The 243,793-nt window shown below is 46.7% G+C and overlaps 1 protein-coding gene and 1 pseudogene across 3 annotated transcripts; one reads left to right on the top strand and one right to left on the bottom strand.

The window, feature by feature from the left end:
• Nucleotides 1-662: 662 nt before the first annotated feature.
• On the top strand, nt 663-124,458 carry ADCK1 (aarF domain containing kinase 1). Of its 3 annotated transcripts, XM_066341626.1 has the most exons (12): nt 663-796; nt 9,144-9,289; nt 12,335-12,418; nt 54,206-54,409; nt 83,911-84,069; nt 94,259-94,357; nt 94,585-94,743; nt 101,470-101,586; nt 113,757-113,906; nt 115,075-115,272; nt 120,016-120,209; nt 122,622-124,458. In XM_066341626.1, the coding sequence occupies exons 2-12, from the start codon at nt 9,155-9,157 to the stop codon at nt 122,791-122,793; spliced, it is 1,671 nt and encodes a 556-aa protein (XP_066197723.1). In that variant the 5' UTR covers nt 663-796; nt 9,144-9,154; the 3' UTR covers nt 122,794-124,458. The 3 variants fall into 3 exon arrangements, with proteins under 3 accessions (XP_066197723.1, XP_066197724.1, XP_066197725.1); XM_066341627.1 differs by lacking the exon at nt 94,259-94,357 and having other exon boundaries at nt 122,622-124,455; XM_066341628.1 differs by lacking the exons at nt 94,259-94,357; nt 94,585-94,743.
• A 74,012-nt stretch (nt 124,459-198,470) lies between these two features.
• On the bottom strand, nt 198,471-198,797 carry LOC136376821 (cyclin-dependent kinase 1 pseudogene; annotated as a pseudogene).
• Nucleotides 198,798-243,793: the final 44,996 nt, after the last annotated feature.

Here is a 243,793-nt window from a genome sequence, read left to right as displayed (position 1 = left end):
CATGTTACTCTTTCCCCAGAGTAATTTGGCTATACTTTGCCCTTTGTTTTTGCATATAAATTTTAGATTAGCTTGTGAAGGTCCAGAAGAAGTCCTGTCGGAACTTTAAGAGTCTCAGGCTCTACGGACTAAGCTAGTCGGGCAATCCTGTCGGAACTTTAATTGGGATTGTATTGAATGGATAGGTGAGTCCCACTCCCATCTCTGTTCTCCCAGGAAGTAGCTCAAGAGATGTTTGCAGAACGATTGAATGTCTGATAAATGTCTCCAAAGTACAGTACATCTTATGAAGAAACATTCGATAGCTGTCAGTGATGAATAAATGGGAACCAAAGATAATTACGATTAATTAGCACATTCTTACTATTTAGCAAATAAATAATTTACTATTTAGTGAATTTCTTTCTCACCTACTTGTTCTAAACCTTATTTAAAATACACAACCCACAATTCCATACTCCCTGAACGCTTTCCTATTTGAAAAGCCCCTTGAAAAACAAGTTTTCAGGAAGATTCCGTGTCGGCGGCTCAGGCAAAGAAACAAGGCTTTCACATCTGATAAGTAAAGTGCCTGTGACCCCTTTTCCGCCCTGGATTCAGCGGTCCAGCCCGACCTTGGTTGTTATTTGTCCGAGGTCCCTGCAGTTTAGGAAACCAAGGAAAACTACAAGTCCCGGCAGGCCGCGCGGCGCCCGGTTTAACCAAACGCAAACGGGGTGGAGAGGAGCGACGTTTCCCGAGAACTGTTACCGGGCCGTGCCAGGAGGCCGGATTCCACGGCGCGACTTTCCTCAGGGTGAGTAGGGCGGCCACTAGGAGGCGGGCGCAGAGCCGGGGTCGCCGGGGTCTCACGGTGCGTACAGCGCGGGGGAGCCTGTGTGGACGCGCCGGGCGCCCGGCCCTGCTCCGGTTACTGCAGCCACCTCGGGAGCCGGGAAGAAACCCCAGCCGGTGACCGTGTCACCCCGGGCTCGGGCACGTGGCTCAGGAGACGGGCAGTGCCCCGCCCCCCTCTCCGGCGACTCTCCGGCTTGGCTTACGAGTGGGCTGAAGCGTGGACTGGCTACTTCGGTGGCACACTCTTGCATGTAGGTAGAGACGGAGCTGGAGGAGGGCAGCAGGTGGCTCACCGCCAGGTGGTCGGTGTGCTCCAAGACGCAGGCAGCTGGGGCTCGAGTGTGGCCTGAACACGATCAAAGGGCAACGGAGAAACCTTGACCCTCCCGCCGGGACGTGCGCCTTGCCCCAGAGCGCTCCTGATTTCCAGCACCTTGCAGGGCCCAGCGCTTTCGTGTCACACGATAAATGAGTGCCCGTGACAGTCCCTGTATGGAGAGCAGCCTTTAGAAGACACCTGCCTAGTACAGCTCTCTCTCTCTAGTTTGTGGCATTTTCTTTCAACTGACTAGGAAGTCATTCAATTCAACAAGTCCTAATCGATTACCTCCATGATGCGTGGCACTTCGGGGGTGCTCAAGAACTATTAATATTTGCCCAGTTGAAAGTGAATTAAGAGTGTATCTGTGCCTTTACACGTTTTCTTTAAGCATGTAGAAATTTATTGAAAATGTTTGGTGAAGGTACCCTCTTGCAGTGGTTCTCAAACTGTAGCGTGCCTCAGAATTACTTGAAGGGCTGTTAGAGCACAGTGCTGGGCCACCCCCAAGTTTCTGATTTGGTAGGTCTGAGTGGGGAGCAAGAGTTCGCATCCCCTAGAGATGGGGATGTCGCTGGTGTGGGGACTTATTTTTAAGTTCTGTTGTATAGGGAAAAATCCTACGAACTTAAAGCTCCAACCCTTTACACTTGGTTATGGGCCTTTCTGTCCTTGTTTGCCAGTATAATTTTGTAGTTATCGTAAACATGTGCATATTACTTTGTACACTGTTAATTCCTTGCACAATACCTTATAGACAGATTTTCGTATAGTCTGTACTTCCTGGACTAATTACATATTCTATCTTGTGTTACTGGCTTGGCTATTTCTCAATAGCCTTCCCAAATGCAAGGTTTGACCTTTGCTGGGAGACTTTGCATTTCATTTCTTTCTGCTGTACACACTTTCCTGTCAGACAAGGGACCTGTAAGATAAGAATATTGCTTGATTCAGGCATCCATCCCCCCCTCCCCCAACTCACTGAATACATAAGGTCTACCAGAAAGTTCTGTCCATTTTTGGAATAAAACAAAATACAAATTTTTCTTACTGTCAATAAACTTTACTAAGTAATATATTTCCACACCAATCCTATCTTCCGAATATGGTCTGAAATGGTTTGCTGAGCTGAATTAAGCCTTTCTGCGATCTCCGATGTTGTCAGAAAAGGATCTTGCTCCAACATGGTCTTAACACCATCGTCATCGATCAAAGATGGTTGTCCAGAACGTGGCTTATCAGAAAGGTCGAAATCACCTGTTTCAAATTTTTCGAACCATCTTCTGCATGTCCTATCAGAAACTGTACCTTCACCAAACATTTTCAATAAATTTCTACATGCTTCTCTAGCATTTCTTCCTTGTTGAAATTCGTAAAAATTACAGTGGCATAAATGAACTTTATCAGTAGCCATGGGTACACTATCGCTTCACACATAAGACTAACGTGAATCAACTTTGTTTTAGTTAATTTGCTATGTCAGTATGTATACATTAAGTGATAAAAATAGAGAGGCACACATGCGCCAAATAAACATGTGCTTACGTGTCGAAACTTGTGATAGAAATGGACAGAACTTTCCGGTAGACCTTATACCTCCTGGGTTTAGGTTTTCATGTCAGAAGGGTTCTTGTCACCTACCTCAGGGCCCAGGAAGCCACTTGTTCGCCTTTACCCTGTGCTCTCTTGGTTGGAAAGACACACTTATATTCAAGTTCAGGCTCCATTACTTCCCTGTTGTTTCTTACTGTTTCTAAAACCCACCTTCCTTATCTGTAGAATGAGGCTCTAATAGTGGGCACCTCAGAATGTATTGTGCAAGTTGCATGAGATGTTTAAGCACTTGGCACTCCACCTCTCCCGTTGTAAGCTCACTCACTTAACCTGCTGCTGGCTCTTGGCACTTGGTTTTCCCTGAGTCCCTTTCCCCCAGGAGAATGGAGAATTTCTATTTTTTTTTTTTTTGGATGGGACTTATTTTCCGTGTCTACTCTGGGACCTTGGTATCAGGTAGGGATTCCTTTATTTAATCAAGATTGATTCATCCACCTTTTGGGCATCAAACACTAGGAAGGGGAGTACGGTTACATTGGGACTGCACCCCTCTCTGCAGGGCAGGGCAGGGCAGATTGTAAACCTGCTCAGGCCAACTCGATGGTCCCTGGGCATTGACTCAGTGTCTTTCTGGACTCGAACCATGACGATATCATCTACATTATTTTCTTTTTATCCAAACCTGATTCCTCAAAAGGCATTTCTGGGTCTTTTCCAGTCTTGGGAGCAGACCAGAAAAATAATGTTCATGTGTCTAATAGCCTGTCTAGGAAATGGGAGGAGGCTGTGGTCATTTTACAGGATTAATGGAATTAGAGCCCTAAGTTCCTTTCCTCTGTGGTCATTCTCACCTGTGCACCAAGGAGGGTGAGGTGATTCCAGGCTTATTGTTACGGAATGTGGCACAGGGCGGGGGCTAAGGTGAGTGATAACCAAAGAGGTCCAGCCACTTAGTGGCCCATGGACAGTAAATGCTTGGTGCCCCATTTAGTTCTGTCCAGGAAATGGATATTTCATTTGACTACCAACTTCGCATCTGTAGAACTTCTCTGACTTTCCTTTCGCCTCATTTCATCGCCCATGAGGTGTTCCCTGTGGTCCAGCAACATGGATCCCATTCTTATGATAGATTTGACAATAACGCAGCTCTCCTAAATGTTTTATAGACTGGAATCAGTTGTTTCTAGTGAAATGCTTTGGTTGCTCTTGCGACATGTTGATTTCCAGGGCTCCAAGCAGTATCTTCCACATGCCTGGCATTGTTCGGGTGTGGCAGAGGGTCAGAAATCACAGTGCCTGATGCAGTTACCTTGTGAACAGTGGTAAGGATGTTGGTGAAAGGAAGTCTGGGAGTGCCTGTCACGCAGGTCACGTGCCAGAGAAAGCCGGCTCAAGCTCTGACTCCACCATTGACTAGCTGAGCCGCCTGGGGTGCGTCACGCACCCTCTGTGCTCCTTGGTTTTCTCACTTATACCTGGGGCTGATAATGATACGTCTCACCTCACTGGGTTGTGTAGAATAGCTAATGAGATAGTAAGTGCAAAGGGCGTTGTAGAGGTTAGTTATTGCTCATGTTATCTAATGATTTGGTTTAGGATCTTGGTGCTCCCACCTCCTCCCAAAGGATGTGCTGTTATGAGAGGTAACTCAGGTGAAAGTCAAAAAAGGCAAGTAAACAGAAGAGGGCAGGTGATTCATTAGCAAAGGGTTTAATAATGAAAGGTGTTTTTCATTGACAGACATATTTCACGGCTGACAGGGTCTTTTAAAATACCCCGAGGGAAGCAGTCATTTGCATGTTAAAGACTCACTGACACCTTCTGGAAAACTCCAGCTCCAGTCTGTTTAGACACAGTTTGGCTCCTATATCATCTATTTTATGTTTTTCAATTTCCACCTCTTTTATTACTGAGGAGATTTGCATGAAAACCGGGTCTTGGGAGTTGTGTCTGCTTTGCCACTTCCAAACCCAGAGGTTGTCTCAAGGCTAGGGGTGGCCTTATCACCTGCAGGGACAGGCATGGCGGGTGGTGCTAGGAGATGGGGTTTAGGGGACGCGAGGGCTGGGAGCTGGTGCTGGGGGTGACTAGAGGAGGCTGGCTGTCCAGTTGTCAGCCCTGGGTGTGTGATTCTCACCCGGGCTCTATGTTGTTACTGGCTCTGCACAGGTTCATGGGGTATATAGTTCGTTCATTGATTCATTCTTTCAGTAAATACTTTTGGAGCACCTACTATGAGCTAAGCCAAGGTTTGGCAAACTATAGCTTGAACACCAAACCTGGTCACATCTGTTACTTTATCTATCATCTAGGCTGCTTTTTGCCTTGAGCTCTACATGCAGAATTGAAGAGTTGAGACATTATACCCTGCAAAGCCAGAAATATTTACTTTATGGCTCTTTTTTTTTTTTTTTTTTTTTTTTTCTTTTTCATTTTTCTGAAGCTGGAAACAGGGAGTGACAGTCAGACAGACTCCCGCATGCGCCCGACCGGGATCCACCCGGCACGCCCACCAGGGGCGGTGCTCTGCCCCCCAGGGGGCGATGCTCTGCCCATCCTGGGCGTCGCCATATTGCGACCAGAGCCACTCTAGCGCCTGAGGCAGAGGCCACAGAGCCATGCCCAGCGCCCGGGCCATCTTTGCTCCAATGGAGCCTTGGCTGCGGGAGGGGAAGAGAGAGACAGAGAGGAAAGCGCGGCGGAGGGGTGGAGAAGCAAATGGGCGCTTCTCCTATGTGCCCTGGCCGGGAATCGAACCCGGGTCCTCCGCACGCTAGGCCGACGCTCTACCGCTGAGCCAACCGGCCAGGGCTACTTTATGGCTCTTTACAGGAATAGTCTGTTGAATCCTGTTCTGGCAGGGAGAACAGCAAGTGCAAAGGCTCTGAGGCCAGAACGTGCCTGACATGTGTGAGGAATAGCAAGGAGGTCATTGGTGTGAAGTAAGATGGGACCAAGGGGGAAGGGGCTGAGACCCTGCAGGGAATTGGGTGTCAGGTCATGTAGGAACTTGTAAGTCATGCCACTGCTCGGCTCTTCATCTGAGTGAGGTGAGGGCCACTGGAGAGTGGAGAGCGGAGGGATGCTCAGTAGACTTAAGTTCCCATGCTTAGAATAGACTGGGGAAGAAGTCACTCACTTATTCATTCAATCATTTATTTTTATCAACAGACTTATTTATTAGCAAATTGTACCCTTTGTATTGAGTAGAAGAGGCAGATATAGGACCAGGTCATTAGAGATAAAAAGCAGTGCCTGATAAGACTAGAGAGGAAGGAACAATGAATTCTGATTCATTGGCTCCCAAAAAAGAGATACTGGCGGATTGAGTATGGAGGGATGTTTTGGGAGAGGTGAAACTGGAAAGGTAGATTGGGCTGATGTGGTGGGGGCCTTGAATGTCTAGAGGATTTGGTCTTCTTGGTGAATGGAGGGGAAGTAGGAGTGATGTGCCTGTCCTTGTGGGTTAGGAGGGTGACAGCTTGAGCTGGCAGAGTGAGGGTTAGGTGGGGTGTGGGAAAGTGTTTGGAATGGGGAGTGATGGAGCGGTTCCGGCACATGTGATGGCCTTCCTCGCCTCCTTTATTAATTGTACAAGTTTGTGCCAAATTCTGGACCCTGAGGTGCTAGGAGTTCTTGTACCTAAGTTCTTCAGCTTTTCAGAGAAGAAATGTAGTTAAAAGAAATAATGGTGAGGAAGTCTCATTTACTGAGCAGGTGGGGCATTATGTTAAAGCAGCATCTCATTTAATTCTCACCGTGACCCCATGAGGTAGGCACTATCAAGAGCTCCCTTTTGTAGATGATCGCATGGCGGCTCCAAGGGATTGTGACCTGCTCCAGGTCACACAGCTGTGAGCAGTAGCCACGACTCTTTCCAGCTCATAGTATACACATTCTTATCATGGGCTTCTCTGCAGGCCCCACCAGGAAGGTCCCAGGATGATTACCCCTCATGGGCCTTCTCAAACTGATGATCTTGGGGAAGGAAGATGGGAAAGGAGCTCAGGACACTCAGCCTAATTTAAGGCCTGCTCCCAGGTCTGACTGGGAATCTGTGTCTTGGAAGAAACAATGGAGAGGGTGAACAGAGCATGCCACCACATTTGATAGAAAATACTAGGCCAAGGGTGTAGAGAGCAAGGTGAAAAGGTGGGATCAGGTGGGGGCCTGCCAGGATGTGAGACGTGGGGCAGGAAGAAGTCCTCTGGGAGCTGACAGGCAGGGGAGTAATGAGGCCCTTCACGGGAGCCTGGCATGGGGCGAGGAAATAATGACAGTGGTGGTAACAGTGGCTGCTGCTGTGTTCTTACTGTGTAGGCGGCACCTTGCCAAACATTTTGCATCATTTCCTCATTCCTCACCACCTGGTCAGATAAACACGGCTGTTATTGCCCCTCTTTTATAGACAAAGTCATGGGATTCAGAGAGAGCAGTTTGCCCCTGCTTACCCAGTTTGTAAGTGACCACGTTCAGACTCAAACCCAGACCCGCTGGACTCTGAAGTGCACGTTCTCAACCACCCAGTCCCCCTGTCTGAAATGAACCCTTGGATTATTATGACAAAATGATATAAAGATACGGAGGGTTTTTTATATTTTTATATTTTTTATTTATTTATTTTAAGAGAGAGAGAGATGGAGGGACAGCTCGGAAGGGAGAGAGATGAGAAGAATCAGTTCATAGTTGTGGCACCTTAGTTGTTCATTGATTGCTTTCTCATATATGCCTTGACTGGGGGGCTCAAGCCAAACCGGTGACCCCTTGCTCAAGCCAGTGATGTTGGGCTCAAGCCACTGACCACGGGGTCATGTCTATGATCCCATGCTCAAGCTGGCAGACCCATGCTCAAGCCAGTGAGCCCATGAACAAGCCGACGACCTCAGGGTTTTGAACCTGGGTCCTCAGCATCCCAGTCTAACGTTCTATCCACTGTGTCACTGCCTGGTCAGGCAAGAGATACGGAGGTTTTCATAAATAGAGACTATAAAGAAAATAAAGAGCACACTATTATAAGAAGTGCTGAGTCCAGAAAGTGTGAAGAAAGGCGAGAAAATGAAACAGAACAGGTAGGAAAAATAGAAAGCATAGAATAAGATGGTAATACTCAACCCAAATCCATGCTATTATGTTAAATGAAACAGAAAAAAAGTCAACTATATGCAGAAACAGTATAAAACGTAAGTTGAAAGTAAAAGAATGGAAAAAGATATACTTATGAATACTTAAAAAAAATCTATGGCTACATTAGGAGGCATGAGTCAAAATATCATAGAAACTGAAGACAAGGCTGTTTGTGGCAACAGCTTCCATACCCAGGGGACACAGAGGCACAGAGCAGGGAGGGGCTGGCCACAGGCTGAGTCCAGAGCAGGAGCACACCGGGTGGCGCCCTGAATTTTCCTGCACATCTGTACAAGGTTTTCATCTCCAGGTGGCTTGCTGATGCACTTCTCTTTTGGAAGCTGCAGCTGTGGGTGCCTGGCATGGGGTGAGGAAGGGCTGTAGTCCCAGGAATCGAAGGGGAAGCAGCCCATTGAGTGCAGTGGCCCCGAAGAGTGACCGTGTTAGCCGTGTGGTGGACTGAACAGGTACCAGTAGGGTGGGAAAAGGTACCAGGGAGTCAGGAGCTCCGTCAGTCCCACTGTCTGTCAGTGTGGGTTTGTTTCAGCAGGTCAAGTCTGCAGTTGAACACTGAAACCCTAACCATAAGCACCCTGCAGCATTGTGGGTAGCAGTCATGTTGTTTGCCCTCAGAGTTCACAGTCCAGACAAGGGGTAATCTGTTCTAACTGAAAATCAGCCAAACGCGAGGGCTTACCTGGCTGCTTCTGACCAGCTGCCATTCTGGCTGTGGCCTGACTGCTTCTGACCTGGGTGTAGAGGGCTAATGACGCCTGTGTGTGCGTGGTGGTGTAATAATAGTTACAAGTAATGACTGTTGACATGCTCCGCTGCTTTTCCTATCTGAAATAGCATCCCTCGTCCCATAGTCACCATCTTTCCCTCTTTGATTTTCTTTTCAGTACTTAGTACCGGTATGAGTACTGGTATTCTGACATTCTAATATATATTATGTTTGTTTGCTCATGGTTGGTCATCCCATTGAGAATGTAAGTGCCCTGTGGGCAAGAACTTTGTTTTGTCCACTTTGTCCCCAGTTCCTAGAACAGTGCGTGGCACTGCTGAAGGAAGAATGACGTTGAGGGTTGCCTTATGCTGGGTACTACGCTAGGCATTTTATATACTTGACCTCATTTTATCCCAACAACTTTTGTGTTGGATATGATTCCCTTTTACAAATGAGGAAACTGAGGTGCAATGAGATCAAGAAAATGCCCCAAGGTCATACAGTCTGTTAAGTGGCAGAGCCTGGATTTGAATCCTGTATTGTCTGTGCCATTTAGCTGCTTCTCTTTCTCTCCATCTGCAGGGTCCGGGGCCATGGCCAGAAGGGCTCTCAGGCTCGCTTCATGGACCAGCATGGCTCTTGCTGCCTCCGGCTTCTACCTCTATGGGAACAAGTACTTGGACCCTAATGACTTTGGCGCTGTCAGGGTGGGCAGAGCAGTTGCTACGGTAGGTTTTTCATTTGGGAGTGGAGAGGAACTACAGTTTGTTTTTTTTTAAATAATTTTATTTTTTAATGGGGCGACATCAATAAATCAGAATACATATATTCAAAGATAACATATCCAGGTTATCTGGTCATTCAGTTATGTTGCATACCCATCACCCAAAGTCAGATTGTCCTCTGTCACCTTCTATCTAGTTTTCTTTGTGCCCCTCCCCCTCCCCCTTCCCTTCTCCCTCTCCTCCCCCCCCCCCTAACCACCAAACTCTTATCAATGCCTCTTAGTCTCACTTTTATGTCCCACCTACGTATGGAATAATGCAGTTCCTGTTTTTTTCTGATTTACTTATTTCACTTCATATAATGTTATCAAGATCCCACCATTTTGCTGTAAATGATCCGATGTCATCATTTCTTATGGCTGAGTAGTATTCCATAGTATATATGTGCCACATCTTCTTTATCCAGTCATCTATTGACGGGCTTTTTGGTTGTTTTCATGTCCTGGCCACTGTGAACAATGCTGCAATGAACATGGGGCTGCATGTGTCTTTATGTATCAATGTTTCTGAGTTTTTGGGGTATATACCCAGTAGAGGGATTGCTGGGTCATAAGGTAGTTCTATTTTCAGTTTTTTGAGGAACCACCATACTTTCTTCCATAATGGTTGTACTACTTTACATTCCCACCAACAGTGTATGAGGGTTCCTTTTTCTCCACAGCCTCTCCAACATTTGTTATTACCTGTCTTGTTGATAATAGCTAATCTAACAGGTGTGAGGTGGTATCTCATTGTAGTTTTGATTTGCATTTCTCTAATAACTAAAGAAGATGAGCATCTTTTCATATATCTGTTGGCCACTTGTGTTTCTTCCTGGGAGAAGTGTCTGTTCATGTCCTCTTCCCATTTTTTTATTGGATTGTTTGTTTGTTTGTTGTTGAGTTTTATGAGTTCTTTGTATATTTTGGATATTAGGCCCTTATCTGAGCTGTTGTTTGAAAATATCATTTCCCACTTAGTTGGCTGTCTGTTTATTTTGTTATCAGTTTCTCTTGCTGAGCAAAAACTTCTTAGTCTGATGTAGTCCCATTCATTAATTTTTGCCTTCACTTCTCTTGCCTTTGGGGAACTACAGTTTTACATGCAGGTGTTCAGACATGTAACAGATGGACATGCTGGTCACATATATGGGCAAAGGTCCCTTTACATATTAAACATGCAAGGATGTATACCTTCACATACCTCTGCCATCCTGAAGTTAAGAGAATGGGATGGCACAGGAGTTCTGTTTTAAAGCCTTTACATTTAAGTTCCATATCTTATTTTAGGGACAGACTCAAGGGCAGCGCTCCTCGGCAAATGTTTGGAAAGAAGGCTTTGCAGCTTTGATTAAATTCTACCGGGAAAGTTGGTGTCTCTCTCTCTCTCTCTCCAGTCAGCTAGTGTGAATCGTTTCTGATGCAGGGCTCATACTCAGAGCATCTAGGCCTTAGAGAACTTTGGGGATCCCTTCAATCTTTGAAGTGAGAGTATCTGAGTTGACTATGTGACCATTGATGGTTTTGTCCAGTGGCTTAGGAACATGATCCTTCTGCGATCGTGTGCTCTTTGTGGACTCATTTGCTTGTGGGTAGATTGCCACATGCCTCATGCTTTTTCTTTCCTCCTCTGTGTGCTGCAGGATGAGCTCATCGTTTCTCCCCCCTGGTGTAGATATATTCAGTCTGTTTGGGTTGTTGGCCAACGATTTCCTTAATACTTGGTGTTATCAAGTCTTCTCCCTCGTCTGGCTCAGAAAGGAGGTTATGGATATAGTGCCTGCCCTCTAGGGAAAGCCGAGTCAGAGAATCAAGACACAATAGATAAGCAGGCCATGGACTATGAAATGATTTCCATTTCCACTGAGTACATTTTTTGGGTCTAGCATTGTCTTATATGCTTTGAGGAGCAGCAACAAACAGTCCCACCTAGATGCAGCTTTGAAAAGAGCTTCTGGCTGAGAAGTGCTCACCTGAATGAGTCAAAATATAATCGAAAGCCATATACTGGCTCAAGATGAGTAACTTAGATGACCGCTGCTGTGGGATCCTGGACACAGGAGTGAGCCCTTGGCTGGGAGCCAGGATGAGTGTCGGAGGGGAAGCAGGGTGAGATGGAACCTTAGGGGTTTGAATAGCTGGAAAGAAGGGGGGAAGGTTTTTCCCAGTACTTTATAAATTAGTCACAAGGCTGTGCCTTTTTTGAAGGATAGGGTTCTGGTGTTGACCATACTTCTGCACTGCTTAATGACAAGGTCTTGCTCATGGTTGGTGTCCAACAAGTACATGTCAAATGGAATGAAGCTTTGGGGTGCACACAAAGGAACAAACTCCTCTCAGTTTCAGCTCTGTAAGCCCCTTAACTTCTAGGGGCCTCAGTTGCTCCGTTCTAAAGGGGAAGGTTTGGGCTCAGTAGTCCCCACAGTTCCTCCGTGCCAGAGATACTGGGAAGCCTGCAATCTTCTGATTCACCAGGGTTAAGGGGACTTCTCCTGGAGTTTTAGCCAAGGGACCAAGAATCAAAACTTGTGCTATTAGAGCAAAATATAATATTATAAAATGATATTTATTTGTGATACAGAGAGGTGGAATGAGTTTATCAAGTCGTCATTCAACTAGTGTTTCCTGAGCATTTACCTACATGCTTGGCACAGCATGAGGATGAATGGGAAGGACAAGTTCCTGCACCTGCAGAGCTGAACTTCCAGCAACAGTGAGACAGTCCATACAGAAGGAAACAAACCGTGGTTTGTTATGATAGACAGTTTAGAGTTCCTGGTGGGTGGGGCACCTTTTAGTTGGATCTCTGCAGAAGGGGCATTTGTACAGAGCTCTGACTGACAGGAAGAAGCCAGCCAGGCTAAGATCTGGGGGCAGAGCATCTTAGGGGTGGGACTGTCTATTCCCCTGAGTGTCCCCACCTGTGTCAGGGGCCTGCAGCTTCAGTTCTTTGGCAGAGGAGCAGTATTTGATGTCTGGGCACTAAGCTTTTCTCTTCCTTGGTTCACAGACAGCTGTCATCAGTTATGACTATCTCACCTCCTTGAGGAGTGTCCCCTATGGCTCAGAGGAGTACTTACAGCTTCGATCCGAGGTAAGGGACCCATGGGACGCATCTGAGCCAGGCCAGGACTGAGTAAGTCCTGACATGGCTGCAAAGCCAGCAAACTTCCTGTGTGCAGCTGGAGGTGGGCAGGGGACAGTATGGGGACCGAGGATGGGCACTGGTATGGAAGGAGGGAAGGACCATCTCCTCATTGGAGGTGCTTTAGTGCCCACAGGCTGGGCTGCCAGGGCGGCATCAAGGTGGATCCTGCAGTACCAAGGCTAGGAATCTACAAGGCCCCGTCAAGGGGGCTGAGTGCGTTTCTGGGGAGCGCAGGTGTCTCGGATGACTCAGGAGGGAGGAGGGCGCTGTCCCTGAGATAGCTCAGCCGGCTTCCGAACTGCTTTGTCAGGCGAAACCCAATGGAGAAAGGTTAATTGCTCTTCTGTCCTCTGACGGCTACCCGGGGGCCTCTCGTGGGCCTGTGTGTGGAGCTGTTGAGCCCGCACTGTCCTCACTTGGGATGGGGTAGTTGGTTTTGATGCTGGGACTATGACCAGATATCCCAGAGAGTTGAGGCATCAAGTGAGAGGTCATATTTGTTGAATGTAGGTTGAGTTTGGAGTCAAATGTAGATACTTTTGGTTTCTCTTGAGAGAGGTTTGTGAGAGATCTCTGTGTCTTTGCTCAGCCTGGAGTGCCCTTTGCCCCTCAGAAAGTTTCAAGTCATCCTTCCAGGCTCAGCTCAAGCACCTCCCCTTCTCAATCATCCTTGGTGGATGAAAGAATTAATTTTTAAAATTTTATTTAAACTTTTTATTATGGAAATTTCAGCCATCCACAGGAGTGGAGGGAATAGTATAATGAACCCCTGGGGAACTGTCATCCAGCTTCAGAAATTATCAATGTTTTGCTAATCTTGTTTCACGTACCACCCCCTTTATTTATTCATTCCTTTGTTTATTATTATTATATGCTGAAATATTTAAAAGCAAATCTCAAGCTTCATATTATTTCATATATAAGTACTTGAGTATGTGTTTCTAACAGATAAGGACTTTTAAAAAAACTTAACTACAATACCATGATCATACCAAACAAAATTAACAATAATTCCTTAATAACTTCTAATAGCTTGTCCACATTTAAATCTTCCTTGTCCCAAAAATATATTTTTGAAGTTGGTTTGTTCAAATATATATAGATCCAAACAAGGCACGTATATTTGGTTGATGTTTTCTAAATCTTTTCAAATCTGTATTTCCCTTCCCTTCCCTCCCTCCCTCCCTCCCTCCCTCCCTCCCTCCCTTCCTTTTATCCTTTTTTCCCTGCCTTCCTGCCTTCCTTCCTGCCTCCTTCCTTCCTTATTGCATATTGAAGAAACCAGATCATTTATGCGGTAGTATTTTCTACAATCAGGGTTTGGCTGATTGCATCTTCAAAATGTCATTTAAATGGGAAATAGATTTACCTGGTACACAATTCAAAATATCTAATATTTCAACATATAAAATGATTCTCCTAGTCCTATTCCTCAGGTCCCCAGTTTTCCTGCCTGGAGGTGATCATTATTTCCTGTATATTATTTCAGAGATAGATTTCCATTTGAATTTAATCACTCTATCTTCTTTATTCCTACCATAAATGATAGTTGATGACATGTCTTTCTCTCTCTTTAGATTGTAGATTCTGTTTGATCGGGGTTGGGTCTTTCATTTTTATATCTTCTACTTCTAGTGATGGCGCCTAGGACTGAGTTGACTTAGTATCTCTTTCAATGCTAGGCGGCACCCTGTTAGCTCCTTGCCTTGGGAAAAGCCCCAGAAAGAGAATAAGGCTTGGAATCAGAAGACCTGAGTTTATGCCTCAGCTTTGGGTAGGTCATTTCATTTTTTGGTAGGTCTGCCATTTTTCTTATCTGTAGGCTAAAGATGGTTATACCACCTGCTGAGGATTATTTTGTGAAATGCAAATGTAAAGCAGGTATCAGAAAAATAAGTCATATATCTACTAGAAGGTATCCTTTATAGGCACAATGACTTGGCTCGTGTTGTGTATCTCCATGTCTGCAGCACTTACAACAATACCTAGGACCTAGTACGTCCTGAATAAATGGTTGTTGAATGAATGAATAAATGAATGAATGAGTGGTTAGTTTGTATTGGAAGATCTCAAAGTTGGTGACACTTAATGCCCCCCTCCTTTTCTCTGCCCTTCTTTGTCTGTCTAACTAGTACTATGGCCTTGGAACCCACCAGCATGACCCTCTGCAGAGAGGTCCAGGCCAGGGCCCAGGGGCAGAGCAGGCTGGGAGATACTCGCCCTTCATGTGTAAGTCATCTGGAAGGCAGTGGTGCCGCAGCTTCAGGGGATAAGGAAAGTGCAGCCTGGCATTGGACAAGAGGGCAGCACGTGGTAGTTGGCACTGGAAAACGGGTGGAAGCTGGTCCCGGAGGGGTGCCTTGTGGGGAAGAGCTAGCTGGCACTGAAGAGAACAAGTAAATACTGCAGGAGTTTGTTCTTCCATCGGAATACTTATCTGCTCTCATCCGCGTGACTGATAAAGGAATGAATGAAGGGTAAAACATAATTATCTCACCTGTCAAGCCAGTGTCCCCAGGTCCTGGAGTATGCCAGAGCCAGGAAATGAGCTTGGCAGACAGCAACTTTGAGAAGCACTTTCAAGGTTGGTCCTCAGCTGGCTTGGATCTCAGTGACTCAGCTCTGCGCCAGGAGGGGATGGGAGCCCATGTGAAGGAGTGTTGTCTAGGAGGCAGTGGCACTTTGCTGGGGAGCTAAGGATATGGGGCAGGGCCTAGGTGCTTTGGAGAAGAGATCCCTGATGCTCAGGATGCTTATAAACAGAGACAAATGTCTGAACTGAACTGTCCACAGTGCAGGAAGAAGTCATGATGGATACAGACATGCAGACAATGAGCTAGAGGATTTAGGACTGAGTATATTCTGACTGAAGGGTTGAGGTAGAGTGGACGTAAGTTAATTCTACAGCTCAGGAACCATTTTCATTGAGAAACAGCAGCCAAACTTTACTTTGGGCAACCACTCATCTCTCAGGTACTCACCATGAGGTCTGAGTGGGGCTCACTGCACCATCAGCTCCAAGGGTGGGCATGTGACTTAGGTCCATTCCTCTGGTCCTGCAGGCTGATTCAGGGAGGGCACCTGTGCCAGGTTGGTCAGTGAGCATCAGCTCCAGGACTTTTGGGGCTGTCCCCCATAGTACATTTCTGCTAGATTAGCTGAGAGTATGGATATTGGCTTAGGGTTGCTGGCAGCCATCTTGCCACCATGAGGGGAAAGGCTATTTGTGAATGGAGCCAGTATTGTGGAGAGATGTCATTTGAGTCTGTAGATCTAGCTGAGCCTAAAGCCAGACCACCACTGGACTTTTCTTTTATTGTGCCAGGAAATTCCCTTTTTGCTTGAATTCAATTTTCTGTTACTTGCAACCAAAGGAGTCCTGATACAGTAGGGAATGTTGGAGAAGCAAGATGGATCTTGAAGCACAATCAGGGTTTTGATAGGTCACAGAGGATCTATTCCAAAGAAAGAAATGAAATTCAGAAATTCCAAGGCCTAAACGGTGTGGAAAGGTTTGGATGGTGCTGGGTAGAATTTGAGCCATTTTGGCTGCCGGCCCACCACGAAGCACCTCTATCTGTAAAGTGGTGGCCGTGACCTTTGCTCTGGATGATTTTATAAGAACAGAGATGAGAAGCTCTACTTAATTGAACACTGTGGATTATGTAGTACATCCAGAGAGGTGACTCAGAAGCACAGGGTTTGCCTTGTTGGCTCCTTATCATTTTAGTGGACAAGTTAATGATTTCTATTTTCCTTATTTTACCTTTATTAATTGGAATCCTTCTATAAGAAAGAGGTGACCCTTCTCCTTCAATTCTTCACTGAATTATTTTTATCACTATGAACACATGGATTTTTACTTTGTTCTATAAGTTATAATCCAAAACAATTATTATTTATTGTATTGCTCGGAGTGTTCAAACTCCGGCCATTGGGAGCTCCTTTAGGTTACCCCTGTGTCTTTTTGATATGCTTCATCATTATTTGAACATTATCTTAATTTTGGTACCAAAAGATGCCTCAGGCTCTTCTTATATTTTCCTTGCCCCAGCTTTGTAATCAATCACTTCTTCTTTCATTGGAGAATGCTATTTAGACACCAAGATGTGGATGCATATTGCTTTTGGGGTGTTGCTATTTCTAGGCTCTCCCAAGAGACAGAGCCAGGAAATATATATATTTATGCTTATTCATGTATGCATACATCAATCTATCAGCCTGTCCTTCTCTTCATTTATTTATCCATCTGTCCATCCATTTGTTCATCCGTCCATCCATCTATCCATCCATCCATCCACCCACCCACCCACCCACCCACCCACCCACCCACTCACCCATCCATTTATCCACTGAAAACTATGAGTTCATATTGATATCTTCAGTTTCAATTTAACATCACAGAGAGTTCACTTGGCCGTCTCCCTTTCCTTATATGTAACTTATTTCTCTGACAGTGAGAAACCTGCCTCTTATTATCTACAATATATTAACTTATTTGTAAAACCCTACTATATCCCAATGTAGTTAAGACCCCCAAGGCATACAGAAGCAGGGACGGTGGCCTAAGATGGGTGAGATTGAATTAACCAAGGGGTATTTGAGCTGATTTTGGAAAGGTGGGTAAGATTGAAACCTACAGTGTTGGGGACAAGGTGCTTCCAGTTGATGGTAAAATTCTGGAGATTGTCTGTAAGACACAGAGAATAGCTCAGTGTCTGGAGGCTAGGGTAAGGGTGAGGGAAGGGGTACACTGGCAAATACAATTAAAGCAAGGTCATAGAGCAGCAGTTCTTAAATTTCCGATGGCTTTAGGCGACCCCTGTGTTTTGGTCGTTCGACCCCCGCCGGGGTCGCGACCCACAGGTTGAGAACCACTGTCATAGAGGGACCAAATGCCAAGTTTTATACCATGGGGAACCATGGAAAGTTCTAGAGCAAAGTTTTATTAAGCCCTAAATGAATGAGAATGCTTAAAGTTATCAGTTACTGAATAGTTTTTTGAGCTTCACTCTGTGTCAGACAGTGAGCAGAAGCATGAGCATGTGTGTGTGGGTGCGCGCAAGAGAGACTGCATGTGCCTTTTCCTTTCTTAATTAGGGACCTTGATTGCTGCTGTGACTGGGAAGCTTCTTAGCAGTATTCAGTTTCTTCTTATTGACCAGGTCACTGGGCGCCTGTGGTATCAGACGCTTTAGGTCAGCAGTGTGTGTGTGTGTGTGTGTGTGTGTGTGTGTGTGTGTGTGAGATATTGGTTACTGTAATATTTACTGTTTGAGCTTGAGGAGGTAATGATTAATGCTATTTTCGTCCTTGCCCGAGAAGCAGAACCAAGCAGTTGCAGAATTCTGCCAGGTAGAGATCAAACTGTCAGCCTTATTATTGATAAATGCTGGCTGGAGCATGTGGCTTGGGTCTGTGATCAAGTGGGCTTGTTGAACTTCACCCTTGAATTTGATAGACTTACCTACCAGACACAGACATGGTAGGGCAAGCCTTTCAGATGGGGGCCTGCCTTCTAGGTCAGGGAGGAGCTGAATCCCAGTGCTCTGCAGGCCTGCAGATCCCAAAGCAGAGGAAGGGGTGAGCAGGTCACGGTATGTTCTTCTCCCAACTCACCAACTGCAGTTTCTCCTACCGCAAGGAAGGCGGGAGAGGGCAGGGGGAGGGGAGAAGCAATACACATCGGAAGGGGCTCCCTCCATGTGCTTGCACGAAACTTAGGGAGAGGAAGTTCGCCTGCAATGTTTACCCTAAGAATGGGAGATAGTTCTAAATTGGCTGCAGCAACCTTTTGTGCATACTAAATTCAGCTAACCTTTACTTCTGGCCTTGTTTAAGGATACAAGTGCTTCAGGCTTAAGTTAGGGGATAGCAATTTCAGCATTACTGAAATCTGCATTTAGTGGGAGGGTCATATGTTGTCAACTTTAGAACCATGGCATTAGGTAGGGTGTTTTTTGGGGAAAGGGACTCAATTTTTGACCAGTGGATATTGGCAAGAGGAGTAGTGTAAGGAGCGAAGGTGGGGTGATGACTCCATTTACAATTATTCCATTGAACTTGAAAAGACGTCTTTGGCATCAGCTGGTTCAAGCCTTTAATGCTCAGATGCAGAACTGAGGTCCAGAGGCATGATGTGATTTCTTTAGGACCCATCGGTTTGTGGCAGATCATGAACTTAGTCTCAGACATCCAGGTCTTGCCCCAATTCTTTGCGTTTTATACTTGGTTGTTTCTGTTTATCCACTTCCAACCAGGGGGAAAGCAACCAGTTGGATAGGAAGTGGACCCAGAGAATCTTGGGCAGCTGCTCTTGCCAGTGAGCTGCAGCTGCTGGAGTTGCTTCTCCTTCTGGTGTCCCTACCGCCTGGTGTGAGCTCTGAGGCTGTGGTGCTGCCTGGGGTGGGTTTGGGAAACACAGGAGAGGAGGAAGAAGAGCACTAGAGCTTCCTCCCTGGGATTCCTTTACTCATCCACTGAATCAACCAAACAGTTAATTCAGCAAATATTTGGGATTTGCACTCCCCTGTGGTGGGGCGTGTAGACACTCTCAAGGAATTGGTAGGTGCTAGCTCCTCGGTGCTTTGAGAAAGTGTTTCAACTCTTAAGCTATTGAACAACCGCCAGTTTGGGGGATGGCCATACTACCAGCTTAATGAAGGCATGGTAATTCAGTTGGCAGTTTAAAGATCTTGTCGCTCTGCAAGGGGAACTGTCACCGTGTCTAGCTCTTCAGGAATAGTCTCTGAAACACAGGGACTGTCCTGGCCAAGCCAGGACCTGTCTGCACCATTCTTCCATCCATTTTAACCCACCTTAACTGGGCCTGCTGCGTGCCAGGTCCTGTGTGGGGCTCAGGCTCAGGGGATATGAAGGAAAATAAGACGTGCCCCCTCTGCCTTCTAGTTGCTTACTGGGGGGAGCGATGTGAAATCACCAGTTGCAGAAGGATCTGTTTGTCTTCATGCTAGCTCTAGCCCCTGACGGCAACTAATTCCTAGCCATGAGGAGTGGGGCAGGAGTCCTGCGTGAAGGGGGCCCCTAACCCAGCCTGGGGGGTGGGAGTGCATGCCCAGGAAGGCCTCCTCTGAACTGCGGTGTCTGATTGTGCCACAGCCCTTTCGCATGTGCGAGCTTGTCAACCTGGGGGTGGGGGAAGCTTTTCAGAGCTCCCATGCACTCTGTCCCTCCTTTGCTGGCCACCATGGCCCGAGAGTGTTCTGCAGAGAGGAGGAGGGGGATGGACTCCTTGCTTTCTCGGTGACTGGCTTTTTCCGAGTTTGTGATAATTTCTGCAGGAGCATGAGCTGCATTTAATTTGCTCTGGTTGGGTCATCTAAGGACCAGCCCTCTGGAATAGGGAGAGAGTCTGCGGGTGAATCTGGCATCTGCTTTTTAGTTTTCTGTGTACCCAAGCCTTAGCACTGCACTGCAAACCTGCGCAACTTTCCGCAGTGGCCCTGCCCCAAAGCCTTCTAATTCGGGGAGCGTTCCATAGGACTGGGTTCTTGGGCCTTGGTGTGGTCTGGGCAGAGATTGGGGGGTTCTCTCCCATCAGTGGGGACCCTGGAGGAAAATTTGGCATGACTTCATCTTCCCTAGGGGCGGGGGCTCACTGTGCAGTCTCTATAGTTCCCAGGCAGACCACACCAAACTCTTGACTGCTCTAGATTTGCCAGTGAGCCGTGGACCATGGCCAGTAACACTGTCCCATCTTGCCGTGTCTGCATACTTCTTGTCTCTTTAAAAACATGCGACATATATAAGACCTAAGAAAAGTTATAAAAGTAATTTAGTGACTACCCTTGCACTCATGACCTACTTCAGAAATAACACCTTGCCCTTACAGTTGTAGCCCCTGGCTACTTCTCCCCGGATTTCAGCCTCCCTCCTGCTTAAGCAGATGCGAGCACAGTCTTGTCTTCCTTCTTGATCATTCCCGTGCACTTCCTTATAACCAGCCATTCGTGGGTTTGCATGATTTTTCATTCTGTTGACTCTTTTCATTACTTGGTTTTGTTCTAAGGAAATATATCTGTGAAATTACAGATTTGATAGGCTAGCTCTCTCTTTTTGGAGGGGGGGATCTAATGCATATGCAAATAAGCATTCTGGGTACCACTCACAGTTGCCCCTTGTACCATACTTTTGCACACCATTGCTGGTGCCGGTCACCCTTTGGGAAGCACTGGCTGCACCGTCTGCAGGAGATGCTGGGCCAGACTCCGGCTTGCACCCACCATTTCCTCGGTCTTTCTCCTGCTGACTGGCCACTCTCATTTCAGCTCTTCTCTTCTCTGAGCCCGCCCTGTTTATCTCCTGGGGTTGCTGCAGGCTGCAGCTGCCTTATGGGGTGGTTTGCTGCTGCTGCTCAGAGGCGGTGATCTCTTTCCAAAGGCCACAGCTGAAATGAAACAGAACAAGCCCCTGGCTTTCCAGCGATGGGAGGCCGTTGCTGTGTGCAAGGCGTCGCTCCATCCTGATCAGTGCGAGCATCACATTAGCCAGTTCCTCTTTTGCATGCAGTTCCCTTGGCTACACGGCCTGCCTGGACCCACAGGGTTGGCTTCCTCCTGCCGCAGAGCTGCTTTCCAGCTGCCCTGCCTCCTGGTTGTTGTGTGGTTGGTGGAGGCGGGCAGAATGCCCTGCTCTCTGCAGATAGTACTGTGTTGAGGTGCCACATTAACCTGCAGCCAAGGGGGCAAGGGCTGGAGAACCCCAGCTGCTGCCCGTTCTTACCCATCTCACACCCACCTCAGCCCGACCACGCTGGGCTTCTCAGAGCTGATTACTTTTCCCACTGAAAAGCCCCCAAGTGCTTTCTACCTCTGCTGAGGGTAGGGCAGGGCAATGGGATGAAGCTACGTGATGATGGCTTCGGGGGAGGCACAGCTGGGACTTCCTGACTGCTGTGGTAGCATATGGTATGGGGCTGGTTTACCAAGGAGAGTTGTGAAATCTGTATCTGCAAGGGCAGGCTCCAGAAGCAGAAGAGATTCTGTCTGTCTGTCCTGGGGGGACAGCTCACTGGTGGTCCCCAGCCTTCAGGCCATTAGAGACACGGGGGGGGGGGGGGAACTACGTAAAGTGCAGATTCCTAGACTGTGCACTCTAAAGATTTGTTGTCCATGGTCCTGGGGTGAGGCCTGGAAAGCCATTATTTTTAGTGAGTTCCCAGGTAGTTCTCCTGATGCAAATAACAAGTGTGCTGTGCTAAGAGCTCTCTCTCTATTATCTTCACAACAACGCTATGAGGTAGATACTATTGTTATCATCCCTATTTACAGATGAAGAAACCGAGGCAGATTAAGTGACTTGCCCCACAGCGCACAGCTAGTAATCAGGGTATTAGTTTTCTGTGATTGCCATAACAAAGTACCACAAGCTGGGTGGCCAATGACAACAGAAATGTATTCTCTTACAGTTCTGGAGACCAGAAGTCCAAACCCAGGGGGCCATTTCCTCGGGGCCAGCAGGGCCCTGCTCCTTCTGGAGGTTCTAGGGGGAGATCCTTTGCTGCCGTGTCTGGCTTCTGGTGGCTCCAGGCACTCCTGGTGGCTGTGTCACTCCAACCTCTGCCCCCGTCTTCTCTTCTCTTTCTTATAAGGACGCTTGTCATTGGATTTAGGTCCTACCTGGGCAGTCAGGATAATCTCTTCTCAAGATTGTAAGCAAGGTCACAAACACAGGTTCTGGGGGTTAGGACACAGACATATCTTTTGGGGTGCCATCATTCAACCCACTGCCAGGTCTTGATGTATCCCGGATAGTGTGGGTCGCGAGCTTGTGCCTTGAACCACTTGACTCCCTGACTCTGTCATCTAGACAGGCTGAGCTCCTGGGATTCCTCTAGGCCAGCGGTCGAGGCGTGGATTTCCTTGCTGTTTCGGGAGTTTGACCCATTCGTCAAGCCATGAGAAACCAGTGTTTCCTGCCACCTCTCTCCTGTCCCTTCAGCCCTCCGTTGTTTCTCCTGAAACCCTTTGGACTCCCAAATTCTCATAGCTCCCGGTGCTCGGGAGGTTAGGCCGCAGGGGCTGTGAGGACAAGCTCTCGCTGGCTCGGCTGAGCTGCATTTCTCTGGCCTCAGTGGCCATGTCTCCAGAATGGGAACCACTGGAATAGCAGGGACCGAGGGAAGGCCATAGTATCACTCATGACGTTGATGCAGGGCTCTCTGTAAGGGTGACTGAGGCGCTTGTTAACAACTAATAATTGAATAGCCTGTTCTTGATTTCCTGCTGCTTACTGTCTTGGCCCCAAGCAGCTATTTTCTAACGAATTAAAATCTACTCAGCTCTCTTCCTGTCCCTGAATAAAATGACCCTCAAAGCTCTTGCCTGTTATAGCAAGCCTTTTTAATAGACTTTTTTCCTTGTAGAACCGTGAGACATATGTCCAATTAGCAGAATAACTTCACTTAAATATACAAGTAAATGTTGACTGATAATGGCAGGACATATGTAAGGCTAATTTAAGGCAGTGTGGTTCAGGGGCTGGGGTACTGCGCCCTCCTTCTTCCCCAGTCTGTCTCAAGGCTTCTCCTTTCCTCCGTTCCTGCTGATGGAACAGGTCTCCACGCCCCCCACTCTGCACGATGAAGAGGGATGTCTCTATGCTATGCCCTGTCACAGCACAGAGCGCCTACACCACTCATTTATGTAATCAATTGTGCATCTAATATGCATTCCGCACCTACTATGTGCCCGACGCTATGTGAGGTGCCGGATATGCAATGATCTGTTCTTGAGAGGACAAGAGATAATTATCAGTTGATGGAACTCGGAACATCCACTCTCGGGGGACAAGGACTCGGTCTGATTGCTTGCTGCTTTATCCACAACCCTTAGAACAGCACTCGGCCCACACCGGGTTCACCAAATACTTTCCAGAGAATCAGGGAGGTAAGTAAACAAGATAATGTCAGCTCTTGCTGAGTGCCCTAAAAGAGATAAAATGTGGTCATGGGATAAAAAGGGACTGAAGCTGGGCTGGGAAAGGGCTCTCTGGTGGGGGTTTTTCAGCTAAAACTGAAAACTGATGAGAGAACCAGCACGTGAAGCGTGGGGAAGACTTAGGGGAGAGGCAGGGTGGGCTGCGGGATTTTCGGGGCCCACAGCAGAAGGCATGTGTGGGGCTCTGGATGGGGGTGGGGAAATCAGTCTCCCCTGCCTGTGGCCCTGTACCCCAACCTGCAGTCTCCTGAGAGTTTGTGACCTCTGTGCTGGGAGGTGCTCAGGACCTGGACTGGGGGTGGTGGAAGGTCCCTGCCGGGTCGCCTGTTGAACTTGCTGTGGATGCGAGTCTAGGATGGGGACGGACTGAATGGCACGTGTGTGACCCCGAGCCTCCCTATGTCTGCACCCGGGCACCCAGCGGAGATGGAGGGCAGTGCAGCCTGCAGGACTCCCTCACCAGCCAGCCCAGTTGCCACCCGGTGGAGAGCAGCTGTGGTTGTGGGGTGCAGGTGGGGAGGCCCGGGGCCAGGGCACTGGGGTGAGTAGGCAGCCCACCGAGGGGTTGGGACTTTGTGTGAGCTGAATCCCTCAGCGGGTGCTCATTGTCCCATCAGGCTTCACTTGCAAAACACAAATTCAAAGATAAAATGAAGAATTTCAAGACAGTTACTGTATTAGTTTCTTACTGCTGCTGTAACAAACTATCACAGACATAGTGGCTTAAAGCAATACACATTTATTCTCTGACAGTTCTGGGGGTCAGGTGTCTGAAATGGTTCTCGTTGTACTAAAACATTCATGTCAGCAGGGCTGTGTTTTTCCTGGAGGCTCTAAGGCAGGGGTCCCCAAACTACGGCCCGCAGGCCGCATGCGGCCCCCTGAGGCCATTTATCCGGCCCCCACCGCACTTCCGGAAGGGGTACCTCTTTCATTGGTGGTCAGTGAGAGGAGCATAGTTCCCATTGATATACTGATCAGTTGGTTGATTTAAATTTACTTGTTCTTTATTTTAAATATTGTATTTGTTCCTGTTTTGTTTTTTTTACTTTAAAATAAGGTATGTGCTGTGTGCATAGGGATTTGTTCATAGTTTTTTTTATAGTCCGGCCCTCCAATGGTCTGAGGGACAGTGAACTGGCCCCCTGTGTAAAAAGTTTGGGGACCCCTGCTCTAAGGGAAACTTATTTTCCTGTCTTTTCCAGCCTCCGGAGGCCACCTGCATTCCTTGGCTCAGGGCGCACTTTCTCCATCCTTAAAGCCAGCACTGTCTGGCCAGGTCCTCACTCGGCCCTCTCTCCGTTTCTCTTCTTGTGCCTCCCTCTTCCATTTAACAGAACCATTGTGATCACACAAGGTCCACCTGGATAATCAGAGATAACCTCTCTCTATCTCAAGGTCAGTGGATTAGCAGCCTTAATTTCACCTGTAACTTGAATTCCCTTTTGTCATTTAAGGAACATATTCACAGGCTCCTTGTCCTGGACATCTTTGTTGAAGAGAGAAGGTGGCATTATCCTGTCTTCCATATTACGTCACAAGTGTGGGGCTCTTCTGAGTGTCTGAGTGTGGGCCTCAGTGTGGCTGCACTGGTCACATGCCCATGGAGCCGGCCCTGGGAAGAGGAAAGTGCAAGCCTAACAGCCCTGAGATGGGAAGGAGCTTGGCTTGTTCCAGGACCTGACAGGAGGCCAAAGTGATGGAGTAGAGTGAGTGACAGGTCAGGTGGTACAACATGAGACAGAAGAGGCGGGCTCTGGTCGAGAGCATAGGGACAGCAAAGGGTTAGGAATAGCCGGCTGAGATCTGCCTTTGAATCTTTTAAGAAATATCTCTATGTGAAAAATTTCAGATGTAATTAAAAACGAGAGGGAATAATATGATGAACCATATACCTGGCACCTAGATCTAAACTTTGGTGCTGTAATTCATTCATTTGTTCGTTCATTCATTGCTGCAGAATTTTAAATGATAGAAATCAGGGCTTTTCACCAGTTATTTCAGTGTGCATCTCTAACAACAGATGTGTTTCTGAGTATTTGTGTCATTATCACCATGGACAAGGAAGTGGGACTGACCACATGTAACATAATGAAGTTAACAAAGAGTTCTTTAACTTCATTTAATTCCTACGTGTGGTCGGTTGTCCCCCAAAGATCCTACCTGTTGATCTTCACCTTGCACCTGAGCTTTGTACCTATTCCCTCTTAGAGGGAGGCCTCCGTCTCTGAATCTTTCTGAGTGTTGTTCTGTGTTCCTTCCCACCAGCCCCCAAGATCTCCAGCCTGTGAGGAAATGAGAGGGACTCCTGTTCTACACCCAGGCCCACAGCCTGAACAGAGCTGATGGGGAGGGGCGGGAGGCAGACTGGCTGGATATGCTATTCTGCTTGTGGACTAACACTGGTGCTTCTTGTCTGTAATTGCCATTCTAGAAATGCCCTCACTCTTCCAGCCGCAGAGTAACTGTCGAGAACAAATTAATTATGCATCTTCTCAGTGTGTGTGATTAAGGGGCACACACAGGGAAGGGTTCTCTTTAGTTTTTCTGGCAACTGAGTTCCCAGAGGGATGCTTTCCAGACCACAGAGTGCGTGCTCTAGGCTGCTCTGGGCAACGTGGTTTGTCAGTGTGGGGGCAGGCTTGGCCCCTGGCAGGCAGAGCCACAAGTTGCCAGGTGTATTGTTCCTCTCTTACATTTGCAGCATGCGTGCTGTTTGCTGAGGGCTTGTACACTTACATCAGCTCATGTGTTGGGATTTCAGGGATGCTGGACTAAGTTTCTTTCCTTAACACCTCCCGAAATCATTGCTGATGCTTGTAATTCCACCGTTAGAGATGAATTCCTTTGGCCTAAAACTCTGTTCCCTATTAAAACACAAGTATTCTTGGCAGCTGTGTAGCATGTTTTATTCATTAAGCTTTCTCAGCCATTAGCAGCTGCCCTCCCCAGGTGCCCCCTTCTGCAACTTGTTTTTTTTTGGATGGCCTTCTCTGAAACAGAACCTATATTTGGATCCTATCTGATTCCATAGATTCCGCTTTCAGTTGCTGAGGCTGGAAAAACAGACAGGTTAAAAAAGCTCCTGCCAAGGTGACAATGACAGGAAATAATTTCCTGTGTTACCACCTCTAGGGAGTGTTTGCATTTTAAACTGGAATTTTCTGGAAACACAGTGCTTAATGCGGAGGAACCTGCACCCCTTCATTCTGTCATGTCAGTGGCCTGACTCTTAGATCTCTCCCTTATTGGGTCCCCTTACTGAGGCCGAGGTGAGAGGGCAGATCCAGCCTGTGTACCTGAACTTGGGCATTGGTTTGGAGTGGTGTTCACTGTGAGCAGCAAAGGAAGTGGAGCCGGCCACATGTAACATACTGTCCATTCTGCAGAAGGAAGATTGAGGGGTTAGGACAACTCTTGTTGGGGTGGGGCTAGAACGAAAAGGTTGTCTTTAAAACCCCAGTAAACACAGTTGTAGATTGGTAGAGTCAGAAGAAATGACCTAACTCTGGGAAAGCGCATATATTTCATTTTCCAGCTCCAACTGATCAGTAGTGGTTGTCTTTGTGCAGAGTGGAGAATGAATGAAGTCTTCACCTGGGCTCAGTGATTGCCTGTTGTGGTAGATTAGTGATGTCTGATGTGTGCCAGAGGTGTGGTAATAGGGGGGAGACCTGTATGTCACCCACTTGCTATTGCTGACTCTGCTCATCTCCCATGTACAAATGAACCAGCTGAAGTCCAGAAAGCTGGGATCACTTGTTCAGTATTACATAAGTAGGGAAGTAAGTTAGGGACAGAATTGGCCCACAATCCTGATTTTTTTTAGTCCTGCTTCAAAACCTTTACTTTTGAAGTATTCAGATAGTCTAAGAAACATTCCTCTGTGGTCAAAGAGCATTGTGGTCTTGGAGCAAGTTTCTGGGTTCAGGTCCCAGCATTGCCACTCGTTAGATGTGTAGCCTTGCCAAACTATTTACCCTTTCTGAGCCACAGCTTCTTCATCTGTAAAACCGGGGATAATAACTGCGTCTACCTTATTGGGTGGTTTATGGAATTAAATGAGATAATACACATATAAAGGGTTCAGATTAGGGCTTAACACATAATGAGTACTGAATAAATGCTAGTAACTTAATTCAGTGTTACATTTTTATTGCATTGCCATTCGAGATTCTTGCTGGATACGGACACACAACCCTCCCATGGTCACCTCTCTCAGTGTCCTTCAGAGTCACCACTCAATACCCACCTGCTTCTCTTTGTTCCTGTCGAATGCTCTGGGGACTTCTGGGTTTGAAGTGCTCCTGGAATATGTGGTTTGGTGATGAAAAGTCTCACGGTATAATAACCACGTGTGGAATGGCGCTGGACCTATAAATGCCTGCAGTTCTGGGGCAGCTTTTGTTGTTACACTCCACTGGCCGCAGAACTTTGTTTTGACTTGGGACCTGCAACGCAGCCTGGAGGCCTGGTGTGGCCCCCAAAGGCCAGCTGCCAAACGGGGCCTTGGGGGCCATTTTGCCTGGTCTCCCCTCTGCTGGGAACATCAGTGTAGCATCTTCCCGGATACTGTTGCCGATCCCCTAAGCCAGTGTGTTCCTCCCACCCCCGACCCGGTTTAGAGCCTGGGGGTCCATGCCCCGCTGCTGCTAGCCCCACCCCCTTACGCCCGCCTCTCCTGTGGGCGTATAAAGCGGGACCCAGTCTTGTGCTGTGGGCCTCTCCATGTCTGTCCCAGCTCTGTAGGCTCTTGCTGGTGGTTCCCTTTGGATGATCTGAGGGGGACCCAGGGAGGCCTTGAGAATTAGGAGGAGTCTCTGCTAGTTCCAGAAGTCTAGCCTGGGGTGAAGGGACTTTGAACTGACTCCTGCAGGATGAGTGGTCACCCCTTCCATATTTGACTTGCTGTCACTTTGGGTCACAGTTTGGTTGTACTGTGGCCAGTCTGGGGTTGCTTCCCTGCTTTTTGTTGTCTGGGCCTGGAGCAGAGCATCTGATTATAGCCCCAGAGCTGCTGGATGGGCAGGAGCCCAGTTATTTCCACAAGAGGCTGTTAAAGGGAGCGTTGAGAGCCCCACTGGGCGGGGGTGGGGGGGGAGGGGGAGGACGGGACGACGGCTCCTGGCTCTGCTGTTAGTTCTGGACAGTGAGAGGCAGTCGCATCATCTGTGAGAGAGAGCTGGGCCAGCTGGGCCTAGGAAGAGGGGACGGGAGGGAGGCCTGGGTCCAGGCTGTAGAGGATTTTGACAGGGGAGAGGTGAGAGGAGTGGTAAGACTTTGGAGCCGCTCATACAAAGGCTGGGGGTAGAGGACGGCACAGGAGGTGACCTATCATTGCAGGGGGGTGAGTGGGGAGGAAAGAGATGAGGTGGAGGGTGCCAGGGTTGCATAATGTGGGGCCTGGTAGGCTCTGGGAAGAGTGGAATTTCATACTGAAGGCAGTGAGGACTTTTGGTGGGTTGTCATTGAAGGCTGTGTCCCTTTTCCCACTGTGGCCAGTGTCCTATCCCTTGCTGACCCACCTTCTTGGGCTGTGCAGTCTGTGGCCTTGACCATTGTTTGCAGTGAGAGGCCTTATGCCTCCTGGGCCTCTCTTGCTTCCTCTCCCAGTGGCTCCCTGATCTTAGTTTGTTTGAGCAACTGGTGCTTTCGGGCCCTGTTTGTTCATGAATTTGTTCCTAATCTCAGTGTTGTTAGCAGGCTTACTGGAGCAGCCCAGACATGGCAGTTGTGTGGTCCAGACATGGGATATAGCCGAGGCTCAGCTGGGGCTCAATTGTCAGCATGTGGGGAGGGCAACACGGTGGGCCCATAGCAGGCATTGGCTCCTTGAATTTTGTGAGGAATGCTTAGCAAGGTGTTTGGGGTGGCAGTAGAGTTTAGTAGAAAGAAACTTTTCTTTTTTTTTTTTCAAATAGAGAAAGAAGGAGGAGACAAATAGGGAGAAAGATGAGAAGCATCAACTCATAGTTGTGGCACCTTAGTTGTTCATTGATTGCTTTCTCATATGTGCCTTGACCAGGGTGGGGGGACTCCAGCTGAGCCAGTGACCCCTTGCTCAAGCCAGTGACCTTGGGCTTCAAGCCAGCAACTTTGGGCTTCAAGTAGTGACCACTGGGCTCAAGCCAGCAACCATGAGATCATGTCATGATCCCATGCTCAAGTTGGCGACCCCATGCTCAAGCTGGATGAGCCTGTGCTCAAACCAGTGACCTCAGGGTTTCGAACCTGGAACCTCAGTGTCCGAGGTCAGTGCTCTATCCACAGCACCATCATTGGTCAGGCTGAAGGGACAGATTTTGAAATCAGAAGATAATAACGCAAACCTTGTATAAGTACCATGTGCTAACTAACTGATTGCACCATGGGAGTTCTGACTCAAACCCAATAACTACTACTTACTGGTTGAGGAGCCCGGGCAAGGCCCCTAACTTTTTTGAGTCTCAGTTCCTGCATCTGTGCAGTGGATTGAAGCTTTCTTACCTGGATCAGGTGAGAGAATGTGTGTGCTAGGTTTCATGCACTATAAATGACTGTGCATTTACTACTGAGGACCGTTATTGTAAAGTGTGCAATAACCGAGATTTGTTTCCCAGCAGCTAATATCGTATGCTGGTACAGTGAACCAACGACTCAAATAGAAACTAATGATTATGGAGAAGCGTATGTGAGAATTACAAATTGGCAGCCTATTTATACTTGCATTGTGCTGACAAGTCATTTGGCAAATTAAGTGTGATCCTCATTTTAATATGAAATTATTAACTGACTTTGAATGTTAGTAAAACATAAAATGATAGGAATATACCTACTTGGGCATTCATGACCTTTATCATCTGTGAATGAACACATATAAATTGAATGAAGACAGGAATTTTTTGTTTAAAAGACTCAAGGTGAATATTTATATCAAGTGTAACTAAAATACTGTTAAGTAATTTAAGAAATAAACAATTTATATATTCTGGAATTAGCGATGTAGTCACTAAGATAATAACTATTATAAAAAATTCAGAATGAAGAAAAAATTACCTATCATTTTACCAATTCCAGCAGTGTGATTTTTGGTATGCTCTCCTCTAATACTCTCCTGTTGTATCCAGTGTTCTGTTAATATAATGAACTGTTTTTCTCATTTAACACGTTATCCTTAGCATTTTCCCATGTTGTTACATAGCGTTCACTTAAAATGGCCACTTGATATGCCATTGAGTAACTTTAATAATTTACTTACCTATTCCCCTTTTTTTCATGTCTTGGATTATTTTCTTAGAAGAAGTTTCTAAATGATAGATTTTATTTATATACACGAATCCATGTTAACGTAATATAAAATTAATAAAAAAAAAAGAAAGACAAGCCATATACTGGGAGAAAATATTTTCAAATCATATATCAGATAAAGTACTTGTATCTATATATGAAGTATTTTTAAAATTTCTATATCTTAATAATAAGAAAACAACCAACCCATTAAAAAATGGACAAAATATTTGGACAGACATTTCACCAAAGAAGATATAAATATGGAAAATAAGTACATGAAAATATGTTCAACATCATTACCCTTAGGAAAACACAAATGTAAACCAAAATGAAGTAACATTATACATTCATTTGAATGACTAAAATGAAAAAGACACTATATTTAGCATTAGGAGAATGTGGAGGAACTCTGGTGCCCTGTTGATAGGAATTTAAAATGGTACGACCACTTTAGAAAACAGCTTAATTTCTTAAAAAGTTAAACATGTGCCTATCATACAACTTGACCATTACATTCCTAGGTATTTACCCGTGAGAAATGAAAGTGTATGTTCATGTACATGAATGTTTATAACAGCTTTATTTGTAGTCTAAAAATAGAAACAACCCAACTGTACATCAGCAGATAAATGAATAAAAAGATTGTGATACAGTCATACAATGGAATACTACTCAGTAAGAAAGAAGAATAAATGATGCATGCCACAATCTCAGAAAAACTATGTTGAGTGAAAGGGGCTAGATGGAAAAAGAGTGTGAGCTATATGATTGCATTTGTATAAAACTACAGAAGTCTAGTCTGTACCGCTAGAAGCAGACCAGTGCTTGTCTGGAGACTGAGGTATATGGAAGGATAGGGCAGGAATTACAAAGGGACATCAGGAGCTTTTTGGGGCTGATGGATATGCTTACTGGCTCGATTATGATGATGGTTCAATAGGAATATATATATTATATATATATAAATGTCAGAAAGTATCAGATTATACATTTTAAATATGTGTAGTTTCTTGAATATCAAAATACCTCAATGAAACTGTTAAAATAAGCAATGATAGTAATGAGTTATGATCCTTGGAAAAAAAGTAGAAGCCCATGAGTCCAAACTGATATACTTAAACAAATAGATAAATGGAAAATTTGGTAAAGAGCTTGTTTATAAAATTTGGCAATACTTCCTCACAAAATAATTACAAAGAGAAAACAAGTAATAAGTGGGTAACTATCTTAATGAAGTGATCAAAATTAACATTGTCTGTAGGGAGATATATCAAAATTGTGAACAACCTGATAGGATATAATGGGAAGAACAGAGCCTTTTACTAAATTGTTAAATTCAATTAGCTAAATTAAAAAAATAAAGAATCTTGCATCTATTATGTTCATGATGAATATTGATATATAACTTTTTTTTTTTTTTTTTTTTTTTATTATATATATAATTTTATTTTTTTAATGGGGTGACATCAATAAATCAGGATACATATATTCAAAGATAACAATTCCAGGTTATCTTGTCGTTCAATTATGTTGCATACCCACCACCCAAAGTCAGATTGTCCTCTGTCACCTTCTATCCTGTTTTCTTTGTGCCCCTCCCCACCCCCTATCCCTCTCCCATTCCCCCCTCCCCCCCCCGTAACCACCACACTCTTATAAATGTCTCTTAGTTTCACTATTATGTCCCACCTACGTATGGAATAATACAGTTCCTGTTTTTTTCTGATTTACTTATTTTGCTTCGTATCATGTTATCAAGATCCCACCATTTTGCTGTAAATGTTCCGATGTCATCATTTCTTATGGCTGAGTAGTGTTCCATAGTGTATATGTGCCACATCTTCTTTATCCAGTCATCTATTGATGGGCTTTTTGGTTGTTTCCATGTCCTGGCCACTGTGAACAATGCTGCAATAAACATGGGGCTGCATGTGTCTTTACGTATCAATGTTTCTGAGTTTTGGGGAAATATACCCAGTAGAGGGATTGCTGGGTCATAAGGTAGTTCTATTTTGTTTTTTGAGGAACCACCATACTTTCTTCCATAATGGTTGTACTACTTTACATTCCCACCAACAGTGTATGAGGGTTCCTTTTTCTCCACAGCCTCTCCAACATTTGCTGTTACCTGACTTGCTAATAACAGCTAATCGAACAGGTGTGAGGTGGTATCTCATTGCCGTTTTGATTTGCATTTCTCTAATAGCTAAAGAAGATGAGCATCTTTTCATATATCTGTTGGCCATTTGTATTTCTTCCTGGGAGAAGTGTCTATTCATATCCTCTTCCCATTTTTTTATTGGATTGTTTGTTTGTTTGTTGTTGAGTTTTATGAGTTCTTTGTATATTTTGGATATTAGGCCCTTATCTGAGCTGTCGTTTGAAAAAATCATTTCCCATTTAGTTGGCTTTCTGTTTATTTTGTTATCAGTTTCTCTTGCTGAGCAAAAACTTCTTAGTCTGATGTAGTCCCATTCATTAATTTTTGCCTTCACTTCTCTTGCCATTGGAGTCAAATTCATAAAATGCTCTTTAAAACCCAGGTCCCTGAGTTGAGTACCTATGTCTTCTTCTATGTACTTAATTGTTTCAGGTCTTATGTTTAGATCTTTGATCCATTTTGAGTTAATTTTTGTACAGGGGGAGAGACTGTAGTCCAGTTTCATTCTTTTGCATGTGGCTTTCCAGTTTTCCCAGCACCATTTATTGAAGAGGCTTTCTTTTCTCCATTGTGTGTTGTTGGCCCCTTTATCAAAAATTATTTGACTATATATATGTGGTTTTATTTCTGGACTTTCTATTCTGTTCCATTGGTCTGAGTGTCTATTTTTCTGCCAATACCATGCTGTTTTGATTGTCGTGGCCCTATAATAGAGTTTGAAGTCAGGTATTGAAATGCCCCCAGCTTCATTCTTTTTCTTTAGGATTTCTTTGGCTATTCGGGGTTTTTTATAGTTCCATATAAATCTGATGATTTTTTGCTCTATTTCTTTAAAAAATGTCATTGGAAGTTTGATGGGAATTGCATTAAATTTGTATATTGCTTTGGGTAATATAGCCATCTTGATTATATTTATTCTTCCTAGCCAAGAACAAGGTATATTCTTCCATCTATTATGTTCATGATGAATATTGATATATAACTTTTTAAAAAAGATTTTTATTGATTTTTTTGAGAGAGAAAGAGAGAAAGAGAGAGAAAGAGAAAGAGAGGAAGAGAAGAGAGGGGAGGGGCAGGAAGCATCAACTCATCGTAGTTGCTACTCATATGTGTCTTGACCCAGTAAGCCCTGGGTTTCTAGCCGGCAACCTCAGCATTCCAGGTTGACACTTTATCCACTGCACCACCACAGGTCAAGCGGTCTATAACTTTTCCCCTTGCATTTTCTGTCTGGTTTTGATATGGGGGTAATGCTTGTCTTATAGAGTAAGTTGGGAAGTATTCTATCTTCAGTTTCCTAGAGGAGAAATCCATAATATTTCTTCCTTAAATGTTTAGTAGAATTCAAAAGTGACACCATCTTTGATTGGAGTTGGTTTTGTCTGGTATAAACTGCCCATCTACTTTATTTTAATTAGTGTTGGCATGATATCTCTTTGTTCATCCTTTTACATTTAATCTATTTGTGTTTATATTTAAATAGCATTTCTTGTAGGTAGCATATACTTGAGTCTTTCTTTTTTATCCAATTTGACAATCTCTGGCTTTTAACTTGTGGTGTTAAGACTATATTTAATGAGATGATTGTTATAGTTAGATTTATGTTTTCCATCTTTTTTTAAAATTTATTTTATTTTTATTTTTTTAACAGGGACAGAGAGAGAGAGTCAGAGAGAGGGATAGATAGGGACAGACAGGAACGGAGAGAGATGAGAAGCATCAATCATTAGTTTTTTGTTGCGACACCTTAGTTGTTCATTGATTACTTTCTCATATGTGCCTTGACCGTGTGCCTTCAGCAGACCAAGTAACTTCTTGCTCAAGTCAGCGACCTTGGGTCCATGCTGGTGAGCTTTTTGCTCAAGCCAGATGAGCCCGCGCTCAAGCTGGCAACCTTGGGGTCTCGAACCTGGGTCCTTCTGCATCCCAGTCTGACGCTCTATCCACTGCACCACCGCCTGGTCAGGCTATGTCTTCCATCTTGTTTTTTTTGTTTTCTACTTGTCCTATTTGCTTTTATTTCTTGTTTCCTCTCATGCCTTCTTTTGAATTAAAAAAATTTTAAATTAATTTTAATGGGGTGACATTAATCAATCAGGGTACAGAGGTTCAGAGAAAACATCTCCAGGTTATTTTGACATTTGATTATGTTGCATACTCATCACCCAAGTCATATAGTCTTCCGTCACCTTCGATCTGGTTTTCTTTGTGTCCCTCCTCTTCCCTCACCCCTACTAACCACCACACTCTTGTCCATGTCCCTGAGTCTCATTTTTATGTCCCACCTATGTATGGAATCATATAGTTCTTAGTTTTTTCTGATTTACTTATTTCACTCAATATTATGTTATCAAGGTCCATCCATGTTGTTGTAAATGATCCGATGTCATCATTTCTTTTGGCTGAGTAGTATTCCATAGTATATATGTACCACATCTTCTTTATCCAATCATCTATTAAAGGGCTTTTTGGTTGTTTCCATGTCTTTTTTTTTTTTTTTTTTTTTTTTTTTGTATTTTTCTGAAGCTGGAAACGGGGAGACAGTCAGACAGACTCCCTCATGCGAGGCTCTGCCCACCAGGGGGCGATGCTCTGCCCCTCCGGGGCGTCCCTCTGCCCCTCCGGGGCGTCACTCTGCCGTGACCAGAGCCACTCTAGCGCCTGGGGCAGAGGCCAAGGAGCCATCCCCAGCGCCCGGGCTATCTTTGCTCCAATGGAGCCTTGGCTGCGGGAGGGGAAGAGAGAGACAGAGAAGGGGGGGGGTGGAGAAGCAAATGGGCGCTTCTCCTATGTGCCTTGGCCGGGAATCGAACCCGGGTCCCCCGCATGCCAGGCTGACGCTCTACCTCTGAGCCAACCGGCCAGGGCTGTTTCCATGTCTTGACTACTGTGAACAATGCTGCAGTGAACATGGGGCTGCATGTGTCTTTACGTACCATTGTTTTTGAGTTATGGGGGTATATTCCCAGTAGAGGGATTGCTGGGTCATATGGTAGTTCTATTTTTAATTTTTTGAGGAACTACCATACTTTCTTCCATAATGGTTGTACTACTTTACATTCCCACCAACAGTGGATGAGGACTCCTTTTTCTCCTTAGCCTCTCCAACATTTGTTATTACCTGTCTTGTTGATAATAGCTAATCTAACAGGTGTGAGGTGGTATCTCATTGTAGTTTTGATTTGCATTTCTCTAATAGCTAGTGAAGATGAGCATCTTTTCATATATCTGTTAGCCATTTGTATTTCTTCCTAGGAGAAGTCATGTCCTCTTCCCATTTTTTTATTGGATTGTTTGTTTGTTGTTGAGTTTTATGAGTTCTTTGTATATTTTGGATATTAGGCCCTTATCTGTGCTGTTGTTTGAAAATATCATCTCCCATTTAGTTGGTTGTCTGTTTGTTTTCTTGTCGGGTTCTTTTGCTATGTAAAAGCTTCTTAGTCTGATGTAGTCCCATTCATTTATCTTTGCCTTTACTTCCCTTGCCTGTGGAGTCAAATTCATCAAGTGCTCTTTGTAACCAACGTCCATGAATTTAGCACCTATGTTTTCTTCTATGTAATTTATTGTTTCAGGTCTTATATTTAGGTCTTTGATCCATTTTGAATTAATTTTAGTACAAGGGAACAAACTGTAGTTGAGTTTCATTCTTCTGCATGTGGTTTTCCAGTTTTCCCAGCACCATTTGTTGAAGAGGCTTTCTTTTCTCCATTGTGTGTTGTTGGCCCCTTTATCAAAAATTATTTGACCATATACATGTGGTTTTATTTCTGGGCTTTCTATTCTGTATTCTGTTCCATTGGTCTGAGTGTCTATTTTTTTACCAATACCATGCTGTTTTGATTATCGTGGCTCTATAATATAATTTGAAGTCAGGTATTGTAATGCCCCCAGCTTCGTTCTTTTTCCTTCGGATTGCTCTGGCCATTCGGGGTTTTTTATAGTTCCATATAAAACTGATGATTTTCTGTTTCATTTCTTTAAAAAATGACTGGAATTTTGATGGGAATTTTATTAAATTTGTATATCACTTTGGGTAATATAGTCATTTTGACTATGTTTATTCTTCCTATCTAAGAACAAGTAATATTTTTCCATTTCATTATATCTTTTTTGATTTCCCTTAACAATGCTTTGTAGTTTTCATTACATAGGTCCTTTACATTCTTTGTTATGTTTATTCCTAGGTATTATATATTTTTTATTGCAACCATGAAGGGGATTGTTTTTTTGAGCTCGTTTTCTGATGTTTCATTGTTGGCATATAGGAAAGCAATGGACTTTTGTATATACATTAATTTTGTATCCTGCGGCCTTATTGTATTGGTTTATTGTTTCTAGTAGTCTTTTTGTGGAGTCTTTGGGGTTTTTGATGTACAGGATCATATCATCTGTAAAAAGTGAAAGCTTTACTTCTTCTTACCCAGTATGAATGCCTTTTATTTCTTTCTCTTGTCCGATTGCTCTGGCTTGAACTTCCAGCACTACATTGAATAAGAGTGGAGAGTGGACAATCTTGTCTTCTTCCTGATTTTAGGGGAAAAGTCCTCAGTTTTATGCCATTTAATATGATGTTAGCTGATGGTTTATCATAGATGGCCTTTATTATGTTGAGATATTTTCCTTCTATACCCATTTTGTTAAGTGTTTTAAACATAAAATGATGTATTTTATCGAATGCCTTTTCTGCATCTATTGATAAGACCATATGGTTTTTGTTCTTCGTTTTGTTGAAATGGTATATTACGTTAACCATTTTACATATGTTGAACCATCCTTGTGATTCTGGGATGAATCCCATTTGATCATGATGAATTATTTTTTTAATGTGTTGTATTCGATTTGCTAGTATTTTGTTTAGTATTTTAGCATCTGTATTCATTAGAGATATTGGCCTGTAGTTTTCTTTTTTTGTGCCATCCTTGCCTGGTTTTGGTATGAGGGTTATGTTGGCCTCATAAAATGTGTTTGGCAGTATTGCTTCTTCTTCAATTTTTTGGAAGACTTTGAGTAGAATAGGAACCAAGTCTTCTTTGAATGTTTGATAGAATTCACTAGTAGAGCCGTCTGGCCTTGGACTTTTATTTTTGGGGAGATTTTTAATAGTTTTTTCTATTTCCTCCCTGCTTATGGGTCTGTTTAGGCTTTCTGCTTCTTGATGACTCAGTTTAGGAAGATTGTATTGTCCTAGGAATTTATCCATTTTTTCTAGATTGTTGAATTTGGTGGCATATAGTTTTTTGTAGTATTCTACAATAATTCTTTGTATATCTATGATATCTGTGGTGATTTTTCCTCTTTCATCTTGGATTTTGTTTATATGAGTCCTTTCTCTTTTTTCCTTGGTGAGTCTTGCCAAGGGTTTGTCAATTTTGTTGATCTTTTCAAAGAACCAGCTCCTTGTTTTATTTTATTATTTTTTTCTATAGTTTTTCTGTTCTCTATTTCATTTATTTCTGCTCTGATTTTTATTATTTCCTTTCTTCTGCTGGTTTTGGGTTGTCTTTGTTCTTCTTTTTCTATTTCCTTAAGATGTGAAGTTAAGTGGTTCACTTGGGCTCTCTCTTGTTTGTTCATATAGGCCTGTAGTGATATGAACTTCCCTCTTATTACTGCTTTTGCTGCATCCCAGAGATTCTGATATGTTGTATTTTTATTTTTGTTTGCCTGTATGTATCTTGATCTCTGTGCTTATTTCTTCTTTGACCCACTCACTTTTTAAAAGTATGTTGTTTAAGTTTCCACATTTTTGTGGGTTTGTTTACCTCTTTTTTGCAGTTGAATTCTAGTTTCAAGGCTTTCTGATCAGAAAATATGCTTGGTATAATTTCAGTCTTTCTGAATTTGTTGATGTTATTTTTGTGGCCCAACATATGGTCAATTCTTGGAATGTTCCATGTACACTAGAGAAAAATGTATACTCTGTCACTTTGAGATGAAATGTCCTATAGATGTCTATCATATCCAATTGTTCTAGTGTTTCATTTAAGGCCAATATTTCTTTATTGATTTTCTGTTTGATTGAATGATCTAGAGCTGTCAGCGGTGTATTGAGATCTCCCAGTATGATTGTATTTTTGTAGGTTCTTGTTTTTAGGTTAGTTAGTAGCTGTTTTATTTATTTTGGTGCTCCTTGGTTTGGTGCATATACATTAAGTGTTATGTCTTCTTGATTCAATGTCCCCTTTATCATTATGAAATGACTGTTTTTGTCTCTGATTACCTTGGCTGTCTTGTAGTCAGCATTGTTAGATATGAGTATTGCTACATCTGCTTTTTTTGGATGTTATTTGCTTGGTGTATTGTTTTCCAACCTTTCACTTTGAACTTGTTTTTATCCTTGTAGCTTAAATGTGTTTCTTGTAGGCAGCATCCAGTTGGATTTTCTTTTTTAATCCATTCTGCTACTCTGTGTCTTTTTATTGGTGAGTTCAATCCATTTATGTTTAGTGTAATTATTGATATTTGAGAGTTTCCTATTGCCATTTTATATATTGCTTTCTGATAGTTTTGTATCTTGTTTGGCTCTTCTCTTTTATTTTTCTATCATTTGTTTTTGTTTGGTTGTAATCCATACTTCTTTTCTCTGTTACTTCCTTTTTCAAGCCATGTACTTCTGTGTTGTTTTTTTCAGGGGTGGTTACCATTAAGTAATGGAAAGCATACATATCATATTCATTGTAGTACATTATCTCATGAGTGCTTCTGCACTCCATCCTCCTTTGCTACTGTTAATCTTTGTCCTCTCCCCTTTTTTGTTTCTTTGTCACAGATTAATCTTGTTTTTATTGCGATCCTGATGGAGCTTTTACTTGTAGTTTTGTTTTGTTTTGTTCTTTGTGTCTGGTTGGAAAACCCCCTTTAGTATTTCCTGAAGTGGGGGTTTTCTGGTGATAAATTCCCTTATCTTTTCTATATCTGTGAATGTTTTTATTTCTCCTTCGTATTTGAAGGATAGCTTTGATGGGTATAGTATTCTTGGCTGGAAGTTTCTCTCTTTCAGAACTTTAAATATTGGGGTCCACTCTCTTCTAGCTTGTAAAGTTACTGCTGAGAAATCTGTTGATAATCTAATGGGACTTCCTTTATATGTTGTATTCTTATTTTACCTGGCTGCCTTGAGAATTTTTTCTTTGTCACTGGTTTGTGCCAATTTCATTATGATGTGTCTTGGAGTAGGTTTGTTAGGGTTAAGATAACTTGGTGTTCTGTTTACTTCTTGAATTCAAGGCTTTAGTTCTTTCCACAGGCTTGGGAAGTTCTCGTCTATTATTTGTTTGAATATGTTCTCCATTCCATTTTCTCTCTCTTCTCCTTCTGATATACCTATTATTCTTATGTTGCTCTTTCTGATGGAGTCAGACAATTCCTGTAGGGCTATCTCATTTATTTTTAAATTCGTGAGTCTCCTCTTTTCTCTGTAGTACCTCTAGTTGCCTGTCTGCTATGTCACTAATTCTCTCCTCTATCTGGCCTGTTCTATTGGCTAAGGTTGTTACCTTATTTTTCACTTCATGAATTGAGTTTTTCATTTCTGTTTGATTCATTTTCATAGTTTCAATTTCCTTGGTGAAATATTCTTTCTGTTCATTGAATTGTTTTTTGAGGATTGCCTTTCTGTGCTTTCTTGTATATCCCTGAGTATTTTTAGGACTTCAATTTTAAATTCTCTGTCATTTACCTCTAAGGTTTCTAAGTTATTGAAATTTTTTTCTATAGATTTTTCCTTATCTATCTGAGCTACATCACTGTTTTGTATCCATGATATTTGATTTTTTTTTCTTTAATGGCATTTGAGAGTGGTATTGTTAATAACACTAATAAGAGTTGATAAAAAAAATTTTTTTGAGAAAACGCAGTGAAAAACTGAAAATTTTATTGTCCTACATGGAACAAAAATATGTAGAACTGAGGGCCTGGGTTGGGGGGGGGGGGGAGTGACAAAGTGGCAAAAAATGAGGCAAGAATCCACAAAATGCCACAGAGAAAAAATTTGGATCAAGAATAAAATAATTTGTTTGTAAATGATGGTTAAATGAGAGAAATAGTGTAAAAGAAAAAGAGAAAAAAGAAAAAAATACAGTGAAAAATGAAAATTCTGTTGTATTAAGTGGCACAAAAACTATAGAACAGAGAGCCAGAGTTGGGGGAAATGCTAAAGAGATAAACGAAGTAAAAAGCATACAAAATGCCACAAAGAAAAAAATTGAATCCAGAATAAAATAATTTGTGGGTGAGATTTGAATGAGAGAAAAAGTAAAGAGAAAAGAAGAAACAAAAAGATAGAGAGAAAAAAACTGAGTTAAGGTTTTTTGGAATGTAACACTCATAGGAAAAAAAATGGAAAATATAACACTTATGGGTAATAACGTTCAAAATGAAAAGAAAAGAATAAAGTGGAAAGAGGATAAAATGACCAAGGCGGAAGGAAAAAAAAGAAAATAAAAGATAAAAAATACAAGAAAAAAATAGGAAAAGTTATAAAGACTGTGGATTTTTTCTGGTTTTGAGAAGTTATCTTCCTCCTTTTTCTTTCTTCTCTCTCTTTATGGCCAGTAGTGCTGTACCCCAGGTTCTGCCCCTGTGGCACTCTTAGGCAGAGATTTGCTGTTGTGTCGCTATGGTGATGACATAAACTAGGCCTCAGTCCCGTTGGTAGGTGGGGCTTGTTAACGTTTTCAGGCTCTGACAATGGGAGAGTCCATTTTCCCAGAGCCTCTCCCCAAATCTCTTCTTCCTGAACCAGCAGCCTGGGACCCAGCTGTGAAGTTGCCTCAGCCACTGCCTGGAGAGCAAGAGGCTCTAAGAGCTGCCAGATACCCCTTCTATCCCCACTCAACTCAATGCAAGGTTCTGGATAAGGCTTTGCCAGCCAGAGCTGCCAGTGTAATCAGGCAGGGCTGGAAGCCGATTGCCTTTCAGGTGTCTTTCTATGAGCCTCCGGCATGTCTAGTATGCCTCAGCACTCCGCAGGTCTGCTCTCCAGAGGCTGTCTGCAGGCTGCCTGTGCACCCTTCCCCCCACCACTTCTGCATTTCTCTTCTCCAGGAGTGTGCTCTGTTAGCCTGTATGGCTGGCGGAGGTGCTGTGCCCAGACAGGTCCAGGTGTAGGGAAGCCGGCTTTCATGCACTTCCCACGCGCTGTTGTTTGGGAAGCTGGGATTATTCAGAAACTCTGGTCACAGCCCACACAGAGGGTCACTACTGACAGTCTCCGACCCAGTCCCTCCATCCAGGAATGTGGGCACCTAGGCCTGAAGTGCCAGGTGGATCCACTTGTACACTACCCGCACTTGCCAACCGGGATACCGGGAGTAAAAAAGTAAACTGCTCGCTCACCTCTACTGGGGTCTGCCACTGGCATTAGCTCCGCATGGGCCGAGCCGTGGGCCCACTTTCTCCTCAGCTTGAACGTCTCTGCCCTAGCCTGGCTTTTTCCGCGCCCCTAGCCCTCACTTTCTCTCAGTTCCAAGTGAAAGGAGCCCTTGCTCAGGTCAGTGAGGAAAGTGGAATATTCTGTTCTCCGTCTTATTCCCTTCAGAGTGGATTATATATTCAGCCACCTTTTTGCCCAATCATACCTTTGTTTGATGTATGTGTATTTCAGATGCTCCTGAGATTGTTTTTCTGTCTCTAGTTGTTGAATTTGTTGAAGTTTCAGGGAGAGGTATTGGGAGCACTCCTCATGGCGCCATTTCTCTGACGTCATTCTGAATTAAAATTTTTTTTTTTTTTCCAATACTTTTTTTTTTTTTTTAAATTTTTTTTTTTATTTATTTATTCATTTTTTTTTTTAGAGAGGAGAGGGAGAGATGGAGAGAGAGAGAGGAGAGACAGAGAGAGAGAAGGGGGGAGGAGCTGGAAGCATCAACTCCCATATGTGCCTTGACCAGGCAAGCCCAGGGTTTCGAACCGGCGACCTCAGCATTTCCAGGTCGACGCTTTATCCACTGCGCCACCACAGGTCAGGCTCTGAATTAAAATTTTTTGATGGCTCCATTTTATTTCCTTTGTTGGCTTATGAGCTATAATTATTTTCATTATTTTAGTGATAATATTAGTTTATAGCATACAGCTTTAACTTGTCACTGTCTACATTCAAGTGACATTATACCACTTTACAGAATGTAAGAATCTTATAATAGTATACTTTCTTCCCAGTCTTTATGACATAATCTATTGTCCTTTTATGTATGTTATAAACTCCATATTACATTGTTTTATTTTTGTTTAAGCTCTTATCTTTTAAAGAGATAGAGCATATTAAAAATTCTTGTGTAGTTACCTATGAAGTTACTATTTCTGGTCTCTTTGTTTCTTTCTGTAGGCCAATGTTTCACTCTGGTACCATTTCCCTTCTATAAGGGTGTTCTTTAACATTTCTTGTGGCACAGGGAGATGAATTCTGTCAACTTTTAGATGTCTGAAGGGTTTTTTTTTTAACCTCTGCTTTGAAAGGGGTTTTGCTATGTATATCATTCTGGGTTTTCTTTCAGTGCTTTCAGAGATGTTGCTCCACTAACTTCTGCTTGTGTTGTTGCCAGTGAGAAAGCTGTCATCTTTATTCCTCTGTCCATGATGTGTCCTTTTTCTCTAGATAGTTTTAAGATTTTCTCTTTATCACTGATTTTGAAAATTTTTTATTATGCAGTTTTCTTTATGTTTATCATGCTTGGGGCCTGCTGAGAGTCTTGGATCTGTTGGTTTATTTATTTTAAATAACAAACTTGGATTTTTTTCAGTCATTATTTTTTCAGATAGTTCTTCTCCACCCCCTCCTATCTCCTCTCTTTTGGGGATTTCAACTACATGTTTACTTGGCTGCTTAAATTTTTACCACTGATCACGGATGCTCTCTTCATTTTTAAAAAATTCCTTTTTATTTCATGTTACATTTTTAATAGTTTTTATTGCTAGGTCTTCATGTTCACTAATATTTTCTCCTACAATCCCTAGTCTGCTATTGATCTCTTCCAGCTTATTTTTCAAATCACACATTACAGGTGCCATCTCTAGAAGTTTCGTTTGGATCTTGTCTCTCTGATTTTTATATTGTCCATATCTCTGCTTAACTTTTTGAACACATGAAGTGTTGGGTGCTAGATGTTTTTGTATTTTTTTTTCTCTACAGAGACAGAGAGAGAGTCAGAGAGAGGGATAGATACGGACAGACAGACAGGAACAGAGAGAGATGAGAAGCATCAATCATTAGTTTGGTTTTTTTTTTGCATTTTTCTGAAGCTGGAAACAGGGAGAGACAGTCAGACAGACTCCCACATGCGCCCGACCGGGATCCACCCGGCACACCCACCTTGGGGCAACACTCTGCCCACCAGGGGATGATGCTCTGCCCATCCTGGGCATTGCCATGTTGCAACCAAAGCCACTCTAGCGCCTGAGGCAGAGGCCACAGAGCCATCCCCAGCGCCTGGGCCATCTTTGCTCCAATGGAGCCTTGGCTGCGGGAGGGGAAGAGAGAGACAGAGAGGAAGGCGCGGCGGAGGGGTGGAGAAGCAAATGGGCGCTTCTCCTGTGTGCCCTGGCCGGGAATCGAACCCGGGTCCTCCGCACGCTAGGCCGACACTCTACCGCTGAGCCAACCGGCCAGGGCAATCATTAGTTTTTTGTTGCGACACCTTAGTTGTTCATTGATTGCTTTCTCATATGTGCCTTGGCCGTGGGCCTTCAGCAGAGCTAGTAACCCCTTGCTCGAGCCAGCGACCTTGGGTCCAAGCTGGTGAGCTTTACTCAAACCAGATGAGCCCGTGCTCAAGCTGGCGACCTCAGGGTCTCGAACCTGGGTCCTCCACATCCCAGTCTGATGCTGTGTCCACTGCACCACCGCCTGGTCAGGTGCTTTTGTATTTTTATAAATGTTCTTGAGCATTGTTTTGGGACACAGTTAAATTATATAGGAACTGTTTTTTTTTTCAAGTATTAATGGGAATGGTGCAGTTATTTAGTTTGAGATATTCCCCATTGCTGAGACAAGCCCCTTGTGGGTATTATAACAAATGCCTTATGAATAATGAGAATTTCCAATCTGACTGGTGGAAATAGGCCCTATGTAAGCACTGAGTACTGCTAACCCTGGTCTTTTTGGGTGTTCTTTTTCTGGATTCAGTTTTCCCACGTGTATGTTCTGACTAGTTCTGAGCTGAATATGTAAGATGGACCCTCTGCAGATCTTCATCTTCAGCCTCCTTTCTTTGTATAGCTTTTTCCTCTCCAGGACTCTCTCCTGTGACTCTACCTGCTTTGGTCTTCCTGGGCCGTCGCTCTGTCTCTTCTACTCAGGAGTCCTCTAGGCATTGCCTGGGTTTTCCTTTCCTGCACTGTGGTCTGCACACTTTTAATGCAGTAAACTGGGGCAATCACAGGGTTCACCTTGTTTGTTTTCCGTCTCTCAGGAATTGCTGTTCTTCATTGTCTGATGTCCAATGCCTTAAAAACCATTGTTTTTGTAAATCATGTTGGTGGGTTTTTTGTTGTTTGTTTTTGCTTTGTTTGTTTGTTTCAGATGGGAACATAATTTTGGTCCCTGTTTTGGAAGAGATGTCAAGGGTGACATCAAGATTCTTGGCTTTGCCCTGGCCGGTTGGCTCAGCAGTAGAGCGTCGGCCTAGCGTGCGGAGGACCCGGGTTCGATTCCCGGCCAGGGCACACAGGAGAAGCGCCCATTTGCTTCTCCACCCCTCCCCCTCTCCTTCCTCTCTGTCTCTCTCTTCCCCTCCCGCAGCCAAGGCTCCATTAGAGCAAAGATGGCCCGGGCGCTGGGGATGGCTCTGTGGCCTCTGCCCCAGGCGCTAGAGTGGCTCTGGTCGCAACATGGCGACGCCCAGGATGGGCAGAGCATCGCCCCCTGGTGGGCAGAGCGTCGCCCCTGGTGGGCGTGCCGGGTGGATCCCGGTCGGGCGCATGCGGGAGTCTGTCTGACTGTCTCTCCCTGTTTCCAGCTTCAGAAAAATGAAAAAAAAAAAAAAAAAAAAAAGATTCTTGGCTTTAGCATAAGTTTAGAATTCAATTTCCAAAGATGAGGAAGACGGGGAGGGGTGGGTTTGGTGGTGATGGGAGTGGTGGAAAAGTCATGCTGAGTTTGAGGAGCTCATTGGAAATTGGAGTGATGTCAGGGAGGCAGTTGGACAGGGGACAGGTCCAGGGGCAGGTCTGGGCAGAGAATACACATTTGTGTGTCATTAGTGGGTAGATGGTATTTACAACCATTATACTGGACAAGATCCCCAAGGGAGCATATGTATAATGTTGTATTTGTCATGTTTTTTTCCCTATATTTTTTGATCCTTTGTTGACACTAGAGTAACTGGGTTAACCAATTCACAGAGATAGCAAGTGCCTAACCTGGAAGCATGCCTTTCATATGTGCACCAACCAATTCAGAGCCCATGCCCACCAAGCACCTCCTTTATTGAGCATTTATACCCTGGGACACTATCCACCTGTCCTAACTGCCCCAGGGCCAGGTACCAAAAAACTAGGGACATGCCCTGTGCTCCTAAGCCTACTACAGTTATTCAAACTAGTCAAGCCTAAGCTTGCTTACTCTGCCTCACCCATTCTTTCTCATGGAATCTACAACAAAAACTCTTGTCCACATTTTCCTCTCTCTGCCTGTGCTTCTGGCCGACCCTGGTGCTTCCCTGTGTGGCTCTGCATGGCATGCCAAGCCTCCTGCTTCTAGGGAACTCTGAGTAAAATTTCTTCCTTTGTGACGGTCATTTCTGAGTCTGTCTTACCAAAGCCGATTAAAACAAATCCTGGGTACCCTTCCAACAAGTACAGAAATGCCAGCCCGGTTAAGTGGAGTACATGCATTACCTATCTCATTTTTTTTTTTTTACAGAGACAGAGAGGGAGTCAGAGAGAGGGATAGATAGGGACAGACAGACAGGAACAGAGAGAGATGAGAAGTATCAATTATTAGTTTTTCGTTGTGACACCTTAGTTGTTCATTGATTGCTTTCTCATATGTGCCTTGACCATGGATCTTCAGCAGACCGAGTATCCCTGTGCTCAAGCCAGTGACCTTGGGTCCAAGCTGGTGAGCTTTGCTCAAACCAGATGAGCCCGTGCTCAAGCTGGCGACCTTGGGGGTCTCGAACCTGGGTCCTCCGCATCCCAGTTCGACGCTCTATCCACTGCGCCACCGCCTGGTCAGGCACCTACCTCATTTAACCTTCACGGCAACCCTATGAGGTAGGTACTAATGTTATCTTCCTTTTATGGAGGAGAAGACTGAAGTGGATGGTGATCATATAACTTGAATGAGGGCAGCAGCTTCTGATTGGTGAAGCTGGGTGTAGACTGAGGCAGGCTGACACTGGCCCTGTGTTCTTAAGCACATGTCGTCAGAGGAGAGACAGAAGACATGCTCAAATGTGTGGTCAGTCTCCTTTAAAACATTTAGAAACTGCAACCTGTTTTGTTTCCTTTAAGGCATGATGAGTTTTATTTTCTTGCCTAAATCAACGTTTTTCAACTGTGGTCCATGGACAGGCGGTTGAAAACCACTGGGCTAAATGACAACTACTTAAAGCAAAGAGACCTTCGAGACAAGTCCTGGACTGATTTCTTGGGATGAGAGAGGAGTTGCAGTCCCATTTTCATGATAGAAATGCTCATGTGGGTCCTAGAGTCCTGTGAAATTAGGGGGGACCCTGGATTCTTCTCTCTGCCCCGAAGTCTGCGTGGCAGAGTCCTGTACGTTTACAGCTAAGAAAAGAGTCAGCTGGACTTTTCAATTTCCAGAAGATGTTGAAGAAGGGATGATTTAAAAAACTTTCTCCCCCGGATTGACATAGTATATATTAGTTTAAAGGAATTTGAAAAGTACTGAAAAATCTATAAAGAAGAAAAAGCACTCGTGTAATCTCACAGCCCAGAGATACCACTGTTAATATTTCATGTATTTCCTTTGGGTCATGAGTTTTTATTAGAAGAAATAAAAGTCCTTTTCTGTTTTGGAATCTGCCACCTTCTCTTTCACTGTTTCCTTCCCGTGTTGTGCAGGGTATGTACGTGTGTGTGTGTGTGTGTGTGTGTGTGTGTGTGTGTCTGTCTGTCTCTTTCCTCTCTGTTCACACTCACCCCTGAACCCCACTGGGATACCGCCCAGTTCTGATGGGGAGCCCCGTTGGTTCAGTCTGACTTGAGTAACTTATGGCCAAGTTTGGGGGCTGAGACCCCTGCTCTTGGGGATTCAGACATGAGTAAAGAATTGCCCTCCTGAGGCCTTTGCTCCATCCCTCCCAATCAATAACTAATCAGCAGTGAGTTGATCCTATTAGCTATTTACTGTCCCTCTTCCAAACCCCAAACCGAGCTGGCTAATGAGAATGCTTTTAATTAATGTAAGGCAGATTAAAACTCATTATAGCAAGGTTATTGGTAATGAGATAATCATAAGGCAACTTACTGAGCTGGGAGTGAAAACGAAGTTGGAGGAGAGGCAGGGGGACCGTGCCAGCCGCTCCTGCCATCTTTTGGCAGGGACAGAAGGCGGAGTAGGGGGGCTCTGCAGCGGGGACAAGCTGCAGTGACATACCCAACCGGCCCCTGAAGCCAGGAGGTGGGAAAGGGCAGGACTCAAGTCCAGTGAGCAAGTGGGTAGTCAGTATTAGGGCGGCAGCCGAAGTAGAGAGGTCTTTGGGGGAGCAAATCTGAAATTGGTGTATTTGGAATAAGGCTCTGTAGCTATTTGCATTTCTTATGCACGGATGCTTTGCAATTGAGATGACACAGCTTGAAATGAGCTATTATTTCTGTCTGTTAGATTGTGGTCCAGATTTGTTGAACTGAACAAAGCATAAAGAATAGATGGGCCTGAAGTTTTTTTTTTTTAATTTCATTTTTAAAGAAGATTGATTTTTTCCCCGTCTTTTGCTATTCATTCATCGAACACTGACTATATCCTGGGCCCTGTGCTAAGCTCTTTTTTTCAATTTTTATGCATTGCTTCATTTGACCAACACAGTTATCATTTTTCTCTTCCTGTTACTGATGAGAAAACTGAGGCTCTAATGTTTAGTGACTTATCCATGGTTATATGACAAGTGAGTAGCAAAGTAGGATTTGAACCCAGCTCTTTTTAGGCCAGAAATAGTACCTAAAACGGGGTATTAAATAAATAGTTATTCAAGTGTTGGTGAAAATGTGGAGAAAAGGCAACCTTGTGCGCTACTGGTGGGAATGTAAATTGGTGCAACCACTATGGAAAACAGTATAGAGAGAGGTTCCTCAAAGAATTAAAAATAGGTCCTGGCTGGGTAGTTAGCTCATTTGGTTGCAGGCATCTCCAAACTACAGCCTGCAGGCCACATGCGGCCCCCTGAGGCCATTTATGCGGCCCCTGCCGCACTTTCGGAAGGGGCACCTCTTTCATTGGTGGTCAGTGAGAGGAGCACTGTATGTGGCGGCCCTCCATTGGTCTGAGGGACAGTGAATTGGCCCCCTGTGTAAAAAGTTTGGGGACCCCTGGTAAAGCATCATTCTGATATGCCAAGGTTGCTGATTCAGTCTCCAGTCAGGGCATATATAAGAGTCAATCAATGAATGTGTAAGTGGAAAACCAAATTGATGTTTTCTCTCTCTTTTCCCCATCTTCCTCTTTTTCTCTTTCTAAAAATCTATCAATCAATAAAAATATTAAATATAGAACTACCATATGATCCAGCAGTTTAACTTCTGGGCATTTATCCAAAGAAAATTAAAACTCTATTCAAAAAGATGTCTACTCCCCCATGTTCACTGCAGCATTATTTATAAAAGCCAAGATATGGAAACAACCGAAGTGTCCATTGATGAATAAATGGTTCAAGAAATTGTGGTACATGTATGTAATGCAATATTACTCAGTCATGAAAAGGATGAAGTCCTGGCAATTGCAACAACATGGATGACTCTTGAAAGCATTATGCTAAGTGAAATAAGTCAGATGGAGGGAGACAAATACTGTATGATCTCTCTTATGTGTAGACTCTAAAAACCAAACCAAACCAAACCAAACCGAGCTTATAGTTACAGCGAATAGATTGGTGGTTGCAAGAGGAAGGAGGGGAGGATAGATTGGGAGAAAAGAAATTCCTTTTTTTTAGTTTAAATGAATGAAAATTTTTAAAAAGATTATTTATTATACTATAGTTGTTACTAATTTAGAAATCTGAGCTGTCCAGTATGGTAGCCTCTAAGCCACATGTGGCAATTTTAAGCTAAATTATTTAAAATGAAATAAAATGAAAAAATCACTTTCTCAATCTCACCAGCCACATTTCAAGTGCGCAGTAGCCGTTTATAGCCATGTAGTGGCCACGTATTGGCCAGTGCAGATAGAACATCTGCATCATTGCAGAAACTGTGGAACTGTTATAAACCGACTTCCGTTTACCTGGATGTCTCTCCTGGTGCTGTGCCTGTGTCGGTGCTCAGAGATGTGCAGGGTGAGGGACCGGGCTCAAGGCAGTGCAGAGCTCGGCAGATGTGGGAAGCTGCCTTTCACTGAGCACACTGGCTTGGTCCCAGGAAAGGCTCCCGGGTAGCAGAGAATTCCTGTATATGTTCCCTGCTCCCAGCAGGCTTATAACTCCTTAAAACACCAAACGAAGCGATGGCGAAAGGCAGGTTTCACTAAGCCAGTAGTTTCTCGAAATTCTGCGTGGCACCTTTCTTCTGACCTCAAAGGACGGTGAAGCTGGAGGAGCTGGAGCTGGAAGGGACTTGGAGATCAGAGTGCCTGCTCTGTTATTCAGGACTGTGTCTGTTTTGGTCTTAACAGAACATTTAGATTTTTGGCGAGTGGCCGAGCCTGTCATCTTCACGTGACTCTGTGTGTGTATGTGTATGTTTATTTAAAAGCTGGTTGAAGGTGACTTTGGGGCCTCTTTAGTTGAACTATGGGTGCCGTTTGCAGTAGATGCTGACTCATTGTCATGGGTGATGGGTTTGTGTGTGTATGTCCTATTGTCATTCATCATCAATCTCCATTACGGCACACGCAGGGATCGCCTTGGGGTGCACAGAGGGTCCAGGGGATGCACGTGATTTGCCCTAATGGCTGAGGTGCCACGTACCTGGCGAATCAGGAGTAGGCTGCCTTTCCTGGGCTTGTGTGGCCAGAGAGGGCCCACCCAGAGCATTGCCCAGACAGTCCTGATGGTGACCACCCCTTTGGTCACCCTGTCTGCGACTGTCTATGCCATGGGGGAGAGGCAGCAGGGCCTTGGCTCGGTTCCTGGTGGGAGGGCTTAGCAGGGAGAGGCTGATGCCTTCTGAGGGCTGCCAGCTGCAGACAGATGCAGATGTGCATCCAGTCTAAGGGACATGGTGGGGCAGGTCTTCAACACACGCATTTGCACACACACGTGCACACGATGCACACGGACGCACACATGCATGTTACGTTGTTCTCTCATTCTGAAATGCCCTCCTTTTTTTACCCTAATCTATTCAAGTTCAATTTCAGGGGCTAACCCTGTGATTCAGCCAGAGTCCAGTCACGCCAATAATTTGAATAGGGAAAATTTAATATAAAGGATTATTAACTAGTAAAAGGCAGTTTACTCCTAAAAAGAGTAAAAGAAGATTCAGAGGGTGGAGAAGCAGCAAATGCACAAAGGAGCCGAGGGACAGTGAACCAGGACAGAACCGAGGACTCAGCCGAAGGCTGCCCTCCCGTGAGGCTGAGATCCAGGCCCGTCCCGGGCGAGGAAATGTGATGGGAGGCGTGGCCCATGGGCGCAGCCTGCCTGGTGGTGGAGGAATCGGCAGGAGGTGGGCTGGAGCTGATGTGTAACATGGCTTGCCTGGTAGTCAGAACACTCGCTGGAGGGCGTGGGTCTGAGTTGGTTGACAGTAGAGGGTGTGGGTCTGAGTTGGTTGACAGCAGAGGGTGTGGGTCTGAGTTGGTTGACAGCAGAGGCCCATCAGGTGGTGGAGAAACTTGGTGAGTGTGGGCTGGTCTGTGAGGGCTGCTGACGGGGTACTCTCAATCCACTGACCTGCCGGCTGCTCTGCTGAAAACGGCACACTGGGACCAGTAAGGGAGACCACGTGTTCTTCAGTAGCTTCCCAGTGTCCCTCCAGAGCCCCTGTTGACAAAGCCTCATAGCCAGCCATGTGACAGGAGAAATGGCACAGGGTCCGCTCCACTATCACAACACAGGGCAAAGAAGGGTGGATTTGGAGCTGAGAGGCCATATATTCGTGAGTGGCACATACCCGCTTCCCCTCCTGGGAGCCAGGCCTTTGCTCTAACTCCAGCCCTCTGTGTCTCCCATCCATGAGCTCCCGTGGGACATGGTGGATCCCACCACCAAGTGTCATTTTTGTATATGAGCGGCTCTGCCGGGTCCCCCCAGGTGGTCGAGGGCACAGGACTCAGCCTGCTGTAAGCCCCCACTGAATACACGGTGTTTGATGCCGTTACTGGGAGGGGAGTGAAAAGGGGTGTGTTTCCTCACCTGTATTCCAATCCTCGGCTTCCATTTGGTATTGTCCCCAGAACAGCTTTGAGTAGGGGCTGAGCGTGCCTCTGTGGGGCGGGGCCCGGGCAGCCTGGGCGGAGCCTCTGGCTGGACCTGGGCTCTGGTGCGCTGTATCTTGGGACTAACGGACTGGGGATGCCTTCTGGCCACCTCATATTCTGCTGCTGATGTGATCTCTCCTTGGCTGGGTTGGAATTAGGGGACAATTATTTGAGCTGCATAAAGTCATTTGTTCATAACAGCCTAGATCGTCGTGTTGTGACGATAATCCTGGTTCCCTGTCTGACCATTAACCTTTCTTACTTCCTTAGGACTGGGGCTTGAACGTGTCCTTGGCCAGCCATAGCACTACCCTACTGACCTTCTGCCATCTGACACTGGGCAGCTCAGTCCCCAGTTCCAGATTCTTAAGAAGGAGAATCTGTTCCATCCCTCATAACCCTTTGATTCATCTAGGGTGTGTGTGTGCTCTCTTCACTCTTAGAATTAATTCTCTTCTCCCTATAACCTCTTGTCTGGGAAAAATAACTCCCCGTGGTGCAGCCTGGATCAGGTATCCACACCAAAGCGGGCGGACTCTGCCCAGAGGGAGGGAGTCATGTGGGCAGAATGTTCCCTGAGAGTGCTTTGGGGTGGGGCAGGGGTGTCCAGCAGAGCCAGCCCTGGGAGAACCCTCTGGGCCCAAGGAGTCGGGCATCTGCTCTGCTGTGGGGGGAGGAGCAGAGAGGCTCCCCAGCTGCAAGGATGGGGATGTTCAGGCCTGTGGTATTCTCTTCTTAATTTCTAAAGTACCAGCTTTCTGTGTGGTCCGCTTGGCACATGCTTCTTCCATGTTTGTTACCAGCTGTTCATGTGGCGTCTTGCCTCCAGTATGTACTTAATGATACCAGCATCTTTCATAGCACTTAAGAGAGGGTGAGTCCATCATAGGTGTTCATGCACCCTCTCTTGGTCGGCTTCATGGGCGGGGAGGGGCGGGATCCCTTGTTGTCTGTGTGTGCTCACGGCCCCGCCCGACCTCGGGAGCTGCAGCTCCAGGAAGGCAGGGCCCTTGGAGTTCTCAGACCCTCAACTGAGTTGGGGGGAGACTGGGGATGCACAGCCCGGGGCAGATGGGGGCCACCTCCCGGCTCGGGAAGGACAGGTAGGCATCAGGCCGCAGGTTAGACTGCCCTGTTCTGGACAACCTGCTCAGCGGCCTGCTCCAGGTGCCAGTGAACTTCCTGCTCCCGTTAATCGGAGACCACTGCAAAAGTTTGCTGAGTTAAAGGAGCCGTAGGTTTGGGGTATTGTTTAGACGCCCCTGTTTTGATATTTATTAACTATTTATAAGTAAACCATCTGAGTTTCTTATCTTTGAAGATGCCAATACCTGCCTCCCTGAGCTGCTGTCAGAAAGAAAAGACATAATGTATGCGACCATGTTTTATGAATTGTCGGCCTCCAGACAGATAGTAGTGTTAGGATGTCTGAGGGTTGAGGGGCAAATGCATTAACCGTACCCCTGAATGAATCATTAGTAGATTAGACTTGGTTAAAAGCCTCATACAGACACTCCTTTCTGACGGAGTGGGACCCAGACCAGGTAAGTTTGGTGGGAAGGAGGGGGGTCAGAAGCATCCAGCCATGTGAGAACGCCAGCCTTGGTGTGAGGTCGGCACTGACTGCTCTGGGTCCTGAGACTGAAGGAGAGCAGGGGGAGAAAAGGTGAATGAGGTGTGTGTGTGTGTGTGTACACGTGTGTGTGTATGGCGGTGAATCAAGGTCGTCAGGCGGTGGGCACAGGGGAACAATGCCCACTGGACAGGGTGCACTAACCCCTCTCTGCTCCTGGCCCGTCTCTCTGCAGGTGCACCTCCGTTCTGCCAGGCGTCTCTGCGAGCTCTGCTGCGCCAACCGGGGCACCTTCATCAAGGTGGGCCAGCACCTGGCGGCCCTGGAGTACCTGCTGCCCCCGGAGTACACCAGCACGCTGAAGGTGCTGCACAGCCAGGCCCCGCGGAGCAGCATGCAAGAGGTCCGCCAGGTCATCCGCGAGGACCTGGGCCAAGAGGTACCCGCCTCTGCCCGGGGGGCTGGGCTCCGGGGCGGGATCTCGCTGCCAGGCGCTGGGGACCAAAGAGGTACCCGCCTCTGCCCGGGGGGCCGGGCCCCGGGGCGGGATCTCGCTGCCAGGCGCTGGGGACCCACCACCAGTGCAGAGCCACACTGTGCGCCGCTTAGACCAGAGGGTTAGAAGGAACCTCAGTGAAAAAATAGTAGTTGTGAAAGAGTTGACCTGCAGCCTAATATGATTGATCTGGTTCAACCTAATATTTATCAACTATGGAGGGTTTCCCAGGTGCCGACAACTGTGCTGTGTTCCATGCGTCATCTCACGTAATCCTCATGCAAACAGGCGGTAGATACTGTATTAACCCCATTTTCAGACGAGGGATGGAGACGTGGGTGCTAAGGTTCAGTGTCCCGGGGCACGTTAGTTAGTGATTCCAGTACGCTGCCCTGTGATCCAGTCGGGAAGCTGACCAGTTCACTCAGAGCATTGGCTTTCCCGGGACATCCCTGGCAGGCAGTCCCCAGCCTCTGCTTGATTACCTCCAGTGATAGGAAGCTTATTCCCTCGTCTGCTGCCTGAGGGGGTCTCTTCTTCTGTTAGTCGTCTCTAACTATAAAAGTGCTTTCTCCTCAGGGCTAAGATCTGCCTGCTCAAACCTCACTTTTCTGATTGTTGTTCTGACACTTAGAACAACAGAGAAAGGGGCAAAGGGCCCTTCTGTCCACAGCCCTGGTCACACTCCTCTGGACTCATGCTAGTGACCTGTGAGATGTGTAGAGTCTGACCTGGGCCCCGTGGCATGGACCCTCGCTGGCCTGTTCTGGCCGTCTAGCTTCTGGGGATCGGGAGGGGCTTCAGCAGCTGTCTGCAGATCGTTGAGCTGTGAGTCAGGCTCCGTCCTGCAAATTGTGGGCTATAATTTGAGGGTAATCAGAGATCACTACTAAAAAAACTTCCTCTCCCCCTCACCTTTTACTCTATTTGAAATTCTCCTCTTTGATAGAGAATCCTTTGGGTCTTCTAGAATTTTTTTCAGAGCAAAATAATCTTAAAGTCAAGCCTTGCTCAGCTAATACCTTTCCTGAGATGAGTTTACAACCTTTGATACCTCCCATGTGCCCTAGAGCAAACTCCTTAGCAGGTGTTCCAGGTCCGCCCCATCCACTTGCAAATTGCTTGTCTTGACTCTATCTGGGAGGTGCACAGTGGCTTTAGCTGTTGGGCTCTGGAGCCAGGGGCATGGACCATGCACGGATGATTTATCTGGCCTTTCCCTTTCCTTACCTGTAAAATGAGGCTTAGTGTCCACCCTGTAGGGATGTTGTGAGGATTAGGAGAGATACTGATTGTGAAGTGCTTAGTGCAGTCCCGGACCTGAGCAAATGCTCAACTATTGCTAGCTACTACCTAGGTCCACTGTACCGTTATCCCTCAGTCCTCTGCCATGATCTTCTGTCTGCCTGGAATCTTTACCCCATGCTCTCCCTGTCAAGTGATTCCTTGTCCTTCTGGACCATTCATCCATCTCTCCATCCATCTACCAAGTGCCAGGCACAGTGCTGTGAATCCTGGCCAAAGCCCAGCCCCTGTCAAATCGTCTGTGGCCCTCTGCACAACGTTGCTTCCTCCACTTGCGCATCTGGTGGCTTGGTTAGTTATGTCTGGGTGGTTTCCCTGCAAGTACTGAAGTGTTTGGGATGAACCTCGATGCCCTTTTACCCTGTATCCATAGCACCAGAACAGTGCCTGGTGTGTAGTAGGTGTCAGTGTTTGTTTAATGAACCAGTGCACGAACGAATGACAGCTTCCTTAGGCTGTGCAGGGCAAGGTGGAGAGTAGGGGCAGAGGTTTCATAAGGACAGCTGTCCCACTTCTGTGATCTGCATGGAGCTGGCCCTGGCTCTTTGTCCCTTAATGTAGAGTTGATGTCAGGTTTCCAGTATCCAACCAAGGATGTCCCACTGGCCTGAGGGGGACTTGGGCCACATAGGAAGGGAAGCATAGAAACCTCTGTGGACTCCCTTCCCATGGAGGAACATCTCTTCCAGAATGGGGGACACTGAGTGAAGGTGAAACCAGTTTAGGACTGGAGTCAGGAGCAAGCTGCGGGCTAGGAGGAGCAGGGTTAGGATGGAGGGCCCCAAGCAGAGGGGACAGGGTTTGCCCTGTGTGGAGGCCTGTGCGTGGCTCTGCTTCTTGCCAAAACTGTTGGCCTCCTGCTTCCCATAGCATGAGATTCACCCCAAATTAAAACTAAACAAATCACTGTAATAACAGTGTGAGGTGCATCATTGCTGGCATGTGGCGGCTCGGTGGGGTGGGGGCGGCTGCAAAGGAGGAAAGCCAGCAGACTAACCCTGGAGGCCGACTGGTGTGTGGAGAGCGGGAGGAGGGGCTGGAGCAGGTCAGTGGCTTTAAGTCAGGCTGGAGTGAGGTGGGAAGAGCTGGAGGAGGGGCCGGGGCAGGGCAGTGGCTCTAGGTCAGGCTGGAGTGAGATGGGCAGAGCTGGAGGAGGGGCCAGGGCAGGGCAGTGGCTCTAGGTCAGGCTGGAGTGAGATGGGCAGAGCTGGAGGAGGGGCCGGGGCAGGGCAGTGGCTCTAGGTCAGGCTGGAGTGAGATGGGAAGAGCTGGAGGAGGGGCCGGGGCAGGGCAGTGGCTCTAGGTCAGGCTGGAGTGAGATGGGCAGAGCTGGAGGAGGGGCCGGGGCAGGGCAGTGGCTCTAGGTCAGGCTGGAGTGAGATGGGCAGAGCTGGAGGAGGGGCTGGGGCAGGGCAGTGGCTCTAGGTCAGGCTGGAGTGAGATGGGCAGAGCTGGAGGAGGGGCTGGGGCAGGGCAGTGGCTCTAGGTCAGGCTGGAGTGAGATGGGCAGAGCTGGAGGAGGGGCTGGGGCAGGGCAGTGGCTCTAGGTCAGGCTGGAGTGAGATGGGAAGAGCTGGAGGAGGGGCCGGGGCAGGGCAGTGGCTCTAGGTCAGGCTGGAGTGAGATGGGCAGAGCTGGAGGAGGGGCCGGGGCAGGGCAGTGGCTCTAGGTCAGGCTGGAGTGAGATGGGAAGAGCTGGAGGAGGGGCCGGGGCAGGGCAGTGGCTCTAGGTCAGGCTGGAGTGAGATGGGCAGAGCTGGAGGAGGGGCCGGGGCAGGGCAGTGGCTCTAGGTCAGGCTGGAGTGAGATGGGCAGAGCTGGAGGAGGGGCCGGGGCAGGGCAGTGGCTCTAGGTCAGGCTGGAGTGAGATGGGCAGAGCTGGAGGAGGGGCTGGGGCAGGGCAGTGGCTCTAGGTCAGGCTGGAGTGAGATGGGCAGAGCTGGAGGAGGGGCTGGGGCAGGGCAGTGGCTCTAGGTCAGGCTGGAGTGAGATGGGCAGAGCTGGAGGAGGGGCTGGGGCAGGGCAGTGGCTCTAGGTCAGGCTGGAGTGAGATGGGCAGAGCTGGAGGAGGGGCTGGGGCAGGGCAGTGGCTCTAGGTCAGGCTGGAGTGAGATGGGAAGAGCTGGAGGAGGGGCCGGGGCAGGGCAGTGGCTCTAGGTCAGGCTGGAGTGAGATGGGCAGAGCTGGAGGAGGGGCCGGGGCAGGGCAGTGGCTCTAGGTCAGGCTGGAGTGAGATGGGAAGAGCTGGAGGAGGGGCCGGGGCAGGGCAGTGGCTCTAGGTCAGGCTGGAGTGAGATGGGAAGTCTGGGTGTCGGCAGTCATGGAGGGCTCACCCCGCTGGCCAGAGGATGTTTGGGGTTGGGAGATTTCACCTGTGTCTTCAGGGCCTCTTCTCCGGCCTTCCTGGGCAAGTAGTCCTGAGCGTGGTGGCCTGTGGCTCCTGCCCCACAGGTTGTCTTGAGCCTTCTGAAAAAGGGAGGCCAGTGTCAGGGTCACGGTTCTGTGGGGGCGTCCCTCACAGCTGGGAGGCCCAGAAACCTCTGCTTTCTTACCCCGGCCCCCACAGGCACACGATCAAAGTCTCCCCTCCCCATTCCTCCTCCTCCTCCCTCCTGGGAAGATGGCATTTGTTCCCGGGTGACACACTTTCTCAGTGTGCGGGTGGAGGGAGGGGAAAGGGGCTGTGCGGGAGCAGGGTGGGTGGGGGTGGGGGTGGGGGTGGCGGGCGGGGAGTCAGTCACTCTGCACTCCCTCCTCCGCCCGTCCCTCCCTTGACACTTCCCAGGGAGCAGCTCTCCCCTCCCAGGAAGATGTGTGAGCGCCCTGCTGATCCTGGGCTCCCTCAGTGGAAAGCTCCGAGGCATCCCTGGTTTCAGGAGCATGGTGAAAGGAAGCTGATCTGTCACTCATCACCATCCTCTTCTAGGTCCACGTCCTGGATGAGCTCTGAGGTTACCTGGAGCTCAAAGGATGCGTACCCGCCCTCAATCTCAGACTGAAGAGGGGAGGGGTGGTTAGAGTGGAGCTCACGACTGGTGTCCATCCTGTGCTGGCTGATTACATCTATGCCTCGTGGGGACCCCTCCCCTTAGCAGAGGCGTGAGAGGGTCGCTAGTGCTCTCTGGCCAATCCCTGTCCCAGGCAGGTGGGACTGGCTGAGATTACATCTATGCCTCGTGGGGACCCCTCCCCTTAGCAGAGGTGTGAGGGGGTCGCTAGAGCTCTCTGGCCAATCCCTGTCCCAGGCAGGTGCGACTGGCCCTGGGAGTATCCCCAGCATGGGAATGGGGGATGAGAGTGAGGTTGCAGCTTTTTTGGACCCCATGATTTCTATTTGGTTCTGGATCAGTCCAGACCCCTGGACTGCAGCCCTGTCATCAGGGTAGAGGTGAGGGCAGTGAAGGGATGTCACCCTGCCGCAGAGATCGCTGAGGCAGGAAGTGTGGCTCCGGGGGCCAGGAGCCACATGGCTAAGGGGGGGGGCCAGGAGCACACGGCTAAGGGGGGGGGGGCTGGGAGCCACAGCACTAGACCTCGGATCTTCTGACTCCCCGGCCGGTGCTTTGTCTTCTATGTGGCAAAACTCCTGTTTGGCAGATTTTCTTTTGGAAATCAGTTTTCTGTGTGTTTGTGTGTCTGTGTCTCAGAAGTTTCTCAGCTGGTGTTACCAGAAAGAATCTTAAGCTTTTTTCCTTTTATTTTGAATGTTAAGTTTAAGTTCTGAAGGACAGCTTCTGCAAAGCAATCAGGAACCCGAACCCTAGGAGATGGGTCATTTCTGCAGCTTCAAATGTGACTTGGGTCTGGAGTAGGTTGGGGGTGGTCTCCAGCTTGGTCCCCGGACTGTCCTTGGGGTTGTGGGTTCTGGTGCAGTGCTGACCTTGGCCAGCAGATGGCGCCTGAGCCTGAGAATCAGGGAGGGGTGTTTTAAGACAAGGCGGACCCTTCCCTGCTGAGGGGGGCCCTCACAGGTGGATGAGACTCAGGTTCTTTCTACCCCGGGGCGTCCATGCTGTGGAAGGAGTCCAGGCTGACACCTCTGCACAGCGAGTGGGACAGACACAGGCGTAAGCCATGAGGCTGTTGACCACCCTGGTCCCTAGGAGCGTTTGTCTCTGTGCTGGAGGGTCCATAGGGGTCTTCACAGTGACCCATCCTTACACCTTCCTCACCTGGGTTAGGAGTCTAATAGCCTGAAGTTCTGTGGTTTGACACCTTTCTCTTCATTCTTCCACTTCTTGTCTCTTTGTTATCCAAGCAGCTGGGATTTAGTGAAAAGGGCAGTGCAGGAAGCTGTGGGTGCAGCCAAGACCTCCTTCTGGTCCCTGTAGTCTGGGGTCATTGGGAGGTACAGTCATCACTTACCTGGTCATGTAAGAACCCATGGACTTCACAGGAGGGAGGGAGGGGGCTGTGGGAAGGGAGTAGGATGGGAGGAGGGGAGGGAAAGAGGTGCTTTGGGTGGGTGGGAGCTTTCTGAAGCACGTGGCACCCGGCCCAGGCTCTCAAAGGTGGGTGAGACTGGGGGAGATGGAGGTTGGAGGGGAGGATTGCTGACTAATGAGATGGGCGGAGCAAAGGCGCAGGCCCTGGAGAGCACGAGGCACAGAGAGTGAGTGCATGGCGGCTCATCTTGCTGACTAGACCTGCGGGTTCAGGTTGCTGAATAGTGGAGCTGAGGTCGCAAAGTTGGGGCTGAAGCCACATTATGCAGGGTCTTTGAATGTTCTCATAATGTGAGCCCGAGGGAGAGGAGAACTTGGGGGGATCTGAGCAGAGTAGGATGGAGTCGGGACAGAGCCTGCAGGTGGGAAGGTGGAGGGGGAGGTTTGTGGTTTGGGGGAAGCTTGGGGAGAGGAGTTACAGTGGGGTTTAGGAAGAGATAATAGGCTTGTCAGCTGCACTGGCACAGTTATCTTTGGTCATGGACGCGTATGCAGATTTCTCTTTTCTTCCTCCCTCCCCAACACATACAGAAAGTCCAATCTCCTACAATATATTTTAGTAAGTGATTTAGTTTTCTTCGTTGCTCTGGAATATAGTTGTATCAGATACGGTTCTTTCCAGTTCTGAAACTCTATGAAAAACCTGAGGAAATGAGGTCAGCCACCAGAGTGGAACATAGAAATATCTTTGTTAGGGGCACCACTTGCACTGGTGTTGGGATATTAGGATTTGAGTTGTGTACTCTGAAACATCTTTAATTAGTCTTTTAGTTAAACCCTGAGGGGTGAGGATCTGGACCTTGTTTTAGAACTCCCCATAGCACCCGAGGACGGTGCTGGGTGTGGCAGGTGCTCAGTGTGCCCGATGCACATGTGACTGGAGTGGCTGTGAAGATGCAGAGAGAACCATCCCACAGCAGATCTGAGCACACGCCCCATTTTTCTGTATGAACCGTATAAGGCTGACATTTTTGTCTTGTTTCACTCAAGGTACAAACAAAAGTTCAGAAAAGAGAAAAGAAGCTCTACTTTCAAGAACACCGATTGTTTATCACGCGTGGGGAGGTGGCAGAGAAAAGCCACGCTCGGCATTGGGACCAGCAGGGGCAAAGGGGGAAGGTGGGAGGTGTGGCAGGAGACCACCTCCCTGAGCAAGGGATCCCTGGTGGTGGGAGCCCTGGGCAGGGCAGTTCAGGTCCTGGGGCAGAGGCTTTCGTGGAGGCCTCGGGGCTGGGGGACAGGGTGGTGGGTATTGATAGCGAATGGCGAACTCTAGGGTGATCCTTAGCGTTTCTGCAGGCCTGCACTAAGGACCTCTGCTGGAAAACTCTGTGGGAACTCGGAAAAGGTGCCCCCTATGGGCATCCGTCCCACTGGCTGTGGCAGCTCCACCAGGGTTAGATTTCATTCTCCTGTTAGTCAGAGAAACAGAACCGACAGGATGTGTGTGTGTGTGAGTGTGTGTGTATGATAAGTAAAGAGAGATTGATTGATTGATTTTAAGGAATTGGCTTATGTATTTATGAAGGCTGTCAAGTCAGAGATCTTCAGAGTGGGCCATCAGACTGGAGACTCAGCAAGAGCTGATGTTTCATTCAAGTCTGAAGGCTGTCTGCTGGCAGAATTCCCTCTTGTCCTATTTAGGCCTTCAACTGACTGGATGAGGCCCACTCACATTGAGAGGGCAATCTACTTTAGTCAGAGTCCACGGATTTAAACGTAAATCTCATTCAAAAACACTCTTATAGAAACATCAGAATAATGTTTACCCAAACATCTGGGCGCCATGACCCAGCCACATCGATACACAGAATTACCCTCCTGGTCCCCCACACGGCCCTCTGTCAGGAGTACACATTGTACCCTTGGTGCTGCTTCCACATGGCCTTCCAGCTTCACTGAGGGAGCAGCAGCCAAACCGCCTGTGGGTGTGTGAGCTTTGTGACCTTGGGAATGTCTCTTATCTTCCATCTCAGTTTTCTGATCTATAAAGTCGGGATAGAAACAGCACCCGCCACATAGGCCCGCTGCAGGGATTAACTGGACTAATGAATGTGGAGCTCACAGAGCCTGCCCAGCACAGAGCATGCCCGGCACAGAGCCTGCCCGGCACAGAGCATGCCCGGCACAGAGCATGCCCGGCACAGAGCATGCCCGGCACAGAGCATGCCCAGCACAGAGCAAACGGCCAGCAGACATGAGCCATTATTTCTGATACGCTGGATGCTTTATCTGTGCAAGGAACTGAGGTTCTGAGACTATAAGTGGTGGAGTTGGGTCTTTAATTAGGTTTTCTGATACCTGGTATGGTTCTCAGTCCCAGATACTATTTTGCCAGAAGAATGCTCCTTTGCCTTCCCCTCCCGGATCAGGACCCAGTGTTTCTGTATAAGCACCACGTGCTGACCGATTGCGCCACTGGAGCTCCCGGACCCAGTGTTTCATCCAGTGGCCAGCCCCTTCCCTCTCGCTGCTGGAAACCTCCACCGTGCCACCTGAGAGCCTGTGCCCTGGGCTTTTCTGGACTGCCCCTTCCTCGTCCCCTGACCCTCACCAGGTGGCTGCTGGCAGCTCCTCCAGGCAGTTTGGACACCTGTGATTTCCGGAGGTCCAGTAGCAGCATCTGCTCGGTGTTCTTGGTCCCCGAGGCTGACTCCATGGAGCAGAGGGGTGGAGGTGGAGCCCTGGGCCCCAGGCCACATGCTGGTGGCTGTGCTAGGTACAGGACCCCCCCCCCCCCCCCAGCCTTTCTCATTCAGCTTCCCTTGTCCTGGAGGAGCTGGGTATGGGGTGTGGGCGGGACTAACAGGCCCTGGGTGGACTGGCTAGAGAAGTACTTAGGGCAGAGAGCAAGGGCCTCCTGCCCCCAGGGCCAGTGCCCCCCCGAGGGCCCGGGACAGGCAGAAACTGTTCACTTGCCTGCTGACACAGGCCCGTGCTCTCCTATTCCTTCCTGCCTTCTTTCCAGTGCTGATCCAACTGCCCCCTGTCCTCTTATTTTCTCACAAAAATCTATCGAGCCCTCCTCTGTGGCAGGCACTCTGCCAGCCCCTGGGGGTCCCTGTCCTCTGGAGCGCTTGTCCCCATTCTCCCACACTGCCAGGGGCCGGGTCAAGGCTGGCTCGCCCTTTCTCACCCCCGGGCTGAGCACTGGCTTGGGCTGAGTACCCCCGTGGGGGCTTCAGCCGTCTATAGGTTTGCTTCCTTTGGGCCTCAGCACAACCTTTATTTGTTCCGGTGCCTGGTTTCTTTGTTTCCCCAGCTGGTCCCCGAGAAGGCTACCGGGCGGGCGAGTGTTCTGGGAACGGAACAGGAGGAGCTGGTGGCCGCAAGGCTGTGTGCGGGAGGGTGGGGCGAGCTTACCCTCCTTCCCCACTCGGTCTCATCCAGCCTTCCCAGCAGCTCACAATAAAAAATACATTTATATTAAAAACATAATGAAGAATAAAAAAACCATTTTTTCCCCAATAATGCCGAACATCAAAAGGAGATTTTTATCAATTATGAGAAGCAATTTTGGCCATAAATGGTAATTTAACAAGTGGGAGATGGATGGCGGGAAGCGGGACTGTCAGCTGGGCGGATGGTGTGCCATTAGTCACGGGGGAGGGGCTGAGGCCGCTGGGGGTGCTGGTTCTTCTTCCCCGGGCCCCCCAGCCCCGGCTTCCGCCCTGCAGCCTTGTCCCTGCCTTGCGGGGCTCCTGCCAGGCTCTGAGACACCTTCAGGCCCATTACTCCGTCGTCCTCCGGATGAATCTGAGGCAGGCAGAGTACAGCCCCATCATGCCTGAGGGTAGAGACCCCAGGGAGCAATGAAGGAGCTCCCACCTTCTTCCCAGCCTCACGGCTTCTCCCCTCGTCCTCAGCTCCGCCTGGCCACGTGAAGGGGGCTTCACTCCCGTCCTGCATCAGTGCTGGCCCAGCCTCTCACTCCCCTTCTCTCCTCCTCAGACTCTCATTTTTAAAGCTCCAGGCCTAACAAGAACACAACAATAATACATGCACACTCTGCATGCTTGCCAGGTGTCAGGACGCGTTTAAAAGTTTCAGATGGATCAACTTCCCACTAAAACTCTCAGAAATTGGCACTGTTACTTATTTTACAAACTGGAAACTGAGTTTCTGGTGGAATCGTCTTTCCCAGTCTCCTCACGCACCCTCAGTCAGGATTAGTGGCTCCTTTGTTTCCCCTGGGAACTTCCGTCTCCTGTTGCAGCTCTTACGCAGTTGTTTGTGGTGTTAAGGTGGGTTGCTTCCCCATCTTGAATCCCTCGTGGGGCCTAGTGTGGGCCCTGCACATAGTAGATGTTGGTCAGTATGGCTGAGCTGAATGGGGAACTGCTTTGACTGTCCCTGCCCCCTTGCAGTCTCACTGACCTGGCCAGGTGGGACTGTGGATCCAGAGCACTCGATTGGCCCAGAGCTGGTCCTCTGGCGTCAGCCTGGTTTTCTAGTCATCTCAGTGCTCAGTTTACGTCCTAGGTCTCCCCCCACTCTTCCCGGGGTCCTTCAGAGCACCACCAGGGCCCGGCACACAAAAGTTGCTCAGTGATGGACTGTTCCAGGCCCTGAGACACTCCATCCCACACAGGATGTCACAGTACGGGCCTGGAGCCAGCGGGGAGGCAGCTCTGCCTCGGTCTTGGTTCCACTGTTCCCTGGGACATTGTGTGGGAACCTGGGGAGGGCCCTGTGAGCACCTGTCTGTGGCTCTCTAAACTACAGGTGTGCTTAGCACCTCTCTAAACTACAGGTGTGCATAGCACCTCTCTAAACTACAGGTGTGCTTAGCACCTCTCTAAACTACAGGCTAAGGGCAAGGGCAGGTCTGCCTTCTAGAAGGAACGAAAGGGTAATTTCTGAGGCAGTGTAGCATAAAGGTTAATAAAATAGGCTTTGGAGTCAGAGAGCCTTGCACTAATGCCAAATGCTACCATATTCTAACTGCTATTAGATCTTTCTGAGCCTTAGTCTCCGTTTTTCTAAGGAGGCGTGACAGGAGAACCTTCGTGTTAATAGGACTGTGATGAGGAGTGAGAGCTACAACTCATCTACCCTGAGGTGCCTGGCGGACAGTAACCCTCGGTAGCTGTAGGACCGGGACCCTCAGATAATAACCTGGTGCCTGCCCCTTCCTGGGGTATGACAGACGCTGGCTCTTTGTCCAGACTTTATTGTCCAGTGTCAAGTTCTTTAGACTTGCCTGTGTTAAGTCCAGTCAGCTAATAGTGTGTGTAGCACTTGTTTGGGCAGCTGCGTGTTGTTCACGGGAACCACTGGCTCGGGTTGTAGGGTTTCGAAATCATCTCATGACACCTCTTCGTTTCTTGGGATCACATCCCTCTACTGTGTTCCTGGGCGGGGAAACTGAGGCTCAGACAGGGAAGTAGCTTGCCCTGTGTGGCATACGTGGGTGGTGGTGGAAGCAGGACTGGAACCCAGGTCTCCTGACTCCGATCCCGTGTCCGTCCTCTGGATTGTTCTGTTCAGGGGGGAAGCAGAGGGCCTGGAATGAGGCTGGTTTTGCTGTCAGAGGAACACAAAGGGCCTCTGGTAGCTTTCCCCCTATGTGGGGCTTTGTAGTGTTCTGTGGATTTCAAGCAAGCTGTATTTCCTTAACTTTATCCCTCATGGTGACAGGGTTCTAGGCTGTTCTTTGTACCCTTCTGCCAGCCTTACCACTTGGCCGTGCTGGGGTGATTACATCCATGCGCTTACCACTTCACCCTCAATCCCCAGACCGTGCTTGGGGTCCTCCCTGTCTTTGGGATCTGACCTTCAGGGTGGTGCCTGACCCCTCTGCTCAGCTGCTGTGTGTGGGCCCTGACTCATGGTGGCCCCATTCCCTGACATGGGACGGATGGCCACCACTTGCTTTGCTCACTCAGAAAATGCCGATTTGTTCAGCAGCTGACACGTTCTCACCGCTGTGCCAATGCTGTGGGGGATACAGAGACTGTTAAAGCCTCGTCCCTCCTGCCCTCCCTCCCAGAGGCAGGCAGACGGAACAGTACACAGAGGGAGCAATTAGAGAACAATTAAGCACTCAGCTGTGGGGCTGATGCAGAAGTTCAGGGGAATTCAGAAGAGGGTTCTTGGAGGGGCGGGCCTTGAGCTGGCCCTCAGAGGATGAGTATGATTGAAGGAGCAGAAGTGTGAGGGCATCTGAGGCTGGGCAGTGTGGTGGCGAGTGCTGGGAGCAGACCAGTGGGGCTGGAATGGCAGGGGACTCGGGGTGAGTGTGTATTAGTTTACTAGGGTTGTTGCAGCAAAATACCATTAACTGAGCAGCTTAAACAACACAGATCTATTATCTCGCAGTTCTACCGGCTAGGAGTCCAAGTCCAGTTGGCAGAGCTGGTTCCTCTGAGGGCTGTGAGGGGGTCTGCATGCCTCTCTCCCGGCGTCGAGGGTGGTGGTGCAGGCGGTCTTTGGCGTTCCGGGGCCGGCAGAAGCATCGCCCTGCTCGCTGCCTTCGTGCTCACCTGGCGTTCTCCCTGTCTGTCTGGTGTTCTGTCTGAGTCTAAGTACCCCTCTGTATAAGGGCACACTCATATTGCATTAGGGGCCCGCTTGATGCCAGTGGGACCTTATCTCAACTAATTGTATCTGCAGTGACACTCCTTCCCAGCAGGGTCTGGTTGATTAGGGGTTTAGGACTGCAAGGAATGAGTACTTGGAGGACACAGTGCAAGACACAGCAGGAGTGTGAGGATCAGAGCTGCACCTTGAACAGGCTGAGGCGAAGAGGCAGGTGTATTATAGCACGTAAGCAGAGTTTAGGAAGTGTTGGGGTAGCGTCGGGTTTTGGGGGGCTCCTCCAGGGTTCCTCTGTGTCTCTTCTTCCTGCAGCTCAGCTTCACCCCAGACCAGCCCTCCGTGCACGGCTGCCGTGGGCAGCTCTCCGCCTCACCTCTTCCCTGCTTTGCTCCTCGGAGGGCTGCCCCTCCCCTCAGTCTGATTTTATAAAATTCCAGGTGGGGACTCTGACCCACCTAACCTCGGTCAGACATTGTGCTGAGATGAACGGTGTCCCCACGCCCCTCCCTCCATTCATGGCTACCTAGAACCCGAGAATGTGAACTAAGGGTTTTGAAGATGTAATTAGGTGAATTTAAGGTGGGCTTATACTGGATTAGGGGGAGCCCTAAATCCAGTGAGTGGTGTCCGTATAGGACGGCCGTGTGATGACAAGACAGCCGAGGAGCTGCAGGGTGGCTGGCCGCCACCAGGAACCAGGAAGAGGCAGGGCAGGACTGTCCCCGAGAGCCTTCAGCGGAAACGCGGGCCTGCCAACACCTTGGCTTCAGACATCTAGACCCCAGAACTGTGAGGCACTAAATTTCTGTTGTTTTAAGCTGCCCACCCTGTGGCAAGTTGTTATGATTTCCCAGGGAAGTGAATACAGGTGTCCACTCTCAGACCAGCGTAAGATGTGGTCCCTGTCATTTAAACCCCGAGGTTAGAGTTGGGGTGGGGTGGGAAGCCACAGGCAGAAGAAGGCATAAAGGTGGATGAGACAAACCCACCCCTGTCAGTGGATGATGATATTACAGTTTCTGTGCAGTTGGAATGTGCTGTGTGGTACGCGCTGGCTGGATGTTCCACAGGTGTTGTTTCTGACTCAGTAATTCTGCAGCGTTGGTTGGTGTGACCGTCCCAGTTTCTCAGAGGAGGAAGCAGAGGCCCTGAGAGGTTAAGGAACAGCTGAAATCACATAGCTGAAAGGAGCAGAGTCAGTTTTGAGCTCTGTTGCCGGAGTCCCCATCCTTCCTGCGGGGCAGCTGCTAGCCCTGAGCTGGGGCTGGTCTCTGGAGGGCAGCAGCGTGGCTGCAGGTGGTGGGCCTCGATGGGCAGGCTTTGGGGAGTCACCTCAGGCTCTGGGTATGAGAACTAGTGTTAAGTCAAATCAGCCATTGTGTGTGTGTGTGTGTGTGTGTATGTGTGTGTGTGTGCGCACACACACACAAATCCTGAGGACAGGAAGAGACATTCTGGGCAGAGTCAGACAACAGTTCAGGACGGATGGAGGGGCCCATGCGAGGAGCCTCTTTCCATCTTCCACATCTGGCAGATGATTCTTTTATAGCTGTCTCCTGGAGCTGGGGCAGGGCTGATGCCTTTCCCCTCGCCGTCCCCCTGGAGCTCAGAGTAAGTGTCCCAGGGCGAGCAGTGAGTCAGGAGGCCACAGACCAAAGCACAAATGGCAGAGCCACTGGCTGCCCCAACAGCTGACCCCACATCCTCTGGGACTGCCAGAGGGACCGCAGGTCCTGATCTTCTCCCTACATGGAACTCCTGACCTTCCTTCCCCTCCCCAGGGAGAGGGGCGTGAGTCTCCTGCAGGCCACTCAGGGCTGGGGTGGGGGCTGTGGGGACAGGTGGGGGTGACCGCGGTGGTTTCTGATGCCTTCTTCCTGTCTCCCTGTGGGCCTGAGGTTTGTCTACTGGTGATGGCTGGGGTCGGAGCCTTGGCTTGAAGGAGGCCCAGGTCCTGCCCTGTCTCACAGTGCACACAGTTACCAGCCTTGCCTGAGTGCTTACGGCGTGAGAAATGCCCCTCCTAGTTGGGCTCTCCCAGCAGGCGCTCCAAGGCAAGGATTTCGGTGGAGGTGGTTCTGTGGGAAGCTGCGGTGCTGCCGGTGGGAACTGAAAACGTGGTCCAGGGACGAGAAGGCAGCTCTGAAACCAGGGGCCACGCTGGGCAGCGGGAGATGAGTCCTGCGGGGAGTTGGGAACATGGTGCCAGTCGCCTCGGAATTATTCCACCCGAGGGCCAAGGGCCAGCGAGAAGGTGGGGTGTTTATACACCAGCCTCCTGACTTCTCGAGTTGGGGCTGTTCCTGGGGGCTGTTAATTCTGCAGCTAGGGAGAAAGAGACCCGGGCACAGACGCAAATCCTGGGAATTGTAAGGCAGGCTATTTGGAGCAGGAGGGAAGATCTGAAGGAAGTGTAGGCATCCTCTCCCATAACTGTCATGAAGAAGTACTATTATTTCCATTTTACAGAGGAGCAACTCAAGCCTAGGGGAGCTGAGTCACATGCCTGAGGTCACACAGAGAGTACAAGGCAGAGTCAGGCACAAAAGCCAGGCTGAGTCCAGAACCCACTCTTTTCACCTCTGTGTTCCATTGCTCTCTGTAAGGCGCCCTGGGCATTTCACAGTCTCACAGCCTTGCAGTTTAGGGCCTCTCCCTGCATTCCTGGTGGGAGCTGGAACAGACATCCAGAGAACTGCAGCGGGTCAAGGGACTGAAATGTATTATTTATTTAAGTGAGAGGAGGGGAGATATCGAGATCCAGACTGCCACATGAGCCCCGGCTGGGATCCACCCCGCAACCCCTGTCTGGGGGCTGATGTTTGGACCAACCAAGCTATCCTCAGTGCCCAGGGCCGACACTCAAACCAATTGAGCCACTAGCAGTGAGGGGAAGAGAGAGAGAAGGGGGAGAGTGGGGGAAGAGAAGCAGACGGTTACTTCTCAGGTGTGTCCTGACTGGGGATTGAACCCGGATGTCCTCATACCAGGTTGGCACTCTACCCACTGAGCACACTGGCCAGGGCCCAAATTTATTATTTTTTGTTCCACGAAAATGTTAGCTGTTTTCAAACACAAGGTCTCATTTAGGCCTCACAGCAGCTCATTGAGGGGGGTATCCCTTTCCCCATTATTTTCAGATGTAGAAACTGAGGCTTAGAGTAACTTATTCAGGATCGCACAGTAGGACAGTGCCTCAGCTGGGAACCGAGCCCCGAGTATTGTCTGACTACAGAGAGAAACACACTTCAATTCCAGAGGCTGCTTTGGGGAGGAGAGAGGCTGGGTTCGAGGCCACGGTGCTAGGCCTGTGAGACCCAGTCTGCCTCCGAGGCCGGTTCTCCCCTCTGCAGTCACACCAGCCTGCCGTCGCCCCTGCAGCCCTGGACCTCTGTTGCCTGAGAGCCAAGCAGAGGGTGGTCAAGGAGGTGCTCTGAGAAGTGTGGGTGGCTGGGCTCTCCTCCATCTCTCCTCCGGAACAGGTGCTGCCTTCTGTGCGTGCAGGCCGGGGCTGGCGACGAGGGCGGGGGTGGGGGCTGGTGGTGCCTGCTGTCCTTAGAGCTGCGCCCTTCTCCAGGGAGGAGCCCCCTCTGCTCCCGCTGCCCCACTCACCGTCTACCTTCCGCGGCAGAGGGAGGCCAGCCCTCCACGGCGCCTGATTTATGTTCATCGTGGAAACAATAATGTTTAATCTGGGAAAGGCTAATCAATTTTTTATGCTGATTATGAATCGGCCAGCTGTGCCTGCTTCTTTATTCACGGGGCTCCGGGAACGAGCTGGCCGCCCAGGCCAGGCTTCCTCGGCGGCCATGCCGCGGACGCCCTGCGCCGAGGAGAGCTGCTCGGTGGCTCCTGCCGCGGACGCCCTGCGCCGAGGAGAGCTGCTCGGTGGCTCCTGCCGCGGACGCCCTGCGCCGAGGAGAGCTGCTGGGCGGCCTTGCCGGGGCCACTCTGGAGGGGACTCCTGCTGTGTGTCCATGTGTGTGAGCATGTGTTTGTCACCGGGGAGGTGGAGAACCAGAGTGAGTGTGCGTGTGCATGCACACCTGTGCATAGAGCCGGCTGGGGCGGGCTGGGGCACCGTGGGCGGGGTGCACCGTGGGCGGGGTGCACCGTGGGCGGGGTGCACCGTGGGCGGGGGCACCGTGGGCGGGGTGCACCGTGGGCGGGGGCACCGTGGGCAGGTGCGAGATAGAAGGTAGGGGTTACAGGATCGCAGCGTTAGGAAGGCCATCAGGGCTCACGCGCTCCAACACGCTCCTGTTACACGCGAGGAATTAAGACCCCCCACAGGCTGGTTGGTGGCAGAGGGGGGCCTAGCTCCCTAGTCCCCTTACTCTGAGGGCAGGACTCCAAGCCAGTGTTAGGAATGGAGAGAGAGAGTCTGAGGAGGGTACAGTGTGGCTGCTGACCTCAGGACACAGCTCTGGAGAGCTGAGGAGCATCTGTGTTAGGTCAGAATGGACTAGAAACTTAAAAGAAGTCAGGACAAGATGAGAGGAAGTCAGCTGGGATCCACGAGGAGGGTTGCCCGGAGGGTGACTCGGGGCTTCCTGGAGGAGGTGAGATTTGGGCAGAAAGCCACAGAGAGGGTGTTTTGGGCAGGTGTAGTGCCTGAGCTGACAATGGAGGCAGGGTTGAGGATGTCGTAGCTGGTAGGTGTCACCTCAGGGAGGTGTCTGAATCTTGAGGGAGACCAGAGGGGCCTGTGTGTCCTCCTAGGCCTGGAGCTGGAAGCACAGAGCCTCAGGCCCAGGGCGGGGCAGGTGCTTGGCTGGGAGCCTGCCTGGCTGTCCTAGGGCAGGGGCCCCTGTGTGTTTGGACCCTCTGTAGCCTTTCTCCCCTCTGGGACTTCACCAACCATTTGTTTGTTCATTTGTTGACTCAGCAGCTGTTTATTGACCTTCGGTAGTGCGGGCCCTGGGGGTCGTGTGGGTGAGCAAGCCGCCATCATGGTGCTTATGACCTAGTTATAGGGGAATGGCAGGCGTTACACGAGGCATCAGAACAGTGAAACTTGAATGACGCTTGTGATAAATGCCATGAGGGAAAAGAAGGGGGTGCTCTGAGTTTGGAGCGGGCCAGGTGGAGCTTCTTAGGAAGAGCTGGTTGAGCTGAGACCAGCGGATAGTTGGTAGAAGGGAGGGCGGGACAGAGAGAGTGGCGAATGCAGAGGTCCTGGGATGGGAGAGAGCACGGTCTGTCTGGGGACAGAAAGGGGTGTGGTGGCAGGGCAGGGGGACACTGACAGAGGAGGTTGGAGGGGTACGGGTCCGGGCATGTCCAGGAGATCCCGGCTGGCAGCCGCTGCCGGCGTGTCCAGTCTATAGTGGCTCATGCGAGTCATGGGTGGAACCAGGAGACCAGCTTTGAGGCTTTTGTGGTTGCCCAGACCAGAGGTGATGGTGGCTCAGGTGAGGAGTGGATGGATGTATTTTGGAGACAGAGGTCAAGGACAGATTAATTGGGGAGGGGCCGAGGGAGAGGGAGGGGCCACAGTGGACTCCCAGGGTTCTGGCACGAACATGGGGGAGCACAGCTCCAAGGGGACAGTGAGGTGAGCGTGTCAGCAGGTCATCCTGCCAGCACTTTGGGGAAGGGTTTTTTTTTTTACGGGACTGGGCTTTGCACAGTGGTGTCCTCTCTCCTTAGAGGAGATGGGGTGGGTTGTAGAGTCCACGTGGGACGGCAGTTTGGGGTTCAGCCTTGAGAGGCTGGGACCCATTGAGTTCCTGGTTTCCATCAGCACTGTGATCTAATGAGAGCATTAGGTGTGTGTGTGTGTGTGTGTGTGTGTGTGTGTGTCCCTTCCATCCCTGGCCCTGTCATTGGGTTTGGAGAAGAAGAGGCTGTTACTTTAATAGCCGGGGCAGCTCCTGCAAAGCACCTGCGTTGCCAGCACTGTAGCAAGAGGCCTCTCACGGGCCCCCTCCGCTCTCCTTGGCTTTGGTGTGTGAACTGAGGACTGGTGGTTCTGTGCGAGGTTTAGCAGGAAACGGGGCTCCCGGGGAAGAGACTGGAGAAGGTGTCATTACAGCCGAGCAGGTGGCAGGATCTGGCCTGGCGGCTGGGAGGTAATCATATGGAAGAGGCAGCCAGGGGAGCCGAGGGTCTCTGGCCTTTGGGGAGGGAGGACTGGGGGTCTGTGCTAGGTTGTCACCTGGCACTGCGGGTCAGAAGCAACGAGGTGCCCTCCTGGTGCCACATCTTGGGGCTCACACTTGTCCTGTATTCCCCACACTGCTTGTGCACTCCCTTATCTTGTTTCCCGGCGTGCTAGTCTCACCACTGCCCTGGGAAATAGCACAAAAGAATAAAAACGACATACAGGGTGGGGCAAATGTAGGTTTACAGTTGTGAGGATGTGAAACAGAGTTTATTCTTGTGTTTTTATTTATTAATTGCTGTATTATTTCCCATGTGAATGACTGTAAGCCTCTTTTTGCCCCACACTCTGTACTAATATACTAACAGTGTTGTACAAACGCTCTGCGTCAGAGGTGAGCAGACTTTTTCTGTAAAGGTCCTGTATTAGCTCCTATGGCTGCTGTGACAAATCATCACAAATTTGGTGGCTTGAAGCAACACATGTTTATTATCTTACCACTCCGCACATCAGGTGTTGGCTGGGCTGCGTTCCTCCTAGTGGCTCTAGGGGAGAAGCGCTTTCCTTGCCTCTTCTAGCTTCTAGAGGCTGCCTGCATTCCTTAGCTTGTGGCTCCTTCCGCCATCGTCAAAACCAGCAGTGTCATCTTTAAATCTCTCTCTCCCACTCTCTCACCCTTTGATCTCTGCTTCCTTTGTCATATTTCTGCTCCGACCTTCCTGCCTCCCTTTCATAAGGACCCCTGTGATTATGTCGGGCCCACATGGTAATCCAGGATCCTCTCTGCATTTCAAGAGCCTTAGCTTAATCACACCTTTGGGGTTAAGGACCTGGACATCTTTGAGGGGGCAGGGAGCATTTTTCTGCCTACCCCAGGGTCGGGTAGTCGATATTTTGGTTTTGTAGACCACATCCTCTGTCACAGCTGCTCACCTCTGCTGTGGTAGTGTGGGAGCAGTCGTGAACAGTGTGTGATGGGCAGGCGTGCTCTGTCCCCGTGCAGCTCCCGTCACGGACATGGAAACGGAATTTCACATCGTTTGCACATGTCACAAAATACTGCTCTTTTGATTTTTTTCCCAAACACTTGAAAATGTGAAAAATCGTTCTTAGCTCATGGCTGTACAAAACCAGGTGGTGGCCTAGGTTTGGTCCAGTAGACTACAGGGTGCTGCCCCTTGATCTAGGTGCATAGACAGTACCCTTTAACATTGGGAATGCCCCGGCCTAGCGAATGTTGTTCTTATCACTTCTGTTTTGCAGAAGGTTAGCGAAGCGAAATAATTTGCCACATGGCTAGACGTTGGCAGGTAGGGTCGCTGGTGCTAGAGCTGGCGTTTTAACCATTGCTCCTCTTTGCCGTGTCAAGCCAGTAGGTGTGTGGTTCCCCCAAATGTGGGCATTGTCTTCCCAGTGGACCCACTGGGTGAACCTCCCTTTGAAATCTGGGTGTACCTCCCTATGACATCCCTGGGCCCTGTTATTATCACGTCAAAGAGAATTTGGAAAACTTACTGAGAGAAACTTGTACAGGTGTTCTAGAAAGATTGCATGGGCTTTGGTTCCCGAACTCTCTTGTTTGGGGCACCGAGGCGTGGGAACATAGCCTAGGCCAGTGGTTCTCAACCTTTCTAATGCCGTGACCCTGCAATACAGTTCCTCATGTTGCGGTGACCCCAAACCAAAAAATAATTTTGGTGGCTACTTCATAACTATAATTTTGCTATAGTTATGATTCGGAATGTAAATACCTGATATGCATTATGTATTTTCCGATGGCTTTAGGCGACCCTGCCGGGGTCGCGACCCACAGGTTGAGAACCGCTGGCTTAGGCTCATTTGCTGTGTGGCATTTTGCCACCTCCTGGGAGCTGAGGAAGTCTCTCCTGATGGCAAATGCTGCCGCCATAAGCAGAGAGTGTTTGTGCTTTATTTCCTCTCTTCCTGTGTTTCCGGGTATAGCAACGTCTGAAGGTTGTTGGGAAAAGGCCTTTGGAGTTTTGTGAAGGTGAGCTCATCAGGTTGGAGAATTCCTGGGCCTCCCTAGAAATGAGTGTGGGCCACTGTGGCCAGGCTTTCTTCCCATGGGCAGAACTACGATGAAGAACCCTTCTCTGGGGGTGTCCCGGGGGGCCCAGGTCATCCTGGAGTCTGGTTGGGAGTTGCTGCCATCTTCTTCCTGGCTCTCTCCCACCTCATCTTATTCCCTTCCTTTATGGTCACACAAGCTCTTCCCTCTGTCTGGGTGGCTTGTCCTTCATTGCTTCAGCTAGGTAAGTGGCTCCTCATCCTTCAGATCTCAGTTCTTTGACACCTCCTCAGAGAAGCCCTCCTGCCCAGGTTTAATTCTTTGAGCACAGGCTCTTGATGGTACCAGCTACCTCTCCCTTCATATATTTATCAGGATTGGCCATTTTACATTTATTTGTAGTTACTTGATTGATTTCTGTCTCCCCACTGGACCTCACGTTCCAGCAGGGACTGTAGACAGAGGGTGGGGGTGCACCCCATCTGGACTCGTATCCCAGTGAGTTCCCATAGATAGCACAGTGTGCTGTACGCATTAGAAACTCAATAAACATTTGACAGGTGAGTAAACAAATGACCTTTAGCAAATATGTTTCTCTCTCTAAAATGGAGGCAATTATTTATGTCCTCTGCCTAACCTCAAGAGAAAGTTGAAATTTACGTAAGAGCAATTTGAGGGCAATTAACACGCAGATGTAAGGAATGATCCACGGTTGACCATTCAGTCCTTACAGAGCGAAGATATCCTGAGGTTCCTTATACCAGCCCAAGCTCCAGATGAAGGAAGAGGTGGTAGGTCCTCTGAGCAGGCTGGCAACGGAGGATGTGGAGCTCAACCTGCCCGATTCTGAGCTCGGAGTCCTGGCACCACCTCTCTCTGCCCTGTGATGGGGTGTGAGCACGTGGCCCCTAGGCACTTCCTGGCCTCAAGGACGGCTCATGCCTTCTGTACTCTGATTACCCAGGGGCTGTCTGCTGGGCTGCCCTGGCCGTGGGGTGCCGGGCTTCACACTGCACTGTCTAGGAGCCTCTGGTTGCTTCTACCCCAGAGATCTTGGTCCCAGGCAGAGACATAGACAGCATCACCCTGTGAGGCTGTACAAGTTATTAAGATGAGGAACGTCGAAAGATTAGATTTATGACAGCCAACAGTGGATTATGAAGAATAATTTATCAAATGTCAGTGCCTGCAGCCTACAATTTACAGAAGGTTTGCTTAAGCCGAGGAGATCTGATTGGACTGCCCCCTCCTCCATCGCTAATGAATGACAGATCTAATGGATGGCTTCCCGGGCTGGCCAGCCACACTGGGTGTTTATCTGCTTTTTATTAATCATTATTATCATAACATTTCCACAGGGCCCCTCCACCCACAGCTCCTTGGCACAGGGAGGCTCCTCTGGCCACCGTGAAGGAACTGGGGCCATTTCTGAGAGATGTTTTAACTGCCCTGGATTAGCTGGAAGGCCCAAAGTCCCCTCACCAAGAACAGTTAGGGAAAATTGAACCTCACCTTCATTTGTTCGTTAGGAAATAGCACTAATTATGGGTCAGGTACGTTGGCTGCAATGCTGAGCAACAGCGGAGGTCTGTGGTCTAGAAGGGAAGAAGCAGATTAGGAAACACAAGTGGAGGCAATGGTGCATCTGAGCACTTGCTCTGGAGGAGGGCACGGGAGCTCCAGAAATGTACACGGGAGGCTTCCTTGAGGAGGTGACAGTTGAGCTGTGATTTGAAGGATGAGTAGGAGTTACCAGAATGAGGAGGAGGGGGAGGCTTCTCCTAGGCAGAGGGGTCCGCATGTGCAAAGGCCTTGCAGTGGGCAGGGAGGACGTGTGCTGGTGGTAGGAAGAGGCAGAGAGAGCTGAGGTCAGAGGGAGGAGATAGGGCAGGAGAGGTAGGTGGGTTCAGACCCTGTGGGTCGTGTGCAGAATTTTGGCCCCCAGGAAGCTGGTGAGGTGGTTTAAACAGAGAGAAGTGACATGATCGGGTTATGTTTGGAAAACTCACCTTAGCTATATGTGGAAGTTGGATTAGAGGAGGAAGAAATGCAAGTGGACGGGTCACTGAGGGGGTCATTACAGTCTCTGGGTAGATGAGGATGGTGGCTTCTACTGGCTGACCAGGACAGATCCGAGTACCTGGAATTACTGACTGTGTCTGGTGCTCTCTTCACTGTCCCACTCTGTCCTCTTCCTGGAGGTGTCAGATGGGGACCACGACTCCTGCTGGTTATTGGGCTCTTCTATAGGCTGCACGCTAGACACTTAACATACGTTGTTTCATACAACTCTGTGAGGTTGGTACTAAAATTCCCATTTTACAGGAGAGAAAATGGAGGTACAGAGGGGTTATGTAACTGCGCAAGCTGGTATACCTTGGAGCCAGAATTGCAGCGTAGGCGTGTGACCCAGACCTTGCAGTGCAATCACTATGTCTTAATGCCACTTAGGTCCCATGTCCTGGCTAGCTGGTGGACCCATGGCCATCTGAGGGCATGGCTGCCCCTGGCTTCTGTTCTCCTTTTGTCAGCTGCTTGTCACCATCCTATGGGAGGACAGAAGCTTGGTCTGACCTGTGATGCCTGTGGTAGAACCAGGTGGGCAGTTAGGTCCTGTACCTGGAGGCTCTTTAGCAAAATGGTAAGACTTGAGCATCATGTCACTCTCCTTGCAGGAGTTCAGTAGGAACACTGTTCTGTGACTCTGGGGTTGACCCTTGTCAGAGAGGCCTTTTGTTCTTTCTTCTAGCTTGGCAGTAGCAATACCTGATAGCTCTGCAGAACCGACAGTTTGATTTTTCTGGACCTCTGAAAGAACACAGATTGCATGGAAGACAGGGTCTGTGTGTTCTCGAGCTGTTACTGTCATTGTTATTTTTATTGTAACAAATTGCCGAATGGGAAGCTGGGGTGGAGGTGCTCCCACCTTGAGACACGGTAGCTATCGAGTGGGGAGAGGGACAGACACTTGGATGCCTGTCCTTTCCCCGGACCGCCCAGGGTCTACATGGTGATATTGGAAGTCCCCTTTTCTTCCTGGCCAGAAAGCCTTTTAGGGTTGAGTGAAGCCGCCCTGGGTGGAGGGCCCTGTCTTCAGCAGGCCCTGCTAAAATGCTGGGTGTTTTACAGCCTTCTGCTGAACTGAGGTCTCCTCATGGCCAGAGACGGTGTCTGTCTTGTTGGCCCACGTACCTAGCATGGTGTCTGTCATGTCGTAACTTCTAGACTGCAGCCAGTAGTAATTGTTGACTGGCTGAAGCTAACGAGTGGCAAATTGGTCTTTCTTCCTTTTCTTTTCTTTTCTTTTCTTTTCTTTTCTTTTCTTTTCTTTTCTTTTCTTTTCTTTCTTTCTTTCTCTCTTTCTTTCTTTCTTTCTTTCTTTCGACAGGAAAGGAGAGAGATGAGAAGCATCAACTCATAGTTGAGTCACTTTAGTTCATTGATTGCTTTCTCATATGTGTCTTGACAGGGGAGCTCAAGCCGAGTCAGTGACCCCTTGTTCAAGCCAGGAACTTGGGCTCAAACCACTGACCTTGGGCTTCAAGCCCGTCACACTCAAGCAGGCCACCCTGCAGTCAAGCTGGTGAGCCTGTGCTCAAGCTGGATAGGCTTATGCTCAAGGAGGTGACCTCCGGGTTTTGAACCTGGGACCTCAGTGTCCCAGGTCAACACTCTATGCACTGTGCCACCACTGATCAGGCTGTTTTTTTTTTTGTTTTTATTTTTTATGTATTTACTCTGTTCTCTTGATAGTAGATGTGGAGCATTGTGTTGCGTGAGATGCCACTCCTGTATGGGTACTGCAGAAAATGCTGTGATTGTGAGTTCTGGCATGGGTGTGTTTGGGGTGTATTCATTAGCTATTGCTGCATAACAGATTACCCAGAAACTTAGCATCTTAAAACAGCAAACATTTGCTGTCAGTTTGTGTGGGTCAGGAGTCTGGGAGTGGCTCCCTGGAAAGAAGGCCCTGGCTCAGAGTCTCTCCCGAGGTTGCAGCGAGGCTGCCGGCTGAGGCTGTGTCATCTGAAGGCCAGAGCAGGGACGGGGAGCTGCTTCCCGCCGTTCACTGTTGGCGGGCGGCCTGGTGCCTTACCATCCAGAACTCTCCACGGGCTGCCTGAGTGTCGTCATGACATGGCAGCTTGCTTCCCCTGGAGCAGGCGATCTGAGAGAGAGCAGCAAGGACATTGTAGTGACAGTCTCTGAAGTCACACACTGGCCCTCCCTCCACCTGCTGTTCGTTAGGAGTGGGTCATTAGGTTCAGCTCGTGCTCAAGGTGTGGGGAATGGGTTTCGCCTCCCGAAGGTAGGAATATTTAAAAACTTATGAGCATATTTTAAAACCACCCCCGGGGGAATGAAAGTGCATGTGCCACCCATTTGCTGTCACTGTCGGGTGACATGTTTAAGCCCCAGGCATGTGTAAGGCAGAGAAGAAGGAACTGCGGCAGTGAGGTATCAGCGGGGAGGTGACTGAGATGTGGGGGTGCCTGGGGCAGGCCCCTGGGGAATGGGGCTGAGAGGGGGCGGAGAGCTCCAGGCAGAGGCCTGTGAGAAGTGGTGGTAAGTTTTCTGTCCAAGTCGGACATCAGCGCTTTGCAGAGTCCTAGCTGCTAGAGCTATCTTGTCTGCCTCGGTTGGGGGCAGGACAGGGGGTGGGGAAGGTCCACTCCGGCCACTCTGTTCGTACCAGGGACTTGTCTCTCTCCCCATCAGTCTGCAATGGATGGCTGCATCCAGGCGTGAGGTGGGCCACTTCAGACCTGGAGAGCCTGATGTTCTCTGCTGCAGATGCCATGGTAACCTGCCCCCGGTACCCTGGGCAGGCCTCCTAGCTCCTAAGCGTGAGCTGCCTGGCCTTGGAATCTAGGCCTGGACCTGCTCGCTGTGAGTAGGTCCTGTCTTCATCTGGAGCCTGCCAGTTCAGGGTTTGTTAGACTTGTGAACATTATTGGATAGTGATGCAGTTTTTGAACCAAGAATAGGTGTGATGTGAGTATGGGGACAATAGGATGGAATATTTGCAATTGGGCCATCTTGGAAATTCAGGATGTCCCCCATTTTGTGATTGGTGAGTCAGTCCCCATGAGGGACCTGAGGCTTTGGTGGGGCTGGCTGAGACTCAAATGACATTCTCAGGAGGCATATTATAGCTTTTCCAGAAGATTCGACTTCCCGTCATCTTATTTTTAGCAGAATGTGGACCCTGACCTGCTCAATCTGGCAGTTTGGAAAGCTTGCCTGGTAACCTGGCTTTGTGGGAATCTGCTGGCTGGCTTTTCTGGAGTGTCTCACGCTGCCCTGTACTGGGGTGTCCTGTCACGTGGTCTCCAATTCCCGGACCCCAGCTGAAGCCTCTGAAGTCTTAACCTGAGCCCCTGTCCGCTAAGCCCCTAGGGGATGACCCATTTCTCCCTGCCCCTCTGGATGTTTGCTGCTCTTTAAAAAATCCCTAAACAGCCCCTCCCCCCTCCCCCCAAATAAACCAGACCATACAAAGCTAGAGAAACTTTTCCTGGTTATTTTTCCTTTTCCAGAGAAGGACATCGATACATTTGAATCATGGGCCTACAGTAATTAAAAAGCACATAACTAGTCATTTTAAAATGCAGTTGTTTTACTTAATTGATTTTGCCACCAAACCTAGAGGAACAACAACAGAAAAGGGACAGGGGAAAGAAAGCCTCCGCATGGGAGAGCGGTTTCTGCGAGTGGCTGGCGCAGCCCAGGGCCCTGTGCGGATCTAACTGCCGCCCAGGCTGCAGTCTGTTTCTGCTAACAGTTTTCCGCTGAAGGAGCTGGGGAACCAGGCCTGGTTAGCGGGGTGGCGTGTGTTTCAGCTGCATGGGGCTGTGTGTGTAATTCTGCTTTCAGGACAGGGTCTGTTTTTCCTTACTATCAGCTTACAGGACTTGCACTGAACACTTTGAATCAAGGTTCCATTTAAAGATACTTTATTCATATTTAATTATAGGCTGTAGCACCAATCTTTAATTACCTTTTTTTATAAGCCAGCTAGGAACATCCACTAGCAATCAATTATTTTGTGTGTGTGTGTGTGTGTTGTGTGTGTGTGTGAGCACAGGCGGGTAAGCGTATGTGATCTGCTCCCTGATGGAGAGGGGAGGGATGGCTGCTGGGCCCTGGGTGGGGGAGGGCCGGGAGGGGTGGGGTATCTGCCTGATGGGTTTCCTGTGTGGGGCGGGGCATCCGCATTTCCCACACCTCTCTCTGCTTCCGCTGGTCAGACTGGGAGTTTGGACAAGTCCTCAGAGCTCTGCCTTGTTCAGGGTGCTAAGTTGGCAGCTGGGCTTGGGTGGTATCTCAGGAGCCAGGTGGTATCTCCATCCCCTGGTGGGAGCAGGGACTTGTGGGGGGCCCCTTCCCATCCCCGAGGGCATGGCACACCAGACCTCCTCTTACCCTGGAGATTGGGATGCTTCTCTTGGCCCTCCCCGTTTTCACCTCCCTCGGGAGTGCTCTTGGATGCTGTTTTTGCCACCCAGCCCTAGTGATGCCATGTCACTCTTTGGTTGCAATGACTCAGCAATGTCCCTGCAATGACACTGACTTGAAGACTGGTTGTCCTTCTTAGAGAATGAGCCAGTGTTCCCAGGGAGCGAGGTCAGCTCACTCCCAAGTCCCTTTGCCGTAGGGAGTTTGGGTCATTCCAACTGCTTAGTTCACAGCTGCTCCAGGAAGTATTCTTCTTGGTGCTCCTTCCAGGATTACCAGGGGGTTTCCAAAGGAATTCAATGTTGATCTCATTATGTAATGGCTGGGAATGTTGCTGAAGTTCCAACTCCCTTCTATTCCTGGATGCCTGTCCCAGCAAGAGGGTGGAGAGAGGATGGAACTCACACCGAGCCTCTCGATTTTGGGCACCATGCCTGTGTCTCTTTAATTTAGCCTAGTTGAGCCCCTTCAGTTGTGTGTGACAGAAAATGACTAAAACTGACTTAAGTGAAAAAATGGAATTATCGGGTGGGCCTTCAGGAATGGCTAGATCATGGGGCTCAACCATTGTGATTAGGATTCATTGGCTCTGCTTTCCTCTTTGTTGCTACTATGTGACCCATGGCATCTGTAGGCTTCAAGTTCAATTTTAGTAGAAAGAAAGAACCCCTTCTGCTACAGTTTGAACGAAAGTAAAATAGTTGAGTCTGATTGGACCAATTGGGTCATGTGTCTGTCTCAGAACCAATCAGGGCATTGAGGGTTCCGATTGGCCAGGTCTTGGTCTCACACTCACCCTGGAGTAACAGGTGGAGTCCACCTAGGTTAACCCCACATATGACATGTGCTTTTACATTTGGGGCCTTTGGGTTAGTAGGAGTCTGGGAGCCAAAAGTCTAGCCATTTCAAAAGGAAGGAAGAGTTGATCCAGTCTTCTTCAATGGAGAAAATAGTGGATTTAATCCTTCAACAAATCTTTGTCATTGACTAGTTCTAGGTACAGCCTTGTTCTAGGTACAGGAACTTTAACAGTGAACAGAACGGACAAAAGTCCCTGCCCACTGGGAGCCGCTATTCTACTGAGGTGTATGTGGCTGTGGTCCTTGCATCCTTTAAATCCAGGGTCCTGATTGAAGGGTTCTTGTGCAGAGAGACCCAGGGTGATTCAGGGTAGGTGATGTGGGAAGAATATGGCCCTCAGAGAGCCTAGATCTCACAAAGGAGGGAAGAAGACAGGTGCATGATTGGGAAAGAAGGGGGAAGGAGGCACTGGGAGGGGTACAGATAAAAACCCCGTAATAAAGAAGGGGGACAGGGAAGCCACTCTGTACCCATCTCCCGTGACAGAGAAGTGCAGGCCCCTCCCATGTTGTCTGGACCTTTGGTCTCTGCAGGATGTTGATAAATGGGATGCAGTTTAGTGAAAGCTAAAAAAATGATGACAGGGCTGGAGGGAGTGATTTATGAGACAAGATTAGTGAAGTGATGGTGCAGCGTAGCAAATGGGGATGGGGTGGTGGCCGCGGGTCACGTGACTTCTGGAGTCCGAGGAGAGGAGAGGGGCTGAGGGGCTGGGAGTTTGCTGTGAAAGGGGACAGAGGGAGGTGGGGGCACGGGCTGAACAGGCCTCAGCCTGCGAGGTGGGGAGGCCTGGACTACACGTGCACATTTGCAGGTGTGTGTATGGCTGGCCGGACCTTGCAGAATTGTGAGGCTGTCCAGGGACTTCAAGAAATGAAGAGGATGCTAACCTCAGCTTTGGCCGATCTTGCAAAAGGCTTTTGGGTTTTCCTTCCCATCTGGTAGAATACATATATGTGGGCCATGTAGGTGAGACCACTCAAGTCAGAAAGACTTTTCTCTTTAGGGGAATTGGTATGGCATTTCTAAGAGGGAAGGGGAGAAGGCGGAAGAGAAGAGAAAGTGGAAGAATTAGGGTGTACGTTTCATTTCATAGAGAAAGCAAGGCACAGAAAGGGCAGGGGATCTGCCCACGGCTACCTTTGGGTGGCATTGCACGTGAGGACCAAATGCAAGGCTCAGGTCTGCAGCCCTGGGCTTTCTGCCAGGTGGCCAGGCTGGGAATGGGCTCAGGGGCCCATGCTGAGGCTGCTGCTCAGGCAGGAACCAGAGGCAGTATTGGGTTGGCAGCCTCCAGCCAGGGTTCCTTGAGCTCTCCTAGTTGGTGAGCTTGGAAATCTTCCGTCTGACCCCTGGGCAGCCCTGGGCCAGGTTCCGTTCACTTTTGATTATATCTTTATGTGAAAGTCTTGGAGGCACAATGGTAGATAATTAAATGGGTGGATTGTGCGCAGTCTGAACATTCTAGATAGCACTTCTCATACGTGAGAACACACCCTCCACACATGTTTCTGCCTCACTCCCTCCATGTGCCTGCTGTGAATCTCTGTGCAGCAAAGGGCCCAGGCAAGGAGCTGGGCTGGCACAGGACTGGCAGCAGGAAATCTGTCGTGGGGGCATCGGGCAGCGGCAGCTCTGGCCCATCATCTCACTGAATTGAGTCATCGTAATTGCTCCATCCTTTCTCTACCCTTGACAGATCCATGATTTGTTCGTGAGCTTTGACGACACCCCTCTAGGGGCTGCCTCCCTGGCCCAGGTCCATAAGGCGGTGCTGCATGATGGGCGGACGGTGGCCGTGAAGGTCCAGCACCCAAAGGTGCAGGTGCAGAGCTCGAAGGACATTCTCCTGATGGAGGTGAGAACCTTCCCCTTTCACCTTCCTTCATCTTCATTCTTTGTTCCCCTGCAATCCAGGCAGCTTCAGTGAAACCGATTCAGAGCGGGTGGGTAGATGTGGCCCTTTCAGCAGCAGAGTGGCAGAGAAGAGCTTGAGACCACAATAAAGGAGGTATCACGTAATGCCGTGACCATCGGACCTTAGGGTTGGGTCGGTCAGTTCTTGATTTGTTCCCAGGTACTATTGATACATTCACATGGTCTCAGAGCACACTGAACAGCGACTGGGGCCGAGGGGACCTCGGGAGGATGTGGTAGAGACGAGACGAACCCATAGAAAAGTTACATCATAGTTTTTAAAATTATCACAAAAGAGAGCATGTGATCAACCAAGGGATATAAAAGTGACAGGGAGATCGCAAAGAAGTATCTATGTAGATTGCACGTGTGCCTATCCAATATGTTTTGAATGAACAAACTTGCATTCCTAAAAACGGTCCTGGGAAAAGCTCTAGGGAGACCATGTCTCTGGACTTTTCTAGCTCCATGCCCAGCACGAGGGGGGGAGGGTGAGCCGGCCCCTGCAGGTGGCAGCCAGCACCCTCCATGAGAGGTCAGTGGTCCATTTAACCTGCCGGCATGCCCCTCGCCTCTGTGTCTCCTTCCTTGTCCTTTGCTCTCATTCCTCATTTTGGACTCTTATTTTATTCTTTCAACTCACTCTTGACTAAACTTAGCACACTCGTTAAGGGTTTCTTCTGCATCAGGCGAATGAGCAACATCTTCCTCCCCAGGGAGCTCCCTGAGTAGAGGAGGAGCAGTCAGTCCACAGACGGCCACAGTGGGGGGACATGAGCTCTGTCCAAGGGGCGTCTGTGATGTGCCCGGAGCACTGCACCCGCACGGTTGAGGGCGTCGAGAGGGCTTCAGCGAGGAGCCTGTGAGACAGCCGGGCCGTCGGAGGGCAGCCCAGCCTGTGCGAAGGCCCCGGTCTTAGAGGAACAGGCTGGAGACTCCCGCTGGTTCGGATGTGGTGAGCCGGGAGGGGCGGCAGACGAGATGCTGGGAAGGAAGGCCGGTAGAGCACGGAGGGCCTCGTAGTCCAGGCTCTGGCACAGAGTGGTGTCCACAGTTAACACGAGGTGTATGGTGTCCACAGTTAGCACGTGTTCGCTATGGAAGGAGCTGATCTGATCTTCTCTCCTAGTTAGTGATCAGATGTGCATTAGGAATAAAAATCTGTTGGCAGTCTGGAGGATGTGTCTGAAGGAAGAAAGACTCTAGTAGGGGGACTGATTGAGGGCCTGCTACCATGGTCTGAGAGAGAAGTAATAATGTGGTCAAAGCAGTGGAATGGGTGGAGGAGAGGGGTGGGTTCAAGGGTGGAATCGTCCGGGCTCTGTGACCAGGGCAAATTCTGGTATGAATGAGAAGGAGGGGACTGAGATAAAGTGTGGGTTTCTGGTTTAAATGATTAAGTTTGGATGCCTTTACCTGTGTGTGTCAGTCTGAGTTCTCTGGGGAAAAAAGAAATTGCTCCTGGTATGTCAGAGGGAATTTGAAACAGAGAGTGGGCTGACAAGGAAAGGGATTGCTGAAACCGAGGGGACTGGTGAGACAACTACCAATGGCAGAAAGCTACCCTCTGGGTGCAGGGCAAAGACAACAGTGGTTCTCCAGAGCCCAGGAGCTGGGGACCCCTGGTGGAAGCTGGGCCCAATGGGAGACGGATCACAGGTGCAGGGCCTGTCACCGGGAAGGTAGACCAGGGTGTCATCTCCTCCTGTCCCCCAGCATTACACCAGTGTGGCCCACTGGCCAGATCTAGTTGGAAGCCAGTTGGCAAGAAAGCCTGGGAAATGTAGTTTGTTTGTTTGTTTGTTTATTTATTTAATGAGAGTAAGAGGGTTGGAATGGATTTCACTTTCAGAGCAAAATGTAATAACGATGGAGCAACCATGTTTGGTGAGAAACAGCTGGCAGGGGTTTTTGATCGGGAAACCTCTGTCCGTCTGCAGCTCAGGCTATAAATACAGATTCAGACTCACAAGTTGAATCCGGGAGGGGGCAGGTGAGATGACTTAGAAAGGTTGCGAAGAGTGAAAACAGGAAGGCGGCAAGCAAGAACTCTGAGAAGGTCATCATCCAGGTCCAGGGCATGTGCCCAGGAGGATCAGGAAGGCGTGCTCAGAGGGACTGGGGGCACCAGGCCCGGGCAGCGCTGCTGTATCTGGGACACCCATTTCAGCAAGTGAGCACTGTTATCGAGAGCTGAGTAATGAGCCACCTCAAAACATAGTGGCTTGAAATAGTCATATATTTTGCTCATGAATCTGTGACCTGGGCAGGGTTTCATAGAGACACTCACTCTGTTTCATGCAGTACCAGCTGGGGGGCTTGACTGGAACTGCAAGGGGTTCCTTCACGTGGCTAGAAGGTGGGTGAGGGCTGTTGGCTGGAAGCTCAGCTGGGGCTGTGGGCCACGGCCTCAGGTCGTCTCCATGCCAGCCTCTTCATGGCTGTGTGGGCTTCCTCACAGCATGGTGGCCAGGTTCTCAGAGCGAGTGTCCTACGAGAGTAAGGCTGAACGTACATTATGGTTTTATGACCTTGCCTTGGCTGTCATATAGGTTACTTCCTCCTTACCCTGTTGGTAAGACCCGGGAGTCACAAAGGTCCCCTTTGTTAGAGGGGTGGGGATATAGATTTTACTTCTTTTCTTTGGAGGGGGGGCTCATATCTAATTTTTATTCTGGAATGTGAAACTCTTTTTAATTAAAGTATAGTTGACATACAATATTATAATATGTTAGTTTCAGGTGTTTAGCATAATATGATTTCACATTTATACACTTTACAGAATGCTCACCACAAAATGTCTATTGCCCGTCACTGTACAAAGTTATTGTATCACTGACTGTGTTCCCTTTGCTGTACTTTACATCCCTGTGAGTTATTTATAACTCTAAGCTTGTACATCTTAATCCCTTCAACCTTTGTGCCTGTCCCCCACCACCCAACCTTCTGGCAACTATAGTTTTTCTTTATGAGTCTGTTTTGTTTGTTCATTTGTTAGTTTTTTAGATTCCACACATAAGTGAAATGGTAATTATTTGTCTTTATCTGATATTCTTCAGTTAGTGTAATACCCGAGGTCGCCGGCTTGAGTGTGGGATCATGTCATTGATTACTGGCTTGAACCCAAAGGTCACTGGCTTGAGCAAGGGGTCACTGGCTTGGCTGGAGCCCCCCAGTCAAGGCACATATGAGTAGCAATCAATGAACAGCAAAGGTGCCACAACTATGAGTTGATGCTTCTCATCTGTCTCCCTCTGTTTGTCTCTCTGGCTAAAAACAAACAAACAAACAAACAAAAAACCCAACTCTTTTCAAGTTTGGCTCTTTGACGGTGGGGGAGAGTGAAGATGGAGTTTAGAGCAGAGCAGAGTGAGAGGTCAGGTCGCTGCTGGGACGCAGCAGCAGAACGAGGGGAGTGGAGGTTCAGGGGAGACGTAACTGCTGGATCTGGTCCAGGAGGAGACTCGAGGGGTCAGCATGCAGGGGCTCCGGTGGAAACATGAGCCTGGCCAGCCTCTGAGGCTAGAGGAGCGTGGTAGGGCTGGGGAAAGATGAGTGTGGGGGCGGGGGGAAGGGGCGAGGGGGCAGCTGAGTTGTAGGCCTGATAGCCTCTAATTTTTCTCTGAAGTAGGAGGCAAGACCATCTGCTGAGAAAGAAGGGGTAGGAGGTGGCATTGGAGGCTCGAGCGGGGGCGCAGGTCTGGAACAGCTGCCGTGTCATTGGAAAAGGGAGCAGGGGTGCTGTGTGGCCCTGGGAGCCCACCTGGAAGCCCGAGTTTTCTGGAGCACCTGTCAGTGTCTAGGCCTGGCCATTGCTGGGAGTGAACTGGGTGTCTCGGAGGATCCCTGGGTGTCCTGAGACCCAGCAGCCAACCCTGCTCTCCTGTGTCAGGTGGGAACCTGCCTCTGGCCAGCAGTGTTATCAGGACTCACTTGGGCTGGAGGACAGCTGACACAGTTCTCTCTGCTCAGAGCCTCGCTGGCTTCCTGAGTAATGGTGGCCGTAGGTCAATAGCAATAATAGCAGTAATAAAGATTTGGCATCTACTGGAGATAAGCATCAGATGCTTTTCTTTGGAAGAACAGCCTAGCGCCTGTGTGCAGAATACAAAGTGGTCCTTCACCGCGGCCGAGGCAGTGCTGGGCTGCGACCACAAGGCGCAGAGACCTGCACTCGCTGCCTGCCGCGGAGACGCTGGAAGTGAGGCTGCAGGTCACCACCTCCGTGGGCCAGCAGCACTAACAACGGCGTCAGATGGCACTGTCTTCTCGCTGGGCTTCGTCTCTGGTGGAAAATAATCTACCTGGGCCACCCTTCTCAGCTATAAATTTAAGAAGAGCCTGACTAGAAAACTCATTTTATTTTATATTTAAAATGAGTTGGGTTTTTTTTCCTGAGTCTAGAACTAAAATGGTGCCTTGGTTTTAGGAATGAGGACCGCTGAATGGTGCTCAGGGATGCTGGGTAGGACAAGAACGATTTCTAGGGAGTGATAGGGCTACCTCAGCCTCCAGAAACTTGGAGACAGAGAGCAGGCAAAGTCGCTGTTCTGCATAGCCTTCTGGTGCTTCCTGTCATGACAACTCCAGGTACTGTGTGCCTCATTCTTCTCTCCCACTGCCCACTATTTTCCATCTCTCCTTTCCACCCCTGTGAGTGACCACAGCATGGTCTTCAGAGGAAGACTATCTGATGAAAGTAATTCATACTAAGGAGAGACTGACTAATAGGCTTAATCTCCAAATATTTGCAGTTTATACATCCAAACACATATCTGCTTAAGGTCTACAGGAGAGAGACTTTTGAGAGTGAGGAGGTGGGGACTACTGGTTGTATCAGTTAGGACGTTGTTGGCTGCAGGTATCCGGAAATCTATTCCAACATACACCAATCCAACACTTCATTGTGTCTTTTAAGGACCTCGGTTCCTTTTGTCTTCCACTCTGCCATCCTGGCTTGTCCTTCCGAGGTAATGCCCCTCATGGTCCCAAACCAGCTGCAGCAGTTTCTGCTATTACAAGTAGATGCCATTTAGATGCTAAAGAGGTCCTGTTTCTTCCCTCAGATTCCTTACCCAAAATGAGCCCTTCAGGACAATTCCCTTCATTTCTTACTGGCCAGAAGTGGGCCACATGCCCAAGCCTGTATCAGTCTTGGCAAGAGAAATGAGACCACTGATGGGGTCATTGACCAATCATTATTCATCTTCTCAGCCGAAGGCCTGCCTTCCTTGAAGGACATGAAAGACACACGTATTTGAGGTTCTGTTAGCCAGGAAGGTGGGGGAAATGGCTTTTGTTTTGGCACTCAATGGCATGTGTGCCACCTGCATGTTTTCTGTCACTTGTGAACCTGGCGCTCCTCTTAGGGAAGGGGACAGTCTCTGGGATAGTCTGTTGAACGATGACAGAGAGGTGAAGGCCGACTCGCAGTAAGTGGAGTCTGATGAACCTGACGGTGCTGGTGACTTCGCACAAAAGAGAAAGGCACAGCCAAGGGTGTTTTTTAGCTTTGTCATTATCACCTGATATTGTCCCTTTAGTAGTTGGGGCAAGTCTACTTCTCGATGCACGGCCAGTGACTGTTATTGATTTGAGTGGCTGTCCAGAGCCAGACTAATTGGGCCCAGAGATTGGAACAATGAGTCAGCAGGAAGGGTGGACTGACGAGGCAGAGTCCATCCATCTGCTGGCGGCTGGCTTTTCAGCAGTTCCTGCTGCTCACCATAGCAGGGAGCCTAGCTGGACCTCAGGCCATTCTCTCTGGGAGAGCAGCGTAGGACTCAGATGACCTGGGGACCCGCAGGAAGATACGACCCTGCATCACTCCCTGTTATCTCTCAAGCTTCTGAACTGGATGCTGGACATCCCTTTGCTCAGTCATCCCCTAAAACTCTAACTCATGGCCCTCCGTGTGCCACCTGTCCTGAAGGTGCTTTGCAGTGTTGGGATGGGACCTTGGTCTCAGCAACAGAATCTGATCACCGTTTGATGTCACCCAGTCTATCCCAAGGGTCTCTAAAAATCAAGACTTGTGACAGTCGTATTTTTGATTTTTTTGGGAACATTTTCTATCCATGCTGCCTGTCATCTTGTTTCTTCTCTGAATATGTTGATTGAACAGTGGGTGGCTAGGTAATGTTTGTGTTTGGCACAGAATCCAACAGTTGATTTTATTTTTTTTAAATATATATTTTAAAATCCAGAGATGTAGACAACCCCAAGGACATTTCTGTTCCCCCTATAATTCTGTTTTCTAAAAAGTGCACACTTTAAGAACTTATCAGAACAAAGATAAACCCACGCATGCAAGTTATTTACATTGCTCTGAATTAATTTTCGATCCTGGTCGAACATCCATTTTTTACCCGTTCGGATCTGAACAGGTGCTCTATTTAGTGGGTGGTTTCCCATAGAACACTGTTTCTTTTATACTATATAATAACTTGATAGCAGTAACTTGCATTTCAGTTGCATTTTACAGTTTACAAAGCTCATTTTATGCCTTATCTTGAACTTCCTATTGCACCGTCTGTCTTGTGTTGCATGAGACAGGGCTGCATAAAGAAAGAAGCAAAGAAAAAAAACACCAAACAAACAAAAAAAAAAAAACAAAGCCAAAAATCAAAACCAAGAAACAAACAACAAAAACCCACCTGGGCCCAAGTTCTGCATTTGAAATTACAAACTCTGTGACCTTGAGAAGTGCTTTAACCTCCTGGAACCAGCTGCCGTCTCTGTGAAATGGGCAAGAAAAGGAAACAAGAGCATAGACACAGAGCACCTTGCAGCACAATGCCTGGCACATAGTAGGTATTAAATAATGATTATTCCCATTTCCTTGCTTTCATAAATAGCAAGCAAGTTTTCAGGCTTTTGTGTGACTCTTAATTTTTCCATTATATTTCTGTGTGGCCCACAGTTGGTCATTCCCCCTGTGAGCCAGTGGTCTTGTAGAAAAATAATTTCCTTAGTCTACCTCAAAGGAGGTATTAATTTTCCAGCATACCTTGATTGATCTGTAGAGTTCCAAATCAAGTAGAAAATTCTCAGGCATTCCAAAGCCTACAGTTCCTGAAAATTTAGAGATAATCCCTTTTCCCACCCAAACCTCAAAAATAGAAAAACTTAATCTATTTGAATAACACACATGTGAACATATAATTATCACTGGGTGGAGAGGACAAACCGTTTGAAATGTTCACTTGTTCATTCATTTATTCATTCAGATGAACACTCAATAAACATCTGCTGAGTATTGAGTACGTGCTAGACACTGGTGAAAATATTGGCTGTTGGAGGACTTTTATGGAGAAGATAACATTTTGGAAGAAAAATCGAAAAGTCAAATTGATAACGACACCTGTTTTATTTTAGTTGATTGCATCTGTTGTCGGAAAAGAAAACGTGGAAGTGAATCTACTTAGGGCAGGCTCTTAAGAAGGGAATTGAAAGAAAACAGAAGGTGCAACTGAGTTCTGTTTTTCTCAGCCAAGAAAAGTCTAAGATGGCAGCAGCCCAAACCGTTTTAGACTTGGACCAGACAATGCTTAATCTGCCCCCTCTCCCCAACCCCCTGAATTACGTGCAGAAATTCTGTGAGCATGTACATTTTCTGGGCTTCATAGCTGGCACTAGATTTTTACATTGGTGACTTCCTGTAATGGGGATGGCATCCTCCTTGGAAGCTAAGAACCACTGACTTCCATTCGAACAGAGCTTCATTGTGAAGTAACTGAGGGAGTGACTCAGCACGCGCAGAACACGCTAAGGGAGTGACTCAGCACGCGCAGAACACGCTAGACACCGGTTTAATGGCTACTGGACAGTTTTTAAGGATATGAATTACTCTACTCGTTAGTTATTAGCGGTTAATATCAGTTGATGTAATCTTTGCTTTTATGATTAATGACATTAGCTATTAATAATCGGCAGTACTAGTAATAACTAATTATGTAATTGATTAGAAACAGAAAAATCTTTAAAGTGCTTATCAGTGTTGTTTGGATGTTAATGATAATTTAAGATTTCACAAATAACAGTGACCTTACAGCAAATGATGAGGATTTATTGTTTGGTTGGAAACCTCATCCCCAGTTATAGCCTCCACTCGGTTGCATGGAACTCCCTGTTTTGCCCATGTCCGCCCCAGGGTCATTAACTGGTTGGTAATCAGTAAATATTGATTGAGCAGATGACCGAGCCTCACTGTGGCTCCTTCCCTTGTCCCTACTCGGTGAGAACCTCTGGAATTTAGGCTGGAGCCACAGTCTGAAGAGGGTTCTTGCCTGAACTCAGAGCCCAGAGTGGAATCAGGGGACTCAGAAGCGTGTGTGCCCCCCGCCCTGGCCCGGGCAGTGCTTTTGTCTGTGCGCCAGCTCTGCCTCCCCTCTGGTGGCAGCGAAGGGCCATCTGAGGGCAGGGTGACGAGATGCGATGCTTGGAGGCTGCTGTGCCCAGGCGTCTGGGTTTGACACATGCGGTCTGGCCTGGCTGTTGCCACCTCTGCCTTCTAGTTTTCTACGACACAGACGGAAACAAAACCAGAAACAAAACATAAACTAAATCGATTATCATAAGGTCACAGGTCTAGCCTGTGAAAGGCTAGACAAGACTTAAAAGAAATTAGACTGCAGCCAAAAGTAATTAAAGAGAGTTTTGAGAGAAACTGAATGTAATAACCCCGTGTGATGATTCTTTTAGAACAGTGTCGGGTACATAGCCTAGGACTCGTGTTTAAAAATGAAACCGTAAGTGCTTTGTAGTTCATGGGTCTGTTTTAGTTTTATTTCTTTTGTACCGCTTGTGCCTAACACAGTTGGGCCTAATATTATAGACCAGGACAAAAAGAAGCGTAAGCCAAGGCTCACAGGTGGGGATTAGTAATCCTCTGGATAGGCTGGGTGGTGTCTTTGTCTGCTAGGACTGCCATACAAAGTACCACTGACTAGGGGCCTAAGCTGTGACACTTACTTCTCACAGTTCTGGAGGCTGGAAGTCCAAGGTCAAGGGGTAGGACAATTCAGATCCTGGTGTGGACTTTCTTCCTGGTTTGTAGACAGCTGCCTTCTCTCTGTGTCCTTACATGACACAGAGAGAGCAAGCTTTGGTCTCACTCTACTTACAAGGACACTAACCCCATCTCAGGGACCCCACCGTAATGATCTCATCTAAACCTAATTAGTCCCCAAAGGTTTCACGTCCAAATACCATCACACTGGGAATTAGGGCTTCTACATATGAATTTGAGGGTAGGGGGCTCAAGCACTTAGTTCTTAGTTGGGGGAGGTACTAATAGGCCCATGGTTCCTTAGTTCTTGCTCACTGCCCTTCTGCTCTAGCCAGGGTGGAGGGGGGTATTCTCAGATAACTTGGACCAGAATTACTGGAGGATTGGTCAGTGGTCTCCCCAGCCTGACTTTGACCACTAGCAGGAGGGTTTGTCTGAGAGCAGGAGAGTTGCCTACTGTGTTTCCCTCCAGGAATGCTGGAGCCCCTCCGTGTCCCTGGCATCAGCCTTGCTCACCCACTATGGAGCCATTGTCTGAGAACTTGTGAGACCATCTCAAATCCAGAGTTCCGGTGGCGACATAGCCTCAGAACTGAGCCCCTGGCCACAGAGGGGCCGGGGTGTGCTCTGCCGGTGTCACTGGACTCTGGTTCTCTGCCAGTGACATTTAACTTCACACCATTAAACTGACAACTGAAATGTCAGATAGGTCTTCGAAAGCCCCCCTCTCCATCTTGGCCTCCCTTAAGAATCCATAGTAAGGCCAAATTGCAAAAAATCCGAGCTTTTCATCCAAGTGGTCAAGTCCCTTATCTCTTATTCCTCTTGTCTTATCTAACCTTGTTTTCTTATTCCAATTTAATTTTTTATCACAAGATAGTTAAGGTGTACTGAAACGTAGAAAGGAACATGATAGATGCTCAGGTGCCTACCACTTGGCTTAGGAAGTAAAGGAACCCACACTCACGGTGCGGCACACGCTGCAGCCTCTGTAAACGGGACCACGAAGCGCAAACCTGGGAGCGGTAAACACAGCAGTGCAGCGACAGGCTCAAGAGCCAGGGTCGGGGGCCGGGTAGACCCAGGTGGAATTCTATTTCTGTGCTTCCTTGCTGGACAGATTCAGAAAGATCACGTAACTTCTCAGAGCCTCAGGTTCCTCGTGTGTGAAGTGGGAGGCGATGAGAGTGTGCTCTGCGGTCCTCCCAGAGTTGTGGAGGTGAGGGGAGTAACTCAGCAAAGGCTGAGGCCGCGCTGGGCACGTGGCAAGCACTCAGCCAGGGCAGCTGTGGTGACTGCTGGCAATGGGCCCCGGGGAAGCGGCTTTCCTACCCACCCTCATCCGGGGGAGACCTGGGCGTTGTCCACAGTTAGACCCAGGCAGGAGGGCAGGGTGCCTTGGTGGGGTGCTGTGAGCTGACCAGTGCGTTGCTTGGTGGATTTGAGGTGCTCGTCCTGGCTGTGAAGCAACTGTTTCCAGAGTTCGAGTTCATGTGGCTGGTGGACGAAGCCAAGAAGAACCTGCCTTTGGAGCTGGACTTCCTCAACGAAGGGAGAAACGCGGAGAAAGTGGCCCAAATGCTCAAGCACTTTGACTTCTTAAAGGTAAGAGGGGCAGGGCAACGGGGGCATGGTGGTCTGATGGGGCGTGCAGGGAGGGCTGGGCCCAGCCCCGAGGATCCCCCCTTTCAGGACATGAAGGGAGACATCTTCCGAGTGATGCACATTAAAGCTCTTGAATGCGACATTGCAAAGAAATACCAAATGGTATCTTTGACCTGTCAGTCAATCAAACAGATGTTTATTGAATGATCTACAATTTCAAGACACCGAGTGCTACCCAAGGACCTATAAGCTGTGGTCTCTGCCTCCATGAAACATGGGGTGATGGCAGTGATGATGCCACTGCTGCTGTTGCTAACTAACGCTCCTGTACTTGGGCACTGTTCCTAACACTCTACGCATATTCGCTCCCTACTATACGGTCAGGTCTGTTACAATTCACCATACATGTTCTTAGAAGGATCTTCAGTATGCAAAGTCACACATCAGAAACTACTGGGCTTATGGAGGAAATAGGTAATGCTTAAAACACTCAGAAACATCACCAGTGACACGGGAAATAAGACAAGAACCTAAGAAAAACCGTAGCATAGTTCTTCACATGTTAAATGGCTATGAAATACGTAAGATCATGGGACACATGGTGCTTCCCCCTGACACCTGTGTGTGAAGTAGGCATCGGAACAGTTGCCACCTGTGAATTATTGTGACGTGGTGGAAGGCACGTCACTTGGAACTGGATAGAAAGCTGGGACGCAGGTGTGGGTGGGTGTGACCCATGTCACGTGGTGCTGTCTGAGACAGGTGTGCCTCAGGTATTGTGTGGTGTGACGCAGCAGGATGTAGTTTTCTCTGTTCATGTGGTATCTCTCGTGGATGATAGCGCACATAAGCAAATGCAAAATTTGCACGGTGATCAAACTGTTCCCTGTTATGTCATAGCATTGGGACAAGCTTGTGTTTTCAAGTATTATTGTAGAACTGCCTGTAAAATGGAAACTTGTAGGAAACACATCAAACAGTACAAAGTTGCGGCTTTGCAAGAGGTCCTGCTGATAAGTGCTCTAAAACTCAGAAGGGACTCCCACGGTCTATTGGGCAGGAGGCTCTGCTGAGGGGTTGGCACTGGACTGGTCTTTGAAGACTGTCCTGACGTTCCCCACAAGGCACAAAGGGGTTGGGATGAAATGAGCATCAACACTGCTGTTCTACTGCATTTTTTCCTGGGCGGGGTTTGGATCCATTTACCCAGGGGCACCTCTTTGTGGTGCAGCGGCTGGGACCCTGTGTAGTCTATACAGAGAGGTCAGCATTTAGCTCTCAGAAGAGATCAGCCCTTCTATCTTAACTCAGGAGGCCTGGAGAATGAGTGTGTGTGTGGGGGTGGGGTTGCGAAGCCCTTGGGAGCTTTCCCAGAGCTGTCCTGCAGCACCCCTTTGGGGAGAGTATATAAGGACATTGAACGGGAAGGTCTCTTACTCTGGACTTGTGCTCATGTGGCTTGGAAGGCATCATGAGAAACGGATGTAGTGTTGTTTATACTTCCGCTACCCAGATTGATTAACAGAGGTGGGGAGACTGAGGGTGTGTCTACACTGGCCACCTAAGAATCGAAATGTTTGGCTCATGGGAGGAAAAGCCGTGGCTGTGGTCATCAGTGTCGTGTCTTGACACATTGATTTTGGTGGAAGGTGTCGCCACTGGCAAAGTTGAGGTCTTTGAGTGAGTTGGCGGGCAGGTCTGTTGACTGGCTTCTTCTCGGCCACCATCATAGACGTGGAGGTACGGACCCTCTTGTGCCCGTAAATCCAGATGTGCAGGCTTGATCTGGTGACACTGCCCCAGCCTTGAAGTTCAAACCCCCGTTCAGTGAAAAGTTGGTTCTCTGGGACAGGTAATGACATTAGCTAATGAGCATGAGGCTGTGGTGTCTAACATAAGCTTCCACTTGTATGACCCATTTCTTTCATTCTTTTATTCCACGTCTGTTGAGCATCTCTGGAGCCTGTTGCTGTGCCGGGGGCTGGGGCACATGCTGTGAGCAAGAGATGGTCGTTTCCTGCCTGGGAAAGCGTCCCATCTCGTGGAGGACAAACACAGGAATGTGTTGTCATAGTACAGGTTGGTCATGCTGCGACCACGACCTACTCGTCTGTGTTTCTGTGGGTGCCCAAGAGGAAGCACTTCACTCTACCCGGGATATGGAGTGCGGAGGGGCTTTCATGATGTGTGGGCTATACAAGGCCGCAGGCAATCCATATTTACTGAATGTTTCTTTTGCAGCACTGAGCATTGTGCAGGTGTGGTGACATGGAATCTTTCCAACAACCATCACCCCATTTTATAGGCAGCAGTCAGAGATGCCCAGGCCGCAACCCAGATTTTCTGACTTCAGCTCTGGTACTCGTCTGAGGACATTCTGTTGCCTCTTACCCGGCAGGGGTGCTCTTCAGAGCTAGAACTGTGAGCCAGACAAACAGAACCATCTCCTCCACTGTTCCCATGGAAACAGCAAAATTGTCCCCTGGCTGGGGCCAACTAGCATCTGCCAGACCAAGACATGTAATAATAATAATAATAGCACACATTTTTGAAACGAGGATGCCAAATGGGTAAATAATTAATGTAACGATTTGACCTGCCGCTTCTAAAACCCCCGCACACCATTCCTAAGACAATGGTAGACCGAGGGCTCCTGAGTAATTAATTTTGCCTAAACAAATAACAAGGGGGAAGCGAATTTCGCGCTGTGAACCCACTTCGGCTCTTAAAACCGGAGATAGATTGCTCTTGCACACTGGCTCCCCGTCGCAACATCTGCGCGTAATTAAGCCTCAGCAAAGAGTTTACCTCTCAGTGTGCGAGACATCTTCCAGCGGGGTTGAGTAACCTCAGCCCCATGCTATAAATCTCCGAGCCTCAGACAAGCCCCGAATGCAAATGCGCTGTTGGGGAGACTGGGAGAGGTGAGGAGGCAGCCAGGCTGAACGGTCAAGACCAGGGCGTTTGGATTTGGCATCAGAGTGTGTGTGTTGGGGGGAGGGATAGGACAAGCAGAGGTCTGTGACTGACCTGGGAGACAGCTAGCACAAGGTAGGAGGGAGAAGCCCTATAACCACCGGGTGTGGGGCTGGAAGATATGGGAGTGTGTCTCCACCTATGGAGGTGGGGTTGGGTGGGGGCATCATCGCTTGGGTAGGGCCACTCTGTGGTTGGTTTTCTCCCTCCCTCCCTGTCTTCCTTTCTCCCTTCCTCTCTCCCTCCCTCCCTCCCTCCCTCCCTCCCTTCTTTCCTTCTTTCTTTTTTTTAATTTTTATTAAATTTATTGGGGTGACATTGGTTAATAAAATTATATAGTTTTCAGGTGTACAATTCTATTAGACATCCATGTATTGTACTGTGTGTTCACCACCCCAACTCCAAGGTTTCTTAGCGTGAGGCCTCCAGACATTGTGGACAAACCTTGTTAGGCAATGTGCATGCTTTTGGAGAAGTGCCATAGCTTCCTCAGAATCTCAAAGATTAAGAACCACCGATGTATAACAATTCATATTAGTTAAGATTTTCTTTACGTGCTTATGCTGTGTTAGACAAATTTTTAAGTGCATTGCATGTGTTTACGCTTTAATCCTTATAATAGCCCTGCAACGGAGATGCCGTTATTAGCCTCATGTCACCAATGGGAAAACTGGGCTTCGGAAAGATGAAACCATGTGCCCAGGGTCACACACCTTCCCGTAAGGGGCAGAGGCAGACTCCGAGTGGAGGCAGCCTGGCTCCAGAGCCTACTTGTTAAAGCTGTGCTCTTCTGCCTATGTCATATTTTGGGGGAAGATTTAAATTATGCTGAACTGTCTATAACATTAACTCTGAACTCTAGCTGTGTATCAGAACCACATGTGAAACTGTGCATGGCTGTCATAGGGCAGCTGGTGTTAGTCCAGCAGCTGCTAGGTGAGTACTTCTGTGTGGAGCACCAGAACTCCATATGTACTACGAGGGAGTAGGGAGTGTTGCTTCCATTGTAATTGTCATCGCCATCTTACAGGCGGGGTAGCTGGCACTCAGAGAGGTTATGAAGCTTAGCCACAGTCACACAGCGTGGAGGTGGGGGGGCCGGGGCTCCAGCCCTGTGGTCTGTCTCTGAGTCTGCGCCCTGCTCCGCTCCGCTCGGGTGACGGGAGGGCTGCAGCCCTGGTTGGTGGGCAGCTGTCCAGACAAGCGAGGGCCTGCTTCCCAGGTGCATCGACCAAAACACAGAAACAAAGTGGAAGCCAGACTGTGAGCCTGAGGCCCAGCGTCTTGAGCTGGAACTTTTCATAATCTGTGTTCTCTTTCTGGGGGCCAGCTTGGCCCCAGTGTGGGTTCAGTCTGTGGGAGTGGGGCCTTTGCTTTGTTACAAGGAGACCCTAGACTCCGAGGGCCTGTTGGCCAGGGCATGACCCTGCCTGTGGGGTCAGCAGGTGCCCTGCTGTGAGCCTCCCAGGGTTTAGTTTTTTGGGGGAGAGGGCAGGACAGTGGTTCTTATTACCACTTTAAAATGTTTCTCTTTCATCTTTCGGTCCTTGGTAGAAGAAGCAGAGGAAGGATCAGTGGTAAAACATGGATGATTGAGTGAGTGGATCTCACCTTACACCCCAAACCCTGCTGCCCACGTGGTGATTTAGGGGCAAGTCCCGCGTCTAGCCAGGTTTCTCCTGACTGAGCAGGGAGCGGCTTTGCATTTTGTAGTCATTTCCATGTTACATCCATCAAGGCGCAGTGTCCTCGCTGCGTTCCCATGACAAACACCTCCGTCAGGTTTGATATCTCTGTCATTTCAGATCTAAGCAGCTGAAGCAAGGGACGCAGCCTGTTGTCAGACCGAGATGGTTGCAAGTGTGTGGGGGGGGGGTTGGGGAGAAGGTGGTGGAGGGGAACCCAGCAAGCCCGTGACCCTGGCGAACAAGCCTTTGAGTTTCCCTCTCCACCAGTGGCTCCTTCGTGGCTCTTTCCACGCTGCCCCAGGTAGGCCCACATGGGGGTCTGACCACCTGTCCCCAGAGTCCCAGGTGCCCTCTGCCAACCTTCAATTCCAAACACACTACGGGAAGAACTTAGCCCCTTTGATGTGGAAGCTGTGAACATTGGCAGCAGACTTGCACTTGTATGTTTAAAGACACCTTTGAAAAATGCCAAGCAAGACTGAGTTTTAAGTTCAAAGTAGCAGAGAGTCACAGATTTCTCTACGGGCCCAGATTTTTAAATGGCAAAAACTGCAGGAAAGCAGCAGACCCAAACGACATCTTGGTTGCAGCTGGAACCTTTGTTCGGGGAAGCCCAGAGCTCCACACTTGCACGGCGGCCCTAATTATGCTCAGAGCTCCTGCTTGAGACAGGGCAGGAGCAGCCTCCTTTCTAATGAGGAGAACGGGTGGGCGTGGAGAAGGTAAGGGGCGGGACCAGGTCACACAGTTGTAAGCAGAACTAGGAACAGGGAACAGATTTTCTGACTTCAGAGCTGCTGTCTTTGTGCTTGATGAGTTTTGGGGTTGGGATGAGGGAAGTTCTTATTCCCTCAAAGTCTTGAATTAACTTTTCTTGTTTCTGTATTCATAAGTGAAATAAACCCGTCAAGTTGTTGGGGGAGATGCAGCATGCTGCTGTCTGGTAACTCCTTCCTAGCTGTGGCGGGGACTGATGGGTGCCGCATTCTCACTCAGCCCAGCAGCCCTTGGGGCAGTTTAGTCTCTTCCCTATTCTTGGGGACATCGGTTCTCCTTCTGGCGATCGGGTGTTCTCAGAGTCAGAGGGGTGGGAGAGCATGTCAGTTGGGAATGCCTTTGTCTACAGGTAACTGACAGTCCAATTTAGAGGGTCTTAAAAAGGATTTGTTATCCTCACATAGCAAGAAGGCTTGGAGAAGTTGCCTGCTGAGATAGTCCTAGCGGTTTAACAGTATCAGGGCTAGCATCTGATTTTCTTGAACTTTTCCTCATGTTGCAGGATAGCTGCTGCAGCTCCAGGTATCACATTCACTTTACGGTAGGAAGAGAAGGGCGAGGAGAGTTGTCTCATTTACAAATATCCCTTTTGTAAATCTTGAAAATAAAAACCTTCCCGCTTCTAGCAGACCTCCATTATGTCTCATACGCCAGAACTGTGTCACATGGCCATACCGATGACAAGGCAGGCAGGGAGAGGAGAGTGTTTCGTTTTTCCTGTCTCTGGGAAAGCGGAGGACTGGGAACAGGTGTTGGGTTAGGATCCAGCATTGTTTGCCACGGGGTCCTGTAGGAAACGGGTATGAGAAAACGCATGACTTCCCGACCAAAAAAACTTAGCATCCAATAAACACCCATTCGTTCACACCTTTATACATTCATGCATAGGTGCACTACCCAGGTGCACAGGTGTGGAAGCTGAGGCAGAGTGTTGAGACTCATGCCAGGAGCCTGAAGTGGGCCTGGGGGAAGAGGGAAACAGCTTTTAATGCCAACCCTTGTTCAAGTAGGAGAGGTTCCACACATTTCCCAACAAGTCCCAGTTTTAGTTGTGGCTTTTAGTTGAGTCAGGGCAGCCGTTCCCTGGTCCCCGAGCAGGAGGGGTCTCTAAAGGAGGGGCTTGTGTCTTGTCCTGCCCCCCTCTTTCCCACCTGTCACTGCTGAGGTCCCTGTCAGGCCTTCTCTCCTGTTCCTGGGAGGAGTGTGTGCTGTTGTCGGCCTCATTCATCCTCGCCCCCGGCTCCCAGCCCCCCAGACTTTTCTGACCTGCCCTTTCCTATTTCAGGTCCCCCAAATCTACTGGGAGCTGTCTACCAAGCGGGTCCTTCTGATGGAGTTTGTGGATGGCGGACAGGTCAATGACAGGGATTACATGGAGAGGAACAAGATTGACGTCAATGAGGTGAGGCTGAGCCCTCACAGCTGCTGTGCAGGGACACGGGGGAGGGGTTGGGGGGGCTGCCCAGCAAGGGCAGTGTGTCCAGGTGAGGTCTCACAGCCCTGAAATGGGCCCCGAGTACGATGCATCCTCCCAGGTCACTTGGCACAAGCCTCCACCGTCTCCTGAGGTGGGGGTTGGCCGCACACAGAGGGGTGCAGCCTGTGCTGAGCCCCACCTAACAGCTCCTGCCTGGACAGGTGAGAGCCATCTGTCTTCTGTACCATCCAAGCTCCTCAGAGCTGAGTGGCCACAGAGAATGACTGTGAAATCCATGCGTAATCCTCCGCCTCGGGGCCTGGGCACGACCCCTTCCCTCTTCCAACCGCCCTCCCTCCCGCCACTCCCCAGATCTGGAGGTTTCAGGCAGAAAGGGGACGGGAGCAGCCAACTGTTTCCACTTCTCAGAAACAGGAGAAAAGGGGCTCTGTCTCCCACCCCACTGGTCTCGGGGAAAGCTGGCCAGTGTGGTGGGACCTGTGTCCCATTCTCTTCTTCCTCCCCAGAGGGTCCCACGTCAGGGTGGGTTTGTACTTCTCTACAACGTTCATTATGTTTGCAGTCCCTGCTGTGTCCTGGGTGTGGAGGCTCAGACGGGAAGCAGACTCAGATCCCTCCCTTAGGGAGCTCACAGCCTGCGGTCGGTTAGATACACAGCCACTGGGCTTTCCTGGAGAGTTCTGCTTGGGGGCAAAGGACTGGAAAACTACTGCTCTAGTTCAGGGCTCCACTCTACAGGGGGGAGAACAGTTCAGAGAGAGAGAGAAGCAGAGAGAGACAGAGAGAGCACACAAATGTCTTTCCTGAGGTCACGCAGCCAGCTTGGGGCTCTGAGCCTGCCTCCCTCACTGCTGGCTTCTAGGGTGGGCCCAGGGAGGGTGGGCAGAGCTGCCTTCAGGGAGGGAGGGAGACCTGCTCGCCCACCTCCTCCCCTGTTGGTTGGGGTGGGGACATGTCCTGCATTAGGCTAGGGGTCCTTTGCCCACCAGGACAGTCTTTGGATCCAGTGGGAAAAGGGGAGGGGGGATAACCTTTGGCTTTTTCTCAGCATCCTTAAAGGGAAGCAGGGGCTCTCTGCTGGCTGATCAGGAAAGATCCCAGAGCTCCCCCCTCCCCGTTACTGGCATTTAGTTATTGCCAGCTGCAGTGGGATTTTCATTTGGGCAGCACCCCCCAAATCCATTAATCTCTTTGGATCCAGTGAGCTCAGGGCTGTAGTGGCATTTAACCAGAGGCAGCTTTGATTTCAAAGACGAGTACAAAGATGTGCTCTGGTGTGGTTGCTTGCTTGTGGCTGAGTGAGGTCCCTGGGAAGAGGGGACAGTGGGCTGGAGGTGGCCCATGGAGCTGAGGCAGGGTGGAGCCCTCTGGGAGCCCAGTCTGCTCCTGTCCCCACTGTGCAGGCAAAGCCAGCGTTCTGTGCAGAGCTGAACCTCTGTTGACATACTGTGAATTAGTGGGCAGGTAAATAAACCAGCTTCAGGCCCTGGGTTGGCTTCTATGGGGCAGGGCTGGTGTAGAGTGTTGGTTTTCTGTTTTCTGTGGACATGCATAGTTGGGCAAGCTGATATGAGGCAGATTTGGGGAAAGCAATAACAATACCAATAATTACTATATGCAACTAATATGTGCTAGGCATACAACCCATATGATCTCTACTCCTTACCGCTGTCCTGCCAAGGATGCATCATTAGCCCCATTTGCAACGAGAAAGCTAATGCTCAGAGAGCTTAAACAACTTGCCCAACATCACATAGCTTTCAGCAGCAGAGCCAGGATTTGAACCCAGGTCTGCATGACTTCAGAGTCCTTACTTCTCTACCATCTCCATCTCCCTCCTAGGGATTTGCCTTGGACCGCAGTGGAATCTGGGCCACGTCGGTAACTCCCCGAGGCAGGAGTTGAGGACTGACTGAGAAACTTGACCCAGCTGCAAGCTGGCTGCAGCCCGTCTCTCTAGCTTCCAACAGGGCTGTCTCACCATTTCAGACAAACATGGCTCCATCGGAGAGAGATGAGTGAGAGAGTTAGTGCACAAGCAGGGCTAGCGCCATGCCTGGCATGCGGTTAGCGCCCCAACTGGTCATTGTTGTTGTTTTCATTATTATTATTGCAATCGTTGGGCTCTGTCCTTCCCTCCTTTACCTCCTTTTCCAGTGAATGTTTGCTGACTGCCTGACTCCCTGTGCCAGGGAGTCACCTGAGGGGGCAGGTCTTCTTGTCTCCATTTATCAGATGCAGACCTAACTTATGTAAGGCCCAGATCTTAATGGTACACCTCAGTGAGTTTCACATGGATGTACCAGGTAACCACCAGCCAGAGAAAGATACAGATCATTTCTAGCCCCCTGGCAGGCTCCCTCCTGCCCCCTTCGAGTTTGTGCCCTCACCCTGCCTTCTGGCACCATAGATCACTTTTTCTCAGTACTGAACTTCATGTAAATGGAACCATATAGTGTAGTCTTTTGGGTCTGGCATGGTTGTCATCAGTCAGCTGTGGGTCTTTTTTGGAAGCTGTTTTCTTCCATTGGTCTGTGGTTTTACCCTTGCTGTAATACCATACTATCTTAATTCCTTAGGAATCCCTAAGGAATCAATTGCTTAATTCCTTAATCCCCTGTGTGACCCAGAAAGCTCTTTGGTATTCTGAGATGATGTTATTAATACTTTCACAGAAACGCCAGGCTGGACAGGGTGCCGTGGGCCATGTGTCCATTGTGTTGGGCGGATCACCAGTGGGTGATGTTGGGAGAAGACCAGTAATAGGCCCTACTTTGTTCAAGTCAGTCTATTGTGTCTCTTACCCACCAGTATCAAAGCTGCCGGCCTCACGGAAGGCATGCGCACACACACAGAATAGGAAAGACCCCACGTTACTGAACGTTTCTAGCAGGTTTCTGAGGTTCTAAAGTCTCCCTAGGACTGTGGTACTCAGGGAGCCCATCCCTGGAGTGACTCTTCTTCCTGAGGACAGCCTGGCTCCGTGTGTTCCTTGGGGAGGGAAGTACAGTAAAAGGGACAGATAGGAGTGACAAGGGCCAAATCCTGGGGGGGCAGGGTGGTTACTGGCATCTTGGCTGCTACAAGCTGGTGACTCAGCTAGAAGGTGGGGTTCAGCAGGGAGTGGCTCTAGAAGGAATCTCGAGGGGGTGGGGCTGCTCCGGACCCCTGCGGCCACTTGCTGAGTCATCCCCACTCCATTCTGAAGAGGCCCTCTCACCCGGTAACATCCCAGCCCCGCTGAGCCTAGCGTGTAAGGACCTTAAGACCCGTCTAAGTAACTGGTTCCCAATAGACACTGGTAGAGAAACGCCAGGTTGGGAAGCAAGAGACCTGGGTTCAAACTCCAGCTCTGCCAGTGGCTCACTGTGTGACCTTGGACAAATCACTCTCCCTCTCTGGGCCTCAATTTTCTTATTGAAGGTTTTGGATTAGCTGGATTCTCAGGGGCATGTCCTGCTTGAGTATTTGAGAGAGGAATGATACTCAGGTTTCTGGGAGCTAGGACACGAGCCATCTCTTAGAATCACAAGGGAACTTACATAACAGTGCAGATTCCCGGGCCCCACCCTAAATGTACTAACCAAAGTCTGGGTTGGGAAGGCTTGAAGAATCTGAATTTTAACAAACTCTCCAGATAGGTTGAGATACTCCGTGAAGTTCAGGAAGCACCTGCCACAAGGCCAGAGGGCCCGGGCACCTCTGATGTTTTGTACCTCCTGGCACAAAGCAGCCCAGCCCAGGTGTCCTCACCCGCCAGGGAACACAGAGCCGTGGGGACCCAGCAGCCTCAGGGGCCCTTGTTTGCGTGTACCTCTGAGCCTGGAAGCAGATATCACTGAGGGCCTGACCCGATGATCATATTTGTAAGTCAGTTTAAGAGCTGGCGACAGTGACTGTCGTTGATTTCATTAGAAGCAAAGGTCGTGCGGGAGCGTGTGTTCCAGGCTGGATGGAGCCTCCTCAACCACAGGACGGCTATTGATTGCAGGACCTTTATCGAAGGTTAATTGGATTTCAGTGAGGGTGTATTTAAGACCCAGCCCGGGCTGGGGCCCAATTGAATTTGTGTGAAATTAGCCGAGAGGAAGGTGACAGAGCCTCGAGTTTGGGGTTGGCAGGACGGGGACCGGAGGCGTGGTGGGCAGACGTCTGCAGTCTGTGAAGAATGGGGTGGGCGCAGGGCTGGGGGCTTGTGAGGACTCCAGCCTATCTGTTCCAGAGGCCTGGGAGCCAGCAGGGGGCGAGGGTCGGGTGGCCAGTGGTCACTTGTGGACTTTGATCCGGCCCTCTGTCCTCGGCCCTCCCAGGCTGTGGTGTGGCCGCCAAGCCTGTGGTCTTTTTGCTTCTGTCCGGGTTGGGAGCGGAGTGAGAGGCTTAGCTCTTACTCTGAGAGTCTTCCTGCTCATCCTCCCTGTGCAGACCCCAGCTCCTGTTTCAGGTGGAGCCAGGGGCCCGCAGCTGCAGCCTCTCTGGGTCTGAGCCCCTCATCTCTGTGGCCGGAGTGATAAGAGTACTAACTTCACAGGGTCCTTATGCAGACTTTGCAAGCTATGAAGTTCTGCTAAAAAAAAAGAGAAATAGTCATTTATAATTTATGGGGTTATTATTCATCGAGGCACGTCTCCTTCCATAGAATCATTGAGAATCTTCTTTGCTTCCCTCTTGTGCACTTACTTCTGTTGTCTGTGAGTGATGGTCTTCGACTGATGGTGACTCCCCTTCCCCATCTCCTTCGAGTCCCCCCGCCCCCCGCCCCGCCCCAGGCCACCAACCACTGCAGGAGAGGTGTCTGTCTTGCTCAGCACTGCCCCCCCCCCCCCCATGGCTGGGCCTCTCTGGCTGGGAGGTAGGAGGTGGGAGTGCTCAGACCGGAGCAGAGGACCTGTGGAGTCAGGCAGACCCCAGTTACTGCAGTCACTAGAAAGAACACACCTTCCATCGTCCTCCTGTCCGCAGATAGCTTCCTGGACCAGATCTTGAGGAGCTCGGGGATATTGAAGGGGCCCAGGGCACGCGACAGATTCCTGGAGACCCATTTCCCCAGTAGCAGGGTTGTCAGGAGTGGGGACCAGTGTCACTCTGGACTCAGCCTTCCTGGTTTGGGTGGTGCCTTAGCTACTGGTCGGTCGTGCATCCTTGGTGGCTGCAGCTTCTGGTTGCTGAGTGGGGTACAGGAGCAGCCTGAGGGACTGGTGACAGCAACACGGAGCAGTCGGTGCCGTGCCCGCAGTACCTGCTCCACACGCTGTTACACTGGGGTTCCCACCCTCGGCCCTCTCTGCCGTGCCAGCAGAAAAGAGAGAGGGGAGTGTGCAGGGAAGAAACTCTTTTCTCGACGTTGGCCCAGATTAGGTGGGAGGTGTGGAAATACCTCCCTGGAGTGGGTTGTTGCCCGAGGCAGGCAGTGCCGGAGGGCGCCAGCCTTCCTCCCTTCACCACCTCTTCCGGTGGTCATGGCCCTGAGGATGTCATGGCCCTGAGGATGTCATGGCCCTGAGGATGTCATGGCCCTGAGGATGTCGCTGTGGCCTTTGCATCTCCCAGGTGATGTCCTCGTTCAAGCCTAATCCAGAGAACCTTTCACTAAGCGCCCAGAAGCTCCCAAATCAGAGTAATTCTCCCAGTTTCCTGAAATTAACTTAGCACCTGTCCTTCCTTCCTCACCACGTCTCCCAACGCCTCGTGTGGTGGAGACGTTCCCTGTGCCTTCATGTTCAGGGACGTCACTGGGCGTCTGCTAGTCCAAGATCCACCCACTGCACGCAGAGACGTGGCCTTGTGCTGGGCAGCAGCCAGTAAGTGAGGTTTATATGCCCCAGGGGTGGCCCCTGCGGGGAGGCCGGTGGGGAGAGGAAGGCTCTAGGCCGTAGTCTGGTCTGTCTTTCAGGCTGTTGTTCTGCCCGAGGAGGCTGGGGCAGGGACTGGGGGCTAGGCGCAGAGAGTTTGAATTATTAACCTGCTTATACTTCACCCCAGGACACCTACATGATGGTTAATATCCTGCAACACCAACCTCCTGTTTCTTCAGAGATCGAGGCCTTGCTTCCATGACACCCTCCAAGAACATAAATAGACTTTCCCTTGGGGGTGGGAATAAATTAACCCGTGCAATTATAGAATAATTAAAGTACTTTCAGCCACTTCAAGTGTTAAGAAAAATCTAAAAATAACTCCTCGATTTGCATATTATTTACTTAATTAATTTTTTACTTGCCCTTTCTGGAGATTCCTGGCTTTCCCCCTCCTTACTGTTAGAGGATAAAGGCATCGCGTGATTACCAACATCCCTTATGGGAGCGGTACATCGTTTTTATATGGAGCAATGAAAAGACTCCTCCCTGACTTTTCCCCCCCTGAACATTGGCTTTAGTTAGCAGTGTGTTTTTGGTTAGACAGATGGCCCTGGGCCTCCCTGAGATGCGTCTCCAAATGGCATGACTACCTGGATGCTGTGGGGACCACCAGGGGCCTTGGCCGACCCCGCCTCCCGGCAGGTGCTCTCCCATGACTGGAAAGGCAGGGCGGCCTGAGTGAGAGCTTGTCCCCTGAGTCAGGCCTCCCGAGTGTGGGTCCTGGTTTTCCTGACTGCTGGCCAGTGGACCAAGCTTCTCCCTTGTTTGAAATCTTGCTTCCTCTACCCGTGTACTGCAGAGGGTGGCTGGGGGTCCGTGCAAAGGGCCTGGAACTGTGCTGGGCACAGAGTGTGAGCTGTCACCACCCTAAACGGTGTTGCTTCCTGTCTTATGCAGATACCACCATTAACAGGGCAAGGGGAAGCTTTAGAGGAATTGAATAGACAGTTTTCCAAAGAAGACATACTACTGGCCAACAGGTGCTTGAAAAGGTACACAACATCCCTAATCAAGGAAATGAATATTAAAACCACAATGCAAGATCACCACATACCCATTGGAATGGCTGTTATTGAAAAGACAGGAGGGAGGGGGGAGAGGGAGAGGGAAAGGGGGAGGGGGAGGGGCACAAAGAAAACTAGATAGAAGGTGACAGAGGACAATCTGACTTTGGGTGATGGGTATGCAACATAAGTGAACGACAAGATAACCTGGAGTTGTTATCTTTGAATATATGTATCTTGATTTATTGATGTCGCCCCATTAAAAATAAAATTATTATAAAAAAAAAAAAAAAGACAGGAGATAACAAGCGTTGGTGAGGTCGTGCAGAAAAGGGAACCCTCCTGCACCGCTGGTGGGAATGTAAATTGGTGCAGCCACTGTGGAAAACAGTATGGCAGTTCCTCAAAAAAGTAAAAACAGAACTATCATGTTATCCAGCAATCTTACTTCCGGGTATATATATCCAAAGGAAACAAAATCAGTATCTTGAAGAGATATCTGCACCCCCATGTTTATTGCAGCATTATTTTCAATTGTTCTTAGTCATGAGATTCAGCTACTGTCCTGTGGAAGGGGTAGGGAAGAGGGTTCCGAGCCCACTGATGGCCTTAGGTGTTTCCTGGGATCCTTGATGACTTTGTGATGGGGGGGGGGGGGGCTGGATGCCTTTTTCTGAGCAAATTGGTTTCCAGAGACTATTTACTATAACTCTAAAAGGAAAAATACCCCAAATTTAGAAATAAGCCAAGAGTATGCATGTGTTTTAAAGTCATTTTTGAACATTGTTCAACCAGCCTACTGCGGATTTTTTAGTATTTAAGGGAATGTACTTTTGTTAGATTTTGCACTGAAAAATTAATTAAGGGCTCAGACTGAAGTCATATGTCAACCGGTAGATCTTATCCAGTAGAGATGCAAATAATTTCTGCCCAGTAGAAAAGATAACCTCAGAGGTTATGATTTCCTTATTGCCTTGTAGGATAATAACCAGTTTTGTATCTAATGGAGGCATCTTAGGTTCTTACTACTGTTTAAATACCTATAAATACCCAGTCCCTCAAAATTCTCTTTGAACCAGCTCTACCTCCTATTTAGTCCTTTATTGATGAGGTAAATAGTCTTTGACGTGTGTTCAGTCTATATTAGCATGAGGGTCATATTTTTAACTTTTTGAAAATCACATTTTGATGGTGATAATGAGTACATATTGTTTGGATATGAGTACATATCCAAGTTTAAAATAATAAGCTACCCCAATGCAAACACTTGTGTGTCTCACAGCGTAGAGTATAAAGCACTTTCTCGTGCGTGATCACATTTTGACCTTGAATCTCAGGGTTTCCCATTGAGGAAGAGGAACAGAAAGGGTTCGTCCCACTTAATGGCTAAGGGAGCACAGACCCAGACTGAGAAGGGAGGCGACTTGTCCCCTAGGTCACACATGTGCTGGGTGGCAGTACCAAGATGGCTGCGCAGACTGGTGCTCCCTCCTGTCTCTGCCTAGCGCCCCTTCTTATTCTGGTGAAATCTGGTGAAAGTGAACATCAAGAGCAGCCCCTAAAGGGGAAGACACCCAGGAAGTGGCGGACGCTGGGGCGTTGCAATGGGGAGGGCTGCTCTGGGGGCTTTGCTCGTGCGTAGATGAACTGCAGTTGGCAACACCTCCTCCTCTGGCGGCAGCGACTCACGCTCATGAGCAAGGGCTCCCCTGTCCTGAGTCTGTAGACCCCCCGGAGCCATCCTGCAATGTAGTAATAGGGGGCCCAGAGCGATTAGCAGTGTTTCAGAAAGCTTAAGGGAGATCGTACATCTCCCCATGACAGGTCTGCCCAGACTAAATGAAATGCCGTTTCTCTGCTTTTGGCTGGAATTCCATCAGTTCAGTCTGGCTGCACTGCTTATCTGGGGCTGATCAGGAGCCCCGATTGGACCTTATATGCATCCTTGACAAATAAAAATGAATTATTACTTAGTAAATGCAATTGGTTGGGCAAGCACAGCCTTTTAGAGCATGGCTCCATGAAGTTCCAGGCGCCTAACCAGGGGGTTCTCAGGGGCACAGAAGTGGGGACTTGCTGAGTCTCCCAGGACCAGCGCTGGCTGGAGCCCCTTTCCCAGGTAACAAAAAATGGTTGCTCTGGGACACCTGACATATCAGCCTGAGTCTGAGAATTTGACATGTAGCAGAGTCCTGCTCCAAATGCTAACAGACACTGAGTACTGGGCCTTCATTTTGCCCAAAGGAAAACCAGGAGCTGGAGAGCTGATGGTGGCAGGACACAGCATGACACAGGATAAGTGTCAGGACTTGAGACAACCTCTGGAACCCTGGTTTCTTCATCTCTTATAAAGGCGCAGTACAACCCAGACTGCCACTCTCCCAGCAGAATTGTGAGGAAGCAGTAACAACAGGGACACCAATGAGAGGTCACCAGCTTCCAAGCACCATGACATTCTCTCTTTCAAAAAAATTTTCCATTGATTTGAGAGAGAGAGAGAGAAGCAGCAACTCATTGTTTCATTTAGTTGTGCACTCATTGGTTGCTTTCTGTATGTGCCCTGACCTGGCAGCAAACCTGTGACCTTGACGTGCTGGGACAATGCTCTATCCACGGAGACACCCAGCCGGGACCCGTGATATTCTCATTTACTCCTATGCTAGCCCCTGAGAGTGGTCCTGTTATGATTTCTATTTTACTGAAGCTGAGAGTAGAAGCACCTGTTTAAAGTCACAAAGTTCAGTTGGGGAGTGCCTCAGTCAGCAGGGGCCTGGGTAGAATAATGGGAGGTTACTGGAAGGCTGTGGGGTTGCAGCTGGTTGCAATCCTGGGTCTGCCCCTTTCTAGCCATGTAGCTCTGGGGAAGTTAAACCTCAGTGTGTCTCAGTTCCTCATCTGCAAAATGGGGATCATAATTGTACCTACTTTTAGGGCTTTTAGTAAGAATGGTGGCTGTGGTTACTAACGTAGGGTTGTTCTTGATTTATTTTGGGCCCAATTATAATCGATTGGGATTCAGAGGAGATTAATGGGATGAGCATCAGAAGCAGGAACCACAGCATCTGGAAAGAAAACCATGCAAAACCAAAAACATAAAAAAACTACCAGAGAGACAAAGTTGTCAATTACACCCTGGCTGGGTAGCTCGGTTGGTTTAGAGCATCATCCCAGTAAACCAAGGTTGTAGGTTTGATCCCTAGTCAGGACACATACAGGAACAGATCAATGTTTCTCTCTCTCTCTCTCTCTCTCTCTCTCTCTCTCTCAAATCAGTGAATAAATTAAAAAAAGAAGGTCTCATTTATGTTAAAGGCAGAGTCCTAAATTCACGTTTGGCCTGTTATAGGCAAGTAGATGAATAATAGAGCTAGTATATGGTATGTAAATTCTACTTCAGTAAAGCTGTTTAACAAAATAGAGCCAGTCCCTGCCACGTTTGGAGCTTATGATAGTGGGTTAGATGGTCAGTAATCAAATAATGACATAAGTCTGACCAGATAGTAGCACGGTGGATAGAATGTCAACCTGGGACACTGAGGACTCAGGTTTGAAACCCTGAGGTCACTGGCTTGAGCGTGGGCTCATCTGGCTTGAGTGCAGGTTTACCAGCTTGAGTGCGGGTTGCTGGCTTGAGTGTGGGTCATAGACATGACCCCCCACCATGGTCTCTGGCTTGATCCCAAACATTGCTGGCTTGAAGCCCAAGGTTGCTGGCTTGAGCCCATGGTCACTGGCTTGAGCAAGGGGTCACTGGCTTGGCTGGAGCCCCCTAGTCAAGGCACATATGAGAAGCAATCAATGAACAACTAAAGTGATGCAATTGAGTTGATGCTTCTCATCTCTCCCCACCCTCACTCTATCTCTTCCTGTCTGTCTCTGCCTCTCTCTCCCTCTCTCTCTCTTTCACTTCCTTAAAAAGAAAAAGTCACAAATAGTGTGTTCATGCCATGAAAGTAAAGTACAACATTTTATGAGATTGTATGACACGAGGACCTCATCTAGTCTAGGGCGTCAGAGAATGTTTCCCCAGGAAAGTGATGCTGACTTGGGATGGGAAGAAAGAGAGGAGCAAACCAGATGAAGGGGAGATGAGAAGAATACTCCTGGCAGAGGGAATATCACATGCAAAGGCCCTGAGGTAGGAAGGCATGAGGATCACTGGAGAAGAGAAAGAAAGAAATTGTGGCTGGAGTGTCAGTGTGCAAGGTGAGACCAGGGAGAGAGGTTGGACTTGGTTGTGGAAAACTTTGTAGGCCAGGGAAAAGTAGTTGAGTATTCATCCTAAGACCCTAATCTCCACCCAGTGAGCCCAGCACTTTTCCTCTGGCTGGGATATGTTTGTTAGTGACCATGGGGTCCAGCTGAGGCTAAGACAGATGCCAAGGACAGTGTGTCCTGGGGTGTCAGCTTTCTGCATTGAGCATCTTTGTCCCCTGGAAACCCAGTGGCAGACCATCTGTGGGCCCGGGTCTGGCTCTATTCAGCAGCTGTTTCCTAGCTGGGAAGAGGCTTTTAGCTTTAATAAAAAGGGAGTCGAGATAAGAAGACCGCCTCGGCAGGGAAAGCAGCAGTGACAGAATGATTTAAACGGCCTTTCCAGTGTCATTTCTTCTGTGCAGACATCATAAATCAGATTAGCATTGGGCTCCGACGGGGAGGGGTGTAGGGAAAGGGGCCTGCAGGGAGAGGGGAGAGGGGCTGTGACTCTGGGTCCTCCTGCGGCTGGCCTGGAGCTGGTGGTCACCTATTCCTGGCCCTCGTTCCCCTAGCCTTACTCTTTGGAGGAGGGGCAGGGGGACTGACTCTGCCAACCAAGCTTCCCAGCCCACATTCAACTTTGGGGAAAGAAATGAAAAGGGATTGATAAGAGAAAGAGGGAAGGGAAACGGCGGAAAGTGGAGGGATGGGTGTGGGAGGTGGATATTACCGCCATCAGAGAAACCGGAAGCAGTGGTCCTTCTACTCTGCCGTGTATTAAAATCACCATGGGAATTTAAAAGAAAATACTGACACCTGAGCACCAACCCCCACATTTCTGGGTCCCAGGAGATTCTGATGTGCAGCTACAATCGAAAAGAACTGGACGAGAACTCGGCTTCTAGCTTCACCTTAGGAACTTCGCAATCTGAAGCCGTCCCTTTCCCCAGGACTGCTCAGACCCACTCGGCCCCTCAGGCCTTCCTCTTGAAAGTGACCAGATTGCAGGACAGGCGTCTACCTCTCGCAGACAGGTGTTAACGAGGATCAACTCTCAGCCTCCTCTCTGTTCTTTCAGATCTCGCGTCTCCTGGGCAAGATGTACAGTGAGATGATCTTTGTCAACGGCTTCGTGCACTGCGACCCCCACCCAGGCAACGTGCTGGTGCACAAGCGTCCGGACACGGGAAGGGTGGAGATTGTCCTGCTGGACCATGGGCTCTACCAGGTAGGAGAGGCCTTGCCTACCCAGCCAGCCCCAGGGTCTAGTCCTGCCTGGACTTAGAGCCCGCTGAATTTCCCTGTGGGCGAAGGAACGGGAGGCGGTTGGCTGAGGTCTCTGGAGAGGCCCTGCCCTAGCCCTAGAGCTGTCCTTCTGTGCAAGTCCCAGTCATAGTCCTGTGTTTCCTGAGCCTCAGCTTCCTCCCCGGCAAGGCGAGGTTAGTAGTGCCTTCTTCACAGGCCGCTGTGAGGGGAACACGGGCACGTGCCCAGCTGTGTGAAAGTGCTTTGTCAGCCTTGCTGCCTAGGGAAGCCCAGGCCCGCCCAGACCCTGGGTGTGAGCTGCCCTCAGATGAGAGGGGACACGATAGGGAGGGTCATTCAGCCCCAGTGACAAGGTGGGGTGTAGCAGGAAAGGGGGCTGGGGACTCTGTCCTCTGGACTGGGGATGCAGAGCTGGTTCAGATGAGCCATGAGTTCTGCCGGGAAGCTGGAAAGTTCAGGGCCAGTCCTGGGACCCAGGGCCTGGTTTGATTCTAGGAGTCAGATGGTCCTTGGGGAGGTGTTCCCTGTGGTCTCCTACCCCTTCCCTCAGGGCCCTAATTCCACATCCCCGAATCTGGTCCCCTTCGAAAGGCTCGGTGCTGTTGGGCACGTTAGTTTAAGGTGGGCCAACTGCTGTCACAGATAGCCCCAAACAAGTGATGGCCACTAATGCTCGCTCGTGTGCCAGTCCTGGGTGGTGGAGGAGGCCGACGGCGGGGGCTGACTGGGGCTCTGCCTCCCAGGCCCCCCTTGGGCTGGTCTTGCCATCTGCAGCCAAGGGGGTGAGGGTGAGGAGGAGCGTGCATGGGCCAGGTCTGGAGGTGGAGCTTCTGCCATATTCTATCGATCAGAGCTCAGGCAGAGGGCCCGACTGCCACGTCCAACTGGGAGAGAGGCGGGGAATGTGATTTCGGTGGGCACTTGGTAATGTCTGCCAATTAGGACCAAGGCTGGCCAAATAGTAGCTTTGAACTTGGACCTTCAGGGATGGCTGAACATTGGGAGAGGGGAGCTGACATGCAGGGGCCATGGTCTTCGTCCATCCCCGTTCACAGTGGTCACTCCAGCCAGGGACTAGGTCTGCTATAGGGAGGGAGGCTCAGGTCCCGACCCGGCTGCTCCTGCCACAGGTGCTCACGGAGGAGTTCCGCCTGGACTACTGCCACCTCTGGCAGTCGCTGATCTGGACCGATATGAAGCGGGTGGAGAAGTACAGCCAGCGCCTGGGAGCCGGCCGTCTCTACCCCTTGTTTGCCTGCATGCTGACCGCCCGCTCCTGGAACTCGGTCACCAGGGGCATCAGCCAGGCCCCGGTCACTGCCACCGAGGTGGGTGCCCCTCACCCTCCCGGCCTGCCCTCTCTGAATGCAAGGAGCAGAACCAGAGGTGGCCTGGGACCCCTTCTTGTCCAGGGTCTGAGGTTCTGCCTGGTGGGCTGTCGGGGGTGGCATGGTGGGCACAGACGGAGGTGCACTGGATGAGGAGGAGGAGGGGAGAAGCAGGATCCCTGGGTGGCAGGAGGGCCATCCACGTAGCAGCCTCATCAGCCCAGAGTACAAACGGGCCACGTTAACCACGTGACCAGCCGTCTGTGGCTTTCACTCCAGCCTGCGCCCAGAAGATTTCAGGCTCCCACAGTTCCCCCCAGGGCATCTGGGAATTGCCAGGTCCCACTTCTGCTGCCTTCTCCTGGGTACTGTCTCCCACTGTGTGGTTCCTCTGGCTACCCTCCCCTGCTTTACTGATAATGCATGGAGAGTCTCAGTTTTCATGTGGTGTTGCTTGTCTCATTGTCCTGGGGGTTTTTAGTGAAACAGCTTTTTGATCTCCTTGTAGTTCATTTTTTCATTGGATCTAGACAGCAGTTCCACATCTCCTCCCTGTACCTGTTTTCACCTCTGCCCCACCACAGGGACTTACGCGGTGGCTCATTCTGCTTAGCTCAGAGCTCCCTCCCTCCCCCGCTTCTCAATCCATCATGGAATGGATTCTGTCTTCCCAGCCTGTCAGTTTGCCAGACTCATGCAGACTTGCCCGTATCCATGCGGGAATGGGCTGGGCTCACAAGGGCCAGGGCCCTGCTTGTGCAGGTAGAAGACCTGGGTTCTACTTCCAGCACCTACTCTTCCTGGTGGCATGGCCTTGGATAGTTCTTGTCACCTCTTTGAGCCTCAGAGGGTTCGCCTGTAAGCTGCCTTGTGGTAGGTGGCTTTAGGAATGGCTAGACCCAGAGTGTCAAACGATATTACCAAAGAGGCCACCTGTTGCCATCTCTTCGTTCTGCTTTCCTCCAAGTTGACATCGTTCCCCAGCAAGCGTGGTGGCAAAGATGACCACCAGCTGCCCTAGGCCAACACAGCTTTAAAGCTTGTCATCTCAGAAGGGAGACAGTCCCCCTCCTTTGTTGGATAGGGGTGGTCATTTCTGCTGTACTGACAATGCATGGCAAGTGCCTGTCCTAGGTCCTGAGGTTCATTCCCTGAACAAACACTTGTGTTTGCTGGACCCTGGATGTGGTGCTGAGAACCCAGTGATGAACAGAAACAGTCCTTCTTTGTAATTTGCGCTGTGATTGAGGGAGGCAGACAGTAAACAAGAGAACAAACAGGTAAATGGAGTAATTGCAGGTTGTGGGGATCAGGGAGGAGACAAGCTTGTGATGGGCGTGCTGTGAATTGAGTACTCAGAGAAGCCATCTCTGAGGAGTTGATGTGTAAGCTGAGGCCTGCAGGACAAGGAAGGCACCAGCCACAGGAAGAGCTTGGAGAAGGCATTGCAGGCAGAGGGGACACGGTGTGTGAGGCCTGCGGAAGGGAGCGTCAGTGTGGTCTGGAGTGTGGCGAGGTGGTGGCGGAATGGGAAGAATTTGGAGCACCGGGCAGAGGAGCATCACTCAGAGCCCATGAGCCGTGGGGAAAAGTTCAAATGAATTCTTAGTACAAAGCAAAGCCTTCAACAGGTTTTTAGCAGGAGGACATCCTCACACTTGCTATTTTAAGTATTTCTGTGGAGTGGAGCAAGATGAGCAGTAGGTGATCAGTGAAGAGGCTGGGGCAGAATTCCACGTGGAGAGGTGCTGGGACTCAGACTGCACTAATGGCAATGGAGGTGGAGAGAACCAGATGGAGACAAGATGCATTTTGGACTAAAGATCGAGAGGCTGTTCTGTTGGCTTGGAGAGAGGATGAAAAGTTGGATCATAGCTCTTTGGGGTGAATGACAGGACAGGGGAGGGTGGTGCCACTTCTTGATATGGTAAGACTTTGGGAAGGACATATTGGGGTGAGGGTATCAGTAGTTCTCTTGAACATTCAGATAGAGATGTCATGGGCAGTTAAACCTGGAGCTCAAAGAAGAGATTCAAGCTTGAGATATAAATTTGGGAGGCCTCAGCATATAGGTGGCATTTAAAACCATAGGCATGGACAAGATCAAATGGCATAAGCAGATACTTAATAAATAATACCTGTTTTTATTAACTAAATGTGAATTTTATTTTTGCATTTTTATTCATTCCTAAAGACCCAGTGTAAATGCTATGGTAGTAGTCTGCTTGGGTTGACAGAGTAGAATGTCATCAACTGGGTGTCTTAACAACGGAAATTTACTTTCTCATAGTTCTGGAGGCTTGAAGTCCAATATCAAGGTACCCCTGGGGTTGGTTTCTGGTGAGAGCTGTATTCCTGGCTGGCAGATGGCTGCCTTTTCATTGTGTTCTCACAGGACCCTTCTTTTGTGTGTATACACTCCTGCTATCTCTGCCTCTTCATGTGAGGACATCAGTCCTGTCAAATTAGGGGCCCTCTTGTGAATTCACTTAACTTTAATTACCTCCTTAAAGGCCCTGTCTCAGTAAGTAGTCACATTGGGGTTAGAACTTCAACTTAGGTATTAGGAGGGGGGCGGATTCAGTCCATAGCCCCAACCCAGGGAGCTCTCTCTGTATAGTTATATGAACTTCTGAGGAGTTGGTGAGCGCCTGGAGGACAGGCATCCTGTCTGGCACCTCTCTGTATAAGGTCTCTGCAGTTCTGGGGCTGGGGCTGGTAGAGAAGGGTTTGTATACGTGCTGGAGACGTGGACTCCATTTACTCTGGACAAAAACCCAAGCAGAGGATAAACTTGGTCTAGGCCAGAGATGTTAAGGGCTCAGTTTTCCGAGTCCTAGTCTTATTTCAAATTAGGAAACCTCCAATATTGTATCAAAGAGGATGTTTTCCCAACTAAAAGTGGCTTAAAGAGTTAGGAATCTGCTCTCTCCATAACAAGCCTGTCAGCAGATCAACACCCTCAGGCCTTTGGGCCGACTCCTCTGCGATTCTTGTTGTTTTCTTCTCTTGATTCCAAGATGAAACCTTTACATCTTTGTTCTGTGGTGTCTGAGGTGGGAGTGAGGGCTTTTCCCTCTCATATATTGTTTCTTAAGAGCAAGCAAACCTTTCCTAGAAATCCCCGCAAAGACTCCTCCTTGTGTCTCATTGGCCAGAATGATGTCACATTGTCTATGCCTAAACCAATCATTTGGCAGGGACATTGAGCTCAGAGCTGGTATTGGCTGAGATCCGTCAGTGATCTGGGGCTAGGGAGGAGCTCTGCCTCCCCGGAGAGCAGGGTCCCAGGGTATCCAATGAACAGAAATGGGGTTCTTTTGACAAAAGAAAAATGGGAGATGGCTGTCGGATTAGTGCAGACACCCAACGGGGCCTACTGCAGACACCCACCGTCAGGATGTGTCTGAGCTTGAAGGCTGTGACGCTCCCCCTGGGTAGTCTGGGTGGACGCAGGTGCTTTCTGTTGGCCCAAGAGGGGCTGTCGCCAGGCCAGGCCCTGCCCTGCTGAGAGGGGGTCCCCATGGTGAGCGGGGCTTTGATGAGGCCTCAGCCCTCCAGCTGGGTGACCTGCAGCTGTGATAGGAGGCAGCGGGCAGGCAGACAGCCTCTTGGTGTCTGGCTCCGTGTTGAGATGTTCCAGTCTGATAGCTCCTGCCTGAGGGACATTTCAAGTTTCACAGCGACTCAGTTATCAGCAGTGTCCATGTGTCCCTGGGAGGGCAGAGAGTTCTGCTTCTGCTGCAGAAAGCGGCCAGGCGGCGAAGCCTTTGGCAGCACTGCTGGGCCCCTCGTGACTTCTGTTGGCATCGAGCACCACCTCCCCATGCCTTATCTCTGATGGCCCTCTCGGTATCGCTGGGAGGGTGGCACAGAGGGTATGAGCAGTTCCAGTTTTTAGGTGAGGACACTGGCTCGGAAAAGGTGAGAGGAGTTGCTTAGCTCACACAGTCTGCGTGAGGTGAGAGGCGGTGTAGTTGGGTGGTGAGGGCCTGGGCTTCGGAACGGGACCGCCTGAGTTTGAATCCTGACTCACCAGTTCCTAGCTGTCAACCTTGGGCAAGTTACTTAATTTCTCAGTATCTCAGTTTCCCACTCTCAAAGGGATAATACCCTCACCTGATAAGGTTGTTGTGAGGATTAAATGAGTTAATACACGCAAGCATTTTCAAAGTGTCCAGCTTACTTGGTGAATGTGTAGTATATGTTGGCCGATGACATTGTCATTGTCATTGTTTCTCTGGAGACCAAAGAGGGATCAGAGCCCCACTGTCATACTCAGGACTCTAGTTGGGGACAGGACTCTGCCCAGAGCCATACAGGGCTCAGGTATGGGAAAGGGTGGAGAGTAACTCAGGGGTGGACTGTGGGCTGAGAGGCTGGCTCCAGCCTCACCAAATGGTTGGTGGGGAGGTAGATTTCCTGCCCCAGTCTGTTTGGAGGCTGGGGGATGGGTGCTGGTGACCTTGGCTGTGGGGAGCTGGGACAGCAGAGCTGCAGATGTGCCCCTGTGCTGGTCCAGTGCTTGACCAGAAGTTGGGGTGAGACGTCCCATCCAGGTGTGTCAAAGCTCCTTGTGCTGAGCTTCCCTTTGGGAAGGGTTTCTGGTGGTCTCCAGGCAGCTGTGCTAGGAGTTCCCTCCTGGAGCTTCCTCACAACCCCCCAGGGCACCAGCTTGGATACTCGCCAGCCTGGGCTCCACTTTCCACACCAGCCATTTCTGTCTCCCTGTCACTGCTTTAGGACTCAGAGATCCGTGACAATGCGGCCAACTACCTCCCTCAGATCAGCCAGCTCCTCAACCACGTGCCGCGCCAGATGCTGCTCATCTTCAAGACCAACGACCTGCTGCGCGGCATCGAGGCCGCCCTGGGCACCCGCGCCAGCGCCAGCTCCTTCCTCAACATGTCGCGTTGCTGCATCAGAGCGCTGGCTGTGTGAGTGTGGCCTCCGGCCTCCCCTCCCCTCCCCTCCAGCAGCTTGTGCTGCCCCAGGAGTCCTGCTCACCTCCGCTCCCCCCACAGTCCCCAGTGTCCCAATCTCCGATCTCCCTGCAGGAAGGTAGGGGCGGAGAACAGCTCCAGTGAACTGGCTGAGGCCCCCGGGCAATGCTTTGGGTGGTCCAGAGTGCTACCCGCATTTGGTAAAATGCTGGGTTCTAGGACCTCACCCTCTTGGTCAAATGCAGGGGTCCCCAAACTTTTTACACAGGGGCCAGTTCACTGTCCCTCAGACCATTGGAGGGCCGGACTATAAAAAAAACTATGAACAAATCCCTATGCACACTGCACATATCTTATTTTAAAGTAAAAAAACAAAACGGGAACAAATACAATATTTAAAATAAAGAACAAGTAAATTTAAATCAACAAACTGACCAGTATTTCAATGGGAGCTATGGGCCTGCTTTTGGCTAATGAGATGGTCAATGTGCTCCTCTCACTGACCACCAATGAAAGAGGTGCCCCTTCTGAAGTGCGGCGGGGGCTGGATAAATGGCCTCAGGGGACCGCATGCGGCCCGCAGGCCGTAGTTTGGGGATCCCTGGTCTAGTGTTTCAGGTTATCCTTACTCTCAGTTAAGTTTGGAATGTGTAGTATATGTTGGCCGATGACATTGTCATTGTCATTGTTTCTCTGGAGACCAAAGAGGGATCAGAGCCCCACTGTCATACTCAGGACTCTATTTGGGGACAGGACTCTGCCCAGAGCCATACAAGGCTCAGGGATGGGAAAGGGTGGAGAGTAACTCAGGGGTGGACCGTGGGCTGAGAGGCTGGCTCCAGCCTCACCAAATGGTTGTGGGGAGGTAGATTTCCTGCCCCAGTCTGTTTGGAGGCTGGGGGATGGGTGCTGGTGACCTTGGCTGTGGGGAGCTGGGACAGCAGAGCTGCAGATGTGCCCCTGTGCTGGTCCAGTGCTTGACCAGAAGTCCCATCCAAGTGCCCCTGGGCTTGGGATCAGGATGCCCTGATGTGTGTCCCATCTCGGTCCGGTCCTGGCACCACCCGTCTCCCCGGTACTGGCCAGACAGCGAGGCCAATATTCTTTTCCCTATGGGTGACTGTGACTCAGAAAAGTGTTGTCAGGAGGCTGTAGACTCGCCCTGGCCAGTTGGCTCAGAGGTAGAGCATTGGCCTGACATGTGGAAGTCCCGGGTTCGATTCCTGGCCAAGGCACACAGGAGAAGCACCCATCTGCTTCTCCACCCTTCCCCTTCTTCTTCCTCTGTCTCTCTTTTCCTCCCACAGCCAAGGCTCCATTGGAGCAAAGTTGGCTCAGGTGCTGAGGATGGCTCCATGGCCTCCGCCTCAGGCACTAGAATGGCTCTGATTGCAGCAGAGCAATGCCCCAGATGGGCCAAGCATGGCCCCCTGGTGGGCATGCCAGGTGGATCCCAGTCAGGTGCATGCGGGAGTCTGTCTGTCTGCCTCTCCCCCGCTTCTTACTTCAGAAAAATACAAGAAAAAAAAAAAAAGAAAAAAAAGAGGCTATAGGCTCCCTCAAGATTTCAGATCTTTTTAGAGGCCTCATTGCCCTGGGGTGTTGATGGGGAAGGGAAAGGTACTTCCCCAGGGAGGTAGTGGCAGAGGAGCGAGAGTTTTAGGCCCTTCCACCTGAGGGTGGCTAATACATGGGAAGGCCTGTGCTCTGGCTGACTGTTCTCCCCCGAGAGGGGAGGCCTAGACCGGGGCCAGCACCCAGTCTACCCACCTAAGGTGGGGAATGGGTCACTTCGGCCAGCCAGTTGGTGAAGGCAGAGTTGACCACATATATCATGTACCCACTCTCAAATATCAAATTAGATGATAGCAAAATAGACGGTACATGGGAAGGGCTGAACAAGATTTAGTCTTCCTTTGAGGGTTCAGGAAACGAAGGTTTGGGTAGATCATCGTCACAAATACCAGCTTTCCTCCCCTCCTTGTGCTGGAGCCGGGGGACTGAGCTGGGCTGCCTCCGGAACCGCCTCAGCCTCCTGGGGCCACCTGACCAGGTTTCCAGGTGACTCTTGCCTTTAAAAAGTTTGGGAAAAAGTTTTTATTTGAGTTTGAGGGATTCTGGTTTGATAAATATTAATTATACCTTTGGAAAAATAGAAGCATTGAAACATTGTGCCCAGTGGCTCCACGAGGCCTCTGGGGCCCTGTGAAACAGCTGCCCTTTCTAACCCCACTTGTCCGGAGTCCTCCTGGGAACAGCTGAGTTCCTCTTGTCCCTGACTGGGCAGTGGACGGTCACAGGACTCGTCCATTGGGGCAGGGAGCTGGCGGGTTGGCTCCCTGATGATCCTGAGTGTTTCTTGCCTCTTTATCTTTCATTCTCTCCCCTTTTCTTGTCCCTCCGCAGGCACAAGAAGAAGAATACCCGTTCGTTCTTCAGAAGGACCCAGATCTCTTTGGGCGAGGCCTTCAGCTTGTGGCAGATCAACCTTCATGAACTCGTTCTGCGTGTGAAGGCGTTAAGGCTAGCCAGCTGGGTCTTGGCCCTGCTCTGCTGGCTGTTGCCCGCTCCACACTGAGTGGACTTTCTTTCCCCTTCCTTTTTTCAGAGTGGCTCTGTGGTGGGCAAGGGGTCTTTTCACGCATTCTTTAGTCATGTCCCTGCCAGCTGGCCTGTTTCTGCCACATGGTGGGCTGGGGCCCTTTGGTCACGGTCCATCGCCGCCTTACACTCCACCTCTGGGGTTCCTGTCCTGCACTGGAGCCCGTCTCTGGGCCCGCGGGCCGACCCACACAGGAGGCTTCTCTCCTTACCAGGGAGATGGCATATGGTCTGCTTTCTGATTCCCGCCACGTCCCCCAACATCTGTTAGCCCTTCCTTTGCCGAGATGGACCGTGAGTGTCACTGAAGGCACGTGTAACGTGCAGGAAGTTGGGTTTTCTTGGGGGGAGCGCGGCCTCTGAGGCTGCGGGAGCAGGTTCCTCTCCTTGTCCTGTCACTGCCCAGCGCTGTTGCACCTTTAGTGAGTGGCTGGGCCACTGGGGCAGACTGTGCTGCGGCCATGAGTTCACTGTGTCCTGGCGACCCTTTGGTGTTTTATGTGCCGTGTGTTCAATAAAACCCCCTCAGGGTTGCAGGGAGGGTTTTGGTTGGTGGGATTTCTATTCTAGGTTGGGAGTGAATCCACACTGGCCATTAGGTAGGAGTGGACCTTGACACCACGTGCCATTGTGTTGCCTGTGTGTTCTTCCTGCCCGCCACTGTGGGGCCACTTCAGGCTTCTTGTAGGTTTCTCTCATCATCTGATACTTAGATCTTAGTTGGAGTTGTTAGAAGCCCAAGGTCAGGAACTCAGGGGCTCGGCTAAAACCTCAGACTTTGGTTCCCCGGGGTTCTCACCTTATTCCCTGTGACCCGGCACCTGCCTCGTTCTCCCGACGGCTTCCTGACGTAGCCCTTTGGTTCATCATTCGATGCCCTGGTCCTGGAGACTGTAGTCCGGACCCTTAGCACGGCTAGGGTTCCACCCGGACACCTCCTTGTCACCTGTCTGGACTCTGCTTCACCTCACCGCCTGCTGCCAGCCGGCCCCTCCCAGCACGGTCACCTGCCCCTGTTTCCGGGACATCCCCCGGTCCTGGGCCTGCGTGCTCTCTAGGTGCTACTGGACTGGATGTCCCCACACTTCTGGTCATTGCTCCTGATCAGTATGGACCATGAATCCCACAGAGGGAACCTTTGACTTCTAGGAAGTTGAGCTTGTTGGAGGGGAGCGGGTCTCCGAGCCTGCTGGAGAACAGGTTCCCTGTCCTCGCCCTGTCACCGCCCAGAGGTGTCACACCCCAGATTCGGGAGGGCCTAACTCTCACTGAGCCACTTTGCTCGCAGACAGCAGTTGTGTTTGAGTCTCTCTGATCTTACTTCATTCATGGGGCAGAAAACCCCCGAATTTGAGTCTTATTTTCTGTTCTCATTACTCATCATCTAAGAAGCAGATTTTCCACTGACCAGAGGTAATTCACAACCCTTTTATTTACTGAAAGAATTAATTGTTCTTAGTGACCAATTGGATGTACCCAGGGACCTGAGAGAATAGTTTGCAAGATCTGTTACTAATCATGAGGGTGCATTCTGGAAATTGTATTTTATGGTGTCTTTTATAGCCACTGAAATAAATATAAATGTCCTTTCCATTCGAGGTAATGGTTACTTGCTTTTCACTTTTGGTTTAATGGTTGGCTTCCTGCAGGCCTGAGAAGTAAAACATCAGCATGTTGCCAGTGAGCCGAGCACCCTGAGCAGATCTCCAGGGAGACCAGGGAGTCTGGGAGAGTTTGGGGTACACGGCACTTTTAAAATAGGAGAAGAGTAGGTTGATTATTGAGTGCCTTCCATGTGTGTAAATAAGTTCTGTCATTGAATTATCCCATCAGCTCTGTGAGGAGGAGGAGTCATTAGCATCATCTTACAGAGATGGGAAGCAAGGCTCAGAGAGGTTTAGTAATTTGCCTAAAGTCACACAGCTGCTGAATGGTGGCCCATGCTTTTTTTTTTTTTTAATCCCATAGCGCTATAGATATGGATTGTACTTGCTGCTTGGGCTGTCATATGTACCTGCACTGGGTCTCAACACCCTGATTTGGGAGGAAATTAGATATTCAGTGGAGGTGGGGGAGTAGAAGGGTAAGGGAGACAAAGAGTCCCGGAAAATGCAGGCGGAGTCCAGATGTTCCCCGGGGCCTAGGATAGGATGGACCTGGACTACTACACTCAGCAGTGCAGTGTGACACTGACCACTCAGAGTTACTGCGGACCCCACAGGCTCAAGGTCAGGGTGCCCCGTGAGACTGCTCCCACTTCAGACACAAGCTGCAGATTTGGGGGTCTCGCTTTAGACACAAGCTGCAGTTCTGACCAATTGACTTCAGGGTCAGAATTTGGAGGGCCCCCCATTCCCTTCAGATTTAATAATTTGCTAGAATAACAGAACTCAGGAAGTTACTACATTTGTGGTTACAGTATTACTATAAAAAATATCAACCAGCACCAGCCAAGTGAAGAGAGGCGTGTGGCAGGTCTGGGAGGGTCTGAGGGCAGAGCTGCCGTGTCCCCTTCCGTGGGATCCGGACACATCGCCCTGGGACACAGCAGCGTGTTCACTGAGCTTCGGTGTGCAGAGTTTCTGTCAGGGTTTCATTATCACTCAGGCAGGATTGGTTGCATCCTGACCACATGATTGAACTTACCATGGAATCCGGACACATCTCCCTGGGGCACAGCAGTGTGTGCACTGAGCTTCAGTGTGCAGAGTTTTTGTCAGGGTTTCATTATTACTCGGGCAGGATTGGTTGCATCAGTGACCACATGATTGAACTTAGCCTCCAGCCCCCCCCCCCCGACAGATGGGGCTGATATCACCCCCATCTTCATCATCTAATACAAACTCAGGTGTGACCAAAGGGCACAGCATGAATGTCCAAGATACTCCTATCACTGGGAAATTCCAAGGAGTTAGAGGTTGGCTCCCAGCAACCAGGGACAAAGACCAGACATATTCTTTATCAGATAGCTATCACTCTGGTGTCTTTTCTTCCTGTGCACTTGGCCTGAAAGTACATCTTTATTGACTGGCCGCTGGCCTGTGCCTTCTTGGCCTGGGTGGAGCCATCTCTGGGCCCCAGAGCTATAGGAGGAGATCCCTCTTGCTGTCAGTTCTTCGGTTCAGGGAGAGCTCATGCGAGCTCAGATATGTTCCCAGCTCATTGTCAGTGCAGATGTCCTGGCTGGTAATATGTGCCCAATAAACATGCAAATATTTAGAATCTTGGGATACTTTGTTTCCAGGGATGTTGAAATCTGTGTGTTAAAGAAGCTGCACGCGTCGGTCATCCTCCATGGGGAATGCTGCTTTGTTAGACTGCCAGGTGAATTTCCTCAGAGCTCGAGCCCACTCCCAGGATCAGAGGTGGCCCCTCTCGGCATTATAGGCTGCCCAGGGCCCTCTTGCCACAGCTGCAGGACTCTGACAGTGCAACCCTCTAAGGACATCTCAGAAAACGAAAGTGGCTCCGGAGGGCCCGTGCAGACCCTCAGGGGCAGGACTGGTTGAGAGGAGTAGAAGTACCCTCAGTGTTAGCAAGTGTGAGGAGTTAAAGGGACCATGCAGATAACACTTGGGACTCAAGGGGTCTCTTTTTTATTTAGAAAATTAAATTTAACAGTTTGACATTGATCAATAAGAGTACATAGGTTTCAGCTAAACATTTCTATAACATTTGAACTGTTGATTGTGTTGTATACCCATCACCCATCAAATTATTTTCTGCCACCTTATATTTGTCTCTCTTTATACCTTCCCCCCATCTCTCCCCCAGGTAACCACTGCACTTTTATCTCTATCCAGGAGTCTCAGTTTTATATCCCACTTATGTGTGAAATCCTACGGGGACTTCAGTGGTCCTAAGGTGATAGCCACGAGGAGCTAGGGTGTAGGTTGGGAGCTGGTGACTGGGCAGCTCCTAATAGAACAGTCAAAGCCGCAGCGAGTGGTGTTCCTTGCAGCCTGGCCTGTTGGAGCAGCGATGTTAGCTGGGCTGGATTGGGAGGGCCCATATTTAACAAGAGGCCAGAATGCCAGGTGACGAGGTGCCACTGCTACAGGCAACCGTGGAAGGCTCAGTCCCCTAAGCCTATGCCTGCAGACATTTTGGTAAAAGCATGTTTGGTCAAAAAGGCCCTGCCCTTACCTTTTCTTCCTCCCTTCCTCCCCATCCTCCTTCCTGAAATAAAGCCTGTTAAGAAGCTGCACAGACTGGCTTGGCTCTCTCTCCTTCTCTAAGGGGAGGACGAGGTCAGCCCTCCGCAGAGTAAATGGTAACCCTCAGGCTGTCGCCAGGATGTCCAGTTTCCTGTGGTGAGCGCCTTGTGGCCTGGTTTCCCTGGGGGCTGCCTCGGCTTGGCTCCCGGGGACAGCTAGCTCCCTCCTAGCCGGGTCACCCCACCCCTGGACCGCTCTGCCCAGGGCACAGAGCACTTGCTGCTCAATTTTGCCTTTGGCTTAATAGTTGCAGAGTTCCTTTGATGTTGCTTCCTACTTTTCTCCTCCGCAGGTGTGAGAGGAAGGCCAGGCTGGGGCAGGGGTGCAGCCATGGGTATCAAGGCCCTAACTGCTGCCATTTCGGCTCCCGTTCCCTCCTCTCTCCCTGTGCTCTCATTCTAGAGCAGTGCTTCTCAGACCTTTGGGTGTACACAGATGATCCGGGCTCTCTCCTTAAGACACAGATTGTGACTTAGGAGGTCTGGGTGGGGCTGAGAGCCTGCCTATCTAACGAGCTCCCAGGGGATGTTCATGCTGCTGGATGAGGACCACACTATGAGTGGCAAGGATCCAGATCAGTGGTTCTGAAGGCGTGGTCCCGGGACGGGCAGCATCAGCATAACCGGGGAGCTTGTTAGAGATGCAGATTCTCAGGCCCCTCTCCAGACCTGCTGAATAGAAACTTGGGCGGAGCCCGGTGCTCTGCTTTAGTAAACTCTCCAGGGGATCCCGATGCACGCAAGGTTGAAAACTCTGCTCTATGGTTCTTGACCGAACCTGCACACTGGGATCACCAGGAAAGCTTCAGATGCCCAGGATTCTGATTTGTATTCAATAGTACTTCTCCTCTGATCGGGGGTTTCACTTTCTGTGGTTTCAATTACCTGAGGTCAGTCTTGGTCTGAAAATATTAAATGGAAAATTCCAAAAAGAAACGATTTGTAAGTTTTACCAGTCCAAAGGGTTATAACTTTTCTAATGGACAAAAATTTTTATTTCTCCTGCTAGTCTCAGTTTAACCCTAACAAAGCCTAAAACAGAAGGGTTCAGACTTACAAAAGGGAATATACTGGCCCATAAAATGAGCTCTGTTCCTTTCATGTGTTATTTCTAATAGACATAAATATATATATTCTGGGGGGAAAATACAGGACTTTTCAACAGATAAATGAATAAACGAATTGTGCTATAGCCATACAATGGAGTATTATTCAGCCATTAAATAAGTAATAAATAAAGCCCTGGTTAATGCTACAACATCATGAATGAACCTCGAAAATACTATGCCAAGGAAAAGTGATTTGTAAGTTTTAAATTATGTACCATTCTGAGCTGCATGACGAAATCTCATGTCGTCCTGTCTGTCCTGCCTGGGATGTGAACCATACCTCTTCCAGAATATCCAGGCTGCACCTGCTCCCTGCCCTTAGTCACTCAGGAGCATTCTCCATTATCTGATTGGTTAACAGGGAGAGGGAGAGATGGGGGGTGGCAGGCCACATTCACGTAACTTCTGTTACAGCATATTGTTATAATTGTTCTATAATTGTTATATAAAATAGAACAATTATTGTTGTTGTTAATCTCTTACTGTGCCTAATTTGTAAATTAGTTGTATCATAGGTATGTATATATACCATAAGAAAAAAAAATCGTGTATGTAGGGATTGGTACTATTTGCTATTTCCAGTAGCCACTGGGGTGGGTTTTAAGAGTTTTGGAATTTAAGGGGAAACTATGACTGTAATAGTTTTGAATAAAGGGTAGGCATTTAAAAAATTACAGTGGTCCCTCATCTATTGCGAGGATTAGGTTCCAGAACCCCCCATGATAGGAGAAAATCTGCGAAGTAGCAACCTTTTATTTATTTTATTATTTATATATATTTTAAGGCTTTATAAACCCTTCCCACACTCTTATAAACACTTCCTATGCTCTTAAACACTTGCTATACTCTTAAACCTACGTAATTTTAACAACATATAAAATTCTATATGGGTACTCACCAGTGAATACACTACAACTTGAATGATGAAGAAGATGATGAATTAGCTTATTTTAAAATAATACTTATTTTAAAAAAAATGCTTATTTTACCACAAAAATAATTAAAATAATAAATATATAAAAATACCTATATACTGCAAAACCCCATGATACGGCATAAAATCCATGATACAGAATTAGGTATATACAATTTATAAGTCCACGGTACAGTGAGACCACGAAAAGTGAACCGTGATAAGGCAAGGGACCACTGTATTTTAATCGATCTCATCAAGAGTACCATATTACATTTCGGTTGTCGTGTTTCCTTAGACTCCTCTGCTCTGTGATAACTCCTCAGACTTTCCTTGTCTTTCATGACCTTGAAAGACCACGACCTTTGGAAGAGTACTGGTCAGGTATATTATAGAAAGTCAATTTTGGTCTGTCTGATTTTTTTTTTCAGAGACAGAGAGTCAGAGAGAGGGATAGATAGGGACAGACAGACAGGAACAGAGAGAGATGAGAAGCATCAATCATCAGTTTTTCATTGCGACACCTTAGTTGTTCATTGATTGCTTTCTCATACAGCTAGTGCTCGACTTACGACCATGATTGGTTCTGACAGACTGGTCGTAACACGGTTTGGTCATAAGTTGAGTAGGCTATATGTACAGTACTGTGAAATGATGTTATAAAAATCTTTAAGTCATATTTTATCATAATTTTCTTTCATTATTGTTATATATAATTTTCTTCATTTTATGCCATCTGTATTATCTCTACACCATTTTGTTTCTTATTTTTACATTCATCAGGTTTAAGTAAAATACTGCATTATCAGTACAACTGGTTTAATATTTGCAAAACATACAAAATTACAAAATACTGGTGCATACAAAAATACAAAATAACAGGTGTAAAAAATACCATAGGAAACATTTTCCCAATTGCAAAACATATTGAAATATATAAACATGTATGAAACATTTTATTGGCGGCTGGTGCTTGGCTGTGGATCATTGATGTCATCATCTGAGGCAGCAGTTTCTCTTGGTAGACATCTTGGGAGGGATTTGATGAAAAATATCCAAGACACAAAACACAAATTACTATACCGAGTCTGGGATAACAGTTGAAATGGTGCACGTGGAGATGGTAGTGCTGCCGGAAGCTTGTCTGCACTGTTGTACGCTCAGCTGGGCAATGCTTGCGCTGCCAGACGCGGAGCAGCCATGGCTAGCAATTGTGGTCATAAAGTTGAATGGTCGTAAGTTGCATAGGTTGTAAGTCGATCAATACCTGTATGTGCCTTGACGAGGGGGCTACAGCAGACTGAGTAACCCCTTGCTCAAGCCAGCGACCTTGGGTCCAAGCTGGTGAGCTTTGCTCAAACCAGATGAGCCCGCACTCAGGCTGGCAACCTCGGGGTCTCAAACCTGGGTCCTCTGCATCCCAGTCCGATGCTCTATTCATTGCGCTACCACCTGGTCAGGCCGATGTTTTCTTAGACGAGGGTTATGGTTTGGGAAGGAATACCACTGGTGAAGTACCCCTCATATCATGTCATATTCAGGAAAACGTGATATTGACATGACTTGCTCTTTGTTCCTGAAAGCTCCCCGGCAGGGCTTGGTCCCTGCTCTAGGCTCACACACCTGCCAGGTGCCTTCCGGAGAAGGAGAAGGAGGAAGTGCTGTTTCTGAACTCGTCCACGTGTGGGCTTAGGCATGCCCTCTTAGTGATTGAAGAGGCTTAGCTATTTCCAAATTAAAAGGCTCCCAGGAAACTGCAAAATGCAGAATGCCAACACAAGGTAAAAAAAAAAAGGCAATGTAGTGTAGTTTTAATGTTTACATTTACCACAATTAACTCTCTAAGCACACACACAAATGTAATGACAAATGGATGTAATATCAGGAGCATGAGCATCAAGCCCCATCCCCCAAAGGATAGGCCTGGCACGAGGGTTTCATTTTCCTGGTGTATTTGCAGTTCTAGAAATGAGAACCCCCAGTGGGGGTTTGCATGGAGCCTTCTAGTCGGACACTGCTGAGTGGTGGGCCTGGTGCCCTTTGCACCAGCCTGAGCTGGTAGCTGCCTCCTGGTGCCCAGAGGGGGCAAGTCAGAGTCTCATCAGGACTGGTGGTTGACAATTTCAAGCCACGATCCCAACTATGAAGGAAGGAAGGGTTTCTGGCCTTTCTCTATAACGGAGAGGGAAGGTCTGAGGGATGGAGCGCCAGCACCTTGGACTTGCCTCTTTCCCGGGCTGCTGCTGGGAGGAACATGAAGTCCTTTTGGGCTCCCCAGGCTGCTGAATTATGGACAGAGGGGTTCTGGCTGTCTCCTGCCTTCTTGTGTAGTTGGTGGTGGGGGAGTCTCCTTCCCTGGCCCCTGGGGGCTTGCTCCTTTTCATGACAAATGTAAACATATGTATTCTACATCAAGAGTATCTGAAAACACTGAAGCAGGCAGTATAGTGTACTGTTTAAGGGCCTGGGCTCTAGAGTTGGCCTGAGTTTAAATTTTGCTGCCCTCAGCTTTCTCTGTAATCTTGGGCAAGTAACTCAGTCCGTCTGGGCCTCAATTTGAAAAGTGGGATAATGGTACCTACTTTACAGGGTCATTTTGAGGATTAGGTTAGATAATATATGCCAGTGGTTTTCAACCACCGGTCCATGAGCTGATGCCAGTCCGTAGAAAGTCCATGCTGCCCCGTAAAAGAGTTAACCACTGATATATGCAGTGGACTTACAGAATTGCTTGGAGAAGAAAAATCATTGTAAGCGCTCAATAAATGGTTAATTTTTAAATTAGCCCTCACGGCAGAGACTTAACTCTTGCCTGTCCTCTACCTGAGGGGCTGAAAAAGCGAGGCCTTGCTTTCCCAGCCTCCCTCGCAGCTGGGGGTGGCATACGGCCTGAGAGGTGAAGGGAATCTGCCGGACGACCTCTGGGAAGTTTTTCTTTATAGAGACTGATACAGTTATTGTTTATAGGTGTAGCCCATTCTTCCTTCCAGCAGGGGACGCTGTTTTGGATGTGTGAAAGTGGAGCAGCCACTTTGTGATCTTAAAGCAATAAATACATGTTTTATTTGGGTACCTAGCATTCCTGGATGCTGGGCTATCCCCCTCTCAGGCATTTATGGGTGTGAGATAAAGTTTATTACTCAGGTAGTAACTAGCAAAAGGATTCCCCAAGGGGAAGGACTCAGGCTTGGTCTGGAGTGAAACATGAATGAGGTGTGGGGTTGGGGTGGCTCTGGTTTTTATTATGGTTGGGGGTTGGGATTGGGCTGAGGGCTCCTACAGGTGGGCCAGGGTTTGCATGGTTTGAACTTCTCCATCGGCAGCAAGGAAGGAAGAGTTGGACTATTTTTTTTTAATTTATTTTTATTTATTTACTTATTTTTTACAGAGACAGAGAGTGAGTCAGAGAGAGGGATAGACAGGGACAGACAGACAGGAACAGAGAGAGATGAGAGGCACCAATCATTAGTTTTTCATTGCGAGTTGCAACACCTTAGTTGTTCATCGATTGCTCTCTCATATGTGCCTTGACCACGGGCCTTCAGCAGACCAAGTAACCCCTTGCTGGAGCCAGCGACCTTGGGTTCAAGCTGGTGGGCTTTTGCTCAAACCAGATGAGCCCGCGCTCAAGCTGGTGAGCTCGGGGTCTCGAACCTGGGTCTTCTGCATCCCAGTCCGACGCTCTATCCACTGTGCCACCGCCTGGTCAGGCGAGAGTTGGACTATTTTTTATCAGCTTGCCAAGGGATGGGGCAGAAGGGGAAGGGGAGAGAGCAGGGCTAGAAAGCTGTCAGTGGTCAACATCAAAAATGGAGTCAGACTCTCCATCACCCATGAAAATCCAGCACACTGGAAATATGCACCAGAAAAATGGAAGGAGCCTAGGAATGAGCCCCTGTTGAGTGGTGAGTGTGGCCACGGGCTGTTTGCCATATGCAAGAGTAGACATGCTACAGGTTTGTTAAATAAATGAATGGGAATGGGTGCTTTTAGAGTATGGGGAGACTTTCTTCTGAGCGTTCTTTAATCAAATGCTTCCTACACCCATGGCTTGGAGGTGGTGGCCAAGAGCCCCATGTCAGTCACAACGATCCTAGCCATTGAATGGCTTGAAACAACACACATTTGCTATTTTACAGTTTGGAGGTCAGAAGTCCAAAACTCGAGGTGTCAGCCAGGGTGTGTGCCTTCTGGGAGCTCTGGCGGGAGCCCACTTCCTTCCCTTTTCCAGTTTGCAGAGGCTGCCTGCAATTCTGGGCTCATGGCTGCCTCACTCCAACCTCTGCTTTCTTTTTCACATCTCTCACCCGCACCCTCCTATAAGCACTTTGTGATTACTTTGAGCCCACCTGGATAATCTAGGAAAATCTCTCCATCTAAAGAAACCTTAACTTAATCACTTCTGCAAAGTCCTTAGACCATGTAGGATAAAATTTATATAGGTTCTAGTGATTAGGAAGTAGACATTTTTTTTTGTGTGTGTGTGTGGGTGGAGGGGAGCATTAGTCTACCTACCACGTCACTGAATCCAGTGGTAGGCTTGGAAATACTCTGGTAGGCTTTGTTCTGAGTAGAAAAATTAGCTTATCAATAACTGATGAAATGATAGCAATAATAATAATAATAGCTAATACCGAGCACTAACTATGTGCTAGCCTCTTTGCATGTGTTCAGTTTCTCTTAGCTCATGGGACAACCCTTTGAGGGCTAGGGAACACTGTTATTGCTCTTGTACAATTGGCTGAGGCAGAGAGGGCTTCGGTTCCTGCTGGAGGCACAGAGGCAGTGAATGGTGGAGACAGGTTTGGTCTGTAGCCAAAGTTTGGGCTCTCTACCCCTGACTCTCCACCTCCCTTTGCTGGTGTGGACTGCTTCCACAGAGTGCACGAGCTGTGGGGCCCTCCCTGTCTTCATGTAGCCCCCTTGGTCTGGAGCTGGGGGGCTCCTGCAGAGGGTGCAGCTAGGCAGGGGAAGCCCCTGAGCAGAGGGTGAGTCCGTATGTCCCAGAGCTCACCCGGACAGTGAGGCCTCAGACATCACACCCCTTGGGCAGCTCTGGTTGCTGGGATGTAGCCCCTGCTAGTGAAATCCTTGTGAGGGGAGTTAACATCGGCAGAAATATTGCCCCATGGTTCAGCAGGAATATAGAGAAGGATCTTCTTTTTATTTTTTCCTCTCCCAAGTATGCAGGGAGAAGTGACAAGGCTGTCAGGGAATTTAAACAGTTAGGACCTTTTAATGAGCTGCCTGAACATGAGAGCTGACTTGTAACAGTTCATGTCCACAATCATCTGAGGGCAGGATGTGTCCGGAATAGGCTCTGATCTTTTCCTCTGTTTGTCCTGGACTGGGTTCCCTGGACAGGGGCTGGTGTCACCCACACAGGGTCAGGCAGCTGGATGTCAGGTACGTCGTTCTAGTTCTGCTGTCACTGGGCACGGCGCTTTGGTTTCTGAGCCTCTGCTTCCCCTGCTGTGAAATGGGTGTCTGTCCAGAAGGTGCCTTTCTTGGAGGGCTACGGTGGACATGAAAGGGTAACAGCAGTAAGAATGACAGGCAAAGCAACATGGAAAAACTAACAGATACCCAGCATGTAAGTAGGCAGTCTGTCTACCTGACATCCTTGCTGCTTTAACAAAGCTTTTGCCTTCAGGGGGCACCCATTTCTGCAAGTGTGCTGATCTAGGATCTCCCACAGACCGTGGGGTTAGAAAGATGACCACCTCTGTGGCCACAGAGACCGGTTCTGGTGTGGGCTCATGTCCCCACGGACCTTCCTGTGACTTTCAGCCTGAGCTCTGGAGAATGACTACCTTTCCGCTGGTCGCTGAGCTCCAGTGGCCATCTTGCCTGTCTCGTCCTTTGACCTTCTAGATCCAGCCATTCCTGCAGGCCAGATCCATCCTTGATCTTCTCATTACATGAGTCAATATATCTGCCTTCCTCCTTTATTTGTGTAAGTTACTTTAAATTGGGTATCTAATTTTAACCAAAAGAGTCATTATCACTGTAGGTGTTTTGCTTAAGGGCCCCAGTCCCGTGTTTGGAGGCTGTGGAGAGCCTAGAGGAGGAGAGTTATAGAGATGTCCACAGGGAAAGAAAGTAGACGATTATAGACTGGACCCTCTCCAGAGAGCTGCACAGGAGCAAATGAGGTTAAATTATCACAAGTTCTTATTGTTATTGCTGTTGTTGAGATAATGAGAGTAAGGGCTACTGGTTGGTTACTTTATATGCCATTTTCCGGTCAAAACCATCACAAAGGTCCATGCCATTCTGGCTGGAGGCCAGTTGTATGGATATTATGCTTTTTATAATAGTCATGCCCTATGGGGTTCTTAGGAACTGGCTTGGCTGTTGGGCTGAAATAGACTTAATTTCTCTTAATTGATTCTGCTAGTTGCTGTCCACGCAGGTATAGGTCACCCCAGAGAGCTGACAGGAGCGCTTTCTTTAATCACAGTATTAGTTTGAAAGAGACATCCGTGAGAGCATTTAAGATAAACACAATCTCACAGAGGTGTTCCCTATTGGCCTGAGAGCTGGCCGGCCAGGTCACAGAACCCATGTTTAACCAGGGATGAGTTTGGGAGCTGGACTGTGTGTGTGGAAGCTTCTCCCTAATTTCACAAGTCTGGTTGAGTGAGACAGAGCTCACGTGAGGGTCGTCACTTCTTTCCCAGTCTGGGTTGTGAGATTCCTAAACAGGCTGCCCTAGATGTGTGACAGATGCCAGGCTTACCTGTCCCCACAGCCTGCTGTGCTCTGCTCTCTCTGCTTTTCCTGATGTCCACACCCTCTGCTTTCTTCATTAGTGACAGCACTAAAGGCCTGCCTTCTGCAGGGAGCCTCCTGAGACCACTCTGCCCTTGTCCGTCTGACTTCTCCTGCTCCCCTTCCCAGTTTTCCTGACCCTTTACCCCCACTGCCCACACTCACCTGTCTACCTGCCCTGTGCAGTCCTCGGAGCTCCAGGACATCTTCTTTGTCTCTTGCACACTTTTTGACAGCAGGACAGTGAAGGTCTTCCATAGGTCATTGTGTGATCACTTACACATGCCTGAATTCACGCATGTAGCATGCATTCCGTCAACTCCCACTTATTGGCAGGAGGGGTGGAGAGACAGGATGAATCGGACATGACGCCTGCCTGTAGGGAGCTGTGGTCTCTCTGCCAAACGAAGCTGGCTCTGGGTAAGGAGGGAGGCTGTTGCTAGTGGAGGCAGTGGTGAGCTGGGAATCCGGGGCCTGGGAGGGGAGGAAGGGGCTTAAACAACTCCTGGGGACCAGTGATGCAGGTCAGCACCTCCGCCTGGAAGCAAGATTGGATGAGACCCTCTCTACGCCTCTCTTCTAGGCCAGTGTTTTCCCAAATTTCATTGTGATCAAGGAGCCTGCATTCACTGTCTCAGTGGATGGTGCTGCCAGCAGTCACCCAGGTCCAAAAGCTGGGAGTCAGCTCTACCCCTCCCTGACCTTCAGAGTGGCCGCCACAGGCTCTGCCTCCTTGTTTGTCCTGTAGTCAACAACTCCCCGCTGCCTCTCTACCAACACTGTTTTGGTTCAAATCTTGTCCCTGCACTGTCTTCCCTGCCACCCATCTTGTCCCCCCAAACCAGCTCTTGTTCAATTCAACTGAAGCCAACTGGCCTATAGTCACATTTCCCGAAACCCTTTTGCCTAAGGATCAATTCTACCAAAGAATAGTTTATCTCAAACTAAGTATAAGGGCTACCGGAAAGTTCTGTCTGTTTCTATCACAACAAGTTTCAACACGTAAGCACATGTTTATTTGGCGCATGTGTGCCTCTCTATTTTTATCACTTAATGTATACATACTGACGTAGCAAATTAACTAAAACAAAGTTGATTCACGTTAGTCTTATGTGTGAAGTGATATTGTACCCATGGCTACTGATAAAGTTCATTTACGCCACTGTAATTTTTACGAATTTCAACAAGGAAGAAATGCTACAGAAGCATGTTTGTGGCATCCACCATATTCCCCGGACTTAGCACCCTTTGACTATCACTTGTTTTTGTTTTTAATTTTTTAATTTTTAAATTTTTTATTTTTGTATTTTTCTGAAGCTGGAAACGGGGAAAGACAGTCAGACAGACTCCCGCATGCGCCCGACCGGGATCCACCTGGCACGCCCACCAGGGGCGAAGCTCTGCCCACCAGGGGGCGATGCTCTGCCCCTCTGGGGCGTCGCTCTGCCGCGACGAGAGCCACTCTAGCACCTGGGGCAGAGGCCAAGGAGCCATCCCCAGCTCCCGGGCCATCTTTGCTCCAATGGAGCCTTGGCTGCAGGAGAGGAAGAGAGAGACAGAGAGGAAGGAGGTGGGGGGTGGAGAAGCAAATAGGTGCTTCTCCTATGTGCCCTGGCCGGGAATCGAACCCGGGTCCCCTGCACGCCAGGCCGACACTCTACCGCTGAGCCAACCGGCAAGGGCCTATCACTTGTTTTTGTCCTTACAAAATTTTTTGAAGGGCAAAAATTCAAAAATGAAGAAGATATCAAACAAGCACTGGTTCAATTTTTCACATCAAAAGATAAAACATTTTTCAAAAATGGGATATACAGATTGCCCTCACGCTGGCAAGAAATCATTAATAATAATGGCAATTATATTATTTAATAAAGTTTATTGACGGTAAGAAAAATTTGTATTTTGTTTTATTCCAAAAATGGACAGAACTTTCCGGTAGACCTTATATTTTGGAATGTTTTCAAATCTATTTGACCTTCCTATTATTTCTTGCCCTCTCCCCCATTTTATAGTTTTTGAAATCAATTCATGAGAGTGCATTTGACTTAAATTTGTATTTCTAAAAGTATTTATTAAACAGGCAGCATTTGTTTTGAATGATTATTTTGTGTTCCTATAGCTGTCTTGTCCTAGGTATCCTCCTTCCATTAACTTTAAAGATAACCAATATTTAGTCATTTTGTCTAAAGATACTTTCCTCAAAATATAGTTGTCTTGGCAAGAAATATTCAAGGTCCTAATTATAATCAATTATTATGCACCTTGATCCCTTAACTAAGGGTACATAGATTTCAGATGGAAAATGGTAGGTATTAATGTTGAGTTTTGTATGAGGCATATTATTTTATGAATTAGGGACCTTGAAAAAGGACATTTGTTATATGCAATATGACACACTGACCAATGACTGTTGTATAACATATACTCAGCTCATGTACTGGGTAAGTGAGATTCTGAGATGAGGTCCTAGTACTACCATTTGTAGCAAAACAACTTATCTCATACTTGAACTGTGTCAACCATTAGGAAAGAGACATTTGCCTCAAATTTTAAACAAGGAAACCAGTGGAATGAAATAGCCTGTTATTAGTAAAATAAACAAGCTTTGACCTAAAAAAGTAGATTGGATTTGTCTGGGGCTCTCAAATAGATATGGCAAATATCTGGCATGGGACTGCCAGCCCCTACGATGGCCAGTGCAAACTCCACAAATTGATCACTGCCTCCTTTCGGGTTTAGTTGGGATATGGCTCCAGAATCCTTAACACAGCATACCAGTCAACTGCTACTGAATGAGCAGTGTTGGCAATGTAATGCCCAACTGCTGATTTTGCTCAAAATAGGATCCTTTCTTAGGATAGCTTCAGGACTCTCATTAATAAACATAGGGAAACAAATGATAGAACATTTCTAACTTTCTGAAGATGGGGAGGAGATGTCTTGGACTCACTTGGGCAGATTGATTTAAAGGCATTATGATGTCATTCCCTAGCTTAGAGGACACTGTATGGCAGTGGTTCTCAACCTTTCTAATGCCGTGACCCCGCAATACAGTTCCTCATGTTGCGGTGACCCCAAACCAAAAAATAATTTTGGTGGCTACTTCATAACTGTAATTTTGCTACAGTTATGATTTGGAATGTAAATACCTGATATGCATTATGTATTTTCCGACGGCTTTAGGCAACCACGCCGGGGTCGCAACCCACAGGTTGAGAACCACTGCTGTATGGCCATGTTTTCTTTTGCAGGGAGTTTGCACCTCTGGGGCGTGGGGCACCATCCTGAGTCTGCCTATTGGAACCAAAGGCATTCTAGGTAAGAGCCTGATCTCTGACAGAGTTCAGTGTGGGAAGCTGCAGCACGGAGCTAGGAGGGGTTCTGATGTGGGGCTCCAGAGACCTAGGGGTCACTTAGGGAAAATCTCTTCCTCTCCACCCTCTGATTTCTCACCTTTAAAGTAGGGAGATTGGGTTAAATCAGTGGTTCTCAGTGGGGTGCTACTATCCTCAGGCACTTCCCAGAAATGTGTGGGGACATTTGTGATGACTGGGAGGCTGGGGGGTTGCCACTGGGGATGCTAGATGTCTTCCTATGGGCAGCACAGCTTCATCCAACAGAGAATTTTCTTATGACCTGTGTAATTTCCCAATGCCCCACAGGATATTCGTGTGATGAAAATCCTGTTTATAATTAACTGAATTGACAACCTAATTCTGTTTTACATGTAAAGGCAAAGCGTTTTTTGCATGGTTAAGAAACCCATTGGATTTTGCAGAAATGCAATTACCATGTGAGGTGAGGGATGATCTGTTTCTTTAGGAACTGTTGTTCACCATCTTGGAAAAGCATATAACCAGTGGCAATAGAGAGCCTGCATTTGAATGGCCAGTGCAACCCACCTGTGTTTGTGTGATTTTTAAAAATTAAATTATGTAGATCACAGTTTCTGTGGATTTCATTTCAGGACGGTAAGGGGCAATATAAAATATTTGTTGTAAAAGGGTATGTTAGGTCCGACTGGGCTATAAAACCACTGGTCTAAAGATTCTCCAAAGATCCTATTTTAGTTCTAACACTGCTGGAGTCTATGAGAGTAGGAAGGAGGTTTATATGGCATGAAGAATGGCAGTAGAAATGAATCAGGGCAAATCAATGTCCCCAAATTGAGCAGAGCCACTGCTGAGAGTGTCCATTGCTCCACAACCGTGTTACTGTAGTGACATATTTGATTTTGGATTCCATGTCCACGTGGGATTCAGGATCAGAACCCCGTAGGGCAGCCACCTGAATCCTTTGCTGTTGGTAAGGGGTCTAACTCAGGGTGCCCCTACCGGGCAGGGAAGCTGTGCTCGCGACTCCTTTCCTTTTGCTGTATGCCTTCCTCCTGCCCCTTTTTCATGATATAATTTTAGTAGAATTAAACTTGAACAGCCCCAAATTGTATAATTAATTACATTCAGCTTCAATTACAATCACTAATTGATCTAAGCCTGCTAACACAACACTTTTATTATTTGGCACACAACTATTGAGCGCCGACTTTGTGCTGGGAATAAAGTAGGAAATGGTCAATTTCTCCTAAGGCGGACGATGGGGGGGCAGGTAGTGTTTGTGGGGGTTGGGGGGGGTAGGGGCGGGTGGATAAGTCCTGCTGGCCTTCTAGTTCGCCTATGAACAATTGTACGCTAGAAACCTCACATGGCTACGCTCTGGGATCGGGCAGACCGGTTTTGGCACCAGACGTCCCACATTGTACTCAAGTTCTCTCTGCTTTTCTCTTTCTTTGACCGTCAAATAATGATTAGTTTAGAAATTAATAGATAGAAACAACAGCTGCCATTTAAGGGGCTCTTAATCTCCTCATTAGTCTTCCTAACCCTGACTCAGGGCTCTTACTTTTCTCTCCGTAATCAAAGACCTTGCCCAAACCTGAATCTGCATTCTTCTTAAACGAGGAGTCTGACTCCCAGGATTCTGCATTTCCGACAAACCTGAACGTGTCTCTGATGCCGCTGGTCTACAGACCACACTTCGAGTAGCAAGGTGCTGGGGCCACCAGATCACCTCTCTTTCAGGAACTGTCATTCCTCGAGGGAGAAGCCAAGGAGAGTGATTCAACAGCTGGCTGTAGAAGATTGTTCGGGCAGGGTTCTCCCCGAGTGGGACAGTGATTGTTCAGTTACATTGGGGTTGCTTCCTCGCTGTCTTCCTGTGTTCTTTTGTGGGGTAGGGTATGTTTTCTCCTGCTCCTGGTCGTGGTTGTATTAAGTAACTTACCAAGTGAGTTCACATATGGTAGTGAAGGTGACATGTGCCCTGAGGCTGGTTCGACACTTGTTAAGTGATTAATTCACATAATATATATTTCTTGTCCACCTAGGAGGAGCTGGGTCCTAGACAGAGGTAAACAAAGACAGTCCCGGAGGTGGGAAAGGCGGGCATCCAAACCAAGGCTCGGGCGTACAATGTAATCAGCACCCGTGCGGAGCGACCTTCCCAGCTCTGTTCCAGGGATGCTAAGGACCAGCAGTACCCCGGTGTCAGGGTGATTATATGTCCCCTTTTCCCAGGGGTACGGACAGGTGGTCCACTTCGGAGCTTGACACAAAGGGCCCTCTGGGAATGAGCAGCTGGAACGGCCCCTGCTCCCAGAGTTCTCAGCCTCCTTCCCCATTCACCCCGCTTCTCTCCTGGTCCTCCGCAGCTCCTCAGCTTCCAAAACACCGGTGTAGCTGCCGGGCAATCAGAAAGGAAAGACGGTGGCAATTGGGCTGTTTCTCAGAGAGGAAGGAGGAAGAGCTGTAATCACGTCTATTGTCATCGCAGAGGGTCTGATGACAGCTCATCAGGCTGAGAATCCCGGAGGTGGGACCCCTTCTCCCCCAACCCTCCCTCCCTGCTCATCCTCTGCAGCACATACAGTGCTCTTCTGGGGAGCGCACCCCGGCCCCCACCCGCCCCTCCCTGTCTGGCTCCGTCACGGTGGAGGCGGTGGTCAGGAGGGCCGCTGGACTGCCCACTTCAGACGGGAGCCCAGTCAGCCAGGAGGGAGAGGGTTCACCACAGTCATTCCTCCTCTCGCCCCCGAGTTCTGAGGCTTTCGCGGGGCCAGAGACACACAGGGCCATCCTGCCTCGGACGCTGTCCAGCCGTGAGACAGCCCCTGCGCCAGACTGGCCCTTGGTCAATTTGCGTCACTACTTACCTTTCCTGGAGACATTTACCGAGTTTGCCTGGGTGGTGACCTTCTTCTCTGCTTCCACTTCGCCAGGGAGGCGGCTCCGTCATGACTGCTGTGCGCAGGTAGCAGTCACCGTGCTGGGACACAGGGCAGCTCTGAGGCTGTAAACCTGGACATCATTTTTTTTTTCCTGGGCCCTTGCCTCCTGCCCAGAGGCAGCTTTTCCTGGGAAATGGTCACAGGTGTCCTCTCAGGTCATAACCCTCTGACTCCTGAGACTTAAAAGAGGTGCAAGGGAGAGGGTGTAGGGCTTCTTCTCTGGCGCCCACTGGTGTCTCAGCTTTCATAATTTCCCCTTGACTCCCTCCCTCCCTCCCCCCAGTCTGGAGAAAGAATATTTTTAAGTTGGGGTTGGGTTGGGGGGAGTGGTGGAGGGTGTAGAGTGAAGAGGGAACGTTGTTCTCATTCCTAATGTTTTCTCCTAAATCCTTTGCTTAAGTTTTGAGTCTATTCCATTCCTAAAGGAAGATCAAATATATAGTTAGCTTTTTGAAAGCAAAAGTCAGTAAGCTGGCACTCAGTAAACACTTGTTAAAAATGAATAATAGTCCATATTTTCAATTATAATACAAAAATAATGGGGTCATATTTTAAATGCCTCCCCCCCATGAGTATGCACACACACATACACACACACACACACACACACACACACACACACACACACACACACACTCAGGCACAGCTCATTTTTAAAGAGAATTCAACAGGCTTTAAGCAGACAGAATGTGCATTAGTTTTCTATTTCTGTGTAACAAATTGCCACAAACTTAGCGACTTAAGATGGCACATATTTCTCTGACATTTGTGCTGGGTCAGGAGTCCCACACCTTAGCTGCGTCCTCAGCTTAGGGTCTCACGAGGCTGCAGTCAAGGCTGATGACTGAAGTCAGCCTGGCTGTGTCCTCGGGGCCCTCTTCTGGGCTCATGCAGATTGTCGGCATAACTCAGCTCCTTACGATCTCCTAGGATGAAGGCCCTCAGCTTTCAAAGCCTGCCCTCTCCCCAGGCAGTTCACAATATGGCTGTTTTGCTTCTTCAAGACCAGAAGGAGCATGTCTCTTTTTCCTCAGGAAGGAACCACTCCCTCTTTTAAGGGCTTACTTGATTAATTCAGGCCCACCAAAGGACATCTCCATTTTGGTTAACTCCAAATCAACGATGCTGCAAAATCCTTCCACCTTTGCCTAATAATATAACCGAATCACAAGGTAATATCTCATTATATTCAGTCTTACCCACATTTAAAGGGAGGGAATTAGCGATGTGTAGGTGTGTGTGTGTGTGGCAGGTGCTTTTCAGTGTGTTAACATCCATAGTTTGGTCTAATTATTACATCTATGGTGTTTTACTGGGGGAGAGCTGGAATGCGAACCTGTGCATTTCAACCCAGGCTGCTCGCTTAACTCGTGTCCTAAATAGAATTTAGGAAAACATGAACAGACAAACAGATGCATGATAAATGATTTAAAATGATGATCGTGATGGCAAATTTTATGCCTGTGCTCTCTCTCTCTCTCTCTGTCTTTTGCTGTTTCTCTCTCTCTGCCTCCTGCTCTCCTTTATTCCCTCCCTCCTGCTCTCTGACATTAAATGCTTGGTTTCTCAAAGTGACAGTTCAGGATGTTAAGTAAACAGCACCCCCTCTTTCTTTCAAGACTGGCAAAATGGAAGAGGCTTCTTGGAGTCTCAGGTACAGTAGCTATGTGGGCACCTGGTCCGGCCACTACCCCATGGTCACCAATGGGCTGGGCACTCCTCTGACTGCCAGGGGCTCCACATTGCCCCCTGGAGTCCTTCCTGAACCCACGCACATCCCTGCCCCACACATGTTCAGAATAGACACCCGAGCAACACGGACTCAGGCCTCTCCCTGCACAAATGGGTTTGAGTCTCAGGAGACTAAGAGGTCAGCCAGATAGGGCTCATCACTGCTTCTCTTTCCGTTTCATACCACCGACTCCCTGCAAACCAATGCCTGGCTTCTAGCCTACACCAGCCTCTTCTGACCCCATTGGGTGGTCAGTCCTGCTTTCTGCTTTGCACAGAACTGTAGTACTGGGCCTGCTCAGCAGGGGTCACAAAGTTTAGCCTGGCTTACCTGGGCTGGGCAGGTACCATATCTGAGTCCAACTGCCAAGGGAATTTATATTCATACAGACAGTGTTTGTATTTTCTGCCAACAAAAATATATATTTTTGCTTCTGTAAAGAAATACAAGCCTGGCCCTGGCTAGTTGGCTCAGTGGTAGAGTGTTCTTGGGGCCCTCAAAAATATATATCCTGGGAGATCGTGAGGAGCTAAGTTATGCCAACAATCTGCATAAGCCCAGAAGAGGGCCCTGAGGACACTCTACCACTGAGCCAACTAGCCAGGACAGGCTTGTATTTCTTTACAGAAGCAAAAATATATAAATATGTATTTTTGTTGGCATGTGGAAGTCCCAGGCGTGTGGAAGTCCTGGGTTTGATTTCTAATCAGGGCACACAGGAGAAGCACGCATCTGCTTCTCCACTCCTCCCCCTCTCCTTCCTCTCTGTCTCTCTCTTCCTTTCCTGCAACCAAGGCTCCATTGGAACAAAGTTGGCCCGAGTGCTGAGGATGGCTCCATGGCCTCCACTTTAGGTACTAAAATGACTCCAGCCACAACTGCCCCAGATGGGCAGAACATTGCCCCCTGCTGGGCATGCCTGGTGAATCCCAGTCGGGTGCATGCGGGAGTCTGTCTGACTGCCTCCCTACTTCTAACTTTGAAAAAATACAACCCCCCAAAAACCAAAAACAAGCTTTTAGATCTACCTCTTTTTGCAGGATATACTAAAGATAATTAAATGACAGCATGAGGAAATAGACATATTTAGAATGTGGGACAGTCTATATGACAGCTGGCCTGATCTCTTCAAAGAGTCAATGTCATCAGGGTGGACTGTCCTAGATAAGACTTAGGAGGCATTATAAACAAATTAATTGTGTTAAACTTATTGGATCCTGATTTCCAAGAAAGGGCTCTAAAAAATATTTTTAAGACAGGTATAGAAATTTAAGTATGAGTGAATTTTAGGTGATATTAGGGAATTACTGCTATTATTGTTAGGTCTAATATTGATTCTGTTGTTAATTGGAGAAATATCTCTACACTCTGGAGATACATGTTGAAATATTTATGGGTGAAGATCATGATGTTTTAAATTTACTATGAAGTGGTTCAGCTATGAGGCAAAAAATGGCATAATTATTAATAATGGTTGAAACTAGGTGGATGGTACTTGGATGTTCTTTCCTGCATGTTTGAAATTAGAATTGAAATTACACTGAAGCAAACAAACAGAAAACTGGAGAGAGCTGCAGCTGACCCACATAGCTGCCCCACACAGCCCAGATCCCCAGAGTGAGTGAAGGGCTGTGTGATATGGAGCCTAATGGCCACTGCAAAATCTCATACATTAGCAACCGACACTGGCAAAGAAGAGGGCTGTGCCCTTCTTCCACCTTCCCGCTCTTGTGTGTGTGCTTGACCAGATGCATCCCAAACCTTGCTGGCCAGGCACATCGTACCATGCAGGTAATGGAGTTAAGCCTCAGTGACCCTCGCTTGCATGGGCCTCTCCCAAAGCCCCGGGAGGCACTAGCAATATGTTCACATGATCATGTGCTTTGCAACAGGAAGATCTTTCAACTGCAGATCATTAAGACTGTTGTCTATTTCTACTCTGATTTTCCCTGTGTTATACTTTCCCTGTATTGGATGGTATGGAATGGCCGTGGGAATCTTTGGGCTAAGAGGAAGATGGACCTGGGGATGCCTTTAGTTGGTGTTTAGTGGGATATGCTTCTGTGGTTTGCAGTCATTTGCTAGTTGTCTTGTTGCAGAAACGGCTTCCATAAAAACTCTCTCCTGCCCACTGTGTCAACTCCCCTGGCTTTATGATACTGAGGTACAGGCCAAAGGTCATCAAATGAGATGTATCCACAGGTTCAAAATGAGATTGTGTCCTTTGCCCAGCAGGAGAAATATTTGATAGTGAAGGAGAAAAAGATCAAAATGTAGAGAGCCAGAAGTCGGTCTGTATAACAGCCTTCCACTTACTATATGTATAAAATTATAAGTGGAAAATTTGGTACTCACTGATGTCTAGTAAAATGGAAGCTTTTTCCTATCAGAAAAATGCTTAATAACTTAGCTTATACATTTATAAACGCACCAAATCCTTTTATGATGGACATTATGAATCATAGAATTGAACAGAATTCTTATATTTATAGGGCAAAACCTGTAGTAGTATTACAAATAATATGTCTCACATGTTTTATGCATATCAACTATGAACAATAAAATAAATTTTAATGAGCCATGCTAAAGGAAAAATTCAATTATCTTTTTATTCTTCAGAAGGTATATAAATCTTGTCCTATGAAACAGTGATCAAAGATCATATATCCCAGAAAAGTAGGGGTAAAAAAGATAGGTTCAGCAATTGAATAATCATACTATTTTCCTCAGATTTTGTGATATTTGTGTTATTTCAGCACTTAGAAATTTATAATGAATTATGATTTTTTCACATTATAAATAGGTAATTGTAATTTTGTATTATTTTACTTAAAGAAGGACTCCACAGTTGTATAGGCTTTGGGCAGAAGATGGCAGAGCAAAAGCTAGAGTTCTGTCCCCTCATGATACTTGAAGCCCATGGCCACTCTGGATGGCCCATTTCTGGTCTCCTTTTATTTGAGGGAAAAACAACTATCTCATTTAAGTGACTGTTTGTTGTTATTATTATTTTTTTTGGTTTTTCTGTTATGAACAACCAAACAGAAACTTAACTGACATGCCCTTTCACTCAATAGTTCCACTTTCAGGAATTTTTTCCTACTGGTATACTGGTGCATATACAAAATGATGTATGGTCAAAGTCATTAATTGCAGCAAAAGCTTCCAGGAAACAATCTATATGCCCATCAGTGGATACTGGCTAAATAACTTCTGTATAGCCATACAGTGAAATAGTAAGCATTGATTATTAGGAGGAAGCTTGTCATATCAATTCAGTATTATCTATGAAATATATTGTTAATATAAAAAAGGAAGTGCAACCTGACCAGGCGGTGGTGCAGTGGATAGAGCGTCGGACTGGGATGCAGAAGGACTCAGGTTCAAGACCTCGAGGTCGCCAGCTTGAGTGTGGGCTCATCTGGTTTGAGCAAAAGGCTCACCAGCTTGAACCCAAGGTCTCTGGCTCAAGCAAGGGGTTACTCGGTCTGCTGAAGGCCCATGGTCAAGGCAGATATGAGAAAGCAATCAATGATCAACTAAGGTGTCGCAATGAAAAACTGATGATCGATGCTTCTCATCTCTCTCTGTTCCTGTCTATCCCTCTCTCTCTCTCTCTGACTCTCTCTCTGTCCCTGTAAAAAAAAAAAAAAAAGGAAGTGCAGAACAGTGTCAGCACTGTGCTATTATTTGTATTAATATGCATTTATTTAAATATATGTATTAATTCCTCAACTAAGTGGTTGAGAACAGGAATGAGGAATGTGTTCTTTTTGAAAAATCTTGTGAACTTTAATCTACAGGGTGGGGCAAAAGTAGGTTTATAGTTGTGAATATGTGAATCACAGTTTATTCTCTTATTATTTATTGTATTATTTTCCATATGAAAAACTGAAAATCTACTTTTGCTCTATCCTGTAGTTTAAAATAAATAAAATTAAAATAAAAACTAGAAAAATTATTACAGTTAATATCTGTGTAACAATATTTATTATTTGTTAAAAGAAATCTTTTTTCCAAGAATAAATAAAAAAAGATCTCTTAAGTTACCCATAAATAGAGATGCCATATGCCTGGCTTGCCCAGGATGGTCTCAGTTTATGCCTCTTGTTCTGGTGTAATTATCACTGTCACTTTATTTCACTTCTAGTGGTGTCCTGATTTGGATGATGAACTGTCTGGTCAACCCACCCACAAAGTACATCATAGCCTATAAGAAGTTCAGCTTAGCCTGAGATGAAACTGACCCACTTCTTTGGCTGATGACCAGATGAAGTAGTTGACTTGAGTTTAGGGGCCTTGAGTGAAAAATAGTATTTCTAATAATGAATGAATATCAGGGAGGCAGGCAATGATCACACCACTCAAGGTAATGGGAAGTGGAACAAACGAGTATGCTAGTCTCACTTTCTGGTCTCATGCCAATGCCGGGGCATTGCTTATTGGGAGGAATGGTGGATAAACCACTGTGATATTTATCTGGTTATTTTCTCTCTCTCTCCTTTTGCTATATAATTGCATGCACAAATACACTGCTCACAAAAATTAGGGAATATTTTATAGCTTCATATTCATTTTGAAATATCCCCTAATTTTTGTGAGCAGTATATGACTCAACTCTGTAGAACTTAACATGTTACATTTGCAGTCTGCCTCCACCTCCTGAACCGTGAGCTCTCTGAAGGCAAGGACCATGTCTGATTTCTCCCTGTGTCCCAGCACATAGTCAAGCTCTCTAAATGTTTGTTGAATGAATGAGTGAACTCTGTGGAGACCTACACTGACGTCTGGTGCTCTTTTCTCCACAGATTTTGGCTGTCAATCTTGAAGACTGTAATCTTTATGAAGGCAGGAACTAGATGTACTTGAATCAACACTGGAACCCCAAAGCAGAGCCCTGGTATATAGTAGGGACTAATAAATGTCAGTTTGATAAATGAATGAATGAATGACTGAGTAGATAGATGAATGATTCAGTTTTGCATCAGTCACCTGAGGACCAATATTTTATATTTATCATTCTCATTAGTTATGGACTGAGTTTTCCTGTGCCCAGTTTATATGTTGAAACCTTCATCCCCAATGTTTTGGTATTTGGAGATGGGCCTTTGGGAGGCAATTAGGGTTAGATTAGGCCATGAGGGTAGGGCCCTCGTGATAGGATTGGTGGTCTTATAGGACGAGGAAGCTTGCACAGACCAAGGAAAGGCCCTGTGAGGACATCACAAGAAGGTGGCTGCAAGGCAGGAAGAGAGCCCTCACCAGGAATGCTATCTGTTGGCACCTTGATCTTGGATTTTTCAGACTCTAGAACTGTGAGAAATACATTTCTGTTGGTTAAGCCACCCAGTCTATGGTATGTTGCATGGCAGCTGAGCAGATGAAGACAGGTGGCTTACCTGGCCCTGGCATAGGATGGGAGAGTTCTTTCACACTGGTGGAGGAAGAGTTCACGGAGGAGGCAGGGTTTGGAGACCTTCTTGAATGAAGATAGGAAGCCCCTTACAAGCTGTCAGCACTTCCTATGAGTCTTGGCAGAGTGCCCTCCTGTGCCCGCAGTTTCTTTAGAGCATCTCTCCCCAGCTGTTGCCTTCATGATGGATGGTATTTCTGTGCCAGGGAATGTATTCCTCAGGGATGCTCAGGTTTTGAGAAAGTAAAATAAAAAATGAGTATGAGAAAGTAAAGTGAAATAATAATTCGTAAATGCCACAGTTACTAAGAAAACACCAGTCCTAATTATTAACTTAGGTTGTGCCGTATTCAGAGTGGGTTGTGAGTTATGCTGTAATCATTGAACTAGCTGTCATGCCGTCCTCTCTTCTCAGGAGCACACATCAAATTCAAGTCACTGTGATGCTATTTTAGGGAAGATACTGAATTTCCTCTAGTGTTTCAAAAAGCAGCTGATTCACAGATTTTAGTATTCTCACTATTAATAGGAACAGATTAGCTTAGAACTGATTGAGATGCACTAAGGTAGAGAACCAACTGTTCTTTTGTTTTAGAATTGCTTCCTTCTACATCTACTTAAGATGGTATGTGTCCTCGAAGGGTGACATGTCACTCTTTAGCTACTTGTCTGCATAACAACAGAATGGTGCCAGTTGTGCTATGGAATTGCTTGTGTGTGTGTATGTGTGTATAGTCAGTTGTGGGGAAGTGGGGTAGGGCTGCTAGGAAGGTGGTGGGAAGAGAAGGGGCGTGAGTACTCCCAAGCTTCCAGAGTTTTGCTTTGGGCCCCATTACAAGGCCCAGACACACGCATGGGGTCATCTGAGGGTGGCGGCTCTGTGTCATATGTGACAATAGCCACCATGTCTCCTAACCTTATCATCAGACCTTGTAGTTCTTTGATAACTGATTGACTCTGGGACACCATATTCTAAAGAGACATTAGTGTCTGGCCCTCAGATGGCCTCCTTTTTGGCGTCTGGAACCCGGGTGGTCTCTGGGAAAGAATGAGTGGTTTTGTAGTAGGAGGAACTTAAGAGCTCGGGGCTGGATGCACCCAGGCCTGAATTTCACCCAGTTCAATCACTTATGAGCTGCATGGGCGTGGGCAAGTCACTGCACTGTGCTAAACCTCAGTTTCTTCATGAGTAAATGGGATTGATAATAAAGGTTCCTACATCATAGAATTGTTGTATTAAAACAACACTGTTTAACATAGGTCTTAGCATATAATAAATCTTCAGTAAATATGAGGTGTTATTTTTTCTGCATGTTTGCTCATTCTCTGATATATTTGAGACCAGATATAAAAGGACTTTGGTTGGGACGCTTCCCAGTTGTCATTGACAGTGTTATTCATTTTGGGATGAGTCTATCTCCAGGACAGAAACCAGAAGGAGTGGGCGGAGCCTAGTGCTATACAGTTTCAACCAGCGAGGCTTGCCTTCACTGTCTGAATGATGCCTGGGATGCACGGAGCGTCCTGTGGCGCTGAGCTTCTCCGAGTCCCGAACATGCAGGAAGAAAGCAGAAGTTCATCCCTGAAGGAGGCCTTTGAAATCGAAAGCCTGAGCTCTAGAAAGTGGGAATCTGGGTGACCCCCACAGAGCAGTGCTTTAGTGAAAGAAAGGAAGGTGGGTGTACCAGGCTACAAGGAGAAGGGTATAATCAGCTAACAAATCTCTGACTGCTGATCCACAGCCTGCAAGGCCTCTCTCCTAGAACAATGTGCGGGTCCTGGAAAGCTGTGCCTACCTCTTAGAACAGGCCAGGCTGAGGCTCAGATTTTATCAGTGAACAAGGAGCTTAAGCGTTTGGAGGCTTGTCACTAACCATAGGCCCTTCACTAGGCCAACATGCTGCTCTGGGGCTTGGCTTTCTCACCTTTGAAATGAGACAATAGACAGACCCTGACATGTTCTAGATACTTCGCCCCTGAGCATCTTTGTTGTAGACATTTTTGCTGCAAGCATTTTTGCTATGTAACTAGCTGGCTGTAAGACAATTTTGCCATAAAAAAAGATAAAATCATGAAAATTTAAAGAGGCATAAGAGAATTAAAAATACTTTATTATGAAATACAAACTACTTAAATACCCTTAAAAATGTGTGTAAATTTGTGGCAATACAGAGAAAAGAGCTGATTTTATATTATGCATTAAACCTAAGCACTTGTCTTCATTCTGTGGGAAACGTGGGCTCAAACCTGCACCCCCAAGAGGGCCCTCGGCCTCTCTTTCTACTCCTAGTGTCGTGTGTTTCAAAATAAGAAACCAACTTTCAGGCAAATCATCATCATCTGGAAGAAATGCTACCTACGGTAAGACCACACCGCAGTACAGGTTGGTAGGCACAGAACAGTCATGTGGAGGTGAAGCACAGCATAGGGAATATAGTCGATAATATTGTAATAACTATGTGTGGGCCAGGTGGGTGCTGGAAATATTGGGGGACGATGCTGTACACCTGAAGCTAATACAAAATAATACTGAATGCGAAAAAGAAACACCACCACCATGTCTATTTGTCATGGTAGATCATTATGGGGGCTGGCTAAGATTTACAGGTATATATCATACAAAAACGGGTTAATTGCGAGAATTTCATCAATGGAGAAATGAAATGAAACAACCTCTCCCCCCACCTTTAATATCAACCAGTTATTTTATCTTTTTTTTTTTTTTTTTTTTTGCAGCATAATTGTTTTATAATTTTCAATGATTTTTCAACCACCAGTCCCTGGACTCTGTAATCTTCATACAACATCGGGGTGGTTAACTCTTTTGCGGACCAGCACCAGTCCGCACCAGTGGTTGAAAACCACTGAATTATATGATGATGTTGTGGCAAAAATGCTTCCGGCAAAGACACTGCTATGGAAAGGCTGGACGCGCCCCAGGACACCTTTTATCGCAGACACTCGGGCTGGAAGGTTGTGAAGGAGAATGAAATGGTTATTTCTTGGTGACTTGCCCTTTCTGCATCTCACTTTTTCTCCCCTTGTCACTCACTCCAGGCTCTAGGGCATTCTTGCTGCCATCGGGTAATGGTCAGCTTGGTCACCAGTACTGGTTCCAGTGAAAGTTTACTGCTTATCTGCCTGTCAATGTCCATTCATGAAGTTGAGTTTCTCATTTCTCTTCTTAGCTTTTCCTCATGACAGTGGTGCCATTAAGTCCTTCATTCATTCATTCATTCTCTAGGTCCCAGGCTCAGTGCTAAGGACAGAGGATATAGCGACAGTGAAATGGGCATTGTCTTGTGCTTGTGGAGTGAGCATGATGGGGGAAGGGACAAATTGGATAACATTGTAATGAGAAAGGAACCAGCTTGGTGAGGGCAGTTATTAAGGGGGGCGGGGCTAAGAGGGGAAGAGGGTGGGGTAGGTAAGGTAGGTAAATGTTGAAGATCAGACATTTGCGTTGAGGCTTAACTGATGAGAAGAAGGGAGACAAAAGAAGCAAGTGTTTGTGTGTGCGATGGGGAGGGAGTGTGGGGAAGGGGGAGGACGTCAGCTCCATGAGGGCAAGGGCTTTTGGCTTTGGTTTGCTGCTGTACCCCAGTGCCGCCAATAGCAGGCGCTCAATGTACAGATGTTGAATGGAAGAATAAATGGAGGCACACAGGTAACGTCCCTGTGGCATGAAAGAAGCTCACAGCAGCAAGAGGAAGTCAGGGAGCTGGTTAGAAAGCTTACCTGGTTTGGATTCTCCCAAAAGCAGATGCTGAGACCAGGGTCTGGGTGAAGGTAGTTTTTATTTGGGGAGCACAAGTGAGAGAATGGGGGAAATAGAGGAAAAGAGAGAAGAGCCACTAGGTAGAGTGTGAGTTAACAGATGGGGGGTGGGTGTTGAATCCCATTGGGGACCTCTGGGTAACCTTGGGGCACACACCTGAGCATTGTCCTCCCAAGGGGTGGGGACAGGCATTTGTCTATGACTCTTGCTCTCATTGGTTGAGAAGTGTTCCTGAGAGCATTAAATCCCTAACCCTTCCGGGCTGGCCTGCTCTGGGTTGAGAAAGCCCTTCGGCAGAGGAGCCACTTGGAGTGGGAAGGGGCCATCTCTTCAACAGCCCTCCATCACAGCTGCAAGGGAACTCCGAGGAGGCTCGGGGGCCTGGGGGTGGGCATCGACAGGGCCTGCTGCAGAGGCAACGCAGGGCTCCAAACAAGAGAGGATGTGGATTTGATTACCGTGGTGAAATTGGGTGTGGAAAGTGATCAACAGTAAAGAGTCAGAGCTCTCCCTTTCTTCCTGCTTGTCCCGCCGCTTTCATTCCACAGGTGTGTATTGTTGTGGTCCGGCGTTCTGGGCAGTGGGCTCTGAAGCTGAGCTCATGGAGCCAGCTGTTTAAGGAGCGCCTTGCAGCAACACCCATGGAGAGGAGGGGACAGATGCAGGAGTGGGCAAAGGGAGAAGGGCCGACAGCGTCAGCCAACCGCACAGGGTGCTCCAGAGCTTGTCCAGGCTGCGGCCAGATGCAGGGCCTTCATCCCTCGGGGATGCGGGCCAACCTGGGAGGGGCCTGTGTGACTTGGGGCAGGCAGCTCTGTTCAGCCGAGGCGATTGCTATCACAGAGTCCACCACGGTTATTAATAGTTTTTTGCATGCCAGGTGCTGTTGTAGGTGTTGGGGGTGCAGCCGGGAATGGGTGAGGAGGAGAGGGAGAGGACAAGCAGGCAGTGAGCAGTGCAAGGCAGAGAAACAAACAGGGCTAGCTGAATGATGGCTAGGCCGGCAGGAGGAAGGTGGGGCGGAAGTGAGGGAAACAGGAAGGAAAAGGCAACCTGAGCTTGAGTCTGGTGGTGGGCAACTGCTTCTTGCACTGGACTGCCCAGGAGCTGCGATTGACCATGTCTCTTGGCCATAACTGCCACCTCTGTGCAGGCGGTAGGGGCAGCCCCCTCCTGAGGGCAGCCTTGAGACCCCCTGCTCTCTTGTTGGCAATCAACCCCAGGGTTTTAGGAGCTGGAGGTAGGCATGTCTTCCTCCTGGCTGTCACCTTCCACCCAGAACAGCTGGCACAGCCTCGGGCCTGATCATTAACCCAGGGAGGGGCAGTGGGTTGGCAGAGCTGGGCTGGGCCCAAGCCAGGGCCGGCACTGTGCTTGTGTGTCTGCCTTCACTCGCTCACGCAGTCTGCTGGCCTGCCTCACCTGGGCTGGTGCCTGTCAGGGGCCTGATCGCGATGTTCCCTTTTTGGGGACAGGGGTGCGGGAGGCACCCCCAGCCAGGCTCAGGCTCAGGCTCCTAGGCCCTTGTTTTTGCAAAGGAAGGTCAAATATACCAGCCGCGGAGGTGGGGGGAGACTGGACACAGCTGTCCTGGAGGTCACAGGCCGTTACTGCCGCGCAGCCGGGGCCCGGGCAAAGCAGGGTGATAGCAGACAGGCAGGTGTGGGGCCCGGAGCAAGGCCAGGCTGCCCGCGCGCGCGCTCTTTGGGCGCGGTTCCCTGGGCAGCCTTGCAGCTCCTGGCATGGAGGGCACAGTCCAGGGGATGCGCTGCTGGGGACCCCCTGACCTGAGGGCGCTGAGGTTTAGACGGATTTAGTGTAGAAACAGAACAAACGGACCCCTGAATTCATTGGCGACTGTTTCTGACACCTGGGCTTCCCGGTGAGTGCACAAATGAAGCGGAGGGCGGGCTGCACGAAGACCTTGGGAAGCCTGGGCGCTTCTGCGCAACCGGAAGTGAAAAAAAAGAAACGGTTCCGACTCCTAACACAAGTGTGAGGAAGGCAAAGACGTCTTGCTTTTGTCTGTGAGGTGGAGTGGGGGCGGGTGCATAGGGCTGTTCTGCTACTGCCTCTAAGAGCCCCCAAACAGTCCTGGGCTGAGGGTTCCCCCTCCTCTCTTCTCTTCCGTGGCTCCCCTTGGTGGGGGCTGAGCTGGCAGAGGCCCCTGGGACGTCTTATGGTTTCAGATTTACCAAATAGAAGTATAGGATACCCAGTTAAATGTGAATTTCAGGTAAATGAACTTTTTTTTTTTCTTTTCTTTTTAAGGATAAGTGTGTCCCATGCATTTTGGAAACATACTTATACTAAAACAACTCATTATCTGCAGTTCAGATTTGACTGGCACTCTGGTATTTTCTCTGGCCACGTTGCTTGAGAGCCACATCTGCCTTGGCACACCACATCCAGGGAGCAGGAAGAGGGCAGAGCTGTCAGGCCGTTTGCCCTCTACCCCACCCCACTCTCAACATTGGGAGTGCTCCCTGAGTGCTCTTTGAGTCTGGGCTTCTGTTCAGAGGTGGGTGGTGGGTGTTGAATTAGTAACGAGAAGACCTGGGCTCTGAGCACCTGTGTTGAACCCCCCCCCTCCCCGCTTTTCATAATGTACGTGTCTGACTTAAACTTTGACTGCTGAGGCGTACGATTAAAATAGGCATCCACGTCACTAGGTAGAATAAACAACTGTGCCAGCTGCTGGGCTCCGTAGTCAGGCAGGCTCCCCCCTCTCAGGGTCCTTCGTTTTATTTATTTATTCATTTTAGAGAGGAGAGAGAGAAAGAGAGGAGAGAGAAGGGGGGAGGAGCTGGAAGCATCAACTCCCATATGTGCCTTGACCAGGCAAGCTCAGGGTTTCGAACCGGCGACCTCAGCATTTCCAGGTCGACTCTTTATCCACTGCGCCACCACAGGTCAGGCCTAGGGTCCTTCGTTTTAAAGATATTGGTTGGTTATGATAAGTGACCGTTGGTCTACTCGTTTGTTTCCTCTTCCCCTATTCTAAATTTCTGCTCTTAGATTTTAAATTACCAATGAAGAGTGAGCTCTGGAAAACCTAGGCCCCTCTCTCCCCCCGCACCCTGGTCAAGGCAGAATCTTAGGCCAATTACGCAAGCAAGCTCTCTCTACCCCCCCACCCCACCAGACCTCTCTGTGTGGCCCCAGGCGTGACATGTAATTTCCAGGTCTTGTAAGTCACAAACCTGTGTCATTCTAGTTTGCTGAAGGGTGTCTTGCAATCATAATAAGAACTAGTCTGGCCACAACATTGGTTATTGAAAGGCTGAGACCAGCACAAAACACCTTGTCTTTCCCACACGGAGCTAGGTACAGCCAGCCTCTCTGAGACCATCTTCCTCGTTGGTAAGCTGGTGTATAGCAGGTAAAGCCTGCCTGGTGAACACGTGGTGGCACATCATCCAGCCCAATACGTTTCGTCTGTGCACTTTAAGAAGCATAGAGCAGGAGACTCAAGCTCAGATGCCTCCCAGGGCTGGGTGTGTGTATGAGCAGGGCTGTCGGTGAGTGAAATGGCAGCAGTCCCCCAGAGGGCACAAGCCAGGAAGGTGGTAGGGGACAGCTGTATTGCTCTAGCTGTTTATTGACACATGGTAAAGTGAGGTTAGGTCATACAAATTTTCAAAAAAACCTAGATATCTGGATTGTTACACAAAAATATGATTTAAAAATATTTGCAACTAATTCATATTTTTCTTTTTCTTTTTCCAAGTGAGAGGAGGGGAGATAGACAGACTCTTGCATATACCTGGCAACCCCCATCTGGGGACCAATGCTCTGCCTATCTGGGGCCGTGCTTATAACCAAGCTATTTTTAGCACCCGAGGCTGATGTGCTTAGACCAAACCAAGCTATCCTCAGCACCTGGGGCCAATGCACTTGAACCAACTGAGCCATGGCTGTGGGAGGGAAAGAGAGAGAGAGAGAAAAAGAGAAGGGGAGAGGAGGGAGTGGAGAAGCAGATGGTTGCTTCTCCTCTGTGCCCTAACAAGGACATCCACACACTGGGCCAAGCTCCACCACTGAGCCAATTGGCCAGGGCCCATATTTTTCTTTAAGTAACATTTTAAACACTGTGTGGCCCTAACTAACAGATGAAACTTAATAGTTACATAGTGTTTACCAGGTGCCAGGTTTTATTCTGAGAGCTTCATGTGTATTAGTTCCTCCAGCTATTCCATGTGATAGTAGTATAATTCCCATTTTACAGATGAAGAAACATAGACACAGAGAGGCCAAGGATTGATGGCAAATGTGACCTGAAGGCAGTTTATCTTTGAAGACAGTTTCTTTCTGAGCTTGCTGGGCACTAGTTACACCGAGCTATACTGGGGGTACAGACAATGGCTAGAAGCACAAGCTCAGGGGTGAGAGATGTGGATTTCAGGCTCAGCCTTTTCATTTTCTTATCAACCATGTGTGGTGTGCTGGCAAATGTCAAACAACCAGCTCTCCAAGGTGTTTGCCCATTTCTGTGGTGTAAGCACTCCCACCAGGGCCCATTTCAAACTACCAGGGTGCTGTCACTGAACGTGGAGTCATGGAGAGAGGCACACAGTAGGCTCTAGCACACCACTGTGCTGCTATGCAACCTTAGACAAGCTGATCCACATTTACAGCCTCCTGGCCTGTAGAACAGAAATCAGAATGCCTACCTCTCAAGGTGAGAAGAGATTTTGTGAGCATGGGCTTGCATGCAGCCTAGGTCTCAGTAAGCTATAGCTATTGTTATTATGATTAGTTCCCAGGGTGAACCTGTCATTTGTCACCAGGCTTTGGCCTCATTCTCAGGTACATGCTTAATACATGTTGAATGCATCATTTCCCTTATGCTTTCACTTACTGAAATCTTCTCTTTTTTTCAAGTCCAGCCCAGTCCTGCCTCTTCCATGATGCCCTCCTGATTGTTCTTCCCCCTTTTGCCAATTCTGCCAGTTAAGTGAGAGGGCCTCTATGGAGATGAGGGCCCAGGGCATGGGCGCCCCCTTCTGGCAAGGAGCAGCAGCAACTCCAGGGGCAGTAGGTTGGCCTGGTCACAGGCATTATTTCAAAGGTCATGACCTTAGATAAATCTTGCATTTTCTCTGGCTGTTCTCTGCCTGTAAAATCAAAGTGTTAATTCCTTTCCTGTCTCCCAGGTGGCTGAGGGGTTAGAAAAGTGACCACTGTGAGGAAAAAGCTTTGAAATTGAATTCATCACATATATGTGGTATACACTCATCTGTAGAATGGGAGTAATAAGCATTCTATCTCATAAGGGTTTTGTGATGATGAAATGAGTTAATTTATGTACAATACTTAGAACAGGCCTGTCATATATTACCTATTTTATGTTAGCTAATATTATTATAAATAATATTAAAAGGTGATAAACTGTCAGCTTGAAAGTGCTTTTCAGTAGTCCGGGGGGCTCTCTTGAGTGGGATTCTCCTGGTGTTTCTTCCTTGCTTGGTGGGAGATAAAGACTCTAATGCAGGCATCCCCAAACTATGGCTTGCGGGCCGCATGTGGCCCCTTGAGGCCATTTATCCGGCCCCCTGCCACACTTCCGGAAGGGGCATCTCTTTCATTGGTGGTCAGTGAGAGGAGCACTGTATGTGGCAGCCCTCCAACGGTCTGAGGGACAGTGAACTGGCCCCCTGTGTAAAAAGTTTGGAGACCCCTGCTCTAATGTTTTGTGGTTTAGCTTAGAATGGAAGCTGTCTTCTGGGGACTCCTCGGTAGTGGTGGGGAGCCCTTAGGAATGAAGTGGGAGCTGCCCCTGTCAGGCAAAGGCACAGACTGGGCTGTGTCCCACAGACAGAACCACAGGCACCACGAGGGCTGTTTGACCAGATCCTGGAATCCTTCTTCTCTTACCACCACAAGGTCTTCCCCCTGAGTTCATACCCCGGGACTACATGAGCATCTCCCAGGCTTTCAAATATCCAAGTCCCTCCGACATAGGGACTTGAACACAACCCGAATTCCAGACTGAACCTAAGTATTATTTTTTGATTGAACCATGAACTACCCCCAAAATATGTTGTGAGTTTTTATTTTTCCTTCTAAAAGTCACCGTAGTGGTGAATCAGTTCTCTCTGGAATGGACCCAGATGCTTTCTGAAACCAGTCAACTGGGAGAAAACGGGGACATCAAAGTATTCCCCGAATTGAACCCGAGCGACGTGGGAGATGTTGCTCCGACTGGTCACTGTGGGAATTGGCCTGTGGTCTCGTGTTTCCTGTGGCTGGTCAGACGCTGTGTTCTCCTGCCTTCCCATCACTCCCTGAGCAGGACCTCTCAGGACCCGTGGGGCACCTGTGACCAATTACAGACAGATCTAGGCGGCATCATAAGGATGTCAGCGGGTGGCAGCAGTCCCTGTGCATGGAAAAATGAGTGAGATGGAGGTACTCTCTTAGGAAGAGGGAGAAAAGGGGTGGGCAGAGAGTTGCCGGGGCTGCTGTGTGTTTGTTGTTTATGGTTTTAACCACTGGCCCAGGGCCCTTTCCTGACTAGGGCTCTGCTTGGGGGTGGGGAGAGGTGTGGGAGGGGTTGGGGAGAGCTGGAATCTGGCCTTCCCCTGCTCACCATAGTCAGCAGCTCATTAGGGATTCTAATCAGGCAGAAATATTTCCCCGTCAGCTCATTACAAACTCTAACAAGGTCCCAGCTCCGGGTCGGGGCTGCGTTTCTCCTGCTGGGGATAACGATGAGTAGCTTGTTGGAGCCTTTGGTAACTCATTTGTTACAACATGAGGTTTGCAGCAGCAGGAGGGCTTGGTAGTGGTGGAGGAGGAGCAGGAGGAGAGAGCCTGGGATGAGATGGACGGAGACGCCCCTTTATAGAGGACAGGAAGGCAAAAAGCGCCTGAAGCTTTAGGAAAGCCAAGCCTACATGCTAATAGGCACCTAGAATCTTCTAGGACTCTGGGCCCGGGTCTCTGTGAGGTGCAGACCAGCTCCAATTGTGTGTGAGGAAGCAGGTGGCATCGTGATCACTTGCTGACCGGGGACAAGCTTCTTATCCTGTGGGGACAGTCCTCAGGACCCCTGCTCTGCATGCTTGCATGACCCCAGAGGCTAATCTTTGAACTTACAGGGTGATTTGGAAAATATTGGCATGCCATAATTTTCCAACACAAAAATTATCAGTGTGCTCCTAATTTCCATTGTCTTACATCTAAACTTCTTTACTTTTCTATCAAGGTTTTGCACAAAATAACCCTACTAAGTAAGGTTAGCTGTATTTCAAGTACATTCCCCATCTGAAATCCTCTATTTGAAACTTTTAAGGTGCTGATCTCTTTAATAGCTCATACAAATTGTTATTATTGTTATTATTATTAATAACCTTTTTTCTTGGTTGTTCTGTCCATTCACCAAAGCATAACCGAAACATGACATCTACGAATCCTTTCGTGGTTATGCTAACTTTCATGGGGTGCCTACAGGGATCAACCAACTCCAACCTGTGGGCTGAATCTGACTCACCATCTGTTTTTGTAAATCAATTTTCATTGGAACTCAGACATACTCGTACACTTACTGGTTGTCTTTGGCCAATTTTGTATCACAGTAGAAGAGTTCAGTGGTTGTAACAGAGACCATATGACTCAAAAAAAACCTAAGGTATTGATTATCTGCCTCTTTGCAGAAGAAGTTTGCTTAGCCCAGCTTAAACTATAAAATGTATAACATGCTTCTTTAAATTCTTCTAAAAAGCCTTCCCAGATGGTGGAGGCTCTTCTTCTTCTTCTTCCTCTTCCTCCTCCTCCTCTTAAATTTTTAAAAATTGAGTGTAGCGAGAGAGGGAGTAGGAGACAGAAAGTGAGACAGGAACTTTGATCTGTTCCTGTATGTTACCTGACCAGGGGTCAAACCCATACCCTCTGTGCTTTGGGACGAAGCTCTAAGTAGCTGAACCATCTGGGTAGGGCCTCAGGTTCTTCTTTATTTTCGCCTCTTCCTATCCACTCTTCATTCTTCCTATCTTTTTCTGCTCTGAACTTGCATCACATTTTATGCTTGTTTCCTGTGATGTCTCCTCTTTGTAAAAATGTAGTCATTTATGTGTCTGTTTTGTGTAATCCTCTACTCTGTAACATCTGGATGGGATCTCTTTAGATCCATCTCTGCAGCCCCTTCACTCTTAGCACAAAAGTCCAGTAAGGGGATAACTGGGGGGAGGGCGAGAAGAACCCTGTTGGTGGCAGAGTCTGCTGTGGCTCCCGAATAAACTTCCTGGAATTGCCACAAGGGATGTCACAGGCTTCTAGCAGTTCTGTTCAGGGACTGACATCATGAAGAGCAGTGTTCTTTGTGGACTAAGGCTAGCCCATCCTGCCCTTGAATCGGGAGCCAGATCCTGTTTTCTTATTAGTGAGATCACTGTGTCATAGAGGGAGGGGTGCCCTGCAACTTTGTGGATGAGTTACAGGATGCTGTTGACCTGGTCCATTTCCATCCCTTCCTTCTTTTCTAACACGAACCCTTCGTATAGATTCCACATGTAGGCCCATCAATCCTATGAAGATATTTGAGGAAAAGAAAAGCTTCCTGTCTTTTAATCTTTGTTATACAAAATCACAATGAAAGTGTGTGGCAGGCAGAATAATGGCCTCCAAAGGTATCCATGTCCCCATCCCCCGGAAACTGTGACTATGTTACTTTACAATGCAAATGGGAGTTTGAGGATATGATTAAGGTTAAAGACTTTGAGATGGGGAGGTTACCTTGCATTGTCTGACTGGGTCCACTTTAGTTGCCCGAGTCCTTAAAAGTAAAATAAGGAAGCAGGAGAGTAGGTCAGAGAGCTGTGACATGAGAAGGACTAGATCCACTGTTGCTGGCTTCGAAGCTGGAGGAAGGGGCCGCAAGCAAAGGAATGCGGGTAGCCTCCAGAAGCTGGAAAGGCAAGGACCGGATTCTTCCCTAGAGCTTCTAGAAGGAAGGAAGCCTGGACAGCACCCTGATTTTAGCTCAGTGAGACCCATGTCAGACTTCTTAACTCCAGAACAGGCAGATAATAAATTTGTGTTGACATTACATTTGTGGTAATTTGTTACAACAGTCGTAGAAAACTAACACATATACCAGCACCCTGACCTTTTTTTTTCTTAGTCTGAAATGGCTGACCTTACCACTGACTCAGTGGCTCAGAGAGGCAGATGGGGGAGGTGGAGGCTGGATGGTCATTTGCCCATCATTTCAGAAGAAAAGTGGCCTTGTCCAGAGTCCTGGAGCTGGGCAGGTTGTCTTGGAAATCAGGTTGGCCTTGCCCCTAAGAATAAGTTAAATCAGGCAAATGTGAATAGCCTTTTTCTGGCAGTCCATTTGGGGAAGGGATGGACTGGCCTTGTGGTTTTTGTTGTTGCATGTGTAGAGTGTACAAATTTTAGGTATTTGTACCAGCTGGTAGGATTCTGGTCCTCAGAGAATCAGGAACCCTAAAGTTCAGGGCCTGGGTGATTTCCCCTGGGCATTGGTTTTTTTGCTAAAACAATTGAATGAACCCTGTATCAATTATCTATTGACATAATACTGTGTTAAACCCCGCCCCCCCTCCAACCTCACTGACTTAAAACAATAGCCGCTTATCATTGTTCACAGGTTTATGGGTCAGTGGGCCAGCTCTGCTGATCTGGGCTGGGCTCAGCTGGGCTTGCTTATGCATCTGTGCTCAGTGGGGAGGTTGGCCAGAGGCTGATTAATCTCAGATGACCTTGGCTGGGGAGACTCAGTTCTTCTCCATGTGCTCTCTCATTTTCCAGAAGGTTAGGTGATCTTGTTTTTATGATGGATAGAGGGACGGAGGGAGGGAGAGAGAGATGGGTGTACCTCTTGATGCTGAGGCTTGGCACAGATATGCTATCACTCCTGCTGTTGCAATTCTCTTGGTCAAAGTAAGTTGCAAGGTGCCTACAGTCAAAGAACAAACAGTAAAATAGACAGAGACTCAACACCTGATATGAAGAATGACCAAGTCACATTGCTCATAGTATGGGAAGGATGGCAAGTTAGGGCTATTTTTGCAGTCAATCTTCCACAAACTCTGTGGGAAGGAAAAATGTCTTTGTCCCCAGTAGCCTCAGAGGGCTGAAGTGAACAAGGCCACTTCCCACATCTGGCTCCTCTCCTGGCTGTGGGAGCCATCAGAGCCTCCAGATCCTTTTCCCTCTTCACTACCTGCCCCCCCTCCCAAGCCATAATTCTTCCAATGAATTGCCAGCCGCCAGTCCCTCCCTCCTCTGTCTCTCTGCTCCAAGCCTGAGGGATGTTGTGGGCGACCGGCTGGCTTGATGAATGCCGCTTCTGTAAACCTTCCCCTGGCCCCTGTGGCAGCATCAGCGTGAAATGAACTTGCTAATACTCTGAGAGCCACGGACCTTTTCCTCTTCCCCAGCACAACGCATCAAATCGATCTGGCTGGGTGAGCCTCGACAAACCCCACAGAAAAAAAGCATCAGCAAATTTAAAGCCTCGTTCGAGGTCTTGATTCACCATAAACCAAGATGCCGGCAGCAGGCATTGAACCTCTTCGCTGCCGCTGATACTGGATTTATTGACTTGCCGATACGATGCTGATATTGACCAAGACTGAGTTCCAAATGAAAAGGCCCAATGGCAGTATATCTTTATTGCTCAAGTAATCCGAGGATTTGCTAATCCTTCCTTGTCCCACTCAATAATGTTGCCGAAATTCCGTTGGAATGGAGAGGCCATCACTTAGGCACAACAAGATGCCCTTTCCCCACCAGGCCTCCTGAAATGGGGATGGAGGTAATGGCAGCGTGTTGAGAACAGGACCAAAGTGTTGCAAAATCTATTAACGCCCATACCTGAAGCCATGATACCTTTAACTTTTTAGAGAATTGACTCTCTCCTCTTGGGAAACAGCCCAGGAATGAACATGACAGCATTGCACGTGGGACCTGCTCATGGATGGTGTCCACTTACCCCTCTCCTCTGGTCCTCAGCCTGGCCTCCCTCCAACCCAGGCTAATGCATCCCATCTCAGGGAACACTGTGATGTCATCCTTAGTGCTGGCCCCTGACAATGAAATGAAACTGACATTTAGTTCTTTCTAATTTCAAGGCCCACTAGGAACACAGAGAAGGAGGGAAAATTTATTATCTGCTAGTTAATTTTCTCGTTGAAGTAGTCTGCAGGCCTGGCTTTTAGGGAGGCTGTGTTTGTAGTAGAATCATCTATGGTGACTTTTGAGTGTTTGGGCATCAGTGACCCTGGGGACACAAGCAAGGAGCAGATGAGCAGATAGAATAGGGCCGAGCCAGGGACCCCGAGGGGCAGAGTTGGGGAGTGAGCCCGAGGGGCAAAGTTCCAGCCCAGCATTCTTACCTAGCTCCGGTAACACTTGGTAGTCTCTGAAAGGCCCGCTGAAGGGGGAAAATGGAGGCTTGTAGGGAGAGGACGAGGAAGGCAGAACCACAGGAAGATGGGGCTGCCCTGCCGATAGGCACACAGGCAGGTGCAGGAGGTCCCAGATGTTCATCCACGGTGGGACTCTTGCTCTGTTCTTTCTGCTAAGACTTGGGTTGTCTTTAGTGGTGTGATCGCCACTAGCCCTCCCGGATTGCTGCTCCAGGGAGGGAAGGACTTGATGACAGCGTCACCCACCTTCCAAAGAGGCACTAACGCAAAGATTCAGAGTGCAGGCTTGGCAGCCAGACAATTTGGGTTGGAAATCTGGCTTCAGCACTTACCAGCTGGGTGACCTCGGGCAAGTCTCTCATCTTTTCCAAGCCACAGCTTTCTCATCTGTAAAAAGAAGGAAATAAAAGCAGTCCCATGACAGGCACTATTTATTGCCTCCCTTTCTTCCTTGCCGACAGAATATCAATTTTTCTCAGGTATTACTTCCCATGATCTTGTAGGTCCAGTTCCAGATCCCAGAGAGAACATGTGATCAGTTCTGGCCAATGAGATGGAAAGGAAACATTTCTAGGGTGGTTCTGGAAAAGATTTCCCTCCCTGATAAGAGAAAGCAGATAAGGACACCTGCTTCCTTCTTGATATGAAGTCAGTGGATGGGAGAAACCTCCCCACTTATGTGGTCCTCTGCTTCCCAAAGTAGAAGGAAATTTATTGGGTAATGCTAAGTTGTTGGCAGCCATGTTAATATGACAAGAATATGCAGACACCTATCCAGGGTCCCCTCATCATGGGACAGCTAAAACAAAGCCATTAATTGCCCCTTTTCATCTCGGAAAAACAAACCCTTGTTTGTTAATGTTACTGTGAATTGCTTATTCTGTTCTTTGGAGCCAAAATATTCCTAAATGATACAAGTACCTACCGTGTGAGTTTGATGAGAGAATTAAATGAGATAGTCAGAGGGTCTTCTGGACAGAGACTGAAATTTCATTTCTCCAGTCCCTGCAAAGGCTTGATAGTAGGTTTGTGAGATTTGCTCCCTGGGAATAACGATGAAAGAGAGAGGCTGGGAAAAGAAACGGAGGAGTGGGAATAGTCTTCTTGCTCTGTTTTGGGGAGAAAGCAATTTAGGTCTTAGCTGGATGGTTCTCTGTCCACCTGGCATGTGCTTTTTGCTGGGTCAGGCGCCATCTATCTTGTAGGCAGTGACAGAAACATCATTATGTGGCACATGACTGTACATTTTGAAGAGTTTGTATTTATGTTCATGAGGAATATTGGTCTCTAGTTTTCTTTTTCTTTCCTTTCTTTTATGTTCTTCTTTTTGGGGGGTTGGAGGAATACTATCTTTAGTTTTGGTATCAGGGCAATGCTAACATCATAAATTGAGATGAAATATACTCTCTTCTATTTTCAGAAAAAATAGAATTTTATTATTTATTTATTTATTATCTAGAATTTATTATTTCTTCTTTAAATGTTTGATAGAATTTTCCAGTGAAAGTAGTCCTTTTGGATTACTTTCTTTGGAGGGAAATATTAAACTATAAATTCTATTTTTCTAATAATTATATATAATACTGTTTGGGTTATCTATTTTATCTTGGGGAGTTTGGTAGTTTGTGGTTTTTGAAGAAATAGTCCATTTCATTTAAGTGGTCAAATTTATGTGTGTAGAATCATTCATTGTAATCTCTTTCTAGCCTTTTAATGGCCGTGGGGTTTAGAGTGATAGCACAGCTTCTAGTCCTCATATTGATAATTTGTGCCTCCTCTCTCTTTTCTTGTCTCTCTTTCTAGAAGCTTCTCAATTTTACTAATTTTCTCCTATAACCAGCTTTTGGTTTTCTTGATTTCCTGTATTGTTTTTTCTTATTCTCACGTCACTGGTTTCTGCTCGATCTTTATTATTTTCTTCCTTTTGCTGGCACTCTATTTATTTTGTTCTTCTAGTTTCTTACTCTAGAAACTTAGGTTATTGACTTTAGACCTCAATTGTATTCTGATTATAATCATTTATTGCTATAAATTTGTCTAGAAGTATGGCCTTAGAAGTTTTGGTGTAAATTTTCATTTTTTTTATTTAAAAATTATGTTCTAATTTCCCTAGAGACTCCTCTTTGGCCCACTTGGGAGTAGTATGTCTACAGTTCAGTGGTATTTAGTGCATTTAGAATGTTGTGCAATCACCTTTTTCTCTAGTTTCAAAACTTTTCCCCCCAAAAGAAACACCGCATACCATTTAAGTAATCTCTCCCCATGCCCCACCCTTACCCCTTGCCCCTGGCAACCATTAGTATGCTTTCTGCCTCTCTGAATTGGCCTATTCTGGACATGTGCCCTTTTTTGTCTGGTTTCTTTCAGTTAGCACATTTCCAAAGTTTATCCACATTGTAGCATGTATCAGTACCTCACTCCTCTTCATGTCTGATTTCTTTTAAAGGAGGTAGTTGTGCTCAGATTTGACCCTTGTTTGTTAATGTTACTGTGAATTGTTAATGTTATTCTGTTCTTTGGAACCAAAATATTTCTAAATGATACAAGTACCTACCATGTGAGTTTGATGAGAGAATTAAATGAGATAGTCAGAGGGTCTTCTGGACAGAGACTGAAATTTCATTTCTCCAGTCCCTGCAAAGGCTTGATAGTAGGTTTGTGAGATTTGCTCTCTGGGAATAACGATGAAAGAGAGAGGTTGGGAAAAGAACCTGAATTGCTTTCTCTCCAAAACAGAGAAAGAAGACTGGTATCAGGAAAAACAGAATTTTATTATTTATTTATTTATTATCTAGGCACATTCTAACATGCCTCTCCCGTACTTCTCCTTTTCCTTTAACTTTTCCCTTTTCTTACAGAGGTTGGGAGAGAGAGGAACATAGAAAGATCTTATTGTTGATCTTGATCAAGATTTGTTTTTAATCTAGATCATATAACAAGATTATGGTCAACAGAGCATTTTGAAGACTCCTCACTAGGGATGGTGGAGGGTAAAAATCCTCGTTTAATCATGCAACATTTATTGAACACTTATTACGTGCTGCTCGAGGTAGGAGACCATGTTGGGATCACCAAGTGAAATAAGACACTAATCCTACCCTCACAGAACGTTCATCTCAAAGATGTCAGTCAAACATGACACTGCAGTGCAATAACTATTTCTGTCAGATGATCATTCAGGGCTCTTCAGAAGCACAGAGTCAGGGTGTTAACTGGGTCAGACTTCTGGGGGGACTGCAATTTCAGCTAAACCCTGAAGCCAAGAAAGAATTGCCTGGAAGGGGAAGGTCAGGAAGGGAACAGCTTATAGGAGGGTCCAAACATCATGGTGAGCCCTGTAAGCCTGTGGATACACCAAATGGAACACACACACACACACACACAAAAAAAAAAAAAAAAAAAACAAGAAAAATTCCAGGTAGTCCTGACTTCTTTGAAGTGAGACAATATAGGAAGGCCCATTCATTGGCTTATGAGCTTATTCCCACCAAATCTTTCTCTGGAATAGGAATATAGGATGTCTATCAACATGACTCTGTAAGTACAAGTTGCTGGTGTATTCCATTAGAGCTAGTAGAGTGGGGGGTGAGGGAGTTAAGAGCTGGACTTGAGCCTGGTAGCCTGATCTTGAATCCTGCCTGATTCTGTCACTTATGAGTTGTGTGACCTTTAGGAAAACATTTAACATCATGGTACCTTGATTTTGTCATCTATAAAAAGGAACTCATAACAGTATCTACTTCTTAAAATTGTTATGAGGATTGAATGAGTCAACACAATATATGTAACACACTTGAGCAGTGCCTGGCACCGATCAGTGCTGTCATTAATGTAAGTACTCAGTAAGTCTCAGCTTTTATTGTTCCCCTGGACTGATCGCAAAAACCACTCATCAGAGGTGAGAACCATAATGGCTACTATGTGCCAGGCACTGGGTGATTTATATGTCATCTCATTGACCTCTCCTGACAACCTGCTGAGGGAGGTTAAAAAGAGACTTGACAGATGAGTAATCAGGCGGGGAGAAATCTTCTCCCACAACCTGTAGCTAATAATGGATGGAGTCAGCATGTGGACCTGGGTTTGCCCAACTCTAAAGGGACTGCTCTTAACCTATCCTCTATCCTGCCTCTCTTAGGTGGGGGTTCTAAAATGCTAGTGGGACACATGCCTCAGGGCTGTGGGTTCGAGGGGCAGGATGACTTCTGAGGTCATTTGATATTTCAACACACATTTGGGATATTTGAGGGATTTATTCTCTTTCCTTATAACTCAAGCAAAAATCCTCTAGTTAGAGTCAGTCACCTCCCTGAAGGGCACAAAGCTCTCCTGTGAGGGTTGTAGGAGCATCCTCTGGGGTGAGGGCACGGGCACCTTTTAGGACCTTGGGTTTTCTAGCTATTAAAGGTCTAGCTCAAGGTCTGTGGACCTCCACGGGTTAACTCTGCAGGCCACATGCTGTAGAAGTTGGCATTCATTTGTGGCTGCTGTTTCTGTCTTCATCATGATGGAGAGGTAATTTTTGCTAAGAGCCATTAAAGTGCCCAAGCCAATATTTGGTTGGAGAGAGTGGCCATGGTCTCATTTCCTGCTTCTCTCAGTGCCTTGGATCCTGCAAGACATCAAAGCATCCTGCTGGAGGCCTCCCAAGTGGGAGCCTTCAGGAAAGGGCCAGAAGCATAGCTAGGGGGGTTTTGTGGTCTACAAGATATGGAACAAGTAGGCACATCTCTTTAGAAACTTGGAGGTTGATGCTGTTCATGGTATTACTGTTGATTTTGGGATTGGAGGAGGCAGAGAAATGGGAGGTCCATGAGGAAGTTTACATTCTTAGAGACTGTCTGTCCTGGTGGGATGTGAGCCCGGTGGGCAGTGGGCTCCTTGAGATGCTTGAGGTGAGCAGTGAGGGATAAACTGCTTTTGGGATCTCTAAGGATATAGGTGTTATCTTGAGACCCTCTCTGAAATTAGAAGAGAGAGAGGGAGGTTCTGCCTGACCAGGCGGTGGCACAGTGGTTAGAGCATCGGACTGGGATGCGGAGGACCCAGGTTCGAGACCCCGAGGTCGCCAGCTTGAGCACGGGCTCATCTGGTTTGAGCAAAGCTCACCAGCTTGGATCCAAGGTCGCTGGCTTGAGCAAGGGGTTACTCGATCTGCTGAAGGCCGGCGGTCAAGGCACATATGAGAAAGCAATCAATGAACAACTAAGATGTCGCAACAAAAAACTGATGATTGATGCTTCTCCTCTCTCTCCATTCCTGTCTGTCTGTTCCTATATATCCCTCTCTCTGACTCTCTCTCTGTCTCTGTAAAAAAAGAAAAAAGATTAAAATAATAAAGAAAGAGAAATTCTGCTTTTAGGTTCTTTCCTCCCTTCCTTTGTCTCCAAGGATTTATTGGGCATTGGCTAGAGTTGAGTGATAAGCCTGTGGAGAAAGCACATCCAGGAGTTCATGTAGGGAGGAGGTAGCCAACAATTATAATATTGATAATGAGCTCTATGCAAGGTGCTAGGGGAGCAGAGGAAGGGGCACCTGACTGCTCAGAATGGAAGGTGAGGGCCAAGGATGAGAAGATCCAGGGAGGGTCAGGGAAGGGCTCGTAATGGAGTTGGCATTTGAGATGAACACTGGAAGAGTTTGCCAGGTGGTAAAGTGGGGGCAGGGGACACACAGAGTGGTGAAACAATGCAAGGAAGGCTTGACGGTATAAAAAAGAATTGGATGGGAGTTCACACAATGTGGTATGTAGGGTTCTAATAAAATGTATGCATTAACAACACAAAGTAAAACTTCTTGCTAGCAATGCACTGATGCTGGTCTTGGACATTTTGACTATTTGTGACTTTAAGGAAACCAAACTAAATATTAGTTAACATCTTGATAAAATGTGTGTTAACAAGTCACGAACATATTTTATTAGATAACTGAGGGTTTTAGTGTATCTGGAACATAACTTCATGGGAGTGAGAGAGAGAAGAATGAGATGAAGATAAGGGTCAACTTAATACTTGACTTGTTACATGTGTTATGATTTTTCTTCTTTTTTCCTCTACTTTTTATAATGGAAAAGTTTCCATCACACATTAGAGAGTCTAATGTCATGAAGCCTTATATATCTATAACCCAACTTTAATAACCATTGACTTTCTTCTATTTTTGTTTCATTAATTCCTTCAACTTTCTTTCTTAGTTGCTGGAGTGTCTTGAAGTAAACCCAGTGCTCATATGTACTTCAGTATAATTTCTTTTAAAAAAGTGGAACCACAAGAAATGTACCAGATAATTTCTTTTTAAAAATATAAGCACAATATCATTTTCCCACTCAACAAAATAAAAATTCTTTAATATCACTTAAAATCCAGTCCATGTTCAGTGTTCACTGATTGTCTTAGAAATGTCTTTTTATAATTGGTTTGTTTCAATCAGAATCCAAGCGTAGTCCACGAACAGCATATGGATGATTCGTCTCTTGAGTCTCTCTTAATCTATATTAGTTCTCCACCCACCCCCTGACTTAAAAAACACGACACATTTTTTTTTTTAATTAAAAAAACTGATAGTTAGAGCTAGAGACTTGATAAGATTCAAGTTGTCTTGTGTCAGGAAGACATCATCGGTGGTACTGCATGCTTCTAATTGAATAGCTAATAGTTGCTCATGGTTAGTGAGATTAACGTTGGTCACTGGGTTCAGGTAATGTTGGACTAATCCATTCATTATCAAGTTTGTATTAAGGTTTTTAAGCTGGAGTGGCCAAGACAGGTTTGGCCATGAGCTAATGAAGTGATTTTGGAGGTAATGAGGCCAGCTGAAAGCAATTGCAGTGGTCTAGGTCAGTGGTAGTCAACCTGGTCCCTACTGCCCACTAGTGGGCATTCCAGCTTTTATGGTGGGGAGTAGCAGAGCAACCAAAGTATATATAAATAAAAAGATAGATTTAACTACAGTAAGTTGTTTTATAAAGATTTATTCTGCCAAACAGCGAAAATTCGACATAAAGTACTTGGTAAGTAATTATTATTATATGCTTCAACTTGCTGTAACTCTGCTTCATAAATTTTATAAAGTAAAGTTACTTCCCTACTTTATAAATCACCATTACTGTGGAACCGGTGGGCAGTTAGAAAATTTTACTACTAACAGAGATACAAAAGTGGGCGGTAGGTATAAAAAGGTTGACTACCCCTGGTCTAGGTGAAAGATAAAGATTTCATCTAAGAGGATGGTTAAGAGGGCCCTTGTTTGAGAGTGAATAGTGAATAGTGGGTGTCTACTGAATGTTGAGATGAAGGAGGAGAATACAGTCAACTAGCCTATTTGTCATCTTTTCTTTCTCTAGAATGTGCTTTAGGTAATCCCACCCAGTCCCATGATTTCAAATACGCTTATATAACTTCTGACCCTCAAAGTTGTATCTCTGACCTTCAACTTTTATCCCGAATGCCACAATCTTATATTCAGTTGCCTGCTGACCATCTTTACTGAGATCCCAAACTTCCAGGTCCAGAACTATACTGTTGTCCACACGAATGTACTTCTTTCCCAGCCTCCCCTCTCCTAGTAATAGCACTCCTACTTGTTCAGACAAAAACACTGAGTTTCCTTGTTTCTTACCTGTCCCTCACCCACCAGTCAAGTCCTGAAAGATCTACCTTCAAAACATATCTGAATCTGAAACAGTTCTCAGCAACTGTAGGCCTAGGTCAAAATATAGTCATCTTTCAGCTCTTCCTAAGACCTCAGTGTTTCTATTCTTGCCATAGTTCAGAGGAGAAATGTAAGTCAAGAGTCAAGGCTAAGCCCTGGCCGGTTGGCTCAGCGGTAGAGCGTCGGCCTAGCGTGCGGAGGACCCGGGTTCGATTCCCGGCCAGGGCACACAGGAGAAGCGCCCATTTGCTTCTCCACCCCTCCGCCGCGCTTTCCTCTCTGTCTCTCTCTTCCCCTCCCGCAGCCGAGGCTCCATTGGAGCAAAGATGGCCCGGGCGCTGGGGATGGCTCTGTGGCCTCTGCCCCAGGCGCTAGAGTGGCTCTGGTCGCAATATGGCGACGCCCAGGATGGGCAGAGCATCGCCCCCTGGTGGGCAGAGCGTCGCCCCCTGGTGGGCGTGCCGGGTGGATCCCGGTCGGGCGCATGCGGGAGTCTGTCTGACTGTCTCTCCCTGTTTCCAGCTTCAGAAAAATGAAAAAAAAGAAAAAAAAAAAAAAAAAAAAAAAAAAAAAAAAAAAAAAAAAAAGAGTCAAGGCTAAGCCTGACCTGCGGTGACTCAGTGGGTAAAAGCGTCGACCTGGAACACTGAGGTCGCTGGTTCGAAACCCCAGGCTTCCCTGGTCACGGCACATATGGGAGTTGATGCTTTCTGCTCCTCCCTCCCTTCTCTCTCTCTCTGTCTCCTCTCTCTAAAATGAATAAAGAGTCAAGGCTAAGAGGATAGTTCCTTTCATTATTACTCTTCCATTCTTGGCAAAGACAAACAATGCTAACTTCTTTTTGCATTATATAAACACTCCTTTTAGTCCCAAAATATTAAATATAATCTCTACAGAATTGTGATCTGGTAGACTGCAAAAATGGCCCCAATTTGTCACCGTTTCCTGCATCTATGCTTTTGCCATGTAACTCTGCATGGCTCTCCCATCATCTCTGGGCTTAGTCAATTGACTTGCTTTGACCAATGGAATGTTAGTAAAGAATGATGCAAGCTTAAGCTTGAAAAATGCTTGGACATTTGGGCTTGGTCTTATTCTTTTGCACCTCTGCCATTACTATGGAATATTCTTGCACTCGTCTATTGGAGGATGAGACCTGTGTGAAGCAGACAACTGAGGCTTGCCTGGGTAAATCGACAGCCAGCTGATCCCCAGATATATGAGCCAATTGAGTCGAGACCATCTCACCAACCACCCCAGATACATGAGCAATTAAGGTTTCATGTTTTTTTGTTTGTTTTGGGGGATTATGTAGCATTGTGGCAATAGATTACCGGGCAGTTTCAAATTAATATCTACTACATGGATTCTTCCTCTTAATTTCAGACTTATTTATCAAACTACTTATCAGACAACTCTGTTGGTTATAGAATAGACAGGTTTAATAAAACATGACAAAAGCCTTTGATAAAGCAGCTCTTTTCCTAGTTGTTCCCATATCATAATGGCACCATCATTCACCTAGTAGCTCAGGTAAAAAAAATAAAGATCATTCTTTATTCTATGTATTCTTTGTATTTCTCATCCACATGGTCAGGTTGTTTCTATATCTTCAAAACATGTCCTAATACATCCACTCTTCTCCATTCCTACTGCCAACCACTTTAGTCTACACCCCCATATACTCTTTTCTATATCATTCTAGTCACCTCCTACTTGGTCTCCCGGTTTCCATCCTTGACTCATCACCATAAAGTCTCAAGATGGAAGCAAGAGTAATTTTTAAAAATATTCTACAGATATGACACCAAAAGCATAGCTAACAAAAGAAAAAACAGAAAAATTAAACTATATTGATTTTAAAAACTTTTGTGCATCAAAGCATACTACCAACAGGGTAAAAAACAGCCTACAAAATAGGAGAAAATATTAATAAATTATATACCTGATAAGGTGTTAATATATAGAATATATAAAGAACTAAAACAACAAAACAAGCAGCTGAGTTAAAAAACGGGCAAAGGACTTCCATGGATATTTCTCCAAAGAAGCTATGTAAACAGTCAATAAGCATGCAGAAAGATGCTCAGTATTATTAATCACTAGGGAAATGCAAATCTATATCACAATGAGCTACCGCTTCACATCCAATAGGATGGCTACTATAATCTGCCCCCCCCCCCAAATAACAAGTGTTGGTGAGGATGTAGAGAAATTAGAGCTCTTGTGTACTTTGGTGGGACTATAAAATGCTGCAGCTGCTATGAAAAACAGTATGGTGGTTTCTTGAAAAATTAAAAATAGAATTACCAGATGATCCAGCAATTCCACTTTTGGGTGTATACCCAAAAGAATTGAAATCAAGGACACAAACAGATTTTGTACATCCATGTTTATATCAGCATTTTTCACTGTAGACAAAAATAAGTAACCCAAGTGTCCATTGATGTATGAATAAACAAAATGGGATATATGCCTACAATAGAATATTATTTATCCTTAACAAGAAGGAAAATCTGACACATGCTACAACATGGGTGAACAATAAAGACATTATGCTAAGTGAAATAAGCCAGTCACAAAAGGGCAAACACTATATGAGTCTATATATAGAGAGAACTAAAGTGTGAAATACCTAGAGTAGTTTAATTCATAGAGACAAAGTTGATGGTGGTTATTAGGGGTTGGGGGAGGGGAGTATGGGGAGTTACTGTTTAAAGTGTATAGAGTTTCAGTTTTGGCAGATGAAAAAAGTTGTGAAGATGGATGCTGATAATGGTTGTACAACATTGTAAAGGTGGTTAGTGCCACTGAGCGGTGCTCTTAGAAATGGTTAAAATGGTACATTTTATGTTGTGTATATTTCTTTAAAAATGACACAGAAAAAACATTCCTCAGACATTTAAAATATAGTTTAATATATCCTTTTGAGCAAATCAACAAAATATCAAAAAGGAAACAAATTCAGGGATAATAAAATAAATTATTGGCCTTTTTAGGGTTTCCTATAAAGAAGTATACCTGTTTTTAGATTATTATTACACACCCAGACTCTCTTTCTATATTCAGGATATACTATAGGTTTCGAGATTTCATCTTGCATCTAAGTTATTTTCCCTGTCATATGAAGACCGATAACAGAATGTGCTTCATGGCTAATTAGTTATCCTATTTTTTATATTTTGAATACAATCAAACTTAGATTAAGAATTTAAATTATTTAATACTTGACATGTACAATAGAATATATATGTTGTACATATATGAATATACAAATATAGGTAAGTTATGAATATATGTGTATATAAGAATATTTATTATATTTTAAAGTATAAATGTGAGATCATTTCACTCCCTGATAAAATATTTTCTTAAACTTTCCATCATAGCCCTTCCCATGGCCTTCAGGCTGCACAGGATCCTATGTGGTCTATCCTTCCAACCTCATCTTTTATTACCTTTCTCCTAACTCATTTTGCTCTGGTGACCTTGGCCTTCTTGCTTGAACTTAAATTTCCAAGTTTGGTCCTGCCTCAGGGCCTTTGCATTTGCCATTCCCTCTGTCTAGTATGCCTTCCTTCTAGATATCTGCATGCCTCCTGTCCTTGCTTCAGTCTGATCTGAGCTCAAATGTCTGCTCCTCAGAGAGCACTATCCTAACCATTGTGTCTAAGGTCAACCCCTCCCTCCACTTCATTGCTCATCTCTTGCTACCTTCTTTACCTGCTTTGCTTTCTTGTCAGAACTCATTACTACATCCTTGTCTATCTCTTTGAGCAGCATCCCAGCTCCAAGAAGAGTGCCTGACACACTGATGGTGCTCAGTCAATGCTTTTGCAGTGCATGAACTCTACAAATACTTGTTGAGTCCCTCATATGTGCCACACACTATAGATTTAGTTTTGGTGTCTGTATGGAAGATTATACTCTTGACTGACACAAGATGCTGAGACAGGGAGAACTAGGGACAGTTAGGTTGTTCCGATGAGCTGGGTTTGCGATACCTTGGGACTAGCAGGTAGAGATGGAGAAAGGCAGTTGTAGCCCTAGTATGGAACTCAGGGCTACCAAGAAATTGGACAGAATGCCTTACAGAACATACAGAATTCTATACCAGGACTGACTACCAGTCTGTTCAATCTGGCCTTGTATTTTCTTTTTTTTGACAGAGACAGAGAGGCAGAGAGAGGGACAGATAGGGACAGACAGGAAGGGAGAGAGATAAAAAGCATCAATTCTTCGTTGCAGCTCCTTAGTTGTTCAGTGATTGTTTTCTCATATGTGCCTTGACCAGGGGTCTATAGCAGATTGAGTGACCCCTTGCTCAACCCAGTGACCTTTGGGCTCAAGCTAGTGACCATGGGGTTATGTCTATGATCCCACACTCAAACCAGTGACTCCTTGCTCAAGCTGGTGAGCCTGTGCTCAAGCTGGATGAGCCCGCGCTCAAGCCAGCGACCTTGGAGTTTCAAACCTGGGTCCTCCATATCCCAGTCTGACGCTCCATCCACTGCGCCACTGCTGGGTCAGGCTGGCCTTGTATTTCTGATGGGCACAAAGGAATACAGGGAAGAATGCATGGTGGCCCATAATATCAACAGTAAGACCTACCTTAAGTGGAGCCTTACATGATGGGATTTCAGGAACTATGAGGACATGTCTGTCCCTAGAGCCATTGGCTTTCCCACCAGCTCCCTGATTTTGGGAATTCCCTTAGATGGGCAAGTTGTTCACTCAGCCACTAGAGAGAAGCTAGAAAGGCAAGCATTTCCATGAGAAGGTCTCCTCCACTTCAAGTTACAAGACATATAGGTGACTCATTTTGGAACTTTCTAGAAACCAGGTTTGGGATGTTGGGTAGAGAGAGAATCTGAGGTCTAGGACAAAGAACAAGAGAAGTAAAAAGATGGGCCCCAAAATTTCACATACTTAGTATTCCTGACTTCTCCCTTATAAGTCATTGTTCATCTACCAATTTCCTAGATAGAAATTGCCCTTATATTTGTATAGCACTTTATAGTGTATAAAATATTGAAAAGTCAGGTCCTCCTAAATTTGAATTCCACCTACCATGTATGACCTGTGGGACCTTTGGAAAATTTACTTAGCCTCGGCAAACGTCCTGACTTGTAAACTTCAGGTACTAATATAGTCCCCAGGGGATTAAACAAGGCAAGGTACATGAAGCGCTTGACTCACTGTGGCACATACACGTTGGATAAACATTAGTTTTCTTTAACTCATTTGCCTGACACCAACACGGGGAGGTAGGTTTGACAGGTACCGTTGTCATCCCATTTTACAGATGGCAAACCGAGACCAGAGAGCTGTATTGTGAATTTCTCAAAGCCATAGATCTTTCAAAGAGGAGAGCTAGGTTTTGAATTCAGACCCTGGGTCTCCCTGTTTTTCCCCCAGCCCCCCAGCACGCTGCCTCTCGCTCCTTTCTGATTGTGCTGTACTGATGGTGTCAGGAGGTGCCAATGCTGGGGAAATGGCCTAAACATTCACCACCTGGCACATGGCGTTGTCTGTACCATGTGCCAGGAGGGTGCTGCCTCTTTGCTTTTGTTATGCTTTTGAAGACATTCAGGCGCAGCATGTCTGAAAGCTGAACAATAGCCTTCTGTGTTATCAAGGGTATTCTGATCAAATTATATAATCCCTAATTGCATCCTGCCTTTTCGATCTAACCTTTGTTGCTCTATTTCTAGCACATCAGAGCGTCTGTTGCTACTGCTTTTCCCTTCGCGGCTGAACACAGACTTGGCTGGCTGGAGGACACAGGCTGGCCAGGCAAGGCTCATGATTCACCTTTGTCTCCACTGTCTTACGTTTATGAGACTTGCACACTAGTACCAACACCTTCCCCTCCTTTTCCTAGTTATTAAAACTAAATGGCAAATACAAGCCAATACTTAGGCAGTTGTCCCGCTAAACATGGCTGTCCTGATAAAGGCAGTGATCTTGCTGACCCTAAGTGCTGCGTGGAGGCAGCGTCGTTTTGCCGTGGCTTGGTGGGGTCTGCTAATTTCCAAAGCCTGGGCAGAGCCATCGGTGAGTGGCTTACTGTCGTGCATGGCACTGAAGAATGTGCTCTAGCTGCACTTCAGAAGGGGTGACTTGGGTTGTCAAATGCGTGTATATAGGTCCTAAACTCGTGTCTAACCAGGAGGTGGCACCCTTTCTCTGCCCAGTTGGTAGTGGTTGGTCATTACTGTGGGGAGGGAAAAAGATGAGCGTCCATGGAGTGGACTGCCATTTCAGAGGCTCTGAGTCATGTGCTCTCCTCCCCTAAACAGACACACAACTCTCTAGAAGGAAACTGCATGGGCTTCAGTTCTGTGGCTGCCAGAGCCCCTTCTCCCTTCCCTCGGAGATGCCACTACCGCCACTTTCTTTGGGTTTCTCTCCCCTCGGAATGCGCACTGGGTCCGGCAGAGTGGTCAGAACAGAGGCTTGTGATGATGGTAGAGTGGAAATGGGAAAGAAGACAGGATGGTTGAGGGACTGCTTCTTGTAATGGGCGCTTCCCTCTGTCCCTATTACGAGCAGCCCTTCTGCTTTTATCTCTGGAGTAACAAACTCGTCCTGTATCTCTGCACCCAGAACTCAGTCTCAGTTCTGCTGGTCACCTGGGCTGCTATTTGCTCTGAGCCCTTTCCTTCGTTTTCATTGGATTGTGGGGAACCTAAGGTCTGAACTGGGAAGAAAGATGAAAAGGATAGGGGAAATGAATACGAGAGAAGAAAACGTGAGGAAAGAGACAGCCAAACAGACAGCAGATGGACAAACACAAAGACAAAAGACAGAGACACACAGAGAAAGAGTTATGATGAGAGACAACAGGACATGTACACAAGGCAGAAGGTATTGGTCTGGAGGCAGAAGAATGGATATGTATTACAGCCCATCTACTTTAAACTCTGTGAAGTTGGGAAAGCCACTCGACTACTCTGAGCCTTAGTCTTGCCATTTGAAAAATGGGAATAATTACACTTCAATGGAAAGCAGGAGGTCCTTTTGTAAGTGACAAAGCTCTTGACAAAATCGATGTAATGCCCACCAGACCTGAAGAGAGAGGATGTTGTCCTGGTTCATGCTGAATCTGGGGGCTGGGGCATAGGAGCTTTTAGCAGCCCAAGAAGAAACCCTAGTCCCCTACACCCCAATTCCAGTTTCTCAGAGCATTTTATGAAAGGAGACGTTTGCTCGCTTTCAGCTCCTGGGCAGAGAAGCCTTCCTTCCCGGGATGGCATCGTGTGTGTGTGTGTGTGTGTGTGTGTGTGTGTATGTACACATGCACATTTTTAGATTACTCTCTCCCAGAATTAACACTCGTAGCTAACATTTTACTGAGCTTACTATGTGCCAGGTGCTTTTCTAAGTGCACTTCATGAATGAGCATTTAAGCCTTAGACGTCCCTTATGAAGTAGGTACTACTATTAGCCTCATTTTACAGATGTTGAAATTGAAGCACAGATGGATGAAAGGAAATTGCCTGAAGGCATGCAGGAAGCGGCAGAGGAGATGAAACCTGGGCCATCTTGTGCCAGGGCTTTCCTAACCACCCTGCTATCCTGCCTCTCGAGTTAGGTTCATGTCCCTCACTCTCTCATCTGTCAGGAAGCAGGAGGCTGCCTCAGAGGACAGTTGAACTGGCAAGCACATTTCATCCAAGGGGCACACCCTGGGGGGTCTGTCACTACATTCAGGGTGTTGAGGGGGGTGTTCCAGCTTGAGATGCCTCCCCACCAGGCCAGATGTGCCATAATAAATCCTTTTCCTTGCAGTGAGGTGGCGATATCAGCACTTTAGGAGAGAGAAGAGCGATGAGGAGGACTACATGTGCCTTTTATTCCTGATCAAATGCAGCACGCAGACAATGTTAGATGCCACTAGCCACCCTGCTCCCAGCTTGTTTCTGGAGGTGGGAACACCTATTGTCTGAAGGTCCTGGACTCCAGAGCTGGCCTTGGTTATGCACAGCTGGGAACCTACAGCGGGGTACTTCCTGATTTTAGTTCCTTTCTGCAGGGCAGTCATTGTGGGCCCAGATGAAAATCCCATGACAACTCCATTTTGCCTGATTTCATATCAGAGAGGGATATGTAAGTGACTAGGCGAGCAGGAGTCCACACCAAAAGGCGGCAGAGGACTTTGCAGGTAGCCTCAATTTGCTTCCATCCAGATGCAATTGGCACACATTGGCTGAAATCAGGGCTCCTGGTCTATTGGTCTCATTTTGTTCCCAGAGAAGGGAACATCTCCACATGGGGTCCGGGGCCAGAAATCTAAGGCCCAGGGGATCTTCCGGAGCTGTTTTTCTAATGCACTCATTGCCCTCATCTTCTCTTTTTGTTTCATTGCGTTTTTTTTAAAGGTACTAGGGTTCTCTATTCCCTGTGTTTTATCATGTTTGAGAACATCTGATTAAGACCTTACATTTGAGAAACGATCTGTCGCAATTTGCAATTATGTCAAATTCTCTTGCCCTCAGATCATTGTAGACATCTACTTGCTCTCTGCAGGTATTGAATGTTACTGTTTGAAGTCAGAAGTCAGTCTGATGTTTCACCTCGAGTTTATTCTGTTTATTCTTTCTTTATCTCTGAGGTCTAATACTTTAAATAGGATGTGTCTTCATGAAGTCTACCATGACTTATTTATTTGGATTATACTTTTTCTTTGATGTTCACTAACTTAACTAGGCTATATCTTGATGTCTTTTATTCTAGAATAATTACTCTTGGTATATATGGGGTACCATTTTGATTTGCTGATTTTTTTTTCATTCCAGTGAAATTTTTCTATATTATGTTTCAGAATTTTTTATTGATTTTATTTTTTTTAAACCTTAGTGGCACCAATTATCCTTATGTTTGACAATCCTTGTTCTTTACTTTTATCATTCCCTATCTAATTGCTTTCATCTCTGTTTTATTTTCTCCTCATTCACTGGGACTATATCATGCTTTCCCTCAATCTTATCCATTCTAGTTTTTCATTATGTTATTCAGCTGTTTCTAATTTATTTATTAGATTTGTAATAAGTTATTTTGGTTCACAATTTGTTTCCTTAGCTCTGTGAAATTTCTTGTAATTTCATTTTATTGTTCTATCATCTCCTGTGTATTGATTTTATATTTTTATTAAGTTTTTCTCTAGAATAAAACTCTCACGGGGAAACGATCTCTGTTTCTTGGGTGACGTATTTTTCCTAACTGTTGCATTTGTCAGTAATCTTTCCTTTTCCTGTTATCTCTCTCCCTGGAAAGATGCTAAGTCCTGTTGGCTCTTTCTGCCTCTGCTGAGGCCCCACAAGGTGATGAAGGGGCTGCTACTTCAATGGCGTTTTTCCAAAGCTTTTCCTAGATCTACTTAATGCTCTCAGGCCATTCCTCCCCACATTGTAGGGTGTTTGTGAGAATTCTCAGGAATCTTTGGACTAAATTACTTCCCTACATTCTGCTCTTGTTAAGAGTGATGTAAGAGGCCCTGGCCGGTTGGCTCAGCGGTAGAGCGTCGGCCTGGCGTGCGGGGGACCCGGGTTCGATTCCCGGCCAGGGCACATAGGAGAAGCGCCCATTTGCTTCTCCACCCCCCCTCCTTCCTCTCTGTCTCTCTCTTCCCCTCCCGCAGCCAAGGCTCCATTGGAGCAAAGATGGCCCGGGCGCTGGGGATGGCTCCTTGGCCTCTGCCCCAGGCGCTAGAGTGGCTCTGGTCGCAGCAGAGCGATGCCCCGGAGGGGCAGAGCATCGCCCCCTGGTGGGCAGAGCGTCGCCCCTGGTGGGCGTGCCGGGTGGATCCCGGTCGGGCGCATGCGGGAGTCTGTCTGACTGTCTCTCCCCGTTTCCAGCTTTAGAAAAAAAAAAAAAAAAAAAAAAAAAAAAGAGTGATGTAAGAAAGCATTCAGGTCACAGCAGAACATTCTGTTTCTTTTCCTCGCTGCCATTTTGGAATTCTGTGGCGCAAGTTCTGCCCCTTTCCTTCTTTGGTTGCCGCTCATGACTTGTTTGTGGGTGTCTCACATTTTTGCTTTATTTCATTGAGTATGTGAAGAGAGTCTGTTCTTGTTCTATTCAGATGATTCTACCCAGAAGTCTGCATTATTTTTATGATCAGAAAAAAAAAAACATGCTATGAGATTATTTAAAATAGAAGAAGGAGATTTTAGTTATCTCTTAGTTTTTTGGACCATTTAAAAAAAATGATTTTGAGTCCATTAATGTCTGCTTATATGAATAAGTTTAGTATGGCTGCCCTTTTTAGCTTGGCTGCTTATGTGAAAACAGATTGGGACAAATATAGAGAGAGCAAGGTTTACCACATATTTTCTCAATACATGAACTTCATCCTTCTAGAAAATTCTGAACCTGACCTCTTACTAGGGCTTCAAGCAATGTTTAGATGTGCTTATTTGATTTTGCATGTCATTCAATTAATCCTCACTGACATTTTTCTAATTTGGGTGCAGAAATTTTAGAGATTTTCTTCTTCCTTGGGGGAAACTTTGGTTTTGCTCGCAAAGAATTTCAACTGATTGGATGAGGCTTTAACTGCATCTACAAAGCACTTTCCACACAACACCTTGATTAGCGTTTGATTGGATAACTGGGTATGATCGCTTAGCCATGTTGGTACATAAAACTATTACAAATGGGAGAACGGGAGGTTGGAAAGGGCAAAATGTCAGAGGGTTGGTTTGGCATATTACCCACTCCAGAGTTTGATAGTTAAAACGTCTCTGCTCCTCCACTCTGGCAGAGTGACCGACAATGAAAACAGTCACATTTACATAATTCAGCAAATGAGTGCCTTGGAAATGCTGCACCATGAAACTGTCTATGTGGAGATGTACTGTGGGCGACTTGTTGGAGATTTATAATTCACATTACTATATTGAAAACACCAAGAAATCGCACAGCAAATAAACTTGTTTATCTTTTTCTTTTTTAAATTCAGCTTTGCCCAAACTCACTTGACCATGAAAGTTTTCCTTTCTTTCCCCCAAGTAACATCCATGAACAGAGCATGTGGAGGGAAAGGCTGGCGCAATCCCCTCTCCTTAAAGTCATAGCCCTGTTCATCTGGATACTGCTGAGGCGTCCGTGATAAAACAAAAAGAACAACTTTTCAGCTGCTCACTGTGCATAAACATTTCCTGTTTTCCTGGTGCTCACAAAAAGTCCAAGATTGACTGACACAAAAAAGTGGAAATTTGCAGCTTGTGTCTTGTTCATGTGACCAGACCTTTTAAGAGACAAACAATCCAAAACCCTTCTCACCAAATCTTTGAGTGAAATGGTCTCTAGGGAAGTGCTGATTTGCATATCACTTGATGTACCATCAGGAACCCTCAGGGGCATCAGAACCCCATGGGAAAGCTTGAGCTAATGCCCTTGTGAGATGGTACCCCAGGCAGCAGGGAGCAGTGATGCAGTAATGTGCAAGTGATCTCATCCAACAATTTCCTCAGCTACTTTTTTTTTTTTTCTTTTCTGAAGCTGGAAATGGGGAGAGACAGTCAGACAGACTCCCGCATGCGCCCGACCGGGATCCACCCGGCACGCCCACCAGGGGCGACGCTCTGCCCACCAGGGGGCGATGCTCTGCCCCTCCGGGGGTCGCTCTGTTGCGACCAGAGTCACTCTAGCGCCTGGGGCAGAGGCCAAGGAGCCATCCCCAGCGCCCGGGCCATCTTTGCTCCAATGGAGCCTCAGCTGCGAGAGGGGAAGAGAGAGACAGAGAGGAAGGGGGGAGGTGGAGAAGCAAATGGGCGCTTCTCCTATGTGCCCTGGCCGGGAATCGAACCCGGGTTCCCCGCACGCCAGGCCGACGCTCTACCGCTGAACCAACCGGTCGGGGCGTCAGCTACTTCTTGAGTATCTACTGGGGGCTAGGGCACAGTGCGCTTGCGTGCGTGCGTGCGTGCATGCGTCTGTGGGCGTGTGCGCACGCGTGCGTTTGTATACATATGGAAATGAATAAAGAGCTATTGAATAAATTAGTGGACTTTTTGGGGTAGGATTTGATTTAGTAACAGAGACCCCTCAAATAATAGTGTCTTAGATAAGACTAGGGTTTATTTAGTTTTTGTTATCTAACAGTCTATTACTAGCCAGACCAGAGTTGGAATGGGGTTCCATGGTGCAAGGGACCCAAGTTCTGCCATTTGTAAGGTGTTTCTCTCATCTTATCATCCCAGAATAGCTAAACACAACATCCTCGTTCCAGCCAGGAAGGAGGCAAAAGTGGCACCCAGAAGGGCGCTTCCCCTGGCCTTAAGGATACAACTCAGTGGTTCCCTGCGTTACCCACCATGCACCCCACCAGTCACATTGCCACGGACAGCTTCAAAGAGAGGGAGACTGAAAAACATAATCCTAACTCCAGGGGGTCATGAAACTCAGCAAAAAAGCAAGGGTCCTATTATTCTGGAGATTGGGAGAGTAGATTTTGGGGAACAACTAACATTCTCTTTCACAGGGTTTTTATAAAATAAATACATTCATTAAGCCCTTCACTTTTTCTAAGCAAGGATGCACCACAGGCCTTTTATTCCAAGGACTGGACTATGGAGTTTTGATGCCAAGAGCTGAGAACCACAAGGTGAATAGCATTTATACCTCTGAGTGCATAGGTAGCATCCCAGGATACAAAAAATTTGAGGCTGACATTCCGGTTTCCAAAGAACTCCCAAAGTACTTTTATTTTTAATAGCAACTTAACTCATTGCATTATAATTACTTCTCAGGGTGGATGTGTCTGCCCCCCCCCCCCCCCCCCCCCCCGATTATACCTGCTCCTCTAGGGCGGGGACTCTGTTCTCTGTCTGACTCATGGTAACGACTCGGTAAATATTGGCTGACTCCAGTGTGAGGAGTTGACAGCCACTTGCATTCCCACTTCCACCTCCAAAATGACTCGAACTCTGACATTCTCTAAATTGGAAGTACTGCAGGTAAATCCAAATACTCGCTGAGGAATTGGATATGTGCTATCAGTGCTGGCTGTTGGTTGCTTGCTTCACCAAATCTAACTTTACATGGGGAATATTAGCTTCAGCTTCTGCATACTATCTGTTCTAGCTGTCCATTGCCATGTGTCAAACTACCCCAAAACTGAGTGGTATGAAATAACCATTTGCTGTGCTCATAGACTCTGTTGATCAGGAATTTGGATGGGGCCCCATGAGAATGGTTTGTTTCTGTTCCAGAATGGTGGGGTCTCAGCTGGAAGCTTCAGAGACTGAGGGTGACTCAGCACTGGAGGGGTTGGAATTATCTGGAGGTTCCCTCCCTCCTGCCTGACAGTTGATGCTGGCTGTTGGCTGGAACCTTCACTGGGGCTCTGCTGGAACATCTACACGTGGTTTCTTCTTGTAGCTTGGGCTTCCTTATAGCATGGCGGCTAGGTTCCAATGGGGAACTTCCTAAAAATGACAGCAGGTTGATGCTGCGTTGCTTTAGTTCTAACTTACCTTGGGAAGCCACACACTGTCACTTCCACCATATTTTTGTTCCTTGTGGCCATCACAAAGGCCTTTCAGTCTCAATAAGAGAAGAAATAGACTCTTCTTGATGGAATAGTGGTGGTGGTGGCTTAATCAGAGGGCTGAGGAGTGAGGATTCCTAGAGTCAGTGAGAACTTTTGGCAGAATGCTGCTGTCAGCCACATACCCCTCATCCAGAGTGCCCACCAAGAACCAGGAGCTTTGGCAAGATTGCTGGCATCCCCGGCACCCTGACAAGCACCATTGGGTAGTGAAAATCTCCCTTGACTGGGAATGAAGAGGCCTATGATCTGATTGTCACATAATATAGGACAGGCCACTTGACCCCTCTCAGCCTCAGTTTCCCCTATCCGACTGATGAGAAGTTTGGACTCAATCAGTTAGTTGTTTTCCAATCTTTTTAAAGCAGGGAAGTCTCCTCCTTTTTAATTTGTATTATTTTCAACCACAGTGTAGGTGGAGCCCATCCCAATATACGGACTGAACAAAAGTCTGTGAAAGGGGTTGTGAGCACCTTCATGCCCATTGTCCTTTCCTGCTCCCTGGGGGTGCTCCACGGTACCTTCCTGCTCCTCAGAGCACGTTTGGAAAACCTTCGGGCCAGGACCTTTCCTAATGGTCTCCAGGATGGTGTTGAGGGTGAGAGAGGAAAGACTCACCCCTTGTCTCTCAGATTTCCCTCCTCACAGATATGTCTGCTTCCTTCCTGCTCCCTACGTGAGCCCCGCCCCATGTCTCCACCATCAGACACTGGGGTACAGCTTCAGGCAGGTGTTCTGGGTGAAATCCCACAACCCCCTGGGGAGAGCAGTGTTTAAGCAGCATGAATATCTGCTGGTATTGTTTGGATTTGCTGCCCTCTCAGCTCCGTCTTTTGTGCCGAACCAAACCAGCCAGGTCTGGGGAGAAGATGGGGACTCCGTGGAAAGGCTGGAGGGCTAGGGGCCGGGGTCTCCACAGTGTTGCCTTCCAGGCCTCAGCGGGTGACTGCGGGAGTCCCCAGCAAGGAGAGGCGCCTGGCCTGCTCTCACAGTTTATTCTCTTCACTGAAGATCTCTGCTTTTCCACCCCTCTCCTTCTGTCTGTCTCCTCCCCGGCCCTTCTCCTAACCCACTCCCTCCCCCACACTTTTTGCTCCATATCTTTGTCTCTCCAGCCATCTCTCTTTTTTAAAAACTCAATCCGCAGAGCGATTAGATTTGCAAATGAGCGGGCAGAAAACTGGGAACAAAGGGAACAGAGCCGAAGAGGGAGCAGGTATAATTACTGTAATTAACTCAAGCAGCAGGGACACATCCCTTCGTCATAGGCTGCTGCAAGGTGCTGTTTAAGCGCAGCAGGAGATGCCGAGGGGAGCCGGCTCCCCTCCCCCAGGGCTGGGGTGTCCTCACGGGGCCCTGGCTGGGGTAGCTCCTCCAGTAGCAGGTGCCTGTGTGAGGACCCTGCTCACCTCCTGTCCTGGGCTCTGCAGGAGCCAGGAGGAGGGGATCTAGGCTCAGAGGACATGGTCTGATCTCCTGCAGGGCGGATTGGGTACCAAAGAACAAAGTTACGGCTCTCCCCTCTTACCTGGGCACTTAGCTCCTTCCCTGCTTTAAGACATTCTGAGAGCGGCTCTGGTATCCCTGAGATCCAAACACATCTAGAGGGCTTGGGGGAAAACACGTCTCTGGTCTCATGGAACTGTCATATCTGTGTCCCCGAGCATCCCCGAATGTACACCTCCTGGCATGTGAGGCCTTCCGGTGCACCTTGGCAACCTGACTTTTCACACTCCATCGGCTAGCCAAATCGGACCGTGTGGTGTGCCCCGAACGTGACCATGTGCTTCCATGTCTCTGCCCTCACGTGTGAGGCCCCTTTCCTCCTGCGTGCACTTTTCCAAATGTCAGTTGGTAAGACGTTATCCACCTCTTGAGATGCACTTGAAAATAAAGCCACTTCTGTGAAGTCTGTACCTATCTCACCTTCCAAAAAAGGCCACAGACCTCATCTCTTTTATGGACCTTACCCCATTGTACCTCTCTTGACCTCCTGTCCTTTGCGGAAGGTGGACGGACCCCAACTTTGGAATTCTGGAGTTTAACTGTCACCTTTGGGGCTTTGTGTCAACAACCAGAGCCCTCTCACTTGCCAATGACAGAAACCCAACTCAAACTGACGGAAACGGTGAAGGGAATGCATTAGTAACAGAAGCCTGAGGATGTCTGTAGTCGGGCATGGTTGGATCTCTGGGCTCAAACATTATCATCAGATGTCTTCCCCCCTCCGTTCCCCTTCCTCAGTGTGGGTTTCACTCCCGGGCAGACTTCTCTACAACATGGCCCCTGCTATCTCCAGACCAGCATCATTCGTAGAGCCACAATCCCAGGGAGAGAGTTGTTCCTTCCCAATGTTCTAGCGTAAACCTGAGACCAAGTCTCATTGGGTTGGGTTGGTCAGGGGAAATGTAACCCAGTGATTGGCCAGGCCGGCATCAAGTGACCCCTGCTGCAACCTGTGGGAGGAACAGGCCAGCCCTCTCCAAACCGCGTGGGTCCCCAGTGGGGAAGGGTGGCCAGAGGGACCTAGAAGAACAACATAGCCTCACAGTATGTCAGCAGAGAGCCACCCTGGTTCAGAGCGCCCAGGGGAGGGCCCAGCGCCTGGAAATGCCCCATAGCCTCCCATTTTTTTTTTTTTTTTTTTGCATTTTTCTGAAGCTGGAAACAGGGAGAGACAGTCAGACAGACTCCCGCATGTGCCCGACCGGGATCCACCCGGCACGCCCACCAGGGGGCGACGCTCTGCCCACCAGGGGGCGATGCTCTGCCCCTCCTGGGCGTCGCCATGTTGCGACCAGAGCCACTCTAGCGCCTGAGGCAGAGGCCACAGAGCCATCCCCAGCGCCTGGGCCATCTTTGCTCCAATGGAGCCTTGGCTGCGGGAGGGGAAGAGAGAGACAGAGAGGAAGGAGGGGGAGGGGTGGAGAAGCAAATGGGTGCTTCTCCTGTGTGCCCTGGCGGGGAATCGAACCCGGGTCCTCCGCATGCTAGGCCGACGCTCTACCGCTGAGCCAACTGGCCAGGGCTGCCTCCCATTTTTTTACTCAACCTGTCCTTTAATACCCAGCCCACGTCCACCAGCTCTGTGATGCCTCCTCACCTGCTCTAGGTGCCCACAGTCTGTACTCCTGACCCAGGTGCAGACCTTTACGCTGTCTTATAAAAAGCTTTCATTTTCACTTGTCAAAGCCTCAATTGAGCAACAAGATTACAGAGCCTCTGGGAGCAGGAATGTGACCGTCCTTGTACGTCCCCTCCCACCCTAAGACAGCCCTGGGCAGGTGGACGGCACTCCAGCGGACCAAGCATGGAATGCAGACTACATCCAGGTCTGAAGACTGGTGGGGTCCCTTACCACCTCTGTGACCTTGGGAGCCCCCTGGCTTCTCGGAGTCTCAATTTCCGTATCTAGAAGTTAGGCTATGAAAACAGTTATTTTACAGAACCATAAAAAATAAAAGAGCTGCTATGTGTGGAAGTACCTCCTCCTCCCAGCGAAGCCTGGCCCGTTTTCCTCCATTTACGGTTGACCTTTGGACAGTGTGGAGGATTAGGGGCCCTGGCTCCCACACACTGGAAAAGCCACATAGAACTTATGACTCTCCTCAGACTTTAACCACAGCTGGCCATTTGCACCTGTGGATTCAACCAACTGTGAATCCAAAACAGTATTTTTAGAGACAGAGGCTGGAGGCGGGGGAGAGGGAGTGAGAGTTAGTGTTTAACAGGCATAGAGTTTCGGTTTGGGGAGATGTAAAATTTTAGAAATTGGTATCGGTGACGGTTACCCAACATTGTGAATGTAATTAATGCTACTGAGTTGTATACTCAAAAATGGTTAAAATGGAAAATTTTATTCTATACATATTTAACTGGAATTAAAAAATTTTAAGTTAAAAAGAAAAACAATTTTTGATCCTCAGTTGGGAAACTGCCGATGAGAGTGTGAAAATACGGCTTTCTACCCGTGTTGGTTGCATCCCGGGATGTGAAACCTGCAGAATACAAAAGGCCAACTGTATCGATTGAAAAAACATCTGCGTGTAAGTCGACCCACGCAGTTCAAACCATGTTATTCATGGGTCGGCTGTACATGATTGTATAATTACAACTGAGCTAAGAGACAGGCATCGGCCTTCCGTATTTCCGTGAGTCTCTAGGCTGTTCTCTGCCTCCCTGGTCGTTTGCTTTTGTTTTCCTTGTCCTAGTTTGTTTGTCTACCTGTTAAATGGTGTGCATGGACAGGGCCGCAAAGCCTAGTGGTCAAGAGCACAGGCAGGCTCGGACCCTGGGCTGCCTTGATTTGGGGTGTCAGTTACACCATGTGCTACTGTGTCACCTCAGACAAGTTATCTCACCTCTGAGCGGCCCAGTTCCTTATCTATAAAACGAGAAAGCACAACCGCATCTGCCTCGTGGGCTGGATTGAACGCGTCGATTTGTGTAAAGCACCTAGCACAGGACTCAGTGGGGAGCAAGTGCTATAAAAACGTTAACTATTATTCCCCTCTTAATGACCCAAACTGAAATACATCATCCCTCAGCATCAGGCTCAGCTGATTCGTCTAAAAATCACTTTTCCGCCTGACCTGTGATGGCACAGTGGATAGAGTGTCAACCTGGAAACGCTGAGGTTGCCAGTTCAAAATCCTGGGCTTGCCTGGTCAAGGCACATATGGGAGTTGATGCTTCCTACTCCTCCCCCCCCTTCTCTCTCTCTCTTTCTCTCTCTCTCTATCTCTCCTCTCTATAATAAATAAATAAAATCTTAAAAAAAAAATCACTTTTCCTCCTCTCCATCCCTACTCCTCATTTTTTAATTCAGTCCCTTGAAATATGGATTACTCCCACATCCTCCTAATTGGTCTCCGCAACCTGTCTTGCCATCTAATTTATTCTTCACACAAAAACGTAACCATATCTGTCCCCTTATTTGTCACTGATGTGGCATCCAATAGTGATCAAGACACGGAGTCCAAACTCTAGGGCATGATGTGCCAATGATTTTTCCTTGCTTGCTTCTTTAGCCTCAGCCCGACCCGCTGGTACTTTGACCAGGTTTTTATGAATCCTTTAGAGCTATGTGACTGATAGAGAAGCGTATATATCCCTTCTTCTTTACACATATGGTGCCCTTTGCTACAGTGTTACATTTTACTTCTGTCGCTTGTCTTACAGATTGTTCCCTCTAGATTGGCCTCGCTCTTTTAAAGGCAGAGCCTGTACTCCTAACCCCTACTCTGTTCTGCTCAGTGAGTGACAGCTGAGTTATTATGGGCTCTAATTGATGCTGGGTAAATAGTTGAAGATTTGAATACATTATGACGAAAATGCACCCAGGTGGCTGGAGTCATGTTCTGAGGACTGGATGAAACAGGATGCTCCATGATCTGTTGGGGGTCCTGTGTTATCAAATGGCCCTGTGCTCTCCTTACACTTCCCTGCAGTGGTTCTTCTTGTCTGCTGCTTTTATGGTAGGCTGAGACAGAGCAATATTTCAACCCGGCTCTTGTCTCTTCTCTCCCATTTCATAAGAATTGGATACACAAGACAAAACCGCGTTCACTGTATAAAAGGATGCCCGCCTGCACACATTCAGGGAAGCACTGGAAGCTGATATGAAGGGTGCCTGGATAGCACCTGGCATCTAGAAGCTCAGCAGATACTTTTTGGATGAAACTTGGGGGTACAGTGTGTCCTGTGTAACTATTTTTAGCCCTCATGTCTCCCCCAAAGTCCTGGTTGTCTAACATCTAATTGGGACCTATTTAGTAATGTTGTCAAAGATGAGCATATGGAGGTATTTACTGACACATTGTTTATAAAAGTAAAGCACTGGAAATACCCTAAATGTTCATCGCAACAGAATAGTCAAATAGATGGTGAAAGATTAGTGTACAGCATTAGTATTAGTCTGTTTGGGCTGCTATAAAATATGAATTAGACTGGATGGTTTATAAACAAAAATTAATTTCTCACAGTTCTGGAGGCTGAGAAGTCCAAGATCAAGGCACCAGCAGCTTGATGTCTGGTGAGAAACCACTTCCTGGTTCAGAGCTGGCTGTCTTTTTACTCATCCTCACATGGGGGCCGGGTTAGGGACCTCTCTGGGGCCTCTTTTATAAGAACACTAATTCTATTCATGAGGGCCCTAACCTCATGACCTAATCACCTCTCAAAGTTCCCACCTCTTAATACCATCACATTGGAGGTTCGGATTTAACATGTGAAATTAGGGAGTGGCATAAACATTCAGTCTATAGCAAGTATAGGGCTCTTACAAATGTTTGTGTTTGTGAAATAGGTTAATGTGGCTCCCAAATGCAAGTCCACCACTCCAGCTGACTCTCCCTTACCACAACTTTGGAGCTAAGACTCAGCATGAGATACAGTTCAGGATCACACATCTCTTCTATATAGTTCTCACAGCAGATCACAGAGGGGCTTTATTTGCCTTATTCCTAACGAAGAACTAGGCAAAGCCCTATAGCTAATGTATAGAAGAGACTATATACTGTTTTTGTTTTTTTTGGCAGTTAACATTTAAAAATTTTTTAAATTTTTTTTATTAATTTTAATTTATTGTGTTTACATGGATTCAAGTGTCCCACTGAATATAACATCCTCACCACCCACCCCTGTGTCCCTTTTTATACCCCTTTGCCCCTCCCCCTAAATCCCTCCCCCCTTCCCTCTGGGATTTGCTGTCCTGTTATCTGTATCTCTGTGTTATGTATGTATAATTTCACTAATCCCTTCACTTTCTCTGATCCCATCCCCTCATCCCCCTTTGCTCTGACAGCTGTCCCTCTGGTTCCTGTGACCCCGCCTCTGCCTCTATTCCATTCCTCAGTTCACTTTGTTCATTAGATTCCACATATAAGTGAGATCATATGATGTTTGTCTTTCTCTGCCTGGTTTATTTCACTTAGCATAATAATCTCCAGGTCTATCCATGCCATTGCAAAAGGTAAGATTTCCTTCTTTTTCATGTCCACACAATATTCCATTGTGTACATGTACCACAGCTTTTTAATCCACTCATCCACTGATGGACATTTGGGCTGTTTCCAGATCTTGGCTAAGGGTTCCCTGTTCTCAGGGACATTTGCATCTGTTCTTGAGGCATTTGTATGTCTGTTGAGATTTAAAGTGGGAGACAGCTCACACAGTAGTTTCTATCATCCACTTGTGGTTGAGAGAGGAATATATTTTTTTGAGATGGTGGCTGGGTTGATACCTTGAAATCATTACATGAGAGTTGATCATTACTTGATCTGAGTATAAGGTAGCCCTTTCTAGAGACTGTATGGGTCATAGAAATTTGGAGTATTAAAGTAAGGAGGGCTTTAGAAAGAGCTACCTCTTTATTTTACAAACGAGGATATTGAGGTAGAGGGAGACTGATGCCTTCTCCAAAGACAGCATTTGGTTTGGCTGAGAGGGCTAGGACCTAGGATCTAGGCCTCCTGACTCTTAGACCAGTAGTTTTTACTCCTTCTGTGACTATGAGAACTATTTTCTAGATTTCCTGACAATCAATTAGTGGTTTTGTATATAGTCTCCCTCTGTGTCCTTTCTCTGTGTTCTAGCTTACTCTCTCTGTTTCAGGCGCTACTCTTGATTGTATTTGAGTTCACAGCAAGATGGCAGGTCGATCACATAGAATAGGGGACTTAGAGAGTTGAGCAGATGGGTTTTCAGGATACTGGGCTACAGTTTTGCATCAACCGTGATAGAAATAGTTATGTATTGTTTTACATTAGATTTGGAATTGTAAAGGTAAGATTGTACCGTTGAATCATATCAAGGATGCTTAAAGATCACTGTGTCCACCCTTTGCTTTATTTGTTCCTTCTCTAGGAATTTATCTTGCAAAGATGTGTGCATAAAGATGTTTGCAAACATAGTGTGCAATAGCAAGAAACTATAAACAATCTAAATATCCACTGATGAGGGATGGTTATAAAAACGATGGTACATTCACACAGTGGAGTATAGAGAGCCATGTGATGATACAACGTGGCAGATATTGCGGGTTGATATGGTGTAACCTATAATATACATTAAGTGAAAATATGACGTGTATGTATGTCTGGTTTGGGTTCCTTTGAAAGCAGAGGCTTAGACAAGCATTTGAGTGCAAGTAGTTTATTTGGGATGTGATCCCAGGAAAAATGAATGACAGAGTGAAGAGAATGAGACAAAAATTCAAATAATGGGTATATTATTGAGTTGTTGCTATATGTAAGAGAAGCATAAATAAGTCCAGACATTCGAAAAACACAGAATGTCTGTGTCTGGAATTGTCTGTTGGTACAAAGGAAGGCTGGATCCATCTTGCATTGGTTTAGGTTGTTCCAGGGGCTTAACTGCCTCTTACTTCCGGCTGCATTTCCTTGTGGGCTGAGCAGGCTCCTCTGATTTTGGAGAAAGCCCTAGTGTTCAAGGTGGGGCTCTGTTCTTGTGCAAGATAGGGACTGTCCAGGGGAGTTGCAGCAGATTTCTGAGGGCGTCTGGTAAGATGGGATGCTGGGCACCGAAAGCATCTGTTGTAATGTAAAAGATGTCTACTTGCATGTAAACAAAGTGTGTGTGTGTGTATATGTGTGTGTGTGTGTATGTATGTATAGATCCAGTCAATTTAAAAATAAACATAAAAATCACTGGGAACTGTGGTTACCTTTGGGTAGGGAGTTGGGGTTTTTGGAGGTCTAGACATTCAGTGTGGGAGAGGACAAATTTTTAAGTGTATAATTTTTTGTGTTAGTTGCTGCTTTTTTAACCCTATGAATATATTTTTCTTTCTTTCCTTTCCTTTCCTTTTCTTTTCTTTTCTTTTCTTCCTCCTTCCCTCCCTCCCTCCCTCCCTCCCTCCCTCCCTCCCTCCCTCCCTCCCTCCCTCCCTCCCTCCCTTCCTTCCTTCCTTCCTTCCTTCCTTCCTTCCTTCCTTCCTTCCTTCCTTCCTGTGAGAGATTGAAAGAGACAGAGAGACAGAGACAGACAAATAAAGGCGAGAGATGAGAAACATCAACTTGTAGTTGTGTCACTTTAGTTGTTTATTGATTGCTTCTTATATGTGCCTTGACTGGGGGGGCTCCAGCTGAGCCAGTGACCCCTTGTTCAAGCCTGTGACCTTTGGGCACAAGCCAGCAACCATGAGATCATATCAATAATCCTACACTCAAGCCAGTGACCCCATGCTCAAGCTGGCGAGCCTGTGCTCCAGTTGGATGAGCCTGTCCTTAGCCCAGTGACCTTGGCGTTTTGAACCTGGGTCCTCAGTGTCCCAGGTCAACACTCTATCCACTGCGTCACCACCTAGTCAGGCTATGAGTGTATTTCTTTAACAATGTTTTAATTAACTTTATTGAGGTATAACATATATAATAAAAGGTACTCATTTTAAGTGTCCTGTGTGATAATCACCATTACAGTCAAGACATGTAACATTTCCATCAGGCTCCCTACTGGCCTTTGGCAGCCACTGCCTCCTTCCACTCTTGGTGACCACTGCTCTACTTTATATCATCTTAGTGTAAATTTGTCTTTTCTAGGATTCTTATAAAATGAATCAAATACTATATACTTTTTTGTGTCTGGCTTATTTTGCTCAGCAGAATGTTTCTGAGAATTATATATTATATATTTTATATATCATAGTTTGTTCCTTTTTATTGCTGAATCGTATTGTGTTGTAGGGATGTAACACAATCTGTTTCTTATTCACATTTGGATGGACTTGTGGATTGTTTCTCGTATTGAGTTATGATGAATAAAAGTTATGAAAACTTCACAAACATTTACAAGTCTTTGTGCAAACATTAGTTTTCATTTTTCTTGCATAAATACCTAGCGGGTTTCTGAATCACATAGGAAGTAAATATTTAACTCTATCAGAAATTGCCAAAATTTTCCAAAGTGCTGTATTACTTCCATTTCTACTAGCAAAGTATGAGATTCCCAGTTGTTCTACAACCTTACCAACACCTGGTATTGTTTCTCTTTTTAATTTTAGCTACTCTGGTGGGTGGGAGTAGTATCTCATGGTTTTAATTTGCATTTTCCCAAGGACAATGATGTTGAGCAATTATCATTTGCATACTTACTAGTTATAGTTCTTCTTTTGTGAAATGCCTGTTCAAAATTTTGACTATTTCTAACTAAGTTAACATCTTACAATTGAGCCATAAGAATCCTTTATATATTCTAGATACAAGCCTTTGGTCAGGTGTATGTATTGCATGTATATTTTCATGGCTTGCCTTTTCTTTCCTCTTCAGTGCCATCTTTTAAAGAATAGGAAGCTTTAATTGTGATATAATCCAATTTATCAATTCCTTCTTGAATATATGCATTTTGTGTACTAAGAATTCTTTGCCTATACTATGGTCATAACATTTTTCTCCTGTGTTTTTTTCTTTAGACAGTTTTTAGTTTAGTTTAGCATCTATAAATTAAGCCAATGGTCGATTTCAAGTTAATTTTGGTTTATATTGTAGGGCAGTGTTCAAGGTTACTTTTCTTCCTGGGATATTCAATTGTCCTAGCAACATTTGTTGAAAACCTTTTGTATTGGATTACTTTGGCATTTTTGTCAAAAATTAATTGACCATGTATGAGTAGGCCTATTTCTGGATTCTTTATTCTGTTCCATTGATCTCTCTGTCTATCCTATGTTAATAGCACATTGTCTTTATTATTGTAGCTTTACAGGAAATCTTAAAATAGTGTAGTTCTTACACTATTTTAGGATGTAGTGGAGAAGGTAGTCAAAGTCCTCCAACTTTGTTCTTTTTCAAAAAATATTTTGGCTATTTTAAATCCTTAACCCTTACATACAAATTTTATTGCCAGCTTGTCAATTTCTATTAAGGATAACCTGGTGACATTATGATTGAGATTATATTCAATACCTGTATCTGAACAATACTGAGTCTTGCAATCTGTAAACATTGTATATCTTCTCATTTATTTAGGTCTTCTTTAATTTTCCAGTGATTATTTTATCATCCCCAGTGTAGAGATTTAACATATGTTTAATTAAATTTATCTGTGTTTTATGTCTTTTGATATTATTATAAGTTGTATTTGTGTTAGCTAGCCTCCAAATTTATAGCTAGTGAACCTTTCCTTCTGATATTATTGCCTTTGTATAATACCTGGCACCCTGCTCCCACCCTCATGCACACATTGTACCAGAATTGATCTGTGTGGCCAATAAAACATGGCAGAATTGGAATGCCACTTATGACACTAGGTAATAAAAGGCACTGTGGCTTCTTCTTTGCTTTTTCTTACACTGCTTGCTTTGGAAGACATGGGAACTGCTCTCTTGGAAGGTCCAATGTGGTGAAGAACAGAGACCTACATAAATGAGGAGCTGAGGCTTCTACCAGCTAGATGTGCATGACTGATCTTGGAAATGGATCCTCCAGCCCCAGTCAAGCCTTTGGATGACAGCAGTTGTGGTTGACATCTTGACTGCAACATATTGAGAGATCCTCATCTGGAGGACCACCCAGTGAAGATGCTTCCAGATTCTTCACTCTCAGGAATTGTGTGAGCTAATAGATGTTTATTTTTTGTAAGCTGGTAATTTGTTATGCAGCAATCAAGAACTACTATAGTATTGCTTTTTAAAAAAAATAACAGTATCTATTTTATTTCAATTTCCAATTCTTCAATATCCAAATAGCATACAGAAATTCCATTTTTCTATATAGACCTTGTGTCCTTGCTAAAATCAGCTCTTTTGCAGATACCTTAGACTTTTTATATAGGCAATCATGACATCTGTGACAAAGATAGTTTTACTTCTTTTCAAATCTGGATGCCTTTTATTTATTCTACTGCCTTTTAAAACTAGCTAGGACTTGCAGTGTTATGTTGAATAAAATGGTGAGAGCAGATATTCTTACTTTGTTCTTCTTCTTAAGTGTAAATTAGCATTCAGTCTTTCACCGTAAGTATGATGTTAGGTGTAGTTCTTCCATAGATGCTCTTTATTGGGTTGAGGAAGTTTTCTTTTTTTCTTAAGAAATTTTCCTAATTCATGTCATTAATAGTGGACTTACAGTTTTAGTAACAGATAGTTGTTATAGTAAGACCTACACACATACACAAAATTACTGTATTTAAATCCAGTATTTCCATGTTTAAGTTATACTTTTGAAATCAGAAGACAAAGTACAACTTAAGTTTTACAACAAAAAAATACACCAGACAAAAAGATAGTTAACAGTAAAAATATCACTATCTGTTCTTGATACAACAGGTAGACACTCTTTGTCAGAAGGCTACATCTTTTCAATTGGATTGTCCAAATCATTAAAATATGGGTGGTTCAGTGCCGTTTTTCTAGAAGCTTGTTTGGCTGGATCATAAGCGAATGTTTCTGCAAGCAAATCGAAGGTATTTTCAACCAAGATTTTGCCACGAGATCTAGGTTTCCCAGTTTCCACTTGGTAAATGTATTTTTATCATCCTGTAAAAATTCCACATCTGGCCACACTTCATTATTGGGGGTGTCCCTAACTCTGAAAATCTGCAATTTCTGAATCCCCATGAAAAAGTGGCTTATTACTTGTACTTCTGCATATATGGTGTCTGTACTCCAAGGGCCAACTGGAATTGAGTGTGAGTTGACCCAGCAACACTTCTGGAGATCATACCAGAGTGCTATTACCCCATGTATATATCTTCTAATAGGTATTTCAAAAGCTCTGGCAAGACCAAGACTAGCCAGTTTAATTGTTCCATTGTTATCAATAGATTTTGAGATTTTAAGATCTCCAGAGTGACAGAACACAATGCCTTGCATGATTTGCTATGAATAACTCTTAACAAGTAAGGAAACTGTGAACTGACCAGAAGGGATAGACTTCAAGTATTTCTTGAGATCCACAATATTCAGAGATGAGATATAACCTGGAGTCCTTCATAAGCTCGTCTTTGAAGACTGATTATATTTGAATGACAGAAGTTCTTTTAATACAGAAATTTCCAGAATTACAGTACTAGGAACTTCTTCCTCTTTACTTTCTAGTCTGACTTTCTTCATGGCTGCCACTTGACCTGTAGTTTTGTGTCTACCCTGATGTATAACTGTGGGGGTACTTTCTCCAGTTTTCTCTATTCTGGTGTAATATTCCATAGTTACTCAATAGGTATGGTAGATCCCAGCTTCTTATCCTATGAAGGTGGGGGTGTGGGGGTGGGGAGACTGGGGGAGTGGTGAAAACAGCAGCGGCTGCTACCATTGTCTGTGTCGCTTTTTCATAAATGCCCAAGAATCCTGAGAGTTTTTATCATAAGCCATTTTCTAATAATCTTTTCGAGTCTATTGAGATAGTTGTATTTTTTTCTTTTTTGTTGTGTTAATGTGGTGAATTACATTGATTGATAATTGAAAGATAAACCAGCTTTGTGTGGCTGAGATAAACCCCACTTAGTTGTCACATATAAATTGGTTTTGGAAACACTTGATGACTGCTGTTCTCTTTTCTGTTATTTCAGGCCCATCTGCATTTTGTGCATCCGAGCAAGGCCAGGAGATGCTGCTTCCCGTTGGTCGCTGCGTGGGGTCCTAGTGGTCCCTTGGTGCCTGAAACTTGCACAGGTAGGTGTTTGTAACCCTCTGAGGTCCTGGGGAGAAGTACCCAGACTGAGACATGTGGGAATCTTGATAAATTGTTGATAATTTCCCACAACCTTAAATCAATATGTTTGTTCAAATATTGGTTCAACTTTAATTAGGTGGAGGAGCTGAAAACTGGGATAGTGGAAGAGTGGAGATGGAGGACTGCTGCCAGAAACCTCAAAACGGGGGGAGAATATTTAGGTACCGGCTACCCTCATACGCCAAATCTTCCCTGTTGAAAGCATGGCCCTTTCGGGTCATAGCCACATCACCAGGATCATCTTACAGTATTCTTCCAACCACACACTTGACTTTTCCAGAGAAGAGTTATGAAAGTACATCTCCCCCTCTGTCTCCTCCTGTTTCCAAAGATAGGCTAACTCCCAGTGATGTTTGAGCACACCTGTCCTTATGGCTTAGTGTACTAGTCAGCTGCATGGGAGACCCACCCCTTAACCTGAGTCTGGCCTGTTTCTTCTTTGTGCTTTGAGCTCAGTAGGAGTTTGATCAGTATTTGTCGAAAGCTCGGTGTCTCCTTCTTTGGGAATTCAAGAAGATGGTTATGAGATACTATGAAAATTTAATTTCACCCAAGAGCATTAAGACCAGGAGAAACCTCTCGTTGCTTGCCTTGGAGGCTGGGGTCAGTCTGCATATGTTAAAAGTATCTGAGACATGAGATTCTGAAAAGGAAACTCTCAGTGGATGAGGTAATAGGAAAGAGCTTGAGTGGCTCCACTGAGTCCGAAACAGCTGCCAACTTTTCAAGGTTAATATGCAGAGAAAGGATAGAACTGGTTTTCTCCTGCGCCTAGTCAGCTGTGGAACTTGGAGACTTTGAAATTAGCTGGTGAGCCAAGTAGAGCAATGCAGCCTCTCCTTCTTTCTCCTCTATTCCAATTTTTCATTCTCTCTCTCCTATCCCTCTCTATTCTGGACTGGGACAATCAGATGACAAAAGAGTTCTACTTTAAAACAAGTGCACCCAGGTATTTATAGTAAGGAATAGGACTGACTGAGCCAGCTGCTAAAAGTAGAAGGTCTGACCTAATCCATTCAGGAAGATTATGGCCCAATGCATTTAGGGATAAAGAAATCAATTCATATCTAATATTTAGAAAACGTATTCAAGATTGGGATGGTAGACCTTATGGGAAAAGCTATAGATTTTCCCAAAGTGACAGCAAAGTGGGAATGAGTCTTGCAGGCAAAAGACTTAACTCTTAGCCCAAACATCAGAAGCTCTTCTAAAGCCTGTTCTCATTTTTCTCCAGGAAAATTGGTCTAAGTCCGCTAAGCATTTTGCACTACATGAATGTCAGTATAGCTCGCTGAGCCCATAAGGGAGGTTTGGGGTGCTAGCTTATGTTTGAGAAGTACTGACTCTCTGTCAATTTTATGGTTGATGCTCATTCAATTTTTCCACATGTGTAAGTTCTTTGAATGAACAAATGCCCCACATTTACTGAGCATGTACAAAGTGCCAGGCACCATGCTGGGCCCTTCTCGTGCTGTTTTATTTAGGATTCACCATAACCTTGGCATATGCTTTCCATTTTTCTGATTTACAACCTGAGACTCAGCTAGGATTTTCCAAAGCCATGTTGCTTGTTAACAGAAGGCTGAGATTTGAACTCATATCTAGCATTGGGGTGCACACTAGTTTTCTCCAATCCTCTTGGCCTTTTATTCTGGGCTGTGTACTTCTTAGGCCCTCAGTCAGTGTGTGCTTATGATGAAAGTTTTTTGACTACTTCTCTCTTAGTATTGTTTCTTCCTCTGAGTTTAACAGCCTAATGGTACCGTTCAACTTCAAGTCTACTTTATGTTTCCCTATTATCATCTATTGTATCAAGTAGGGATGCATTCAGTTGCAAGGAGAAAACCTCGACCAATGTGTGATTTAAAAAAAATTGCTGCAAGTTCTTTGATACTCTTCCATTGAGAGTCGGGGCCTTTGTCACCTGTCCTTGAATCTGGTGACTGCTTCAGCCAACCGAGTAATGCAGAAATGACACTGCATGACTCCAGCATGAGGTTAAGTCACAAAGAGCCATGCAACTTTTGCTTAGGTCTCTCAGAATGCTTGCTCTTGGAATGCAACCATTGTGCTGTGAGAAGCATACACCAGACAGAGGAGCCATCTCTGTAGGGACTCTGGTCAACAGTCCCATTTGAGTCCAGTCTTTGGTCATCCAAGTCCAGGTACAAGACATGCGAGTGAAGAAACCATGCTGGAAGTAAATTCTTCAGGTCTAGCTGTTCTAGTTCCCTGGTGTTACTGATTTCCAGCTGTCTGGTCTCCTTAGTAAAGATCTCAGGCGTCATGGAGCATCAAGCCATTTCATCCGTACCCTGCCTGAGCTCCTGACCTGAAGCATCTGTGAGCTTAGTTCAATGACTTTTTTATGTCATCAAATTTTGAAGTAGCTGTTATTTAAAAAAATTAACTGGAATATCCAAATAACAGTGATTTATAGCAATAGAAGTGTGTGTGTGTGTGTGTGTGTGTGTGTGTATGTGTGTGTGTGTATTTAATAAAGTGAGAGATCTGGAGTAGGCTCTTTTTTTTTTTACACTTTTTTATTTTTATTATTAATTTTAATGGGGTGACATTGATAAATCAGGGTACATATGTTCAGAGAAAACATCTCCAGGTTATTTTGACATTTGATTATGTTGCATACCCATCACCCAAAGTCAGATTGTCTTCGTCACCTTCTGTCTGGTTTTCTTTGTGCCCCTCCCACCCGTAACCACCATACTTTTTTTTTTAATTTTTTAAATAATTTAATTTTTTTAATGGGGTGACATCAACAAATCAGGATACATATATTCAAAGATAACATGTCCAGGTTATCTTGTCGTTCAATTATGTTGCATACCCATCACCCAAAGTCAGATTGTCCTCTGTCACCTTCTATCTAGTTTTCTTTGTGCCCCTCCCCCTCCCCCTTTCCCTATCCCTCTCCCCGCTCCCCCCCGTAACCACCACACTCTTATCCATGTCTCTTAGTCTCACTTTTATGTCCCACCTACGTATGGAATAATGCAGTTCCTGTTTTTTTATGATTTACTTATTTCACTTCATATAATGTTATCAAGATCCCACCATTTTGCTGTAAATGATCCGATGTCATCATTTCTTATGGCTGAGTAGTATTCCATAGTGTATATGTGCCACATCTTCTTTATCCAGTCATCTATTAATGGGCTTTTTGGTTGTTTTCATGTCCTGGCCACTGTGAACAATGCTGCAATGAACATGGGGCTGCATGTGTCTTTACGTATCAATGTTTCTGAGGTTTTGGGGTATATACCCAGTAGAGGGATTGCTGGGTCATAAGGTAGTTCTATTTTCAGTTTTTTGAGGAACCACCATACTTTCTTCCATAATGGTTGTACTATTTTACATTCCCACCAACAGTGTATGAGGGTTCCTTTTTCTCCACAGCCTCTCCAACATTTCCTATTACCTGTCTTGTTAATAATAGCTAATCTAACAGGTGTGAGGTGGTATCTCATTGCAGTTTTGATTTGCATTTCTCTAATAACTAAAGAAGATGAGCATCTTTTCATATATCTGTTGGCCATTTGTATTTCTTCCTGGGAGAAGTGTCTGTTCATGTCGTCTTCCCATTTTTTTTTATTGGATTGTTTGTTTGTTTGTTTGTTGTTGAGTTTTATGAGTTCTTTGTACATTTTGGATATTAGGCTCTTATCTGAGCTGTTGTTTGAAAATATAATTTCTCATTTAGTTGGCTGTCTGATTATTTTGTTATCAGTTTCTCTTGCTGAGCAAAAACTTCTTAGTCTGATGTAGTCCCATTCATTAATTTTTGCCTTCACTTCTCTTGCCTTTGGAGTAAAATTCATAAAATGCTCTTTAAAACCCAGGTCCATGAGTTGAGTACCTATGTCTTCTTCTATGTACTTAATTGTTTCAGGTCTTATGTTTAGATCTTTGATCCATTTTGAGTTAATTTTAGTACAGGGGGACAAACTGTAGTCCAGTTTCATTCTTTTGCATGTGGCTTTCCAGTTTTCCCAGCACCATTTATTGAAGAGGCTTTCTTTTCTCCATTGTGTGTTGTTGGCCCCTTTATCAAAAATTATTTGACTATATATATGTGGTTTTATTTCTGGGTTTTCTAGTCTGTTCCATTGGTCTGAGTGTCTATTTTTCTGCCAATACCATGCTGTTTTGATTGTCGTGGCCCTATAATATAGTTTGAAGTCAGGTATTGTAATGCCCCCAGCTTCATTCCTTTTCTTTAGGATTCCTTTGGCTATTCGGGGTTTTTTATAGTTCCATATAAATCTGATGATTTTTTGCTCCATTTCTTTAAAAAATGTCATTGGAATTTTGATGGGAATTGCATTAAATTTGTATATTGCTTTGGGTAATATGGCCATCTTGATTATATTTATTCTTCCTAACCAAGAACAAGAAATATTCTTCCATCTCATTATATCTTTTTTGATTTCCCTTAACAATGGTTTATAGTTTTCATTATATAAGTCCTTTACATTCTTTGTTATGTTTATTCCTAGGTATTTTATTTTTTTTGTTGCAATCGTGAAGGGGATTATTCTTTTGAGTTCGTTCTCAAATGTTTCATTGTTGGCATATAGAAAGGCTATTGACTTCTGTATGTTAATTTTGTATCCTGTGACCTTACTGTATTGGCTTATTGTTTCTAGTAGTCTTTTTGTGGATTCTTTGGGGTTTTCGATGTATAGGATCATATCATCTGCAAAAAGTGATACCTTTACTTCTTCTTTTCCGATATGGATGCCTTTTATTTCTTTGTCTTGTCTGATTGCTCTGGCTAGAACCTCTAGTACCACATTAAATAAGAGTGGAGAGAGTGGACAACTCTGTCTTGTTCCTGATTTAAGGGGGAAAGCCTTCAGTTTTGTGCCACTTAATATGATGTTAGCTGATGGTTTATCATATATGGCCTTTATCATGTTGAGATATTTTCCTTCTATACCCATTTTGTTGAGAGTCTTAAACATAAAATTGTGTTGTATTTTATCGAAAGCCTTTCCTGTGTCTATTGATAAGATCATGTGGTTTTGTTTTGTTGATATGGTGTATTACGTTAACCGTTTTATGTATGTTGAACCATCCTTGAGATTCTGGGATGAATCCCACTTAATCATGATGTATTATTTTTTTAATATGTTGTATTCGATTTGCTAGTATTTTGTTTAGTATTTTAGCATCTGTATTCATTTGAGATATTGGTCTGGTTTTGGTATGAGGGTTATGTAGGCCTCATAAAATATGTTTGGAAGTATTGCTTCTTCTTCAATTTTTTGGAAGACTTTGAGTAGAATAGGAACCAAGACTTCTTTAGAATGTTTGATAAAATTCGCTGGTATAGCCGTCAGGGCCTGGACTTTTATTTTTGGGGAGGTTTTTAATGGTTTTTTCTATTTCTTCTCTACTAATAGGCTTTCTGCTTCTTCTTGACTCAGTCTAGGAAGGTTGTATTGTTCTAGGAATTTATCCATTTCTTCTAGGTTGTTGAATTTAGTGGCATAAAGTTTTTCATAGTATTCTACAATAATTCTTTGTATATCTATGGTGTCCGTGGTGATTTCTCCTCTTTCATTTTGGATTTTGTTTATATGAGTTCTTTCTCTTTTTTCCTTGGTAAGTCTTGCCAAGGGTTTGTCAATTTTGTTGATCTTTTCAAAGAACCAGCTCCTTGTTCTATTAATTTTTTCTATAGTTTTTCTGTTCTCTATTTCATTTATTTCTGCTCTGATTTTTATTATCTCCTTTCTTCGGCTGGTTTTGGGTTGTCTTTGTTCTTCTTTTTCTAGTTCCTTAAGGTGTGAAGTTAAGTGGTTCACTTGGGCTCTCTCTTGTTTGTTCATATATGCCTGAAGTGATATGAACTTCCCTCTTATCACTGCTTTTGCTGTATCCAATAGATTCTGATATGTCGTATTGTCATTTTCATTTGTCTGTATATATCTTTTGATCTCTGCACTTATTTTTTCTTTGACCCATTCATTTTTTAAAAGCATGTTGTTTAGTATCCACATTTTGTGGGGTTTTTTTCCTCTTTTTTGCAGTTGAATTTCTAGTTTCAAGGCTTTATGATCAGAAAATATGCTTGGTACAACTTCGATTTTTCTGAATTTGCTGATGTTGTTTTTGTGGCCCAACATATGGTCAATTCTTGAGAATGATCCATGTACACTGGAGAAAAAGATATACTCAGTCACTTTGGGATGAAATGTCCTGTAGATGTCTATCATATCCAGGTGCTCTAGTGTTTTGTTTAAGGCCACTATATCTTTGTTGATTCTCTGTTTGGATGACTGATCTAGAGCTGTCAGCGGTGTATGGAGGTCTCCAAGTATGATTGTATTTTTGTCAGTTTTTGTTTTAAGGTCAATAAGTAGCTATCTTATATATTTTGGTGCTCCTTGGTTTGGTGCATATATATTAAGAATTGTTATGTCTTCTTGATTCAGTGTCCCCTGACCATTTTTGTCTCTGAGTACTTTTGCTGTCTTGTAGTCAGCATTATCAGATATGAGTATTGCTACACCTGCTTTTTTTTGCATGTTATTTGCTTGGAGTATTGTTTTCCAGCCTTTCACTTTGAATTTGTTTTTATCCTTGTTACTTAGATGAGTTTCTTGTAGGCAGCATACAGTTGGATTTTCTTTTTTAATCCATTCTGCTACGCTGTGCCTTCTTATTGGTGAGCTTAATCCGTTTACATTTAGTGTAATTATTGACACTTGTGCGTTCCCTATTGCCATTTTATAGATTGCTTTCTGTTAGTTTTGTGTCTTGTTTGATCCATCTCTTTCATTTTTCTATCTTTTGTCTTTATTTGGTTGTATTCCATACATCTTTCTTCTGTTGCTATCTTTTTTAAATCATGTGCTTCTGTGGTGGTTTTTTCAATGGTGGTTACCTTTAAGTAATGAAAAGAGTTCCTACCCTGTTCATTGTAGTGCACTATTTTGTGAGTACTTTTGCACTCCATCGTCCTTTGCTACTGTTAATCTCCATCCTCCCCCCCCCCCTTTCTTTTTGTTGTTGTCACAGTTTAAATTTGGTTTTATTGTGTTCTTCTTGGAGCTTTTACTTGTGGCTTTGTTTTGTTTTCTTCTTTGTATCTGATTGGAGAACCCCCTTTAGTAATTCCTGGAGTGGGGGTTTTCTGATGATAAATTCCCTCATGTTTTCTGCATCTGTGAATGTTTTTATTTCTCCTTCATATTTGAAGGATAGCTTTGATGGGTATAGTATTCATGGCTGAAAGTTCCTCTCTTTCAGGACTTTAAATATTGGGGTCCACTCACTTCTTGCTTGTAGAGTTTCTGTTGAGAAATCGGATGATAATCTAATGGGCCTTCCTTTATATGTTGTATTCTTCTTTTCCCTGGCTGCCTTGAGAATTTTTTCTTTGCCGTTGGTTTGTGCCAATTTCATTATGATGTGCCTTGGAGTAGGTTTGTTGGGGTTAAGAAAACTCGGAGTTCTGTTTGCTTCTTAAATTTGAGGCTTTAGTTCTTTCCACAGGCTTGGGAAGTTCTCATCTATTATTTGTTTGAGTATGTTCTCCATTCCATTTTCTCTCTCTTCTCCCTCTGATATACCTATTATTCTTATGTTATTCTTTTTGATGGAGTTAGATAATTCCTGTAGGGCTATCTCATTTTTTTTTTAATTTTTGAGTCTCTTTTTTCTTCTCTCTGTTGTGCCTCAAGTTGCTTGTCTCCTATGTCACTAATCCTACCTTCTATCTGGCCTGTTCTATTAGCTAAGCTTGTTACCTCATTTTTCAGCTTGTGAATTGAGTTTTTCATCTCTGTTTGATTTGGTTTTATAGTTTCAGTTTCCTTGGAAATATATTCTTTGTGTTCATTGAGTTGTTTTCTGAGCTCCCTAAATTGCCTTTCTGTATTTTCTTGTATATCTCTGAGTATTTTTAGGATTTCTATTTTAAATTCTCTGTCATTTAACTCCAAGGTTTTCAATATATTAAATTTTTTCTCCATAGATTTTTCCTCATTTATCTGTGTTACCTCTCTTTCTTTTGTATCCATGATATTCGATTTTCTCTTCCTTAATGGCATCTGTGGGTGGTTTTGTTGATAGTATTAATGAGATTTAATAAAGAATAAAAAGTTAAAAAAATAAAAAAAATCAAAGAGTTGTTTTTTTTTAAAAAATTAATAATGAAATAAAGAAAAATAAAATAAAATAAAAATTAAAAAGAAGAAATTATCCCCCCCTCCTTTTTTCCTCTCCTGTCCTCTCCCCTCTTTCTTGAGAAAATCTTGTGAACTGTGAATTATATTGTAGTAAATAGAACAAACAATGCCTGTACTGGAGGGCCTGAATTGGGGAGAAGTAATAAATGGAAAAAAAAACCCAGAAGAAAGGGGGTGTGGACCCACAAAAAGCAAATAAGGAAAAAATTTGGGTCAAGAATAAAATGATTTGCTTTTAGGTGTTGGTTGACTAAGAGTTATGATGAGAGGAATAAGAGGGAAACAGGAAAATGGGGGGACAAATTAAAAAATTACTACTGTATTTAGTGGAACAAGAACTAGATAAAATGGAGAGCAGGGATGGGAGCACTGCTAGTGAGTTAAAAAGGTGAAGTAAAAACCCCCAAAATGCCACAAACATAAGTTTGAGTCCCAGATAAGATAATTTGTTCGTTATTGAGGTTTGAATGTGAGGAGACGTAAAGGACAAAGAAAGAAACTAATATAGAGGGAGAAAAGAAAGAGGGAGAGAGAGAAAAAAAGAGGGAACCACTAAAAGAAGAAAAAATAGGAGAGAGAGAGAGAGAGAGAAAGAGAGAGTTAGGGTTTTGGAGTGCAACCCTCATAGAGAGAAAGGAAGAGGAAAGAAAAGATAATGGGAGATGTAACACTTATGGGTAGTGTAGTTCAAGGAGAGGAAAGAGTAAGACTGGCAGAGAGTTAAATGACCAAATTGGAGGAGGAAAAAAAAAATCAAGAATGAAGATAAGAGAAACAAATGAACAAATATAATAAAATGGGATAGGTTATAAAGTCTGCAGATTATTCTTGATTTTGAGAGGTTATCTTCTTGCTTTTTCTTTTCTCTCCCTCTTTCTGGTCAGTGACTTTGTACCTTGGGTTCTGCCCCTTTGGCACACTCAGGTAGAGGTTTGCAGTTGATAAGTCTCTATGGCGATGTCATGTATTGTGCTTCAGTCTCGTTGGCAGTCGAGGCTCATTAGCATTTATAGGCTCCGACAGTGAGAGAGTCCGTGTTCCTGGAGCTTCTCTCCTAGTCTTTCCTTCCTCAATTAGTAGCCTGATAATCCAGCTATGGGGTTGCTGCTGCCTCTGCCTGGATAGTAAGAGGCTCAAAGAGCTGGCAACTCCCCACTATATTTCCACTCAGCACAGGGCTCTGGGTAAGGCTCAGTCAGTCAGAGCTGCTAGCATAATCAGGTGGGGTTTCCGCCCACTCAAAGACCTCTGGCTCTGCCACTCTGTCTGGTAACATGGGCGGGCGCCCACTCCTGGGGCACTTGGAGGAAACTCTCGCTCACTATCTGTGCACAGACCAGGATATCAGGCTGGAAATCTCACACTCAGAGTGAAACCCCCACCCACACGGAAAAGTTCCAGTGTTGGAATTGGCTCTCGCTCCCTCCCCGTGCGTGGCTTTTTCAGGGCGCTGGGGCAGCCCAGAGATTCTGCTTTTGGCCCACACAAAGGCCTCTGACTCTGCCTCTCTGTGGGGTAACACGAGCGCCCACTGCTGAGGCACTCAGAGGAGTCTCTCACCCACTATCTGCGCGTGCCAACCCGGAGATTGGGGAAAATGGCTGCCCCATTTGTCTTTCTTTGTCTGGGTTTGGCGCGAGTATTAGCTTGTATTGACTAGGTTGCCACAGGCACAGTTTTTATTTATTTATTTATTTATTTATTTATTTTATTATTTTATTTTTTTTGTATTTTTCTGAAGCTGGAAACGGGGAGAGACAGTCAGACAGACTCCCGCATGCGCCCGACCGGGATCCACCCGGCACGCCCACCAGGGGCGATGCTCTGCCCACCAGGGGGCGATGCTCTGCCCCTCCGGGGCATCGCTCTGCTGCGACCAGAGCCACTCTAGCGCCTGGGGCAGAGGCCAAGGAGCCATCCCCAGCGCCCGGGCCATCTTTGCTCCAATGGAGCCTTGGCTGTGGGAGGGGAAGAGAGAGAGACAGAGAGGAAGGAGGGGGGGGTGGAGAAGCAAATGGGTGCTTCTCCTGTGTGCCCTGGCCAGGAATCGAACCCGGGTCCCCCACATGCCAGGCCGACGCTCTACCGCTGAGCCAACCGGCCAGGGCCGCCACAGGCACAGTTTTTCCTCGGCTTGGATCTCCGTGCCACAGCCTGGTTCGGCCGTTTGTGCCACGGCCTGGATCTATTCACCCCCCTTTTCCACCTCAGTTTCTATATTCTCAGTTCCCAGTGAAAGCAGCCCTATTTAGGTTAGTGATGAAGGCAGAGCATTTCTTACTCCCTATTTCCTTCAGGGTTTGATTACATATTTAGCCAATTTTTTGCTCGACCATACCTTCGGGTGTATTGTGAAACATCTGGAGGCTCCAAGGATAGGTTTTTCTGTTTCTGGTTGAAGATCTTGTTGAGTTTTGGGGGAGATTTATCGGTATCGCTTCCTACCATGCCATTACTCTGACGTCATCCCTCACCACCATACTCTTGTCCGTGTCTCTGAGTCTCATTTTTATGTCCCATCTATGTATGGAATCATAAAGTTCTTAGTTTTTTCTGATTTACTTATTTCACTCAGTATAATGTTATCAAGGTCCATCCATGTTGCTGTAAATGATCCGATGTTATCATTTCTTATGGCTGAGTAGTATTCCACAGTATATATGTACCAAAGCTTTTTAATCCACTCGTCCACTGATGGACACTTGGGCTGTTTCCAGATCTTCGCTATTGTGTCCAATACTGCCATAAACATGGGGGTGCATTTCTCCTTTTGGAACAGTGCTATGGTGTTCTTAGGGTATATTCCTAAAAGTGGGATAGCTGGGTCAAAAGGCAGTTCGATTTTTAATTTTTTGAGGAATCTCCATACTGTTTTCCACAGAGGCTGCACCAGTCTGCATTTTCATCAGCAGTGCAGGAAGGTTCCCTTTTCTCTACATCCTCGCCATCACTTATTCTGTGTTGTTTTGTTGATGAGCGCCATTCTGGTTGGTGTGATGTGATATTTCATTGTGTTTTTAATTTGCATTTCTCTAATGATTAGTGATGTTGAGCATTTTTTCATATGCCTATTGGCCATCTGTATATCCTTTTTGGAGAAGTATCTATTCTTTTCTTTTGATCATTTTTTGATTGGATTGTTTGTATTCCTGTTGTTGAGTTTTACAAGTTCTTTATAAATTTTGGTTATTAGCCCCTTATCAGACATATTGTTGAATATGTTCTCCCATTGTATGGTTTGTCTTTTTATTCTGTTCTTATTGTCTTTAGCTGTGCAAAAGCTTTTTTAGTTTGATATAGTCCCATTTGTTTATCCTGTCTTTTATTTCACTTGCCCTTGGATATAAATTGGCAAATATCATATATTGCTGTGAGAGATGTCGGAGAGCTTACTGCCTATGTTTTCTTCTAAGATGCTTATGGTTTCACGGCTTACATTTAAAGTCTTTTATCCATTTTAAGTTTATTTTTGTGAATGGTGTAAGTTGGTGGTCTAGTTTCATTTTTTTGCAGATAGCTGTTCAATTTTCCCAACACCATTTGTTGAAGAGGCTGTCTTTACTCCATTGTATGCCCTTACCTCCTCTGTCAAATATCAGTTGTCCATAAAGGTGTGGGTTTATTTCTGGGTTCTCCGTTCTGTTCCATTGATCTATATGCCTGTTCTTATGCCAGTACCAGGCTGTTTTGAGTACAGTGGCCTTCTAGTATAACTTGATATCAGGAAGTGTGATACCTCCCACTTTATTCTTCCTTTTCAAGATTGCTGAGGCTATTCATATTCTTTTTTGGTTTCATATAAATTTTTGAAATATGTGTTCTATATCTTTGAAGTATGTCATTGGTATTTTAATTGATATTGCATTGAATTTATAGATTGCTTTGGGTAATATAGACATTTTAATGATGTTTATTCTTCCTAACTATGAGCATGGTATATGTTTCCACTTGTTTGTATCTTCTTTGATTTCTTTTATCAATGTTTTATAATTTTCCGAGTACAAGTCTTTAATCTCCTTGGTTAAATTTACTCCTAGGTACTTTATTTTTTTGGTTGCAATATTGAAGGGGATTGTTTCCTTAATTTCTCTTTCTGACTGTTCATTGTTGGTGTATAAAAATGCCTATGATTTCTGAGTATTAATTTTATATCCTGCCACCTTGCTGAATTCATTTATCAGGTCTAGTAGTTTTTTGACTGAGACTTTAGGGTTTTCTATATACAATATCATATCATCTGCAAATAATGATAGTTTTACTTCTTCTTTTCCAGCTTGAATGCCTTTTATTTCTTCTTCTTGTCTGATTGCTGTGGCTAGGACTTCCAGGACTATGTTGAATAAGAGTGGTGAAAAGGGGCACCCCTGCCTTGTTCCTGATCTTAAGGGGATTGCTTTTAATTTTTGCCCATTGACAATGATGTTGGCTGTGGGTTTTTCATAGATGGCCTTTATTATGTTGAGGTATGTTCCGTGTATTCCCACTTTGCTGAAAGTTTTGATCATGAATGAAAAGCATTATCAAATGCTTTTGCTGCATTAATTAAAATTATCATGTGGTTTCTCTCCTTCCTTTTGTTTATGTGATGAATCACATTGATTGATTTGCAAATATTGTACTAGCCTTGCCTCTCCAGAATTAATCCCACTTGATCATGGTGTATGATTTTTTTTCATATATTGTTGGATCCAGTTGGCTAATATTTTGTTGAGGATTTTAGCATCTAGATTCATCAGGGATATTGGCCTATGATTTTCTTTCTTTGTGTTGTCTTTGCCTGGTTTTGGAATCAGAATTATGCTCGTCTCATAAAAGAAGCTTGAAAGTCTTCCTTCCTCTTGAATTTTTTGAAATAGTTTAAGAAGGATAGGAGTTAGTTCTTCTTTGAATATTTGGTAGAATTCACTTGTGAAGCCATCAGGCCCAGGACTTTTCTTTGTTGGGAGTTTTTTGATAACTGTTTCGATCTCATTTGTTGTAATCGGTCTATTTAGGTTTTCTGATTCTTCCAGATTGATTTTTGGAAGATTGTATGTTTCAAGGAATTTGTCCATTTCATCTAGGTTGTCTAGTTTTTTGGCATACAGTTCTTCATAGTATTTTCTTACAATATTTAGTATTTCTGTTGTGGCAGTTATTTTTCCACTCTCATTTCTAATTTTATTTATTTGAACCTTCTCTCTTTTTTTCTTGGTGAGTCTAGTTAAAGGTTCATTGATCTTGTTTACCTTTTCTAGCTTCTTAAGGTATGCCTGTAATGCTGTGAATGTCCCTCTCAGTACTGCTTTTGCTGTGTCCCATAAATTTTGAGTTGTTGTATGCTCATTGTAATTCATTTCTAAGAATTTTTTTATTTCTTCTTTGATCTCATTGTTAACCTATTCATTATTTAATAACATGCTATTTAGTTTCCAAGTGTTTGACTATTTTTCAGTTTTTCTGTTTTGGTTGATTTCTAGTTTTATGCCATTGTGATCAGAGAAAATGCTTGATATGATTTCAATCTTCTTAAATTTGTTGAGACCGCTTTTGTGCCCTAACATGTGGTCTATCCTAGAGAATGTACCTTGAGCTCTTGAAATGAATGTATATTCTGCTGCTTAGGGTGAAAGGTTCTGAAGATATCTATTAAATTGAGTTGATCTAGTGTGTCCTTTAAGTCTGCTGATTCTTTGTTTATTTTCTTCCTTGAGGATCTATCTAGTGATATTAGTGAGATATTGAAATCCCCTACTATTATAGTATTGCTGTTGATCTCACCCTTTAAAGCCATCAAAATCTGCTTTATATATTTAGATGCTCCTATATTAGGTGCGTAGATATTTGTAATGGTTATATCTTCCTGTTGGATTGCTTCCTTTATCATTATATAGTGTCCTTCTTTATCTCTTACTATGGCCTTTGTTTTAAAGTCTATTTTGTCTGATATAAGTATTGCTATACCAGCTTTTTTTTCATTTCCATTTGCATGAAATATTTTTTTTCCATCTTTTTACCTTCAGTCTATGTGCATCTTTTGTTTTAAGGTGTGTCTCTTGTAATAGCATATGTTTGGGTCCTGTTTTCTTATCAATGCAGCTACCCTATGTCTTTTGATTGGATCATTTAATCCGTTTACATTTAAGGTTATTATTGATATGTAGTTGTTTATTGCCATTTTGTTCTTTAAAGCTGTATTCATCTTTTGCTATATTCTTTTCTTCCTTTGATCTGTTTACAACAAGCACCTTAGCATTTCTTGCAGCATTGGTTTCGTTGTAGTGAATTCCTTGATTTTTTATTTTTGTCTGGGAAGCTTTTTATTTCTCCTTTAATTTAATTTAATTTTTATTTTTTTATTAATTTTACTAGGGTGACATCAATAAATCAGGGTACATATGTTCAAAGAAAACATATCCAGGTTATCTTGTCAATCAATTATGTTGCATACCCATCACCCAAAGTCAGATTGTCCTCCGTCACCTTCTATCTAGTTTTCTTTGTGCTCCTCCCCCTCCCCCTTTTCCTCTTCCTCACCCCCCCTCTATCCCCCCACTGTTATCAATGTCTCTTAGTCTTGTTTTTATGTCCCACCTATGTATGGAATAATGCAGTTCTTGTTTTTTTCTGATTTACTTATTTCACTTCGTATAATGTTATCAAGATCCCACCATTTTGTTGTAAATGATCCGAAGTCATCATTTCTTATGGCTGAGTAGTATTCCATAGTGAATATGTGCCACATCTTCTTTATCCAGTCTTCTATTGAAGGGCTTTTTGGTTGTTTCCATGTCTTGGCCACTGTGAACAATGCTGCAATGAACATGGGGCTGCATGTGTCATTACATATCAATATTTCTGAGTTTTTGGGGTATATACCGAGTAGATCTCCTTCAATTTTAAATGATAGCCTTGCTGAATAAAGTAGTCTTGGTTGAAGGTTCTTGTTCTGCATTACTTTGAATATTTCTTGCCACTCCCTTCTGGCCTCAAGTGTTTCTGTTGAGAAGTAGGATGCCATGCTTATGGGGGCTCCTTTGTAGGTGATAGCCTTTTTATCTCTAGCAGCTTTTAATATTTTCTCTTTATCACTTAGCTTTGGTATTTTAATGATGATGTGTCTTGGTGCATATTTCTTTGGGTTTCTCTTTAATGGATTTCTCTGTGCTTCTTGAACATGTGAGACTTTTTCCTGCCTCAATTTAGGGAAGTTTTCAGCTATGATTTGATTGAACAAAGTTTCAATCCCTTGTTCTTTCTCTTCTTCTTCAGGAACCCCTATGATGTGGATGTTATTTTTCTTCATGTTGTCACAGAGCTCTCTTAGAGTTTCTTCAGACTTTTTGAGTCTCTTTTCTTTATTCTGCTCTTCTTCTGTGCCTTCGTTTATCTTGTACTCTACCTTGCTGATTTGATCCTCAGCTTCATCTATCCTTCTTTAAATTCCTTCCATTGTAGTCTTCAATTCTGATATTGTATTTGTCATTCTGACTAATTCTTCTTTATTATTTTAATTTCCTTTTTTACATTTGCTATCTCTTCATTTAGGTGTTCATAATGACCATCTATTGTTCTTCTAAGCTCTTTGAACATACTAACAATCATTATTTTAAACTCTGCATCTAGTAATTTGGTTATATCTGACTCATTCTGGTCCTACTCTGGGGATTTCTCTTGATTCGTTTGGGTTGCATTTCTCTGCCTGTCCATTTTGTCTGTGTATAAAAGGGTTTGGCCACTAGAGTCCAATGGATGTTGCCTCTGTGTTCCCTAGGTGTTGTCTGTCCTCAGGCCCACCACCCCCTCTGCTGCTCCTGCCTAGGGCATTGGGGTATGAGCATTGCCGGTGCAGGCCTGCTGTGGCTGTCGCTGTGGTTTCTGCCTCTTGTCCACCAGAGGGGCTGTGTTCACGCGCCCAGCTCTACAAGCCTCAGCAGGTCTCGGCCTTTGCCCTGCCCCCATGGGTGGGATTGATCGCCCCACACAGGCCACAAACCTGGCACCACGGGCAGGGTGAGCACCTTTGCTCAGCTGTGGGTCTTTGCTTATTCCCGGGCTTCTGCCCTCCACCCTGGTCAGAGCTGGCTCCTGTGTAGGGCCGCAAGCCTCTGCTCCACAGGTTGGGGAGGCTGCACAGCCGCAGGCCCTTGCTCAGCAGTGGATCTCCACCCATTCCGGGCTCCCGCCTTTCCCCCACAGGCAGGGTTTCAGGTGGGCCTGCAGCCTGGTTCAGACCGCTTTCACGTGCCCCCTCTGCCCCCACCGGGCTAGACTGAGCTTACTGCAGGGCCTCAGGCACGGCCCTGCCGATGGAACTGTGCTTCCGTGTCCCACCACCTCCCGCCTTCCAGAAAGCCCTCAGCAGTGTGGGTGGGGGTGCTGCAGGTTAGACCCTAACACTCCATACTGTATTCTTGAAAGCTCCTTCCTTCTAAGCGGCTCTGCGCTAAGTGCTGTGGGAGAGCTTGTTTGGCTGGTGTCCTGCTTCCCTTTGCTGGTATTGCTGGTTCCAGGGGAAATATTCTCTTCAGATTTGGGGAGTGACTCAGTCCAGGAGTTAGGTGGCTGTCCCTCAAAGTGTTTCTCTCTGTGCCTCCTAGATTACACTCTCTTTCTGCTACTCTGGTGTTCTTTTCTCTTCCTGTCCCCCGGAGCCCCGGGTGAGTGGTTGTGAAAGAGGTTTTATGCATGGTTCCTTTAAGAGGAATCCTAAGTCTGAGAAATCTGTCTCTTTCTGACAAACAGTATCCTGACTTGTTTCACAGCTAAATATTGTCCATGTGCCTTTTCTAGGCTCTGGGGTTGCAGGCTTGGGCTTTGTTCTTGGGGCCCAGGTCCCTCCCTTCTCTGCTAAACTTACTTCCCGCCACGCAAGTCTCTCCAGGCTGCCTTTCGCTCTAGGGAGCTGGGAAGCCCTCTCCATGATTCCGCTTTTCCTACCAGTCTCAACGTGGCTTCTTCAGTGTTCCTTGGTTGAAGAGTCCTCTTAGTTTAGTTCAAAGTTGGTTTTTCCAGATGATGGTTCTTAAAATTAAGTTGTAATCCACTTTGGTTCTGGGAGTTGGAAGTTGGTATGTCCGCCTACTCCATTGCCATCTTGCCGCTGCTGGAGGTAGGCTCTTGTTGGCATTAAGTTACTTCTCAACAAGGCCCTGTCCATCAGGGACCCAGGATATGTCCATATGTTTACATTGCTATCCTTAGTATGTTGACTTTTGTCCTTATGCTCATTGCTTCCTAGTTTTGGCTTAAATGCGGTAGCTCTAGCCATTGAATCAGCATTCGAGTTAGGAAGAAGAAAGGACAGGCAGAGCCATCTATATGGTTTTATTAAGGAAGCAAAAGCTTGCCCAGAAATCCCCAGGTCTTCACTTGTGTCTCATCAGCTAGAATTGTAACATGCCACCTTTAATGAGAATGGAGGCTGAGGAAATGAATATTTACCTGGCATATTGCTGACCTAAATCAACTTAGATTCACTTAGCAAGGACACAGGAGAACATGAACACCATGTGTGCAAGCCATTGTCTACCACATACCTGAATTGTTCTACCTTTTTTTTAAAATTTTTTTAGCTGGCTTAATTACATGGTGCATCGTTGAAAGCAGAGAAAACAGAAAAACAGAGAAATGGCCCCTTACTTCTCTGGAATGCTTCTTAGCTTCTAGTCCTGCACTAAGCAGGTCATTTCTGTTGAATATGTTTATTTATTGATGAAAGAGAAGACTAAGGAGGAGCTCTTCACATTTTTACTTCGCATATTTCTTGAATTTTGAGAGACAATGTATATACCCTGTTGTACATTTTTAACTTTATATCTGCAGTTTTCATTATAACTTTACAACATTGCAAAAAGTATAATTTTTACTTTTGTAAATTCTGACATCAAGAAATAAACCTTTACATTGCTTTTGAAAAAGTTTCCAATGAAATCTAAATGTGCTAGTGATTTGATACTATTGATATTACCTTCTGTTTAAAACTACAAAAATAAGCTTTTCTCAGTAGTCAGAATTTTTACATCATTCCTTTTCTTCTTGAATTTATACTTCTCTTTCACATTCCCCACAGAATTTTATCTTAATGTAATATATTTTTATGCTTGAAAGTTTTTTTTTATTGATTTCTTTATCATACTTTTCTGCAACAAAAACTATGTATAAATGGAAATAGCATTTTAAACATTCATGTGACTAAAAGTGTTTAAGTATTGGAACATTTCTTCTGGATTGAATTATCATTGAAATTATTATTATACAATTGAGAGAAACAATGTAAATAGAGAATACATTTTGGTATATAATTATTAAACACAAATAAAATTCATTGGAAATGCATCTGCTCTGAGATGGGTGGGATTTTAAAAATTATTTCCTGTATCTAGGAGTGAGTATCACTTATTGCTAGAATTAGACTAAGTTTGGCACCAATTGCTTTTTGTTTATTAAGACATAAGAACTGACGGATGTTAACTAGACTTGCTGTGGTGATCATTTCGCAATATATAAAAATAGTGAATTATTGTCTTGAAATGAAACTAGTGTAACGTTATATCTCAATTATACCTCAATTTAAAAAAGACAGAAGGGCTGAAAACATTGTTCACTTAAGTAAATGGAAATGTAAAGAATATTGTTACATTTCAATGACAGTAGTTGAGCTACTTCCAAGTCATATATTAAAAATCACATAGTGATCTACCACCAAAATCATTTTTAATGCTCTATCAGCTGACAGCTCAATTAGGTCCTCCTTTAATTATTGGAAACCACCTGACTTGGAAAAGAAATCGTAACCAGTCATTTGAGTTGTTCATTTGCAAATGAATTTCTTACCCACTCATTAGAGACATGCACGACCTTGATATTTCTATCGACTCCCCTCTTTGGAGTTCTGGAAGTTTGTACTCCAGGACACATCATACTAAGATTCGGGATTAGTGAATGCTGTGTCTTTCCTTGGGTTAAGTGGGAGGAGGAAAAACAGAAGATGGGGAAAGAGAACTTACCTGTAGGCAGATCAATGTTGGGAGTCTGAAGGAAAACAGGATTTGGACATTGATCCTCATTAAGCTATCCATGCTCTCAAACCAAGTCTGCTTGAATCCCCAAGAGCATGTGGACTCCAATTTGAAGACTGCTGTTCCAAAGGCTGTTAGAACTCATAGAGATGTTAACACTTTTGGAGAGGATGGACTTGCTTGAGTTTTTCTTCCAGCATATTGGCTCTCAGGGAACTGCTCTGTGCTAAGTGCCTTACAGGTATCATCTCACAGAGTCCTAAGAACAACAGCCTATTTTGCAAATGAGGATGCGTAGGTTAAAGCAAGTAGCAGTCATCAAGTACCAAAGCTGGGGTTCAGACCCAGGACTATGGTCATACAGAGCCTGAGATCTTCAACCGCTATATTAGATAGATGGTACCCAACTTTGGGCACAGTGAACACAGATCTTCCCTTGAGTTGTTGCCTGCACTGTTGTTGCTTTTATTTTTGTTTTCTTCTTGGGAAGTTTCTCTAAAGCATGGTCCTCAAATACAGATGTCTGGGCCCCCACCTCCAGAAATTTTAATTCAATAGATCTGGGTGAGGCTGAAAATCTGCATTTCTAATAAATTCCCAGACCTGAGAACCATACTTGGAGAGTCATTTCTCTTAAGCATGACTGGCCTGATGGAAGAGATCCTCATTTCTAATGCATTTAGGAACTGATTATTTTTCCTTTACATTTCATGTAGGGCTGAAGTTTTTGCCTGCCTAGAAGTGAGTCCGTATGAAATGCACATTGCATGTATATTTCAACACCTGAATCAGCTTTGGAAAAGCTTGTGCTGCAGGAATTTTTGCTGGAGATTTTCTTAGTGACATTGCCCACAGGCATGCCTGCATAAGGGGAAACTGTGTTGACATGTTTTTATTTATTCCTGTACACTTTGCACATGAAGGTCCCCTGTCTTTGCCAAGTTGTTCCCTCTGTCCAAACAGAACATCCTTTCTTTCATTCTTCACCATTGGGTCAATATTCGAGACTCATCTCAAGATATTATTTTTTTCTGAAGTTTCTTGGCTGACTGAAGTTCCTCTTTCCTGAACTCTGCTGCACAACATTCTATGGACATGATTTTGCTTACATGGTATCTCTCCTGCTGGCTGATAAATTTGATGTTACTAAGTGCTCAATAAATAATAATAATTAGCTCACCTTTAATAGCACTTACTGTATACTAGGCATTTGCTAGTCACCTTACATATTCATTTCATTAAATCCTTACAACAATCTTGTGAGGAAGATACTGTTGTCATCCCTATTTTATATTTGAGGAAACTGAGGCACAGAACGGTAACTTAGTCAAGGGCACATAGCTATTCAGGAGCATTTTCTTACTGAGGTCCCTGTGGCCCAGGACTGGCCCTCAGGCTTGCAGCCCCCACGATCTGTCAGCCCATGAAGCTCACTGCCACCGAGGCGCATAACTTACATCAGGAGAATGCTGGTCCATTGGTTTGTGTGGCAAGAAACGCTCAGGGGGATGGACACTCTGGGCAGCACATTCTCTCTCGTGGTGGGTGTCATAGGAAGCCAAAGCACGAACCTCCATTGAACTAGCCAGCGCAGTAAATTTAGAACAGGGGAATTAGCAACCTGGGTCCAATGTGTAGTGTGTTTGGATGAAGACAACCCCTTTCTGTAGCGAGGATGTCTCTAGAGTAACAGGGCAAGTCCTTGGCCACTGTTGCTTCACGGATGGGAGCGGGGACCCGGCAGCTAGACTACATGGTTCACCTGCCAGCTCTACCACTTACTAGCTATGGGACTTTGGGCAAGTTACTCATCTGCATGAGATGTTTGTAATAAGGGAACCTGTCTCATAGGCTTGCTATGAGGGCCAAGTTCTTTAACATATGTTAGAAGCTTAGCAGCATGCCAAGTATAAAACAAGAACTGTGGAAGTAGTTGCTGTTGTGACTACTAGCAGTGTATTCTCAGAGGCCAGGCATATTGTAAGTGCTCAATGCACTTTTTTTCTTTTCTTTTTTCTTTTTTTTTACAGAAACATAGAGAGAGAGTCAGAGAGAGGGATAAATAGGGACAGACAGGAATGGAGAGAGATGAGAAGCATCAATCATCAGTTTTTCATTGTGACACCTTAGTTGTTCATTGATTGCTTTCTCATACATGCCTTGACTGTGGGCCTTCAGCAGACTGAGTAACCCCTTGCTCGAGCCAGCAACCTTGGGTCCAAGATGGTGAGCTTTGCTCAAACCAGATGGGCCCGCACTCAAGCTGGTGACCTTGGAGTCTCGAACTTGGGTTTTCCGCATCCCAGTCCAATGCTCTATCCACTGCGCCACCGCCTGGTCAGACTCAATGCATATTTTTGAATGAGTGAATAAGCGAATGAATGATTAGTTTGACTAGAACTTTGTTAGACTCTACTGATGTTTACTTGACAGAAGTGACTTAAAAATAATTGGTTTTTTTTTACAGTGACCAATAGTAAAGAAATACATTTTAAGTTAAGACTAGTACACATGTGCACACATGTTTACACATGTGTCTTCCAAGGGCCCATGGATGCGACTTTTCCATGAAGCTCCAGTTTTCTTAGGGCTCCATGGACCAGAGCTGGGGCCCTTGTGCCTGTGGCAAAGTTTTGGTGGCTGAGGACATGCTGTCTTCTCTTTAAGGTCTCTTGTTCTTTGTTGAACACTTTGCCTGAGGTTGACTAGCACCTGCTGTGGGGACGGTTTCGATCTTTCCCTGCACCCTCTCCCACCCAGGTATAAGTGGCCACCACTCCTTTTCCTGACACGGGCTATTGGCTCTTGGGCCTATGTGTACACTGGGGATGCCTTTGGCTGGCATGTAGCCCAGATTCTTGAGTTTTTGGTGGTCTTCAAGGGTGAGTAGGAAATGTGTTTATCTGCTGGAGGACAGTGATGGTGTAGGTGGGGCTGCAGTGTGGTTGAAGGAGAGGGTGTGTGGGCGTGTCCTGATGTGCATTCAGAATTGTATGAAAAAGAAGGAGTGTATGGATTCTAGACAGAAGTGCCCATTTGTGGCAGCCTGGCCCAAGCTCCATCGCTGCCCTTTCTCTGGTCACTGTCAGTTTTCTCGGGTGAATGGGAAGGACAGAATGCTCGGGAAACTTTCTCAGCCACCAGCTTGGTCTCATAAGGCTTGCCTGTAAAGGGCACCTGCACAAACTATTCCAGGTCAAAGAAGAGAAAGGGAGAAGGCCAGAGGGACTCTTATTGTGAAAATGGTAACATTAATAACCCTTGCTACTATTTATCAGGCATCTCCGAGCTCTGACACCCCTGGATTCTGCCTCCTGACTCAAACAGCAGCTGTGTCTCTGCCCTATAGTTTGTGGCCCATGTGACTTCTATTTATCTTTGTTAAACATTTTAAGTATATTCCATTGTTTTGCCTAAATGCTAATGTGAGCCTTCTCAAACCATGGCCATTGAGGGCTCTTGTTTTTTCTGACTTACTAAGGTGAGGGGGTGGATACCTCCACCTGTCTCCCCCATTGCTTTTGTCCCTCTGTTTTCCATCACTTCTCAAAAATGTTAGCGTTAGCATATTCCCTCCAAAGACTCAGAAATGCAGTCTTACAATTTGCTGATTTTGTATGTGTTCACATTTTCCAAGTATTCCCTAGCCTATTTGTTGTCAATAGATATTTCTGCAAAGTCTTTATTACTTCCTAACTGTTTAACTGTATTTCTTAACCCCTTCCTTTTTTCCTTTCTGTACTTTCTCTGTTTAAGCAGACGATCATAGAGTTTTAGATTTAATGGACCAAAAGTTAAAAGAAAAGGAAAGTCAGAGTAACTTATAAAGCAGGGGTCGGGAACCTATGGCTTGTGAGCCAGATGTGGCTCTTTTGATGGCTGCATCTGGCTCGCAGACAAATCTTTAATAAAAAAAATAACGTTAAAAATATAAAACATTCTCATGTATTACAATCCATTCATTTCCTACCGCTCATGTTCATGGTTGTGGGTGGCTGGAGCCAATCACAGCTGTCCTCCGGGACAACACCAAATTTTTATTGGATGATGTGTAACGCACATGGGTCATTGTATGTCTCTCATGGAATTATATTTTAAAATATATGGTGTTCATGGCTCTCTCAGCCAAAAAGGTTCCCGACCCCTGTTATAAAGGGTTGCTATCTTTTTATTTTTCCAAATAACAACAACTACTAGTTTCTTTTATCATCATCACATCATAAAAGAAGTTGCCCAGTGGAGATGTGTTCTCAAAGAAGTTCAGTGTCCTGTCTGGTTTCAGTTCAGTGCCATCTCTTGGGCTTTTTCTGTGGGCTCAGCACTGTGGTGGGCACAAAAGAAGGACTAGACTTTTGCCTGTCCCCTTAGAGGTCTCACAGAGGAGGAGAAGTGGCAGCTGTATAGAGCTGTAATGTTTAGGTCTACCTTCCCCATAAAGGTACATTAAGATAAAGATCATGTCCTTATGTCTCTATGTCCCTCCTATACCAGCATGGTGTCTGATGTCTATCAATGTTTGCTCAATCAGAATGAATCACAGGATAGTATAAAGTCAAATAGACATAGATGTTCAACTGAAGTCAGTCAGGTACCACTACTGTACAACACCAAGCCATGAGTGGTAGGTTAGAGCAGGAGGGAATGAGTCACTTCTGACTCAAAGGGGCAGGAAGACTTCCTGAAAGGAGGTGGTGAGATTTGAGATGGGTCCTCAGGAATGAGTAGAAGTTGCATGACCTGGCAATAACTAGTTGGGTCCTGTTGGAAAGCAGCCTGAGGCTTGGGAAATCATATTCAGGAGAGGTTGTATTGTAGGCTAATCCCTACTTAGAGCATGGGATGGCGATAGACACTAAAGTACATTTAGGTCAATGGTTCTAAGCCGGGGGGCAATTTTGTCCCCTTAGGGGACATTTTACAATGTCTGGAGACTTTTTTTTTCTTTTTTGTGAAAGAGAGACAGAGAGAGGGATAGATAGGGATAGACAGAAAGGGAGAGAGATGAGAAATATCAATTCTTTGTTTTGGTACTTTAGTTGTTCATTGATTGCTTTCTCATATGTGCCTTGACCCAGGTGCTCCAGCAGAGTCAGTGACCCCTTGCTCAAGCCAGTGACCTTGGATTCAAGCCAGCAACCATGGGGTCATGTCTATGATCCCATGCTCAAGCCAGGGACCCTGCGCTCAAGCCGGATGACCCCATACTCAAGCTGGCGAGATTGCGCTCAAGCTGGATGATCCTACATTCAAGATGGCGACCTCAGAGTTTGAACCCGGGTCCACTGCATCCCAGGTCGATGATCTATCCACTGTACCACCACCTGGTCAGGCTGTGTTTGGTTCTTATATCTGGGGAAGAGGTACTACTGGCAGAGATAGTTCTGGCATATGGTTGAGGCCAGGGATGCTGCTAAACATCCTACAATGCACAGGACAATCCTCTTTCCTTGCCAAACAATAGGCTGGCCCCAAATGTCAACAGTGCTATAGCTTAGAAACTGATGTAGGGGGATTAATAAGAAAAGGAAATAAATACGGTGCTATCAGTGGCATGTCATGGTCACGAGCAGCTCCTAAAGGCAAAGCTGCTATTACAGGTATTGTGCATTTCTCCCCTTCTCTCCAAGCAACTCCCTTTTCCCAGCCACCTTCCTATCATACTTCTCTTTCCTGACTTGTGTTGCCAGATATCTTTCTCCTCTCCTATTGGCTCCTCTTTGGCTTAATGCCTCCAGAATCTCTATTTGTCTCCTGTAAATCAAGACCTACCTGGAAACTCTGGAAGGCTACTTGGGCAAAGAATAATATTTGGAGATGAATGCAATGGTCTTGGCCCAAGATATATCTTTACCTTCAAGTCATCTAGGCTAAAAGTCCCGTTAGATCTCGTGTCTTATGTCTTTATTTGGAGGGACATTTTTGACTTTGCCACATTTCTAACCTGTTGAGTCCAAGTTAGGCTTTTCTTTTCTTTTTCTCTCTCTCTTTTTTTTCAGGAACATAATAGCTGGATTTGTTAATCTTAAGGTTAATGGCAGAACAGAGGTGAGTTTTTCAAAATATAGTCCCTGTAACATTAATTCTCAATTATTTTAATAAGTATTCTCTGAAAATAAACAGTTCAGAAAAAGATATTTCAGTGATCACTTCTGTCTAGGACACTGCTGGGTTAAACAAATATTTTATTTCAACACTTCTTAGAGGCTTTATTATTCAAATAGGCATTTTGAATTTCCGAGAGGCAGAAATGGCATTCTATATTTTCAGACTTAATTGACCATGGGACACAGTCTTGTAGAACACATATTAACAACTTAGTTTGTGAAACATCATTTCAGTGGAAACATATGGAATTTGGAGCCCGTCTCCCTCAATTCCAATCCCTGCCTCCATCACCGAGTAACTTGTTTCTTTGGCTAAGGTGCTTTACTTTGTGAAGGCTCAGCTTCCTCATCTGGAAAATCTAGTTATAGGCAAAAAGTAGTGCCCTCACAAAGTATGGGGTATTACCTCCTAATGTCACACTTCTGTTGTGTGTCACATGGTTCTGCAATTTGTTGCTGACATAAATGTCTTTCCTATTGGACTAAAATCATTAAGGGCCTGGACGGTGTCTTATGGCCTTTGTACTCTCAGTTTTTTCCCCAGTTCCTGGCACTTCATGACCTTCAACAAATGCTAATTGAATGAATCAATGGGTAATATATACATAATATACCTGTACAGTGTCAGTGACTGTTAGTTTTCACCTGGCTGCTTCCCTTATCTCTCCTCACTCAGTAAAAACTTTCTGGAAGTGATAGGAAGTGTAGTAGAGCCATAGGGTAATGGTAACTTTGACCTTGATGTTTCAGTTGGCTAAGGGCTGCATGAGGATCCATGCTTCATGCATGTGACAATTAGCCTGTGTATATCTGAGGCTCAACTTAAGGCAGGTGTGCTTATTTATCTATTTGGAGTCCTGTGCCACAGAGTCACATTGATTAGTTCTCATCTGGAGTGCTCTATTCAATTTGGGACACCAGTTGTTAGGAGGGAGGGGATATTGATTTTGTTAATATCTCTAAGCCTGACTGGACTATGGAGAGGGTAAGAGAGACAGTCACAGGCTGATGCAGGTCTTCCTGGGAGGGTACTAGAGAATCTGGACGTCCCAAATTATGATGCATGGTGAAAGAAATGGCAATGGTTACATGTAATGCCAGTGGCCGAGGCCAGGGAGGTCCACATTGGATTCGGGCAGATGGTAGAGAAACTGTGGAGCCAGAAAGCATTGGGCCATTCCGTTTAATAAAGTCTCACAACAGTGGACAAGCACACAGGCAGGGGAAAATTGCATCTTAGGCAAAGGAACAGCAAAAATGGCGCCTCACAGTGGCCAGCAGGCAGACAATCTGCAATCCACCATTTGCACTGAGGGCAAGTACTCATAGCCTTACATAGACTATACACCTGTGGTGCAGCCACGTGCTCACACATTAATCAGGCAAAGTGCTTGCAACCTGTAAACCAGTGAGCAAACCTAACATAGCTGTTTTCCCAATAATACACTAGAGAGCAAACCAGGGACACGTATGAACATTCTTCTTAAGAGCAGTGTGCTATCAAGAAAAGGGCCTTAAACTTGGGTTTCAGTGCCCGTGTGGCTGGATGAATTTCTTGTCCAGTGGGTCTGAGTTTCCTTGTTTTGAAAATGGAGATTTGGGACTGGAAGATGTTTGTAGGTCTCTTTGGGTTTGATAAAGTGTAACTCAAACATTAGAGGGCTGTGCTGACGAGAGTCAAGACTCCAGATATTTTTTTGTCAATTTCATAGAGCAGAACTCAGACCAACAGGATGGGGAAGAGAAGAGACCAGCTGGCTGCTCCATGAGGAGAAGTCATTTCAGAGGGAGGGAGAATGTGGACAAGTCCCATCCCCAGAAGTGTTACCAGAGCCACCTGCTTGGGCTGTTTTAGACTCTTAAGACCTTTGATTTCATTTATTTTCAAATAAAGGTTTCATTTGAGGATAGTTATAGATTTATAATAAAATTATGAGGATAATACAGAGAGTTCCTATATGCCCTATATACAGTTTCCCTAGTATTAACATTTCACATTAGTATGGTACATTTTTGCAATTAATGAATAAACATTGATATATTATTATTAACTGAAGTTCATACTATTCAGATTTCCTTAATTTTACTTGATGTTCTTTTTTAGTTCCAAGGTCCCATCTAGGATATCACATTGCATCTAGGTTCCTCTTGGCTTGACTAGTTCTCACACTTTCCTTGTTTTTGATGACCTTGCCAGTTTTGAGGAGTGCTGCTCAGGCATTTTGAAAATTGTCCCTAAACTGGGGTTTGTCTGATGTGTTTCTCATGATTAGACTGGGGTGGTGAGTTTTGGGGAGGAAGACCACAGAGGTGAAGGGTCTTTCTCATCACACTGGATCAATAAGACTTATCACTGATGACGCTGACCTTGACCACCTGCCTAAGGTCGCATTTGTCAGGTTTCTCTAATGTAAAGTTATTATTATTATTTTTGCCTCATTTTGTACTATATGGTTTCAGGGGAAGCCACTATGTGTAATAATGGAGTGGGAAGTTATGCTTTACTTTCTTGGGAGAAGTCTTCAGTTTTATATTAAAAAATATTTATTTTGATTTGTTTTACAAGTCTCTTACAGAGCATAGGTGCAGTGATTGAGCCCATTTTCTTTTGGTCAACAAGAGACAGCTAATGAAGGCATGGGATTTACTTAAGCTAACAGATGGTTATCCTTCCCTGTAGAAAGGTTACCAGAATGCTGAACTTGCTAATTACTCTTTGCTTTTCCCAAGCAGTGATTTCAAGAGGTGAGACAAATCTATGTAAGTGAGGGTGCAACTGAGGGACCCGGGAGGCCGAGGAAGAGGGAGGGGCTGCCACTTACCAAAAATGAAGTGGGGGCAGGCAGATGCAGGAGGCAAATGGCTAAAGGGAAACAGCGTGGTTCAGAGGGACTTAATGGGGGGTTTGGTCTCTGGGACTAACTGAAATTCCCAGTCTGTGCTAGCCATCAGCATTTCTTCTGATCAGCACGGGAGTTTTGACCTGCTCCGTTTCCGACCTGGGCCGGTTCACCCCTCCTTAGGCAACCTGGTGGTCCCCAGCATTTCTTCTGGATGACCGCCTGTGCCTCTGTTAATGGGGATTGAGAAGAAATGTTTATCCTGGGACAGTGGCTGGAAGGAGTCTCTCTGACCATTTGTTCTCAACTTGCTGCCATTATCCTGTGCATCAGGCTTTTGCCAGTCTTGGTTTCTGCTCGCATCCAGCGTTGGATGTTTGTATCCCAGTTCCATGAATGGGCTGTGTGACCTTTGATCTCCCACTTCCTCATCTGTAAGATGATGCATTAGTTTGAACCAAAAAAGTGGAAGCACAGACACTAGTGGTGCTCGATCCCTATTCACACTTTTGGTAGATAGTGCCGATCGATATGTGTCCTCAGAATCCTCAACATAGTGCTCTAGGTGTTAACCACGTATCAGTTGGGGTGGCTGAGCAAGGAAATGATTTGCCTTCCCTAGACCAGATCCTGTTTTATTTATTTATTTATTTATTTTTGTATTTTTCTGAAGCTGGAAACGGGGAGAGACAGTCAGACAGACTCCGCATGCGCCCGACCGGGATCCACCCGGCACGCCCACCAGGGGGCGACGCTCTGCCCACCAGGGGGCGATGCTCTGCCCCTCCGGGGCACCGCTCTGTTGTGACCAGAACCACTCTAGCGCCTGGGGCAGAGGCCAAGGAGCCATCCCCAGCGCCCAGGCCATCTTTGCTCCAATGGAGCCTCAGCTGCGGGAGGGGAAGAGAGAGACAGAGAGGAAGGAGAGGGGGAGGGGTGGAGAAGCAGATGGGTGCTTCTCCTGTGTGCCCTGGCCGGGAATCGAACCCAGGACTTCTGCACGCCAGGCCAACGCTCTACCACTGAGCCAACCGGCCAGGGCCAACAGATCCTGTTTTAAGGGCTTCTTTAATGCTGCAATTCTAAGATTTTAAGATTCAGGTTTGCACAATTCATTCATTATTCAATCAACAAATATTTCTGCATACCTCCATGTGTCAGGCTCCGTGCTACATGTTGGGTATACACTGGTGAATAAATGAGACACATGGTCCCTGCCTCTGTGGAGCTTACAGATTTAAGTTCTTTGGTCAAGGTGATGTGTTGTAGCCCAGCATCTCAGTACAGATGAGAGCAATCAAAGTCATCCAACTGTGGGATGGGTAAGAAGTAGACTTTATTAAGCACCTTGGGTACGTTTCAACTGTATTATCCCATTTAATCCTCACAGCCACCTTATAAATTAGGAAGTGGTAGTTACAATGCAAAAATGAGAAAAGCAAGGCAAGGCACTCAGAAGAAATTGCCTAAGGATCCAGAGCGGTGAGTAATAAGGAGGTTAGACCTTTGGTGAGTCTGATGTCAAAAGCAATAGTTTTTATATCACACCTCACTCATGGTACCATGGTACCAATCAATCTGTTCATTGATATAAAGCGAGGGAGGCTCCAGTGAAGGAGGAGGGCAGATTAGAGTCCATGCTGGGGAGACAGGGAGAGGCTGGGCCCACGTTGATGCTGACCTGTAGCTGCTGGAGGCTTTGGCTGAGGGTGCCGTGTGTGGCCAGGGCAGCCAGTCAGCCTAATGGAGCAGGCTCTGGCTAGAATATGCTATAAATGAGGACAGCCTGGAAAATGCGCCTCTTCCTGCCCCCGGGATCATTTATGATATCACACCAGCCCGATTCCTCCTAGGCCTGCCTTTGGCTTGCAGTGTAACCAGTTCTTTTGTGGTTTCCAAGCTGCTTAAAGCTCTATGATTTCTCCCTATGCTCTTATGTTGTCTTCAGATAGGTTGCATTCTGGGAAGATGCGTTTAGGAAACAGGAGGAAGGAGGCGAATACTGGGCACAGCTCACTGACCTTGCCCTCCTTGACGTGGCTCTGCTTCAAGCCCCGGCCTCCATCAGGGCCCAGTCGCCGGCCCAGCCTCGCTCTGTTCTCACACTGAGAGTCCTGCGCTTTCCACGACAAAGCGCTGAACGCCCAGAGTTTTGCTCGCAGAGACTGAGGATGTTCAGTGCTTGGGGTCCCAGAAAGTCCTCCCTGAATAGCAGGTTCAAGCTGGGTGAAATAAAGGATTTTCCTGGGAAAGAAATAGAGGAGAAAATCACTAAGGTTTCACTTAGATATTTCCAGAGACTGGGAAGGCCTTTTATTTCTCATAGAGAACTTCTCCTTTTCTTCATTTTTTAAGTTACAACTTAGTTGACTTTGGGAATCTCTCCTCCCTTATGAGTGAACTTGTAGGGGAAACAGCTATGGTTAGGCTTGCTCACTTGCCTGTATGATTAGTGAGTGGGCACGTGGCACAAAGCCATGTGTGTGTAACCAATATAAGGCCATAGGTACTTTCCCTCAGGGGCAGATCGTTTGCTTGCCCAACACCATGAGGGATGGTTTTCCTGGTCACTGACCTGCCGCCTCGAGAAGCAGTGTTTCCCCGCCTGTTCACTTGCCTGCCTCTGCAAGAATCTAATAAGTGGAATGGCTCAGTGCTTTTTGGTTTCGCAGTTCTTCTGTGGTCTGCCTGAATCCAACCTGAACCTGCCTGGCCTCTAACACCACCATTAAAGAACTGAACATATCAGATGGCCCTAGTTGTTTTTGCCTCAGATTTCCCTGAGAGTAAAGCCTGAAGCATGGACTTGGGTGCAGATAGTTATTTGGGAGGGTGGAGGATGCTGGATGCACCACTCAGAACCTCCTGCAGGAACGACAGGCTGACCGGCCATCTGCTGAGAGGGCTGTGGTTGAGAGCCCTCACATGACTGCCATCATGGGGTGGCCTCAGCTGCAAAGAGCTGCCCAGTTCAAGGCCACGCCCACTACTGGATGGCTTCCATCCAACGACTGGTGGAAGGCAGGCTACAAAGCTCCGGCCACCTGCCTCCAAGGTGGGACAACTTAATGTCTGTGGAGGCTCACCTGCTGCTCCCTTACCTTCCCCTCCACACGTGTTCGTTCCTAGAGCCCTCTGTAATAAACCTAAACTGTGAGCCCAGGTGCCAGACAGTCTGGGAGAGTGGGTGCTAGGGTGAGATGTTGGAGCTGGACCACCATTGCCTGGCTGGCAGTGAGGACCAGGTTACTGGAAGCGGGTGCAGTGGGGAAAACTTTAATCTGTGGGGACGCTGGACATATACCAGTCAAAAGAATGGATAAGCTGGTGCAATGTATCGAGATTGAGAAATATGGGGTAAATAAAGAGTACTCATGAGGACTTTAGAATTGAGTAGCTGTTGCTAAGCTCAGGAATGAGTTGGAAAAAGATATTGAAGGATTGAGAGTTCTTAATCACAACTCTATAGCTGTGCATGAAGGCCAGAGGACTTCTTTGGTGGCATGCAAAGACGTTTTCACCTCCAGCAGAAGGACAGCAGGGACAGCTGAGGCCTGGGCTCAGGACTCAATCATTAGAAGAGCTGAGTTCAAAGAAAGTTAAACTCCCAACCTAAGTTTAATCAAGGTCAGGGCTTGGGGTTAGGAAAGAATGGGACCCTGACATGTGGGATGGGGACTTCTGGTTGATGGTACCTGAAAATCTTGAGTCTCCAGTCTTCCCTGTACCCTTGAGCCTGCAGAAGTGACCTTGTCCTCCTATGAAGGACTAGTGATTCCCTTTGCTGGAAAACAATGTAAAGATCTCTTCCCTGCAAGACAGCACTTGACTAACACTTGCCAGGGTTTTTTAGCTGCAGTTGATGACACTTCTGCTGGGGGAAGTCCATTTCTTTTCATAATGGACCTCATTGGAGGCTGGTTGGTGTCTCTGTAATGAATGTGAGTATCCCATTGGTAGGTGTGAGTATCCACCATCCACTCCAACAGGGGGCAGTTGCATGTGCTGACATCAGAGTTTTAAGGGTCAGGGCTAGTTGGTCTGGGTCTTAGCTACCAAGACTATCCAGTGGCAGCAGAAGCAAGAGAGTGTGTACAATTGGAAAAGCCACAGAGGGGAGCGTGCAGTATATACTAAAGAAAGCAGAACGTAATGGCCGGGAGCCAGGTGAGCACAGGAAGGCAGGAGGAGGCCAAAGCAGAGGTGGGAAGCAGGAACCCAGGCCCCTTAACTCTTGCCTTGCTCAGTCCTGGAGCACTAGAGGTCCTTTCTTCATGGGAAGGTGAGTGAGTCCAGTTAAAGATGCAGAATCAGGGATTTTGGAAGAATGGACCTGAGGAATGGACTCTCCTAGCTAGGACACTCTCTATTCTCCATGCCTGACCTCTCCCAGAAAGTATCAGATTTGATTCAGACACCAATGAAGCAGCTTGGCCTTCCCCAGGAGGGCCAGGAAGGGTGTGATTACAGGTTCTGGTGCAAGTCTTCCAGAAGGGACTTCCTCAGAGCATGGTCCTGTGAGGTGCTCTTCCTCTCGTGTCATATGTTTGGGGAACACTGCATTCTGCATCCCCATGCTGAAGCATCCTTAGCATGTTAAAAGTTCTTAGAAACCTGCAATGGTGAAAGCTGTTTAAATTTACCTAGCTCTCCTTCGGTTTTTCCTGCTACAGGAAACTCTAGGCAGCCAGCTAGGGGTGGGCATGGGGAAGGGGCACAGTCTATAACAGGAATTGAGAGTAAGAATGGAGGGTGAGTTTATATTACACTGCTCTTTGTGTTCATGGAATCCATCTAGCTGTTCTAGCTAGATAGTGCCTTTGCATGAGCGGCTTGGCTTGTCCCTTGTCCCAGAAGACCCTGTCTGTCCAGTGTCTCCGTCCCACCTCCCATCTGGTTCTTCAGAGTCTGGCTGATTCTTGCTCCCGCTCTCTTCTCACCTGGCCCCAGGGGCTTCCTCAGTCAATCATTTTGGTTTGTCTATAGCAGTTCTCCTCTTCTGAAATTATCTTCTTAATTTGTTTACTTCTCCTTCTGTTAGAATGGGGCAGGCACTGCTCTTGGCACATTCATTGTGTTGTCTTGTTTTAAGATTTGTTGCCTAAATTAATGAGGGCTGTCCTCTCCCCATGCTGCCCCTCCCCCCATGCAAATCTGGTCTACGTCTAGTCCTGCCTCCACTAGGAAAGTTTGAGCTGACACTAGTTCTCTGTCACACCACTTAGTGCTTGGGACACACATTTCTCGTGATCAGCACCACCATGGACACCCCGCTCATGCTTACACCCTAAAAACATTTTATGGGCTTCTGCACATCTCATGGTGCTAATACATGACTAGACATGTTTATTCATTTCATTCAGTCATTTATCCACTCATTCACTCACCAATATTTGAGTACCAACTGGGTTCCAGGCACTTGGCGTGGTTATGAATACAACAGTATCAGTAACTCACAGGGCAATGTGTGGTGGAGTGGACAGGTAAACAAAAATCCTAAGTATATCACGCTGTATGAAGGGGTCTGATGTAGTCCGGGGTACGAGGTAGGGCTCCTTGACCTGAAAGAGAAGCAGGTGTTTCCAACTGGCCACGGGACTGCTTTTCTCACAGTGGGCACAGAAGTGCCCTGCAGGGGGAGGAAGCTATATGATGTTCTGGGACCCCAGAGAAGGCCAGTGAGCTGGGAACCAGGGAGAAGGGGCATCGAGAAGGTACTCCTGTAACATGGAACAAATAGAAAATGTAGCCATGGCTTTTATTGAAACAAAGACTTTTCCCCAATGTAACTCAGTCCTAGGCTGCAGCAAATGGTCCGGCCCCCCTTCCCAGGGAGACCGAGTCTGGAGACAGACGCACCCTTTGAAGGCCACCTCTGGAGTGGCCCTGCACTGGGTGTGGGCAAGGAGCCGTGTTGGTGCCCCTTGAGCGCCAAAGGCTCGGAGAATAAATCCCACCGCGGAAAACATGGATCCCCACCGCCTCTCTGAATCCCTTCCCACTTGCGGTGGAGCGGCTGTTTGTGCAAGTCAAACATCGATTCCGCCGGTGGGGGTAGGGGGTAGGCAAAGCCCGTCAGCGTGGGAGACTTGGGGGAGGCCCACTCAAGGGTTAATTTTTCCTGCCTGTGCCTCTACCCCTCTCTGCTCACAGGCTGTATTTATAGATGGGATAATTGCAGGGGCTTTGAAAGCGGTGCTTCCAGCAGCAGGGCTGGGGGATGGGGGTGGGGAGGCCTGGGTCCCACCTGCTCCAGGGAGCTACCCCTCCCCCCTCCCTTTCTCCTTCTAGGCCTCCTAACCAGACTCAACCAGGGATGGGGCCTGACCAAGCAGCGTCCTCACCAGGTATTAAGCACCTCACATTTAATCCCCAAAATAGCCTTAGGCAGTGAGTACAATAATTCCCCCAGCAATTCAGTGAGGTCTTCCTGACCACCTTTGATAAAGGGTGCAGCCCCCTACAGCCTAACCCCCTCATCCCCAGCCAGTCTAGAACCTCACCATGTTTTACTTCTTCCCTGGCACTGATCATAATCAGAAAATTATCTTGGTTTTTTTTTTTTTTCTGTGTATTTAGTGTCTGCTTTGTCTCTCTTGTTTGCTGAATGCCTAGCTTAGAATAAGCGTTCAGTAAATATTTGTTGAATAAATGAATGCTTATTTAACAGAATAGGAAACTGAGGCTCAGTGGGATGAAGTAATTTTCAGGGTCACAGGGTGAGTAAGTGGCAGAGCTGAGATTATCATCCAGGTCTGACTGTCTTCAAAGTGCAAGGTCTCACACAGTGCCAGGCCTCTACTGGGGTGGGGGTGGTGTGTGTGTGTGTAGCAGGAGGACCCTGGGTGTGTAGGGTGGGGGTACTGTTTCTGGTGGACCAAGCTCCCCCCAGTCCTTGCTGAAGGGACAGATAGTCTTCAGCTGTGGCTAATTGTTGGCTCTTTTCAGGACGAGCCGGAAATTTGGATTTTTATGTGAAATGGCCTGATTTTTAAATGCTGGCAACAAATCCACATTAAAAAAACATACTACACACAGCTCAGGCCAAGCCCAGCACAGCTGGGGGCTGGGGGCTGAGGGGGCCCCGCAGTGGGCAACCTTGGCCCTTGGCTCACCTGCCCTGTATCAAGAAGAAACCCCGATATTGCTCATCCCTTCCAGGGACGCTGCACTTTGGACATTTCAAAGCTCTTCCGTACCTAACATTTATTTTAATGTTTACCATGTTCCAGGAAGAAGGCAGGGAGCATTCCTGCACTCATTCTAAAGATTAGCAAACAGAGACCCCAAGGGACTCTTATGAAGCCACAGGGAAGTGGCAAAGAGCTCTCACACTCAGCCCCTGGCCCTCTAGCCCGGGGGGTTTTGTCCTGCCCGGGACCACCTCTCTCTGGGTGTTTCATTTCTTCCCTTCTACGGGGATACAGGAGAGAGACTGAATAGGTTTGAAGAAATCCCACACTGTATCACCCTCAGGTTTGGGGTGCCCCAACAGGGTTTATTGCCAACTCTGTGGAGAGGGGCCTGTGCTGGCTTTTGTTTGGAGATGAAGTTATCAACATATTGTCATGCTGAGTAATAATACAGCATCATCAACATACTTTAATTTTGATTAGGCTCTAACAGTTGTCAATTAGCCCAACAGAAGAAGGGGATGTCTTGGCTAGTCTGCAAGTTCCCAGATGACAGATGGCACAGTGCCTCCCTTATTTCATTCAGCCTGGGGCCACCCCAAGACTGGACTGGCAGCAGGTGACAGCTGAGTGAGTGAATGAATGAAGGAATGAATTCCCAAGGGCCCATGAAGCAAGGGGACCAGGGTTAGAGGACCCCTGAATAATAATAATGCCTTGCACAACTATAGTGAGCATTTATTGTGCACCTATATATTCCAGACATTCTCTGAAGCCTTTTGCCTGTCTGTCAAGCTAATCTGTAAATCTAGAATACTGACTGACACTCTCTACAGTTGCTCGGCACATGTGCTTGGCACATGTTAACAATTAATACTTCATTCAATCCTCCCGGCACCCCTGGGAGAGGCATTATTATTGTTATGCACATGAAGGAACCAAGTCACCAGGAGATCAAGCAACTTGCCCAGGTAAGCAGGTAAGTAAGTGGTGGCCCAGGACTTGAACCCCCAGCTGCCTGACCCCAGAGCTCATGCTCCTCCCCATTTGGGAGTAGCAAAGGAGAGAGCTTGTTCGAGAGAGCCCAGAGAAGTGAGGAAGAGAATTCAAAAGAGTAGAGAAAGAAAGGGCACCAGGCTGAGACAGGGCGGCAAAGGGGGCCCCAGGCAGAAGGTCAGTGTGGACCGAGTCAGAACTCAGTCCAAGGCGTCTATCTCCCCCGGGCTCTTTCCCATGTGAACACGATGGAAACTGACAGGTTCAGGATTCATCTAAAGGTTTCAGCTCTCTGAGTAGCAGGTAGAAATTTGCCTGAAGCATGGCCAGCGCATGATTTGTGAGCAGGGCCTGACCTTGGCCGTCAGCAGGCGCTGCCCCTGCCACCCTTCTCCAGGGAGGCTGGCAGGGCCAGGGGCCCCTGCTGAGGCAGGTCAAAAGAGTTTAAAAACAGTCAGGAAACAAAAGAACGGATCGATTTTTTTCACAGTGAACTTAGTGCTCGGTGAAGGAAGTGTTTAATTACGTGAACTTACGTTTTTGGGGAGAGACCTAGAGTTCTCTGTTTTTCCGTGCCTCTCACCATTTGTTACCCGTGGGTGGTCAGGAACCTTCTTCAGTACGTGTCTCCACAGCACCTGGTTTTAGGTGAAGTAAGTGAGGAGAAGCAGGTGCTTTCAGTTTTAGTTTTTTGCTCATAGCCCATGGTAAGAAAAACTTTTGATACCAGCACACAGTATACAAATAGAAAATGGTGGCGGGAGCCATTGTCTCCATGGTCCTATCGGGCTAGGCCTGGGAGCCTGAGCTGCTGGTGGGTGTGGTAGGGGCCACATCGAAGCCCAGCCGGCATGTCAGGGAGGTTGAGCTGGTCTGGTCCTGTCAGGAGACAAGTTGAAGAAATCGGTGGCCGGAAGCCCTCTCCTTGAGCAAGAAGAGCAAGTGAACCTGGAAGATGCTTAACATGGAATTAGGGTAGGCTAATTCCAGTTCTTCTACCTTGTTTGATAGTCTTTGGTGACCAGGTTTTGACCAAGGAGCTTCAAAAATAAGACTGTTGGAGACTTCTAGGAAAAATTTTCCTTCCTTATTAGTAAGATAGATGAAAGAAAAAAAAATCTTGCTGTTCTCTTTTTTAAAAAAATACTCTTTGGATACTGTTGTGTGAAGATAAGATGCTTGGAGTGTGGCAGCCTTGTTGTGACTATGAGGAAAATGTAAATAATGAGGATGGCAGAGGATTTATGGAACTAGGTACCAAAGACATGGCAGAGCTGGGGTACTTATTCGAGGGCCACCTCCCTCTATGTTTTGTCTAGTAACAGCTGTCCTCCAAGTTTAAGCCACTGTTGTCATTTTTCTACTCCTTGCAGCTGAAATGATCCTGATTTAGAGGTATATACTTGGAGATTGTAGTTCTGGGTTTTAGCAGGTTCATATTTTTGAACTGACTGCTAGCACCAGTGTTGGATGACTCAGGCCCATGGGCTGGCTTGCACCCTCTTTTGTATAAAGGAAGTTGGTGTGGGGACCTCATAATCTTGGCTCAGGATCTCTTTTCCTTGGTGTGTTTTGCTTTATTTGAATTCCTTTCTTCTTTTTCCTTTCCTTTTATTTTCATTTTTTTTTTTTATTTAGAGAGAGGGAGGGAGAGAGAGACAGAGAGACAGAAACATTATGTGTCCTGACCAGGGATGGAACTGGCAACCTTTGTGATTTGGGATGACGCTCCAACCAACTGAGCTATCCAGCCAGGGCTTAATATTTTTTGTATTTATTTATTGATTTTTAGAGAGAGAGAGGAAGGGAGAGAGAGGAGAGGGGGGTGAGGGAAACATTTATTTGTTGTTCCACTCAAACATTCATTGGTTGCTTCGCATGTGTGCCCCGACCTGGGATTGAACCTGCAACCTTGTTGTTTTGGGATGACAGTTTTAACCAATTGAGCTAAACGGCTAGGGCCTCTTTTCCATTTTAGAAGAAAAAAAATTTCCTTGAAATCCCCATCAATTCAATTAAGAAATGTCCTGGCCAAGTGCCCTAGAAGAGCCACACGTATGGCGGTGAATCCCCAAAGTGCATGCTGGGAAGGGAAGTGGATAGAAGGATCTCTAAAGGGCTAACATCAATTACACACCTATTATGTCAGACATAAAAAAGTTTATTTCCGGACTTCCAAATTTATTCCATCTATCTATATATCCTTAGGCCAGTGCCGCACCTTCTTGACTACTGTAGCTTTGAAGTAACTTTTAAAATTGGGAAGTGTAAGTTCTCCAACTTTGTTCTTCTTTTTCAAGATTGTTTTGACTATTCTGAGTCCCTTGAATTTTCATAAAAGAATCAACCAATGAATGCATAAATAAGTAGAACTACAAATCAATGTTTCTCTTTCTCTTTCCTTCTCCCTCTCTCTCTCTAAAACTTACTTAAAAAATTTTAAAAAAATTTTAGTATCAAACTTGTCAGTTTCTGCAAAAAAGGCAGCTGGGATTTTGATAGGGCTTATATTAAATCTGGGTGTCCATTTGGGGTGTACTGCCATTTAGCAGTGTTATCTTAGCTATGAACATGAGATGGCTTTCCATTTTTTAGGTCTTTAATTGATTTCAACAATGTTTTATGGTTTTCTAGAGGATAAGCTTTGCACATATTTCATTAACTATATTCCTAAATATTTTATTCTTTTTGATACCATTGTAAATGGAATTGTTTTCTTAATTTCATTTTTAGATTTTTTTTCATTGCAAGTATATAGAAATACCATTGATTTTTGTATATTGATCTTGTATCCTGCAATTCTGACTGAACTCATTTATTTCTTCTGGGTAGTTCTTAATGGGATAAGTATTTTTTTTCTCTCTCCTTAATTCTACTTGTTTTTGATCTTAAAGCTTTCTGAGCCAACCTTGGCTCCGTAAGTTTTTTTTTTCTTCCATTTTTAATATGAGTAGACTGAACATTTAAAAAGAAAAAAAAAGCTAGTGGCAATAGCCATTTCTCCATTCTTTATGGTTTCACTTGTGCTTTAGTGTGAGTTTATAGAGTGAGATGGGGAATAATCTTAGGTGTCTGGGGAAGGGACGAAAAAGAGATCCACTTAGCCAGGGAATGAGATGGGAGGGTCTCAGGAGAGAGGAGAGTAAAGGAGAGGGAGCAAGAAAGGGAAAATGACCGGCACCGGCACCGTGAAGTGAGTTCCCCGGGGGACGTAGGGAAGCCGGGGCGTGCGGGGGTGGAGTGACGTGAGGGTGGGGTTCAGAGAAAGGCACATCTGTGTGTCCATCACTGAGCATGGCTGCTCAAGGTGGTGGGTGCCAAGAGCTTGCCCTGAAGAACTCATTGGTGTTGGTGTGGATGGCAGTGCGGCGTACGACTGCCTTCCGGTTTCCCCTATCTGCATCATTGACTATTTATTACTGCTGTCTGCTATGTGTCCGGCCCTTACATTCACGACTTTTGAAATGACCTTGGATGGTATCTTCATTTTACAGGTAAGGGGACTGAGTCTCAGGAAAGTTCAGGAAATTTCCCAGTTAGTGAAAGACCAAGTCAAAGGCTGAGAGCTGGCTTCTTTTGCTCCTGAGTCTGCAATCTGCCTATAGGCCCCGTGGCCCCGAGCCTTGGTGGGGCATCGTGCCCAGCAGGCCCGCTTCACCCTCCCTTCCGCAGTGGTCCCTCCCGAGCCTCCCCCTCCCACTCCCTCTTAGGGCAGACTTCCTTTTCCGAGTGTGTGTGTGTGTGTGTGTGTGTGTGTCCGCACACGCGTGTGTCTGTGGTGCTCCCGGGTCAGCCTGTATCACCTTTTTGAAAGTATCCTCAGCTCAGCTCTGGCCTTGTTGGCCAGCGTTTTCTGCTTTAACACTAAGTGCCGGTGGGAGAACAGGGAGTGGGAAATGTGAAAACACTCCCTCTTGCCCTCAAACTACAAGCACTCCTTTGAGTCACTTGGGAGATGAGCCTTCTCCTTATATTTGGGCTTACTGGCCTGTCGGATTCAGTTCTGTGAATATAGGGACAGGACCACCCTGTCAGACCTTGGCTGGGCTAAGAAGATGTGGTCATCTGGAAAAGCAATTGGGACATGGTTGGGTCTCAAAAATATTTCTTGAATAATAAATGGGTAGATTCTAGTTGTCCCAGGACTGGCATGATTGGGCTGTAATCCAGAGGTCCCCACACTACGACCTGCGGGCCACATGCGGCCCCCTAAGGCCATTTATCTGGCCCCCGCTGCACTTCCGGAAGGGACACCTCTTTCATTGGTGGTCAGTGAGAGGAGCATAGTTCCCATTGAAATACTGGTCAGTTTGTTGATTTAAATTTACTTGTTCTTTATTTTAAATATTGTATTTGTTCCCATTTTGTTTTTCTACTTTAAAATAAGATATGTGCAGTGTACATAGGGATTTGTTCATAGGTTTTTTTATAGTCCGGCCCTCCAACGGTCTGAGGGACAGTGAACTGGCCCCCTGTGTAAAAAGTTTGGGGACCCCTGCTGTACATCTGTTAGTCACTTTCAGAATGAGAGGCAGTCTGGTTTAGGTTAGGTGATAGATCTCCCTGTTATAATAGGTTCCACCTTCATAAGCTCCTCTGTCTGTTGAGGGCACAAATACTGTTCTCTGAGGAGGTGCCACGGACAGACCAGCCAATGAGTCTTGGTACTCATGGAGTGTCACATTTAAGAGGGAGGAAGTGGCCATAACAGTTACAAGTGTCCAAATCCTGGACACTGCATCATCTGTTACCATGTGGCTTTTCTTTTTTTTTGTATTTTTCTGAAGCTGGAAATGGGGAGAGACAGTCAGACAGACTCCCGCATGCGCCCGACCAGGATCCACCCGGCACGCCCACCAGGGGGTGATGCTCTGCCCCTCCAGGGCATCGCTCTGTTGTGACTAGAGCCACTCTAGCGCCTGGGGCAGAGGCCAAGGAGCCATCCCCAGCGCCCGGGCCATCTTTGCTCCAATGGAGCCTCGGCTGCAGGAGGGGAAGAGAGAGACATAGAGGAAGGAGAGGGGTAGGGGTGGAGAAGCAGATGGGCGCTTCTCCTATGTGCCCTGGCCGGGAATCGAACCTGGGACTTCTGCACGCCAGGCCGACGCTCTACCACTGAGCCAACCAGCCAGGGCCCATGTGGCTTTTCATGACTAAACAGCACCTGTCATCTAGCGTATTCCCTTCTCCTTCCTCTTTCCTCTTCTTGGCTTTCTCTGTTACTTCCCCACTGTGAGCCCCTGTCCTGCCTCTCTCCCCTCAGCTCTGGGTTTGAGTTTGCCCTACTTTTTTTTTCATTGATTTTTTTAGAGAGGGGGTATAAGGGATAGGCGTGGGAAGCTTCTTGTATGAGCCTTGACCGGGCAAGCCTGGGGCTTCGAACCGGCAGCCTCAGCGTTCCAGGTCGATGTTCTATCCACTGTGCCACCACAGGCCAGGCTGGCCCTTCATTCTGTGACAGGCTTCCCACCTTCTCCTTCTGAGGACCTCCAGGAACTGTTCTGCATGAGACTCTGGTTGGTGTCCATCTGTGAGTGACTCTTTTGCCCCTGCCTCCACCTGTAAACTCCAGTGGTGCTCCTGGTCAGGTGGGCTCCATAGAGCACCCCGTGCCCTCCCACAGGCCAGGAGACACACACCTCTTAGGCTCACTTCTTCCTGGGTAACTCGCATGTGATCCAGTTCCCATCCTTGGAGGGAAAACAGTTCTTATGATCATTTCCATCACTTTCCCTTCAATAAATATGTCTTCAGGGACAATCGGTGGGCCAGATAATAGGGCCAGGGGCTGAAGGTGTGTGTGGTGATCAGTCCCTGTCCCCATTCTTGTCCTTTTGGAGAGATAAGATGTACCTGTTCAATGATGGCTAGTGACATATGAAATCTTAGAATCTCAAGATGAGGGGGACCTTATCCTCTAGTCCAATACTTTTCAAAGTCCTTTGATTATGAAGTAATAAAAAACCCCAATATACTGTATAACAGTATATAACATTAAAATTACATATAACATATACTATTCCACAATGCTGTACAAATAGTGCAACATCTTTTATATCATGACCCAATATGCATGTATTCAGTATTCATACATATTAAGTAAATAAGTGTATAACAAAAGTTTTAAGTTTTACAAAGCAATATCTACCCCTAATATGCTTACATTTTCCATTTCATGTAAACATGCTGACCCTCCTAGTCACTGCATCGATTCTTTGGCTCAGTATCTGAGTATCATTTCAAACTGCAGTTTGGGAAAAACTGTTCTAACAACCTCTCTGCAGCTTTCACTCTCTCCACCGTTGTCAACGGGTTTTCTCGCGTTGGATTTCTCTGGTGATTGGGAACTCGCTATCTACCTAGGAAGTCTGTTCTATCTTTGGATAGTTTTGTCTGTTAAAAAAAGATTTCCATATGAAAATCATGTCTTCCACACACGACCGACTCATTCTGCTTCCCAGGAACATCCCCCCAGCCCAGCAGTGTGCCTCCTCCACACCCCTGACCGCGTGTCAGGTGGGACTGGACCAGCGGTGTGCGTGGGTCCGTGCGCACCCGCTTGTCACATGCGGGCTTCTCTTCCCAGCCAATCACGGGGTCCCTGAGTGGAGGGTGTTTTTTTTTTTTTTTTTTTCTGTTTGTCTTGCTTTGATTTTTGCCACTGCTAGAGCCTCACCTTGAGGTGGGTGCCGGAGAGGTGCTCGGCCTCACTGACTATTGGGATCCTTCCGCACACCCCAGGGACCCTTGCGGTACCCGCTCTGGTGCCCTTCTCCTGTGGAGGGCTCTGGGCGTGGCTGCTTGATTTGAAGATGAAGAAGCAGTTTGGTTGAGGCAGTCCTGAGCTGCTGAGCCGTGGCGGAGAGCCCAGCTGCCACCACGTGGTTGGCCTATAAATCACCAGGCCTCACCCTCCCTGAAACTCCATGAAGCTGAAGCGTAAACAGCACCCTGTGTCAGTGATGGAGTGGCGGGCCCCGTCCCCCTGCTCTGGACGATGCCTCGTAGAACTCCTGTGGGCTCTGGTTTCTTTCTTCTGCACAGCTGCTGGGCTGTTAGAAGAAGCTGAGAGACTCTCCTGCCCTAAAACAGCTCCACTGGTGCCTGTATTTTACCATTAGGGATTCATTCCTTTGGGGCTAACAGTGCTTTCTCCATGAGGTTCTATTTAAAACAGTAGCATCTTGGGAGAGTGGTGTATTATTAAGCCTCTAAAATAGTAGTGTGAATGAACTTGCCAGCTACCTCTCCCTGCTCCACTGCCGCCCCTCATCAAAGTGGGCGTCAGTTTCAAAGACGTGCTGGAAGCAGCATGGTGCGTGTTGCATTCCCAAACCTGGCTGCACTTTCAGTGCCACTGGAGCCTTTTGTTGAATTAGAAAAATTTAATTTGGTAACTATTGACCCCTCCCCCCGCTTCAAAGTAAATTTCACTCATACAATCCCATTATTTAAGTAAATGTCATATAATATATGAAACAAAATTCTTCCCTAAACTGTATATTTTCTGGGTCCCTCCCTAAACCTACAGAAATAGAATCTTTCTGGAATGAGGGCCAGGAATGCTTATTTAAAAATAATCTCTTCTGAGGATTCTAAATATGCAGACAGGTGTAGGAACTGGTGGAGTAGTAGACTAGTAGTAGACTGCTGTTTCTCAGGGGTAAGCACTGTGTTCGATCCACGTCCTGCAGTTCCCTGTCCAGGGCTTGGCGCGTAGCAGACACAAGGTAGGTGCTCATTAAGTGATGTTTAAACTAAACTGAGGCCCTGGCCGGTTGGCTCAGTGTAGAGCGTTGGCCTGGCGTGCAGGAGTCCTGGGTTCAATTCCCGGCCAGGACACAGGAGAAGCACCCATCTGCTTCTCCACCCCTCCCCCTCTCCTTCCTCTCTGTCTCTTTCTTCCCCTCCTGCAGCCAGGGCTCCATTGGAGCAAAGTTGGCCGGGAGCTGAGGATGGCTCTATGGCTTCCACCTCAGGCGCTAGAATGGCTCTGGTTGCAACAGAGCAATACCCCAGACGGGCAGAGCATCGCCCCCTGGTGGGCATGCCAGGTGGATCCCGGTCGGGTGCATACGGGAGTCTGTCTGACTGCCTCCCGTTTCCAACTTCAGAAAAATACAAAAAAATAAATAAATAAACTAAACTGAAAGAGGCTAAGCGTAGGGCAGAACTGGATTC

This window comes from Saccopteryx leptura, chromosome 6, assembly GCF_036850995.1.
Source record: "Saccopteryx leptura isolate mSacLep1 chromosome 6, mSacLep1_pri_phased_curated, whole genome shotgun sequence".
NCBI classification, from domain to species: Eukaryota; Metazoa; Chordata; class Mammalia; order Chiroptera; family Emballonuridae; genus Saccopteryx; species Saccopteryx leptura.
The sequence above is the reverse complement of the archived record's forward strand: the minus strand, read 5'-3'. Positions and strand labels throughout refer to the sequence as shown.

Bases quoted from the DNA above. Each gene is read 5' to 3' on its own strand.
- ADCK1 (XM_066341626.1), top strand. From the start codon at position 9,155: ATGGCCAGAAGGGCTCTCAGGCTCGCTTCATGGACCAGCATGGCTCTT. The intron at 54,410-83,910 runs GTACCCGCCTCT...TACCCTTGACAG, and splicing joins GCGAGGACCTGGGCCAAGAG to ATCCATGATTTGTTCGTGAG. The intron at 101,587-113,756 runs GTGAGGCTGAGC...CTGTTCTTTCAG, and splicing joins ACAAGATTGACGTCAATGAG to ATCTCGCGTCTCCTGGGCAA.